At 38.2% G+C, this 288,358-nt stretch overlaps 5 protein-coding genes and 1 long non-coding RNA gene across 15 annotated transcripts; 3 read left to right on the top strand and 3 right to left on the bottom strand.

The window, feature by feature from the left end:
- The first annotated feature begins 8,756 nt into the window (after positions 1-8,756).
- NMU (neuromedin U) lies at positions 8,757-33,548 on the top strand. Its single transcript, XM_087827959.1, has 12 exons — positions 8,757-8,924; positions 9,453-9,688; positions 10,509-10,603; positions 13,135-13,193; positions 19,475-19,522; positions 22,873-22,932; positions 24,445-24,474; positions 24,564-24,614; positions 26,202-26,276; positions 29,411-29,464; positions 30,541-30,580; positions 33,298-33,548. Exons 1-11 carry the CDS (start codon positions 8,757-8,759, stop codon positions 30,574-30,576), a joined length of 912 nt encoding a protein of 303 aa, XP_087684085.1. The 3' UTR covers positions 30,577-30,580; positions 33,298-33,548.
- A 1,961-nt stretch (positions 33,549-35,509) lies between these two features.
- On the top strand, positions 35,510-64,375 carry PDCL2 (phosducin like 2). Its single transcript, XM_087828012.1, has 7 exons — positions 35,510-35,909; positions 36,685-36,830; positions 43,362-43,482; positions 44,344-44,434; positions 52,838-52,981; positions 60,693-60,901; positions 64,218-64,375. The coding sequence occupies exons 1-7, from the start codon at positions 35,510-35,512 to the stop codon at positions 64,373-64,375; spliced, it is 1,269 nt and encodes a 422-aa protein (XP_087684138.1).
- An 11,755-nt stretch (positions 64,376-76,130) lies between these two features.
- Positions 76,131-197,426, top strand: CLOCK (clock circadian regulator). Of its 5 annotated transcripts, XM_016207361.2 has the most exons (25): positions 76,131-76,191; positions 77,350-77,440; positions 108,297-108,383; positions 112,687-112,761; positions 128,528-128,619; positions 133,464-133,553; positions 135,967-136,026; positions 139,874-140,022; positions 143,125-143,216; positions 148,271-148,360; positions 153,975-154,095; positions 158,776-158,889; positions 159,028-159,146; positions 161,103-161,185; positions 161,387-161,493; positions 167,907-168,054; positions 168,838-168,913; positions 172,298-172,439; positions 174,872-174,972; positions 175,497-175,586; positions 178,391-178,543; positions 182,872-183,081; positions 183,819-184,024; positions 187,991-188,249; positions 191,034-197,426. In XM_016207361.2, exons 6-25 carry the CDS (start codon positions 133,507-133,509, stop codon positions 191,214-191,216), a joined length of 2,550 nt encoding a protein of 849 aa, XP_016062847.2. In that variant the 5' UTR covers positions 76,131-76,191; positions 77,350-77,440; positions 108,297-108,383; positions 112,687-112,761; positions 128,528-128,619; positions 133,464-133,506; the 3' UTR covers positions 191,217-197,426. The 5 variants fall into 5 exon arrangements, with proteins under 5 accessions (XP_016062847.2, XP_016062821.2, XP_016062839.2 ...); XM_016207335.2 differs by lacking the exon at positions 112,687-112,761 and having other exon boundaries at positions 108,297-108,427; XM_016207353.2 differs by lacking the exon at positions 112,687-112,761.
- A 2,268-nt stretch (positions 197,427-199,694) lies between these two features.
- Positions 199,695-217,432, bottom strand: TMEM165 (transmembrane protein 165). 2 transcript variants are annotated; one of them, XM_087827353.1, is made up of 6 exons: positions 217,199-217,432; positions 209,778-210,003; positions 205,176-205,351; positions 204,463-204,642; positions 201,569-201,674; positions 199,695-200,850 (listed from the first exon to the last, which is right to left on the bottom strand). In XM_087827353.1, the coding sequence occupies exons 1-6, from the start codon at positions 217,400-217,402 to the stop codon at positions 200,774-200,776; spliced, it is 969 nt and encodes a 322-aa protein (XP_087683479.1). In that variant the 5' UTR covers positions 217,403-217,432; the 3' UTR covers positions 199,695-200,773. The 2 variants fall into 2 exon arrangements, with proteins under 2 accessions (XP_087683479.1, XP_016062775.1); XM_016207289.2 differs by lacking the exon at positions 217,199-217,432 and adding an exon at positions 214,131-214,447.
- A 6,843-nt stretch (positions 217,433-224,275) lies between these two features.
- Positions 224,276-230,096, bottom strand: LOC148094499 (uncharacterized). Of its 5 annotated transcripts, XR_015716039.1 has the most exons (5): positions 229,972-230,096; positions 229,075-229,247; positions 227,525-227,584; positions 225,316-226,384; positions 224,276-224,677 (listed from the first exon to the last, which is right to left on the bottom strand). It is a non-coding gene; the product is annotated as an uncharacterized LOC148094499 (long non-coding RNA). The 5 variants fall into 5 exon arrangements; XR_015716037.1 differs by having other exon boundaries at positions 224,277-224,677; positions 229,075-229,991; XR_015716041.1 differs by having other exon boundaries at positions 224,382-224,677; positions 225,316-225,415; positions 229,075-229,991.
- Positions 230,097-239,721: 9,625 nt separating this feature from the next.
- SRD5A3 (steroid 5 alpha-reductase 3) lies at positions 239,722-254,649 on the bottom strand. The gene is made up of 5 exons (XM_087827366.1): positions 254,403-254,649; positions 247,905-248,047; positions 245,304-245,501; positions 241,988-242,122; positions 239,722-240,911 (listed from the first exon to the last, which is right to left on the bottom strand). Exons 1-5 carry the CDS (start codon positions 254,621-254,623, stop codon positions 240,652-240,654), a joined length of 957 nt encoding a protein of 318 aa, XP_087683492.1. The 5' UTR covers positions 254,624-254,649; the 3' UTR covers positions 239,722-240,651.
- Between the last annotated feature and the right edge of the window lie 33,709 nt (positions 254,650-288,358).

Raw genomic sequence — 288,358 nt, forward strand, 5'->3', positions numbered from 1 at the left:
ACATTCATAGCAGTTTTATTCATAATAGATAAAAACTGGATGCCCTTCAACAGGTGAATGGCTAGATGGAATATAATAAAAAAAGATGAACTATTGATACAGGTAATGTGGAAGGATCTCAAGGGAATTATGCTGAGTGAAAAAAAGCCATTCCCCAAAGGTAACATAGTTATGATTCCATATATATAACATTCTTAAAATAACAAAATAGTAGAGAAGATGGGATGGTTGCTAGGGTTATGGATCACGAGAGGGGGCTGGGCATGGCTATAAAAGAGGAGCATAAGGGAGCCTTGGGTGATGGAATTGTTCTATGCCTTTTTTTTTTTTTTTTTTAAACAGAAAATCACCAAATTTAATTGCATACATATGCACAGGGGAATTGTTCTAAGTCTTGGTGGTGGTGGTTATAAGAATCTATGCATTCGATGGCATTCCATAGAACTGCACACACACATTAATGAGTACATGTTAAAACCTGTGAGATCTGGATAAGCTCTGCGGATTGCACCAATGTCACTTTCCTGATTTTGATATTGTACTATAGTTATGCAAGATGTTATCTTTGGGGAAACTAAGCAAAGGACACATAGGACCTCTGTGTACAGTTTGGGGGGCAACTTTTTGTGAATCTAAAAGTATTTAAAATAAAAAGTTTTAAAAGTTTATAAGAGCTTGGATTGTGTGTTTATGGAGAAGTCTGGATGGTAAAAGATTATCATAGTAATTTGTCCTGTCTCCTTCTTCTGCCTTCCTGAAGAATTGGTGGGTCTAGATCTTGAAAGTTGTATGGAATAAAATGAATTATCCTCTTTTTATGTATGTTATTCTTATTCAAGACATTGCCACTCCTCATTACGATATTTTCAAAAAGTAAAACATAAGAAGTTTTCAAAACCCTTTCTTCTATTTGAATCCTTTCCTTCTTCTTCCATTTTCTTGCCGTCAGCAACATAGTAAAACTTAGTATCCACTTATTCTGTGCCACTCGCTGCAAATTTCAGAAACCGAACTTAAACAAAATAAAAATGGGAAGTTTGATTTGCCGAACTCTGAACTCCAGAGGATGGACCTGGCTTCAGGCATGGCTGAGTGTTAGCGTGTATAATGATTTCAGTCTCTTCTCTCTCCATTTCTCATCACTACTTGGCGTCGTTCTAAGACAGCTTCTCTTCATGTGACCCAATGGTCCTTGGATGTCAGACTTACAGAGAGAGAGAAAGCCTTTACTAGAGCCCCTGCACAAATCCAGGGATTGATCCTTGAACTGTGTGAGATTCTTATAGAAGAGGGAAGGGTTGGTTTTCCAAAGGAAGGGATGTTGTACAGGCAAAAAAAAATTATACACTCCCATTTTAGAAATAATGAAACCTGGATCTTTCAAAGGTCAGTTATTACCCCAAGGTCTTCCAGCTGGTGAGTGGTGTTACCATGACTCAAAGCCAAGCGGTCCAGCTCTATTGCTCAAGTTCTTAATCATGAGGTCACACTGCTTTCAAAAATTCTTGCTCTCCTAGTTAGATAGTCTACTTCCCAACAGTATTTCTGTATTTATTTTAATTTTCTACCATATGCTTATTAACTCTTTCCTTTATCAATTCCAGGCTCTGAAGTTTCCCAAACTGAGTAGAACAGAATAATAAATAGAACCCAGGAGTATTCTAAGTAATACTTTATGCAGTGAAAAATCACTTCATCATTCCTATGTAACTTAAGGGTATATCACTATTATGCAGTAGATGTATGCTTAAAGGTTCTATGCTATTAGAAATAAAAGTTTTAGAAATCAGATTATCTATTTCCCTTGTTTACTTATATATATTTTTAGTTCCTACTACGTGCTAAGTGCTCTTAACAACACCGTAACAACTTGAAATAATAGGACAATATGAAAGTCAATATAAAATAAGTGTTTTTTAAATGCTAGGGGAAATTAAAAACCTGGCTTAGAGGTTTGTTTGTTTTTTTTCTAGAAAAGAGACACAGATAATAAACAAACCAGCAACTATCTAGGTAAAGATATCTAACGTGGTATATCAAGTGGTAATAAGTGCTAAGGAGGAAAAATAAAGCTGTATGAAAGAGATAGGAAGAGCTGAGAGGGAGAAGGTTGCTATTTATTATCGAGTGATCAGGAAGGAAGATGCCATTAGTAAGGTAATATATTACCTGCCTGGAATGCCTCATCCAATATAAAATGAGCTCAATATTCCTGAAGGTCTCTACCATAAGATGGAGTAATGATGTGGTGGGATAGGATAGGAATTGGAGGCAATTCCTTAACACAGTTTTATAGAGAATAAAAGTGCAGGAGGACAGAAGGGTATGAAAAAGAAGTTCAAATGGATTTTGATTGATTAACAACAATGGCCACAAACCAATTGTTGGCAGTTGAACCACTAGACATTAAATATATAGATGTCGTGATAGAGAATATGAGGGGTGATCTGTTTGGAAACCCACTTTTATTTTTCATTTTTCTCTGAGAAGTGAATATATTAACCTACCTGTTTCTGACTTTTTCCTTTAAGCTGTTTAAAACTCTTAAATTAGAGTTGAAACTCAGTAAGATTGTACTAATGGGCGGAAACATAGAAAAAGGACTTGTGATTAATTTTTGAGAAAAAGGAATTTGATTGCCTTATAGATGAACAAAGACTCACCATTGCTAATTTTATTCTTCTCAGAAATTTCTTAAAATAGTATCAACTGGTATTCAATTTAGAGAAATATGTCATACATATATATACTACTTTCAGCACTTCATATCTGTATGGCCCACTTAAAAAATCAGAGCCAAAATTATTTGAGTCAGTAGAAATAAAATGAGCAGTGATCACTCCTTTTATGATACTAACTGAAGTGTCACTTATTTTTATATTCAGAAACTCATTCCAGGTCTCTTAGGATTATTTTAGCATTTCTTTAAAAAGATCAAATTATACCAATTTTTTACTCTCAATTCCTTTGACCAAATGCAATAAAAATTTTGATTTGAACATTTCTATGTAAGGAAATTATGTATTTTTCATAAATACAAGATGTCTAGAAAATCTAATGTTTTGATTCATTCTTAAGTAGATTAAAAAACAGTCTAGCTATAAAAAAATGGTTATATAATTTACCGTGTAGAAATAATAAAATTTACTTGATCTGTCCTTGTATTTTTATAGCTATCATTTCATTTTAGGTTCCATTTTAATAAAACCTCTTATGTCTGGAAGTATCTGTTTTACTGCCAGGTTTGCCCTGAGGTGATTCATAAATATGTCAAGAAAACCCAATAAATCTTTCATGAGTATGTATTAATATTTTAATTGCAATTTAAGGAACAAAGAAAAGATTCTGACTTCAACAGATTGAAATTTTTTCCAATGTCATGTTTCAAATTAGCAACAACAGTGCTGCTTTTCCATAATGGCTTTACTCTCAGGACATCTATCACATGAAAAACCTAGCCTTGTGGGCACCAGAGTAACTGCAAAACCTTATTGAGTGGCTATTAAAAAAATTCTCTTATTACTTTTCTCAAAAAGCATTTATCTCTAAAGGCTCTCTGAGATGAGCCTGTACTGTGTCAGGCTGCAGGACAACTTCCCTGACCTGCATTGAGAGAATTCTCCCACACTATCTCTACCCACCTCCTGGCCTCAGGAGATTGAAGGGATGAAACCTAGCTCCTTTTGCAAAAAAAACAAAACAAACAAAAAACACAACAAAAAACACATTAGCAAGAATGTCTCTTATACATACAAATCTTTTATTCACCATCAGTCCACATCACAGTCATTACGAGCATTGGATGAACCTAAAAACAACCTTAAGGGATAGGACTTTTAATAATGCTGGTTATTATTTCTGTAAACTGTTTAAATTAATTTCATCAAGTAATTAGAGAAAATAAGAAAAGTTTCTCCCTCCTGTAAATGATGTTGTATCTCTTAGAATTATGTGAGCTGCTATGTTATTATCAAGGCAAAATTATTTATCCTACTACAACAGGAAGTCTTAAGAAATATTTGTAGCTGTATTTGGTCTGTGACTTTTTTTTTTGGTATTGATTGTTCATGTGTTGTCTTTTAGAAGAGGTAGAAATCTCCTGGGCAGATTTCTCAGTACAGTGTAGTTATTCAAAACTTTCTATTCAAGAGATTTTCCTGGAAGCAGAGGTTGATATCTATATAGTTTGAAGAGATAGATGGGAAAAAATAATTATGACTATTTTATTGAAGTCATTGTAAAACTTATGAAATACTAGTGTTCAAAGAGAAGGCAAACTCAGTTATAAAATGGGAATTTCATCCAGATGCCAAAGGTGTTTGTGGAGAGAGCTGAAGGGTGTCCTTGTCACTAAGTAGATACCCATCCTCTGAACTAACAGCCCCTCAGCCACTTGGTTCTCCTGTAATCGCCACAAACGACCAGCTCCTCTCAGGTCTCCACTCTGCACCTCCACACATGACTCAGCATTCTCCTTAGAGTGCACAGGTTAAATTGGGTCTTTGCAATGGTTTGCTTTTAGCTCCCATAACCTCAGAAGAATTTTTACTCTTCAGCATTAGATACCCTTAAGCAAAAGCTTTTCTCTGTATTTCAAATTTGAAATTAGGGTGGTATATCTAAATGGTTCATCCTGCATGAGCAAAGGCAGTAAATAATAGGAAATTGGGAAGATGTATATGACCAGGTGCAGGTGGACCTAGAGAAAATAGAACACACAATTTTCTGTATTTTGTGAGTCTATAAATCTTTTTTATAGACTGACACTGGCTTAATAAATGCTCACTGAATGAATGAGTGAATGAATGAATGAATGAATGAATGAGCATCCTATAAAGCATTGAGACATAACATTATTTCAAAAATAGTATTCACTTTCCATTTTTTAGGTAATCTATCAAAATTAACAGTTATATAAAAGTGATGGTAAAGACCAAGTTCTCCATCTGGTTTTCAGGAAGCATTTTCTGCCCTGAAAAGATTAAAGCTAGTAACTATAGCATAGTCGTTGAGGTAGACATGTCTTGGGTTAATGCCTTCACTGTGGGGGAGAGTAGGATGTCATAGTAGGATCAAATACCCAAATTTGTATATTTCATGCCAAAAATAGATTTTTTTAAAAAAAATATATCTTTATTGATTTCAGAGAGAGGAAAGGAGAGGGAGAGAGAGAGACAGAAACATCAATGATGAGAGGGTCATTGATTGAGCCCACACCCGGGCATGTGCCCTGACCGGGAATCAAACCCCGATCGCCTGGATCCCAGGTCCATGCTCAACTGCTGAGCCACGCCCAGCCGGGCTAAAAGTAGATTTTCTTATTCTAAATTGCAGACTGACACCATTCAGTCCACCAGGTTTTCATCATCATATCTGGCCCGGACTTCTTTCTTTTTTAAAAATTGAGATTTAATTCACATACCATAAAATTCATCCGCTTAAAGTGTAGAATTCACTGGTTTTTAGTATATTCACAAAACTGTGCAACCATCACTACTGTCTAATTCCAGGGCATTTTCATCAGCTTATTAGCACGGCTAATGTACTTGTTAGCAGTCACTCCTCTATCTCCCCAACCCCTGGAACCACTTAATCTAATTTCTGTCTCCATGGAGTTGCCTGTTCTGGATATTATAGATATATGGAGTCATATAATCTGTAGCCGTTTGTGTCTGGCTTCTTTCACTTAGCATAATATCTTCAAGGTTGTAGTATATATAGTACTTCATCTCTTTTCTGAGGTGGACTTATGCAATGTCCTTTCACCTTGCCTCCTTACTTATACTAGGGTCCCCCAGAACCTGCTCACCACTAAAGTGAGAGCAATCTTTTCCAAAGTTAAATCAGACTATCTTCTTTACTTAAAATCCTCCAAAGGCTTCCCATTTTATTTAGAGAAAAATGTTAACTCCTGTCCAAGACCTTTCAATGATCAGGACCCCATCCTGTCTACTTCTCTAACCTCAGCTCCCCACATTCTACTCACTCACCCTATGCCTGTTACACTGGCTTCCTTCTGCTTCTTGAATGGTTCAGACTACTTGCTGCTTTTGCACTTGATGGTCCTTTTGCCTGGCGCTCTTTTTCGCAGTTCTTCTCATGACAGTTTTCTTCTCATTTCTCTGGCCTCCAATGTCTTCTCAGAGAGGCAAGTCTAGATAATCCTGACTCAAGTATTTATTTTTTCCCCAACTCCCAGTCATCTTCTCTTATTTTACTATCTTGTTTTAATTTCTTTGTAGCACTTACTACTATCTGAAATTGTTTTATTTACTGTTACTATCTGTCAAACTCCATGAAGGCAGAGTCTTTAGCTGACTTGGTCATTGCTATATCCCAGGCTTCTAGAATGGAACCTAGACAGTGCTCAATTAATATCTGGAGGAATGCATGACTATCTTGCCTAGAACTCCTAAATCTTCAGATCTTGCCCCTACTCTCAGTTCCTAAAGCTGGGTCTTTTCACCTATTACTAAACTTTGCTATTGCCAACTACTGCCTTGCTGTATTTCTATCTATTGCCAACTCTTCCATTCTCCTGGCATTCAACCATCCTACCCTTCCTAATGCTTTCTACGATGACTCTTCTGGACATTTCTATCACAAGCTAACAGTTCTTGCTAATCTGAAGGTCCATGATCTAACTGAGTCTTAATTCTTGTAGGTTCTAAGCAGAAATCAAAGTGCGGTTGCCAATGTGTGGTCAGGAATGGAAAAGATACGAGATGAGAGGAATCAGCATCGTACCCAGAATCAAATTGTCAGTCTGGAACAAAGTAAGTGGGAATGCTTTAGATGTTGCACTACACCTGGTAGTATATATTGATGTTCAAGCTCAATTTAAATGAACATAAACTCCTAGGTACTAATTGGGATGTTTGTAACTAAATTGTTAAGCCTCCATTGCAGAGATCTGGGATCTAGCTTCTTTGAAATATCTGGACAAAAGGAGACCTTCAGAATCAGCTTCCTTCTATTTGGCCATTTCTGGAACCCCCAACCTTTGTTTATGGGTGCATAAAGTACCTATCTCCCTCCATCTATCGTCTTTTATCATCCAAGTCACATAACGGCATGACTATTAGTTTGCAAGTCTTTTCTTAAGCATTTCTTCAAAAATAACAACTCATAGAGTTGTTATACACAGAGTAAAGAAATATACACTCAGTAATATACACACAGTAAAGAAAAAGCCATAACTAGGGAGTAAAGTTTGCCACACATTTAACCAATAAAAGTTACAGAATACATAAGGCATCCTTACAATGGGTAAGAAAAAACTAACAATCCAGTGGGGGTAAAAGTGGGCAAAAGAGAGAAATGGACATCTCACTGAAGAGAAAACAATAATGGCCAATACACCTGTGAAAAGATATTTGGCCTCAATAGTGCTGGGAACTGCAAATTCACAACGAGATGCCACACCCACCAAACAGGCAAAGATTTTTGCAAGCACATGGAGCAATGGAAACTTCATGCATCGCAGTGGAGTGTAAATTGGTACAACACATTGGAAAACAATTTAAAGCGGAGTTTAACTAGACTATCCCCTATTACCTAATAGCTCTACTACTTGCTAGATGCCTCAGAAAACTCTTCCACACATGCACCAAGGAACATGTACAAGGACATTCAGAACAGCCTGGTTTGCACAGGAAAAAACTTGCAATGCATGAGTTGTTTCTTTGGCTGATCCGCTGGGAGTATGGAAAGGACTGAGCCCCGTGTTTTCAGGCTTCTCTGTTTTCACTGACATCTCATCCCACATAGGCCCTGAGACTAGGGATCTTTCAATGCTCCTTCAGGAGGTACAAGGAAGGCAATGGGGAACCGGAGCCACCTCCAAGGCCTACATCCTTGTTTCATTTTACATCCTTTACGTCTTTTGCACTACTGTTTTTATTATTCTGGGACTAAATCAAAGGACAAGCAATCTTGAATCAAACCTATCTTCAGCCGCCCTTGAACCTGGACCAGGCTCTATAATCTGGCCTTGCTCACCCGCTTCATATATATAAAGAACTTGAAAATGGTAGGCTTTTTTCCCTTCACTTTTTCTGTCAGGGTTATACTTGGCCTGTCTCTCTATTTCTGACAGATTACTCTCCCAATCCGCCTTGTAGTGCAGTTACATGAGTGTGAGTTTGGGCTTCTCTGCCTAATTGTAAACTCCTTTTGGAAAGACCCTACTGTTACTAAATGTATCAATAGGGGCAGGCCTGGTCTATAGTGGGTTGCACAGTGCATGCCTGATATGTTAAAAACCCTGACTTGGGGGGGAAAGCATCTTGAGAGCAGAAGGGCCACTGGCTCTCTCACATGCTGACATCCTTGAACAGACTGTACACATCTCTCCAAGCATCACCAAATGAGAAGCATCATACTTTAGCTTCCCAGGGATGCCAAGAATATGAAATGAACTAGCATGGACAAGTGCCTGACTTAAAGATGCCCCTTAGGAAATGTTAATGTCCTCCCTCCCTCCCTCCCTCCCTCCCTCCCTCCCTCCCTCCCTCCCTCCCTCCCTCCCTCCCTCCCTCCCTTCCTTCCTTCCTTCCTTCCTTCCTTCCTTCCTTCCTTCCTTCCTTCATGTTCCTTTCCAAAGGAAGTCAGATAAGATCGCTCCTCCTAGTTCTATGGAAGGAAATTAAACCTTATGAGGCAGTGTCCTGGAAGAGGCCGATCCTGGACGGTCCCACTGAGGAGGTAAAAATTCGGGCAGCCAGGGCGGAGGTCAGGCCGCCCTAGAAGTCAGAATGCAGGGGGAGCAGCGGAGCGGAGCCCGCAGGGAGAGGCGCTACCTGCGGCCCGGGAATCGCCGCGGGCGCAGGACACCTTCCAGACGCGCTGGGAGCGCGCTGGCCCCGCGGCCCGTCTCCCTGACCTGCACCGACGGGCGCGCGGCCCCTCCTGATCAGCCTCAGGCCCCGCGGGCTTTGGGGAGATGAACGCCCCGTCGGACCAGGACTGTTTCCGCAGGCCCGGCGTTGCATTAGAAGCCGAGGGGAGACCCGAGCAGAGGCCCGGAGCTGGGGGACCCGCGGCCCCGCACAGGCGGCGCGGGGCGGGGGGAGGGGAGGTGCTTCTGCGGAGCGCGAGGAAGACGGGGCGTCCCGGGCGGGCGGAGGAGCGGGGCAGCGGGCCACCCTCAAGTAGGAGCCCGAGCCCGCGGGGCCACCTGCGTTGCCACCCCCTCCGGCACCCGCTCTCGTCCCTCCGAAGGAGGGAATGGAGTTTATTGTTTTAATTCCATTCTCCCCTTTCCCCAAGCCCCTAGGCGGGGGCGGGGACGGCGTGGCGGCTGAGTCAGGGCTGGGGCGGGGGGCGCGGGGGCGGCTGAGGGTGGAGGGGGGCGCGGGTCGCGGGTGACGCGGGAGAGGCGGCGGCGGGCAGCGGGGTGACGCGCCCGGGGACAGCGCCGCCTGTGCCCACGTGTCCGCGAGATTTAAAAGTTGGCGGCGCGCGGGGCGGTCAGTGCGGTGGCTGAGCCCCACGAGCGGCGCTCCGGGGACGCAGAGGCGAGGCCAGGGCACCGCGGGGGCAGCGCAGGTCGCGATCCCGAGCCACCGCCGACGCGAGATGCCGCCCGCAGCGAGCCGCCGCCCCGGGGCGCCCGCGGGACTGGGGGCTGCGGCGCCCCGGCTCCTGCAGCTGCTGCTGCTCGCCTGGTGCGCGGGCGCCTGCCGAGGTAAGCCGCCCGCGCCCCGCGCCCCGCGCCCCGCGCCCCGCGCCCCGCGCCCCGCGCGCTCTGCCCTCCCTCCGGGCCTCTGCGGGTCTCGCCCCGGACCAGGGGCGCGGGCAGCCGGCGGCCCGGGGGCCACTGGCCCGGCCGGAGCGCGTTCCGGGCCCGGCTCTTGGCGCCCGGGAGGCGGGGGACAGCGCGCGGTGATGAAGCGCGCAGGGCCCCGACTCGGATGGGATGGCCCAAGGTGCCGGGAATTAAAACAGTGGAGGTGAAAACGCTTTCCCTTGGATGGCGGCAGAGGAGGGACTGGCGGCCGGCGCCCCGCGGGAGGGAGTTGGGCGCCTCGCCGGCTCCGCGGAGTAAACTTGGAGCGCGCTGCTCCTGCTGGGGCGATGGGGCCCCCACAGCCCGCTCCAGCGGTTGGGGGGGGGGGGCTGTGCCTTACAGGTTTCAGGCACCAGATCTGGAGAAGGAATCGAGACTTTTTTTTTTTTTTTAAGTCGTACAGAGTTGGGGAGGAACGTGCCCGAGCAGGCTTTCGGTCAGCGCTGCGGCTGAAGTCCGGGGAGGGGGAAGTGGCTTGATGACCATGGGGACGCCCTGAGCGTCCGCAGAGGAAGGCAGCGGGGGAGCAAAGGCGGGTCGGGGAGGGGGCCTGCAGCTAGGGAGGCGGGTAGAGAGGGCGCCCTCGGAGTAGGGAGACGCCCACCGCCCTCTCAGGGTGCCTGGAACCCTGAGGGCACCGCCTCCAGAGCGCCGCTGCCCAAGGCCAGGGACTTTGGAACTTCCCCGCCGGTTCCCCGCTTCCCTCCTCCCTCCCCAGAAACAGCGGCTCGGCGTCGGCGCTGAGAGCACTGGGGCCTGGAAACCGCTGCTGCGGGGACCTCGCGGGGCATGTAGCTCAGCGCTCAGTTAGAGGTGGGGGCACTGAAGCTATTTTTATTTCTCTAGTGTATTTTGATTTTACCCTTTCCTTGGTGGGGTGCGGGGGCAGGAGTGAGGGGTGTCCCCCTGCTTGAAAAACAAGGTAATTTGACTTTGAAATCTAAGCATTCGGAAGCTAGGAGACCTAAACCTTCTCCATCACATGACACAACATGACTTATGCAAAGTAATGGTGATATTTTTCAATTTTCAATGTTACTGGTAAAATTTGGGAGGTAATCTTTAGCTGGCTTATTAAGGAAGCAGAATATCATAGTTTTAAGACTGTGTTTTTTTCCTCTGTAAAGCAAATATACTTTCCATGCAGGTTACATGCTGTAGGTTTGCAGTGATTTTTGCATCAGTGAGAGAGAACTGCTTTTTGAGGAGGTGGGGAATTTTCAGGCTGCTGGTGATTGAACAGAAACGATAGAAGGCAGCAGCTGCTTTCTAAAAAAGACAAGTCTTGGGCTTTATTTTCAAAACAGCATACCTGCTGTCTGACAAGTTGACTCATAAATACCCCAATATTTCTCAAACAAAGAGGTGAGACGCATCTGTCACTACACAGAGGTCTCCTAGACTACCCTTTTGTGTTTTCTTTCCCTTCAGACCTGCTCTTGATACTAAAAGCTAATTCTATGTCTCTACAGTTGTGCTGGGATGGGGATAGGGTGAATATGCAGTGTGATGCCTCCTGGTCCTAAGTCTTTAAGGACGGCACTGATGGGGAACCTTGACACATATGAACACAGCTGGGAGATAATCTACCAAGGGTAACCGTTACAGAAGATGCAGCTGGATGTATCTAAAAACAGCAAAAACATGTCATGAAGCCAGAGGAAAATAAAATAGTGTCAGTAAGTGTAGCATCCTTGGCAAAAATGAGTTAGCAGAGCATGCAATAGCAATGAGAAGATAAAGGGCCAGTCGGATTCTGTGGATGGAAACAGTTTACTATTCAGAGAACAATATTAACATTTCCTATAACAGGAAATTGTGGATATCTGCCACAGACTATCACTTGATTTGATCTGTGACAGTAAATGATCAAGTGCCCAAGACTAAATTAAGAAGTGTCCTTTTCTAGTCAGGCCCCTATTCACTGAAGTATTCTTGAAAGTCAGTCACACTGAGTACATTCCATTGTGTGGATGTACTATAATTTGTTGACCCATTCACCAGATGATGGATATTTGGATTTTTTTCTACTTTTGGCTATTATGAATAATGTTGCTATGCACATTCATGTAAAAGTTATTGTATAGACATATAAGTGATTCTTTCCTGAGAGTAATGCCATTGTAATGCTATTAGGTTTATTTAATAATTATATCTTCTTATATTAAGTCAAATGCTGAACTATCTAGTTGAAATAGGAGGGTAGTGATGTACAATGAGAAATATTACCCCAAAATGAACTACAGTCATGTGCTGCATACAGTCAATGATGGAGGTCCCAGAAGATCATAATAGAGCTGAAAAATTCCTATTGCCTAGTGACATCCTAACCATCCAAAATACAATGCATTGCTCGTGTGTTTGTCATGATGCTGGTGTAAACAAACCTACTGTGCTGCCAATTGTATAAAAGTATAGCACATACAATTATGTCCAGTATATGATACTTGATAATGATAATAAACGACTATGTTACTGGTTTATGTACTTACTATGCTATACTTTTGATCACTATTTTAGAGCGTGCTGTTTATACTTACAAAATGTTTGCTGTAAAAACAGTATGCCACATTGTTAGCAGCAGCCTCATGCATCCCGTTTACCGCGTCTCTTGATATTGTTCATTTTCTTGCGCTTGATTTACTCTCACGTCATTTTGTTCATCAGGGCCCCTAAGCATACAAAATTCCCTGCTAATCTTGCCAGTAAGAGGTGTTTAGTGATTGATCTGGAAACAAAATTAAAAGTGATTGACTACAGGGGTGGAAAGTCATGAAGTTATTGCTCACCAGTCAGGCATATCTCACTTCACCATCGCTACAATCTTGAAGAACAAAAACAAAGAGATGGAAGCTGCTAAAGATCCACCTCATTGAAAACAACAAGACTAACAAAATTTGAGAAGGGCCTATGGCAGACATGGAGAAACTTCTAATGGCCTGGATTGAAGACCAGACGCAGAAGTGTAACCCTCTCAGCACCATGATGATCATGGCCAAAGCAAAAAGTTTGTTTGCAGTGTTGAAAGAAAAAGCTGGACCTGGCTACAATGTTCAATTTACTGCTAGCTCTGGGTGATTTAAACAATTCAAGAATAGTTACTCATTCCATAATGTGAAAGTGAGTGGTGAGTCTGCGAGTGCTGATATGAAGGCAGCTGAAGAATTTTTGGAAACTCTAGATAAGCTGATGTTCACATAATAATATCACCTAACAACAGATTTCTCAGAACATATTCCCACTATTAAGTAACTAATAAATGTATGTATAAATATCAATGTATAAATATTTAATTTTTGAAGAAATACTCTAAAATTAACGTGTGGGTATAATTTTATTTTTAGGTGCTCCAGTATTACCCCAAGAACTACAGCCTGAAGAAGAGCTACAATTGTGGAATGAGGTAAAGAATTATCCTTATACAAATTAGTAGAAACTTTACCCTTCTTTGAACTTATCATGGTAAAATGAAATAATATAATTGAGATTTGGAGCAACTATGATTTTAGTAACATTCTGATATTACAGTATTTAGAATTACAATTTTTATTAAAGAAGGAAAGGTGAAAAGAAACAAAAGTAAAATGTAAAGTAAGATGACAGAAGTAAGTCCTCATAATAGAGTACTTACAATAAATGTTAGAGGGCTAAAATACACCACTTAAAAGACAGAGATTCTCAGATTGTATTTTTTTAAAAAAGATGTAGCATATGCTGTCTATAAAAGTTACACTTAAAATGGAAAACAAACAAAAAACAGGCTAAGCATAAAAGGATGGAAAATGATGTACCAAGCAAATATGAATGGCAAGAATATTGCAGTAGCAATCTTATATCTGATAAAATAGAATTTAACTGAACAAACCATTATAACAAAGAAGAATCATATATACTGACAAAAGAACAAGCAAAAATATACAATCATTGTCAATATATATTAATAAAACAGCCTCAGAATTTATTTAACAGTTGATAGAACTTCAGGGAAAAATAGGTAAATGAACAGTTGTAGTTAGAGACTTTAATATACCTCTTTCAAAACTGATAGTTAAAACAGGTAACACATAAGTAGATATATAAAACACTTACTCATACAATTAATACATTTGAGCTATTATATTTTTTAAATCCTGCACTAAATCATATGCACATTCTTTTTGAATATAATTGGAACATTGACAAAAATAGACCATGTGTTAAAACACAAAGAAAATTTCCATAAATTAGAAAGGGTCCATTTTTAATGTTTTAAAATCATAATACAGTAAAATTAGAAATTAATAACAAAAGTATACCTTAAATATTCCGTCTACTTAGAAAATAAATATCATTTTGGTAAATAACCCTGGGTTAACAAGGAAATGATAAGATATTTCAACTGAATGACATAAAAACATTATAAGTCAAAATTTGTAGGCAACAACTTAAACAATAGCTAGAGAGAAATTTTAGCTTCCTATATATTTATCAGGAAGGAAAAAAATTCAAAAACAAGCTAAGTAGTCAACAAAAAAATGTGGGGAAAAGAAACAATAGGGAAAATTAAAAGAAACAAGAATGAAGTAGATAATAAAAATAAGGGCAGAATAAATTTTAAAAAGAGAGAGGGGCGAACAAATTAACAATTTAACAAAACCAAATGCTTGTTCTTTCAAAATGTTATTAGGCACTGGCAGTACTGATTTTAAAGGTAAGAGAGAAGATAAAGATAAACAAGATATGAACTGGAAAAGGCTAGGCCACCAAAAAAACCCAGAGATTTAAAATGTTTTAAAAACTCATTATGGGTAATTGCACTGGCAAGTTGCCCAATTCTGTAAATAGCACACAAAAACCATGGACTTGTATACTTTAAATGGATTAATTGTATGGTATATGTATTATATCTCAATAAAACTGTCACCCAAAAACATTATGTACAGCTATATGGTAATAATTTTGAAAAGTCACAAGCAATGAATAAATTCATAGAAAACTAACTGATGCCAAAAAGGTGCACTAGTAACACAATAAGCACTAAAGAAACAATTTATTTTTTCCTTTGTTTTTCCCCAAAGCCTCCATTATTATGATACATAGTAAATGTATCTAAAACTTCTCCATAAAGTATAAGTTTGCTCTAGAATTTTGTTATATAACCTTTATCCAGTTAAGGAAATTCTCTCTTTAATTATCTTGTTAAAAGTTTTGTTAATCTTAAATCAAATTTTAACTTAATCAAATACTTTATCTGCATTGGTATCAAGATAAGCAATATACCTTTTCTCCTTTATAATTATGATGAATTACATTAAGAAATTTCATTTAGTTTTTTTCAGAAACTTCATAAATGTAACCTAAAATTGATATGGAAAAGTATAGGTGAACAAATAGTTAAGGAGGTTTTAAATATAAAGAGCTAAGAATGATAACTTGCCCTGCCAGATATCAAAGAAGTACTATAAAATTGTAGTTATAAACAAGGTAAAGGCACAAAAACAGACAAATGAACCAATGGAACAACGACTGGAGCTTGGAGAGTTTAGCAGACACTGTCGGTGCCCTGTCATATCCCTTTGGCATTCACCATTCCAGGACACTCCAAATTTGCTGATTCTAATTGCATGCCACTGTGAATCTGCCTGCTTGGCCTATGCTCAGGGCAGACCAAAAATGCCTGGGAGTAAATGCCCCCACTGAGAGCATTCCTCAATTGATGACCCAAGGGAGTTAGCTCCCTTGGGATAACCCTGAGTTCTACATTGGCTCCCAGCGTTCCCCGGACATCTTGGCCCCAGTTACCCAGAGTGGTCCTGGGCTTGATAACATTCCCTTACTGGATTTCTTCTCTTCCTCGTTTTACTTCTCTGCTCTTCTGTTAGTGCTTCTTGGGCCATCTCCCCCCATATCTGCTTATACCCACATCCTTATCTCAAGGCATGTTTCTGGGGGAAACCAACCTAAGACAGAAATTCACGTACATACAAACTTAACACGATAAAAGTAATACTACAAGTCAGTGTGGAAAGGACAGATTGTTTGGCCAATGAGGGTTGAGAAACTGTCTTGCTCTATGGAGGAAAGTAAAACTTAACACTCTATACAGAGGTGGGCTCCAGGTGGATTAAAGATTGAAATATAAATGGTAAAATTATAAAATTGATAGAAAATATATTCTACTAGGAAAACATCTTTGTGAGCTAGGGGCAGGGAAAGACTTCTTAAATAAAACTTCAAATGTAAATCATAGGGCCAAAAACATGATGAATTACATTAAAAGTAAAGATTCCTTTCAACAAAAGACTCCATAGAAAAAGGTAAGAGCCTTTGAAAGGAGATGTTAACAATATCTAAAACTGATAAGGGATTAATTTCTAGAATAACCTAAGAAATGCTATCAAATCAATTAGATAAAGATGGGAATCCAAAGTAAAAATAGTAAAAGGATAGAATAATTTAAGACGAAACCTAAAAGGCCAACAAGCATCTAAAGCGATGCTCAAATTCATTAGTAATAATGAAATGAAAATTAAGAAAACAGTGAAGTGTCACTTTCCACCCATTAGTTGGGCAAAAAAATTGAAATTTAGATAATGGCAGGTGAGAGCAAGGAGGTGGGGTGTATGAACCGAAGGATGTGGTGAGAGTGTCAGCTCTGGAGCCATCTTGATTTCCCCATGGTCTAGCATTGCCTCCCATGGTCTAGCATTGCCTCCTGTGGTCAAGCATTGCCTCCCGTGGTCTAGCATTGCCTCCCGTGGTCTAGCATTGCCTCCCGTGGTCTAGCATTGCCTCCCGTGGTCAAGCATTGCCTCCCGTGGTCTAGCATTGCCTCCCGTGGTCAAGCATTGCCTCCTGTGGTCTAGCATTGCCTCCCGTGGTCAAGCATTGCCTCCTGTGGTCTAGCATTGCCTCCCGTGGTCAAGCATTGCCTCCCGTGGTCAAGCATTGCCTCCCGTGGTCTAGCATTGCCTCCCGTGGTCAAGCATTGCCTCCCGTGGTCTAGCATTGCCTCCCGTGGTCTAGCATTGCCTCCCGTGGTCAAGCATTGCCTCCCGTGGTCTAGCATTGCCTCCCGTGGTCTAGCATTGCCTCCCGTGGTCAAGCATTGCCTCTCCTGGGTATATAGCCCAAAGATATTCTCCTACAGATGCACAAGTGCAGGACAGATGCAAGGAGGCAAAGGAAGGATTGGAGGGAACCTGGCTCTCCATCATGGGGAATGTGTGGGCAGCATGTTGCAGGGATTCTGCAGGGGTTAGGAGCAGCATACTAGACGTACCCACTAACGCGGAGAGATCTCAGAGTATAGTGTTAATTGGAAAATACCATATATGTGTACCAAACAACAATGAAATTGTGTAAGAACCTAAGCAAATGGGGATCCACATCAACTACATTAGAAGAGTTGCCTGTGCGAGGATGGACTAGGAGTAGGAAGTGGAAATATAAAAAGAATAAATAAATAGAATCCAATGATAATAGTGAGCTATGGACTGAGGAGACCACCCTTTGTACCTAGTCACTCCCAACAACATATATAAGGGAAGAGACAAGACAGATGGTGAGGGCCAAGTACTAAATAGTCTTTAATAGCATAGGCATTCATAAAGTCTATTATGAGGATCTTTGCTTTGGTATATCAAAATACACACTGGAAAAATATAAACAAGATGAAGGATAATTTAGACAACAGGTAATGTATAATAAAGAAACATTGATTTTAGCTTGAAGTCATCTGTACTTCTGTGGAAAATTTTTGAAAAAATATTTTAGATAGTGCTGGGTAAACCTCTGAGATGTAAAAGCCTTATAATTTAAACAAGTTAAGATGCTAAGAATACTAGAAACACAGATTTTCAGCTCTTATACAGAGAACTAATGGACAGGAAAGATGAACAAGCAACGTCTATCTGTGAAAAACAGAAATGCCAGTTATATCTTAATACATTTTCAAACAAATTCATCTGTGGACTCTACAGAGTTCTTGAAATCAATTAGTGGCACTTAAAACCATTAGGGCCAGAAGCTGAGTGACGTGGACAAATGCTAACCCAAATGGAAAGTGGGTGAGCAATGTGACTGTGCCTGTTCAAAGAAAGAACAAAGGATGGAAAGCTTTGCGGTTATCTTCTAATTTGATTAACTGGTATTTTTTTCTTATTCTGATGTTTTTATTCAAACAGTGCTGCTGCACTGATGAGTTAATCTTGTGGTCCAAGGCGCTCTGTTCTCAGACGAGGCCATCTCTCGGAGATGGGCAGCCTGGCCTGTGGGTGGACAGCTTTCCCCCGAGGTGGAATGTCCCGGTGCTTCCTCCTCCTGAAATCACAGTAAATATCCTTGGGGGGCCATACGCTACACCTGGGTCACAATTCAGAGCTTTAAGGGCATCTTCTTTGGCTTTCCCCTCCCAATTGACTTCTCTTATATTTTCCCCACAAATTCAGTCACATTTAGTTAAGTAATATTCATTGAACACTTACCCTGGGCAAGTCGTTTATGTCATAGCCCCTGCCCTCTAGAAGCTGATCGCAGTGTGTGTGCCCGTGTACGTGTATGTGTGTCTCTGTATTTGTGACTCTGGGTTTGTACAGCAGGGCAGAGGGAGCAGGTGGGTCGGTCCAAAGGACAAGTGGAACAAAACAATTCCCCTGAACCTGGGAAAGAGATGACAAGTTCTGTGAGGATAAAAAGGAGAGAGACATAAGCTTATGCTTTTCGACAATATTGGGCACCTTTGCTTTTCTCTCGTTTAGAGAATCATGTTTTAGGAGATGTTCAACTTGGAAGCAGTAAGGAACTTGAGAAATTATGACTGAAGAGTGTGATAGTCCCCCCTCAGTTTGGTGGGAGAATGGAAATTAAATTAACTGATCAAAAAAGAATTCTGAGACTAGAAAGGGGCCCCTGAGATGTTACACCATAAACAGGATTCGACCTAAATGATCCCAGACGGACAAGAGTCAGTACCATTTTTTTTTTGCCGGTCCCATTTTTAAAAGCCCACCAAAGAAATAAATGCCAAAACAACTTCAGACATCCAGCTCAGTGTTTCACTTCTCAACACAGTTTTAAAAAGGATTAATATAAGTCTTTCATATTACAGTTTAAAATCTGTCAAGCTTTCTCTTTAGGATAAAAGTTGAGAACAGCTGGTTGCCAACTGTAATTCAATAAACCCTTGTAAAATAGAACTCTTTTCTAATGCTGGCTCCTTGGTAGCAAACTAGTAGGTTGCCCTTGTTGTGTAAGAGTTTTTACCATGTGCTATTTATCGTGCTATTTATAATTTGGCACTTAGACTAATACCATTTAATTTAGATGGTGTGGTTAGATTTACACGTAATAAAGAACCACATGATAACAAGGTGCTCCTTAATTCCGAGGCCATTGTTTAGTCACCATTCACATTTCTCAGGCTGCAGAATATGGGAAGTGTCTTTATACTGTCTGATGATCCCTATGAACTGTTCTTGGGAACATATGCCCCCTGTTGCTGGTGGCAAATTTGGGAGAAATCCCAATTCCAGGACTTCCTTAGAGAGCTTAGGAGGCTCCTCTCTCCCAAATCCAAGAGTCCTACTCTGTCCCGGAACTTCAATTACTATTACATCGGTAACTTGACTTTGTGAAGTCTGCTTTCCATTTTCTGCTACTTTCTGTCTACCTCCAAGATGTAACTGGCATTTTTGTTTTTTACAGATAGAGGCTGCTTGTTCTTCTTTCCTGTCCACCAGTTCTCAGCCTCAGGTAATCCCAGTGGGAGGAGTTGTGTAATGATGTTGGCATTTGTGTAGTGCTGAATACTCCGTTTTCCCCTTTGGATCTGTCATTACTTTACAGACTTCTTAAAAGATGTTGACTTATTAGAAATTATTACATCATCTACAGGTAATATTCACAGCTAAGAGCTTATGCTGTGAAGTGCTAGGACTTTTACCTCTAATTAAAATAGATTTGAGATAATATACAAATATCTTGGAAATTAAAATGCTAATTAATATAACGTGTCTGTTGCTGTATTGGGAGGATAATACCTGTCCCTCAGTTGAGTCTGAAACCCATGGAGGGAGAAACTTATAGAATCAGACTTAATGGAGATCAGAGCATCCTTGTAACCGAAAAGTCAATTTATGAATTTGGCCTTAGAGCTGACGCCGTGTGTTTGCTAAAACTATCCCCAGAATTAAACTGGGTTAGACAGTGACTTGGGGCCTCCCGCCAGAACGAGGTTTTCTGCCACAGGGCAGAGACCTGACAAGAACAGCTGGCTCCCTAAGAGGAAAGGGCCGAATGGAGCATGCCCAATTTCCTCCTGGCAATGGGCTGTCAGATAACTCCCTCCCCTCCCCAAGGGAAAGAGTTAAGAGGGGCGGGGAGAGAGCAGTGTCAGTGTCGCTCCTGTACTTAGAAACATGAGGAGTGGGATATAAGTGTGTCCTCCTTACACCATCTTTACTGGGCACTACTGCTCCTGCCTGCAGCTGCACCTGAAAGGCAGGCACCGCAGAGTTAGCCGTAGGTGTCTTGACCTTTTAAATAGTATCACTGGTCTTCTGGGTGGAGAAGAGGGCGCAGAGAGCCTGCTTTGACCCTTTCGGAGCAATCAGCTGTGTGCCTTGGGCGTGCCCCCCACATAGTCTGGCCAAGGTTCCTTGCCCTTCACAGTCCTTTCAGAATGTCATCCTGGCCGGTATGGATGATGCTGTATTTCTCCTGCCTCAAGCCTCTCCTTGGCCTGCAGAGGATGACCTGCAGAAGGTTAGAGGCATGAGGTGGGAAAGCAAGACGGGGATGGTAAGAGGTGACCTGTTTATGAATAATAATTCGAAGTACTTTAGGAGCGTTGACAGGCATATAACATGATGGATACAGCACACAAGCTTTTGTGTTGTATTTAAAATTCAGGGACACCCTCAGAAATCACTTTTATTTCTGCAGTTCTAAATGGACAAAGTTTAAAGCACTCGTCTAAATACAGTCAAGATAAACTAAGCTTTTATTGGATTTGGATAGTGCATACATTTTGAGGTGAGGCTGGTAAATTTATTATGGAATCTTTTACATCACCTGATACAGTTTTTAAAAATCACTAATTTTCACATTAACTATTATTTTATTTTATGCAATTATCTGAATTGTGCTTCAAAACATTTTTACCAAATAGAAAATAAAGGACCTTTAAGGTCCACAAATAAGACAATAAAATATTAAAAATTTAGTATAAAATAAATCCTTAAAGGATAGTTGTAGCTCCTTAAATAATGGCTTTGTGTAAAGAGTTGCTGGAGAAAATGTAATTTGTTTTGAAACATTTTCTGTCCAACTTCAAACTTGTTGTCAAGCCTCACCCAGCTTAGACTATATTTTCTAAGGAGACACTCGTGTGTCTGAATTTATTCTTCAAATTAAGAGATACATCTTTGACAAATGACATCACTGGATATTTGTTTTATATTTTGCAGCATTTCTAGATGGGCCATAAGAAGAAGTTTCAGGGATTTCTTTCCAGGTTTTTATTGGGTGACCTGTTTCCCCAGCCCCTGAAGGGAAAAAGTAAGGGAGGATGTCTCAGTGTTCACACTCTTTTTTCTCTCATCCAACTGCCACCCATAGGGGTAGCAGTCAATGCCAGCGCAACACAGGAATATCTAAAGGTCAGAAGACCTGGTTCCCAGGCCACACTCTACCAACTACGGGCCATGTGTGGTTTTGGGCGAGTGACAGTCTTTAGAACCTTCCTTCTTTCATACATGAGGATAACCGTCCTGTCCTGTGTACCCCACAGCTGTGTTTTAAGGATGGAATGTGAATTATGTATGTGAAAGTGTTTTGTAATTTATTGAAGCACCATGTAAATATGGGGCATTTAGTATTATTAATAAATATCCCCACAAGATGCATGGCAGGCAAACAAGCAGAAGAGAACACTGCAGACCTCTGGGCTAGGAAGGGTGCCCTGGGGAGCCATTTCATGACTCCAACTGTACCCTTAACTAAAACCAACCATATTAAGCATTCGCTGTTGAGGACATTGGTGGCCCCAAACAATCCTTTTGACACGTCTTCTAAGTTATGAGTAAATACAGCTGGAAATCAAGCTTTACGGGTCCCACGTTTTTTAATGCTACCATTGTTAACTAATTGCTAGGTACCTGGCGCTGTACTAAGAGCTTTGCCTACATTTAATCCTTCCAAGAATTCTCTGCAGTGATGTTGTCATCCTTGAATTATGGCTGAAGAAACTGAAGCTTAGAGAGGTTAGGTAGCCAGCCCAAAGCAACACAGCTAAGGAAGAGTAGAAATGGAATTTGCACCGCTGTAGAGCTGCAGGCTGCTCAACTCCATAGTCCATGTTTTGAACCACTAATTATATCACCCCCATGGTTCCAGGTCCTCATTATTTCCAATGTGTATTTATTAAGTAATCAATTGTTTATGGTACTACTGTGTTAAATTCTGTGCAAAGTAGGTTTCGCCCCTGCTTGTCCATTTGTGCTTCTCACCACACCCAGCTGGCTGCTAACCACAAGGAGCCCTGCCCTACTTCTGTACTCAGATGCTTTGAAAAACCTGATCCTGGGTGTGCAGTCAGCAGCCTGGAAGGGTGGTAACTCAGATTAGGTGCCCCATTGACCGCTCCTTCCCCTCCAACTCCCATTGTTTTTGAGCAATTGAAGGATTTTCAAATTAGCCAATAATGAGTAACATTCAGCGAGGCTCACAGCTTTGGCAAGTAGACTCAGACTCGGCTACAGACTGGGGGAAATTATCCCTCACTTGGCACTGCCCTCATTACTGTCTGTCACAGAACTCCATGAAATCTTAGCAAGTGCTGAGAGCTCTGCATGTGGACCACAGTGGAAGCCTTAATCAGTGCATATGTACAGTACGTAGATGGCTTTTTTCCTGTTTGGAAGGAGCTAAGTTTTTGTCATGAGAAAAATCAAGGGATTCCACAGAGCTTCCATGGCCCACGAGGAGGATTCTGTTCTGGGTACTTGGAATACCCTTACGTTCCCAATATTCTACAGTTATATCTTCTGTGCAAATGTGGTTAAAACAGAAGCATAGCCTGTGTATCTTCTCATTTTCATTAGGCATCCAATGCATTGGAGGAGCTTTGCTTCAGAATTTTGGGGACTCTACCAAAGCCCCAGGTAAGGCTGAAATAGTGTTTTATTTGTAGGCAAAAAATTGCTCAGTGATATCTTGGAATTCCTACTAGAAGAAAATATACTCAATTTAGGAAGCAAGCCGAGAGGAGCTTGAAGAGGATAAGCTGATTTTGGATTAAAAACAAATACCTCAGTTTCTCTGACGTCTGAGAATTTAAGGTTATATCAGTGGAGTTTACTGTCACGGATTGGAAAGTTATATGTCCCCCTCAAGTATGTGTTCTACCTCTGATGAGAGAAATGTGTGGTCATTTGGTTTCTTTTCTCTCCCTGACTCATACTACAGTCAGAGACCAGATGCATCTTTCTTTGTTAGAGAGGACATGAAGAATGCAAGAAAAGCAAACTAGATCGTCAATGTCAGTGGAAAAATTATATTCTTCCTGTGATGTCTTGGTTTCTTATTAAAATTACTTGACTCTTCTGGGACAAATTTTTCACCTGAAGTGAGGATAGGTGAGAAATTGAAAAACAGCATTATGTACCATAGCTTATTTTATATTCTGTATCTTATAGATGTACTTATTTTAAAACTACCTTGTTAAGGACAAGAGCCTCAAGTTTAGAAATATATTTTTCATTAGCAATTCTAATTTGACCATGATCATCGGTACATTCTGACTGCCATACCTTTCACATACAATAACTCAAAGAAACCTTGATTTTTTGAAGGCATAAATGTTTCTGAAACTAAGTGTTTATGACTGTATTTGTTTCAGTGATTTTGTTTTTGTTGTTTTTTTAAATATATCTTTATTGATTTCAGAGAGAGGAAAGGAGAGGGAGAGAGAGAGATAGAAACATCAATGATGAGAGAGTCATTGATTGGCCGCCTAGCCCGCAACCCGGGCATGTGCCCTGACCGGGAATCGAACCCCGATCGCCTGGATCCCAGGTGGACATTCAACCGCTGAGCCCCGCCCGGCCGGGCTGTTTCAGTGTTCTAATGGTCATTTTCCAAAACTTTTTCTTTTAATTAAAATAAATGACTATGGTGTTTATCCATGCATTTCCTTTTATATTAAAAGCAAATGAGAACAAAAAAGAATGATATGAATCATTCTTAGAAACAGATTTTTGGAGGGAAAGAAGAATATAGAAAACTTTAACTCATAATCTTATTATTTAGTGATAACAACTACCAATATTTTCATGTGATTTCTTCTTGTCTATTTCTCTGAATGTCCTATAGGTAATCGTATCATTCCCATTCTTGAAGGATGTTTCCAATATTTTACTCTAATGAATAATGCTGTGGTAAAGATCTTGTATACACTTTATTTATGAACAGTCTTTAATTTCTCATTTATTTTTAGAGGAATATATGCTTAACCAATTTCAGTCTTATATTTTATATATAACATGTCATATGTTTTAAAAACTTTTGTGACTTTATATTATAAATTTTATACTACATAATATATTATACTTAACATACATTATAATTTTATGTTATGCATAATATAGTGATAGTTGTATATCTTTTTTCAACAGGAAACAGATGAAAAAGTTAATACCAAAAGGGTAAGGTAATTTCCATAAATATATACATTAAAAATAATAAAGAAATCTACTAATCATCTATAGTAAAGCTCACTACATTTTTTTAACAGTTCTTATTTCATTATTCGAAGACACGGAAGTTGGGCAATTCAAATGTTGTGGTAAGTTGTAGAATTACTTATTAGTAATCACTGGTGCTTTTTTCTAAACCTGTTTTTGCAGTTCATTTAATAGAACTAGATCAAAATTAATGTGTTGTTGTTTTTTACTTTAAAAGTTTATACATGCATGAACAAATAGCAATCAATATTTATTATACATTTAGTTTCTTTTTTATCTCAATAACTATATGCATATTAAAATCATTCATTCAAAAATTATTTACTGAGTATCTGCTATGTGCTAATCACAATTCTAGGTACTAGAAATATAGCAGTAAATAAAATAAAAATTAAATAAGAAATCCCTGCTGACGCAGGACTTACATTCTAGAGGCAAAAACAAAACAAAAACACACACAAGTAAAACATATTGTTTTAGATGGTGATTAGTACAAGGGAAAAATAGTTTTATCCAAAGGTATTTTAAGAATTATTTTAAAACATGATTGTTAAAATATAATTAAAGATAACTAGAAATATCCACTTCTATTCCTAAGATCTCCTTATTTGTTATTAGCCATTTAGTGTGAGAATTTACTAAGGTTAGCCTGATACCAATAACTTGAACTCAGTTCACTTCTAAATTATGTGGTTAGTAGTGGTTTTCTTTTTCGTGCATGGATTTAAAAAATGCTAACGAACCTACTTTGGTGTTTCAGTTAGAATACTTAATAATATTTGACTATAATATTCTTTCTAAGCTTGTGACTCACTACCATGGACCAATTTAGGGAATGAGGAGCGCAGTGTATTTCAAACATGTATGTACCTGTGGAAAGGGAACTGTACTCTTACTCAGTTTGAAATGTTTATCACGTTGAGTATTCTTACATATGAGGAGTTGAAAGTTAGGTTATACTGCCTTTAAAAACCAAATACAAGTTGAATTGGTTAATAAATAATTGTTCTATGGGCCTTAAGGTAGTCCATTTGAAAAGTGATTTTAATATTTGTGAGAAGGTTCGATTCAAGCCATGCCTTTAGAGTGAGACCGAAGCAGGTAGCCACATGTCCCAGGCGTGCTTTCATTTCCTCCTGCTTGGCATCTTTACCCTTTGAGAAAATGTATCTTAGTCATATTTTTCGCTGTCAACAACACATCATTTTTGTGTCCCATCGTCTTGTTCCATATGTTGAACTTTAAATAAACTACATAATTTGTAAAGGAGATTCCTAGATGTGTGTACAGCATAATCATCTAGAGAAACATTATCAGAGTGAAAAACTGCTTGTCCCCGAGTTGTCTCCGCCTGGCCCAGCGGGTGTTGAGTCTGGAGGCAGCGCTGCTCCTGCCTGTGAGGTGCGGGCCCTGCTCTCCCTCCGGCGGCTGAGCGGGATGAAGCCCCCAGGGAGGTGCTTCCCCGTGTAACGCGGACATCCCGCGGGGCTGCCAGATTGGGTTCCATCTGCTGGCCGAGCGCCGCAGTTCTTTGAAATGCTCATAAAGGCCTGTCCGAGATAACATCTTTCTTGTTCTTTTTTGTTTGGAGCAAGTGCAGTGGGTAAAAACAAACAAATAGGAGCCCGCCTTTATGCGCAGTGCTGAGACGCCTTTGTGCTCACTGTGTGTGTGTTCGTGTCTCTCAGTCGTCTGTCGTGCATCCGTTGCTGCAGCTCGTTCCTCAACTGCATGAGCGAAGAATGAAGAGGTTCAAAGTGGACGTATGTAGCAGACGGCACCGTCACCCGGGGGCCAGGGGCACCTGCTGGCATGGCACCGTCACCGGCCTGGGGCACCTGCTGGCCCCAATGCTCTCACACCGGGCAGCCAGGACGTCCCCTCCCTTCCCCACAGCGTGGCCCTGCCTCAGGCTCTGGGCAGGGGGGAGCTGGGGTTAGGGCCCTCCCAGTGGGGAAACCTGCCCTTGGCTTAAGGGACAGAGCCAGGCCCTGGGCGGGTGCTTGGTGGCTGCAAGTGTGATCCCTGGGCAGGGCACATACAAGAATCTACCAGTGAGTGAGTGCACGGATCAGTGAAACAGCAAATCCCCCTCCCTCTCCCTCCCTTCCTCCCTCTCTCTCTCCCTCTCCCCCCCCTTCTCTCTCTCCCCTTTCATCTCTCTTAAATCAATAAAAAAGAAAGAAAGAAAAGACAGGACACAGCTAGTGTGCCTGGTCATGAGGTAAAAAACAATTTACTGCCCCTCTGTGTACTGGCCAGCAAGTGGCTGGGATGGCAATCTTTCTATCCAAGTATTGAAGTGTTAGTAAATGTAATTTCTATCCAAGTATTAAAGTGTTAGTAAAAGTAACACTTTAGGCTCAAGAGATAAATATATCAGAAACTAATTGTAGGTGTTTTGTTTTACCCACAATTAACAAAAATATGGCCCCAAAGCAGTATCTGTGTACAAGATAAATATAGCTTTGCTAACAGCTTCTTAAAGTAGAAATTGTGGAGTTTGTATTGTTATTTGAAAAGAATGTTAACTCTTTCAATTATGAAAGTTTCTAGGTATTGTTTTTAAGTAATGCCTTAGATAGTTATAATGCATTATAATTTTCAGTCTTATCTGATCTCATTTTATTCTTTTGGCAACCCTGTTGGTACTTATATAAGTAATGTTATCCTCAGTTTACTAAAGAGAAAACAACTTGGAACAGTTAAAGGTGTTTCCCAAGATCATTCTAGCAAGCGAGGTTAGAATTTACAATTAGAAGTTCTGACTTCTAGTCTTGGCAAATATTTTTTTCACTGCGGCATTTCCTTTATAGTCTATTCTTGAATACTTCTAATTTTATTGTTATATTTTCCCTTGATTTAAATGCCATCTTAATTTTATTCTTAAATGTACTACCAAAAGTCTTCAAATACCTTAAAAAATGCATACAGTTTAGGCAAATAAATTTCTCAAAATGTGTTGTTTTTTCCCCCAGATTTTTTAAATGTATTTTTATTTATTTACTTTTTAAATCTTTATTGGTGAAAGTATTACAGATTGCCCCCTTTTTACTCCCATTCATCCCCTCCAGAGACATAGAAGCATAGAACAGACAGGGATTTCAGAGGGAAGGAGGGGGTGGGGGAGTGGGTGGGGAGAGATTAATCAAAATTTATTTTTATGATCATTACTTCCTCCATAAATTCTTCATGCTTCTATCAAGGAAAATAGTATCTGCTGCCCCCTTGAATGAGAAATGTAAGAGGAACTGTAGTAGCCCCTTAAAATTACAGAACTTCCAGTATGTAGACAAGCAAATCAGTTGTTATCAAGCTTCCTAGAAGTAATACATACTTTTTTGAATTAACTTCTACTCTCTGAAGTTTGCTTGACTTATGAATAGTGTAAGATTTCAATTTAAAGATTCAGTTTCTTAAAATACATCAACAAATTATTAGCTTAGTATATCATTTTCACTATATTTCCAGACAACTACCTAAAAATGTAAACTGTGACTTGGTGGTATATTCTGCTGGACAAATATCACTCTTACATTGCAGCAAAACAAATTTCATAGGAGCCTATGAAAGAAAAGAATGTGAGACATAAATAGAAAAGCTTACAGTAGTGTTAGCTTTGCTGGGCCTAAGTCACCTAATTTTAAAACATATTTTTGATAGCAAAGTATTTTGGGTTCTTAAAGAAAATGAGTTTTCAGATCCTAGCACATTCCAACACTTTGCTTAAATTTTGTTTGCTAGACACCCTCACTTCCACACCCATGTCTCTCATCCCCACCTCCCAAATTATATGCTGCTGCTCTCTCCAGTGATAAGACTGAAACAACCTGTATATCTGGATCTGAAAGTTTTAAATTTTAGCACATTTTAAGCACATGATAATATATATAATCATAATTGTATAGTTTCAGAGTGTACATTTTAAAATAGAAACAATTTCAATCTTTTAAGTAATTTGAGTGGAATTATAGTCAAGATGAGAATTAGGTATAAAATATTGAAAGTATAAGATTTATTTGTTGTAAAGCCGGGATTTCAGAATTTTAATAGACGTCAGAGCTATTTCTTAGAATTTAAAAATACTATTTTACTTCTATTATGGAATAACTGAAAAAGGTCTTGTTGATATATTTCATAATGATTGCCATCCTGATACTTTTATAGTAAGTAGTTGATGAAAATAAAAAGCTGTAAGAACCAATTTTATGGAAACCATAAAATGTTAAATATTTTTCCATTAAGTTTAAAATGAAATGTTTTAAGAAATGAAACACTTCAAAATATACCCATTATGAATAATTGGTTTGTTCCTATTTGATATTTTTTACATTACCATTTCTATAAATATAATTATATTGGGAAAATCTCTTCTGAAGTCTCATTAAATAAATATAGTTTACCTAAGTTGTCCCTCAATTTCTATTTAAATTCTTATAGAAATATTGTGTATTTTAGCTCTGACACAATTCTATTTTATATTTTTCCCTGTTGTTGAGTTAGCACATACAATATGGATTTTAAAGAAATTATTTTTTTATAACAAAATGTTGAAAGGAGATTTTAAATATAGTTAATTATGAAGTGTCTATTATTTCCCTTTCTACTTATTGACAAATATACGTTGTGACAAAGTTCCTGAAAGTAGAATCTTTATATTAATAAGGAAATTATTTTAAAATATAACATTCTGGTGATACTGCCAGTTGTTGAAAAACTCTTCAGGTATAAATACAAAGATGAGCTATTTTTATGAATTATATCCTCAAGTCCTTGATTCCCTTTTTGTTTAATTATGACAGTTAGAAATAACTTTGAGCTTCACTATACTCTCTAGAAGAATTTGCACTTATTTCTACTATTATTTCATTTGTAACGTCCTCATTTTCTCTTCCAGGAAGAATTCCAAGGTCCTTTTGGAAGCCATAGTCGAAGATACTTTTTATTCAGGGTATGCAAATACTCTATTTTTTAAAAATCAGTTAATATCAAAATTGAAAATTACTTTTACTGTGCATTTATTTACATTAACTCATAAGTTTTCATTGAGTTTTGAAGTTTATAGATATTTGACATCAAGTATCATAGTCTGAGATTCACTTCTGTCACCAACTTACTGCTTTAATATTATGGCATCTGTGATCTCTTCTCTAATTCCTCTACTCATGTTTGTAAATACCCCAGGTGACATTCACCTGTTTCGCAGTTTAGTTCCATAAAATTTCATGTGCAGAAAATGAGTGTCTTAAAGATGTATTACTCCTTAAGTTCTAAGGACTCATTTACTAATGTTTTATTCAGTAGATTGGAAGAGTTATGACTATTTTCATAAGTTTTTAAAAGTAAAAAAATCAACTACAATAGAGGCTATAAGTAGACAAAACGTTGTCATTCTATTTAGTATTTTGTATGTCCATGTTGTGTATGAAATGTGAGTTTCTTTCTGAGCAGCTATACTTTCTAAAATGTTTATATCCCTAATGTAGTAACAGAAATTTTTCATTCGTTCATTCAGCAGCTAATTATTGAATTTCTACTAGGTGCTGGACAATCTATCAAAGACTGAGAATATAAAGCCAGATAGGATTCTATTCTTATGCTCTAGGAGTTTACAGCCTAATATAGGAACTGGATAAATAAGTAAATACAAAATACTATATTAAATGCACCTTCAATCAAGGGGCTATGGTTTCTAAAGGAAAGGCATGTAACCCAGGCTGAGCAGTGAATGAGGTCCAGAGAGGCTGTACGGGCTGAGTCTGACGAATCAGCAGGAATTAGCCAATGAAATATTTAGCTAAGGAATTTCAACTTTATTGTAGAGCTAAGGAAAACCATATGACAGGGTCAGATTTGCATTTTGGAAACTAATTCTAACAACAAATTGGAGAATGAATTGAAGGAAGAAGCAAGACTACATAGAGGGCAAAATAGTATCATGCATCAAGATATTATTAGGCTGCTTTCTGTGAAAATCAACCTCCCTCCTTAGTTACACTGATTTATTACTAATTTGTTGTTTTCCAGCCACGCAACGGAAAAAGATCAGAGGGTTACATTTGAAATGGTATGTGTTTCACAGTTCAACCCAGTTTGAAATTTTCTGTTATTTTCTGATATTCACGAATTATACTATGCTCAATATATTTCTATTATTTGATTGCATGTATACATTTATATTCTCTATAAATACTATAATTATAGGAGCTGTGAGGACTAGATGATGGAAAATGTCAGTATTTTAGGGCCAGTTTTGCTTTATCCATGTCATGCATTCCTCAGGTTATGCGGCAGTAGTCGTCATCACTGATTTTCTAGACATTGACCTCACCATCATTTCTTGTACAAGTACATGTAAGGGATTGTGTTCTTATTGTAGTAATCGGTGTCCAATGTAATGGGTCCGAACTTACAGAATAAATGTACTTCTGTCTTCCAAATGATTCATATTCAAAGATTCTTTATAAAAGCTGTGGTTTACCATTTCTAGAGAATAACAAAATGTGAAAGACATGAGAGCATGACTTCTACTTTGGGACTCCCAGTTCCTCCTTCAGTGCTGGAGATACAGTAGACACTTAGTGGCTATTGAATGGTCCTACCTGTTTAATAAATATGTTAATCCTAATATCTTATTATGTTATGAATTTTGAAATTAAACCCAAATGCATATTGATAAGTTTATACCACAGAAATAAAAATACATTCTACTACTTTATGTAATCCTAAATGCAGATTGTATGCTGAACATATTTTTGCAAATATTTCATTCATATCATTTATCTCAACCCTTAGGTTTAGAGTGCTAAAATTATTAGTATTTTCTCAAAAAACCCCCCAAAATCAAAATGCACTATTTCTAACCAAATAAGATATCAACAAAAATTATACAATATCTAGAAAATAGAATGAAAACGCTGAATATTAAAACTTATGGGACTGCCAAATGTTCAGTGGAAAATTCAAGGCTTTAAACACTCTCAAGCAAGAAAAAAATGACTGAATCAAGGACTTAACTCAGTAAGTTAAAAAAGAACAAGATGAACCTTAGGAAAGCAAAAGGAATAAGAGTATAAAATGACAGATAAAATTAGTAAATTATAACATAGTAAAGTGGAAGATTTGGTCAATAAAGCAAATTATCTGGTTATTTGCAAAAATAAACTAGTCTAATTAGCCTAGCCTAATTAAGAAAAAGGGAGAAACTATAAGTATACAAAAATACAAGTGATAAGAGGGAAATTAAAACAGATAATGAAGAAATGGTTATTATAAAAAAGTACTTTGCAAATCTCTTGTGCCTGTGCCTCTCTACTTAGAAACCTACATAAAATAGAGAATTGTCTAGTAAAGTAGGTGCTCCCAAAATTCACCTGAGAAGAAAGGAAAAACCTAAACAGATTAATGGCCATGGGAAAAAATTGAAAACATTATCCAGAAACTCTCCCCTCAAAAAGCCCCAGGCCAACAGATTTTGAATTTTTCTAGCTCAGGGAAGGAAGAAAAATCTCAAAATATTTGTTATGAAGCCAGCCATATTTTTTTTATGAAGCTAATACCCAAATCTTACAAAAATAGTATAAAAAAGGAAACCGCAGGTCAAAGCTATTTATAAACTTTAATGCAAAATTTAAAAGATATATTAGTAAGCCGGACTTAGCAATATATTTAAAGAATTTCATGACCCCATAAGTGAAGTTTGTTCCAGCAACTCAGGATGGTTCAATATTAGGGAGCCTATTAAAATATTTTCACCATTAGAAGAAAAATTATCTCAATAGATGCTTTTGTTAAAATTCCACATCAGTTTCTGATGTTTTAAAAGAAGGAAGAGATGAATTTTCTCTTCACATTGTTTAGTACAGGTTTGATAGTAAAACACTAAGGAGCATTTCCATTAATGTCAGGAACAAAGCAAGGATGCTCTGTCACCTTTCATTTAATGTGGTTCCTGTGCATTAGCCAATTCCGTTGGACACGAAAGAAATAAAACATACAAATGTGAGAAAAGTAAAGAAAAACTTTAATGTGATCATGGGGCATAGTTAGGAACTTAGATTTTCAAACTATTTCTGGCATTAACTGGTGTTTCAACAAAGGCCTATTATGTTCATATCAGAAATATGAGCTGACATATTCTTAATTTTTTCTTTTTTCAAGGAAATAAGAACAAAGAGTTAATGAAAAAGAAACTATTTTTCATAATATTACAAACATAGAGGCACTTACATAATGTGAACAAAAAAAGTTAAATACTAAATGGAAAAAAAGTTTGTGATTGTACCATCAAAGTATTAGAGTGCTCACAGATGAGAAATAGAATTTGATCTATTATTTGAACAATTTAGTAAAAAATTCTCTCTTAAGCTGAGAAAATAGCTTTATTTGACTAATGACTGACATTTATTTATGAAACAGTTACTCAGATAATAGGAAGATTTAGTCACAAATACTTAAGGAAATAAGGACATGAGGAATAATCATGCAGCTTTTGAAATATTTTATTCACAAATTTTGTTGATATCAATGAGCTTTAGGGAACCACTTTTATATATTTAAATACTGGAAATTTTTGGAAAATTCAGACATACAGAGTAAATGTCCCAGCAAAGAGATTAAATGATAGCCAAAAATATATAAACTGGAGAAAAGCTAGGAAATACCTCAGATGTCTGTTTTATCATACATGAGAAAATATTTGTAGAAACATCTATACACAAACATTATATACATATTCACATACTCATTTATACTTGAATCTAATTTCAATTTTTCTTTTTACAGAATACCAACTATTTTCCACAGAAGCAATGCCATGGAATACAAAATATACTGATATTTTGTGTGTGTGTTTTTCTCAAAAACAATTCTTGCTAAGTTTAATATGTTTGAGAATTCCTGTGTTGTAAATATTCTTAGTAAAAGTTGGTCAAGATTATAAATGTTTAATTTGTTGAAAATTTAAAAAGCATCTTAAAATATCTTTTCTTAGTGTTGTAGTGATAACTAGTGTACAATAAAGCTGTAAATCATGATGTTCCTTTGTTATTTTTATTCAAAGCACTTAGTAGAGAGTTGAATTTTAATGAGCTACTTTAGTTTATCTTATCTGGATTTTGTCAGTGGCAAAATCACCAGCTCTTATAAATGCCAGAATGCCCAGTAGCTAACAATTTTAGAGCGTGGACACCAAATAAACTCGCTGGAGGAGTACCAGCTAAACCTGTTGGGGATTTGGCCACGATTCATCCAATAGTCCAATAAACAAGTTCTGATTTATATTCTGTAAAATTGATGTTTGATTGCTACAGATATATTAAGGGACTAGCTTTTTCTGCCAACTAGTAGTATTCACTTTATCTTAAAATACGTTGTTTACCTTACAACATCTGACAGGCAACCAGTCTTGTCCATGATCAGAAAGTAAAGTTTTACTAGTAGAGGATCATGAATATACTGGGAGAGCTTTTTACATCAGTCAGTGTTTGGTGGACACAGAATTCATCTCAGATGGATGTTGAGGTTATCTCCCTTCAGGTTCCCTTGGGTTTTTCCTTTCTGACACCCTCACTCTTGTTTTTTCTTTTGTTTTTGTTAGTCCTCACTGGAGTATATTTTTTCCCACTGATTTTTAGAGAGGGTAGAAGGGGTGGGGAGAGAGAGAGAAACATCAATGTGTCTCAATTGGTTGCCTCCCCGCAGGCACCCCAACTACGGCGGGGATCAAACCTGCAATCCAGGTACGTGCCTTTGACAGGGTATCAAACCAGAGATCCTCAGGTGCACAGGCTGACGCTCTAACCACTGAGCTTGCGGGCCAGGGCATGACGCCTTCACTCTTGCATGACCACCAAGCAGGTTGCTGGCTGATGAGAGAACGGCCCTCTGAGTGGATAGGATTAGGTCTTACATTCTTCAGAGTATCTGACAAGTCTTTGTCTTATTAATGTTGACCACTGATTATAGTTTAAATTATCCCTTATACTGATAAAGTCCCTGAATTTCACTTCTTCTACATGTGTGTGAAAAACATATGGAAATAACACACAGAAATATGTGTTAAATATTTTATATTTATATTTAACACATTAATATCTTATACACAAATACCACAAAACATACAGGCTTCTGGAAGTATAGGATTTATATTCGTTTTTGAAAAATGATTTGCCTTGACAAGATGGGGACTTGAAAGCTGAGCGGGTCTCCTGCTCTAAAGCCGTAGATGCATAGGGCAACATTAGTTAGTGCTGTGCACAGTCATCAACTTGCATGCATTTTGGATTGTCAAAATAAGAGAAGGGAGCGGAACCCTAATTTAAGCAGCAGTTCCCAGGGCCTCTCAGAAATCCAGAGACTTTGGCCACTTACATGTTTTAGGACTCACATGATATTAAAATAAAAAACAAATACCAAAACATGGTTTCAAAAATTGTGGAATGTTTTAAAATATTTTATATTTAACACATTAATATCTTATACACAAATACCACAAAACATACAGGCCTCCGGGAGTATAGGATTTGTATTATTAACTGAGCACTACGGATAGAGCGGTCCAAAGCTGAACGCAAGTTTAACATTATGTCCTTAAAAAGACATTTCTTTTTCTTTTCTCCAAATCCTATCAGTATATCTCTGTGACCACGTGTCCATAAGCCTATTTGGCAAGAACATCAAGTGTTTGCCCCACGATCCTGGCAGCCCCTGGTGAGCATTTCCGTAACCTAAACCCCAGGAACCCGACTATCCAGGTGTCCGACCTAAAGCCAGAGCCCCCGTCTCCTAACGCAGCGCGTTTTTAAGGTGGGGGTGGAGGGCCATTTGGGACCCTGATGGAAGCTCTGCTCCTTAACTAACCCCCTCCTAATTGCACACATGCAACAAAAATTATGGGTACGACTGGGGCCTGGGGGTTAGGTATCCCCTAAAACCCGTCCAGATACAGGCTCTGGGCTCCTGGGTTAAGAACCTCTCCGAAGGGCTCTCTCCCAGGATGCTGTTACCCTGTGAAGACGGGACTCAGGGACTGGAGGGTGTGCGAGGGCTCAGAAACGCGGCGACTTGGTGGCGGCGCGGGGAAGCGCGCGAGGAAGGCCAGCACCAGCGCACGCGGCCAGCAGAAAGGCGGTGTCGGTGCCAAACAGCCCCCGCCCGGCGCGTGCGTACCCGCCACCCCCCAGGCCCCGCCTCCGCGTTGCCTGGCAACACAGCGGCGCGGGACGCGGTGCGTCGAGGTACGTCGAGGTGCGTCGAGGTGCGTCCGAGGCCCTCGTCCCCTCCCCCTCCGGGTGGGCGGTGGAAACCGCTGCGCCTGCCGCGGGCTGTCCTCGGCTCCGAGGAGGCTGTGGGGTCCGGAGGCCCTCGCCGGGGCCGGGCGACGGCGGCGCGCGAAGGTCGAGGTTGACCATCATGCAGGTCAGAGTGCCAGGCCGCAGGCCACCCCGGGGCCCCCAGCAGGGCTCCCCAGCAGGGCTCCCCAGCTGGGCCCAGGGCCGAGCGCGAGCGAGCGGGAGGGCGGCCCACAGGCTGGTTCTAACCAGTTTCTGGTGAGAGCGAAACGTTGCGTGGTCTCAGGAGCTGAGAGGAGTCCACGTGGCCTCTAGGAGAGCGCGGTGGTTTTCGAGGTTGGTCGCCGGAGGTCAGTTGTTTGGGATTGTGTTTCACACCTGGATCTTGGAAATCTTACTAAGAAAGAAACCAGCAACTTTAGCCCAAGTGTAATTCGATTTAAGTAGTTGGCCCCGCTACCTTAAAAAACAGTCAGGACGAAAACCCTAGTTGCATCTATCTTGAGAAAGACCGAGCTGTCCGTGCAGCTTCTCCTGCCTGATCGCAAAAGCTCTGCTACACTTCTGTTTAACCTTCAGAAGTCTGCTCCCCTCGGTCTAAAGCTTCCTTATGAACCAGATGCCTGTGCTTTTGTTTCTTTATCAGAGTAAAATTCTCCCTTTCCGACTTAGAGAAACAGCTTCTTCCCACCTGCTCCCCAAATTAAAACCACTGTGATTTTTCTTGTTTTACCTATTTAATTTTAGTATTCATATGTACTGTGTAATTTATTAGGATATGTTAAACATAAACTACATATCAATAGTCCTTTTGTGTAGATTATAAATTCCTAGCAAATATATTTAATCCAGTGTATGAAGACATTTCTGTACACTGTAGTGAGAAACCGGAAAGGAAATGAAGAAAACAGTTCCATGTATGATCACATCAAAAAGAATGAAATACTTAGGAATAAAGTAACCAAGGCGGCAAACGACTTGTACACTGAGCACTACAAAACGTTGCTGAAAGAGATTAAAGAAGACGTAAATAAGTAGAGAAACATCACACTGTTGTAGATTGGAAGACTTAATATTGTTAAGATGTCAAAACTTCCCAAAGCAATCTGCAGATTCAGTGTAATCCCTATCAAAATACCAATGATATTTTTTGTACAACTAGAAAAACCCATCCTAAAATTTGTATGAAATCTTAAGAAAACCAAAATAGAACAGTCTTGAAGAAATGAACAAAGATGGAGGACACACACTCTCTGATTTCAAAATATACTACATAGTTACAGTAATCAAAACAGTGTGGTACTGGCAGAAAGACATGCCGACCAATGGGATAGCACAGACTGCCCAGGAAGAAGCCTTCACATATCCAGTCAAATGATTTTCAGTAAGAGTGGGTGCCAAGACCATTTCTGTGAAAGGATAGTCTCTTTGACAGATGGTGCTGGGAAAACGATGTATCCACATGCAGAAGAATGAAGCTGGACTCCTAACTCAAATTATAAGCAAATATTAACTGAAAAAGAATCAAAGACCTAGAAGTGAGAACTAAAACTACAAGACACTTAGAAGAAAATGTTGGGGAAATTGCCGTGACATTAGATTGGCAATAATTTCTTGGATATGACACCAAAAACACAGGCAACGGAATTAAAAAAATAGATAAATTAGACTTCATCAAAATTTAAACTTTTATGGCATCAAAAGATATTACCGATAGAATGAAAATGCAAACCACAAAGTGGGAGAATATATTTTCAAAATATGTATTTGATAAAATATTAATATCCAGAATATATAAGAACTCCTAATGTTCAACATCAAAAAGATAAACCAATTAAAAATAAGTGTATAAAAAAATGCTTCACATCTGTGTCATCAGGGAAATGCAAATTAAAACAACAAAGACCACTACACACCTATTAAAATGGCCAAAACCTGGAACACTGACAATACCAAGTGCTAGTGAGAATGTGGAAGCAATAGGAACTCTCATTCATTGCTGGTGGGAATACAAAATGGTACAGACTTTGGAAGACAGTTTGGATGTTTCTTATAAAACTTAACATTCTTACCATTTGATCTAACAATCACATTCCTTGGTATTAACCAAAGGAATTGAAAACAATATCCACAAAAAAACCTGCACACAGATGTTTATAGCAGTTTTACTCACCATTGCCAAAACTTGGAAGCAACTAATATGTCCTTCAGTAGTGAATGGATAAACCCGACTGTGGTACATCCAGATACTGGAATGTTATTCAGCACTAAAAAGAAATGATCAAGCCGTGAAAAGACATGGAGGAAACAGCTGCACGTTACTAAGTGAAAGAAGCCAATCTGAGAACGGTGCATACTGGATGATCCCAACTATGTGCCATTCTGGAAAAGGCAAAACTGTGGCGACAGTAAGCTCAGTGGTTTTCATTGGGAAATGAAGGGATGAATAGGTGAAGCACAGAGGATTTTTAAGGCACTAAAGACACTGTTATATCACAGTGATGGACATGTGCCATCATGCATTTTTATCCTAACACCATAGAATGTACACCAGGACTTTGGGTGATTATGATGTGTCAATGTAGGTTCATCAGTTGTAACAAACATGTCATTCTGGTAGAAGATGTTGATAATGGGGGAGGCTGTGCATGTGTGCGAGCAGGACACATTGACAATCTTATACCTTCCCTTCAGTTTTGCTGTGAATATAAAACTGCTTAAAAAATAAAGTCCTAATAAAAATTGCTGCTGTTTTATTTTGGCTTTAAATGAAGAATTTGTTTAAACAAAGGTATCACTCTGGTGGTGGATGTTGATAATGGGAGAGGCTATGCATTTGTGGGGACAGAAGGTATTTGGGAAATCTCTGTCCTGCCCCTCAATTTTACTGTGAACCTAAAAGTGCCCTAAAAAATTAAGTTTTAATTTAAAAATAAAATATAAAATGGGCAAAGAACTTGAATAGATGTCTCTCCGAAGAAGATATAAAATGGCCAATATACGCATAAAAAGATGCTCAGCATCTTTAATCATTAGAGAAGGGTAAATCAAAACCACAGTGAGAGACCACACCCATTAGGAAAACTATTATTAAAAACAAAATGATAAGCGTTGGTGAGAATATGGAGGAATTGGAACCCGCGTGCATTACTGGTAGGATTGTAAAATGGTGCAACTGCTCTGGAAGACATTGGGCAGTTCCTTTAAAAATTATACATAGAATTATTATGTGATCCAGCAATTCCACTCCTAGGTATATTCTCAAAAGAATTGAAAGCAGGAACTCAAAAAGATATTTGTACACATATGTTCATAGCAGCATTTTTCACATTAGCTAAAAGGTGGAAACAACACAAATGTCCATCATTGAATGACCAAAGAAACAAACTGGTGTGAACATACAATGGAATATTATTCAGCCTTAAAACAGAAGGAATTCTGATACATGCTTCAACATGGATGATCTTGAAAACACTATGTAAAATGAAATAAGCCAGTCACAAAAGGACAAATATAGCCACAAGCTGCAATGACTTTTTGGGTTAATAATGGACTGCATAAATGACGGTGGTCCCATAAGATTATAATGGAACTGAATTCCCTGTAAGAAATGGAAAGGTATGCGGTTCAGGAGGAATTTTTTTCTCTGATGGGAACAATATCTGGGAATTTGGCAATAGTTTTCCTCTCACAGCAGTCCAATTTTGAGTGCACAGACTACATCCCAATCAGCTACTGACCTGTTTCAGCACAGAGGAGGCTCTCCCTCCAGGGCTACGTATTCTGAGGATGCTACAGTGCTCTCAGATCTCACTTGATGGTCTTCAGAGTACTCTGCTAGAAATCCTTTTTTGTTTAATCCGCACCCGAGTATATTTTTTCATTGTTCTTCAGAGAGAGTGGAAGGGGGGGGAAGAGAGAGAAAGGGAAAGAAACATATGTGAGAGAGACACATCGATTGGTTGCCTCCGGCGCTGGCCCCAACCAGGGCCCCAGGATGGAGCCTGCAACTGAGGTATGTTCCCTTGGCTGGAATAGAGCCTGGGACCCTTCAGTTCGAGGGTCAGTGCTCTGACCAGTGAGCCAAACCGTCTAGGGCTCACTGCTATAAATTCTTTGTTGAGGAACTAAAGTCCTGTACAAGGACACAGGTCCACAGGAGCCATCGTAAGTATTAAGTGCCACTGCTACTTTAGTACAGAGTGTCTGTGGTAGTGTGGAGCTGGCCTGTTCCTACACTTTGGAAATATTTTCAGGTTGTACTGATGTAAAGCATGAGTTTTATTTCTTCCATCAACTCAATGCCAGAGAATGCACTTTTTGCTAGATAGGGTTAATAGAACCAAAAACAAATTTCCAAAGTCAAACTATTGAGTCCTCAGTTCTACACCCTCTCCATGTTAAATATACTCTTTTTTTTTTAACAAGCACAAAATTCATTAATCTGACCACTTCTCCAACATGCAGTAGCCAAAACTACATTGCCATGACAATCCCCTACGTTCCCTTATCTCTCCTTCTTGATTTCTTATTTCTACTCTTCCTTAGTCACCATTCACTCCCTCCTGACAGTCACTATTATGGTGATCCCAGCCAGTTTCTCCTCAGTATTTCCAATCAGGCCAGCCCACATTCCTGATCACAGAGCAGCACTGACAGCTTCAGTGTCCTATTTCTGACCCTATTGGAAGGAAGCAATGGGGTGGGCTTGTGGAACAATATTTATAAAATCTACAGTAGTGTTTAGCAATGTTCTAGGCCTTCACATTCACTCACCACTCACTCACTGATTCACTCAGAGCAACTTCTAGTCCTGAAAGCTCCATTCCTTGTAAATTCCATATACAGGTGTACCACTTTTTAACATTTTATACCATATTTTACATACTTTTCTATGTTTAGATACACAAGTACTACCAATGTTTTACAGTTGCTTACAGTATTCAGTACAGTAATATGCCTTATAGGTTAGTGGCATAGTAGCAATAGGCTGTACCTGTAGTTAGCTGTGTAGTAGGCTAGACCATCTAAATTTGTGTAAGTGCACTCTATGATGTTTGAACAACAATGAAGTTGCCTGACACATTCCTCAGAGCATATCCATGTTGTTAAGTAACACATGACTATATACTGGACAAGATTCCCATATTTTATGTAAAATAGTACAATATTAAATCTAAGTAGACAGTAATAAGTTAAAGATACCAATTCTAATTTTAGGAGAAGTATTAAAACAGTAATGCAAAGATGTATACCTGAAAAGCTAGTTGCAAAATATAAAATTCTAAAAAATAACCAAAAGAAGGCAAGAAAGAAACAGAAGGGGAAAAAAGTAAATGAGACTAATAAAAAACAGAAAGAAGTAGCTCTAAGTCCAATATTAATAATTACATTAAGTGTAATGGACTAACAATTCAATTAAAAAGTAGAGACTATCAGAATAGACAACAGGGCAAGGTGCAACTATATATGATTGTTAAAAGAGAGACACACTTTAAATGCAAAGACACAGATGGGTTGATAATAAGAGGATTGAAAACAACTTTATTTAAACAGGAATAAGCTAGAGAAAAATTATATTAGTACCAAATGAAATAGACATCAAGATGAGGATTACTACTAGAAATGAAAAGAAACAATAATAGAAGGAGAAATTCATCAGGCAGCTATCACATATATAACTGTATTTGCATAATAACAAAGCTTCGAATACATAAAGCAAAAACTGACAGAATTTAAGGAAGAAGTAGGCAAAGTCACAATCATAACTTGAGATTTTAACACCCTTCTAATAACTGATAGAACAATAAGGTACAAAAATTACTGACAAAATGGAAGATATGAACAAATCTGTCAACCATTCACTGATTTGTAGAGAAATATATCCATCAGTGGCAGAATACACATTCTGTCAAGCATTCACTAAAATATACCATATGATGGGTCATAAAACAAGCCAATACCTTTTAAAAAAATGAAATCTTACAAAAGTATATTCTCTGACAAGCAGAATTAAATTAGAAAAGCTCAGATTATTTGAAAATTGAATAGTATCCTTCCAAATAATACAAATTCAGTAAAAAAATCACAAGTGAGATGAGAAATATTTTAATTGAATGATAAAAATAAACATACTAAAATGTGTAGGATGCAACTAAAGAATTTGTTAAAGGGAAATTTGTAGCTGTAAAGGGTTATATTAGAAAAGAAAGGCTTATAGTCAATGATCTAAGCTTCCACCTTAAAGAGAAAAAAAGATGAGCAAAATACAGTTGATCCCAGCCGGGCGTGGCTCAGTGGTTGAGTGTTGGCTTAAGATCCAGGAGATCGAGGTTTGATTCCAGGTCAGGGCACATGCCTGGGTTGTGGGCTTGATCCCCAGTCGGGGGTGTGCAGGAGGCGGCCGATCAATTACTCTCTCTCTCATCACTGATGTTTCTATCTCTCTCCCTCTCCCTCCCTCTCTCTGATATCAATAAAGATATATTTTAAAAAATACAATAGAGACAAACCACTTTTTAAATATTTGTATTACCTGTCAAGAGTTTCCCTTTTTCATTTATAATATTTGTTATTTGTGCCTTCTCACTTTTTTTAATCAGCCTTGGCAAATGTTTATCAATTTCATTAGTCTTCTCTAAGAACCAATTTTTAGCTTTTTAATCTTCTCTGTTATATATTCATTTTTCATTTTATCAATTCTTCTTTCACCTTTATTATTTCCTTATCTCTGCCTTTGGCTAATTTTGATGTAATTTTTCCAATTTTTTAGGTTGGAGGATTTATCTTAATTTTGAAGCCTTTTTCATTTTTTGTATGTCAAGTTAAGGGTATAAAATTCCTTTTATGAACTGTTTAGTTACAACTCACATATGTTTGATATGTGGCTTCATTTTTCATTCAATTCCTAATGTTTTAAAATTTCCATTGTGGTTTCTTCTTTGACCCAAGGGTTATTTAGAAGTTTTTCCCCTAGTTACTGTTTCCTTAGTGATTTCTGTCTTTGGTCACTGTGCTCACATTCGTGGGCCTTTATTAAATTTCTCAGCCTCTTGGCCTCTTCCAGAATTGGCAGTTGATCCAAGGAGAATGCACCCCAGTGTAGAGCTCTTCTAAGATTTAACCTGGGAGTACGGGTCCTATGAAGCTATACAGCTGAAAAGATAAGCAAGTTCACCTGGAGGCCTTGACTGTATATATAAAAATAGAAACAAAACTGTGTGTGTGCATGTTGTGAATTGGTTTTGCCTACTATGTTCATCAGAGAATATTCCATAACTTTTGAGTTTACTTCATTAATATTTCATATGTGTTCTAAATTGTTTTTTTATTAAACATCTCAGTGTAATTTTGAGGGTAAAGAATGTATCCTGTTTATCAAATATATAGTCCCATTAGTTCTGGGAAATGGGGAAAAGGTAGACCACTTTGTTTCATTCTTTGAAACTAATTGTATAGTTATCTGTAGAGTTCATTGCATAGTTGGAAATGCTACATATCAATTTTACACATTATAAAATACACAACTATGTTAACAGATTTTCTATTTTTATATAGGATCCAAATGAAGATACAGAATGGAATGAAATTTTAAGAGATTTTGGCATTCTGCCTCCAAAAGAAGAGCCAAAAGATGAAATTGAAGAAATGGTTTTACGTTTGCAGAAAGAAGCAATGGGTATAGTTTTGTGTTTGGTGGGCTGGATGAAGGGGATAATACAGTTATTACAGTTATAGTTTATTTCATGAACTTAAAGGGAGGGAGGGCACTGGAAGTCATTTAATATGCCCCACCCATACTTTTGCTGATACCTTAAATTCCTAATTCATGTGTTGAAATTGATGTTAGTTAATAACAAAGCTGAAATGTCCTGGTACCTAACCTAGTGAGCTTTTTTTTTCTTTTTTTTTTCTCTCTACCATATTTCTCTATCTTGTGATTACCTTCTATTTTGATCATTCTATATAGTATGTATTATTTGTCAAGATTTCCTGGTACTTAGGGAAATCTAAAATTTGGGGTTCTAATTAATTAATTAATTAATTTATTTATTATTATTAATCCTAACATGAGGATATCTTTTTTATTGCTTTTCAGAGAGAGTGGAATGGGGGGGGCAGGGAGAGAGAGAGAAACATAGATGTGAGGGAGACACGTTGACTGGTTGCTTACTGCATGCGCCCGAACCTGGGGTAGGGAGCAAACTCAAAACCCAGGTATGTGCCCTTGACCGGTAATCGAACCTGCGACCCTTCGGTGCTCGGGAGATGCTCCAACCACTGAGACACACCAGGGCTAATTTATTTTTACCCCTACTTTTATATGTAGCCTGGTAGTTCTGTGAACTCTGAGGGAGTAATAACACTTCATACAAACCTGATGCAGTTAACCACAAAATAGCTTTATATATTACAGACACTGCAACATTAAAAAAGATAGCCTTGATCTCCATTTAGCTAATATTTCATTTTTTTCTAGATGTGACTATAAAGAAAAATTAATTTTTAAACAATTCAGTTGTCTACAATTTATTTTTAGTTAAACCATATGAAAAGATGACTCTTGCACAGTTGAAGGAAGCTGAAGATGAATTTGATGATGAAGATATGAGAGCTATTGAAACATATAGGTACAGTGACCCATTGGGATAATTTATGAGTTTTGGAACGAAGTATTGTAAGAATGACACTAAGATAAAGCCCTATTTTGTCTATAGAATTGATTAAAAATAACAACCAATTTTTAAATAAGATTTTAGAACTAACTCATATAAGGTGAAATTTTTACCTGATTTTTTTTTGCCTTTGCATAAATTAAAAACTATCCAATAATATACCACAGAACTTTATCAAGTGACATATGAGTAAAATGGAAAATATCAGTGAATGGCCAATAAAAAGAGAGCCATGACTTTCCTTTTAGCATGATGTCTGTCAATGGTTTCTATCATTTAATAATTAATTGCCAGTGATAAATTCTCTCAGAAATTAGAATAAGTGCATATATTACCCAACTTATCTTGATGCTAAAACCAGACAAAGAAATTATAAAAATGGTATGCTATATAAAAATATCTCTAATGAATGTAGGCACAAGTTTAAAAATATATATATTAGCAAGTTAAGTCTAGCAATGTTGAAAAAAGAACAATAAACCCTGAACTAGTAGGACTGGTCCTAGGAATGCAAGGTTGTTTTAACACAAAAAACAGTGAATTGGACTAGAAGCAGCATTAGTCAAGTAACAGTGAGCACACTTAGCACTCATAAAAATGGAACCAGTGTTCCTTGGAAAACTGCTTTATTCCATATCGCGAGTTGAGAAAGTACAATATGAGTCTTGAGCATCTTATGGTGCCAGCAAGTAAAGAAGTGCTAAATAATTTGAGTAGAAATTTCTCCAAAGAAGGTATACAAAGGGAAAATAAGCACATGGAAAGATGACCAACATCATTGGTCATTAAGGAATGCAAATCAAAACCACAGTGAGATGCCACTTCCCTCCCACTGGGGTGGTTGTAATGAAAAAGACAGGCAGTAACAAACGCACGTGGAGAAATTGGAGCCCTCACACATTGCTGGTGGGGATGCGAAATGGTACACTGCTTTGAACAACAGTCGGCAATTTCCTTAAATGTTAAGCGTATAATTACCATATAATCCAGCAATTCATATGTGTGCGTGTGTGTCCAAGAGAACTGAAAATACAAACATGTACATGAATGTTCATAGTAACATTATCACAGTAGCCAAAAAGTACAAGGAACTTGAATGTCCATCAGCTGGTGAGTGAATAAACAACATGTGGTACATCCCTACAATGGAATTTTTTTCAGCCATGAAAAGGCATGATGTTCTGATGCATGCTGCCACAGGATTGAACCTTGAAAATAATATGCCAAGTGAAAGAAACCAGTGACAAAAGGTCATATTTTATATGATTCTATTTATATGAAATGTCCAGGGTAAGATATCCACAGACAGAAAACAGATTAATTGTCATGGCCTGGGAAGGGAAGCAGGGAGAAACTGCTAATGGATATGGGGTTACTTTTGGGGCAATAAAAATATTCTGGAATTAGATAGTGGTGATATATGCACAACTTTGTGAATATTTTCAAAATCACCGAATTGTATACTTTACACAGTTGAATTTTATTGTATAAGAATTAAATTACAATTAAAAACTGAAGATTGTGGAAGAACTGGAACTCTCATATGACCACTTTGGAAAATAGTTCAGCAATCTCTTATAAAGTTACATATGCATTTAACATGTAACCCAGCAGTGTAAGCTCCTGGATATTTCCCTTGAGAGAACTGAAGATATATGTCAATACAAAGATTTGTATGTGAATTTTCATAATACCCAGAAACTGTAAACAATACAGAACTCCATCAATATGGTAAATGACTATGAGGTAAATGAATAAACAAGTTGTAGTACATTCATGAAATAGAATACTATTTTGTAGAATAGTAAACAAACTACTGATACACACAATAGCTAGTGAAAAGAACTCAGTGGGCCAGGACAACAACGTGGTGATTGCTGGGGGAGAGGATGAGTGGAGGTGAAAGAGGGTATGAGGGAATAAATGGTGATGGAAAAAAATTTAATTTAAAAACAACAACAACATTATACTGAGTGAAAGGAGCCAGACACAGGAGAGTATTTGATATATGATCATATATCATTTAAAAATTAGATTTTTTTAATGGAAATACAATTTCAAAATCTACTCAATAAGAGATAGAAATGCATAATTGGAAAGATAGCCTGCTTCCTAAAATTTGTTCTATAGCTGATTTTTCTCTACTTTCAAAGCACAGATAATCCCTATATTTTTATAAAGATGGAATGCTTATTAAGTTATTGCATATAACATAGTTATTGATAACATAATTTTATTATCACAATAGACAAGGCTAGTACCGACAGGATATAATGGGCTCACAGTTCTTAAGTTGGTTAGCCAAAATAATCACCTAGCATTGTTACTTAGGTTTCTTGTGTGAATTGACTTCATGATAATGTAATCAGCAAAATTTAGGCTGTGAGGAATTTTGAACAAGCACTCTAGTTTTCATCAACAAAGAAATTGCTAGGGGTAAAAATAGATGGAAAAGAATCTGGATTAAATGAGATTTAAGAGATATGATAACCACTTGTATAAATCTAATTGGATCCTCATTTGAATAAACAAATTTTTAAAAATGGAGACAGTACTTAATGCCACTGAACTACATGCTTAAAAATGGTTAACATGGACCTCTCCCAAGAAGGCATACGAACAGCCAATAGATATATGAAAAGATGTTCAACCTCTGTAGCAATTAGGGAAATGCAAATCAAAACTACAATGAGAGACCACCTCACACCTGTTAGAGTGGCTGCTGTCAACAAGACAGGTAATAACAGGTGCTGGAGAGGCTGTGGGGGAAAGGGGGCCTCCCTCACTGTGGTGGGAATGTGGACTGGTACAGCCACTGTGGAAAGCAGTCTGGAGTCTCCTCAAAAAATTGAGAAGAGTTACCATATAACTCAGCAATCCCTCTCCTGGGCACATGCCCGAAAAACTCAAAAACATGTATTCGCAAAGATATATGCACCCCTATGTTCACTGCAGCATAATTCACAGTGGCCAAGACATGGAGACAACCAAAGTGTCCTGCGATAGAGGACTGGATAGAGAAGATGTGGGACATGTACTCAGTGGAACCCTACTCAGCCACAAGAGAGTATGAAACTGCCATTTGCAACAACATGGATGGACCCTGAGAATATGCTGAGCGAAATAAGTCAGTCAGCAAAAGCTAAGAACCGTATGATTTTACTCATATGCAGGATATAAAACTGAAACTCATGGACACAGACAGCAGTGTGGTGGTTGCCAGAGAGAAGGGAGTAGGGGGTGAAGGGGGTCTTAATATATGGTGACGGGAGGAGATACGACTTTGGGTGGTGGCACACAGAGCGAATACAGATCTTGTAATATAGAAACCCACACCTGAAATCTATATGTTCATATTAACCATAGTCACCCCAAAAAATGTAATGAAGTGTTATAAAAAATGGTTAACATGCTAAATTTTTAAAAATTTATGTTTATTGTTGAAAGCATTATAGATGTTCCCCTTTTTCCCCCCATTGATCTTCTCCACCCTGCATCTCCCCCCCCCCCAGGCCTTTCCCATACTATTGTCTGCGTCCAACATGGTAAATTTTATGTTTTGTATATTTTACCACATAAAAGTTTTTAAATGGAGAGAATAGGATTATTTGTGTAATACCTGAATATATTAAGGAATTATTGTTTTAGATGTGATTATGCCATGTGAATTAAAAATTTAAAGTATCTTTTAGAGATATATAATGAAATATTTATAGATGAAATGATAATGATATATTTGCTTCAGAATGGCCCTTGAGATAAGGAGTCGATGGGGATAGAGAAGAAAGAAGATAGGCCATGAATAGAAATTATTGACAGAAGATGCATATATCTGGGGTCTCTTTAGTTTTATTTATATTAATAACTACCCATAACATAAAGCTTAAAATGTTAAGCTTATATTCCTGAGTCCAGCACCAATAGTAATATTCAGTAAGTTTGGGTTGGGTCTCAGGAATATGCCCATGTATGGAACCTGCCATACCCAAGTAGTATTCATACAGGATGTCCACATGCCTCAACTTGAAAACATTGCTTTAAACCAGTATCACTTTTGACACATAGTTGCAAAAATCTTCAAAAGAGCATTAGCAAATAAAAGAATATATTAAAATAATCATAGGTAGTGACTAATTAGGGTTTATTCAAGGAATGCAAGGATTATTTAATGGTAGCAAACCTACTGATATAATCATTTATGTCAACAGAACTTAAGATAATGCTAACTGCTATAACAACTACAAAATCTCAGTGGTTTCACAGAGGAAACTTCCTCACTCACAGATGATGTTTGTCCAACAATTGTCCTGAGCAGCTCTCCTCCAGGTGATGGCTAAGTATCTGGGCTCTTTTCTTTAGTAGTGACATCATCTCAGAATCCTTTACTTCTGGCCTTGTGGACTAGGGAGACAGTGTGAAGGGTAGCGTGGGACATTTCAGGGAGGGGTTATAGAAATACACATGCACTTTCACTTGTGTGGTATTGGGCATAATCCTGTCTCATGGCCCTAATCTGACTGCAATGGAAGCTGGCAAATGTAATCTTCCCAAGACCTCTGCAAGAGGAAGCTTTGCTGATTGATGGTCACTGACCAGTCTCTGCCACAGAGATTAAAGAGTAGCACTATACATAGAAGTTATTTCACTTGTATATTCCACATCAAAAGTCCAATTCTGCCACTAAATTATGGCATTATTTCCATATCTGCTGTCACTTTTGACCTAAGGAAAAAGGAACCTGTAGCCTTTCAAAATTTGACTTGATCTTAAGATAAACTTCTGTAGTTACCTTGATAGTGCTGATTTAAAGCAAATTTTCCATTTAAAGCCAAAACAAAACAGCAACAAAAATATTTTCAAGACTTTTTTTTTTAAAAGCAGTTTTAGATTCATAGCAAAATTGAATGAAAGGTATAGAGATTTCCAGGATACTTTCCCCCCACATATATAGCAAGTGGCCTCCATTATCAACATCCCCTGCAAGAGTGATATATTGGTTATAATTGATGAACCTACATCAATATATCATAATCACCCAAAGTTGATAGTGTACATTACACTTCATTCTTGGTGTACATTCTATGGGTTTGGGAAAATGCATGATAACATGTATCCATCATTATGCATCATAGAAAGTATTTTCAGTGCCCTGAATATCCTCTGCGCTTTGCCTATTCATCCCTCCCTGTTGCCAATCCCTGGCAACCACTGATCTTTTTAGTATCTCCATAGTTTTGCTTTTTCCTGATTGTTTTATATAGTTGGGATCATACAGTAGCCTTCTCAGGTTGGCTTCTTTCATTCTTTCACAACATGCATTTAAGTTTCCTTGATGTCTTTTCATGGAAAGGTCATTCCTTTTTAACATTGAGTAATATTCCATTATTGGATGTACCACAATTTATTTATCATTTACCTACTGAAGGATATCTTGGTTACTTCTAAGTTTTGGCAGTGATGAATAATGCTGTTATAAACATCTGTGAGCAGGTTTTTATGTGGACATAAATTTTCAACTCCCTTCTACTAAGAAGCACAATAGCTGAATCATATGGTAAGAGTGTGTTCAGTTTTATAAGAAATGTTCAAACTGTCTTCCAAAAGCTGTACCATTTTGCATTCGTACCACCAATGAATGAGAGTTCTTGTTGCTTCGCATCCTGTCTGGTGTTTGGTGGTGTCAGTGTTCCAGATTTTGTCCATTCTGTTAGGTGTGTAGTGGCCTCTTGTTGTTTTAATTTGCATTTTCCTGAAGACATAGATGTGGAGCATCCTTTCATATGCTTATTTGTCATCTGTATATCTTCTTTTGTGAGGTATCTGTTATCTCTTTGGCCCATTTTTAAGTCAGATTTTTTTTCTTGTTGTTGTATTTTTAGAGTTTTCCTAAATTAAGGATAATAGTCCTTAATCAGATGTGTCTTTTGCAATTTTCTGCCAGTAACTGCTAAGGAAATAGGTTCCTAGAGAGAACAGTTGTTACAGCAGTTTTCTGATCCCCAGAGAGTTTGATTCCAGGGCACAGTTGGAACAGTAGCCCCATATTTCCCAAGTTTCTGGATTGTAGCAGAGAGCTTGTTCCCTCGGCAGGCCAACTTTGTGGTGTTGTTCAGGGAGCCCTTCTGGTAGCCAAGTTTAGAGCCTCCTTCTTTCCACTGAGTTTGTAAAGCACTTAATTTCACAGATTAAGCTTCTTGCTGCTTAAAATAGCTAGAGGGCTTTCTGCTTATGCAACTGAGTCCCAACTGGTGTGATTGTTGGGTGTAAAATGCAGGCTGCGAAGCACTAAGTCACTTCCTGGTGGCAAAACAACCCAGGCCTTTCTGTCTCGCTGCCAATTGCACTGAAGTTGCAGAGAACAGTGAGGAAGGAGGGGAGCTGATGGTCGCACCGCTAAGGAGGGCATGGTGCCGCTGTGGGAACAAAAACTTTCTGAAATTTTTGAAAGAGATTAAGCCAGTGAGATCGAATTGAGGAATTTGATGTTAAATACTCAATGCAAACAAAATTCAGCTCCCAAAAGATCTTTGGAGTAGCTAGCTTCTGAATATGTGGGTGAGTAGAGGGAAAACAGGACTTCAGTTTGAGAATTGTGGGAGGGCCCTAGACGTGGATTGTTGTCCTTGGCTTTCTCCTCTAGGCTTCATTCTGCTTGGATCACTTCTTATGTAGAGTGGCTTTACCTGACATGCTTCTAATTTGTGAAATAAGAACAGAGTGTTTTAAAATATACCCAGGATTCTGTATTTATTCAGGTATAGTAAAGCCAACAGATCAGGGGATAATTGCTATTGAAAAGATAGCTAAGCAGATTTAGGACTGGCTAGTTTAAGTAATTTTGGCCGGCTGGGGGCTACAGTGGCTGTCTCTAGTTGTTTGGTACCTGGCCCAGGGATAAATAGGGCAGAGGGACAGTGGCTCAGAGGTGATTGAGGGATTGGGCTCTGGACTGGTTGGTTTGCATTTGAGAAATTTGCTCTCCAGAAAGAGGTTGCTATCTTTTGGAATTTGGAGGGGCAGCCTGTCCAGGATCAGCAAGACCCCAGATGCCAGAGCATCAAGAATACAGAAAATATAGTTAAAACACAGAAAGAAGGGAAGTAAGTATTCCCAAGATAACCTAGAGATATTGAATCAGTAACTTTTAAGAAACTTGCACATGCATCAGAAACCATTTGGATCTGCTTCATGGATCCAAGCGTTCAACAGCTGAATCAGAGTACGTAAGTTTTGAGAGTTTTAGGAAAGTTTTAAGGCTCCCTGTGGATGAATACTAGGTAACATGGAATGCTCACTGTGTGCTAGGTACCATCCTAAGAAATTTCCCTCTATTATTTCATTTAATTCCCAACAATCCCATGCAAGTAGGTATTAGTATTATTTCCATTGCAGTTGGGGAAACTGAAACTTAGAGAGATCAAATAACTTGCCCAAGTTCATGCTGCTGGTAAGTGGGAACGGTATTTAAACCCAGTTTAGTCTGACCTTAGAATTTGCACTCGGCGTTCTTCTCTATCACCTCTCTCTACCTGCAATAAATTTTATAACAAGTAATTATACATATTCACAAAGGCTTTGGACTGAAGGTCAGCTTAGCATGATAGTTAAGAGCATGTAATGGGGATAATAATAGTATTAACTTTATAAAGTTTTTGCAAGGGTTAGTTTATGCAATGCCCTTAGAGCAGTGCCTGGTAACATAATAAGCACTCTATAAATGTTAGAATAATAATACCATTATTATGATTATTATATATTCTCTCTTAATAAGTATTTAACCTGTATATAAGAATTTGTTGGTTCGGTGCCTAAATAAACTCTCTATAGCTATGATTAAGACCTAGTCTTAAATAAAAATAACAGTCAGTAGCTAACATTTTACTTGCAAGACCCGTAACACAAATTCCCATATAAACAGAGAAATTGGCATTGTAATACCATTAATAGTTATTCTGTCATTTTGTTGTTGTTAACCTTTACTCGAGGATAATTTTTCCATTGATTTTTAGAGAGTGGAAGGGAGGGAAATGGGGGAGGAGAGAGGGAGGGAGGGAGGGAGGGAGAAAGAAACATTGATCTGAGAGAGGCTGCCTCCCACATTCGCCCCAACCAGGGCAGAGATCCTGCAACCAGGTACATGCCTTTGTCTGGGAATTGATCCCTTGGTCCCCTTGGCCCCTTGGTCCATGGGCCAACACTCTAACCACTGAGTAAACCAGCTAGGGCTATTCTATCATGTTTTAAAGTGTTTGACATATCCTAGCTTTACATTCATTGCCCTAAATTGTCACAGTGCATGAGAATGACCTTATGAATATAACAGATTTCTTAGGTAATTGTATTTCATTTTTTAATTAGAGAAAAGCGGTTACAGGAATGGAAAGCTCTTAAGAAAAAACAAAAATTTGGGGAGTTGAGAGAAATTTCTGGAAATCAGTATGTGAATGAAGTCACAAATGCAGACAAAGATGTATGGGTTATAATTCATCTATACAGATCAAGGTAATTACCATTGTTTTTGTAAAATATTAATATACTAATGTTTACGATACATTACGATTTCTGGCTTTAAGGGTTTAAAAAGCACATAACGAGTACTCACCAAAAGGAAATATGCATCTATATGTACATATATGTAGAGACTCAGGAGCTTCAGGGATTAAATTAGGTATTTTAATATATTTTCATGTCTAATTTAAAGAGCTTGTCACACTTTTTAGAAAATATAAGCAACCTTTGGCAGTTAATTTAAATAAAACTTGTGGAAAATTTCAAACATGGAAATAAGGATACAACAAGCCCCTAAATACTATCAGGTAGACTCAGCAGGGCACGCTGTGCTGTGTTTGTATTGTGTGTGCACGCGCGCGCGTTTGCAGAACAAGTTAGAAGTAAGTTACACACAGCATGACAGTTTTATCTTAAGTACTTCAGCATGCATTTTCAAAATAAGGGCAGTTTTCTGTATAACCACAATACCATTTCCCCTTCTAACAGTAACATTTTCTCACCTAACAAAATTAACAGTAATTCCTAATAGCATCTAATATCCCGTACTTTCTTAAAATTTCTCAACTGACTTCAAACTGTCTCTTACAAATACATATATTTTTGAACAGGATCCAATCAAGGGTCAGTCAGTGCATTTGGATATACCATATCTCTTGTCTCTTTAACAGAACAATTTCCTTGCACCCCCGCCCCCAGTTAATTTTAGAGTGCCCAATTATACTAAGTATAATCCATATGCCCCCCTGTTCATCAGCCTGGTGTAATGATAACTGGGAAGAGTGGGCTTTTCCCCAACCCTGTGCCAAAGAGGAGCTGCAGCTCCCATAGTTTCACAAATCTCTCCTAGAAACAGCGCCTCTAGAGTTGGGTCCCAGGCCCTCTGGCTGGGCTCCAAGCCAATCCAGAAACTGAGGCCATGACAGCAGCCCTCCTTGTCCCTATTTTATTGTCTGAATAAAAAATGTCTTCTCTCTTCATAGAAGAGAAATTCTGTACATAGCAGCAACTTATGCAAATTAGAGCCCAGCTGTTTACCAGCTCACCAGTTCCTCAGAGAAATTTTGATAGGAATCATACCCCATAAAAGAAGACATTATTTTTACTATCACTAAAATGCTTGGTAAATAATAATTTTAGTAGTTTAAAGTCTTAAAAATAATCATTTCCCATTTATCCTATCCCACTTATCTGGCTAAACCAATTGGAGATTTGCTGATTTTGGTTCTTCACAAATAAGGATGTGAAACAGCAATATCTCCAATACTAGGATTTGTGTGTCACAAATGTTATGTACTGAAGTGGTGCACTGCATGCCTTTTCTGAGACCCATTATGAGAAGCAGAATAGGTGTTGGTTCTGAATTACCATACTCTGGTATAAAATTATTTTAATGGTTATTTCTAGATAAATTACCAATTTTGACCAGTTTTGACCAATTTTCAAAAACTCATAGAAGAGGTTGAATGCATTTTAGTCTCCAGGTTTTACAAACTGTCATATGCTTTGATGGACTTAAAGAGTAAGGATTCATTTTTATAATATATGAAACATTTGTGAACCCAGAAGGTTTTGGGGGCAATCTAAGAAAGTTATATAAAATATTAGTTTTCTTGACATTAAGGAAATGCATTCTTGTGTCAGTATAAAACATACACTTTAAGAAAATTAATCTATAATCAAATTTGTAAAATGGGAAAAAAATTATTTGTGTTACATTCTCTATAAAGTCTAGTTTTTAATAATGGATTTACTCATAACGTTTACTAATAACTTTCATATTGAAAAGTGAAGTATAACTATTAAGTTTGTATTTCTAGCTGCCTTTTATAGGAGGGTAAGAGTTTGATTTTTTACTAGGTTCCTAAGTTTTATAATTTTAATATTCTGTTGCCACTAAATTTATAGAACTGGGCCCATTCTTCATCTAAGTGAATGTTCAGCCTGCTTAGGGTACCTTAGAGGAGTTTAAGTAACCTGGGCTGATGAGCCTGGTAGCTCAGCTTAATGTTAGCTTTGTTTCTGATTTTATTCAATCTTACACCTGTGCCCAAATTTTGATTTAGGGGTGGGGCGTCTATATTATTCTTATATTGCCTAGATCCTAGGTCGATGCTCAATCTCTGAGCCACGCCCAGCCGGGCTCCAACTGCATATTTTGAACCTCACATACCATAACTAGGCTCTTAACTTCTCTGATGTCAGAGGTCTCATTATTTTATAATTCTTACTGAGTTTAATTCTGGCCCCTGAACCCCAAATCCAGATTTGTTCCCCTACACTTGCTGTTGTAACTATTTTCAAGCAACTGCTTCCTCCCTGCATCACAACCTGTTAAGCCATGCTCTCTTAATTCCATACTCTTCACTGTCACTACCAATGCTCACCTGCCTTCTGCCATTCACACCACCCACCTCATAAGTGTCTATTACACCACTGACTCAGCTCTCATTCTGACTGTAATGATAAAATTAATCTAAATTAGATATTAGTGGATTCAGTTCACCTATTTGAAGAAACCTGAAACTTATAAAGTCAATTTATGTCATTGTTTATATTGGAAAATTGATATTTAAGTTAGGTAGTACATACTTTCTAAATATTACTTTTAGTAGGCCACCTACTAAAATAAAGCAGTGTCTACATTTGTAGCATGTTATAATTATCAAAAGAAATGGTGTATATATATATATATATATATATATATATTCTGAAATGTAAATGAAACATAATTATTTAACTTATTTTTGTTAGCTTCTTGCTAACAAAATTGATAACATCACCTAGTATACTAGAGGAAGACAATTAAATATAGTAATAATGAAGTCTTTTAGGTGCTACAGTTGAATTCTATAGAGTAGATTAAAGGCACTGAAGAGGGAGTATTAAGTTCTACCCTGAGAGGAAGGAAGTATGGAACTTTCTATAGAGTAAATAATTCTTGGTATAGGCCTCAAAAAATAAGAAAAGATCCCCCAAGTTTACAGAGTTGGAGGAAGGAGACAGGCTGAACTGGGTATTTTAGATGGAGTGTACAACTTGAACAAAGGTACAGAAATAAGAGACACCATCTTGCTTTGGAGTGCTTTGAATAATATGACAGCCAGCATAGAATAATGCTGGAGAGAGAGGCAGAATCCAGACCAGGGAGAACCTTGAAAGCTGTATAAAGCTCACACTTTATTCTGAAGTGAATGAGCCATTGAAAGATTTTAAGCTTGAGGGAAGGGCAGTTGTTACACATGAGATTTTCATACTGAGCTCCCTTTGTCAGCAGGGTCAAGGATGAATTTGGAGAACCAAGCCTGGAAACAGATCATTTAGCTCAGATAAGAAAGGAAAGGAGTAAGGCAATGGAGAAAGAGAGGAGAGGCTGAGTATGAAATTAGAAGGTAGAAGCAATCTAAGCAATATTCTATTACTGATTAGATGTTGTAGAAGAAAGGGAGATTTTTGGCCTGAGTGCAAGACTAAGAAAATACAGAAGACAATGCATTATGGTAGAGTTTAAATGAGAAAAGCTATGGAGAACTCCAATGAGCAGGCCATGGGCCAATATCAAGATAAGTAAATGATTGTATTTTGTATATGTCAGATGAAGATAAAAAAAAGATTTTTTTGTGTGAGTAATTCTCTGCTTTGACTTTTTTTTCAACCTTTTGACCTTCCCTCATGGGACTCTCCCAACCCCCCTCCTCCACCTCTGGCAACCACCAATCTGTTTTTTTGGTATCTGTGACCTTCTTTTTTGTTGTTCTTGTAGGTTCCATATTTAAGAGAGATCATAAGGTATTTGTCTATCTTTCATACAGCACAAAGCCCTCAAGGTTTATCCATGTTGTTGCAAATGGAAAAAATCATTCTTTTTTTTATGGCTGAATAATATTACCATATATATATATATATATGGCACAGTTTCTTTATCCATTAATCAACTGATGGACACTTAGGTTGTTTCCATATCTTGGCTATTGTAAATAATGCTCCAATGAACATAGGGGTACATTTTTTAGTTAGTTTTTTCATTTTCTCTAGATAAATACCCAGAAGTGGAATTGCTGAATCATATAGTAGCTCTGTTTCTAATTTATGAGGAACCTCCATACTGTTTTCCATGGTGACTGCACCAAATTACATTCCCACTAACATGGTTTCCTACGTCCTTGTCAACACTTGTTATTTCATAACAGCCATTCAAACAGGTGTGAAGTGATTACTCATCGTGGTTTTTATTTGCATTTCTTTGATGATTAATGATGTCGAACATCTTTTCATGTACTTGTTGGACATCTGTATGTTGTCTTTGGAAAAAATGTCTATTTACATCTTGGGCCCACTTTTTTTTTATTGTTTGGTGTTTTGCTATTGAATTGTATGAGTCCTTTATATATTTTGGATATTGGCCCCTTATCAGATACTCAACTTGCAAATATTTTCTCCCATTCAGTCGATTACCTTTTCATTTTGTTGATGGTTCTTTTGCTTTGCTTTTTAGTATGATATAGTCCCATTTATTTATTTATTTATTTATTTATTTATTTATTTATTTATTTATTTATTTATTTATTTATTTTATTGCTTTTGCTTCTGGTTTTAGGTTTAAAAAATCATTGCCAAGATCCATGTCAAAGAGCTTACTGCCTGTGTTTTCTTCTGGGAGTTCTGTGGTTTCAGGTCTTATGTTCAAGTCTTTAATCCATTTTGAGTTCATTTTTGTCTATGGTGTAAGATAGTGGTCAAGTGTCATTCTTTTGCATGCGGCTATCCAGTTTTTCCAACACCATTTATTGAACAGATTGTCTTTTCTCCATTGTATATTCTTTGCTGACTCTTCTGTCATAAAATAATAGGCCATATATGTATGGGTTTAATTCTGGGCTCTCTATTCTGTTCCACTGACCTATGTGCCTGTTTTTTGGCCAATACCACATGGTTTTAATTACTGTAGCTTTGTGGTATAGTTTCAAATCAGGGAGTGTGATGCCTCTTGCTTTGTTCTTTCTCAAGATTGCTTTGGCTATTCAGGTATTTTTTGTGGTTCTGTACAAATATTAGGATTATTTGTTCTATTTCTTTGAAAAATGCCATTGGAATTTTGATAGGGATTGCACTGAATCTTTAGATTGCTTTGGGTAGTATGGACATTTTAACAATATTGATTCTTCCAATCCATGAGCATGGAATATCTTTCCATTTATTTGTTTTTTTCTGCCATTTCTTTCATTAATGTCCTATAGTGTTCAATACATAGGTCTTTCACCTCCTTGGTTAAATTTATTCCTAGGTATTCTATTCTTTTTAATGCAATTATATATGATATTGTTTTCTTTATCTTTCTGATAGTTTGTTAGTGTATAAAAATGCAACAGATTTTTATATATTGATTTTTGTATCTTTCAACTTTACTCAATTTGTTTTTTAGTTCGTACAGTTTTTTGATGGAGTCTTTTGGGTTTTCTATATATAATATGTCATTTGCAAATGGTGACAGTTCTACTTCTTTCTTTCCAATTTGGATGCCTTTTATTTCTTTTTCTTGCCTAATTGCTCTGGTTAGGACTTCCAACAGTATGCTGAATAAAAGTGAGAGTGAATATCCTTGTCTTGTTCCTGATTTTAGAGGAAAGGCTTTCAGCTTTTCACAGCTGAGTAGGATGTTAGCTGTGGGCTTGTCATATATGGCCTTTATTATGTTGAAGTACTTTTTCTCTGTACCCACTTTGTTGAAATTTATGAAACAAGTTTAGCAAAAATGTATTGAGAATAAAAGCCAGAAACTGATAAAGATAAACCAAACAATATATATAAATATAATTCCTCTCCCAAATATTGATTAGAACTTAGTGCATTTTCATTGATTTCCATTGTCAGGGTTTGTATAAATGGAGCAAGAACTCAAATGCATGCAAGGCAATTTGAGTGCAGAAATCTGTACTTTCCCCTGATTATTTACATTTGTCTGGCCCACATCTAAACATCATTTTTTTCTTAGTAACTAACCTTTATCAAGTTTTTCTAAAGCTTGCATTTGATTTTCACAAGAACTGCAATGGTTTTTCTTGTCCCACTTTCGTTTATTTGTTAATTATAATAAAATGTGCAATTTTCAAATTATAATAAAATGCACAAACAGGTGTAGAGAGAAAAAGCACACAAACGTCCAGAAGGGTCTTCATCTGCCTAGAGCATGTAGCATGCCCTGGCAAGAGTCACTCAGTTAAGAGAGCTTGATTTATTGGGTGTGACAGGTTTTAGGAGGTGAGAATACTAAAAGGGAATAGGATGCTTCTATGGTATCATGAAAGAGGCCAATTAAACATTATATATATTTTTTGAAAAGACATACAAAGCAGTACAAGAGAAAAAAATACTAATTGGTCTGTTCAAAGCAGCTTTCCCTGATTGACAGAGATCACACTAATCTTTCTCTCCTCATACACTGTTATATACCATATGAATGATGAGGAATGAATACAAGGACAAAGGAAGGCTGTACTTCTATCAAATTGAGGTTTATTAAAAGAAAATAGAAGAGAAAGATTAGGCTTCTTTTTCTTTTGGTTAAGAGAGGAGAGGAGATGAAGTTCATTAGCTGTTTACATAAAAATGGATAAGATTGCCCAGAAAATGTGTCTGGAGTGAGAAGAGGGTCTAGGACACAGTAACAAGGAACATATACATTTGAGGCATAGATAGGAGAAGGCAGTCAAAGCAATAAAAAGGAAATTAATAGAAAGTATTTCCACAGGAGCCAAAATAAGAGAGCCTTTCAAGAAGGGAAGTGAACAGGACATAGAGATTTCCATTTCCTTTTTCATCTGGGTTGTGAACAGGAGAGAGAGTAGTTATTACGAGGGGACAGATAGTTATAAGGGACTTTTAAAAAATTTACTAACTTGAATATGTTTATGCAAAGTGGAAAAGGAAAGATTGAGAAAACAGGAAAGGAGGAAAGCAGAATAACAGAGAAAAGTCCCATAGGAAATGGAAGAAGTATGAGATAAAGTAGCTTTGCAACATTTTAATAAAGCTGTGAGTGACTGATAGACTGGGAGAAAAGGGACCAATCAAAGAATCGAAGTCATGGGAGTTAGGTGGCAAAGCAGGAAGAATCGCACAGTTTGGTCACACTTCCAATTTTAAATTTCCAATGAGGAATAGTTCTGAATTGTGGGGAACAGGATGTGGCTGGAGTGGGATGTCGAGGAAAAGTGTGGGTGATCTTTGTTAGAGTCAAGAAATACAAGGAAGTTTGAGATAAGGAATTTTGGATTTGATAATCTCATGTGAAAATAAACCTGTGATGGTGACAAGAGCTGGGATCCCCTTTCTTTTAACTCTGAACTGCCACAGGTTCCCTAGAAGTGTCATTTATTTTTTTTCTCTCTCCTATGTCTTACAAACTAGGAACTGGCTTGATTAAATTGATGCTAAGTCAGATGTGGTTAGCCTTAGTTAGGCATCAAGTTCCCTTGGTAGCAAACTTTATTCCCAGGTTATAATGGTGTTTGTAATGAAAATCAGAGGACTCTACAGTTTGTCATTACTCAAGGTAACAATAGAGATGATATTGATATGTTCTTAGGTATTATTAAAAGAATATGTAAAGATATATTTTTCTTATAGAGATGTTTCACTTATTTTATTAGACTGAGATGAGTAGTTTGTTTTTTAAAGATATTGTATGTACTATTTCTCTTTTTAGCATTCCAATGTGTTTGTTGGTTAACCAGCATCTTAGTCTTCTAGCAAGAAAGTTTCCAGAAACTAAATTTGTTAAAGCCATCGTGAATAGCTGCATTCAACACTACCATGACAATTGTTTACCAACAATTTTTGTTTATAAAAACGGTCAGATAGAAGGCAAATTCATTGGAATTATAGAATGCGGAGGGATAAATCTCAAGCTAGAAGGTAATGATGTTATTTTAAAAATTTGTCTGTAAAAAAAGAGGTGAAAACTTCACTAAATTAACAAATATCATGAAAGTTTAATTCCATCAGACATAAGGTTTTTTCCCTTTTCTTCCAGTCTCTTTTTGTATGCCTCCAGATTAATTTCCTACAATAATACTTTTATCCTAGCACCCATTTGCTTAAATCCTTATTGGTTCCTTGCCTCAAATAAGTTAAAAATTCAGAATTTTCTGCCTGAGAATTTCAGACCACTTATCTAACTATATTTCTCAATGCTTTCTTGTTTCTGTGCCACCAGGCTGGTCTTCAGCCACTACCCGGGACACTCTAGTTTGTTCCTTTATACTTTGTTTCATACTCTTTCGCTGTATCCCAAATACCCTACTCTTCTTTATTCCTGATTCCAAATCCTATTCCTTCATGGGTCTCCCAGTTTTCCATTTATCCCATGATATGATTTTGGACCAATTCATTATCTGCCTTCCTGTTCTCTACTAAATTTCTATAGCATATATTCCCTATAAAACTTACTTTCACTTATCCACATTCTATCTGATTTTGTTGGTTAATTAATTCCCTTTGAACTTTGTCTTCCTAACAGGTGTAAGTGCCATCCCTCCTATCATTTTCTTTTTCATAGTACATAAAACATTTTTACCTTCTTTAATGATTTTTACTTCCTGACCTAGTTTTGATGCCATATCCTTTATCAAGGATTAATTTCATATTATAAAAATCTTTTTCTTACCGTCATGTTAAAGCCATTGTGAATAGTTCTTCTTAACAGCTAGTTTATCTACTCTTTTGTTCCCTTAAGACTTTTTGGCCTTACTGGTACCTCCAGTACTTTAATTGTTCCAGAATTACTCTCTTCCCTTCTCCTAGTCTCTAAGGCCCTCTTTGTTTTATTACCCTGTTTTTTCAGCTTGGACCTCATTTCTTTATTAAAAATTTTTTTTCAATAATAGGAAAAACAATAATGTAGCAATCATTCATGTAATTACCAAAAATAACAAATGTGAACATTTGTTCATGTTTGCTTCAGCTATTTTTTTAAATTGCTGAAATAAACATTACAGATATAGTTGAAGTTACTTACATTTCCATTCCTAGTACCATTCCCCTCTCTTCCTCCCTAGAGGCAATCACTATCATGAATAATGTGTTATCTGGTCCATGCTCTTTTATTAGTTTGTTAAAAAAATTTTAAATTGTCATAAAATACACATAATATGAAATTTACCATCTTAAACATTTTTAAATATATAATGCAGTATTATTAACTATAATTACCATGGTGAACATTACATATCCAGAACTTTATTTTATAAATAAATAAATAATTTAACCATTTTAAAGTATATAGGTCAGTGGAGTTATGTGCATCCACATTGTTTGCTGCCACCACCATTATCCATCTCTAGAACACTTTCATCTTGCATAACTGAAACTCTATACCAATTAAACAATAACTCCCCATTCCCCTCTCTCTCTAGCCCCTGACCATTACCATTCTACTTCCTGACTCTATGAACTTGACTACTCTCAATATCTCATATAAGTGAATCGTACAGTATTTGTTCTTTTGTGACCGACTTATTTCACATAACATAATGTCCTCAAGGTTCTTCCATGTTGTAGCATGTATAGGGTTCCTTCCTTTTTAAGGCTGCATAATATTCCATTGTATGTTTATACCATATTTTGTTTACTCATTTATCTGTTGGTGGATGCTTGGGTTGATTCTGTCTTTTGGCTATTGAGAATAATGCTGCTATGAACATAATGTACAAATAATCAGTTCTAGCCCGGCATCAACCTAGGATCCAGGAGATCGAGGTTCGATTCCCGGTCAGTAGTGTGTGAGAGGCAGCCGACCAATGACTCTCTCATCATTGATGTTCCTATCTCTCTCTCTCCCCCTCCTTTCCTCTCTCTGAAATCAATAAAGATATGTTTAAAAAAAAAAAAAATCAGTTCTAGTCCCTGCTTTTAATTCTTTTGGGTATAAACTTGGAAGTAGAATTGCTGAATCATATGGTAATTCTATTTTAATTTTTTGAGCAACAGCATACTCTTTTCACACTAGCTGTACCATTTTATATTCCCACCAACAGTGTATAAGAATTTCAGTTTCCCCACATTCTCTCCAACACTTGTTATTTTCTGTTCATTTTTAAAAATAGTAACCATCTTAATGTGTGTGAGGTGTTTTTCCCACTGATTTTTAATGTTTCCTATGTTATTTTTTATGGTTCAAAAATGCTTCAGTTTGTTTTTGAAGTCTCTACTGTGTCTCACTGGTCTATTTGTTTATCTCTGAATCCATATAGCATGGTCTTAATTACTATAGCTTTATAATAATCTAGTTGTCTCTAGTAGGGCACGTCTTTTTCAAAATTTAATATAAATGTTGGAATTAGTCAAGTTTGTGGAAAGTCTTGTTGATTATTTATTAGATTAATTGTTGGAGACTTGATATCCTAATAACAGTAGGTATTCCTATCCACGAATGAGATATATGTTGTCATTTATTTTGGTCTTTTATAATTTTCCCATAAACATAATATGTATATATTATATATTGTAATGTAATATATTTTATAATTTTCCTTATAAATATTCTATTACTTAGTACTTAGGAATAAATTTGATAAAATGATGAATTTGCAGGGATGGGGGAATTTTGGGTTATCAACTCAATTCTTTTCAGTTTTCTCTTGGATATATTTTGGTTTTTCATATTTTTGTTGAAATTTTCCCATTAAAGTTTTCAAATGTATTGGCACTAGTTTTTTCATAAGTTGTCTCAGAGCTTTAAAATCTTTACTTTGTTTATGTCCCATGTCAATTCTTGATATTATTTGTGTGTTTTTTTTTCCTTTTCTTGCCATAATTTTTGTGTGAGGTGTGTCTGTTAGTTCTTTCAAGCTACCAGTGTTTGATTTTGTCGGTCACCTCTACTTTTGTCTTCCTACTTTTGCTAAAGTCTTTTCTTCAGTATATCCCTCTTTCTGAAAATCTTGGGTTTACTTTATTGTTCTTTTCCTAGCTTCTTGATTTGAACTTTTATACCACTTATTTTCAATCATTTTAAAATAAAAATCTTAACCATAATTTCTCCTTCTAAGTATAATTTTGCTGTATCCAATGCATATTTTGATATTGTACTGCTTTCATTGGCATCCAGTTCTAAATATACCTTTTCCACATTAATTTTATAAGAGTCAGCTCTGTTTCATATAGATGAGAAATTCTTCTTTTCATGTTTCTAAGATTTTAATCTAATTTAATGATGGGTTACTTATTGCAGAACTTGAATGGAAGCTAGCAGAAGTTGGAGCAATACAGACTGATTTGGAAGAAAACCCCAAAAAAGGCATTGTAGATGTGATGGTATCTTCAATCAGAAACACTTCTATTTATGATGACACTAATAGTTCAAACAGTGATGATGATGATACCAAATAGAGGAAAATAATTAATAAATCGCTTTAAAGTGTTTATGTACTGAATGTTTTATTTGTCACTACCTTTATAATAAGAGATCAGAAAATTTATAGATTTCTTTTCAGTTTCATGTTAGAATTATAGCTTAGACATCATTTCAAAAACTTTCAGGTATTTCAGAAATTGCCTCTAACAGAACCAGAATTTATACTGAACCTTTAAATTATTTTTCTGTGGCTTATCGTTTTTCTGACCCATGTTAGACAAAAACACTGATATTACAAGTCCTCTGTGTTGCCTACTCTCTTCTAAAGAGAGGCCTATGAATGAAAATGATGAAAGAGAACCATGAAATTTCATTGAATTTATGATCATAAATTTTAAAGTCTATTATTTAAGGGCCTTGAGTGAAAATACTTACATTTATAACCATATGCTTTTTCTTTGAAATTTCTTACCTATTAAAAAAATTAACCACTCAATATAAAAATGCAATTTAAAGATTCTAAAAATTACATAAGAAACATATCCACTTATTATTGTTTTTACTAGTTCTATTATTGTTAGAAAATTAATAAATATCATCATTAATAGATGCTAAAATCATTAGAACTGTATGACACGTAAGTTTCTAAATCAGGAGAAATGAGAAAAATATATTGTGACGCCTACCTATGGTTTAATAGTAATCCCAGAAAAATTCATCATGAGAAAACATACAATATTAGGGTACTGCAGATGACCTGCAGGATATTTTATCTTGGCTTAACAATGAGCACCATTTTTAGAGAAAATGGTGGTAAATCCAGCATGTAATAGTTCAATAACAGATTTTGGTTTTTTTATTTGTTCATATTGATGACCCATCATTTTGATTATGGTTGTTTATTGATTTTGTGAGAGAATCTAGACTAAGTGATTTGATTACAAAATGATTTGATTACAAAAGTAAATTGGTGAGAATTGAAGCAGTTTAACATGGAGCCAAGAAAAGTCCCACTGCTGTTCTTGGGAGTAGGTAGGGGTCACAGAGGCTGCACAGAATGATGAAGTGGAAGAAAAGTTAAATACAGATTTGAGTAAGGTATTGATAATTTATTTCACCAGGTAGGGTAAAATCAAATGATCTAACTTTGGAAAGAATTAGGAAGATCCCTTTCTTCTGAGATAGCAAAGAAGGGCTCTTGAAAATATACAGCTTGTGATAAAGGGAAGGAAAGTTGGGAGTTGCACACCATGGTCTTTATTTTAGCATTCTGCACACATACAAGAGAAATAATTACCTACTGGTCCAATTCCTAATGCTTTCTTTAACAAACAAATGGATAAATTTCTGTTCAAGATAAAACTGTTGTGGAAATGAAAAGCCATGCAGTCATAAACTTAAAATGTAACTTTAATGCCATCTAATGCATATAAATATGAACATTATTTTCCCCTCCAATTGAAACCAAAGGCAGGAAGTTCTCCTAAATGTAATCCTATATTTTTAGTAAATCTATATCTATTTTCTTTTTTAAATTAAAATGAACAGAGGAAGTACTAATGAATAGTATTTGAGATATCTGAATTAAAAGATTCATATTTCCCTTTTAACTCTTAACTCAAATCCACCAGGTGGCAGTAAGTTTTATCCACAAGCACAATTCCTGAAGACTTTAACATTTGTAAAAATCCTAAAAATATAGCATGTTAGAGGTGGCTGGTTGTGATTCCAGCCCCAGCCTCTTTCAAATGCACGCTCCACCCCCACCCCACCCCCTCCCACCCCGTGTCTCTCTCTCTCTCCTAGGGAGTACTTCTTTCTGCCTGCCGACAGAGCCAGTGCTACTTCCTTACGCTACTTCATTTATACATTCTCATTTAAGTAGGGTATAAATATTTGTTAGAATGCAGAGGCATTATTTAATTCCAATAATGTGTTTCCCATTTTATGAATTTTTTATTTGATGGGATACAAACAAAAGTTTTTCAAATTGCCAATATTCTACAGTTGTTGACCTACCAAAATGGATATTTTCTATGTTCCAGCCTAATATTTTTTCTCTCTTCTCTCTACTCCTTGCTGCTCACTGTGCTTTGTTGAAACTCCCTCCCCTGCTTTATATAAAGTGCCTTGTTTGTCAAAGTGTGGCCCTGGAATCAGCAGCGTCCCCAGGGAGCTTGTTAGGAACGCAGGATCTCTGGCCGCATCGCAGACTAACTGCATCAGAAACTTTGTTTTGATGGGATCCTGAGGTGATTAAGCAGCACTGGGTAGCAAACCCCTTAGAGACATCTTGAGCGTGTTCTTTAACTTCTTCCTCCACTCGCGGTCATCAAGAGTATGTCTGGTTTAAAACTCCACTCTCAGTTCTAAGGCACATGTTCTCTGGCTGAACTTGTGACTCAGCAACTCTAAAGACAGAGGTGGGGGTTGTTTTCAACCAATTTTGTCACTCTCTCTTCAAGGCCTACTCCCTCTGGTGTGGGGTGGGGACTGGGAGGGAAATTAGGGAAGAAAGGGATACATTTTTCTCCACTGCTTAAATACAACCCAGGTTGCTTGTAAATGCTCACTCATTAATGGGCACAGAGTTCAGAATCTCTGAGGCGGCCCCTCCACTGCACAGCTCCCTGACCTGGGAGATCAGCCTGCTGCTCTCTCTTTCTCTCTCAGTTCCCACTCTCAGAAGCATGTCCAGCCTTTTGCTGCTAGAATTTCTTTCCCCCTTAGTTGTCTAGATGGTTCAAACCTGGACAGCACTTTCTATACAGCATCAGTGAACCCAGGAGAAAGGTCCGCACCCCTGCCATGCCAAGCTGAAGGAGTGCAGGTTGCTTTACTCAGCCTGCTCGCTAGCCTGCTGTCTCGCACCAAGTCTCTGCCCCCGTTTAGGTAGGTGCAGGGCACATCAGCCAATCTGCCAGAGGACGGGATGCCAGGCTCTCCTTACAGTTACCTCCAATTTCTCTAGCTGGCTCTACTGAAGCCTTGTTCCTTTAACTTGGAGTGGGGCAGGGATAAATTGAAAGGAAAAGCCACAGTACTTTGCAGGACCCAGCTAACTCCAATACTTCTCTTCCTGAGCGTTCTGCTTATGTGACCTGAGAGTGAGGGTTGTAGGTTTTGACTATAGTAGGTCATTTTGTTCAGATTTGTCTTGGCTAAAGGACTAGGTATCTGGCCCCAAATATTGGCAGCTATTTAGAAGGTGAGTAATTCATGCTCTTTGTTCCCTATTTTGGACCTCACTCAGCATCCTGTTACATGGGTGTTAGCTGTGTCTATACTCTTGTGGGTCCTTCAGTACTATATTACTAACTCAGTACTAGTACATCATGTTTTATTGATTTCAGTTTATCTCTCCTTTGTACTTTAATACACATTAGTAAGGCTAACTCTTGACAAGACTGTAATCTGCCTACAGTTATGATTTAGGATATAAAGATGACCCTAAAAATCTCCTAGCATGTTACACTTTTCATCTCATTCATTCATTGATTCAATCATTCATTTACTTCAGGCACTGAAATAGATGCTGCATATACAGTGGTGAACAAAACACATGGTTCTTGCCTCCTGGGGTGTGCCATGTGGTGGTGGGGAAGATAGTTAAGAGATAAGAAAACAAATATCAAACAAATATATGTGGAATTTAAATTTATAGTATGGAGGAAACAGCACAACAATAGAGAAGAACTGTGGGTACTGCGTGGAGGGGACAGGTGGGAGGTGGGAAGGGGACCTACTTAAGTTGGGTGGTCAGAGCTTTGAGACATGAAGATTAAGGAGTAGCAAGACATGAGGGAGATAGAAGGCAGTCCAGGCAAGGGCACAGCACGGGTCAGAGCCTGGGAATAGACAGTAGCAAGGAGCTGAAGGAAGCTTCTGGGTTGGGAGTGTTATGGAGAAAGGGGAAATGGCAGGACATGAGGTTGGAGAGAGAGCAAGGGCTAGATCAACAGGGTATTATGGCCATTATTAAGAACTTGGGTTTCTTAATAATTATTAAATAAAGGGTTTTAAATAAAGGGTTTTTATTTTAACCCATTATTAAATAAAGGGTTTTAAATGGGAACATGTGGTTTCATTTATACTTTCAAAAGAATATTCTTGTTGCTCTGTGAAGAATAGAATGAAGGAGGCATCAGGTAGGCTACTGAGCATATGTGTATGGAGCCCAAAGGAGAAGTGTAGGCTGAAATTACAAATCTGTGAGGCTTTAAAAATATATATATATATCTTTATTGATTTCAGAGAGAGGAAAAGAGAGGGAGAGAGAGAGAGACAGAAACATCATTGATGAGAGAGAGTCATTGATTGGCCAGCCTCCTGCACGACCCTGACTGGGGATTGAGTCTGCAATCCCGGCACGTGTCCTGACTGGGAACGGAACCTCCTTCTCCTGGATCTTAGGTAGATGCTCAACTGCTGAGTCACACCCAGCTGGGCAACCTGTGAGTCATTTTAACCATTCCTAGGGTTCCAACAAAAATTGTTAAAGCCTAGAACAACCATCCTTACCACCCAACCTTTGTGTAGAAGTTTATAATTTACATTTGATCATCACAATTCTGAGATACTTATTTTTCAAACTTTATAGATAAATACCTAGAAGCTCAGAGAAATTATTTGACTTACTTGGCTTAGTATGTCAGGATTTAAGCCTAGACTTTTTACTACCAAATCCATAATACCACTTCATTGTATTATACTTCTCTCTATTTTAAAGGGTCTAGAAAGAATATGAGTAATTGCCTTAACCATGAAGCTTTCTCTAAAAAGAAAACTTCTTATATTCCCTAATATGCATATCTTAAACTTCGTATGTTCCACTCACCTTAAGCTATGGTGGTAAAACTAAGAATGTCAATGAAAGCATGGATGAGATAGGTACTATGAAGGAACAGAAAGGAATCTGCGACAGATAGGACACAGAAAACTAGGAAAATTTGAGTAAAAGAGATGTAAGAATTACACAAAAAGGAACATCATTTATAATAGCCAACATTAACTTGGGATTTCTTATGTATCAGGTACAATTACACACACACACATGCACACACACCTGTATGTGTTATCTATCTACTATATCTCCTCTCAATTATCCTAGGAGGTGGGATCGTTATTATCTTCATTTTACAGAGGAGGGAACTGAAGAACAGAAAAATAACTTGTTCAAAGTCATGCAGATATTAAGTGGAGGGGCTGGGATTTTTCCCCCCCTTTATTTAATTTATTTTTTTCCCACCACCATTTATCCCCCTACCCCTTTCCTTCTCCCCTGCCCTCTCCCCCCCCCATCTCCACACTGTTGTCTGTGTCCATGAGTTTGTTCTCATTTTTTGCTCAATCCCTCCACTCCCTATCCCCTCTTCCCCCCGAGCTGTCTGCCTGCCCTCTTTCTATGAGTCTGTCTCTATTTTGCTTGTTAGTTAAGTTTGTTCATTAAAATCCACATATGAACGAAATCATATGGTACTTGCCTTTCTCTGACAGGCTTATTTCACTTAGCATAATGTTCATCAGGTCCGTTCATCAGGTCCATTCATTCGGAATAAAATTTTCTTCCTTTTTACAGTTGAGTAGTATTTCATCATGTAAATGCACTACAGCTGCTTTATCTACTCATCTACTGATGCACACTTGGGCTGTTTGCAAATCTTGGATATTGTAAATAATGCTGCAGTGAACATAGGGGTACATATAATCTTTTGAATTAGTGTTTTGGGATTCTTCAGATAAGTGGAATTGCTGGGTCATAAGGTATTTCCATTTTTAATTTTTGAGGTAACACCATATTACTTTCCACAGTGGCTGCACCAATCTGCATTCCAACCAACAGTGCACAAGGATTCTCTTTTCTCCACATCCTCACCAACACTTGTTTGTTGATTTCTTGATGATAGCCATTCTGACAGGTATGAGGTGATAGCTCATTGTGGTTTTAAGTTACATTCCTCTGATAGTGACATTGAGCATTTTGGTGTATGTCTGTTGGCCCTCTGTATGTCCCATCTGTACAAACATGGTGTATGTTTCCACTTATTTGTATATTCTTTAATTCTTTAGTTTGCCCAATTTTTTAATTGGATTGTTTTTTTGGTGTTGAGTTGTATAAGTTCTTTATAAATTTTGACTATTCACCCCTTATCAGATGTATCATTGGCAAATATGTTTTCCCATTCAGTGGGTTGTCTTTTCTATTTAGTTGATGGTTTCCTTTGCTTTGCAAAACCTTTTTAGTTTGATATATTCCCATTTGTTTATTTTTTCTTTTGTTTCCCTTGCCTAAGGAAATATATCAGAAAAAATATTGCTACTAGAAATGTCTAAGATTTTATTGCCTGTGTTTTCTTCTAGGATTTTTATGGTTTCGAGTCTAACATTTAAGTCTTTAATCCATTTTGAGTTTATTCTTGTGTGCAGTGTAAGAAGGTGGTCTAGTCTGACTTTTTTTTTGCATGTATCTGTCCAATTTTCTCAACACCACTTATTGAATAGACTATCTTTATCCCATTTTATGTTTTTGCCGCCTTTGTCAAATATTGACTGTAAAGTCGTGGGTTTATTTCTGGGCTCTCTATTCTATTCCATTGATCAATTTGTCTCTTTTTATGCCAGTACCATATTGTTTTGATTACTATGGCCTTGCACTATAGTTTGATATCAGGGAGTGTGATTCCTCCAACTTTGTTCTTTCTCAAAATTGCTGTTGTTATTTGGGGTCTTTTGTGTTTCCATAGACATTTTCAAAATATTTGTTCTATTTCTGTGACAAACACCATTGGTATCTTGATAGGAATTACGTTGAATGTGTAGATTGCTTTGGGTAGTATGGACATTTTAATGAGGGTAATTGTTCCTATCCATGAACATGGTGTATGTTTCCACTTATTTGTATATTCTTTAATATCTTTCTTCAGTGTCATATAATTTTCCAAGTACAGGTCTTTTACATCTTTGGTTAAATGTATTCGTAGGTATTTTATTCCTTTTGAAACAATTGTGAATGGGATTTTTTTTTTTTTTTTTTTTTTTTAGTTTACCTTTCTGATAGTTCATGATTGGTGTATAAAAATGCAACTGACTTTTGAATGTTTATTTTATGTCTAGCTACTTTACTGAATTTATCAGCTCTAGTAGTTTTGGTGGCATCTATATACAGTATCATGTCATCTGCAAATAATGGCAGTTTTACTTTTTTCTTTCCAATTTGGATGCCTTTTATTTCTTCTTATCTGATTGCTGTGGCTAGGAGTTCCAGTACTATGTTGAATAAAAGTGTTGAAAGCACACATCCCTGTCTTGTTCATGATTTTAAGGGGAATGCTTGTAGTTTTTGCCCATTGAGTATGATGTTGGCTTTGGGTTTGTCATAAATGGCCTTTATTACATTGAGGTACGTTCCCCCTATTCCCACTTTGCTGAGAGTTTTGACCATAAATGGGCGCTGGCTTTTAATCAAATGCTTTTTCTGCATCTATTGATATGATCATGTGTTTTTTTCATTTAGTTTGTTTATGTGGGGTAGCACATTTAGTGTTTTTCAGATATTGTACCAACCTTGCATCCCCGGAACAAATCCTACTTGATCATGGTGTATGATATTTTTCAATGTATTGCTGGATTCAGTTTGCTAATATTTTGTTGATAATTTTAGCATCTATGTGCATCAGGGATATTGGCCTATAATTTTCTTTCTGTCTTGTCTTTATCTGGTTTTGGAATTAGGATAACGTTGGCCTCATAAATGAGCTTGGGAACCCTTCCCTCCTCTTGAATTTTTTGGAATAGTTTGAGAATGTTTGGTAAAATTCACCTGTAAAGCCATCTAGTCCGGGCTTTTGTTTGTTGGGATTTTTTATTATTATTATTGCTTCAATTTACTAGTTGTAATCTCTCTCTTAGGTTCCTGATTCTTCCTGATTTAGTTTTGATAGATGGTATGTTTCTAGGAATTTATTCATTTTGTCCAGATTGTCCAATTTGTTGTCATATTGTTGTTGGTAATATTTTCTTACAATACTTTGTATGTCTTTGGTGTCAGTTATTAGTTCTTTCATTTCTGATTTTATTTACTTGGGTCCTCTCTTTTTTTTCCTTGATGAGTCTGGTTGTAGGTTTGTCAATCTTGTTTATCTTTTCAAAGAACCAGCGCTTGGTTTCATTGATCTTTAGTATTTTTTTTTTTTACTTTTATTTTATTTCTGCTCTGATCTTTATTATTTCCTTCCTCCTACTCACTCTGGGCTTCATTAATTGTTCTTTTTTCTAGTTTCTTTAAGTCTAAATTAGATTATTTGAGCCTTTTCTTATTTCTTGAGATAGGCCTCTAATGACATGAATTTCCTTCTTAGGACTGCTTTCCGTGTGTCTCATAGATTTTGGGTTGTTGTGTTCTTATTTTCATTTGTTTCAAGGTATCTTTTGATGTCTTCCTTGATCTCATTGTTAATCCATTCATTGTTTTGTAACATGTTATTTAGCTTTGATGTTTTTCTGTGTTTTTCATTTTCTTCTTGTGATTGATTTCAAGTTTCATAGCATTATCGTCAGAGAAGATGTTTGATAGGATTTCAGTCTTAAATTTATTGAGACTTGGTTTGTGTCCTAGCATAGACTATCCTAGGAAATGTTCCATGGCACTTGAAAAGAATGTCTTTCTGCTGCTTTGGGTGAAATTCTCTAAATATATCAATTAAATCCATTTCATCTAGTGTGTCATTTAAGGCTGTCATCTCCTTGTTGATTTTCTGTCTGTAAGATCATGTCAATGAGGTATTAAAATCCCCTACTATAACTGCATTACTGTCAAGCTCTCCCTTTATGTCCATCAAGACTTGCTTTACATATTTAGGTGCTCCTATGTTGGGTGCACAAATGTTTACAAGGGTTATAGTCTCTTGTATTGCTCCCTTTTTCATTATGTAGTTTCTTTCCACCTAATCTGCTGCCACCTTGGATCCAATAAATCCTCATCTCCAGTCCCACTCATCACACCTCAGCTTCAGCCCCTGGGGACTGGGATTTAAATCCTGGCAGTTTAGTTCCCAATTCTGTACACTTTCTTTGTTTTGTTTTATTAATCCTTGCCCAAGGATATTTTTTCATTGATTTTTTTTTCTTTTGAGAGAGAGTGGAAGGGAGGGAGGGAAACATCAGTGTGTCTCTCTTACACTGACTGGTTGCCTCCTGAACACGCCCAGACAAGGCCAGGGATCCAACCTGCAACCCAGGTATGTGCCCTTGACCGGGAATTGAATGTGCAACCCTTCAGTTTGTGGGCCGATGCTCTTATCACTGTGCCACACCGGCCAGGGCTCGGTCCTGTACTCTTAAGCACTGTGCTATATTGCCTCTATCAAGACATCAACTGGGGGAATCAGTTGGGAAGGGAGTTTGAAATGCAGTTTAAATAAGAAGGCAAACAAGAAGGGGTGAACAGTATTTTAATTACATAAACTGTGTTTAAGGAAAGGATTTAGTCAGTGGGACTAATTTAGGATCTATGAAACTATGAGGAAGGACTTTCATTTTAGAGAAAAGTGGAATCTGGAAGTATGAAAAGTTACTACAAATATTACCCAGTTTTATTTTTGGAGAATATATGGGGAGAAAGGGTATGTTGTGAACTGAACCATGGGAAATGAGCAGTAGCACAAGAATGGCAGAAAAAAGAGGATTATCAACAGGTCTGAGTAAATGATTAAATATAGAAAGTGAGAGAGGAAAGAGTCAAAGATGAACATGATTTGATCCTGGTGACTAAGAGGACAATGGAACCATTAAAAAGGGCAAAGGTATTTTTGAAGATATGTGCTCTAGATGATGCAGAACATGAGGGATCACTTTCTCTGGAATAAAATCTAAACATCCACATCCTAGGAAATGCATTCAAACCCTCTTATAAGCTAGGATGCAACCTACTTTATCAGTATAATGAACCTTGCATTCTCTCTTGCTACCTGTATCTGCCCTTCATGATCACCAGTGGCAGAAAACCTCTAATTTAATAAATAAAACAAGCACATTAATTTATTGAGTAATTTAATTTCCAGAGTTATCTAGTCTATATTGGTTTCAGGCAGGGCATCAAACATGTCTTCAGGCTAGAATCTCTGAATCTGCTCCCCGGCCCCCCTTCCTTCTTTCTCTGAATTTGAGTGGAAAGATGGTCTTAAATCCATTAGAAAAGAGAGAGCCCTTCTTGGTACCTCCAGCCTAAGGCAAAGGATTAACTTGAATATGCTTCCCCCCTAGAGGCGCACCCCAGCCCTAGAGACAGAGTGAGAAAGGATAGTTCTCCAAAAGAAATGATCTGCCATTCTTCTGCTACTGCTCATTTCCCATGGTCACACTAAAATCCCTTCTGTGTACATAAAGCATGCTTTCCCACTCTCCACTGAAAGACACTCAGCTGAAAGATCAGGATCTGAGTAAGTTCAATTTTTATGTTTGTTTTTTTCCTCTCTGTGCATACAATTTGAGCAAGAATCTGAAATGTTTACTGAGATGAATGTTACCTGAAGGGAGAACTTTATAGCTAAACGTTATTTTTTGAAATAAGAAGATGGTTTCTATATCAAGTTGAAAAGAAATCCATTAAAACATGAAAACTACTAGGAACTGAGACTGTAAAGGCCTCTTCTCCCATAATTTACAACTACTGAACTGTGCTTTTTCCATGTGGACCACGTGTGTTTTAAGAACAAGGAGAGTAATGTCCCTGTAAGATAAGCAGCAGTAGTCACCCTTTTTTCTAACAAGGAAAGCCTTGAAGTTAGGGTTCTGGTGTACCTCCACTACTGCAGCCCTCATCTTTCCTTATGCTAACACCTGGTTTCCCTGCAGCGGAAACCGCACCTCAGTTCCAGACTTGAGTTCTGGCTGAAAGAGAATTGAGCCAAGGCTCAACTACAAACTAAAGTTTTACCTAGAAAGTCACAAAGGTAGAAGAAGTGAGCCAGCTGGGCTGCCTGGCTGGGATCAGGAAACAAGTTACAGAGGCAAAGGAAGGGTCAGAGTTAGGGTTAAAGGCCAGGTGAAAGACTCCAAGTGAACACATCCTGACCTCCTTTTGCCTCCTCCAGCCACGGGCGCCGGTCCTGTCTCCCAGGCCCACGCACCAGTTAAGAAGCGACCCAGGCTGTGCTCCCCAGGGGAGGAGTGAAGGCCGAGTCTCTAGAAGTCCAGTCACCTCGCAAACCCCTCTTCCAGCCCCAGGAGAGGAAACCCGAGTGAGGCCATTGGAAGCGGGGAAAAAATCTTCCCTAACAAAATGATTTTTGCAAAGTGATTTCTTTTTTAAGTGAGAGAGGGTCCCCTTTTTAGCGTCGGGACCTTCCGTCCGGCAGGAAGCCCTTTCTCCCGTCTTTGGCTCCCAGCATCCAGGGTGAGCGCCAAAGCCGCCTGGACCTAGCGCTGACGCTCCGCGACCGGCCGCACCCTCCACGGACCAGGCCCCGCCTCTCCCCGGCTTTCCAGTAACTGGTGCGGGGAAGAGGGCGCCAGGAAGATCCCGGTTTTCCTCCGTCCCCGGCGGCGGACGCGGACGGCGCACGCACGCGGCCCAAGGGAGGGGGAGTCTCCGCCGCTGCCCGGGATCCCCTCCGCGTCTCCACGACACCTAACGGGGCAAGTCGCATGCGCGGGAGACACTCGGGGGAAAGGGAGAGTGAGGGGAGGGGCGAAAGCGAAGCGCTGGCCGTCGGAGCGCGCGAGGTCACTGACGACGCATGCGCCGGGAGGGAGCGCAATCACAGACGCTGCCGGCGGCCACCGGTTTAAAGGAGGAAACCCCCGAGAGCGAGAGCGCGGAGGAAATCTGGCCGCCGACGCGTGCGCGCTCCCGGTGAGTGGCGCCCCAACGGGTGGGCCCGGGGCTTGAGGGCCGCCCGTAGGCTTGCCTCGCCGCGCATGCGTATTCCCGGTGCCGGTGGAGGAGGGGAAGGGAAGGGAGGGGGAGGAGGAGCGGGCGGCAGTAGCGGTGAATTACTGGGGGTGGGCTGGGGGCGCCGCTCGTGGCCCAGGTGCAGCTCGTGCTCGGAGCCGCAGTGCCTCCTGGACGCTGCTGTGTTAGTCGTTCCGAGTCGGCGCAGCCAGACTCCCGGGTGGGGGAGGGAGAAAGCCGGAGCCGCGGCCAGCTACACGGTGAGGGCGCGGGGTAGAGGAGCGAGCGGGGGGCGGCGAGTGTGGGGTTGGGGGCGGCGGCCGAGGGAGAGGAAGGCGGGAGCTGGAGCCCAAGTTTTGACTGCTGCTGTAGTGTGTCTTTTCCTGGGAGTTGGGGCGGAGGCCCGCCCTGTGTGCAGGGCCCTCCGGGGCAGCTGGGGTTACCTGCGGGGCAGGGGCGGGATTGGGGTGCACGGCGGGGCCGGGTGGCTGGTGCGCGCCCCGGGGCTGGGGCCAATTCTAGCGGCAGAGCAGCCAGGAAAGCCGGAGACCCGGTGCCGAAAGGGCTGTTGCTCGGGACCCGCTAGGCCTTGTGACCCACTTTATTCCTGTCACAACTTGGGCACGTTTGGAGCGGCGCCCAATGGGGCGCCGGGCCGGCCAGCTACTCCGGAGGAACCCCCGCCCTCCCGGCGCCCGAACCGCGCGCCGCGGTCCGCGCGGTCGGTGTCGCCGCCCTTGGGCCGGTTCCGTTAGTGGTCGCGGTTCCGGACTCGGTCCCTGGGGAGCGCGGCGCGGGTTCGAGGGCCCCGGCGCGGGGTCTTGTTTCGGTGAATCCGCGCCTCGCCACTCGGCGCCTGCGAAGCCGGAGTCTGTGGCTGGTCCAGGCGCTCTGGCCCCTGGTGTGAAATTTCGAACACGTAGCGCCGCAGAGCTTGTGTTCTTGAGTTTGTTTTTGCTGGGGTAGAAGTCATCCTGAGTAGAATCCCCAAAGATAAAAGGCTAGGCCTCTGACCAGGCAGGTGAAAGATCGAATCAAATGGTGGGGTCTTGTAATTAGTATGCCACGCTATGCGACTTCAAGGCTTTGAAAAAAAAAAATCAATGTTTTCTTTTACAGTGAAAGAAAAGCACAAGAAATAAAGAAACTTTTACTGTCATTGTTGATTTGACTATTACACCGATCCAAGTCCAAACCAAAAAAAAAAAAGGTAATTTCACTTGAAGATTGCATTGTAATATGTAGTTTTAACTGATAAGAGGAGAAAATTGTGGAATATTTTCCCTGTCTGTTTGAAAAACAAACACTGAAAAAGGAAATAATTTAGATAATACGTTGTGTTTTTTGAAAGTTATTCTTTGGGGCACCTCAAGTCTGTTTTGTTTTAAAATCTTGTTAGGGGGAAAGAAACTAAGGTGTTACGTAGTCGACTGAATAGAACACCATTAAAGGTTAGCCTGAAGAAAGACGGTGAAAGTGGTTGAACTAGTCATGATCAGCTGTGAAAAAGAAGAATGAGGAAGCTTTCTGTGTACTGATATGGAAAGATCTCCAAAGTATGTTATAAAGTAAAAACACCAAGGTGTACAATAGTGTGTGAATGATATGCTACTTTATGTGTTAAGGGAGGGGTGGAATGTGAATATCAACCTGTGTTTGCTTTCCTAAGTATAAAGGGAACTCTGGGAAGACACTGTAAAACTAATAAAGGTGAAGGAGAGGGAGAAGTAGTGGCCTGATGAGGGGAGGGTGGGAAATGAGATGTACACTATGTTTTAAAAATATTTGCGACTATATTATGGGTTTATAAACTAGATGAAACAAATCCTGCCCTCCAAAATAATTTGCTCAGTGGTTTTGTCCTCTGGTCTCTCTCCCCTAATTTATGGTGATTTTGGCCATTTTCAATATGACTGCTCTTAATATTTTTTAGGAAAATGAACCAAAATTGAAAGAACGTTTAGAATAAGTTTGGCTATTTATACATTAGTTTTTAAGATGCTGAAGTCACAAATTTAACTTTTAATGATGTTTAGTCATATTTACTTTGCTAAAATATTTAATGACATTATTTACATTTGGCATTATGGCCGGATAGTGCTGTTTTCAGATTATAGTTTGTGTCCTCCCTCCACTTTTTTCAGAAGTCAGTTGTATAAAATTTTACTTTTACTTTTTTTAACCCAATAATTGTCATGACAAAACAGTTGGAAAATATGAACACTCAATTAAAATGATAATAGAATTAATTATCCAGTAGTTTGCTTTTCAGATTGGGAAACTTTTTTCTCTTAAGGAAATAAGACATGAGCCCCAGTAAGATGTAAACTTGTGTGTGTGTGTGTAAGTGTAATTCTTCCAAAAAATTAAAACAGATGTGGTGCAAAAAAACCCATTTTTTCATGCCAGCCTAACTTTTTTTTTTAAAAAAATATATCTTGATTTCAGAGAGAGGAAGGGAAAGGGAGAGAAAAAGAGAGATAGAAACATCAATGATGAGAGAGTCATTGATCACTGTCTCCTGCACGCCCCCCCACTGGGGATCGAGCCTCCAACCAGGGCATGTGCCCTGACCAGGAATGAAACCTTAATCTCCTGAATTATAGGTCCACGCTCAACCCCTGAGCCATGCAGGCTGGGCCAGCCTAATCTTTTAAATTAGGTAAATTTGAAGAGAGGTTTGGTTGTTAGAGTGGATATAATTTTGGCGGGAGGGTGCTCAGCTCTCCCTGGTGGTTAATACTGTATAATCAAAGTAGTGAATGCTGAGTAGTGGGTGACAGTTACTGTGAGCGTTTTTGTTTCTTTATCAATCGTTCTTTGTTATTTCTGTTTGATCTGTAGGTCTCTAATAGCCCAAAATGGCATTTATTTTTTCTTTGAATTCCATATTGGTCTATTTAACCTTCTTGAAAAAAATAGAATTAACTTTCAAAGTTTTAAAATTACAGAAGCAAATTGATACTCTTGGAAAATTAATACAGTGCACATATTGGGGTGGGCAAACTAGGTTTATAGTTGTGAGTATGGGAAACACAGTTTACTCTTGTATTGTTACTTATTTTTGTATTTTTCACATGAACAACTGTAAACCTACTTTTGTCCACTCCTGTGAAATAAGTGAAAATATGCTTTGCACACTTCTACTTATATCCCTCCCCAGGAATAACTGCTGTTAACACTGTTGTATAACCTTATATATATATATACACACACACACACACATATATATATATATATAATTTTTAATCCTCTCCCAAGGATGTGTCCATTGATTTTAGAGAGAGGGAGGGAGAGAGAAAGAGGAAGAAACATAGAAACGTCGATGTGAAAGACAAACATCGATTGGTTGCCTCTTGTATTTGCCCCAATGGGACCTAACCTGCAATCTAGGTATGTGCCCTGACTGGGAATTGAACCCACAGCCTTTGGTGTATGGGACAATGCTCCAACCAACTGAGCCACACTGGCCAGGGCCCTTCTGTATGTTTTTTACTGTGCATTTTCAAACATAGACTTTTCAATCTTGAATTGTCTTGATTGATCATCTCTGCCTGTTTGTCTCTTCTGTGACCTGTGTTACTACCCACAGGACAGGGAAATGACTTGGGGTATGTCAGAAAGTTTCACATATGATTTACACCTTAGGACATACACATCTTTTCACTTGTGAGGAGTCAGTTTGGGGTGCATTTGCAGAGTTTACAGTGAGGTCACTCTGGTATGAGCTTTGGTGTAGGTTGAATTCAGAAGGACTTGGATTCCATGGCTTTTATAGGATTCTAGAGTCCACCTTCTAGGGTTTTCACCTGGCCAATAGCTCACAGGTTAAACTTTGATTTTATTCTCCTGCACTTACAGACAATAGAAAGTGCCATAGATTATATCAGCCTCTCCAGGTCCTCTGAAGTGAGCTGGGCAGACTGTCCTTAACTAGGAGACATTGTTTACTTGGATGGAAGGAATCAAATCCAGCCTTTGAAGGGGAAAGGGGGCAAGAAAGAGGTCTTTTGGTCTGGATTGTGCTTAACTGACAGCAGATAAGTAGTGTGCGGTAGTACCCCTTATTTTCCCTGCAGAGAGAGCACTACTTTTCTAATAATTCCAGAGGTTTTTGTTTTGTTTTTAAACCAAGCTACAATGAATTACCAAGCCTTAGTTCTTTTTAGGTGACAGAGTCTGCAGGAAGTTCAGAGTATTAATCAAGACTCTTTACTAAGTTACGTGGGATACATAGAAAGATGGGTCATACATAGAAAGATGGGTAGTTGACTCTGCCCTCAGTGGATTTAAAATCTAGTGCAGTTAAATAAGCAGGTACATAATGATTATGACACAAGATAGGATATGATAGATTCCAGAAGAAAAACATACATAAGGTTTGTAAGGGTGAGACTGCTTCTAGCTTTTTGTTTTTGTGGGCATGTGGTTTGTTGGGAGAGTGTATCTCTCATCCTTTTAAATAGTTATGGAAGGATAGTACAAATTTTGAAAGCTCAAATCTTAGCTCTTAAATAGTAAGGAAATAAGGAGTTAAATTGCATCCTTATAGCAGGCATTTATGAGACTAATTGATAGTTTATTTTTGTTTGTTTGTTTTTACTCTATCCCACTGGAAAGAGCCATTTGGTGCTTTTTTTTTTATAATTATAATACAGCCTCTCTGAGATTTCAGGATTGTTAGAAATATTAAATTAGGAAATTAATTCTGTCAGTCAACTATTGTTTACCATCAATATGTCAGGCAGTGTTAGTATTAAAAATAAATTGTTTCTTTCTATCACATTTCCTTTTGTCTAATTACATATTTAATGTACCTTCTCCCTCACATTTTAACTTCTGTGTCAAATAAAATATTTATTTTGTTTTAAATATTTTAAACTATGAAGGGAAACCAACATGGTAAAAAGTCAGCATTCCACATTATAGCAAAACTGCCTTTTATTGTTTGTGTATATTACCTTCCAGTTCTTTGCAGATGCCTAAAGTAAAAAAAAATTTTAAGTGAAGTTTTTTGTAGGCATTGTACCAGTGAACATTGCATTTTCTCCTTTTCTGAGTCTAAAATTCTAGATGGAGTTGTATGAATTATTTATAGAATACTTTTAAGTGTCAGAGCAATTAAATCTTACTAATTGGCTATAATTATTATAATGGCATTAGTATTTATAGATAGCTTTACAACCATTTGTTAGTCATTCTTATACCTCTGTTGGGTGAAACTTCTGTAAATCAGGTGGATAAGATAGTCCTGTTTTTCTCTGTGTTTTCGATTATGCAAATATTAACCTAAATGCATCCTCATAACTATAGTTTCAGCTCTTGAGTTTATTACTTGTTTTAGGTGTGAATTTCACAAAGATGTAGTTCTGCTTATCATTTTAAGCCGTTAGAAATCTGCAGAAACAAATCACTTGTAAAAAATAATTTTTAAAAGTTCTCACCCAAGGATATGTTTTTATTGATTTTAGAGAGAGAGGAAGGGAGAGAGAGAGAAACATTGATGTGAGAGAAACATTGATCTGTTGCCTCCTGCATGTGGCCTGACCGGGGATCACACTTGTAACCTGGGTATGTGCCTTGACCGGAAATCGAACCCACAACCTTTTGGTGTACAGGAAGATGCTCCAACTAACTGAGCTACCCAGCCAGGGCTGTAAGAAATAAATTTTTATGAATTGCTTTTGACTTTTATAGGATACTGTTTAGAATGTCATTTACCTTTTATTTATAAGAAATATTTTTATTTTTACATTAATAAAGTCAAATTGTATGACAAAAATTCCCATCTCTTTCAAAGAGGTACTTAATCAGGGATTTAAATTTAATCAAATACTTAAATTTTTAATTCTCAGCCAGAATAGTAGAAGATGAAAATATAGGTTGATTCATGATTTAAAAAAGCAAAAACAGAAATGGGGGTTGTATTAATAAGGGTTAAACCATATGCCTAGGCTAAGAATTTTTCTTTTGTATGGCTTTGCCGTGGCCTGTGTGGCTCAGTTGGTTGGATATTGTCCTGAGCGCAGAAAGGTTGCCAGTTTCATTCCCCATCAGGGCACATGCCTGGGTTGCAGGCTTGATCCCCAGTGGGAGTGTGCAGAAGGCAGCCGATGGATGTTTTGCTCTCTCCTCTGTTTCCCTCTCCCTTCCTCTCTCTCAGAATCAATAAAAATATCTTAAAAAAATATGGCTTTAATATAAATACTTGTCTTTCTTCCTAAATCTCCCCCCAATAAAAATAGTGCACCTCTAATGTAGAAAACTTTAAAATTTTAAAATATCACTGAGAATCCCACCACAGAGAGATGCAATTGTTAACCTTCTAGATAGAATATTTTCTTCCTGCGTTTTATTTAGCCATTACGTAAGTGTATGTATACTTGTAGACACATAATGTTACAAAATGGGCTCATAATGCATCCATTGTAGTGCAAAGTACTCTATTCACTTAACAGTGAATCTTCAACAGTTTAATGTTGGTATTTTTCTACAACATGATTATCTTTAATAGTTATGTAGTATTCTCTGTAATTTACTGGTTGTTTTCTGTTGAACACTTAAGGTTTTAAGTTTTAAAATGATGTTAGTTTTAGAAGTGACAGCATTAGTAATCATGTAGAGTTGATACTTGAAAAAATTTCAATAGGATAATATTCAGAAGAATTAGAATTCAAGTAGAATGATACTAAATTTGTGTTAATATCAGATTAAACAAATTTTGTGCTTTTTAAAAAAATGCCGCAAGTATGTAATAAATTATCTAATAGTGATCCATAATAATGAGTCCAAGATTTTTATAATGGTATATTTTCTTTCTAAAGTATGTTTTACTTTGAATATCATTAAATTAACTTAGCATTATGGAGCATAAATTATATGGATAGCATTGCTCTTGAAGAAACTTTCTAAGTAGGGTGGAATCTATGAAGCAGTCTGCACACACATTAAAACTTTGAACTAGTAACATTTTTTACAGTAGCTTAAGTTCAATAGAGAGGTTTTTGATTGCTCCAAAACACTTCCTTAAAAGGAAAATCTAAATACCAGGAAAGAACCCTGTGTCATCCAAAGAATTGACATCAGCTTCATAACAGAATTTCTGTGGCATTTTATTCAACTTCTAAGTATCTGTATCCTCCAGTTTATTTTATTTTAAAAAGTATGTTTTTATTGACTTTTAGAGAGCAGGAATGGAGAGGGATAGATGGAAACATCGAAGAGAGAGAAACATCATCATCCATCAGCTGCCTCCTGCACGCCCCCTACTGGGGAGGAAACTATGTTAAACTATTTTCAAGACAGATAACGATCTTAAAGTTTAATGCAATAGTTTTAATATGTATTTTTTTGGAAGTTACACATTTTCTTAGGTTTTTATGATTACAGTACTTTTGATAGTGACTGCCTTTTACTTTACCTTTTGTCATGAAGCTAGGAAGTTTTTAGATGTTTATTATTTCTTGTATTCTCAGAGATACGACCAGATTGTTAAAATATCTGATTTTATTTTAAGTAAAACTTATTATTTATTGCCTGAAACTTAATAGAGATAGCAAACTACTTTAACAAAGTCTTACTTACTTATATTTATAGCATGGTATAGTGATTAAGAGTATAGGGCTCTTAATAAACTGATGAACAGAATAGATTCAGTGACATGGAAGCATAGATGAAACTGACGAATGTCAGAAGGATGGAGGAGGGCGGGTGGGTGGAGGGGGAGAGAGTAACCAAAGAATTTATATGCATATATGCACAACCCAAGGACACAGACAGTGGTGGGGAAAGGGACTAGGGAGGGGGATGGAATGGGGTGGAATGGGTCATTGGGGAGAAAAAGGGACATCTGTAATATTTTAAACAAACAAACAAACAAACAAAAATCTAGGAAAATTTAGGTCATTCATTTGATCTAAATGAAAAGAAAAAAAAAAGTATAGGGCTCTAAAGCTAGTTGGCTTGGAATCCAAATCCTGGCTCTACTGCTTATATGAACTTGGACAAATATTACCTTAATTTCTCATCTATAAAATGAAGATAATTTTAGCTGATAATCTATGAGGATTAAATCAAACAATACATGCAAATTACTTAGAACAGTGGGTATTTATTACACAGTTAAATGTTCAATAAACATTAGTCATTATTAGTCCTTATTGTTTTGTTACTTTTATAGTGTGTATCAAACACGGCTCTTATCCTTTTTTTTTTTGATAGAGTTGTCACAATTTAAATGTATTTAAATAAGTTAATTAGTTTTGTATTTATAGAGATAGTTTAGGAGTACTTGACCTTTTTATGTGACTTAAAATAATAAAGTTCCTAGAACATGTTTCCATGATGCATGATATCATAGTTTTTTGAAATTCCTTTTCCAAGTAAAGTTCTGTTTCACAAAACTGATGACTGGTTTTATTCTATGTTGAAGCTTAAATTTTATTTTTTTATTATTATTTTTTAAAATATATCTTTATTGATTTCAGAGAGAGGAAAGGAGAGGGAGAGAGAGAGACAGAAACATCAATGATGAGTCATTGATCGAGCCCACAACCTGGGCATGTGCCCTGACCGGGAATCAAACCCCGATCGCCTGGATCCTAGGTCGATGCTGAACCGCTGAGCCACGCCCAGCCGGGCAGAAGCTTAAATTTTAGTTGAAATAATATTACAAGTTATTTAGGAAAAAACCCACAAATTAAAATGAGAACTGTCAGGACTTAAAAATTTTATTTTACAGCTTTAACTTACATTGTTCAATAGAAATTTCACAAATTTTTATGGAAGCAAGAAGAGATGTGAGAGACATTAGTTAATGGAAAAAGCTATTTCCAACTCTTCCCTTTTATTTTTTGTCTCCAGCAGAAATGGTGACAGTATAAGGTAGTTGTAATTATAAAGGTGTTTTAATTTCACCAGTAGAGTTTATTGTGTGAAATAAGTTTATATTTTTTGTCTTCTTTTTAGACTTGATCATATTCTATAAGCCTGTTACTTTGTGGGAGTTGATCATTATTAAAATTTGTAACGTGACTTTTTTTCCTTTGAAAAATAGTTTTGTGGTTTCTATAAAAATTAGTCTTGCTCCTTGGAAGTACCAAAACCGCAAAGAAAATCTATGAGAAAGCCCTGGCCGGTTTCGCTCACTGGTTAGAGTGTCAGCCCATGAATGGAAGGGTCTTGGGTTTGATTCCTGATCAAGGGCACATACCTGGGTTGCAGGTTCATTCCACGCCCTGGAAGGCAACCAATCCTGTCTCTTGCACATAGATGCTTTCTCCCTTCCTCCTCTTCTCCCCTTCCCCCCTTCCCCCCTTCCCCTTTTTTCCCTTTCCCCCTTTCCCTCTTTCCCTCTTTTCCTCTTTCCCTTCTCCCCTTCCCTTTCACTCTTTCTAAAAATCAATGGGAAAAATATCCTCCAGTGAGGATTAAAGAAAATCTATGGAAAAAAAATCACCTAAAATCGTAGGAATAAGCCCTGTTAATGTATTCTTCAGAATATTCTAAGGTATTTGTGTGTATGTACATGTACATGTTACAGTTTTATAGCAAGGGAAATATGTGCAGTTTTGAAAACCAGTTTTCTCATGTATTCTGGATGTCTTTGCTTATGAATAAATACAGATTTTCATTAGTTTAATCTAGTTTTAGTCTTTTACTTTGAGCATCTAGTTCATTTACATTTTTGCTAATAATAGTTGAGTTTGTAACTATCATCTATTTTGATTTCTCTTTGAGTCATTTCCTTTTATCCTTCCTGTTTTTTTCTTTTGTGTTAAATTATTTTTATTATTTTTTTCCCACTGTTAACTTGTTAGTTGTATATTATTTTACTATATCTTTAGTCACTATTCCAGAGAGTACAACAAGTATATTTGACTTAATAGTATACTATAAATTACTCCTTGTACCGTTCCCCAGTAATGCCAGTTCCTTACACTTTAACTCCTACTCCAGTCTTTTTGCATTATTATTATTCTGCATTTTATTTATACATATTTTAAACTCTAGAAAACATTATTGGTGTGGTTTTGAATTATTAGTGTGGTCAATTTTCATTCATATTCACCCTTTCAAGAGCTCTTCCTTTCTGTATTTCTGTGTTTCTGTCTGGGAGAATTTTCCTTCTTTCTGGATAGCTTCCTTTAGTATATATGTTAATACTGGCTTACCTACTTACTGACAGTGAATTTTTCCATTTTTTGTTTGTCTGAAACTATCTTAACGCTGAGAATAAAGTCTTTTATTTTTCTTTGGAAACTTCTAAGACTTTCTCTTTTGTCTTTTTTTTTTGTAGTTTGACTATGGTGTGTTGATGTGTGATTTTCTTTGTATTTTGCTTTATGTTCATAGATTCTTTTGAATCTATAGCTTGATGCCTTTTAGTTTTGGAAAGTTCTCAGTCATTACCTTTTCAATTATTGCTTTTACCTTTTCTCCTTCTTACTGGATTCTAATTTAAAAAATTGTTACACTTAATAATCATGTTCCACATCTCTTAAATTTTTTTTTTCTTTCTCTATACTTTAGCTTAGGTATCTTGTAATGATCTCTTTTCCAATACACCAAAAGTCTCTTCTCTTTTGTTCAAGCCCGTCTATTGTGTTATAATTTTACATTGTAATTTTGAGTTCTAGAGCATCCATTTAATCCTTATTTTATAGATTTTCAATAGACTCCAATTCTCTTGAATGTATTGATTATAGTTATTTAAATGCTTGTCTGTTAATTTTAATATCTGCATAACCATTGGTTTACTTACATTGTTTTTCTGTTGGTTATTGGTTATGTGGTTGTATGTTTTTGTCTCTTCACGTTTGCTAAGTTTTTCAAGGAACTTGTCTGTTTCATCTAAGTAATTGAGTTTATTGATAAAATTGTTTATAATATTCTCTTATTATCCTTTAAATAGCTTTAGAATCTGTAATGAGTCTAATATCTGTGTAATCTAAAGAGATTCAGTATCATCCCTAATATTGGTAATTTGTGTTTTCTTTTTTTTCCTGATCAGTCTAACTAAAGATTTATCAACTTCATTAAGGTTCTCAAAGTATTGGCTTTAGGCTTAATAGATAGTAAATCTGTTTTTCCTGTTTTTATTTACTTATTTTTGCCCTGACCTTTTTCCCTTGCCTCTTCCAGCTTCTAGTGGCCACGTGCATTCCTTGGCTTGAGACCCCTTCTTCCCTCTTTATTTTATTTTTTATTTACTTTTTTACTGTTGACACTATTATAGGTGTCCCCCAATCTCCCCTACCTTTGCCCACCTTCACCCAGTCCCCATCCCCCTCCCCTGACCTTGACCACATTGTTGTCTGTGTCCATGGGCTATGCATATATGTTCTTTGGCTAATCTCTTCACCTTCCTTTATCCAGTTCCCCAATCCCCCTCTCCTCTGACATCTGTCAGTCTGTTCCATGTATCTGTGCCTCTGGTTCTGTTTGGTTCATCAGTTTATTTTGTTCATTAGATTCCACATATAAGTGAGATCATATGGCATTTGTCTTTCTCTGACTGGCTTATTTGGTTTAGCATAATAATCTCCAGGTCCATCTGTGCTGTTGCAGAGGGTAAGAGTTCCTTTTTTACAACCTTGTAGTATTCCATTGTGTAAATGTACCGCACTTATCTACTAATAATGAATGGGCACTTGGGCTGTTGCCAGATCTTAGCTATTGTAAATAACGCTGCTATGAATATAGGGGTGTACATATTCTTTCTGATTTGTGTTTCGGGCTTCTTAGATATATTCCCAGAAGAGGGATTTCTGGGTAAAAATGCAGTTCCATTTTTAATTTTTTGAGGAAATACCATACTGTTTCTGCTCTGGTCTTTATTTTCTTTTTATCAACTTACTTTGGGTTTTGTTTGTTTTCTTAAGGTAGAAACTGAGGTAATAATTTATGACTCTTCCCCCCTTCCTCTCCCCAATGTAGGTGTGCTATGAACATTCTCCTAAGTGCCACCTCATATAAAATATTGGGAGTACCTTAAGATTTTAATCTACATAAACATCTTTCAAACAACAGATGGGCCCTTAAACAGGTCAGGAAATAAAAATCAAAACATATTCTCACAGCCCTCTTGTCATTTCTAGGGAATATTTTAAATATAAGTAAAGAGTGATCTTTAATAAGGACATACAAATAATTATATGAAATTTTACTGGTTATGTAATGAAGGTGCTGGTTATTTAAGATGTCATTTATATTGCGTTATTCACAACCTGTTTCTGTAGTTATTTATCTGTCTTAAGAAATATTATTACATTTATTGCAGAGTCACAATGAGAGAGGAAGTGTAGATAAGGTTTAGGGCAAAAGAGAAAGAGGTTTTGCCCTGTTATCTGAGACTATTACTTGAAAGCATATGGGCAGACTAGTACACAGTGCCATTTGTTGAATGATTACAATACTTGTTTTCCAGTTTCCCAAATAGACTGGCCAAGCCAGTTTTTACAGCTTAACATCCTGAGACTCTCAGTATATTGTAGGCTGGTGATTCAAGTAAGCTTTACACATGAATAAGAAAATTAGGCATATAGGGATTAAATCAAAACACTTAGCTTAGAGGAATAGCATTACACAGCAGTCATAAAAAAGACCAAAAATAAATCCCCAATTAAGTGGAAGATTCAGGGAATATAGTGTTACTAATTTGTTTTTGTAATGCTAGAAATGTCTTGGTCTCCATACTTTTTTAACATTTAAAAGTTAAATATTTTAGAAATATATTAGTACATTTTTCTGCCTTGGAATGTAATTTAAATCATTTTAATGACGAAAAGTCTTTATGATTCTTAAATCAATTACAAAATGCTTGCTGAAGGTGTAGGAGATTAGATACTTGTTTTTGGCCTCAAGATAACTCTAAAACTTTGCTTTTCCATAAATCCTTGATATTTTGTTAGTTTGTCTATGTCCTAAAACATAAATGCATATTGAAAAAAATTCAGTAGTAATGAAATGTCCTTTAAATTTGTTTGCCACTTAGCCTATGATTACCAGCACTAAAACAATTACTTTGAAAATTATGGTTTACAATGTGCAGCAAGAGTCTGATGAAGCACACTTGGAACAGTACCCAACCTGAAACAAGTGCTTACTCTCTCAACTGTAATCAGGCCATATGCCTGTATGTGATTAGAAGAGGCCATCTCTTTGTCCTCAGGACTCCCTCTCCCCTTCACTACCTTTTGTTGAAAGCCCTGAGATTTTGGAATTCCCTAAACATGTTACTTGTGAATACTTTCTGTAGATGTTATAAGAATAAAAATGAAAATATTATGTTCCTAACAGAAATGATAAGTTTCAAATGGTAGGGACTGTATTTTGTTCAATGATATAACCCTAGTACCCTACATAGTACCTGGACATAATATATAGTCAATAATTAGTTTTTGAACATAACGAAATGTAGAAACTATTGATGCACCCATGTTTGCATGTATTTTATACTCATGTATTTAGCAAATATTTTAACATTATTGCCTATAATAATAGACTGCAAATTTATCTTCCTACCTTTCTAAAAGAACATTTAGTTGTATATAATCCAGTCAGACTCTTAGCTTCTTAAGGAGTTTGAGATTAGCTTTCACACCACTGAAATACTAAATCATAAATGGGAGTAATATTCCACATTATAACCTAGTTGCCCAAATATAAATACTCGAATTTGTGCCAGTTGAGAATTCTCACTTATACTAGCCTACTAATCAACCACTTAAGAAAATTAGAGCTCTAACAACTTTCATTGGCCACACACATTTTATTTAACTAATAAAATTTAAACCATGTGTTTAAAACTTAATTTTTAAATCTCTAAAATTCTTAATTATTAAAGATTAGAGGTTGACACAGTATTATCATTGGCTTATATAAGATTTCATCATTGGAGCAAAATGGGAGCACAGGAATTTCTAACTTTTATCTTCTGCCAAAATGTCAGGTTAGTTCCTGTGAACCCAGGCCCCATCTCACCCCAGTGTCTGCCAGCTCCAGTGGCCCCAGGCGACCTACTGGACTCCGGGCAGCTTTCTGGAGAGTCACCATGAACTCAGGCCCCTGATCCTTAGTGGTAGCAGGCTTCTGTGCCCCAGGCTCTTGACAGGCTCTGTGAACCCAGGATCCCAGCCCACCCTGGTGCCAGCTAACTCCTGTGGGACCAGGCTCCCGCAAACCTAAGCTCCTGGCTCACCTCACCTGCCTACTTGCTCTCATGGCTCTGAATGGCTCCCATAGCATCAGACTAATGGTGGGTTTCTGTCAATCCAGGCTCCTGGCACATCCCAGTACCAACTGCCTCTCATGACCCTAGATGGCTCCTGTTGTCCTTAGTTCCCAATCTGTGAACCCAGGCTCCTGGCAGGGCCCAATGCCAGGATGACTACTATTGCCCCAGATTCTTGAACAACCCCCATCTTCAAGCTGGCTTCTGTGGATCTAGACTCCAGACTGGCTCCTGTGGACCTAGACTCCTGGCCTAACTTCAGCCCCAAGCCAGCCCCCAATGTGCCAGCCTTGAGGCCAGCTCCCATGGACCCAGGCTTCTGGCCTGCCGTAGTGCCAGACCAGCCTTCAAGGCTCCAGATTAGCCTACTCCCACAGCCAGAGGAGCTAGGCTTATGCTAGCACCAGGCCAGTTCCCATGAAACCAATCTCCTGGTTATCTCAGTATTGGACCAGCCCCCATGAACCCAGATGCTGGGTCTACCCCATTGGTACTCAGTACCTGGTTAATCTCTGTGGACCCAGGATCCAGGTCCATCCACACAGAACCAGGTCCCATGCTCATCACCACAGATTCACCTAGGCCTGAACCAGTGAACACAGCTTCAAGACCTCCTCTTGGACCCAGGTACTAGTAATGATCCCTGATTATGCAGGCACCAGGCCTGCCCACCTGCTCACCCAGTCACCATACCACACCTGCATGCCCAGTGGCTCTAGCAGCAAACTTTCCATCAGAAACCACCTAATGATCCACTCAGAATCTCTGGATGGGCTAACTCTGAAGGATTTTGCCTGCTGAAGCATGTTGTAAAGACTGGAAGAGGTGCCTACTTTCTCAGATATGCAAACACTAACAAAAGGCTGCAGGATCATGAGTAATCAAGGAAACATGACACCACCAAAGGAAACTCACAAAACTTTAGTAATGTATACTAAAGAAATAGAGGTTTATGGACTGTCTGCCAAACAAGTCATAATAATTCTCTTCAAGAAATTCAGTGAACCTCAAAGAACAAAGTGAGAATTTCCAACAAAGAAATAGAAACTATTAAGAGAAGCAAAAACAGAAGCCTTAGACTTGAAGAATACATTTACTGAAATGAATGAAGATTCCAGTAGAACTTCAGCTGTAAACTTGACCAAGCAGAAGAAAGAATTTGTGAACGGGAAGACAGTTCATTTGAAATCATCTAATCAGAAGTGCAAAATGAAAAGTGAATGAGAAAGTGAAAACTATGTGAATTATGGGATACCATTGAAAGAAACAGCCTCTCATTATTGCAATTCCAGAAGGGGAAGAGGAGAAGGGAGCAGAATGCTAATTTAAAGATAAAATGGTTGAAAACTTCCCAAATGTGGGGAGAAGGTTGAACACTCAAGTTCATGAAGCTAATAGGTCACCTCAAAATTTCAGTTGAAAATTACTTTCTTCAAGACACATTGTAATAAAACTGTCTAAAAATCAAATACAACATTTAAAAAGCAGAAAAAGAAAAAATTCCTTCCATATAAAGGAACCCCCATAAGGTTAGCAGATTTCTCAGCAGAAGCTTTGCAGGCCAGGAGAATGGATGCTGAAAGGAAAAAACTGTCAACCAAGTACTTAACACGACAAAGTTGTTCTAATGGAGCGATAAAGATTTTCCCAAACAAAAGCTAAGGTAGTTTATCTCCACTAGACCTGCCTTAAAAAAGGTGCTGAAAGGAATTCCTCAAGTTGAAATGAAAGGATGCTAATTATTAACACAAAGACATGAAAATATAAACATACTGTTAAAGGTAAGTGTATAATCAAATTCAAAACCTAATACTATGATATGGTGGTGTATTAATCAATTTTAGTATGAAGGTTTAAAGGACAAAAGTATTGAAAATAGCCATAGCTACAATAATTTGTTAATGGATACACAATATTAAAAGAGGTACGACATCAAAAACAAAATAGTGGAAGTAAAATAGTAGAATTTTTGTTTGTAGTCTAAGTTGTTAGCTCAAAATAGACCATTATATCTGTAAGATTTTTTATGCAAGTCTCATGGTAACCACAAAGCAAAACTTGCAGTAGAGACATAAAAGATAAAGAAGATTGGCATCAAAGCATACTATTGCAGAAAATCATCAATTCATAAAGAAAGAAAAGAGGAAGAAAGGAACATGGGGATTACAGAACAATAAATTGTTATTAGTATTTACTTATCAATAATTACTTTAAATGTAAATGAATTAAATTTTCCAATCAAAAGGCACAGAGCAGCTGAATGGACTAAATAAAAAGACCCAACTATGTGCCAGCTACACGACTCCCATCACTTTTAGGACACAGGTAGGCTGAAAGTGAGGAAATCGGAAAAGATATTCCACGCAAATGCAAACCAAAGGGATCGGGTAGCTATGAAATAGACATTAAGTCAAAAAATGTAACAAGAGACAAAGGTCATTATATAATAATAAAAGGGCAATTCATCAAGAGGATATACAATTGTAAATATATATACACCCAACAGTGGAGCATCTAAATATATTAAGCAAAAAGTAACAGATCTTAAGGGAGAAATAGACAACTGTACTGTAATAGTTGGGGACTAAAATACCCCTACTTTCAGCAGTGGATAGATCATCTAGACAGACACTCAATTAGAAAACACTGGATATGAAATATACTTTGGATAGAAATTGACCTAGCAGATAAATACAAAACATTCCACCCAACAGCAGCAGAGTACACATTCTTCTCAAGCGCACCTGGAATGCTCTCTCCAAGATAGGTCATATGTTAGGTCACAAAACAAGCCTTAGCAAATTTAAGAATGGTAGCATACCAAGTATCTTTTTGAGCCACAATATGATACTAAAAATCAATAACAGGAGGAAAACTGGAAAATTCACAAGTATGTGGCAGTTAAATAATATACTCATAAACTAAACTATTGGTTAAAGAAGTCAAAAGGGAAATAAAATACCTTGAAACAAAAATGGAAACAGGAGGAAAATCTGTGTTGTCCCACCGAGGGCCAGGGATCGAACCTGCAACCCAGCAGCTATGTGCCTTTGACTGAGAATCAAACCTGGGACACTTTGGTGTGGGGCCTACGCTCTAACCACTGGGCAACACCAGCCAGGGCACAAAAGTTTTAAGAGGGAAGTTTATAGCAGTAAATGCCTAGATTAAGAGAAGTAAGATCACAACCTAACCGTACTTCAAGGAACTAGAAAAAGCATACTAAGCCCAGAGTTAGTAGAAGGAAGGAAATACCAAAGATCTCAGAGCAGAAGTAAATGAAATAGCAGGAAAACAAAATATCAGTGGAACAACTAGCTGGTTTTTTGAAAAGATAAAATTGACATACCATTAAAAGCTAGACTAAGAAAAAAAGTCTAGAGTTGCATGAATACAGATAGAAATACAAGGCATCATAAGAGACTACCATGAACATTACATGCCAAGAAATTTCTTAACCCAGAACTGTATAAATTTCTAGAAATGTACAACCTACCAAGACAATCATTAAGAAGTAGAAAACTTAAGCAGACCAATAATCAGTAAGGAGATTGAGATAGTAATCAAAAGCTTCCTAACAAAAGCCCAGGACCAGATGGTTTCACTGGTGAATTCCACCAAAACATTAAAAGTATAATTAAGACCAGTCCTTCTTAAACCCGCCCAAAAAATTGAAGAGGAAGGTGCACTCCCAAACTCATATTACGAGACCAGCATTACCTTGATAACAAAGCCAGATTAATATATATGTAAGAAAACTACAGGCTAATATTTCTGATGAATATACGTGCAAGAATTAACAAAAAATACTAGCAGACAACTCACAGCTTACTAAAAGGATCATATACCATGCGTGATCAAGTAGGACTTACCCTCAGAACATAAAAATTACATCAGTTATTGAATAGATGCAGGTAAAGCATTTGACACAGTTAAACATCCTTTTATGGTAATAACTCCATAAGTTGGGTATAGGAGGCTTGTACTTTGTGGGAGAATAAGTATTTGTGTTTTAAGTTATGCAGTTTGTGTTCTTTTGGCAGCACTAGGAAACTAATGTAAGGCTCTATTAAAAAAAAAAAGTGAAATTAACATAATTAAAAACCAAAAATTTGTGCAGGCCCTAGGTAAAACTTCTGCCAAAGGAAATGAATGGAAATGTAATATGCAAAATACAAATGTCTCAGAATAAAACATATTTTAGAAAATAGAAGGAAACTGAAGACAAAATATGCTTTGCATTCAGTAAACACAGTATATTTGCAAAGAAATACCAAGTGGTACAAAAAATAGAAACAAGTAGAGAACAAACACAACAATTTACAAGGTAGGCAGGCCTTTTGTTGTTGACTTTTTTGCGATTTTCTGGTTTTATTGCACTAGGATTTCTCAATACCATTATTGTCTAATAGAACTTTGTGTGATGATGGAAGTGCTCCATAACTGTGCTGAGCAATAGTAGCCACTAGCAGGAAGCAAACACTTTTAATCATGTTTGCATTTTTCTTTTTATATTTAGCCCCTTAATTATAAGTAACATATTTCTGCTTTTTTTATTTTAAAAAATTGTTAGGAAAACAGAATATTGAATACCATCTTAATCATCTTTAAGTACTGTTCAGTAGTGTTAAGTCTATACACTTTGTTGTGCAGTAGATCTCTGGAACTTTTTCATCTTGCAAAAGTGAAACTCTCTACCCATTAAACACAAATTCTCTTTCCCTCCTGCCTGTAGCCCTTTGCATTTACCTTTCTGCTATGATTTTGTTTTGATGATAATGACCACTTTAGATATCTTATGTAAATGGAATCATGCAGTCTTTCTCCTTAAGCTTATTTTGCTTGGCATAATGTTCTTGAGGTTTATCCATTTTATAGCTTGTGACAGGATTTCCTTTTTTTAAGGTGATGTAATATTTGATTATTTATATAGCTCACTTTTTCTTTATCCATTCATTTGTCAGTGGACATTTTGGTAGTTTTCATCTTGGCTCTTCTGAATAATGCTGCAACAAACATGAGTGTGCAAATACCTCAGAGATCTTGCTTTAAGTTCTTTTAAATATGTATCTGGAAATGTGTTTGCTGGACCATATGGTAATCCTATTTTAAATATGAAGAATCTCTGTCTTGTTTTCCATAATGGCTACACCATTTCACATTCCCACTGACAGTGAACACTGTTCCAAATTCTCTATATCCTTGCTATTCTTATTTTCTGTTCTTTTTACAGTGTCCATTTTAATGGTTTTGAAGCGATAATCTCATTGTAGTTTTGATTTGCATTTCCTTTATGATTAGGGATGTTGTGTGCCTTTTTATATACCTGTTGGCCATTTATATATCTTTGGAGAAATGTCTAAGTCCTTTGCCTATTTTTAAATTGGGTTATTTGTTTTTTAGTTACTGAGTTGTAGAAGTACCTTATATATTCTGAATATTAACCTTTTATCAGATACTACTGAGCAAATATTTTATCCCATTTTGTTGGTTGCCTTTTCATTCTGTTGATTATTTCCTTTGATTTGCAGAAGCTTTTTAGTTTGTAGTTCTATTTGTCTACTTTTGCTTTAGTTGCCTACGCTTTTAGTATCATATCCAAGACATTGCAAAGTCTAATGTCCCGGAACTTTTCTCCTATGTTTTTTTTCCCCCTAAGAGTTTTATAGTTTTAGGTCTTTGATCCATTTTGAATTAATTTTTGTATATTATGTAAGGTAAAGGTCCAACTTTATTCTTTTACAGGTGAAAATCCAGTTTTCCCAATATCATTTGTTGAAGACACTGCTTTTCCCATAGCATAATCTTGGCACCCTTGTCGAAAATTATTTGGCCATATTTACAAGGATTTATTTCTAGGCTCTATTGTGTTCCATTGATTCCCTACATTTGTCCTTAGGCCAGCACTGCACCATCTTGGTTATTGTTGCTTTGTACTATGTTTTGAAGTCGGGGAGTAGTCCAGTTTTGTTAAGATTTTTAATTTTTTTTTTTTTCTATTTGGAGTCCCTTGAGATTCCATATGAATTTTAGGATGGGTATTTCCATTTCTGCAAAAAATGCCAGTGAATTTAAAAATTTTTATTTATTGATTTGAAGGGATGAGAGACATTGATTTGTTGTTCCACTTATTTATGCATTTATTGATTGATTCTTGTATATGCCTTGACCGGGGATCAAACCTGCAACCTTGGCATATTGGGATGACACTCTAAGCAACTGAGCTACCTGGTCAGGGCACCAGTGGGATTTTGATAGGGATTGCATTGAATCTGTACATCACTTTGGATAATACAGACATTTTACGATACTAAATTTTTCAGTTCACAGAGTATCTTCCATTTATTTATATTTTTTATTTTTTTTACCTATGTTTTGTGGTTTTCAGTGTACAGGTTTTTCACCTCTTTGTTTAGGTTTATTCCTGAATATTTTATTTTTGATGCTATTGTAGTTGAAGTTGTTTTTATTTTTGTATTTGAATTGTTCATTGGTAGTGTATAGAAACAAAAACAGATGTGTTGTTGATTTTATATTGTGTAACTTCGCCAAAATCATTTACTTATTTTAACAGTTTTTTGTGTGTGGATGTGGAATCTTTAGGGTTTTCTCTATCTGTGAACACATCATCTGCAAACAGAGGTAATTGTTTACTTTTTTCTTCCCTATTTGGGTGCCTTTTATTTCTTTTTGTTTCTTAGTTGCTCTACCTAGGACTTCAGCAGTATGTGGAATTAGAAGTGATGAAAAGCGGGCATTCTTGCCTCACTCATAATCTTAGAAGAAAATCTTTCAGTTTTTATCATTGAGTATGATGTTAGCTGTGGACATTTAATACGGCTTTTATTATGTTGAGGTAGATTTCTTCTATTCCTAGTTTGTTGTTCATTGAGTGTTTTTATTGTGAAAGGGCATTTAATTTTGTCAGTGCTTTTTCTGCATCAGCTGAGATGATCATGTATTTTTCCTCCTTCATTCTGTTAATACGGTATATTACATTGATTGATGTTCATATGTTGAATCATCCTGGCATTCCAGGTATAAATACTGCATGACCATGCTACACAGTCCTCTTAAAGTACTACTGAATTTGGTTTGTTAGTATTTGAGGATTTTTGTCTCAGTATCCATCAGATATATTGGTCTGGAGTTTTCTTGTGAGGTCTTTTTCTGATTTTGGTGTCAGGATAATGCTCACCCCATAGACTGCGTTTGGAATGTTCCCTCCCATTGAGTTCTTTGGAAGAGTTTGAGGATTGGTGTTCATTCTTTAAGGAAGATTGGTGTTCATTCTTTAAGTTTTTGGAGAATTTTCCTGTGAAGCCATCCAGTTCCAGACTTTTCTTTGTTGGGATCTGCTTTCATTTTTTTAATTTTTATTAAATATATCTTTATTGATTTCAGAGAGAGGACAGGAGAGGGAGAGAGAGATAGAAACGTCAATGATGAGAGAGTCATTGATCAAGCCCACAACCTGGGCATGTTCCCTGACCAGGAATCGAACCCCGATCTCCTGGATCCTAGCTCAACGCTCAATCGCTGAGCCACGCCCGGCTGGCTGCTTTCATTTCTTGATTAGTTTACTTCAAGTTACTCTCTTGACCCCGCTAGGAAAAACGGGAGGATTTAGCTTACTTATTCATCATTAATCTCCTGTCTTTGCTCCTTATTCCAAAGCTCAAAACTTGTGTTTAGTTACTCTATTAGTACCTTTATAACTCTAAATAAGATACTTAAATTTCTTTTAAGATTATATTTTAAAGCCCTGCTATGTAAGATAAGGATAGGATCTTTATGTACTTCTCCATCTTGTCACTTCTCCTTCACTTCCATTCCTGCCTTTTCTTTTGTATTTGACTAGGTTGATAGCGTAACATTTACATTCTATTCGGTAATGAAAATTAAGATGTTCAGGCTTGTCAGCAGGTTTATTTTAAAAGCTGAGCACAATAAACTGCAGTTAATTATTGAGCTATGGTTATTTTTTCTTCCTTATGTGTCCAAAGTCATGATGCTAATGGAACTCCAAAAATAAAATATTTGGTATAAAGGTAAGATTGGTTATCTTTGCTTACAGTTCATAGGTTTTTCAAAATCATGCCACTGGTTTGCTTTATATTCTGTTTTACATTCTGACTAGATTGCTCAATATTGTTCATCCCCTCCAACTTGGTAATTGCCTTTTTTTTCTTTGATAGAGAAAAATGTACCTTTACCATATCCTCCGATGTTTCTTTTGTTAGATGGAATCCCTTGTTTTCCTGGAAGCATCCCTCCTAAAGCTCTTCTCCTTTGTGCTTCAGTCTTTTTAAAATATTTTATTTAAATTTCATTTATTGATTTTAGAGGAAGAGAGAGGGAGAGAGGAAGAGAGAGGGAGAGAGAAAGAGAGAGGGGAACATTGTTCTGTTGTTCCACTTACTTATGCATTCATTGGTTGATTGTTGTGGATCAAAGCTGCAACCTTGGTGTTACCGAGGCAACGCTTTAACCAGCAGAGCTACCCAGCCAGGGTTCCTGCTTCAGTGTTGATGGGTTAGAGGCCTGATGTATATCTGTCATTCTGAGATACTCCTTTAGTGAATTTCTGGGTTGGATTGACTGTCTCTTAGATCCCACATCTTTCTCTTTTATTGCATTCTCCCTCTTTTTGCTGGAATGTATTCTAAATTAACTTTAGTATGTATGCAGGGTACTTAAGGTGTAAATGTTATATTTCTTCCATGTCTGAAAATGGCTTTGGCCTGGCTCATAATTGCTTGACAGTTTGGCTGGGTGTAGACATTTACAATTAATTTTCCCTTAAAATACACGGGTTTTGCTCTGTTATGTTTGGTCAAGAGGGTATGAAGTCTGATGCCACTCTTGAGTCTTGGTACTTTCTGAATGGCCCTTTCCCTTTCTTTGGAATTCATCTTTGTCCTTGTAGTGCTAGGATTTTATAGTTATGTTTCTAGGTATAAGTTGTTTTTGTCATTCTATCTAGACTCTGGAGTTGGTGGGCCTTTTGGTTGGTTGAAATGTGTGTTCCTTCGGGTGTGGGAAATGTTTTTTTATTTGATGATTATTTTGGTTTTCTATGTTCTTCCATTTTGAAATGGTCACCAGCAGAGTATTGGCTTTCTGGATTGATCCTTATGTCTTTTATCTCTTCTTCTGTTTTCTGTCTTTGCCTTTTTATTCTGTGCTCTGACAGATCACTTCAACTATATGTTCCTGCCTTTCTGTGAATTCTGTAAGCTGGTGATTTTCTACCTGTGTGCCACAAGAATTTTTAAAACATGCAATGCCTGACTATTTAGTCAGGGGCACTGACCTCTTTTCCCTTAGATTGTCAAATAAAAAAATTAAAATAGCCAACACAACAATAGCTGTCCGGTGTTAATGCTGTGTCTCGAACCATAAATACATATACATATGTCATATAATAGAGTTGCATCATACTGATCACATCGCATGATAAGGTTGCATCTGATTGGTTAATTCTTAGCACCAGAAATCCTTATATACAAGTATAGGCACTTGACTTCTTTTTTAAAAGTCACTTTGGAGCAAAAAGGTTAGGTAATTACTATTTTTCTTTTTTTTGTAAATCAAAATTATACCTATTGTTTTGTGAGATCGGTAAAAAATAAAATATATTTTTTGGTGTGCTGCAGAATTTTAGTAAATAGTTTATGTGTGTCATGAGATGAAAAAGGTTGAAAGTCGCTGCTATAAGCACTTTGCTAATATTCCAGTAGCTTTGTTTATTTTCTGCTGGTATCACTCCAAGGGGCAACATGGTATATACAATGGAACCAGACTGTCATACTGTGTGGATTTAGATCCCAGCTCACCACTAATAACCATGTGAACTTGGGCAAGTTATTTAACCTCTCGTGTGTTCAGTTTCTAATCTATAAAATGAGGATAATAACTACTTTGTGTCTAAATAAGTTCATATTTGTAAAGCATTTATAACAGTTCTTGATGCTGTGAAATCTATATTATTGTTTGTTAAATACATTGCATCCCACTTTTTTATTGAATGCAGTTTCTTCAGGAGTTTCTTTTTTTAAAATCCTCACCCGAGGATATTTTTTCCATTGCTTTTTAGAGACAGTGGAAGGGAAAGAGAGACAGAGAGAGAGAGAAACATCCATGTGAGAGAGACACATTGATTGGTTCCTTCCTGCACATGGTCGAGCCCTTGGCGGGAATAGACCCTGGGACCTGCAGTTCGAGGGCCAACTCCCTAAACACTTAGCCAAACTGGCCAGGGCTCTTCAAGAGTTTCTGGAGGATATTTTGTTTGTTTTTTTTCCTTTTTTTCTGTACCTTGAATAATTTATGATTCTTATGGAGTTAGATGATCTACTTACTTATTTTGGTCTTTTTCTAGCTGCTTTTTCTTTGAATGTTTGAGGATCATTATTTTTGATTCATGCTTATTACTAAAAGATTATCTTAATTATTTTAGTAGCTGCTGTGTGTTTCCTTTCTTGTTGTATAGGTGGATTTGTTTTTTAATTTCCATCTCTGATTGGGAAGACTGGTAATTTTTTGGGCGTAGATGGAGCATCTTTTCTGCTGAGAAGTCTAGATTTAGAGCATAAGAGCATGGAACCTGTTGTTATTCTCAGGAGCTTTCCAGTTGTCATACTGAATGGACAATATGGATACTAACATCCATGCCAGAAGACCCAGTTTCTTTCTGAGCAGTGTGTTAGGTTTCTATAGAAAAGTGTTGTGATTTGGGGCCTAGGGATAACACTGGGCCCTTAGCCAGGGAAGGAGTGCAGAGAAGGGCAGCTTTTTTCTAGGTCACCTTCTTTTCATCCTCTTTATCTCTTAACTCTGAGCCTGGAGCCTCAGGACGATTGACTCAGACCTCCACTGTGTAAGTTTTGGGCTGTGCTTTCCTTAGTTCTGTTGAGCCTGTTAATACACTTGGATCTGCTTTGTGTTCTCCAGAATTTACTGTGTCATTTCATCTCTTCATAACTTCCTTCTCCATTCTTTTCATTTTTTTGGTAGATTTATTCATTTTTGTACTTCTGTGCTGTCTTACCAGTAGGCTTTCCAAAGGGAGAAGAGGCAAATGAGTGTTTGTCATCGTCATCTCTTTCCCTCTTCAGGTTTTCTTTTTTTTTTTTTTTTGAAAAAAGGAAGGAAATGAAAGGAATGAAAGAAATTGTCACTTCACCCCTAAATATTAAAGAAACCCTTATATATTTCTTTAAAAAGTAAAGATATTTTCTTATATAACCTCAATATCATTACCACATCTAAACATATTAACAGTAATTTCTTAATATCATGTAATACCTTTTTGTTCTTGGTTTGTTTGAATCAGGATTCAAATTAGGCGCATACATCCCAGTTGATTATGTTTCTTGAGTTCTTTTTATTTTAATCCTCACCCGAGGATTGTTTTTATTGATTTTAGAGAGAGAGGAAGAGAGAGAGAAAGAGAGAAACATCAATGTGAGAGAGACAGATGGATTGGTTGCCTCCCGTACAAGCCCCAACTGGGGATTGAACCACAATGTTTTCGTGTACAGGACGACACTCCAACCAACTGAACCACCCGGCCAGGCTTGAGTTCTTTTCTTTTTAAGAGTACAGTTTATTTGGCAGAGGAGTGACATCAGTTTGTAGATCACGTTTGACAGAAAATGTTTGAGCAAGCTATGTGTTATAGTTCTGCTCTAATTTCTTAAGAGAGCAAAATCTTCCTCAAAAGTCACATGCTTTAGTTTTAATGGAATCTTTGAAACATACAACAGTATACAGAGTAGATATAATAAACCCCCATCTACGTATCATCCTGCTTTAAAAACTATTAACTCAGGACCTGTCTTGTTTCATCTCTGCCTTTACCCACTTACCCTTTCCTAATACTATTTTCAAACATATTCCACATATCATTCACCTGTAAACATTTCTTATTTTTAAAACTAAATGTTCCAAGGCTTTTTCAAATTTTGAACAGTTGACAGGCCCCCACCCTTTTTTCCCCTTTTCCCCTCCATGTTGAAGGAACTGGGTCAGTTCTGTAGAATGCTTAACATTCTCAATTTGTCTGATTGCCTCCTCTTGATATAATTTTACTTATTCGTTTCTCATATTAATATAAACTGGAAGTTTTGTCTAAAGCAGTGTTTCTCAAGCTTTATTCCCCCCATATTTTTCCCTTAAAGGACCTTTTAAGACATGCTTTTCCTTATTATTTGCCCCCTGAGACCTGTGGATTCTTTGGAGGGCGAGAAACTGTTTTAATTTACTATTTGATTTTTTTACCCTTGGGTGTGACATTGCTACTGTTAAGAATATGATCTAAAGGTATCATAGATTCCAGTTTGACTATCATAGATTCCAGTTTGACTATTTTTATATAAGAACATTTTATTTTTATTTATCGAAAGAGAGAGAGAGAGAAGAAACATCTATGGGGATTGAACCCACAACTTTGGTTTATCTGGATGATGCTCTAGCCAACTGTTCTACCCAGCCAGGGCCTAAAGAAGAATATTTTATAAGTAGTACTATCTTCTACATATTTCATTATATCAGGAGGTACATAATATCTGCTCATCTCACTTTTGGAGATGTTAAGATTGATTAGTGCATTGCGAAATTCACTATCACTTTTTCTCATAATGGTTTTAAAAACCCATTGATAATTGCTGCCCACCTATTTATGTTATTTCTTTTATTCTTATTAGCTAAAGTTCTTTGAAAGGCTAGCCAGTTAGGTCTCTTTGGCTACCTTGAAATAAAGTTTGACATGGCAGGCAAGAAAAATGCTTTTTTAGTTTTCCTTTACTTACCAATTTTTGATTAACTCTTAGTATGCAATCAGTATTTATTGTATTTTATTTTAGACTTAAAAATTTTTTTTGAGGATTTCTAACTATTTTTAAGGACTAGTATTTTGTGATTGTTCTTTCTTTGAGATCTTCCAAAGAACAAAGGCAAAATTTACTTTTTTGAAATTGAATAAAACTCATTCTACCTTGCATTTATGATACTCATTTACCTTTGAACATTGTGCTATTTCATCATGACTCATCAATTGTTTCATCTCTCCTAAAAAATAATATGAAAATAGAAGAATGATGGGATCACATAAAAGGGTGATGAATATGGGGGAAAATGTCACTGTTGTGCCATTTATTCAGTTTTTAATTTTTTTTTATATTACCCAAGTTACTGCATCATCTTTCAAGAGGTTATAAAAGAAGCCTGAAGACACTATCTTTGTAGGCTGCTTTTAATTTCCATTGAACACAGTTGAGAATTCAGAAATTTTTGTTTCTGCTCATACTGGCAGAAAAAAGAAAAATGACAGCGGAAGATGTTTCACATCTCTTCAACAGATCAGCAGATGAATGCAAAGAGAATGATAGCAGCACTCCAGGCAGTAGATAAGCATTACATTGTCCAATAGAAATATGTGAACCACAAATATAAACATTATATAAACAAATACAATTTAAAATTTACCCTAAAAAAGTAAGCAAAGAAAACAGAACATTTGGAACTCTTTTTAGGAATTAATACCCTGTGTAACAAACTACTGGATCTTTTCTATCTCTTATTTGCTCCTCTCAGATAAATTCTCTCTCTCTTTTTCTCCCTTGCCTTCACCCCCAGATAGGCCATGTTTTCTCATGGCTGTGTGTACATTGATAATATACTACCTTGTATTTGCTTTGTCTCTTTATATGCCTACTTCCCTTTCACTTCTTCACATCTTGGAATTGAAACCTCCCTTCCCAAAGTTTCAACTGTCCCTTTGTCCCAGGTTTTCTTTTTTAGCTGAAGCAGTGGCTTCCAAACTTTGTTGACCACAACCTATAGTAAAAAATATGTTTTATGTTGTGACCCAATACATATATATACACACACATAACTTATCAACACATACCTGAAACAACAGTTTCAGGAAATACTTTACCATTACTAGGTGTCCTGTACTCTGAGTTTCTTTCTTATCCTGTTTCATTTTTAGAATGTTGGTTATAACTCACTATATTGCTGGACCAAAGGATAAGAACATTTATAATTTTATTAAGATGTTGATATATTGTTCTTCATATAATTGTATTAATTTCTATTCTAATCAGCAGTGTATGAGAGTAATGTCAAAGCTGATATTGTAAGTGCTGTGAAAATTCTCCCCTTTGAGTATGTGACTCATCAGGGTGTTCAAACTTGAACACCACCTGTCCTATCTGGAGATAGAGTAGCTTGTGCTTTAACTCCTTTTTCAGTAGTAGGAGGAGAGGGAAAAAGAAGCCTGTGGGTTAGTTGAACATGTTTTAAAATTCTGTCTTGATTTATCTGTAATGTTTTGATTCCTATCTCTTTGAATAGCTGTTCTATGTTTGCTGTAGTCATTATATTATGTATACATAACTTATCACAGTCTACTGGTCAAGTCTACTTTACCTCCCCTCCCATTTCTAATATAATTGCTTTTTTAATATTTTCTTTATATACATTGAGAACCATATCACATAGTGTTGTAATTTTTCCTTTAACCATCAAAGGTAATACAAAAGACTTAAGAGAAGGAAGGTATATTGTATTTACCCATGTTCTTATTCTTTCCATTCTTCTGATTTCCAGTATGCCTTCTTTCATCATTTTCTTTATGTTTGAAGAACTTCCATTAGTCATCCTTTGAGGGTAGGTCTACTGGCGGCAAGTTCTTAGTTTTTTAGTTCATCTGTGAATGTTTTAATTTCCTTCTGTCCTGAAAGATGTTTTGTCTAGATATAGGATTCTGGGTTGGCAGTTCTTTTCTTTCAGCACTTGAAAAAATGCTTCTGGACATAAAAAATATGAGTATAAATTGAAATTTAAAGTGTTTAATAACTGTGACCATAATGGTCTAAATGTTAAAACATTTTCTTCTAACTTATAATTACTATGAGTGCAACATAAGTATATTATTGATTTGTTTTATTATAAACAATTACTAAATATAAATGCATCTCTTCAGAGGAGACTGCTTTCTTCATGGAATTTATGTATCCATGAATGAATATTACTTATGTTAGAATGAGACTGGTTCCAATGGAAATTAATAAAAAGAAGAGATGTTTGGCTATTAGTAAGTGTGAGGTTTACAAAAGATTTATTGATAATTTTGCTAATTATATCATTTACAGTAGAAGTTACAAGCCTGTTCCTACCAAATTAGTCTATATTTAATAAGTCTATGTAGGAATGAAAAACTGAGCAGAGTAATACGTGTTCAGGTTTAAAAAAAAACATGGATTTACTGTCCAGTATCCTTTTGGCAAAAAATAAAAATGTTTCTTAATAAATGTTCAAGAAAATATAAAACACTAAATTAACTTTGGTGTAAGTTACTTTTACTTGAAGATAAGCCTCTTTTCAACTCCTTGAAATCATACAAAATATCTTTAAGTTACAGACATAAGACAAAGGTGATTGGTAGAATGTACTAACACTTTTCTAATTTTCCTGATAATGGTTAAAGTGCAGATCTTGAATTCTGAATAATTCTAGATAAATTATGTAAGGTGTTTGGCCTTAAGATTTTTACCTTGGTGAACTAAGTTGTGGCTGTCTTCAATACTTATTATCACTTTTTTATTGGATTTTTCTCTCAGGTGAGTTTCTTAATTATAAGTTTGTATTGGGGCCAAAATATCTTCTTTTTAAACAGGATATGTTACAAAACTATAATTGCCACAGGGTATCAATCTTCATTATATTTCAGTGACTAAAATTCCATGGGGCAGGAATTTGGTGTTTTCCTCACCATTGGGTGTGTCCTTAACAAAATGTATGGGACAGGGAAAGACAAGACCACCTTGGATATATGCATGGTGATTCCATTAAAGGTTATCACACTGCCCCCCCCCCCCAATCAATATTTCAAATGATTTCTTTGGTGTTCTGGATATTTCTACATCTCAGGGAAGTGCATTATAGTGAGATTTTAGATGTATGAGAAATACATCTTTCTCTTGTGAGCAGGAACAAGGAAGATTATAAAATATAGAAAAGGAGAAACCACCATGATATTCTGACCTTGGTATTAATTCTAGTAACTGGTTGGTAACTGTGGAAATTAAGGATCTGAAAATTGGTTCCCTTAAAACCATCTGGTCCCCAGTGTAAAGACTGCTAGATTAAGGTTTAATCTTTCATCACTGCATTATAGTCTTGAATATTCTGCTGTGTAGTATTCACCTGACTTTATTTTCATAACAGTTTTAATTCCTTTAAGAACCTTCATTATAGTGCACTGAATACTGCGATTCTCCGTGCTCTTTGGGCAAGGATTATTTTCCATTTTTCCTTAGTATGCTCTTCAATGAAGCAGTTTTTTTTTCTTTCTCTTGTCTACCTTTAACATGTGATTTTTAAAAAATTTTTATTCACAGTCCGTTCCCCTCAGGTTTTGATTTTTTTCTCTTGCATCAGATATTTTCTGCTTTTTGGTTCTTCATTCATTCAAAAAACAGGACATGTTGCAAAAAATATAATTGCCACAGGGTATCAATCTTCATTATATTTCAGTGACTAAAATTCCACTGGGGCAGGAATTTGGTGTTTTCCTCACCATTGGGTGTGTAGAAACTATCATAGTGAGTGAATGAATGAGCAAGGAACAGACTTTCTCTAACTCTTTCCTTATTACAACCTCTAGTTAAAAAAGAAATAACCAAATCAATAAGTTGTAAAGTCTTTTTATTTTTGTTAATTGATAATTAAAGTAGTGCTTTTCTGATAGAAAGATAATTAAAATGCTTTTAATATTGTGGTAAGAGGTGTTAACATTTCTGATAATTTTTCTTTTAATAAAAGTTAATGGTAATATTTGGACTGTTTCATAAAATTATAATGGAAATACAGGATAATAAAAACACCTATCTCATAAGGATGTTATGAAGATTGAATTAATTAATACCTATACAGCACTTAGAACAGGGTGTCATACATAGTAAAGTGCTTGGTAACAATTAATTAGTCATTGAGGATGGTGCTGAGAGTGATTTTATTTCCCCATCATTCTTTAGGAGGGCCTGGGATGGTCAGTTAATCGATTCATGCATCCTTAGGGAGGCTGGTTTCATTTCCCCAGCGCAGTCTTCCCTCAGGCCCTTGCAAGAGTCCCCTGAAAGGATCCTGTACAAGGACTTTCCCTCAGCTTCCTTCTCAGAGCCTTGAGGCCAGGGAGCTGAGAAGAGCTTCAGAATGGCTGTTGTCAGGTGGTAAGAGTTTAAAATGGGATCTACTTTTCAGCTCTCTGTGACTGTGTGACTCTTCACCTCTTGCTTTCCTCCTCTGTTCATCTTATCTCAGAGATGCCTTCTCTCATACCTTTTCTTACTCTGAACACCATTCTGGATTGCTTTTACTTCCACACCACTGCCATATTCCTCTGCCAATTTGAACATACTGTTCCCTTTGGCTGAAATACGTTCTCTCTCTCCCTTTCCCCTTGCTTTATTTGGCCAGGTCCTACTTGTGCTTGCATTAAATACTTCCATAAGGAGGCCTCCTCTAACCAATTTCCCCCAGAGTGGTTTGCATATCTGTCAGTTTTTCTCTTCACACCATCGTGATTCTTAAAGCATTTCATCCCGTTTGGCGTTGCCCTACAGACTCATCTCCCTGAATGTGATAGGATTTGATGTGTTCATTGCTCTATCCCCAATTCCTGGCACATAGGTCCCAATTAATGTTGTATACATGGGTGGGGGGAAAATACTGGAGGTATTGTTACTTATAATTTGGTTAACATTATTTCCACAGCTGCCTTTATTTTACAGAATTTTTATTTTATTTTTTTCCTCTAAAGCTGCCGAAACTTAGAAGCTGATTCTGTCACAGTATAAGATGCCCTTGGAAAATTCTACATTCCTCTTAGATGAATCTTTAGAACTTGGTGAGTTTCACTAGATACCTTCAAGCTTCATTTTGAGCTCAGAGGTATGCCATCTTTTTTTCTTTTTATTTTTTTCATAATTATTAGGTATAGTAAGGTTTGAAATCTCCTGGCAAGGAGCATAGGACAAAGTATTACAAATATATTTAGGGCATGATCTGTTGTTACCTTCCTTGATAGCTTTTAATTATCTTTAGAATTTTCATTCTTAATGAGGTGTGAAAAGTTACTCACTGGTAAGATAATTGATATCAGAATTTTAAGTATTTTCAGCAGTTCCTGGAATTTTTCAAATTTACTCAAATGTAAGATTTATAACTTTGTTTTTGCTGAGATAAAGAAAGGTAATTTACAAATGACTGAAAAGTAGAATAAGAATTATTTCCTGTCAGATTTTAGGTTTAGAGATAAAGAATCAGTTGATTAAGGTAAAAAAAGGGCCAGTCATGCAACTTCAGCGTTCCATCAGGGGTGTCAATCCAGCCTGCTGCCTGTTTTTGTGTGGCCCATGAACTAAGAATAGTGTTTACATTTTTAAATGGTTGGGGGAAAAATCTTAAAAGAAGAATACTACTTTGACATGTAGAAATTATATGAAATTCAGATGTCAGCATCTGTGAATAAAGCTTTTATTGGAACACAGCCACCATTATTTTTTACATATTGTGTATGGTATGGCTGTTTTCAAGCTATAGTGGCAGAGTTAAGTAGTTGCATCAGAGACCTTAGGGCCCAGAAAGTCAAAAATATTTACTGTGTGACCCTTTGCAAAATAAGTTAGCTAACTTCTGCTCTATGTGGTTAGAGAAGTATTTACAGGTTGGATGCTAAGGTTTAAGATATGTGTGGGAGGAAATTACAGGGAGATGAGAGTGCCAACTCTCAATGACTTATTTATATTATTTATACCTTTATCCTGGGAAGTGTAACTCACATTCTAATTACTTTGGCATGTGTTGCTGTTTTAAAATAGAAAATAAATCAAGAGAAATCAATTCTGTTACTTTTCTTCTAAAATGAATGTGTGTGTGTATGTGTGTATATATATATGTATATATATATAAAATTAGTATAGTACTCCATTTTAATGGACTAAATGTAGTACTCAGGATTTAATGTTATCATAATACCTTAAGCTCTTAAAAGATTATACCTTTTGTACATTTTCTTTTTTTCCAGTATATGGAGATTACCTGTTATTTTTAAGTGAAAGTACTAATATAGGATGTCCCCCAAAATGTATATACACTTCAAATAATTAATTAATTCTAATGAGTTAAATTTGAAAAGAAAAGAAACATCAATTGAGCGATCAGCTGTTAAGGGTGTATACATTTTTGGGGGACACCCTGTATATTATTTGGAAACTTCTTGGTGATTCACTCAGTGTTGGGGATGGATGTACATGGCTCCTTTTGGAGTCCATGAATAGCCTTCCAGGATAATTTTAAGGAGCTCTTCTGTAGTGACAAAGACTGGTTAAGTCCTATATTAGGAGATAAAAGGCCATGATTTTAGCACTATCTTTCTTGTCTCTCTAGAACACTTAGTAGTTTTGTGACTTTGGAAATATTTTACAACTCTGAATCCTAGTTTCTTCATTTTCAAAATAGGGGAAAATAATACCTGTTAAGACTTACTGAATTATAAGTTTCCTAAGGGTAGGTATTATGCCTATTTTTTTAACCACTAGATCCCCCTGTCATAGGTATGGTGCATAGTTGGCACACAGTCAGTGTTTGTTGAGAGAAAGAACAAGATCTGTTGTAGTCTAATAACTGTCTATGTATGATCACAATAACTCCAGTTTTTTAAAAAGATTTGCTTATTGGGATTGGGTGTTTTTGTTAACCCTAGGAGAGAATTTTGTTGAAGACAGTGATTTTCTCTGGATTCATTCTTTACAGATAATCATCAAATCATTGGCCAGATTTGTCTTAGTTGATAATATATTGTTATTTTTCGAAATCTGAAGAACCACTAATCCAAGAATTACCAGTCTCAAAGAAAACTAGAAGCCTTCTCATTGTAAAGCAAAGAGGAAGCGGGGGTGGGGAAAGTGGGGGGGGGGCATTGATGTGAGAAACATCCATCGGTTGCCTCCCATACACTCCCCACCAAAGGACTGAACCCCTGTGCCCTGACTGGGAATCAAACCTGCAAACTTTTGATGTATGGGACGATGCTCCAACCAACTGAGCCACCAAGCCAGGGCTAAACCTTTGTGGGGTTTTTTTAGTGAAACTTCCCTATATATTTTGCTCAAGAACCCAACTTTTAAAATCTTGTCTTGCAGAATAATACCTTACATAAGATAGTTTAAAAGATATTTAGATGAAGAAAACGGTTATAAATTATAAGGAATTTAGGGAGAGATGATAGCTAAATTCAGTACATAATTCTGGACTGGAACCTCTACTGGAAGAGGAAGAAAACCCTAAAGGACTTTACTTGCTCAGTTAAAAAAATTGGAAAATAGACATTAAATAAAAATATTTTACAATTTTTAGATTTCCTGAAGTTAGTAACTTGCTGTAGTTATTTAAGAGACTGTCTTTGTTCTTAGGAGGTGTGCATTGAAGTACTTAGGGGTAAAAGGGCATGATATATACAACTTACTCTCAAATGGGTCAAAAGATACAGTTATATATGATAAAGAAAATGGTGCAAATGTTAACAATTGGTGAATCTGGATAAAGTATATATAGGAGTTCTTTGAACTATTATGCTTTTCTGGAAGTTTGAAATATTTACAAGTAAAAAGTTTAAAGAAATGCCTTTAACAGTTATCAAAAAAACCTGGAAATTATGTCCAAATACTGTTGCTTTTAAATTATTATTTACTTCCTTTAAAAGTACACTTATATTCCACCTTGACCGAGTGGCTCAGTTGTTTGGAGCGTTGTCCCATACACCAGAAGACTTCAGGTTCAATTCCCTGTCAGGGTACGTACATAGGTTGTGGGTTTGGTCCTCAATTGGGGGCATATGGGAGACAATCAATCATTGTTGTCCCCCCCCCCCAAAATCAATAAAAGTAATCCTCCGGTAAGGCTCAAAACAATAAAACAAGCCCACAAAGCTTAAAAAAAGTACACTTATATTCCTTGTGTTTATTTTTCAAAGTGCTTTCACACATACTCTGTTTACCTGGTAGCACTGTTGTTGAACAGTGTTTTTTGTGGGTGGTTTATGATTAACCATGTTGCCATCAGTGCAGGTGTTCTGTGAAGTTTTCCTGAATTTAATAAGTTTCTGACATACATATTTTATAAAGCAGTTTTAGTTATTTTAGAGTAATGTGGAGATAAAATGAAATAGAACTTTGCAAATGTAAAAACTGCTATACAAAGATAAGATCTTTATAGTAACAGTATTCTTGTGGATTATCTCATCAGTTATTTTAATCATAAGATCATAGTTAAAACCAATTAGTGTAATTTAGAACTTTGAAAAATTTTAGGTGTAGTCTCTTTAATTTTCATCCATCCTGTAATTTTCTTCACTTCAGCTTGTTTCATTAAAAATCCATTAAATGTTTCCTTAGCTCCATAAATATACTTTGTTCTTAAAAGTGGATCTGCTTTTATTTATCAAATTAAACTTATGTTTTGAAGAAAACTCAAGAATAAGGATGTATTAGAGTTTTTCTCAAAATGGTATTAATAATTGCAGACGTTTTTGAGCATTTATTTTGTGCTATGCATCATGTTCTAAGCACTTCACATTTAATAGTTTTATTTCCACACCAACCTTATGATGACACTTGCCTTGATTTGCTCTTTTCGATTTCAACTAAAACTGAGCTTAGATGCTAAACCGCAGAAGCCTCGAGTTTTCTTACCTCTTTTCGCCAAATACAAACTGTGGGAACTAGTGATCTGGAACTTAGTACAGAAAAATTGATCGCTTGTATTTACATTAAGAAAAAAATACTATCTTAGAATTTTCTAGTTTATGAATATGGGATAGATCTAACTTCAAGCTAGACTTTCCATTGCCCCCATAATGTCAAAATGATCCACATATCAAGACAATTCTTCAATAATTTTACTGAAAAAGGGAGTTAATATGACTTTTTGTAACCCAACTAAAAGGCAGATTGATGTAGAAACCTATTTCTATTAGAAACTTCAATTTTACCAACAAGGTAAATAACTGAAAAATTAAAAAATCAAGGGACTGATATGTCAACTTTTAAAAACTTTTTATATTGAATTAAAACATGCATATTATGAAGTACATAAATTCTGAGTATCACTTTGAAATTTTATGAAGTCATCATTCTTTAACCAATACCTAGATTAAGATATAGAACATTTTCATCAATCTAGGAGCCTCCTTCATGCCCCCTGACAGTCATCACGCACTCCCACAGGTAACTTGTTCTGAGTTCACTCACTGTTCATTAGTATTGTCTATTTTTACACTTTGTGTCTGTCTTTATTTGATCATCTTGTTTATGGAGTCATCCATGTTGATTCATATAGCAGTAGTTTTTCCTTTTTCAGTGCTTTGTAATAACATCATTTGTATGTGTATACCACAGTTTATTTCTTCATTCTACTGTTGATGAACATTTGGGTCATTCTCAGTTTGGGGCTATTATGAACAATGTTGCTCTAAATATTTTTTTGCATGTCTTTTGGTGTACATATGTATGCATTTCTGTTTTGGCTAAATGCCCAAGAATGAACTTGCTGGGTTAGCGTATTTTGTTATTTAGCTTTGGTAGATCCTCCCAGTTTTCCAAAGGGGTTGAATCAATTTATACTGCCACCAGCAGTGTACAAGAGTTCTCATTGAGTTATATCCTCACCAACACTAGAAATTATTAGTGTTTTTAATATTAGCTCTTCTGCTGTATATGTAGTAAAATTTTTGTAGTTTTAATTTATAATTTCCTGATACCTTAAAAGGCTTAGTAGATGTTTATATGCTTGTTGACCATTTGGATATCCTCTTGAGAAATGCCTATTCATGTCATTTGCCCATTTTTCTCTTGGGTTGTCTGTCTTTTTAAGAGTTCCTTATCTGTTTATAGGATAAGCTTTTTATTGGATTAAGTATTAAAACTATCTCTTCTATTTCTTCACTCTTTTTTTTTGGTGTTAAAATATATCTTTATTGATTTCAGAGAAAGGAAGGGAGAGAGAAAGAGGGAGTTGAAATCACTGATCAGAGAATTGTCATTGATTAGCTGCCTCCTGCACACCCCTGACTAGGGATCGAGCCCGCAACCCAGGTGTATGCCCTGACCGGGATCGAACCACGGTCCCCTGGATCCTAGGTCGATGCTCAACTGCTGAGCCATACCCAGGGGGGGCTATTTCTTCACTCTTAATACATGTCTTGATTAAGATAATTTGTTAATTTTAAAAGACTCCATTTTAACAAAGTATTCTTTTATGGTTAGTGTTTTTTGTGTGTTTTAACAAATCTTTGTCTATCCCAAAGATAAGAAAATATTCCTAGGTTTTCTTCTATAAACTTAATTGTTTTAACTTTTTTTTTTTTTTAAATAAATTTGCCCTGTTCTTTTTTTTTAATATATCTTTATTGATTTCAGAGAGAGGAAAGGAGAGGGAGAGAGAGAGAGATAGAAACATCAATGATGAGAGAGTCATTGATCGGCTGCCTCCTGCATGCCCCTGCCTGGGGATCGAGCCTGCAACCCGGGCATGTGCCCTGACCGGGAATCGAACCCCAGTCACCTGGATCCTAGGTCGATGCTCAACTGCTGAGCTATGCCTGGCTGGGCAATTGTTTTAACTTATATATTTAGGTTTATGCATGGTATGTGGTAGGATTCATGGTTCATTTTATTTTCCATATGGAAATCTATTTGTTCAAGCATTGTTTATCTAAAAGATTATCCTTTCTCTAGTATAATACAGTAGTCCTTTTGTTGTAAATCAGGTGACTATTTATGGGCCAGTTTTTGGACTCTGTTCCATCAGTCTGTTCTTGTGACAGTGCAGTACTCTTGTAATTAGCTTTAAATCTTCCAGCTTTGTTCTTCAAAATTGCTTTGGTTATTTTTGGTACTTTAAATTTCAGTAAAAATTTTATACTTAGCCTATCAGTTTCCCAATAAATAAAAAACCAAACCTTGCTTAATATTAAGGAAGTTTAATATTATTACCTAATATTTCATGTTATTACTAACTAGCTTAATATTGAATCAATAGATCAATTTGGGTATATTGGACATCTTTTAATAATGAGACTGAATACATTAACCATAGTATATACTTTCATATATTTAGGCTTTTAAAAATTTCTCTCAGAAATGTTTTGTTATTTTGTGTGTAGAGTTCTTATATCTCTTTTGTTAACTTTCAAAGGTATGATAGTGATACTGTGGTTATGTTTTTAAAAAGTCCTTGTAATTTATAGATTATACTGGAATATATACAGATGAGAGGATATAGATTTGGGGAGTTGCTTTTAATAATGCAAAGGGGGATGGGAAGGGGCAGAATAAATGAAGTAGGATTGACCATGATTTGATATTTGTTGAAAATGGGTGATGGGTATATGGGTTAGTAATTTCATTATTCTTTTTTACTTTTGTGTATGTTTGAAATTTTCAGTAAAAATAGGTTTTTAAAAATGTAATGACTTCAGTAGGTTGAAATATATGTTTGTATAAGAATCCAAAAGTTCGCCTGGCCAGGTGTGGCTCAGTGGTTGAGCATCGACCTATGATATGATTTCAGAGATCAAGGTTCAATTCCTGGTCAGGGCACATGCCTGGGTTGCGGGCTCGATCCCCAGCAGGGGATGTGCAGGAGGCAGCCAACCAATTACCCTCTCTCATCGTTGATGTTTCTGTCTTTCTTTCCCTCTCCCTTCCTCTCTCTGAAATCAATAAAGATGTTTTTGAAAAAAAAAATTCTAAAGTTCATAATAATACTTTTAAAAAAAAATCCTCCTAGGCACCAGTTCATTACTCTGACAATTTTTGGTAGATGAAAGAACCAACCATTTATTCTTTTTCTGCACAAATTATATTTCAAGGTAACTAAATAGGTAGGAAGGAAAGTTTACCATTATAGAAGAATCACAGCTAATAAGAAATGCTGGGAGAATGATAGGATTATAGACTCAACACAGCGCATCCTCTAATAAAATTATGAATCTAGATAATGAACAGTCAGTAACTACTAAAGCCATTAGGTAAAAGTCTGTTGGGAAATGGACATAGTACAGTGGATAGGCCAAAATGGAACAAGCCTCTCTCTATGACTGAGTGGAACCAAAAACTGTTAGTAGTTACCAGAGGGGAAGAGGGGTTAGGGGAAGGTAGTAAAGGGAGTAAAATATATGGTGACAGAAGGAGATTTGACTTTAGGGGGTCAATACACAATGCAATATACAGATGACATATTACAGAACTGTATACCTAAGATCTATATAATTTTATTAATCAGTGTCACCCAATAAATTTAATAGCAAAGCTGTCAATAGAATACAAAAACCAACTATCTAAAGACTCTGAAAGTTAATAATAGGCAAATTGAGAAGGGAAGTCATAATTTGAAGAATAGTCTTTATAATGGTGAGTGTACCTTTTTTTTCCCCCCTGTGTCCCAGCTGTGACTGAATGGGCTAAATTATAGAACTATACAAGTTGTTATAGCAGTTATCAGAAACTCAGAGAAACCCGTTCCAGCCAGAGGACAAGGAAAAGGGATCTTTTCTTTTTCTCTCAAGTCTTCCCTGAGACTATCTCCACCTCTAAAGAATTGCATTGCCATGGTGGCACAACAGTTTAAAACTCTGAGAGAAAATAATTTCTTTGTCTAGAGGAATTGGGAAAGAGGCCCCTGGAAACAAGAGCATGCTGGGGGAACCTCAGAGAGAAGAGAGCTGATGTGAGAGGATATTCCCTAATTGTGAGTATGAACCCACAGAAGCCCCACCTCACACATGAGCTACACATTCACAGAACAGACCTAAAGAAGCACAGCAAAGACTTAGAGAACTGAACTACAGTATAAACTACTGTTCAAATCTCAGATTTGCAGGAGTGATGCTCACAGAGGACAAGCCCAAATAACATACTAAAGACTTGAAAATTGAACTGACATTAAAACCACCCCCCACAGAAGGCAATGTAGTACTTTCAGTCTAAGCTTTAAAAAAATCAAATTCTTCAGAAGATGGTAACAGAAGCTAGAATTTTATAACTGAATTTTCAGAATGTCTAGGATATAATCTAAAATTACTTGATATAAAAGAAACAGGAAAATCTGACCATTTTTTTTATGGGAAAAGACAATTAACAGATGCCAACCATGAGATGATCCAGATGATAAAATTATCAGAGAAAGACTTTAAAGCAATTATTATATTCATGTTCAGTGAGATAGAAATGAGTATTCTTGAAATGAATGGAAAGATAGTTCTGTAAAAGATAGAAAAAAAGAATCAAATGGTGAAATATCAGAACTGAAAAACACAACAGTATATGAAATACAAATTTACTGCATGGGGTCAGTAGCAAACTTGACGATAAGTCAGTAGAAATCTTAAATCCTGTGTCTTCTGTATCAAGGGTATATATATACCTCTGTTCTATAATACTTGTTAAGTCTAGGTTGTACCCTGTGAAAGCCAGCCATAGGCCTTCTGGCTGTGAATTTTTGTGCCATTTACACATCCTCTTTTATCCATAATTCCTACTGCATACTTGCATGCTGCAAAGATGTGTCTGTGTCATCTGAGCCTCATCTTCCTTGATACTCCAGAGATCAAAATAGGATCTTGGTCTGCCATTTTTTTACTTTGTCATTTCAAGTAAGGATCAGATAAGGCAGTGGGTTAAAAAATAATAGTTAAAGGATAGACATACCAACAAATATTTATTTGAAAGCTTTGAAAGTAAATAGGAATGGAGCAATAAGTAGAAATGGATATATGCTCACACACACATATGTATATATATCATATATTGCAAAATTTTACAACTTGAAGTAAATTTTATCTTAAATATAAACGCAGATAAAATGGTTACTTTTGTGAAGAGGAAATGCTCTATGGTTATTTACTGAATAATCTGTGGTTCAGGATGCATCTAAACTTAATTGAACTAGTTTTCAGTGGGTTGTGAACTTGTTTGGCCTATTTGGCTGCACAAAAGCAACCTGGCAGTTTACCCAAGTTTAATAGGTCAAACCAGCTGCCATTTTATGACGGGATTATACTGAAAAAGTTAGAGGAATACTTGAGGCCTTAAAAATTGATATATTTTAGTGGTATTTTACATGGATCCGGTTGCCTCATTGATGAAGTAATATATGTCAAAAATTGTCAGTATATTTATACATATTAGTTATAAATTTCTAGATATCTATGAGCTATTCTAAGCCTAGTATTTTCATAATACTACTTAATTATCAAATTTCTTAACAGGTCCCTAGAGATTTATAGTACTAATGAAATTCTGTACTTCTTTTAGGTTAATATAATTCATGTTCATTCCACCTCCCTTTTTTTTTCTGGAGATTCATCTCACAAATTTACATACTCTTGTGTTTTTAAAATAGACTATTCTACAAAGATTGTGACTTAATTAATCTTGCTTGGATATCTGTTTGTTACTTATAAATTACGCCATTTTTGAATATTCCCTAGCACATTACATAGTTGTCCAAAAGAGAAGTATGCTCTTATAGTCATTTGGATACTGAACTAAACAAACTTTTACCATTCAATAAAATACCCATAGAGCCTGTTGCTGCCATATAGCAGTAAGTTTAGACTTCAGTTGCAGTTTAATTCATATATCTAGAATTATCATCCACATTATTTTTCAATTCCCTTGAAGAAACATGAAAGGAAAAAATAATTCAGAAGTTACAAGCTTTCTGGCATAGTGGCATATTCTTTTATCTATTGATAGATCAAATTATTCTTTGATGTTTCATCTTCCCTACGAGATACTTTGTCTTCATCAAAGGGAGATTCCTTGGGTCATGGTATGTGGTAGGCAGGTAATGGCCTTTCAAAGATGCCTGTGTCCTAATTTCCAGACCCTATAACTATGTTCTGTTATATGGCAAAGAGGAATTCAGGTTGCTAATCAGCTGACCTTAAAATGGGAAGATTATTTTGGATTATCTGGATCTGGCTGGGTCCAGTGTAATCACAAGAGTCTTTATAAGGGAAGTGGGAGGCAGAAGAGATGGCAGCCTGAGAAGGACACGGCCTGCTGCTGGCTTTGAAGACTGAGGAGGGGCACCTCTAGAAACTTGAAAAGACAAGGAAACATTTTCTTCTAAAGATTCCAGAAAGGAATGCAGCTCTACAGACACCTTAAGTTTGGCCCAGTGAGACTGGTGTTGGACTCTGTCTGACCTGTGAAACTGGGAAATAATAAATTTATGTTGTTTCATTCCATTAAGTTGGTAGTAAGTTGTTATTTTAGCCATAGTGAACTAATACACAGTATTAGTTCTGTTTAGTATTCCATTAACAGTATGAATTTTACATATTGATTAATTGAATCCTGATGTGAATGGCAATGTGATTCCCTGAGAAGATCAATTCTAGTTTATTAAGAAGTCATTTGTGTTGATAATACATTGGGCACTGATGGCAGACCTTTGTTTACCCAGGGATCTTTATGTTCTACTTCATGGGAATGGTGACAAGTTTAGTGGGGCTGCAGACAAGTTATGTGTACAGTGAAAGTCGAATGAGAGATGAAGCTGGAGAAATGGAATGAAGGCAGAAAGGAAAATTGGTGCCTTATAATGTGGCAAAACAAATGATCTTCAGAAGCCTTAGTTTCCCTTCCACATGTTCTTCAATATTTGTATTATTGTGTCTATATTAGTAAATGCTATAGTTGGAATTATGAGAAGTTTATGTGAGCATGACTTCAGCTGTATTAAAATTGTAAGCAGCCACTGCATTTTGCCATGGAACGGCTTATCTATATTATAAACATACAAAGAACTCAGTGGCAAAAAGGAAGAATAGTGTTTAGGCAGACATGAGAAAGAAGCATCTCTGATAAAGTATGAAGGGCAACCTGACCAACAGAGACTGTTACTATCTGATTTTCCCTGACCATTTCAGATCAACTTGCCTTGCTCCTTTGTGCCTTATATGGGATGAGGGACTTTGAGGACTCAGCAAAGATTAGGAGACTAGGACAGGCTTAGGGTTTTTTTAAGACATAAACATAAATAACTAAATTAGAGCTATGTTGTCAGTTTATAAAAAAATGTGTTTTTATTTTTGTGGTTTTGAATCAAGCTGATTATATGCTGTATTAGCTTGTGTGAGGTACAGAGGGGTAAGGTGCTTGAAATTGAGAAGAGGTGTGTGATACTGATAGTGGGGAGTTCTAGAGTAACTCCAGGGAAATGAATTGGAGTAGGATGGAGCATGGGATTGTTGGAGGAGAGGTGGTCAAGGAACTGACTGGCCAAGGACTGACTGGGAGGATCATTTATGTAGATATTAAAATTCCAAAACAATAACAAAAGAGGTGTTGGAGAGAATAGCAGCCCTTGGGGAATGAGAGGGCTTGTTCTGGGGGTTTATGAATAATTACAAGGAGAAGATGATAGCTGATACAGTCTGGAGGCGTGAGAGTCAGAGCTGGAGATTTTAGGGAGAGGAGAAAGAATAATTTAGAAATGACAGTGAGGAACGAGGAAGTCCACCTCACCACCAGGGCCTAGTCATATGGGATGTAGCAGAGAGGGAAAAAAGCCATCATTTGGAAGGATGGAGCTAGAGCAGAACTAGAGGAGAGTGAGATTTCCATTTGTACAGGAAAGGTAAAGAGAGAGTGCAGCAATACTATTGAATAACTAGGATATTTTGCTAATATACTGTGAGTTCCAGAGGGCACAGTTAAAAAGATTTTGGAAATCCGGAAAGGAAGGGGAAAAAAGGGGTCAATGTAGGGATATACAGAATATGTAGGGACAAGAGTCCAGGTGATGGGGAATGACCTGGGTGTCTTGGGCCCCTCCTGGTAACTGATATAAAAGGAAAGTAGGGCATAATAGGATTAGTCTTGATGGTTTTCTAGGCAGATTTGTAAATATTGAGAGAGAGGGGATTTGGGAAAGGCTGATTTATCAAGAGTTGCCAGAGGTTTTGGACCTGTATTAAATTTCTGTTGCCATACCAGTTGTCACAAACTTAATTGCTCAAAAAGGTACAAATTTATAATCTTACAGTCCTATAGCTCAAGTTCTGCATGGGTCTCACTGTGCTAAAATCAGTGTGTCAACAGGGCTGCATTACTTATTGGAGGCTTCAGAGGAGAATGTTTCCTTGTGTTTTCAAGCTTTGAGAGGCTGCCCATGTTCATTGGCTTGTGGCCACCGTCTTCCACTTTCAAGACATTGGATCTTTCTGACCCTCCTTCTGTCTCATATCTCTGTCTGACCACAGCTAGGAAAAGTCTTCTGCTTTTAAAGACTCACGTGATTACATTGGACCCACCCAGGCAGTCCAGAATAATCTCTCCATCTGAAGATCTTTAACCTTAATCACACTCCCTTTTTGCCATGTAAGGTAGCATATTCCCAGGCTTCAGGGATTAGGGCATGGTCCTTTTAGTGGGGCCATTATTCTGCCTAACACACGTTCCTTTCTTTCTTCCTGCTGATATTAGTGTAGAGGCCTGGTTCAGGGTGTAGTTTCGGGGTGGTGTAGGTTCAGGGTCATGGTACCTGAGTCTCAAGGTTGGGCTCTCCCTGAACCTTCAGATCTTCCATAGGGCTCATTTGAGGCTGGGGACAGGCTCAGGCCTCAATCTCATCTCTGAAAATGAAATGAGGTGCTCATGTGTTTGGTGGACCAGATCAAGTCTATTACATGAACAGGGAGCTCAGACATTGAAGAAGTACATTAGTTGAGTCATTGTAATATTCTTATGTGCCACTAAGAGAGCTGTATTAAGTTTTCAGTTTTTATTTACTGAGGCTTCAAAAATACCTCATGTCTAGGCATTTGACAGGCTACAATTCTGGTATCATTTGATGTTTGTCTTGAGCCAGTCTTCTCTGGTTCTAAGAGATCTCTTCCATGAGATGTTGGTATGGGGTGTGTTTCTTGTTGTCAATTTTTAATTTAAAATGCTCTTAAAAACTGCTATAGAGTCAAGAATGATTTTCATCTTACTAATATTTTACATCCATTGTAGAGGTAGGCTAATGTTCCCCTTCAGTATTGAATTGATAACTACTGTTTAATTTCATCTTTACTCATACATTAAACAATTTTAAAAGGATTTGTGTCTTCACAAGTTAAAATCGTTCTCAGAAGTAATTATCTTTTTAGCTATACTACAAACACTTAGTAATCTGCGGAAGCAAATTAGAATTTTTTTATAAATGATGATAAACGTAGTTAAGGATTTTTGCTTAGGTTTTGTATTATACCAGTCAATTAAATTTCATCACTGCTTTTAATTAATGCTAATAGATCTATCAGTCCCAGAAATATCTGTGGTACCAGATTTAACCTAAATTAGAAAGTAGGTCAGTGGGTCAACAGGTTATTAGGTTAGAAAAAGATTAACTGTGGTTTCCATTTTATAAAACCCAGGTTCCTGAGTTAACCATATTAATAATAACTTAAAAATTATTAAGTGAAATTTAAAGTTTTGTTCTTTAAGTTATGTGAACACTACATAAGAAAAAAAATCTCTGCTACTCATGTTTTATAACAGTAACATGTTACTTTGTTACCCATGTTTTATCCTCTGGAATGGATAAGCATGTATTTTATGTTCCTTATATATAGCCAGGGCTCTTTTATTAAACAATTAAAAAAAGAGGAAGCAAAAAGGCAGCACTTAAGTTTTTCTGATTATAAAAACTGTTCATGTTTATGGAAGTAACTTTAAAAAGTAATAAAGAAAAGTTTTCTAAAAATCCAGAAACTGATTACTCAGGAATAACCACAGTTGATACTTTTGGCATATTTGGATTTATACTTGATATATTTTGATACTACTGTTACTGTTATTGGATGCTTAAATTTTTTTCTCGGTTTACTATTTTAAATAAGAGTGCAGTGACTATAAAACTGTAGGTTCATCTCTGATTATTTTAATTCTCAAAGTGAAATTACTGGGTAAAAGGACATAACTATTTTCAAGATTTTGACATATCTCACCAAACTTTCGTCAGTGGAAGAACATCACTAATTGAAAGTTCTTTGGCACTAAAAATTTTAATGTTGTAAAATTTACCCTTATTTTCCTTCTTGAAGGTGAAAATAAAAACTAGACACACACACAAGTGGGGAAGAAACAAAATGTGAAGTAGCCATAATCTGAATAGTCAGTTCCTTAATAAATATTATATAAATAGGGTCACCAGTCTCTTTTGGGCCATGACCTTTTCTGTATTATCTGAAACAGACTTCAATGAAAGTAATTCACATACATTTATTAGAATTCTTAAAGCCATCATTTGATTAAAGTTTTATTTTTATATGTTAGACTTCCTGAGTGTTTTCTTCATTATAAGAAATGTATGTTTGAAATGGTTAAGGACTAATTCATAGGAAACCTATCAAATATAAATAGTAAATACTGTGGCAGTCCCTGTGCAGTTATGTTTGGATCATGTCATTATTCTGTATAGAAAGGGCCTAAGAAATTCTTTGTTGTTAACTAATTTCTTCAAATTATTAATGCCTATAAATCAACAACTCTTCTTAAATCCATAAGAGAGGTGAAGACACAGGGCAAACCGCTGCCACCAAGAGGTAGAGAGTCAGACAGGCAAATATAAGGAGTCAAGACTTCTCAGAACAGACTGACCGACTGAAACCTCCTCAGGAACTGCTCTGGGTAGGAAGCCTGAACTGTAATTAACAAATTGCTGGAAGTTCATTGTGGACAACTTTAACAGTTAAAAACTCCAGGAGGACCTGGTCATAAAGGGGCCTGCACAATGTCCTAAGATTTACTTCCTGGAACTTGGCCAGATTCCCACAGTAAATATTAGAGAAAAATCTTCTCTTGCTTCCAGCAGGGGGAGGGGAGGAAAAAAGGGATACTTTTGATATTGACCAGAGGACTCTATTCTTCTTAACGTGGCTTGTACTCAGGGAACTAGTTAACCAGAACCTAAACTCTATGGGTATTATCAGAGCCTAAATGACCTAGAGGAATGGAAATACCCAGCCCCTTTAGCCTTCATGTGGGAAAAGGGAAATACCCAACTCTGTCCCACTCTCACAATTCTATCCTACCTAAGGAGGGAGAAAAAAACTGAGAAGCACTTGTGAAGTTCATAGCCCAGAGGCACACGCTCACTAAAAGACTGGACCTAATGATAGGGCTATACACTACTTCCCCTGTCCCTACACCTCACCACTGTATTACTAAAGGCTTATTTACAGCTGTTCCTTTTACCCAGTACATCATGTCTGAGTCATGCCAAAAGGCAAAAACAATTTGAAGAGAGAGAGAGCAAGCAACGGAACCAGACATCGCAAGGCTGTTGAAATTATCACACCAGGAATTTAAAACACTATAATTAATATGCTAAGGGCTCCAATGGATAAAGTAGACAGCATGCAAAACAGATGGGCAGTGTAAATAGAGAGAGGGAAATCCTAAGAAAGAACCAAAAAGAAATTTTAGAGATAAAAGCTGTAACAAATGAAGGATGACTTTGATGGGCTTACTAGCAGAGTGGGCACAGCTGATGAAAGAATCTCTGAGCTAGAGGATATCTCAGTGGAATTCTCGAAAACTGAAAAGCAAGGAGAAAAAAAGACTGAAAAATAAAGAATATCCAAGGATAATGGGACAGCTATGAAAGGTGTAACATACATGTAATGGGAATATGAGAAGGAAAAGTAAGAGGAACGAGCAGAAGAAATACTCGAAGCCGTAATGATTGAGGTTTTCTCCAAATTAATGCAGACACTAAACCATGGATCCAGAAAGCTCAGAGTTCACCAAGCAAGATAAATGCCCCTGTCCTCCCCCCCAAACGACACCTAGGCCTATCATTTTCAAAACAGAGAAAATCAAAGAAAAAAATCCTGAAAGAAGTCAGAGGAAAAAAATAAACCTTATCTATGGTGGAAGCTCTATATCTATTGAATAGCCACTCCCCCTCTCCCAAGGCCTATCTTCGTCTGTCCCAAGGCCTTGGCAAATATCATTCTACTTTCTGATTCTATGAATTCAACTGTTTTAGATACCTCATGTAAGTGGTATGTATTATTTGTTCTTCTGTAAATGGTTTATTTCACTTAGCATAGTGTCCTCAAGGTTCATCCATGCTGTCACATATGACAGGATCTCTCTTTTTAAGGCTGCATATATTCCATTGTATGAATCTACCACATTTTCTTTAACCATTCATGGACTTTTAAGTTGTTTCACCTCTTGGCTATTGTGAATATGCTACAGTGAACATGGAAGTACAACAATCTGTTTAGGTTCCTGTTCTTAATTATTTTAAATAAATAACCAGAAGTGGGATTGCTGGATCATATGGTATTTCTATTTTTAATTTTTTGAGAAACCTCTATATTATTTTCTGTAATGGCTGCACCATTTTACAGTCCCACCAACAGTGGACAAGGTTGTAATTTCTACATATCATTGCCAGTACCTGCTAATTTTGGATTTTTTTGTTTTGATTTTATAATGGCAATCCTAACAGATGTGCGTTGATATTGCATTGTAGTTTTGATTTACATTTTTCTGATGATTAGTGATGTTGAGCATCTTTTCACATACCTGTTGGCTATTTGTATGTCTTCTTAGGAGAAATGTCTGTTTAAGTCCTTTGCCCATTTTAAAAATTGGGTTAATTGATGTTTCTGCTGAGTTGTAGGAGTTCCTAATATATTTTGGAGATTAACTCCTTATCAGATAAATGCTTTGTAAATATTTTCCGCTAGTCATTAAATTGCCTTCTCATTTTGTTGATTTCCTTTGCTGTGCAAAAGTTTTTTAGTTTGCTGTAGTCCCATTTTTCAATTTTTGCTTTTATTTCCTGTGCTTTCTATGTCATATTCAAGAAATTGTTGCTAAATCCAGTGTTTTTCTCCTAAGAGTTTTGTAGCTTTAGTTCTTACATATAGGTCTTTAATCCATTTTGATTTGATTTTCTTTTTTTCCTCCTTTTTTTTGGTGTGTAAGATAAGGGTCCAATTTTATTTGCATGAATATTCTGTTTTCCCAACACCACTTATTGAAGAGACTATCTTTTCCCTTATGTACTTTAGGCACCTTTGTTGAAGATTATTTGACTGTATATGCATGGGTTTATTTCTGGGCTCCCTATTCTGTTCCATTGGTTTATATGTCTGTCTTTATGCCAGTACCATCCTGTTTTGATTACTGTAGCTTTGTAACTTTCAAGTCAGGAAGTATGAGACCTCTAGTTCTGTTCTTTCTCAAGACTATTTTGACTATTTGAGATAATTTTATTTAAAACTTTCTGATTTGGATGCCTTTTATTTTTGGCCCAATTGCTCTAGCTAGGACTTTCAGTACTATGTTGAATAGAAGTGGTGAGAGTGGGCACCCTTGCCTTGTTCCTCATGATCTTAGCTGTGGCTTTTCATGTATGGTCTTTATTATCTTGAGAAAATTTCTATCTATTCCTAGTTTTTATAGTTGTTTTTACCATGAAAGAGTGTTCAGTTCTCTCACATGCTTTTTCTGTGTTGAGATAATCGTGATTTTTATCCTTTTTTTGTCAATGTGGAATATCACCTTGATTAATTTTTTTACGTTGAGCCGTCCTTGCATGCCAGTGATAAATCTCACTTAATCATGGTGTATGATCCTTTTAATGTGTTGTCGAATTTGGTTTGTTAATATTTTGTTGAGGATTTTTGTGTCTGTATTCATTGGAGATACTGACCTGTAGTTTTCTTCACTTGTGGAGTCTGCCTAGCTTTGGTATCATGTAATGTTGACTTCATCAGATAAGTTTGGATGTGTTCCCTCCTCCTCAACTTTTTGGAAGAGTGTGAGAAGGATTAGTGATAATTAAATTCTTTCTTAAATGTTTGGTAGAATTTACCAGTGCTTTGATCCTGGGCTTTACTTTGTTGGAGGTTTTTATTACTGATTCAATATCCTTATTAGTTAAAGGTGTGTTGAAATTTTCTGTTTCTTCATGATTCAGTTTGGTAGCTTGTATGTTTCTAGGATTTATCCATTTCTTTTGAGTTACTCAATTTGTTGGCATCTAATTGTCTCATGATATTTTTGTATTTCTGTGGTATCAATTATAATGTTTACTTTTTTGTTATTTTCTAAAAACTTTGTTTCTTTGTTCCTGTTGTTTTTCCAGTCTTTATTTTGTTTGTTTCTGTTTTAATATTTTTTATTTCCTTTCTCTTGCTGACTTTGGGTTTAGTTTGTTTTCTTTTAATTTCTGGAGGTGTAAAGTTAGGGTCTTTGAGATTTTTTTTTTATAATGTATTTACCGCTATAAACTTCCTTCTTAGTACTGGTTTTGCTTCATTCCATAAGTTTTGATGTATTATGTTTTTGTCTCAAGATATTTTCTGATTTCCCTTTCTATTTATTCTTTGACTCATTGATGGTTCAAAGAGTGTTGCTCAGTTTCCACACATATGTGAATTTTCCAGTTTTCCTTGTGTTACTGATTTCTGTTGTTTTACTCTGTTGTGGTTAGAAAAAGATATTCAATATGATTTCATTCTTCTTAAATTTGTCATGACTTGCTTTGTGACCTAATATGTGATCTATCCTGGAGAATGTTTTGTGTGTACTGGAGAAGAATGTATTCTGCTATAGGTGGAATATTCTGTATATGTCTGTTAAGTCCATGTGATCTACAGTGTTCAAGCCATCTGTTTCCATCTTGATCTGTCTGGATGTTCTCTCCATTATTGAAACTGGTATTGAAATGTGTTATTGTGTTGCGGTCTATTTCTTTATTCAGTTTGTCAATGTTTGCATCAAATCTTTAGGCACTCTGATATCGGGTATATGTATTTATAATTATATATTCCTGTCGAATTGATCTTTTATTATTATATAATGCTTTTTGTGTGTGTTTCTTGTGACAGTTTTTGACTTAAAGTCTGTTTTGCCTTATGTAAATATGGTCACTCCTCCTCTCTTTTAGTTACCATTTGCTTGGACTGTCTTTTTCCAGTCTTTCACTTTCAGCCTCTGTGGTTCTGTGGGTCGTTAAATCTAAAGTTGAGTTTCTTGTAGATAGTATAGAGATGGCTCTTGTGTTTTTTTTTGTGTTTTTTTAACCTATGTAGCTGTTCTATGTCTTTTTTTTACACCTCATCTGAGAATATGCTTTCCATTGATTCTAGAGAGAGAGGGAGAGGGAGAGAAAGAGAGAAAGAAGGACGTCGATTGGTTGCCTCATGCACAGGCCCCCAACGAGGGATTGAACCTACAACCTGGGTATGTGCCCTGACCGAAAATGGAACTCTCGACCCTTTGGTGCTCGGGATGACACTCTAACCACTGAGCCACACTGGCCAGGGCAGCTGCTCCATGTCTTTTGATTGGTAACTTCAATCCCTTTGCATTTAAAGTAATTACAGATAGGGAAGGACTTACTGTTGCCCTTTTTTCCATTATTTTTTGTGTCTTACAGCTTTTTGTCATTTTCTCTCTCTCATCTTCCTTCTTGTCTCATTGATTTTTTTTTTTTTGTGGTGGCATGCTTTCATTTCTTCCTCATTTCCTTTTGAGTATCCTCCATAGATGTTTTCTTTGTGCTTATCATGGGTCTTACATAAAACGTCTTATAGTTTTAACAATCTCTTTTAAGCTGATAACAGCCGAGCTTCAATAACTCTGCTCTTTTTCTTCTCTCCACCCCCCCCCGTACATTATCATCAATGTCACAGATGACATCTTTTATGATAGTGTATCCATAACATGTTTTTGTAGTTATAGTTGTTTTTATGCTTTTATCATTTGACCTGTGTATTAACATTAAAAGTGATTTTTAGTTTATTTTTATTTTTAAATTATTTCTTTTTAGAACTAATTTGTAGAGTTTAGCATTTGTTATATACATTTTGTGACAAAATTCTAATATACAAAGTTTTTAAACTTTTCATGATAAACTTGTAAGTTGAATAAATCTAACAAATAATTTTTTTTCTTGTTTAAACAGAATTTTGAAACTGATGGTCAGCCATATAGAAGAATACATTGAACCTCTAGTTTTCTGAAGAATCAGTTCAAAAGATCCAAAAAATACAAAAGGTAATGATAGGGTCATGTCTTGGAATGCACTTTGGAATGGCATTTTTCCAGAAAAGTATATTTTAAAAATCCATAAACTATCTTGACACAATAGTTTGAAGAAAGTTTTATTTAAAAATTTTCCTGTTGTATTAATTTATCCTGTTCCAGCTTTGTTCAGATACTATTCCTCCTCTCAGGAGGACTGCATTCTAAAGGGAGAGGGGACAAATAGTAAACAAATGAAGACATTCGTAGTTCTGTGCCGAGAACTAAAATGGATAGTAGAGACTGGTGACTGCTTTCATTAGGTAGTTAGAGAAGACCTCAATGAAGAAAAATGTTTCAGTTGAGATGTGAGTGGCAAGAATATGCCGATCATGTGAAGATCTGTGAGAGGTCCGCTTCCTTGGGCTCAGCTATAGGAGAAGGAGGAGGCAGTGAAACAGAAATGACCGTGGAATGCCTGAGGAACAGTAAGAGCAAGTGTGGCTGGATTACAGCGAGTGGGGAAAGAGTAGAGTACATGGAGTTCAGGTTGGAGAAGAAAATGGGAGAGGGGCAGATTTGCAGAAGAAAGTTAAGTGTTCTGTTTTGCTGTATATTTTAGACACCTGTAAAATCTGTTGTAATATCAAAAAGGTAGTTGAAAATTCGACACCGAAGTTGAGAATATGATCTAGGGGTATGGATTTGGGAATTATTGGCATAGAAAAATACTTAGAATCATATGTCCAGATGAGATTATCTAGGAAGTGTACATAGGCTGAGAAGGATCTAGCCCTGGGATGTGCCATTGTTAATCAGAGAAGGAGCAGCCAGGGGGATGGGTGGAAAAGCAGGGAAGTGTTCTGTCATAAAAGCCAAGAAAAGTATTTAAATAACTGCAGAAGTGGTCATCCGAATCCCATGCTACTAAGATGTCAAGTAGAAGGTAAAGTAAAGCAGCCATTAGATTTGGTAACATGAATGTCACTGATTTCTCTTACATGAGTGAACAATTTCAGAGTGTGTGAGGATAAAAGCCCGATTAAAATTGATGAAGAAAGAACAAGAAACTTTCAGTTAAATATGGTAAACAGTACAGTTAAATTCCATTTTCTCTCAAAATTCATTAAGGCTGAAGTAAAAGGATTTTTTACAGAAGACATAACTTCACAAGAACAAAGGGAATGGGAGAGGAAACAATTGCAACACAATTTTAGAACCTGAAAGGCAAAAGAATGTGAGGTAACTGTCTTGTAGACCCTAGAATCCCAAGCCAGCTGTGGGAATGCTGAGGAACAGACATGGTCCTACAGAACCTCTGAAGTGTTCAGGAGTTGAAAGCACTCTACTTCTGCAAATACGAGTAAGGGTGGGAGTAAAAACAGGATGATTTGTTGCAAATCTGTTTTAGAGGTAATTCTCTATAGATCCTTTTCCTGACTGGAAACCCAGGTAACTGCCTCTTCCTTATCACAGCAGAAGACTGGAAATTTATTCTCTAGCAAGAATAATATAGAGAGGTATAAAACATAGTTGAGAATGGGGTACTATATTAAAAATAGGAAATTAAGAACCTAGGCTACCAGATTTTTACAATTTTCAGTCAGTAGTTTAGAAGATTCTTCTTTGGGAATTATAAGCAGCCTAAGACAAAAGATCTGAGGACACTGATATTAAGAATTCCCCCAAAGAAATATTCCAGCCCTGGCTGGGTGGTTCAGTTGGCTGGAGCATCATCCCGTACACTGAAAGGTTGCGGGTTTGATTCCTACTCAGAGCACATACCTAGGTTGTGGGTTATATAAAAGGGTTGTTTTCCAAAGACAGAATGTGAGGCACTGAAATTTTCTGTTAATTATGTGTAATGTTCCATGCTGAATTAAAAACATATATGCTTTTGTATTTGGCGAAGTTTGAATTGTTTATAAAGTTTCTTAATTATTAATATTTTCCTATTTGATAAATATTTTTTAAAAGCTTGTTTTAAAAATGTTTATAAAAGACATATTGGCCTTGGGTTTTGTTGTTATAAAATAGTAAGTAATGTGGTGCTTACTCAGCTGGGAAGTCATATCACTGAATGACTTGGAGCTCAAGTTGCTTATATGAAGGAGCCTTTGATTCCTAGCTGTAATGTAATCTTTTATAGTTTAATTTGTGAACTTTGGATTCTAGTGACATTAACTGATCCTTTCAAACACATATTATTGCATATCATACTGGCCTATTAATGTTAATATTTAAGGAAAAAGACTTTTAATAATAAAACTTAACCTATATTAGACTATATACTTGAAATTCCTTGCTGTATGTAGAGACATTGCATGTCTTCTAAAACTGAATTCTCAAAATCCATAGCATGGGCAGGTGTGACTCTGGCTAGTCTTTTTGTACTGAAAGTGTGAGTCCTAGGGTAGTCTTCACACAAGATGTTTGACTGTTCCCCCATTACTACTTTGTTTTCTTAAAGTAGTTTGACACCTTTTAAAGAAGTCAAGAAGAATCTTCTAACAATTGCTCCAGTCTTAGGCCTATTTTATTTTCCCCCCTTACTTTCCCCTTAAATATAGCATGTCTATCAGTTGGGTGGAAAAGATCTTGGACTAGAGTGTTAGACAGTCTTATGTTGTTCAGTTAGCTGGACAGCACATAATGTTTGGAAGAATATTGTTAATGACAATATTAAAATAGCCTAATACAGCATTGGTCTGTATCTTCTAAACCATTTTTATTCATTGTTCTTACAGTCAGCATGGCCCTTCCTAATTAACCTAAGCCCTAATTCTTGGAGTCCTTTTTTCATTTTCTAGTTTGTCCTATTTTACCTTTTGATAATTAAACAAGCATATATTTGGTGCCATATAAGGCTTAGATCTGGCCTTTTTAAAAAAATTAAATATATCTTTATTGATTCAGAGAGAGGAGGGAGGGGGAGGGAGAGAGAGAGAAACATCAATGATGAGAGAGTCGTCATTGATCCCCTGCCTCCTGCATGCCCCCAACTGGGGATTGAGCCGGCAACCTGGGCATGTACCCTGACCAGGAATTGAACCGCAATCTCCTGGATCCTAGGTTGATGCTCAACCACTGAGCTGTGCCTTGCCGGGTAGATCTGGCCTTTTAACTTTAAACTAAAACTGTTCTTTTTAATTCATCCAAATTGGCTCTGACCTTTGTGTACTATTCTTTTTGTTCTAGTGATAGAATCACTCTTGTTATTACCATGATAATAAGTATGTCTTTTGGACCAGAGAGATGTACTTAGGTGATCTTTAAAGTCTCTTTTAACTCCAAAATTCTGTAATTCCTGTATTTTATCTGCTGATGTCAATCCAGACATTTAAAATCAGCATTTTATTCTGGTGCTAGCTCTTTTAAGTTTTACGTTGGGGGACCACTCTTTTTTTCAAAGAACTTAGATGTGTATATACGTGACTTGTGGACACAAACAATAATGTGGAGAAGACCCGGAGGGGAAGAGGGGACATCTGTGATACTTTCAACAATAAAGAAAAAGAAAAAGAAGTCTTAGCCCTTCACAGTCTCACTTCTGCAGCCATAACCACACAGGCAATGCAGTACTATTTACCAAGGGTTATTCTCTCTTCTCTCATGAATGTACATTTGAAAATGACAAAATATTTTAGAATCTCATGTTCTTAGAACACCTTTGATCTTACGTAGTTTAGAGTTACATAATTATTTGCACTGTTTCTAAATTTTAAATAAAAATATAAAGTAGAATATTTTTATGCCTCAAAACTGTTAGGCTACTTATTAGAATTAAGGTGGTTTTTCAATATTTAACTCATGACTATAGGACAAAATATCTTGTATAGATTTAAGCCTTCCTTACACTTTAGAAAAACTGTATAAAATTTAGACAAATTGTAGGCTTATAATTCTGTTTAAAAAGCAGTAAATTTTAATTTCTTCGATGTGGGTGTAAGACTTTATAATAAGGCTTTTCTCTACTTGTTCTCACCACTGCCAGTCCTATTCTCCTTTATGCTCTAGTGATTAAAACTTTAGGTTGTGACATGCCTAGATTTTTCTCTGAAGAAAATGCTAACCCATGATGCTACCTCATCTCACAAAGGCCTGTGCCTTTGCACATTGCTATTCTTTTGGCTTAGAATCATTTCAACTATTACTTCTTACTGCCTGTTGTTTCTCAAACTTAAATGGTGATAGAAATCTCATGGAGACATTGTTAAAATGCCATTCTGATTCAGAAGGACTGGAGTGGGACCCAAGATTCTGTCTTTCAACAAGCTCACAGATGTTGCTGATGCTGATGGTCTCTGGACCATATTTTTAGTAAGAGCACTGTAGACTTATCTGGGAAACTAATTGTCATCAAGAGTATTTCCTCTGACTCCTTTCTCTACCATCATTATTCCTTTTATTATAATTATTTAGGTATATATTTTCCTATTTAATTTCAGATTTTTGCCTATTGGGACTGTGTTTTTCATCCTTGTATTCCCAAAGCTTACCATACTGTGTAACAAAAAATTAGCCTGCAACTAATGTTTATTGCTGATTAGATGACATTATTACAGCCTATTTATAGTTACTAGTCTAATATATACATACTGAGTACTATGTGTAGCTTTTAAGTTTTGATTATTTTATAGTAGATAGAAAATGAATTGCGAACCTCAATTTTTTCCCCTGTAGACCTTGTTTAGAAGGAGAAAAGCCTCAAATGTGCCCTGGCTAAAGCTACTTGCTTAAAAATGTTCTAGCCTTTAGTATAAACAAAAATATTCTCAAGTCCTTATACAACCTATAGTGTTTCTCAAGATTACTATGTTTGTAGAATGAGATTTTTAGAAAACTAATGACCATTTACTATTTTTTTTCTACCCAAGGAGAAGTACAAATGTCTACCACAAGACGAAAACGTAATATGTTATGTTGTTTACCGTAAGCTGTAGTAAAATGAGCTCGATTATTGACAGGTATGTTTTTAGACACTTTTATTTTGAATTATATAAAGCTGTTTTAAAGTTTACTATTAGAATAATGGTCTATATCAAACTGATAAAAGGATTTTTATGCTTAAACTTAATTATTATTACATTTAATTTCTGTATTGAGCCAATCAGTGCAATGGTGAGGTATGTTAATGTTGTCTAGAACCAAAGTCAGCCTTGTATGGCTTATGTTCCAAATGGGTCTTTGAGCTATACTTTCGAGTATTTGGTCAGAGCTGCTCTGAAAGAAATTGTGACAATTGCAGATGTTTCCTTGGTACCTTCTGGAATCATATATCCCCTTATCTCTTGTTCTTTTCCTCATTTATTGGTGCTAACTCCATTCCATTAAGCATTTTAGCATTTGTGACTGATAAGAGGTAACTATAATTAGGATTTCATTAGTTGAAATTATAATCATTATATCTTACTCTTGAGAATAGGATACATCTCCTTGTTTCTTTGATTTTAATACTTTTTTTTTACATTTTAACCTCTCTGATATTGGTATTCATCTTACAATTGGCTTATAGTTTAATTGGTAGCATTTTTTTCTTCCTTAATGGCACATAAAATGCTGATAAGTAGTGATTGGTGCTTAAATTCAATGAAATACAGTAACATTTTTAATGCAACTACTTTTTGACAGGTAGCTAATGTGCAGAATACTTTTTATATGTTATTTTATTTAAACTCACAATTTTATGAGATTTTACAGGTGAGGAGACTGTAGGTTAGAGGTTAGATAATGTGTTTAAGGCCACATAGTATGTGATGAGCAGGAATTATGACCTGTGTTGGTCTGACACTGAAGTTCCTGTGCTTTTATTATAGTGTACTGTGTGATTCTTTCATATGGGAAGAGTTTTGTAGCTAGAGTTGTATAATAAGCTGACTTTTGACATCTGGGGGCAACCCTTCTTCCCTTCTTTTCTATGAGATAAACACTGAAGATATATACTCTACCAGAACTTAAGACCTAAGAGGTAAGGAGTTTCCTTAGAGAGGGCTGCTTACATCACTGCCATAGATTTGGGCTATGCGTACTTTCAGGTGGGATCTGTGTGTAGTCTCCTCAGAAAGGATGCTTCTTCACCTCTCTTGAGAGATTAAATATGATTTGGGCATTATACTTCTGACTGTCAATTCCCATTCTAGACGATATCACATTTAGGGAGGGATGACATCTGCGTGTTCAGACTTAAAGCAGTGGTTCTTAATATGAGTTGATTATCTCTCTGAATATGATGAAAGTTATAGACTCTCTTCTCAATAAAATGCATATGCATATAGAATTTTTCATAAATTTCAGTGTATACATGGAACTCCAAAAGTCCATACATGGACTTCTATGATGCAGAATTTGCAGGTGATCTCAATAGTGCGTCTGACAGACACTTTGCAGGCTTTTATAGGCCACAGAAAGGTGTGGTTAAAAGAGTGAATAGTGAATTGATGTAAAAGCTCATAAATCACCTGAGACTATTTAATATTGTTCCTTAGGTTAAGGGGTTAGGCACCACCTTTTTCTTGCTACTTAGATCTCAGCTTAAATGTTCCCCATCTCAACAAGTCCTTCCTTAAACCCTCAGACTAAAGTAACCATTCAGTAACTAAAACATCACCCTTTTTTAAAAAAATTATCATACATTTAAAAAAATTATTTATTTATTTATTTTTAAAGCTATCTTGGTTGAAAGTATTGTGTTGATTTGTTTCTTCCTGCTAAGAAAATATGCTGTAGGAGAGCAGTGACTTATATGTCTGGTTAACTGCTCTGTAACCATGTCCAGAACAGAGCCTGGCTTATGAGTGCTAATAAATATTTGTCAAATGAATCAATAGTGAATGAAAATGTATTATGCTATATACTGTGCTATTATGCTGGATATTTTGCTAGATATTTTAAAACAGTGGTTTAGGTCATCATTGCTAAATATTGTGACGTTTATGAGTGATTTATGGTTTTATAAAGTGAATATTTCAGAAAATAGATTTTGTAACGATGCTATTATAATGAAAAATAGTTTCAAGTTAATCATTTATATAGTGGCAAATATACTGACTGTAGGTTTTCACTGGTTAGTGAAAGTTTGAAACAAGATATTTAACTTCTGGTTACATTAAATTCTGGTTAGTTCGTTGTGTGTAGTACAGCTAAGTAAGTAGTTCTAAAATTCACATTTGTAATTAAGTTTTAAAAATGTAATAAAAATGGCTGTACTTTAATTTTCTAATATTTATTAGAAAGCAGGTTAGTAGTTACAGGGTCTGAATTTGTGTAGTCCGTTAACTTGACAGAACTCTGGGATATAACTGATTTGACTCACGTTCATTTTAGTGTTGTTGTTGCTTAATGACTGTGCTCTTATTTTTTCAATCCAATTTTATCTTTTAGAGATGATGGTAGTATTTTTGATGGGTTGGTGGAAGAAGATGACAAGGACAAAGCAAAAAGGTAGTTCAACTTAAGATGTAAAATAGTGAATAAGTGAATAATAAGTAAATGTAATAGTAAAAATAGTAAATCAATGATTTTTAAAACCTATCTGCCTTAAGACCTTAGTGTTCATTTAGGTGCAAGATCTTAGACTATCAGAATCCAGTTTTGAAGTTAAATAAAATTATCCTGTAAATGTGCTCTTCTCATCAAATCACTGGGTTTATAGTATATCGGCATCATCACTGGGGAGGTTAACCTTCATCACTTGGCTAAAATAGGGTTTGCCTGGATTCACCATTGTAGTTATTATTTTCCTCTTAACCTACTCTATTCTTGGAAGCAAGTTAAGTGTAGTCCACCTTCAAAGTAGGTGTTGGGGGAATTAAGCTCTACCTCTACACATACTTGGAATTCTTCTGTAAAAATTTTTCTTTCTTATTTATTTATATCTGTATGGGACTCATTTATTTTATACTTTAGGTTCTACTTCAGTGCTATTTTATTTATTTTGTTGCTCAAATTATTCCAGCTTTTGCCATTGGGAGGTCTTTCAAGGTTGGTTCCTGTGTCCTTGGACATGCCTCCAATCTCCGGTAGAAGGGAAAGTAGATGATAGAAAAAGGGCGGGAAGAATTATTAGAGAAGTATCTTCAATAGGGGAGGGAATGGAATCTAGAGCCATGGTGGTGAGAGTTGGCCCTTTGACCTTAAATAGGGATCTTGACAGTTAATTATAGTGTCAGGAGGGAAGGTCAAGGTAGCAGTACAGCCAAGTTTGTAGTCATTGAGATTGAGCAGTAAATACTTTGTTTTTTTCCAGTCTCGTTGAACTACATGGGTGCGTAGATAAGGGTAGTGGTGGTGTACACAGATAAAAAAGATAAACATGTAATAGTAGTTCCTAAATGTCTTTATTTAGCAAAATAAAAGGTACTGGGATGAGAAAAATTTTCACAATAACCACATAAATTGCTAAATACTTTAATGAATGATCAAAATATATCTAAGAAGATACAGAGACCTGTATTTGAAGCTAAAAGGATCTAGGACAACCCCACCCTTTAATGTCAATCTGGTGGAGAAAAGTTCTTATAAAAATCATCAGGGTAAAGATAAAATCTCTAAGATGGGGATAATCTGTCTTGCCTGAATGAAGAGGGAGAACTCTAAGGAACTGACCTCAACAGTCTTAAGGGCCAAGTTTATAGATGGATAAGGTGAGCTAAGGGTATTCTATTTACAAAGACTCAAAGTTGGATCGTTTTTTTGTATAAGAAAAATACCGTTGCTATGGGAAACCTTGGAGACAGAGAAGGAATCTTGTAGTGAATTAAGTGGAACCACATTGAACTCTGTCTGAAAACAATGATGAGTTAAAGACCTTAAGTGTTGAGCCCAGAACAAAGGGAGGTTTATGCTTACCCTCCAACCAGGACACCTGTGACCTATTTTCAGTGAGGTCATTTCAAGAACTAATGATTTCCAACCTGAATGTAATATGGAAGTAAAATTTGCTTTAATGGGTGTGATCCAGTGGTAGAGTTCGCAAAGATATTTTCTTTCTATATATTTTCTTCCCCTGGAATCAAGTGCCTGATTTGAATTATTACTTCATGGTAGCTATATGATCCTGGGCATGTTTTTCTTTACACCTGTAAAATGGAAAATAATAAAGTCTACCTCATAGGAATTAAGTGAGATTTCATAAATGTTTACTAGCACCTGGCTATTTTTACCCTCACCCATATGTTCAGATATTTAATATATACTAATGATCAGATGCTTATTTTTTGATTTACTCCTCTAGAGGACTATAATTAGATCCATATATCTAACTACCTCTTTTCTATGCCTTTTAAAATGTCAAACAGGCCATTTCACCATATCTAAATTCTCCCCAAACCATCTGTCCACCAAAACCAGTATCACTTGTTGTATTTCACATTGATAAACAGTATTATCAGGAGGTTGGGAATCCTCTTAGATTTCTCCTTTGGTTTCTCCACTCCAAACCGAATCTGATTTACCCTCTGCCTCATAACCCTCAAAACCGGACTGCTCTGTTGACAGTGCCCCTGCCATGGTTCATAGGTTAGGATATTGCAGTTGCGTCCTAAATGGTAATCTGGCTTTCAGTCTTGTTTGGTGTATGGTAAGTTTTCAGTAGTATTTGCTAAATGAATTTGTTTCACCAAGCATTGATCCTTTCATCAGCCTGATGCCAGAGTGGTCTTATTAACATGCAATTCTGTTCATGGCATTTCTTTGCTTAAAATCTTTCAATGCCTTCCCATGACTTTCAGGATCAAACTTGAATCTTTTTATTTAGCATAAAGCTTCATCATTTTTTTTCAGTACTTAATACTCCCCCCTCCCCCCCCAATTCCAGCATACTGGGGCCGATACACTAGCCACATTAGCCCTGCTGAACTACTTATGATAGGTTTTCATCTCTGTACCAGTTTCCTATGCCTGGCATGCCCTGCACATACCCACTACCATCTCTTTCTCACATAGTCTTCAGGACTCAATTCAGCATAGTTGGATGCCAATCTCTGGTTCCTCTGAGTTTCCATAGGAATTAGGTGAATTTTAAAAATTTTATTAAATTTATTGGGATGACATTGGTTAATAAAATTATATAGGTTTCAAGTGTACAATTCTATAACATATAGTTTCTAACGGTATTAGGTGAATTTCTTGGAAGGGATATCTTTCCCCTGTATACTTAGCCCCCCCCCCGCCATTATAACAAGCATTCAGTGTTTGGTGAGGAAGTCAGTTAATATCTACTGTGTTTCATAAGAAATTTGAACAATTGTATTTTTCCACAATTCTAATACAGAATAAATGCTTGTTCTTTATGGAAAAACAAAAAAATAAATAAAATTATCCTTTGACATTTGGGAAAGAAGTATACTTAAACAAAAACTGAATTCTAAAATGTGACTTCACAGAGCAGATAATTAGAGGTATTATAGAATGGTTAATTGCTCTATAAATAATTATACTGTATTTACTTGTCTTGGGGGTCTCTGTGCAATTAAGTATTTGTTTACTGGTTACTGCTTCATATAAATAGTAATCATTAATTTAGCACATATATTCTGTGTACTTTCTGTTAGTTAGATTTTATGCTTAAGTGCTTAAATGAAAAAATGTGGGTTCTATTATCAAGGAAGCCCACAGCCTAATGGAGAGACAAATATGCAAACAAATGATTACAGCTCTGTGTTGGAGGCTGGGGTATAGAATAAAGAGGAAGAATGTGTGGCTAAACCTCGAGGTAGGGAGATTTTCACTTTTAGATTTGTTTATAATTTAAAACTTATAGGAGATGGATAAGACAGATGGTTTGACTTTGGGTGTGGGCACACAGTGTAATATGCAGATCTTGTATCATATTAAAACCTGTATGATCCTATTAACCAGTGTCACCCCAGTACATTTAATAAATTAAAAAATAATTTTTAATATGTATTTCTATATTATACATGCTTTCACAAAATGTGTCTTGGTAATATTCATAATAACTTTATAAGGAAACTACAAATACTTGGTAAATATTAGAGTAAATAAAACCTGAGTTTTGAATGCAGTTTTTCTTATTGGCATTTTCATAAAAACATGTATGCCAAAGGTTTAATATGTAAAAATTTCTTTAGTGATAAACAGAGAAGAAAAATTATTGCCCATATTAACTATATATTGTTTGTAAACTAGGAAATAAATATTTCTTGCCATTTACATTAACAGAAGAACATGCTATATGGTTGTGTCCAAATTAAGCATCATATTAAACTACATTTATGTAATTAAATGGATTGTTTAAAAACTACTTTTAATTTTTTTGTTTCATCAGAGTATCTAGAAACAAATCTGAAAAGAAACGTAGAGATCAATTTAATGTTCTCATTAAAGAATTGGGATCCATGCTTCCTGGTAATGCTAGAAAGATGGACAAATCTACCGTTCTACAGAAGAGCATTGATTTTTTACGAAAACATAAAGGTAAATTTTTAACTTTGTAAAATGGATTTTTTTTTTTTTTTAAATAATGGACTCTCCCTTAAAGCATAATGTGATAGAATCTTGGCAGTGATGCTCAAGACTGGATGCTTGCGAACCTTTTTTAAGTGAAATCAATTGCTTTTTAAAAGATTTCCTGATATTTTTTTTTTCTTTCATTCAACAAACATTTATTTAGTGCCTAGTATATCCTAAATTCTCATGGTACAGGGTAACAGTCCTGGCTCTCAAGTAACTCAGGCCAAGGGAGACAGATATCTAAACAGCTAATTACAATGCATATAATTATAATGGGTAGAGTGCTTGTAAACCTTAAACTTGTTAGGAAAACACAGAGGAAACAATGTGTCAGGGAAGACTTAAAAATAGTTGATTTTTTCATCTGAGTCTTCCTTTTAGATTAAGGAAAACAGCATTTCACACAGAAAATAGCATGTGCAAAACAGAGAAGCAGGGAGAGTTCAGTGTAACGAGCATAGTTTGAGTTGGAAAGTTATGGGCATGTTTGAAAGAAAGGCAAGAGCCAGGTTGTAAGGCCCTTATATGCCATTTTAAAAGATTGTTTCAGTGTGTATCTCGGAAATAAACATGTTTAAATTAAAGTGATTATTTCTTAATCAAGGAAAATCGTTTTGACTACATAAATCACGAAAATTTAAAGAATATTAAGTATTTTTGTAACAGAGATAATATATGAAAAAATTGTAAAAGGCCATTTCCTTTTTCCGATGTAAATGAAACTGCAAAACTTCTCAGAAGAAGGATTTGTGATTAGTGCCTCTATTTACTTCTCCCTAGCTCGTTCAGTAATACATTAGTAGCCTGGTTCATGCTCCAACACTTTTTGAAATTATTTTTGTTAACTTCACTAGTGCCAATACCCCTCATCTCCTCTGCTGCCAATAAAGCAATAGCTTTTCTTATACCTCCTTCTCTTCTGGATGTCTGAAGCACTGGAAATTTTAGTCCACCCTCCACTGGCTGGCTTTTTTCCTTGGCCTGTGTTACAGCACTTTTTCTTTCCTCTCCCCCCTTCCAACTGAAGCTAACTCCTTCGATCCTCTTTCTTCTTCCGCCCTCTAAATGTGATATTTCTCAAGGTTTTATCTTTTGTGTTCTTACCTTCTCTACACTCTTTCCCTTGGTTATCTCATTCCATAGCTTCAGCTGTGGGCTCTCTATTAAACTACTAAGTCTTTATTTTAGATGCAAACTTTTCAGTCTTTTATTTCCAGATAACTTCTGGATCTTTCTTTTGCATGTCCTCAAATTCAGTGCATCTGTGACTGAATTCATTTTCATTTTGTCCAATCACCTTTCTCTCAGCTTTTCTTTTGCTTTATTGATTTCAGAGAGAGGAGGGGGGGGGAGAGAGAGAGACAGAGAGAGACATCAATGATGAGAGTGTCATTGATTGGCTGCCTCCTGCACGCCCTCCACTGGGGATTGAGCCTGAAATCTGGGCACATGCCCTGACTGGGAATTGAACCTCGATCTCCGGGATCATAGGTCGACATTCAACTACTGAGCCACACCAGCCCGGCTGATTTTCTGTTTTTACACCATCATCCTTTCATTCCCCCAGGACTCAAACTGGAAAAGACTTGCATTTTTTTCAGCTTCCTTAGTATTTTATCACAGTTGCCAAATTATCTTGATTCTTCTATAAATGTGTCAAAATTGTCTTCATTTTTATTGCCACCATTGTCATTACATTTTGCCTCTACAAATAGTATTCTTGTTACCTCAGTGTCCCATATTAGATAGCATACTAGGCCCCTCAGACATTGTAATTCAATAAATGATTGTTGAATGAAATGATATAATATGCATCCTCTGACAGTAGAGGGTTAATTTTGGCATTAAGTAGATCAGGTTTTTGTTTTTTTCAAAATTGGGTATAAAATTCTCACAAAAATAAAATTTACCTGAAATTGGAAGGAAATTCTTATATAATTATTACTTCTAAAGTAAACCTGTGCTTAACTGAACTTGATGGGTTTTGCTTATGCATTTAACTCTTTTTTTTCTGAATGTTTATAATTGATGTGAATTTGAAAAGGTATGACTATATTCCACAGAATTAGTACCTAGACTTTTTAGTTACTCTTCATATTCTAGTATAAGCAATTTTAATATGGCAGATTTTGGGTGACAATTTAATATGTTAATTTATATATCTGGTCATAGAAAATCTAAACAACCTAGTCCATACTTTCCACTGCAAACTAGAGTATATTTTGTAGAGTAAAATTTATGACATAGATTTTTTATTTTGCTTGGTTTTTTAAGTGTCAGCATTTAAAAATGGAAAAACATCTGTTACCTAAGTAGTTCATGTTTCACCATTTATGAATAGCTTTCTCATAATTTAAGTCATTAGTAAGTAGTATTTTGCAAAATAAACTAGTAATTTTATTAAAATAGTGTCCAAATCCAGGAATTTCCAAATTTTTAACCAGCTCCCTACCACTAAGAAAACATGCAGGGGGACACTAAGCAAAATCACTCTGGGATGATTATTGTCAAGTTTTTACCCCGAATCTTAATTTAGTTTCCTTGATTAATTAAGAATAGAACACCTCAGATTGGGAGCAATCTTTCTGCTTAGCAGTAGACTGGCCAAAAGTCCTCTTTGTTAAGAGCAGACTTACTGATCTCCTTGGCTGTTTTCCTGCAGGCTCAGGTCCTTATATCTGCTCGAGGTTCTACCACTTGAATGGCAAGGAAAGGAAGGGGAGAAAGAATCTTCCTAATGCTTGCTCTGTCTGCTTATTCTGAGTCCTGTTCGGGCATTGTGTCAAGCAGGAAGCAACACAGGCTTCCACAGCTCCCCAGAGAAAAACCAGACTGGTACCTCCAAGAGACCAAAGACCAAAAGTAGATAACTTGCCATAGTAGCTCAAATATTTCATCATTCCAAAACTTTGACCTCCTGATACCTACCTAGACCAGTAAATGTTACTGTCTACAGTTCTCACTTTAGAGTGGGGAGAGAGGAAAACCTGTAGGACTTCTGTACTGCCCCAGTGCACACCCTGTAGTTGGAGTATGCCACTAATGTGTCAAATAATCTGTTTACAGAAATCACTGCACAGTCAGATGCTAGTGAGATTCGACAGGACTGGAAACCTACATTCCTTAGTAATGAAGAGTTTACACAATTAATGTTAGAGGTATGTCCAGATTTAATTTTTGAAAAGTTTTATTTTTCTCAAAAAATAAATCACAGGGGTGACTAATCTTAGTATAGTTTTAACAATATTAATTTAATTGTTGAAAAGTTTTAATTCACTGTAAATCAATAAACTATTATCTTCAATTAAAATTAATTGGTGCAAATATTATAAACAAATAGTACTGTCTGGTAAAGGAATGCCAAATTTTCATATTTTTCAGTATTATCTGAATTTTTGAGAAGCTTAATAAAAGTCAGAAAACTGTAGTTACCAAATTTTCCATCTGAGACCACACTAGCAAAATTCAAATGAAGAATAATATATATTATTCATCACATATTAAATATTATTAAATGTATCCTACTTGACAGTAGTATTTTTTAACAAATTAAAATCTGCCTAAAAACAACATAAAATGGTAATAAATGAAGTATTTTGAAAATGTAAAACAAATGAAATATACATTGAAAGGCAACTCTTAATTCAAGTAGAAACTTTTTAATTGCTTACTGTGTATAGAATAATGCAGGTTTCATCTAAGTACACAGAGTTCAATATCAAATTTCCATGAAAACTTAAAATAAATAGGAGCCAGGTATATTTTGGCAGTAACAGTTAAGGATGAGAAAAGTAGATGTATAACAGAAAGTTACGTAGAGTAGAGGAAAGCACTGAGATGGGGATACAAGCATTGCTAAATAATTTGCATCTCTTATACTGCTGGCTTGGGTTTATTCTTTGAGCATGTATCTGTGTTGCGTGTACAGGGTGGGGCAAAAGTAGGTTCACAGTCGTGAGTATGAGAAACACAATTTAGTCTTGTATTATTTATTAGTTATTGTATTATTTTCCATATGAACAACTATAAACCTACTTTTGCCCCTACCCTGTATATGTAATGATCATGTCTCAAGTGTCTTTGTATAGTTACTAAAGTCTAAGCAACATAGAATATTTGCATGTTAATGAGGAACAGTTAATTGCTAGATTAATTAAGTCTTTAAATATTCAGCGGAAAGGTTAACATGGAAATTTTTTGGAATATAAATATATTGTATATATTTAAACCTGTACTTAAAATCTGAAATGTAACTGATCACTTTTCTCATATTAACTCAGTGAATCCTCACAGTAATCTTATGAAAGAGACACTATTAGTATCCCTTTCTTAATGCCAGATGAGGAAATCAAGGAACAAAGAGAATATGAAACTTGACCAAAGTAACAGTGAGTAAATAGCTCAGTTGGGATTTTTTGCAGGTAGACTAGCCTCTGATCCCAGGGCCTCAGCCCCTGTGAAACTTCTTTTCAGTGGAAGCTAGCCATGCACAGATCTCACATCTTAGTAACAGGAGTTAGCTCTTTAAACTAGTAGACATTTAAGTTATAAACCAAAAAATAGTTTCAGATTTTGTTAAATATTTTTTCTAAAACATAATTTGACGTCCAAAATTATCTCTTTAGGTAATAAGTATTATGTTTATGAAAGGGTGCACACAGCTAATGTCTATAACAGAAAAAGGAAATAACTCACTTAATTACTCTAATTTTATGATTATATTTTCAATATAATTGTTTAATAAGATCTGTGGTAATCATTAACTATTTACCCTGCTTCATCGGTATAAAACATTTCTTATAATTCATAAAGTTGTATATAATATCCATACTCATATATTTATAACCTTAATGAAGGTAAACTACCTGTTTACTAATAAGCTAAACAGAAAAGCTTTGTCTTCAAATTTTTCTTCACAATGAACAGATCTTTATTAATGCCAGGACATTTAATATATACTTAGTATTAAAGGAAATCAAAGATTCCAGAGATTATAGCATTATTTATAAAATACAACAGAAAATTTAAACATATGTAAATCAATTACCTCATGATTATCTTCACAGCTTTTAGAATTACATTCCTGAAAAATGTTACATTTATTTATAATATGTCAAGCATAAATAAATAAAAATTATTTTTAGTGAATATACAACTATCAAGTAAATATGTATTCTAACAATATTTCAGGATTGAAGGCTGTATATGAATATGTGTGTGTATTGCAGTCTGTGTCCAACTAACCTAGATGTGTTACTATTGGCTAATCATGTTGATCAGATTATAGGTAGGCAGTTTAGATACCACTTTCAGCAGAATTTCAGATGTAGGCTGTAGCTGGAATGTTAGAGCTGCTAGTAGAAGAGATTAGATCGTTCACCTCACCCTCTTCATTTTATGGATGAGTCCCAGAGAAGTTGTAGCTTTTCCAAGGTCAGATAGCTAATTAATGGAAGAACTGGGGCTGAGATCTTGAAGTTCATGTATAACTTACGTGTTGGCTGTCTCTCCATTCCTCCATTTCATCTGTGTCTCCCTCTTTACTCTGTTGTGAGGAATATTTCTTCCAACCTTTGGGGAGGTAGAGTAGTGAAGGAAATCAGGGCAGTTTAGCCTGACCTCTGTGCCAAGTCATTTTTTTTTCTTTCTTTTTTTTTTTTTTTTTAACTTTCTTTATCTTTGTTGTTGAAAGTATTACAGATGTCTGCTTTTTACCCCCATTGATCCCCTCCACCCTGCATCCATTCCAGCCCCAGGCCTTCAAAGTCATCTTTATGTGAAGTCATCTCTTAGTGTGTTGTTTTTTCCCTTGGAAGCTGGCAGCTCTCTCTGGTAGTCTGTCTACAAGGGAAGGGCTAGTGCCCTGTCAACTTCATTTTAGATATAGATCCACAAGGAGGTTCTATCCCCTTCTGTAGAACTTCCATTCCAGTCTTCTGGATTAAATACTCACTGGCAAAGAGGTTTACATAGTCCTTTTGTTGTGGATCAAGTAGATATCAAATAGGAAGCTAAGGAGTTTTAGCTAATGAGCCTTCCCTTTCCCTTGCCTCATACAATGTGGAAGAGGGACAGGCTTCCCAGTCTTCAGTCTTAGGATGAGGGTGTCTTTCTCTGTCTTGTGCCTTCTTCCATGTCTCTCTGATCTTCTTCTTCAAGGCCCCTTTAGTTTTTGGTGTACCCACCCACCTGCTTGGGAAATTACATCCCTCAAAGAATTCTGGGCCCTGGGTCCTTACTTCTCTTAAGAATTTGGCAAGATGCTAGTGGAGGCTTTTCTCTACTTAATCTTTACCTACTTTGAAAGATGAAAGGGCAGGCTGTGGTCCTAGGAGTGAGAATAAATCATTAAGGGTTCTGATTTCAGTTCATTTCTCTTACACAAGAGAGCCGAACCCTAATTCATAGCAAATACCCTGAGAGCAAATACAGGTCATAGTAAATATTAATTTGCTTTCAAAGATGATATAATCTGGCTTTACATGAGAAAAGCTAGTTCTTAATAACATTATTTTGACCCTTTTCCTTATGAAATAATAACACTGGCATTATTATACTAAGGAGTTTTTGTAAAAATAATTTCATGAATTTGCATAAATTACAAAGTTTTTATCCCCTTCTAGATTAGCCAAGAATGGGTTTGTTTGAGCCATTTTAGAAGGTAGTCATCTACCCAAAATAAGTTTTTTAATATCTAAATCTCTCCCACAATAGAGGGGTGGTGGGGTGCCTTTTTTCATACATTCAACATATACTTCAACATTGCTTAGAAATAGAGGGAGGTTGCTCTAACTCCGAGTAAATTAAATACAAGTATTCTTTATCTTCTATGTGCTACTGGTATGCTAGCATGCTAAGTGCTGCTGATAATGTTGAAGAAGATATGTATGGTTCTTACGAGAGATTGCTGTCCTTTCACAGAGCCCTATAATTAAATAAGAAATCCAAATTTAGTGTGTTAACTGTTTTGATAGAAGAGGAACTCCTCTTGGTATTTTTTCTGCTGTATATCTTCAACATCTTTTACACTGGATTTTTCTTTCCCTGAGCTTGCAAATATATATCAGTTACTTTATTTTATTGCCTTCCTTTGATACTTGGTTCCCTTAAAACTTTCATCTCTCCTTTTTTCCGTTCTAAAGTTTTTGGTAGAGTGGTTTATAAATGCCTTCTGATCATCCAATCATCTCTAAATTCATTGTAGTCTGACCGGTCTTCCTATTGACATCTCTTGAAAGTTACCGAATTTGATCTCATTTTACACTGAACCATCCCTCTTCCTTCTCACTCACTTTGTCATATTCTCTTCTGTTGACTTTCTTGTTGACAGTGTATTCGATTTTCTCTGTCATTTTCTCAGGTACTTGTCCTTCATATCCCCACATGTAGATAATTCCTCCAAGGATTTGTCTTCCATGCAGATCTGCAGATCTCATTTCTTCGTTTGTCACTTCTATGTCTAAGATTCTCAAATGAAAATACTTTATAATATATAAAGTAGAAGATTGCTTTATTATTTCGTATTGTATCCCCTGCACTGGCTTCTCTTCTGAACTGTGACTTCACATTTCTTGATGCTTGTCTAAGTTCTTCTCTGTTCTTACCACTCCTAATTTTATTCAGGTTCTCATTAACTTCCCTGACTATTCCAAAAGCCACTGAGGTTTTTCTAACTTAATTATTCTTTCCCCTCTAAATCCATTTTACACACTGCTTCCAGACTACTCTTGAACAAAGTCCTTATGTCTTAATCTGGTATTTCAAAGCCTTTCGTGACCTGATCTCAGCCTGTTTTTTCAGCTTTATTTCCCTTTCACTTTATTCCTCATTTATCTCCCTACAATTTGTATGCCTCTCTGTTGATACATACAAAAGGTGATAATGTATTCTTTTGTGTGCTTCAGAGGTACCAGCATCTTCAAATAAGGCCATCTGTATGCAATATGTGAATAAAGGTAGACTATTGTCTATATTTTAGAAACCAATTTCCAGTAGATAGCCATAGAGTGATTTTTTTTTTCTCCAAAAGCATTTAAAGAATGCACAGATCTATATTTTTCTATGGTATTGTGAAAGGGAAAAGCTAGCATTTTGATAGTGCTCTGGAAATTTCCACATTACATCCTTTGTCATTTAGTAAGTTAGATTTTTATTTCTGTGCTATGAAACACTTTTTTCTTTTCATTTAACTGACCATTATATTTAATTTCAGGCTCTTGATGGTTTTTTTTTAGCAATCATGACAGATGGAAGCATAATATATGTGTCTGAGAGTGTAACTTCATTACTTGAACATTTACCAGTAAGTATAAAAATCCTGTGATCTCTTTCTTACTTAATGCCTATTTTAAATGTTCTAAAGCATTAGGAAATGTACCTCCAGAGCAGTGCTGAACAATAAGCAGAGTGGGGAGGAGAGCTCAAAGTACATCTTTGTTTTAACATGGCTGTTTTCTCAGTTCAATCATTACTCTGTAATCTGTAGTAACTGTTCAGTGACTACTTTAACCTCTGTTCTTCCTGACCTTTTTTTCTAATGGTAAGTTTTCAGTGTTTCCTTTTTAATCAGCCTGGTGAAGAAGTTGCTAAATCACTGAGAATATCTTGACAGTAACTAAATTTCTACTGAGATACTTTTTACAGCTAGAGGAACTCAAATAATTTTCTCAAAAGAAGAACTTACATGAACACTCTAAAAATAATAGATACAGAACTTTTGTGCTCTGTGGCTTTGAATTGATAATGCCCCAATGGCCGTATTCAGTTTGTTATCAAAATGACCTTAAGGGTACAGAATTAGAAAATAATTACATTGTGTAATATTGATAAAGATGGTGAATACCAGAATTATGTGTTTGTTGTTTTACTCCAAGTATATTTATTGAACATCAGCTTTCTGCCAGACGTGATGTTAGGTTCTCTGCTACAGCTGACGGTTTTAATGAATTTGAAGTTTTTATTTAATATATAGTGTTCTTATCTAAGATAGGCCTTTGGTATAAATATTCTGAAGTTACTTATAAATTACTCTTACAGTGTCTGTTTCTTGAAAATTTACAATAATACAAAGTACCTGTTTTGTAAAGGTCTCTTTTAAGAGTTATTGTAAAGCAGTATCTTCCTCCCTCTGATTACTCTGCCACTTCATACTTTATATAGAGAATGGACACTACACTTAAAGGACCAGATTCTAAAGGGTAATTTCTTACTGAAGGCCAGGCAGTAAGTAATTTGCTGATTTCTGTGGCTCACACCAGAAAATGACTTGCCTTTAGTGCTTTTCTAGGGGCTTTCTTTAACAGTAAGCTCAAACAGTAGGTGATTAGCCCAACACCTAAAGATTGTTTGAGAGTAAACAATGAGATTATAGAACACGTAAGTAAACTAGTGGGGGCAGAGAAAAGGATAGGTTGATTAACTGAATTTTCTGGGCCACTCTTTTCTTAAAATTATGTGAAAAAATCTAGGGAAAGAAACCCATTATAGGATTAAGATATGTTTAAAATAAGTAATTTAAATAAAGGTATAGTTATATGCTTTAAAATCATATACAGTTGGATAGGTTTTCTTTTCATGTATTTATAGAAACTATGTAATCTTTAAAAAAATTTTTTATTTATTTAGTCATAATTAGAGCATCATTTGCAATGTATGTGGTCACACTTTTAAAAAGCCTGGTTCTTGGACACTTTCCTTGAACTCCATTCAGAATTAGATGCCCTTCTTCTCTGTTCTCATGTTACCTTTTATGTACAGCCATCATGACACTTACAGCAAATTGTAATTTTCTGTTTGTTGGGGTAATCAGGGTAGGTGTAGCTTCTTAAATGCAGGGACTTTATATCCACATGGGCTAGCTCATTTCTCAGAGAGGCATTCAGTAATTTTTTATTGAATGTATAAAAATTAGTAGGCTATTTGATGTGGCTGTTTTAAAACTTCCTTCCTAGTGCCACACTGGTGTTGAATCTTTAGTGAGGTAGAATTTGAAGTAGGTAGCATGATAGATCTAGTTGGGATCCAAGCATTTGATCATTAACATTCCCCCCCTCAATGAAAACCCTCTTCACCTTTCTGTTCTGTCCTGGATTTTTAAAAAACTTTTTATTTTATAACTATTTTTAGATTACAGAAAAATCAAGAAAATAGTTCAGAGAGTTCTTGTATGCCCCTTACCCAGTTTCCTCTGTTATTAACATTATCTGGATTGTTTTCATTGTATTAGCCAAAGCACATAGACTGGCAGGTGAATTTTAGGACAGAGGAGATGGCTGCTGCCTCTCCAGTAGACCCATTTCATTCCATACTAAGTTAATAGTATCCTCTGTTAATAGAGTTTTTGCTGCTCACCAGTATAGGACACTTTCCTTCACATCACTGACATTGCTGAATTGTATGTTACTTGATGGCTTGAAAAATGTAAACACAAGTTTTTTGGGGGGGTGGGGACAAGTGTTTTTTGAGAAAATAATATGCAGGATCAAACATAAGGAAAAAAGAGGTGATTTTCTGTTTTGGGTATGAATAATTAAACTGTAACAGATGCTAAACAAAACGTTTAAAATAATGATGCCTCTTTCATTGTGTTTTGATATACACACCTATTGTCTAAAATAGAATTTTGTCTGTTGCCAGAAGGGACGAAACATTAGCAAATCCCTAAATTAGGCTTGAGTGTTTATAATTCAGTTCTGTTGAGAAATTAAAACTTGCCATCTTAAATCAGTGGTCAATATGACTCAAAATTTTGAAATTTAAATTTTAAATCAGACTATAAAATTACAAGACTAATTCTATAGGTCCTGCAAAAGAAAATGTTTTCTTAACTTTGTCACTTCATTCTTATTAAATTAGGCACATTTTAACCAGTTTATGGCTAATAATAGGGCATAAATGCTTTATTCATTTTGAGATTAGAAAGAAAATTTACAGATTTTTTTTTTCTCCTGATCTGACTTTCTGTGACAAAATTAGGGTCCTGTCACCTCAGTGCCCGAAGAGATTCCAGACATCCTTAGCCCACCCCCTTTATATTATCAGCAAGAAACAGGAAACCAGAGAAATCTGACTTAACTGTGCAACACTTTTGTGGAACTTCCAAGACATAAAGTTGGTGTCTTACTATATTTCAGACTTAACATTTGTAAAATTTTACAACTAAAGATTGATTTTTCTCACACTTGCTTAAATGTGTTCCTCAGAGAGAATATATTAAATTTGTAACCAATTAACACAGGGAAGATGATTAACCACATTGTGGCTTAGCAGAGTCCAGGACTATGAAGATACTAGGCGAGCCTTTCCTTTCCTACTCCTCTTAACTTGAGAGTTTAGGACTATAAACACAAAGATGTTTTAAGAAAGTCAGTACAGTCTTTATCTGCAGTATGCAGAAATATGATTTTGAATTTTTTTGAGTAATATAATGATTATGAAAACTTACTTGATAGGGCCAGAATTTTTGTTCCTTATGTCTGGACATAAGGAACACAGTTGTTTAAAAACATGTTACATTCAACATATATTTAACATTTTTTCTGAGGAGCTTTCAGTCCTTTTGAAGTAACTACTGTTTACTGCAGTTATTCGTTTAACTGTCTGTCAGTTGTCTACCTGAGGAAAAAGATAATTGGTAACATTTTATAATTCCCACAAAATGTAGAAAAAACATAACTAATTCAGCAGGATTTATATTTCTTCTTCATGAAAATGCTTGAAGGAGATAAAAAGATCAGGATAGCTGCCTTTTTTATTTCTTTTCTTTGAATTATGTTTGGGAACTGAGTGAATGGTATGGCAATATCAAGTATAATTAGCTTCATTTAGAGATTTTAAATGTAGTGCTTCATGGGAAGTTTGACACATTAGTTAGTTGCCTGCTGACTCTGATCCTTCAGATTAAGCAGAATGGGGAGAAGCAGTGCTTGTGATCATACCTCTTTGTGCCACCCATTCATATTCTTTTCTCTGTGAATATGAAATGTCCTACCAGTTTATAACTGCAAAAGCAAGGGCAACATAGGTCAATTTATAATTTATTGAAATAGTGAAAGAAATTGTCAGTGAGAATAAATAATTAGTAGAAAACCAGAATCATTTTCAAAATGAAAGTTTTAGTTTTTGCTTCAAATTGGTGTCTTATTTTTCTGTTAAAACAACTTTTAACAATATCAGTGCCTCTGTTTTGTTTTGTTCCTCAGAATGTATTAAATTTATAATAAATTATTTGTATTAAATTTGTAATATATTAAATTTTAATAAAGTATTTGTAATAAATTTGTAATATATTATTTTGTCAATAAAAGGCAATTTTCTAGCATTTTTATTACTCATGCCTGAATTTTCAGTGCATAACTTCTGTTCTAGAGGCTTTTCAAACTTTCAGAAAAAAATCCTTTTAAAAATATAGATATATTTTTAGTGTGGTTATCCTGTAAGCCTTTATCAAACACTCTTTAATCTAGAATCACTGTATTACAAATAACTTTTATATGCAGTGCCCAACGTTAATGTGCCTTCATTTGAAGGGAGGAAGAAAAGATATGAGAGATAAGGCCTTTTTATTTACTTATGGGCAGTAGGCAATAGGACATAGACATTAAAATACAATTGACAGAGATTTTTTATGGAAAATGAATGATAGGAGTAATAAGTACTAAGTGAATTTTATTTTTACTGTGGATTTTGATGTTAAGAGAATACTTTTTTGAAGGAAATAATTTGAGCTGGTCTTTGAAAGATGGAAGATACAGATATATGGAGAAGGAGAGGAAGGCTGTTCCATTTCATAGGGGGGGGACTTTGAGGGCCAGAGAAAAAAAAGAATGTGAATGTATGGCTTGTACAGAGAGTTCAGTAAAAACTCTTTTCCCACCTCCCTTTTTTGTTGTTTGAAGGTGTGTTTTTTGTTTGTGTGTTTTTTAAGCCATGGAGTTGTTTCTTCAAACAATATCTTTACAATGTTTAAAATATGAACCAAATGAAAGTGAAACTGCTTTTGTGAATATGGGGCGGGGGAGACACATGGGACCTGCCTTCACAGCTCCTTTTCACTTCTCTTGCCCTCTACCCTTACCTCCACAGTCCTTAAGACACCAGTTCAGTTTCCCCAGGATTCCACAGAGCAGTTTGAAAATTTAGAGAACCAAGTAGAAAAGATTGAATTTGGTAGAAAATGTGAAGTCATTGATTTGTTTTGTTGTCAGTGGTTCTTAGGATAGAAACTGTCTTACTCATATTTGATTCCATAGCTATGGAACATTGTGGGCAGCCTGGTGTTTGTCAGATTACGGTTGATGAATGAATCATAATTAAAGCCATATTTGAACAAGAATGATAATGTTTGACATACTACTTCTATTTTGGGGTGAGGGGTAGCTAACAGCAGGGCTTTTGGACAATAGGCATACAAGGTAGATGGCAGAAAAAGATGAAATAAAGAAAGGACAAATGGAAGTGGCACCAGAGTCAAATCTCTTCATTTAGCCAATGGCTAGTCTTTTGGTCCTTTGTTGTAGTAAATACCACCATAAATTACCAGAGGTTTGGATATATGTATGGTAGGGCTATGTCTTATAGCCAAAGATTTCTCTAATCAACTTTCCTAGTCCTGTTATATTTTAAATGTTCAAATTTGGTGAAACTCACCTTTGCAAATAATTTATCAGACTTTCAAGGTCATATTGATCATAGATCTGATGAAGACACTAGTATCAGAGGCATGGAGGTCATGTTAACTGTCTTCCAGCTTCTCTTGGTTTTTGAGTTCTGCTCTGTAACTTGATGTTTGTCAGTTTTTACAAATAATCAAAAGTTAATCATATGCTTACTGATGTTTTAAGGGTGATTATATACTTTAAAAATACATGTCCCTTGAATCAATAAAGTTTTTTTATTTTCTTGAATTTCTTTTTCAGTCTGATCTTGTGGATCAAAGTATATTTAATTTTATCCCAGAGGGGGAACATTCAGAGGTCTATAAAATACTCTCTACCCATCTGCTGGAAAGTGACTCATTAACTCCTGAATATTTAAAATGTAAGTAGTAGCTGTTAAGCAAAAAGCTAAATATATTTAGTCATGTTGTACTTTGCTTTTGCAACCTCGTGACAAACACAGACATGTTTAACGAAATTAACATGTAGCATCATTCCATAAACCTCATTAGATCCTTTTTAAATTAAAATACAGATTTATAATATGGAACTATGACTGTATTTTAAAGTCTGAACTCTGTTCTAGAATATAATGAAATCCCATCTTTTTGGTTATAATATTTATGCCATAAAACTATATTTTACACAAAAATGGAACTTTGCAGTGTATTTTTATTAATTTTAAAATAAAATCTTATGTAATGGGAAAATTAAATGTTCTCATTTTCACTATAATCAAACAGTTGGACAAAAATAACTTCTTTTTTTTAAGAATTAGTAAAGAAAATTATTTGCTTTACTAATTAAAGCATTTATTGGATATATCTTTTTTTTTTTTGGTAATTCTCACCTGAGGATATTCTTTTCATTGATTTTTAGGGGGGGGAAGGGGGGAAGTGGGGGAGAGAGAGAGATCGATGTGAGAGAGACACATCGATTGGTTGCCTCCAGTGCTAGAGATCAAACCTGCAACCCAGGCACGTGCCCTGACTGGTAATCCCTGCGACCCTTCAGTTCGAGGGCTGACTCTCTAACCATTAGCCACACTGGCCAGGGCTTTTGGATATATATTATGTGCCAGGCACTTGTGCAATATCATAGAAGTGCCGAGAACAGTGAAAAATAGTTTGTCTTTGAGAAGTAAGAAATACTGTGGCATAATCAGACATTTCTCCTAGATTCATTGGATAAATTAATTTGACCAGAATACCTGATTTTCTTCACTAAATTATGCTCTATATAAAATCTGAAGTTATTACAGCACTATATTTGGTCATTAGTTATTAGATTTTTTTCATGATTTTTAAACTTTGACTTTTCTGATAATATTGATATTATTTTTGGATTTTTACGTTTCTTGATAATACCAATATTAATCATTTGAAAAGTTCTTGGTATTTTGAACCTTCAAATTCTGTAGAAAACTAACTGTCCAAGAATTGAGATACACATACACACACACACATATATGTGTGAGTATGTATGAATGTATCTCTTTGCTGTGAGTAGGTAGCCTATCAGAAGGAGATGAGAAGAACTAGAGACCAGGAAAGTCTGTTTAAAGCCTATTTATAATTGTTTAAAAATCAAGTTCTTATGACATTACCAATAGACCACTCCAGTTTTTCGCCTAGGAGAAAGATTTGGGCTGGATATAATTATGTAGAGGTCAGTTATATGCCTATAAATAGTATTGGCTCTAGCTGATCTGTCTCAGTGGTTAGAGCATCTGCCCAAGGACTGAAGGGTCCTGGGTTTGATTCCAGCGGAAGGCATGTACCTCCACTGCAGGCTCAGTCCCTGCCCCAGTCAGGGAGTGTGCGGGAGGCAACCAGTCGATGTGTCTCTCTCACATCGATGTTTCTTTCTCTCTCTCCCCCTTCCATTCTCTCTGAAAAGCAATGGAAAAAATATCCTTGGGTGAAGATTTAAATAAAAAATAAATAGTACTTGAAGTCATGGATTGAATTACGTTGCTTGAGGTGAATATGTAGAGCCAAGGAGAGAAGAATTAGAATGGTGGAACCCTGGGACATAGAAGTTGACATAGGAGGAGTCCACTTTAGAGACTTTGGTAAAGGCAGTTGGCTGGAGAACTGAATGAAAGCCTTTGGCAGAAAGACAAACATTGGGCTTCTGCTTCTAAGATCAAAGGGCTGATGGCAACAATACTTTTTGATAGAGAAAAGCCTTAATTAAATGATTTACTGACCCCCTAGTTAAACAACTGATAATCAAAATGTTATTTCCCCAGGAAAAAAAAGTGTTGTAGGCCAGAAGATTAAAACATGCTTTAAAACAGAGGGGAAATTGCTTTGAAAATTCAGGATTCTGCACGTAGGTCATTCGAGCCATAATGAAGGTGAGGTGGTACCGGTGGTGTGGTTTGTGTCTAGAGAAGGAAATAGGGCTTAATCTTTCATCCTGATGAGTGACTTTTATTTTTTACATAGTGAGGAGCCAGTGGAAGGGTGGTTTTTTGGTTTGGAAAATATATTTCAGGTGGAAAATTTTGAAAAGGATTAGACTGGAGATAACAACTACAGAATCCTAGTAATAGAAGTAAGGATGGAGAAGAAAGCCTGTATGTGAGTCTTGAGTAGATAAACTCAGTAGGACTTGGTGTTAGCGCACAGAAGACCAGGTGGCTAAAGATGATCAGTGGAGAAGGTTTTAGGGAGAAGTTGGTTAGATTTTGAACCTTGTGGAGGTAGATGATAAAGTCATTCATGATAATGACAGAAGAATATGAGTTTGATGCTATGAATGAAGAGAGGTGTTACGAGTCCTTGAGTGCTGAGTTAACTGAGAGAGTAACATTAGTCTAACAGTAGTATGGAAAGTTAAATCCTAGTGGCAAGAGTATGGAGGCATATAGGATACATTTTTGCAGTTACCTAGATGCAAGGTGATTTGCACCAATACTAAATTGGTGGTACTGTATGCTCATTTGGAAAAAATAACTTATGAGAGCTTTTTTGGTGAAATAAAGAGCAGGTGACAGATTAGTTTGGAAGCTTGTGAAAGAGAAGAGACCAGTTGATATGGTTTCTGTCTTGGGAGATAGGCATACATAGACCAAGGGGAAGGATAGCTGGCTTAGAAAGAGAGAGGCATAAATTCACTTTGAAATATTTTTAGTTTGAGTTATTGATGGGACAGTTGGGTAGAAATGTCCTGAAAGCACATAGTGACCTGAGACTTTATCTTATACAAAATGTTAGAGTTGGAGGGAGAGATTTAGGAGTAAATAAGTTTACTAAATGCTGAAAAATTTATAAAGGATAGTAGTAGATCAAGATTAAAACAACGTTTGTGAATGCTCACAATTTGAAGACCGATTAGCAAAGAAATATTCAATAAGGTAGTAAGGTAAGTTTTAGGCTATGGGAATGAAAAAGTGTGAGTTTTAAGAAGATGTAGTAACCTGGCCAGTGTGGCTCAGTTGGCTGAGCTTTTGATTCCCAGTTGGGGCACCTGCCTGGGTTGCTGGCTCTATCCCCAGTAGGGGGCGTGCAGGAGACAGTTGATGCTTCTCTCATTGATGTTTTTCGCTCTCCTATCCTCTCTCAAATCAATTAAAAAAAAAAAGGTAGTAACAGTGAGGGAAGCCCATTGAAGTTAACAGCACAGTAGTACCCCCTTATCTGCATTTCACTTTCCACAGTTTCAGTTACTTGCAGTCAACCTCGTTCTGAAATATTAAATGGAAAATTTCAAAAATAAACAATTCATAAATTTTAAATTGCATGCCATTCTTTGCTTTTTTTTTTCTTTTAATATATCTTTATTGATTTCAGAGAGAGGAGAGGAGAGGGAGAGAGAGAGATAGAAACATCAATGATGAGAGAGTCATTGACCGGCTGCAGCCCGCAACCCGGGCATGTGCCCTGTCTGGGAATCGAGCCCTGATCACCTGGATCCTAGGTTGATGCTTAACCACTGAGCCACGCCTGGCCGGGCTGCATGCCATTCTTAATAGTGTGATGAAATTTCATGCTGTCCTGCTCTGTACCACACAGGATGTGAGTCATCTCTCTGTCCAGCCATACCCCTTCTCTACATACAGTACAGTAAGATATTTTGAGAGAGAGACCACATTCACATAACTTATTACAGTATATTGTTATGCAAGCATACCTCAAAGATATTATGAGTTCTGTTCCAGACCACCGCAATAAAGCAAGGCTTAATCTTTTTGCTGGTGGTAGGTCTTGCCTTCAATTTGTAAAAAACTCAGTATCTGTGAAGTGCAATAACACAAAGTACAATAAAATGAGGTATACCTGTAACTATTCTTTTATTATTGTTAATCTCTTACTGTGCCTAATTTGTAAATTAAACTTTATCAGAGGTATGTATGTATGCAGAAATCATAGTACTTAGAGGATTTGGTACTATCTGTGGTTTCAGGCATCCACTGGGGTTTTGGAACGTATCTCCTGTGAATAAGGGGGCAGACTACTTCAGTCTTTAGAAAAGCATTTTCTATAGAGGTATGAAGATGAAAGCCACCATGCGTGAAGTTAAGGAAAATGAATATGTTAATGGAACCTAGAGCATGTAATGAAATGGAAGGCAGTGTCTATGATACTAAAAAGAGTAGCATGAAAAAATCCTTTGTTTGTTTGAGATAGGAAGACCTGAGCAGATTTACAATTAGAAAGAAGGGAAGAGAATGGGTGGGTGCTAAAGGAATGACTAACAGTGGTGTGGCCCTGGTTCTAAAGAAGATAGGAAAGAGTGTTCATGGTAGACATCAGGAAGCAAAACCATCCTTTGAAATTAGAGTAAAGAATGAGAAGGAAGGACAGATAAAAATGGGGAAATCTGGAGTTGCCTATATCAGAAGATCTGTTTTTTCTGTTAAGGATAGGTCATCTGTTTTCTCTATTAAGGAGATCATCCCCTAGTAGAGGTACTCTACTTTTATGGACTAAATAAAAATGTAATTGAGGACTGCTATTGGAGAAAATATTGTAAACTTGTACAACTTTTATAATCTTTTCATGTGATATATCACTCATGTTAAATCACAAATATATATTTTCTCCCACTTCAGCAAAAAATCAGTTAGAATTCTGTTGTCATATGCTTCGAGGAACAATAGACCCAAAGGAGCCATCTACCTATGAATATGTGAAATTTATAGGAAATTTCAAATCTTTAAACAGTGGTAAGTTAAAATGCTTTTCTTACAATGCATTTTAATCTGGTATTCTTTCAGGCTTTCAAAGACATACATGTTTGAATATCAATAATAATGAGTTTTACTGGAGTAAGTGATGATACATATTTCCTTATTGTTTTTTAGTATCCACTTCAGCACACAATGGTTTTGAAGGAACTATACAACGCACACACAGGCCTTCTTATGAAGACAGAGTTTGTTTTGTAGCTACTGTCAGATTAGCTACACCTCAGTTCATCAAGGTATGTTTCTAATTTTATATCCTAAAGGGATTTAAATTCATATTTTGCAAATGATGCCTATGTAATTTTTTTGCTGTTCCCAGAATAACTGAAACTCCTGCAAACATTAAAGGTATTGATGGCCATGAGTCTTTAAATGTACATGATTATAATATTTTTGAAGCACATAATGAATTATCAAGGCACTCATTAAATTATATAATTCATTTTGAAATATACTTTGCAGTTAACCAGTGGTTAGAGATCACTATTATCCTGCCTTTGTTCAAAATTTTAGGATGCTTTTTTGTATAGTTCACAACCTATATTAAAGGGGAAAGGCCAAAAATGTAGTAATTTTAAAGATTGTTTTTGAAATTTTCTTAAGAAATATACAAGTGACTTTTTACTGCATGTAATTTACCTTTCTAATTTTAAAATTTAATTAAATAATTTATTTTTATTTTTTGGGCCCCACAAGCAGATGATTAGTAGGGAAGTGGGAAGGTGAAATAATTCAACCACTGAAAGAATAGCTGGAAGTAAGCCAGACTAAGATTTTAAATTTAGGGAGGCATCATATTGTAGGACAGAATATTGAATTAGCAGTTAGAAGATCTTAAACCAGTTTTGCTCTTGTTTTGATCTTAAGGAAATAATAGCAGTGGCTAACATTAAGTGCTTATTACATGCTGTATACTTTATGCGCATTATCTAATTTAATTCTTAAAACAACTCGATAAGGTAGATGCTAAGGTGATCCTCATTTTATATATAAGGAAACAGGTTTAGGGAAGTTAAGTTACTTGCCCAAAGTCATAGTTATTAAGTGGTAGAACTAGGATTGATTCTAACTTTTTCTCTCAAAGCCCAAATCTTAATCACTTGGTTGTGCTATAGAAGGTCATTCAAGGACACAGAGGCAGATTGGAATCCATTGTTGAATATGACTAGCGCCTAGAGTTACTGTGTGTGGAGGGGGGGTGGGAATGTTGGGAGATGACATTAGAAAGGTAAACAGAGGCCAGAGCTGAAATATGTTTCTTTCTTTGTTTCTCCATGCTGAAGAGTTTAAACTTTATCCTAACAGAATGAGAAACCATTAAGGTTTTTAAGCAGGGAAGTTATATAGTCATATTCGAGTATTAGTTAAGGTGATTATAGCCAGAATAGAAGATGGGTTGAAGAATACCAAGAGTGATTTGGGGAGACACTATGGCAATAATGTGAACCAGTGATAATGAGGGTCTAGGATCTAAACTGAGACACTGAAAATGGATGGGATCAAATAGATTTTTTTAAACTTTGAAGGTGAATTTGAAAGGATTTAGTTGTAGGTATTTAGATGATAAAAGGTGAAAACAAACGTGTATTGTGACTATCAGATTTCTGCACTAATGGTATGACCAGGTATACCTCATAATGAGATGGAAAATTGCTTTAACTGGATGTGAGGAATAAGGCAGTTAATTCATTTTAGGAAATACTGAGTTTGTGATGTGTGGGGACATCCAGGCAGTTAGAAATATGGAACTGTGTAGTTCAGGAGAGAGATCTGAATTCACAATTAGGGTTTATCGGCTTCTGAGTAAGTGGAGAAATGTGTAAAAGCCTGCATTTATTTATTGCCGTATTCTTTTTTTTTTTTTTAAATATATCTTTATTGATTTTAGAGAGAGGAAAGGAGGGGGAGAGAGAGAGACAGAAACATCAATGATGAGAGAGTCATTGATTGAGCCCGCAACCCGGGCATGTGCCCTGGCTGGGAATCAAACCCCGATCGCCTGGATCCTAGGTCGACGTTCAGCCACTAAGCCACGTCCGGCCGGGCTATTGCCATATTCTTTAGCAGTAGAAAATTAAAATGCATTAAAAATTGCTGGAAAAGTTATCTAATAATGACTTTTATGGCTAAGAATTTTTAGGATTTTTGTAAGGACAGAAAAATATTTCTGAATTTTATTTATTCATTTGTAGGAAATGTGCACTGTTGAAGAACCCAACGAAGAGTTTACATCTAGACATAGTTTAGAATGGAAGTTTTTATTTCTAGATCACAGGTAACTCCATTTTAAAATTTCATAAAAAGTTAAGTCATATAATTGTTTAAATGAATGGATTTTAAAAAAAACCTTTTTCTAATCCAGATGATCAAATTCATTATCCATTTTTGAAAATTAAAAGGTTTCCTTAAATTGGTATTGAGTTGGAATATTTCTCGTTATGGAAAAAGTTACAATATTGTTTTATATGTAATTTAGGGCACCACCCATAATAGGATATTTGCCATTTGAAGTTCTGGGAACATCAGGCTATGATTATTATCATGTGGATGACCTAGAAAATTTGGCAAAATGTCATGAACACTGTAAGTAGACTTTAATCTTTCTGGTGATGATAAATGTTTTTAATCATAGAAAGAGCTATTGTATTAATAGAAGGTGGTAAAATACAGACTTATAACCATTTTTGTATTTTTGAAATACACTAGAAGATTTTACTTTATATGTATACCAATCCAGTAGGAATCACAGATCAAGTTTAAATTTTGTTCCTCTTTATATATTTTAGTCTGTAATAAGTACAGTTTTATAATATGGTGTCTAATAAACCTTGTTCTGAATGGTATAAGTGCTGCATCTGGAGTAAGAAAAGTAGATTCCTTTGAATGTTAAAATAGTATGTCAAAATATTAGAACACTATTTCATAAATTTTGACTTATAGGCATATAAGTCTACCAGGGGGTAGGTACACAAATAAAGAATCTCTTAGAATGATCATAGTGAGTGCTTAATAATACCTGTCGTTATTGTTATTAACAGCAAAAGCATTATCTCATTGTACCCTGCAGTATTGTAAACAATTTATTCATCACTACAGTTCTAGAATAGATACTGTTGTTATTTCTGAGTAAACTGAGGCACAGTAAGCCCAAGTAATTTACCCACAATCTGGTAACTCGGTGGTGGCAGCAACAGGATTAGAATCTAGACCTGCCCCTGGACCACATGCCATTTGTAATTTGTTCAGAGGCATGTTTCAGTGAGAGGCTTTATTTGCTTCCTCTCCTCCTCCCCAAATCCTGCCCTCTTGGATATCCTCTAAACCCTTCTTAGATGTTTAGGACACTTTCATGATGTCTTAGGCTGGTCTAACAAATCTCTATTCTATATGAAAATTAAGCATGTTTTATGGTAGCATCAACCGCATGGAAGATTTTTAGAGTAAAGTCATTTCAGCACAAAAGAAAACATTATTCACTTCAAGCGATATGGGCACTAAGTTCATGATAACGCACAGAGAGAGAAATAGATTTTGATTCTTGACCAGTACTTCCTCAGGTTTGGTCCACTGAATGCCAGTCCATTCAAAATGGATTTTATGGTCAAGGAAGACTAGGAAACACTTCATAATCAATCTTCCCCCTCTCCCAAATCTTGACATATATTAATATACTTAAGATTTTGAGGAGATTAAATAAACCTGTTTAACAAAGTTTCCCAAATTAATTTAACCACAAACTCCCACTTTACTTGGGCTTAATATCTGTTAAAAGGCTGCAGAATTTAAAATCTATAGAGTGTTTAGGGAAATACTCTCAGAACAAAAGATACACACAGACTAAAAATAAAGGGATGAAAAAGATATTTCATTCAAATGGAAATGAAAAAAGTTGGAGTAGCTACTTATATCTGACAAAATAGAATTTAAAATAGGCTATAGCACGAGACAAAGAAGGACACTACATTTGATAAAGGGAGCAATCCAATAAGAGGTTATAACCCTTGTGAACATTTATGCACCCAAAATATTAGCTCCGTAAATGTGTAAAGCAAATCTTGATGGGCATAAAGGGAGAGGTCAACAATAATACAATCGTAGTAGGGGATTTTAACATCCCATTGACATCAATGGATAGATCTTCCAGAGAGAAAATTAATAAGGAAACAGTGGCTTTAAATGACATACTAGATCAGATGGATTTTTTTTCGATCACATGGATTTTGATTGACATCTTCAGAGAATTTCACCCCAAAGTAGCATAATATACATTCTTTTTAAGTGCCTGTGGAACATTTTCTAGGATAGACCACATATGAGGACACAGAACAAGTCACGATAAGTTTAAGAAGATTGAAATCATGTCAAGCATCATCTCTGACCATAATGGTATGAAATGAGAAATCAATCACAGGTAAAAAACTGACAAACACACAAAGACATAGAAACTAAATAACATGTTACTAAACAGTGGGTTAACAATGAGATCAATAAAGAAATCAAAAGATCCCTTGAAACAAACAAAAAATGAGAACACAACAACCTAAAATCTTATGGGACGCAGCAAAAGTAGTCCTAAGCGAAATTCATAACATCACAGACCTACCTCAGGAGATAAGAAAAATCTCAAAACAGTCTTAATTTTACACTTAAAGAAACTAGAAAAAGAACAACCAACAAAGGCCAAACTAAGTAGAAAGAAGGAAATAATAAATCAGAGCACAAATGAATGAAATAGAGTCTAAAAATAAAGTACAAAACATCAGTGAAACCAGTAGCTGGTTCTTTCAAAAGATAAACAAGACTGATAAACTTTAAACAGGCTCATAAGAAAAAAAGAGAGAGGACCCAAATAAGATCAGAAATGAAAGATGAGAAGTAACAACTGACACCAAAGAAATACAAAGGAGTGTAGAAAATATTAGGAACATTTGTATGCCAACAAATTGGACAATCTGGAGGAAATGGATAAGTTCCTAGAAACAGAATCTTCCAAAACTGAATCAGGAAGAATCAGAAAATCTGAATAAGCAGATTATAGCTAGTGCAATTGAAGCAGTAATCAAAAAACTCCCAACCAACAAAAATTCTGGACTGTAAGGCTTTACAGGTGAATTTTACCAAACATTCAAAGAACTAACTCCTCAAACTATTCCAAAAAATTCAAGAGGAGGGAAGGATTCCCAAGCTCATTTTATGAGGCCAATATTATGAGGCCTAACCCCAAAACCAGATAAAGACACTACAAAGAAAGAAAATTATAGGCCAGTATCCCTTATATAGATGCTAAAATCCTCAACAAAATATTAGCAAACCAGATCTAGCAATACATTGAAAAGATCATATACCATGATCAAGTGGGATTTATCCCAGGGATGCAAGGCTGGTACAGTACCTGCAAATCAATAAACGTGATCCATCACATAAACAAAATGAAGGGGAAAAAATCACATGATCATATCAGTAGATGCAGAAAAAGCATTTGATAAAATCCAGCACCCATTTCTGATAAAAACTCTAAGCAAAGTGGGAATAGAGGGAGCATACTTCAATGTAATAAAGGCCATTTATGAAAAACCCAGAGCTAACATGCTCAATGGGCAAAAACTACAAGCATTTCCCTTAAGGTTGGGAAGAAGACAAGGATGTCCGCTTTCATCACTTTTATTCAACCTAATACTGGAAGTCCTTTCCACAGCCATCAGACAAGACGAAGAAGTAAAAGGCATCCAAATTGGAAAGAAAGAAATAAAGCTGTCATTATTTGCAGATGATGTGATACTGTCTTTTAGAGAACCTGGAAGATTCCACCAAAAAACTCCTAGAACTAATAAATGAGTTCAGTAAAGTAGCATATAAAATAAATATCCCCAAATTAGTTGCATTTCTATATACCAATAATGAACTATCAGAAAGGGAAACTAAGAAAACAATCCCATTCACAGTTACTTAAAAAAAAAAAGCCTAGGAATAATTTTAACAAAGGTAAAAGACCTGTAGTTGGAAAATTATAAGACACTGAAGAAAGAAATTGAAGATGATACAAGTAAGTGGAAGCATATATTGTGTTTAAGGATAGGAAGAATTAACATCATTAAAATATCCATACAACCCAAAGCAATCTATAGATTCAGTGCAATTCCTATCAAAATACCAGTGGTGTATTTCACAGAACTAGAACAAATGTTCCAAAAATTTATGTGGAACCACAAAAGACCCCAAATAACAAAAGCAATCTTGAGAAAAGAGAACAAAGTTGGAGGAATCATGGTACCTGATATAAAACTATACTACAAAACCATAGTAATCAAAACAGCATGGTACTGGCACAAAAATAGACATATACATCAGTGGAACAGGATAGAGAGCCCAGAAATAAACCCACTCCTTTATAGTCAATATTTGACAAAGGAGGCAAAAACATACAATGGACTAAAGATAGTCTATTTAATAAATGGGATTGGGAAAATTGGACAGATGTGAAATAAAATGAAACTAGACCACCTTCTTACACTGTGCACAAGAATAAACTCAAAATGGATTAAAGACTTAAATGTTAGACTCAAAACCGCAAAACTCCAGAAGAAAACATAAGCAGTAAAATATCAGACATTTCTCGTAGCAATATGTTTCTGATCTAGCTCCTCGGGCAAGGGAAACAAAAAAAATAAACAAATGGGACTACATTAAATAAAAAGTTTTTGCACAACAAAGGAAACCAACTGTGAAAAAGACAACCCAGTGAATGGGAGAACATATTTGCTAGTGATACCCAAAATTTGGGTTAATACCCAAAATTTATAAAGGATTTACAAAACTCAACACCAAAAAGACATTTCATTAAAAAATGGGCAAAGGACCTGAATAGACACTTCTCAAAGTAGGACATACAGAGGGCCAACAGGCATGAAAAGATGCTCAACGTCTTTAATCATCAGAGAAATGCAAATTAAAACCACAGTGTGTTGTCACCTCACACCTGTCAAAATGGTTATAATCAGTAAATTAACAAACAAGTGTTGGGAAGGATGTGGAGAAAAAGGAGCCCCTGTGCACTCTTGGTTGGAATCCAGATTGATGCAGCCTCTGTGGAAAACAGTAGGGAGTTTCTTCAAAAATTTGAAATCACTGGGTCGTCAGGCAGTTCTATCTTTACTTCTGGAAATATATCCGAAGAAACCCAAAACACTGATTTGAAAGAATATATGCACTGCTATGTTCATTACAGTGTTATTTACAGTAACCAAGATTTGGAAGGAGCCCAAGTGCCCATCAGTAAGTGAGTGGACGAAAAGGCTGTGGTGTATTTATACAATGGAATACTATTTGGCCGTAAAAAAAATAGGAAAGCTTACCCTTTGCAACTGCATGGATAGATCTTAGAGCATTATGCTAACTGAAATAAGCCAGTCAGAGAAAGACAAGTACCATATGATTTCACTCATATGTGGAAACTAATAAAGAAAATAAACTAACAAAATAAGAACACACCCATAGATAGAGAACAGACAGCTGTTGGGAGGGGAGGCGGATTGCAGGGCTGGTGAAGGGATTAATTAAAAAAAAAAGAATACTCATATACACAGACATCAGTGTGGTAATTGCCAGAGGGAAAGGGGGATGCGGGATATAGAAGATGGCATAGCGGGATAAATGGTGATGTACACCTGAGAACTATATAACTTTATTAACCAATGTCACCCCAATGCAGTCAATAAAAAAAAAATTTTAAAAGAACAGAAAATTGCATTGAACACAGGAAGCTAGAATGCTAGTATTTTCTTAGAAATAACAGTGCTACGTGAATACTGCATAAATTCCATTGACAGACTGGGTGGAACACCTTGCCGGTCCCATTTAAAATAATAGGTTTTCATTACATCTGAAATCATAAACAGTACATAATTAGTAGGAGTTTTAAAAAAGTTGTGGTACATTTACACAATGCAATACTACTTGACCATGAAAAACAAGGCAATCTTACCTTTTGCTACAGCACGGATGGCCCTGAAGAGTATTATGCTAAATGAAATAAGCCAGTCATAGAAGGACAGGTACCATATGATTTTACTTATATGTGGAATCTAATGAACAAAATAAACTAAGAAACAAAATAGAAACAGACTCATAGATGCAGAGAACAGTCTGACAGCTGTCAGAGGGGAGGATATTGGAGGACTGGGTCAAAAAGGTGAAGGGATTAAGTAAAAACAAACAAAAGCTCATAGACACAGATGTCGGCATGGTGATTAATGGGTAAAGGGGGGATGGGAGAGGTAGAAGAGGGTAAAGGGGATATAAATGGTGATGGAGACTTGACTTGGGTTGGTGAACACACAATATAATATACAGGTGATATATTATTGTACACCTGAAACCTATATAATTTTATTAACTGATGTCACTTTAAATTCAATAAAACCAAAAAAAATAAATGAATAAAATTTAAATAAACCTATTTAACAAAGTTTCCCAAATTAATGTAAACCCCTCCCCTTTTGGCTTAGTATCTGTTACAAAGCTGCAGAACTTACAATCTACCCAGAGTGTTTGTTTTGGGAAATACTTTATCAGTTCAAATAATTAAGTTAATCTAATTTTGGTCAGTTAAGGTTTAGAATTAAATGCCTCAAAGATGCTACACCTGCCAGGGTACAGGTGGGAAATAAACTCATGTGATTACTTATTGCTGTTACTGTCAGTATATTGGCAGGAGGAAGTCAGTATGTGAATACTTAATTGTTGAGAATTTGGAAGTTTACTGTGTATTAAAAGTACCCAAGATCAGCAATAATTAGCTATAAGTTGGACACTGTGGAAGATAAATTGCTGGAGACCTTCAGCTAGCTCTGCAGAATAGTATTTTCTTATAATTGATATATATGTTACTAAAAAGCCAGAAGAATTGTATACACCGTGTGGATATAAATATAAATGATAAGTTTCACTAAAAAGCAGATTCATAACTTATGAATAAAAAAATTTTTTTCCCTTTTTAGTGATGCAGTATGGGAAAGGCAAATCATGTTATTACAGGTTCCTGACCAAAGGACAGCAGTGGATTTGGCTTCAAACTCATTATTATATCACTTATCATCAGTGGAATTCAAGGCCAGAGTTTATTGTTTGTACTCACACTGTAGTAAGGTAAATTACTTTACAGAATTTCTGAACTGTAGAAACATCCATAATGATATCGACAATGAAATTGGTATGCATGACTTGTTAATGAACTATTAAGCAATTTTTTCTTTTCTTAAAAAAAATACTGATTTCAGAGAGAGGAAGGGAGAGAGAGATAGAAACATCAATGATGAGAGTCATTGATCGGCTGCCTCTTGTACCACGCCCCCGACTGGGGATGGAGCCTGCAACCTGGGCATGTGCCGTGACTGGGAATCAAACTGTTACCTCCAGTTGCATAGGTCAATGCTCAACCACTGACCCACACCGGCCTGGCAGATTTTCCCTTATTTTTGATACACTGTTAAAATATAATATAAAATTTACTTATATTATATAGAAATAGAATGCAGGTATATAGAGATATATATAATTCTTGACATAAATTTTATGGTTTAGAGCAGAAGTTGTAACTGTCTTAAGTATCAAAGTCAGTTGTATGAAAGGAAAACTGGAGTAAACAAGCATACTCTTTATTTAATATCTCTGAATTTAAGAACTGTGCAGTTACAGATTATTTACATTAGATACCTAGAAAAATTCAATTTGAGATACCTAGAAAAATTCAATTTGATTACGATATTGTACACTATCTTTTAATTGTACATATGTTGTAGTTTTGTGTAATGCATGGAAAATAGCAAGTGAGACTCATAGAAAACACCGAATGGGTACATCTCTGCAGTATTTTAAATGAATGACCAAACACTAAAATTCTTTTTTTTTTGTTTTTTTTTTCATTTGTAGTTATGCAGAAGTTAGGGCTGAAAGACGACGAGAACTTGGCATTGAAGAATCTCTTCCTGAGACAGCTGCTGACAAAGTATGTATATTATAGTTTTTAAAAAAATTACTTTATTTCTTTGCAATAAAAGACAAGATTCAGTAATTTATAGGAAAATTGTTTTTCAGATATTTTATTTTCTCACTTGTGACGGCGTTATAAACTTTTAATTTATTAATTTAAAACCTTACCTGCTTCTTAAAAAGATTTGAAGGGTCTTCTGTTTACTGATAGTTGGATGAGTGACATGTATGATCTCAGATTTAAACTACCATTAATTAATTGTCTATAACATGTTAGGCTCTGGCAAGTTTCTTTATATGAATTACAAAATATCTTTAACTCCTCAGACATTCTCACCTGATAGGCAATATCCCCACTTGGAAAATATTGAAACTGAGGCTTTAACGGTGGGGGAAGGCCTCCCCTAAAGATACATGGCTGGGAAGTTATAGTCAGAATTTGAACTCTTCGTTTCTCTTTTCATTATATCATGTAGCAATGTAGTATATTAGTTACCTATGGCTGAGTAACAAAACTTGATGTAAATTAACAGTTATTAACTCATAGTTTCTGTGGTTAAGATGCAGGCACAGTTTAGTTGGGACCTCTGGTTCAGAATTGGTCATGAAGCTGCAGTCAAGCTGTCAGCCCAGGGTCTCTGACAAGGCTGTAATCAAGGTGTCCTTGGGCGCCACAGTTATCTCAAGGTTCACCTGGGCCAGGATCTGTTTCCAGGGTTTCTTGGATTGTTGGAAGGATCTGATTTCTCATGGGCATTTGGACTGACAGCCTTGATTCCTTGCTGACTAATGGCCAGAGGTTACCCTCAGTTTCTTTCCAGGTGGCCCTTTCCATCAGAGCAAGTATGCAAGAAGATCCAGGGAGAGAAAACCAGCAAGATGAATCTTTTGTAACCTAAGCACAGAAGTGATACTGCATCACTGTTGTCTATTCTGTACATGAGAATCAAATCACTAGGTCCAGTGTACACTGAAGGGGAGGGCTTATACAAGGGAGTGAATACCGAGAGGTAGGAATCATCATGAGGCATGTCAGAAGTTGCCTGCCAAAGGTATTTTTGACTTGGAGAAGATAAGTGGAATGAGAAAAGCCAAGGATCTATGTAAAAAGTATGTTAAACATACAGGGTACCGGGGACACTATGGGGGATATTGCTTGCCGTTCAGGAAAGCTTGTTAAGTACCTTCCGTATGCTAGGAAGTACCGGACATGGCTTTAGATGCTAAGAGTACGGCAGTGGATAACATAGACAGGCTCTCTGCTCTCATGGGTCCCACATGAGAGAGTGTTTCAGAGAGCTTTGTGTAATTAGAGGAAGAAGGTCCAGTATGTTTTAATAAAACAAATTTTCTGAGAAAAGTGCTTTAAATCTAGGGTTCCTCGAAATTGGGACCATTTTATAGAAACTAAAGTAATACAGGTTGTTCCCCCTTGCTTCTTTTTCTCTTATGCCAGTGTGTAATCCTACTTCCAAAATATACTCCCGCTGTCTGCTTTCTCACCGTGTTTACTGTTACCACTGTGATCCACTGGGAGTTTAGGGAAGCAGTTCATTTGAGATATATTTTTGAGACACTTCAGTGTGTGGATGGTTTTAAGTCATGAGTGTTAAGTTCGATCACCAAGGAAATGGATGTAGAGAAGAGATGACAGCCAAATACTAAGCATTAATGTTGGGGGGCTCCAACATTAGGAGGTGAGGGAGACAAGGAAATGTGGCCACTGAGGTATGAATAAAAGCAGAAAGCTAAGTTGTCCTAGAAGGTGCAGGGATTGAATGACTGAAGTGGAGTAGAGGAAAAAGTTATTGGAGATGAGGAATTCCTAGAAAGCTGAGAGACCAGGACAGGCCATTGGATGAACCATTCACGTGGATATTGAAATTCTGTACAAAGGTCAGAGTTGGAGTGAAGAGGAAGATTTTGAGCAATCAAATGCTGAGTTCCAAAGATGCTTATAGTACCTTGTCTATAAACTGAAGTGCCATCTTTATTCTGTTGTTTATTTTTTTACACTTTATTTTAATGTGATAAAATATACTTAAAAAAATTTACCATTAACCAATTTTAATTGTACAGTTCAGTGGCATTAAGTACATTCACACTGATGTGCAGCCATCACCAAAACTTTTCATCTTATCAAACTGAAACTTGATATCCATACCCATTAAACCGAAACTCCCTGTTCCGTCCTCCCTCAATCCCCTGGCCACCACCAGTCTACTTTCTGACTCTATTAATTTTGACTCCTATAGGTACAGCATACAAGTGGAATCATCAGTAATTGTCCTCATGGGACTGGATTATTTGACTTGACATAATGTCCTCAAGGTTTATCCATGTTTTAGCATGTGACAGAATTTCCTGAATAATATTTCATTCTGTGTATATGCCACATTTTTGTTATCCACTCATCCGTCATTGGACACTTGGGTTGCATCCATCTTTCGGCTCTTGTGAATAATGCTGCTGTGAACATGGGTGTACAAGTATCTGTTTGAGCCCCTGCTTTCAGTTGTTTGAGTGTGTACTCAGAAATGGAATTGTTGGATCATATGGTAATTCTGTTAAATTTTTTAAGCACCCATCGTATTATTTTCTATAGTAGCTGCATTAGTTTACATTTCCATCAGCAGTGTACAAGAGTTCCAGTTTCTTCATATTCTCACCAACATCGGTTATTTTCTGTGTTTTTGTTTGTTTCTTTTTATAATAGCTATTCTGATGGATGTGATTTTGATTTGGTTTTGATTTGTATTTCCCTAATGATTGTTGATACTGAACATCTTTTCATATGTTTATTGACCATTTCTTTGGAGAAATGTGTGCAAAACCTTTGCTGGTTTTTTTACTGGATTGTTTGTTGGTGTTTTGGGTTTTTTTTTTGCTGTTGAATTGCAGAGTTCTTTATGTGCTCTGGGTGTTAATTTATTATCAGATACGTGATTTGGAAATGTTTTGTCTCATTCCAAGGGTTGCCTTTTCCCTCTGGTATACTGTCTTCTGATGCACTTTTGTTGCTTGTGCATTTAATGTCATAGCCAAGAAATTATTGCCCAATCCAATGTCATAAAGCTTTTCTCCTTCTGAAAGTTTTATAATTTTTAGCTCCTATGTTGAGGTCTCTGATCCATTTTGAGTTAGCTTTTATATATGGTATATAGTAAGAGTACACCTTCATTCTTTTGAATCTGTTGTTTCTTTAAATTGAGAATGAAGCTAAAATCTTCTGGCTATAAAAAAATAATTTTTCTTTTCTTTACCTAATATATACACAAATATAATTGCCTTGTTATGAGTAAAACTAATTTTGGGGAAGTGGGGTTAGTAAGCAATATTAATATTTGGGGATCTCTGAACCGAACCACAAGAAAACATTTATTTTACTCTTCCTCCTTAGAGCCAAGATTCTGGGTCTGATAACCGTATAAACACAGTCAGTCTCAAGGAAGCACTGGAAAGGTTTGATCACAGCCCAACCCCTTCTGCTTCCTCCCGTAGTTCAAGAAAATCATCTCACACCGCAGTCTCAGACCCATCCTGTAAGTACTCTAGCTTGAAAGCTGACTTCCTTTACAGAGAGTGTTCCTAAATTATGTTACTGGTACCAGCATTGTTAATAAAATGCTACTTTAAAATAAGTTTTTACATTTCTGAAATACATTAAACTTTCCAGTGAGTAAGAGGCCCATCGCTCACATTTAGCAAAGAATTAAGCTTATGAAGTAGCCTATAACATTCATAGGTAGTAATGTTGATACTGTTTTTAATATACTCTCAAAAAGAAAGCAAAACTACTTATTCCCTTCTTTCTTTTACTGGTAGAGCCAGTAAGTATTCTTTAAATTTGCTTTTTGAAAGTTTTTTTTAAAGAATTTTGTCTGTATGAAGACTTGCATAATTGTCATTAACTTAGTACCCTTTTTTTAAGAGTAACCTTTATTTCTCAGGGTATTAAAACTATATATACTAGTAAGGAGAAAAGAGACTGTAGTGAACTACTCAACATTGTGGGTAGAACATCAGAGGTTAAACATAGAATTTCTGAAATCTTAGGAAAAAATTTTCTCCTACTGTAGCTCGTTTTCTTCCCTCCCTCCCTCCCTCCCTCCCTCCCTCCCTCCCTCCCTCCTTTCTCTTTCTTTCTTTCTTTCTTTCTTTCTTTCTTTCTTTCTTTCTTTCTTTCTTTCTTTCTTTCTTTCTTTCTTTCTTTCTTTCTTTCTTTCTCTCTCTCTCTCTCTCTCTCTCTCTCTCTCTCTCTCTCTCTCTCTCTCTCTCTCTCTTTCTTTCTTTCTTTCTTTCTCTTTCTTTCCTTTCTTTCTCCCTCCCTCCCTCCCTCCCTCCCCCCTCTCTCTCCTTCCTTCCTTCCTTCCTTCCTTCCTTCCTTCCTTCCTTCCTTCCTTCCTTCCTTCCTTCCTTCCTTCCTTCCTTCCTTCCTTCCTTCCTTCCTTCCTTCCTTCCTTCCTTCCTTCCTTCCTTCTTTCTTTCTTTCTTTTATATACCTTTATTAATTTCAGAGAGAGGGAGGGGGAAAGAGAGAGAGAGAGAGAAACATCAGTGATGAGAGAGTCATTGATTGGCTGCCTCCTGCACGTCCCCAACTGAGGATCAAGCCCGCAAACCTGGGCATATGCCCTGACTGGGAATCAAACCTCGATCTCCTGGATCCTAGGTTGATGCTCAACTGCTGAGCCATGCCCAGCCAGGCTAGCCATTTCTTTTTTTTAAAATTTTATTTTATTGTGGTAAGAACACTTTAAAGTGATATTTACCGTTAAATTTTTGAGTGAACAATACACTGTTGACTGTAGGTACAGTGTGTTGTACTGCAAGTCTCTAGAGCTTATTCATCGTGCTTAATTGTAACTTTATGCCCATTGATTAGTAACTCCCTACTTTCCCCTCTGCCCAGCCCTTGACAATCACCATTCTCTTTGATTCAACAAATTTGACTACTTTAGATACTTCAGGTAATGGAGTCATGCACTCCTTGTCTTTCTGTCATTGGCTTATTTTGCTTAGCCTAAAATTCTCAAGGTTCATCTAGTTGCATATTGTAGAATGTCCTTCTTTTTAAAGATTGAATAGTATTCCATTGTTTGTATATACAGGGGTGGGCAAAAGTAGGTTTACAGTTGTGAGTACACAAAAGTTTATTTTTGTATTATTAATTATTGTATTATTTTTCATATGAACAACTGTAAACCTGTTTTTGCCCACCACTTATATACCACATTTTGTTTATCCATTCATACGTCAGTGGACATTTAGCTTGTTTCAACATCTTTGCTATTGTGAATAGTGCTGTAGTGAACATAGGAGTGCTAATATCTCTTCAAGAACCTGATTTCAATTATTTTGGATAAATACTTACAGGTGGGATTGCTGGATCATATATGGTAGTTCTGTTTTTCATTTTTTGTGAAACCTCCACATTGTTTTCCTCAGTGGCTGCACTGTTTTGTATCCTTACTAACTGTGCAAGAGTTCTAGTTTGTTCACATTCTTGCATACACTTGTCTTTTGTGTGTGTTTTTTTATAATAGCCATCTGGACAGGTGTGAGGTGATAACTTATTATGGTTTTGATTTGCATTTCCCTCATGATTTGTGATATTGAGCATTTCTTCATATGCCGGTTGTTCATTTGTATGGCTTCTTTATAGATATGTCTATTCAATTTCTTAGCCCATTTTTCAGTTGAATTATTAGTTTTTTTTTTTACTGTTGAGTCGTAGGGTTGTAATCACTATTATATTTGAAGTTTTTTCTATTTCCAACCTTTCTTTGTCCTTAAAAAAGAAGTAATTAAAAAGAATCATCTTGTCGTAGACTTCACTTTTATTAAATAATTTAGAAAAAACCTCAAAGACCTTATTTTTATTCCCTGAAGTGCATTTTAAGATTCAATTTTAAAAACTGTATTTAAAAACTGTAAGTACTAATTCTGTTCTGTTTTTGTTGACTACTCTCAGCAACACCAACAAAGATCCCAACGGATACTAGCACTCCTCCCAGACAGCATTTACCAGCTCATGAAAAGATGGCACAAAGGAGGTCATCATTTAGTAGTCAGGTACTCTTCAGCTAGCATTCTTCTGAATAAAGATTTATTAAAAGGGAAAAAATCATCTAAATCTTCAGAAATTCATTGATTCATTGTCCCTTTCTATAAAGATTAAAATAGTTGTTGGTATATGACACCTACTCAAGGTCTTTCTTTTGTGAAGCGGTAGTCAAAGGTATCAGTCCCATAATTATTTTCATGTAAAATGTTAGATTTTTTTGTTGTTGTTATGGAAAGCTAATCATTTAGAGTCATTCCATATCTGAGTTTAAATACCAATGACTTTCAATTAAATCCAGTCAACTTTTATTGAGAGCCCATGCAGGGTAATGTGGCAGATGCCTTGGAAGATAAAAACATAAGTAGGGAACAGGCATTTTCATTGTAGAGGGGGCGACATGCCTGTACTCAGCTAAAAAACTGTGAGGCAAATTGAAATACAGTTATAAAGCTACCATGGTGATATTTCTGGTGGAAGTATTCATGTATGGGCACGATCATCACTCCAGTGTTGTTTTTTATTTTGCTTCTAGTCGATAAATTCCCAGTCTGTTGGTCAATCATTAACACAGCCAGTGATGCCTCAAGCCACAAATTTACCAGTTCCACAAGGCATGTCCCAGGTATTTTTGTTTGTTTGTTTCAGTTGAGTATTTTTAAATGGTAGATTGTTTTTAAGCTAGTACTGATTTTAAAAATATTCTTACAGACGCAGTAAATCTCAACTGTGGGCATTTAAAATATTGGGATATTTTTGATTGTCATTGTTCTGGGGGTACCACTGGCCCTTATTTTAATAGGCAAGGGCCAGGGATGCTAATTGTTTTAGCATGCATGATAGTTTTACACAACAAAGAATTACCCTGCTTAATATGCTATAACACGTCCATTGAAAAACACTATAGACAGAAAGATATTACAGATGAAATATAGCTGTTCATTTTGTTCTTCCTATGGATAGTGGAAGAATCAAGTAATTTTCATGTACTCATTCATTTGTTCATATATAGAACATTTATTGTTTCTTATATGTATCAGATATTGCAGGTGCTGGCAGTACAAAATATATAATATCTATACTAAAACACTTTATTACAACGACAGAGAACTACAGTATGATACATAATATATGCCCAAGGGTATACAGGCTGGTAGGTGCACATAAGATGGACACTTATAACTTATGGAGCCTGAGGAAGTGAAAGAAAACTTTCTGGAAGAATTTGTGCTTAAACTGAATCCTGAAGGAGGCCTAAATATAGAAATTAGCAAGACAAAGGAGAATTATTACAAAAGTGACAAGAAGAAACTACTTTTGATTATAGATTCCCAACTTACGACTCTACACTCATTCAGTGCCTCAGACACATTTAAAATACTACTGAGTAGTAAAAATAATCCAGAATATTCTTACTGTTTTGTTTGGCATTAAATATACCTTGACTTTAACAATGCCATAATTTCAAATAGTGATAGTTAACAATAGATAAAAATAATTTTCTAAAAACACCTTTGTCTTTTATGGTTATTATTTAAATTATACATATGACACTTGTAGAAATATATTGACAGTGCAGTAAATTTCCTAAAGGTCATAATTTTGACTTTTAGCAACATATGATCATGTAAAGTATTTATAATAGCATTGTATTATTAAATATTATGTGCACTTGTAACAGTTTTTATCATCGATTCCTCAGATGCTTTTTATTCTGAAGCTTAACAGAATTTTTATGTAAAAATTTAGACATTTTCAATCTCAAGATACTAAATAAGCATTTAACATTTTAAAGAGATTCATGAAATAAAGAATATGTGTTATGTCAAAAATGTTCTTTAAGTGGTGACAATATAGTTATCCAAAGGTATAATTTTACTTAGGATAAAATATATTTATATATATATATATGTAAAACATTTGGAATAATATTAAAAAAATTAAGGAATGAGGGGTTTGGGGTACTAAATTTGTAGTATTTTCTAACACCAAATGTAGTCTGTGGTATGGTCTGGTTATTATCAACTTCAGAAGTCAATTTCATACTTTGAAAAGTAATACTCGATATCCTCAGTACAAACTTTTGAAGTTGAGTAAAAGCTTTTGGGGGGCATTTCTCACTTTTGGATGCAGTTCACTCTAGAAGACTATTTTAAAACTAAGTTAGATTTCCAATAAAGCTAAATTCTTCCTGCTCTTATATTATATCCTGTGCTGAATATTCATGGAAAAAATTAATGAGTGTAATTAAAATAATTAAGTGTAGACTTAAGTGGTAAATTCCTAAATGTTAAATTTTGAGAAGTAGTAAATAGAAGCTGCTTATGACTCAGGTAAACATAGAGAAATAAAAGCAAGATTGAAAGCCCTGTTAATAGAATAACTTTTTTTCATTCACATATGTATTCATTCATATATAATTGCTTAGTCTTTAAAAGCTTATATTTTGTACTTAACCCGAGAACAGTTTCAGTTGAAAATACAAAAAAAAATATTATGGTTGGTTGTCAGATTTTTGTAAGTGTCTAATGATGCACACAAAGAGGACATTCTAGGGATATCAGAATTTGGTATGAATAACTCTGGGTGCAGGCTACTTTTTCAATTGTTAAAGGGTAGCAATGAAGTTACATAACTTGTCCTAACAAGTGATAGAGCCACAATATGAGCTCAGGTTTTTTAATGCCACTGTGTATTTTTAATCAAGGGTGCATTCAGAAGTCAGAAATTTGAACAGGGGTACTATAAAAGATTGTTAACTGGTAACAGGGATTAACTACTAAATTCTTAAGACTACAAAGATAACAGACATAGAAAGTAAGTCTAACTATAGTGAAAAAGAGAGTACCCAAGGAAGGAACAACTTGGAAGACTCTCCCAAACCCTCAAAATTTCTCTTTCAGGCCAGGCTGAGACTCAGATCCTACTGGGGGAGGTGTGGCTGTAGCCACTGGATGGTAGAGAAGTTCACTGAAGTGTCACGGACTAGGACTGGAGAGCAGGAAGCCACCTGTGGGGTACCAGTAAAATTTGCTGGGGAGCTGACCACTTGGATCTTAGGGAGACTTGCTGGAGAACCACTTGCTTGGGTGCTGATGAGACTTACTAGGAAGCTAATCATTGTCAGAAGAGCAAGAAGGAAGAGTACCAGAACCAGAAGGATAAGCACCTCCCTTTGTAGTATCCCTTTAGCACCATTACCTGGCATGACTAAGTTTGTGCCTGCTGGCAAAGGAGAAATATTTGTCAAGTTCAGCCCTACTATGACAAAGCTGAGCAAAGATGGGTGAATTAGCTGAGAGGCATCACATTGATATCTGGCATAACATTCTTAGCTCTGCTTAGATATACTGCTTGCTTTTCACATTGCACAGTTAGAAATAAGTAATTCTAAAATATCTTATACTTTTTTTATACATGGTACTTCAGTTTCAGTTTTCAGCACAGTTAGGAGCCATGCAGCATCTGAAAGACCAGCTGGAGCAGCGGACACGAATGATAGAGGCAAATATTCATCGGCAACAAGAAGAACTAAGAAAAATTCAAGAACAACTTCAAATGGTCCATGGTCAAGGGCTGCAGGTAAGATACTACTATATTGGATTTAAACAAAGCATGCCATTCACATTTTAATTTTTTAAGGAAATTGACTATCCTTAATTAAAAATTACATGCAAGAGAGGCTTCTGGTCAAGATGGTGGAACAGGCAAATGTTGTATTTGCCTCCTTCCATGACCACATCAGAGTTGCAGCTAAACTTCAGAACAGCCATCATTGAAAACTCACCTGAAGTATAGCTTAACAGAAGGCCTATAACTAAGGATATACAGAAGAAGCCACATTGAGACGGGTAGGAGGGGCAGAGACTCGAAAGGGGCTGGTCCCACACCCACGTGTGGTGGTTGAGAATTGCAGGGATACCTCAGCTGCAGAGGTTCCCCCTGAGAATCAAGGGGTCCCAGCCCTATACCAGGCCCTAACCCAGGGTTTCACTGTCAGGGAGAGAAGTTCTCATAACTTCTGACTGAAAACCAGCAGAGATCGTGGCTGAGTGAGACAAGAGGGCTGCTGGGCCTTCTCCTGGCCCACGCGCAGGGTCTCACTCCCTCTGAGCTACAGCACTGGGACAGCAGCTCAAAAAATGCCAGGGACATACAGGGAGGAACTGAAATGCCTGGCTTCAGGGCAGGGGCTGGAGGGGCAGCTTTCTCACAATGCTGGCAGAAGCCATTATTATTTTGCTGACCTCTCCCCCTGCAGGTGCAGGCATGTGCCATATCTTGAGCCTCCATTAACCTGGCTATCACTGTTCCCCCTGCCCTGGTTATTCCCTGAGACCCCTCCCCACCCAAGCTGTTTTCAGTGGCTTTTTCATATAGATAGCCTGTCTTGGCTCATTCTGCAGACTTTTCTAAAATCTCTCAAAGATTCACAAACTCCAAGCAGCATCTGGCCTCGGCATGCCCCATACCTCTTGCTAAGGAGCCCCAGGCTTAGCACTAGTGGCATCTGGCCTCAGTTAGCAACTTAGCCTCCCAGGCACCTTCAAACCAAGCACAAGTGGCAATCATCTACATACCACTTTGTAGTTCCTACCAAGTGGCCCTGGGCAGGGCTTAGGCAGCAGCTAACCTTGGCCTGCATCTACCAAGAGGCCCCAGAACCAACATACCTGGTGGGCAGCCTCAAACCACACCAGAGCACCACACAACCACTTCCACAAATGACACTCAAAGGGCAAACTTGGCAGGCACCAGAGCCCTCCTAAAGCAGATCCTGCTTCATAGGGTCAGCGCCTGCACAACAGCTCTTCCACTGTAGTCATAGCCAGTCCTCACAGTCAATCAGCCTGAGGGTCAGTCCCTCCCATTGAGGTGCCAACAGCAATCAAGACTCAGCTGCAATAGAGGGGCACACAGAACCCACGCACAAACACACCTGAAGCACCTGGCTCAGGTGACCAGGGAGACTGTACCACTGGGCCCCATAGGACACCTACTACCTAAGGCCACTCTACCAAGACCAGGATACGTAGCAGCTCTACCTGATTCATAAAAACAAACAGGGAGGTAGCAGGAAGGAGGGGACAAAAAACATCCCAAATGAAAGAACAGAACAAAACTCCAGAAGAAGAACTAAACAGGATGGAAATAAGCTATTATGTGCAGAGTTCAAAACACTGGTTATAAAAATGCTTGATGATCTCAGAACTTCAACAAAGAGAAGGAAATATAAAAATGGGAATAGGGCACTGGCTGGGCGACTTGGTGGTTGGGTCATCATCCCATATACCAAAGGTTTTGAATTCTATTCCCAGTCAGGGCACATACCTAGGTTTTGGATTTGACCACCAGTCAGCACATGTATGGGAAGCAACCGATCAATGTTTCTTACTCTTTCCCCTCTCCCCCGTCGTCTTTTTCTAAAATCAATTAAAAACATTTCCTTGGGTGAGGATTTTAAAAGGAAATAGAAAACATAAGAACCAGTCAGGAATGAAGAGTGCAGTAACTGAAACGAATACCTTAGAGGGACTCAACAGTAGATTAGATGAAACAGGATCAAATTAGTGATTTGAAAGATAGCAGAAAACATCCAATAAGAACAGCAAATAGAGAAAAAAAATGACGATAGTTTAAGAGTCCTTGGGACAATGTCAAGAGTCCTAACATTTGCATCATAGGTGTAACAGAAGGAGAAGAGAGAGAGCAAGGAATTGAAAATAATTTGAAGAAATAATGACAGAAAACTTCCCTAACCTGACGAAGGAAATAGATATACAAGTCCAGAAGTTCAGAGAGTCCTAAACAAATGAACTCAAAGAGACCCACACCAAGACACATCATAATTAAATGACAAAGTTTAAAGACGAGAGAATCTTAAAACAGCAAGAGAAAAGCCAGTGCCTACAAGGGAGCTCCCATAAGACTCAAATGATTTGTCAACAGAATCTTCACAGGTCAGAAGGAATTGGCATGAAATATGCAAAGTGATGAAAAGCAAGAACCTACAACCAAGGTTACTCTACTTAGAAAAGTTATTGTTTAGAATCTAAGGACAGGTAAAGAGCTTCCCAGACAAGAAAGAGCTAAAGGAGTCTATGTAAAACATAAAACCAGTATTATAAGAAATGTTAAAGTGATGGCTTTAAGAAGGGAAAAAAAGGTAAAAAATATGAATAATAAAATGGTAATAACTACATTTATCTATCAGCAGTTACTTTAAATGTAAATAGGTTAAATGCTCCAATTAAAAGACACAGGGTGGCAGAATGGATAAGAAAATAAGACCCTTACATATGCTGTCTATAAGAGACTCACCTGAGATCAAAAGACACACACAGACTGAAAGTAAAGGGACGGAAAAAGATATTTCATGAGAATGGAAATTAAAAAAATTTTAAACTGGGATAGCAATACTTATACAAGACAGAATAGACTTTAAAACAAAGGTGGTAACGAGACAAAGAAGAACCCACCAATTCTACTCTGGATATTTATCTGAGGAAACCCAAAACACTAATTCAGAAAGACATGTACATCCAGTACGTTCACTGCAGCGTTATTTACAATAGCCAAGATATGGAAGCAACCTAAGTTTCCATCTGTAGGTGAATGGATAAAGAAGTGGTGCTGTATACAGTGGAACATGACTCAGCCATAAAAAGAATGAAATCTTGTCATCTACAAAAACATGTATGGACCTAGAGTATTGTGCTCAGTGAAGTAAGTCATACAGAGAAAGATAAATGCCATTTGATTTCACTGATATGTGTAATATAAAAAACAAGTATACAAACAAAACAGAAACAAACTCATAGAAACAAAGAATGTTTTAATGGTTGCCAGATTTGGGAGGGAGGAGGTAAAGGAATTGAGAAGTACAGATTGGTAGTTATAGGATAGTCATAGGGATGTAAAATTTTGCATAGGGAATATAGTCAATAATATTGTAGCCCTGGCCAGTGTGGTTCGGTTGGTTGGAGTATCATACTGTGTTGCCAAAGCGTTTCGGATTCCATCCTTGGTTGGCGCACATACGGGAGGCAACTGATCAATATTTCTCTCTCTCTTTCTCTCCCTTTCCCTTTCTAAAATCAATTAAAAAACATATCCTCAGGTGAGGATTAAAAATAATAATACTGTAACAACTATGTATGATGTCAGATGGGAACTGGATTTATTGGTGTGATCACTTTGTAAATTATGTAAATATCTTAATTACTGTTGTACACCTGAAACTAATGTACAACAACTGTAATTGAACATTTTTTAAAAATGACATACAAGAGATACATTTCATCAATTTAGTTCAGCAAATACTCATTGGTTACCTGCTCATTATAATTGCATTTATAGTCTCTAGAAATAATTCATTCCTAAGATGATTTCCATCAATATCCTTGGTCCTCCATGTTAGAGTCCTCTTTAGCAGTTCAATTTTTAGTAAGCTTTAATTCATAATATAAAAATTATGTTTTACATAGACTTTTACATGTTGGTATAGAATTTATAATAAATCATCAATCATTGTTTTAATAAAATACCAGTAGGTATAATTTCATAGTCTTATTTTGTCAGCCAGTCTAAAGTTATGTTTGTCAGAGACTAGGACTTTAGTAAAGAGAAACTTTAAGTGAAAACTACTTTTATCTAATGCCATAAGTTATAAATAAGTGATGCAGAACTGCCAGTTCAACAGTTGGAAACGTGGTGGTAGGATGACTGGATGAATGATTGTGAAGTATGTTTTATTAAGTAATTATTGCTAATTCATTCAAAATGTCTTAGTCTTGTTAGTTTTTAAACTTTAATTTGTAGCTTGTTTTTGCTTTCCTTTTTTTAATGCTCTCATTCGTCTTTGTTTTTAATCTGTGAAGCTCATTTTAATGTAATCTTTATTTTAAAAGATGTTTTTACAGCAGTCAACCCCTGGGTTGAATTTTGGTTCTGTTCAACTTTCTTCTGGAAATTCATCTAACATCCAACAACTCGCACCTATAAATATGCAAGGCCAGGTTGTTCAAACTAACCAAATTCAAAGTGGAATGAATACTGGACACATTGGCACAACTCAACACATGATACAACAGCAGACTTTACAAAGTACATCAAGTCAGGTAATGTTATCGACTACAGTGGGCTGTGGGGTGTTCAGTGATTGAAATGTGTATTGTTGCTGCAACAAAAATAAAGCTCTATCTTAAATAATACCATATTAAAAAATTTAATAGTAGTAATTAGAAAGTATAGTATTGAGTGATAATTATTAAAATATTTTGTTCAAAAGTGTTAGTTGTGAAACTGTTGGATGTTAAATACTTTCACTGTTTCGACATTTAAATAATTTTGCAGTTTTTAAAAAAATGAACATACAGACTACTTCTGTAGATTAAAAGAGTTTGAGTTGCAAAAGAGGCTGACCAGGAAACATGTTACCATATGTCAAGAATAAATTGTTGGGACAGTGATGGTTTAATCAATATTCCAGGAAATTTTGGTAATTGATGTACATCTGTGACTATAAATCACAGGGCTTCAAATGAAATATATAAAAATGACTAATGTTGGTCACTCATTTGGGGCATTTAATAGAAATTCTTTGTTTATATTGTATTATCGCTGTTAAGATCATGCTTCTTTTCTAAAATCATAGCTTACCTTCCAGCAAGGTATTGAAAACTAATTCATTTTCAGTTAACTACAAGTCATTACTTGGTGGTCATATTTCCCCCAGAGTAATATGTCCTGCCACTTCTATTTCTGTCTTGTCAACTATTATTAGAATGATGTAGAAGCATACTTCCTGATGTAAATTTTTTCAGTTAATCTGTCATTAAAATCTCCTCTTTTCCAGCAGAGTCAACAAAATGTACTGAGTGGGCACAGCCAACAGACATCTCTTTCGAGTCAGACCCAGAGCACTCTTACAGCCCCACTGTATAACACTATGGTGATTTCTCAGCCGGCAGCCGGAAGCATGGTGCAGATTCCATCTAGTATGCCACAAAACAGTACCCAGAGTGCTGCAGTAACTACATTCACTCAGGACAGACAGATAAGGTAGTTATCATGGTTCTTTAGGCATTCAAAGTTGTAACTTAATTAAAAAATAACTTAATTTTTAAAAACATGATTTTAGATTGTTGCTGCAGCCAGTATCTTTTTTAAAAAAATTCATTCAGGGAGCGGGGAGGAGAGAGAGAGAGAGAGAAAGAGAAAAACATCGATGTGAGGAACATCAGTTGGCTGCCTCCTGCACAAGGCCCCACCAGTGATCGAACCCCAACCTGAGTATGTGTCCTGACAGGAAGTCGAACCCACCACCTTTTGGTGTACCAGATGATGCTCCAGCCAACCAAGCCATACTGTCCAGGGCCAGTCAGTTATTTGTTTTGTTGTTCTTTTTAAAATTTATCTTTATTGTTGAAAGTATTACAGATATCTCTTTTTTTCCCCATTGACCCCTTCTGTCCCGCTCTCACCCCCACCCCTGGCCTTCACCACACCATTGTCTGTGTCCATGGGCTATGCAGATACACATATAAATCCTTTGGTTAACCTCTCCCCACCCACCCTCTCACCCACCATCCCCGCCTTCCCTCTGAGATGCGTCAGTATTATTGAATTTGAAATACAAATGCATAATGTATTCATTGTTTAAGGAATTTATAATGAAAAATGTAGCAGCAAATTTTGTTTCCTGTCCAAAAATGTGCTACCAGATATTGTAGAATCCAAATTCTACAGCACACTGTTATATGAGTTTTATGACAGACTTTGTATCACTGTGAAACTTTTATCATTCTAATCTAAATACTGATAAGTTTTTATGTAATGATTAGGGTGTATACTACCATGGTTTATATATGTTATGGAATAAAACTAGCTTTCCTTTCTTGAGTTTGTTTAGTACTTTACTAAGTGCTCAAAAGATATTATGTCATTTAATTCTTATTTTAAAAAAAATGTGTTAGGGTCTTTTATTTCCCAGATAAGAAAAAAAGTGTGTTTTTAGTAATTTGGTCAAGGGCCTGCAGCTAGTTAAGGGGGTGAAGAAGGGGTTTAGAATTCAAGACTCAGTGTCTGATTTCAAACTTCAAGTGCCTAAACTTACACTACACTAAACTTCTGTGAGCCAATCAAGAATGCCATCTATGATTTATTTTGGTGGGAGTAGCTTAGAAACAAAGGTTTTGAAGAAATGCTGTTTTCTTAGATTGGGAAGCTTTTACTTTAGGATCTCTATAGTCTTAAAACTTCTATTTTAAATACATTTTATTTTTCACTATTTTACTGCAATACAAGTAGGGCTGCTGCTTTTATAATACAATTTTGCAATTGTAGTGGGCCCCATAATAGATTATATTAAAATCCTATTAATAATTTCCAGAGAGTAAAGAAGTTGCAGGAAGAACTAACTCACTGCTTCCTTTTAGAACTCATTTCCTTCAAGTTAAAAAGTCCAGCTTTTAGCTCTAACATCCTGAAAAATAGTATGAATGTGCTTTATAAAAGTGCAGAGGACTAGTTTTAAAGCCTGAGAAAAAATCCATTAATCTGGAATAATTCATCTAGAGTAATCTATTAATCTAGAATGCTGATGTGCATTTTGGAGGACACAGTTTATCAACTATTTGTGAACATCTGATATTTGAGGGGGACTTACTTGAGCAAACATTTGAGTGCCTACTGAGATTAGTGTGGCACATACTGTCCCAAGAGAAAGATCAAATTAGTATTAGCCATAGAAAAGTACACAAACAGTATTATTTGGTGTCTTAAATACTTTGTAGGTCTTTAGAAAGGAGGAAGTGAACAGTTTTACAGGTTGAGGCAAGCAGGTGAAAGAGAGCAGTGTGGCCAGAGAAAGCTTCATGGAGGACATACTTAGCCAGAGTCTTAAAAAGCTTGGCTTTGGGGGGGGGGGGGGGGTGTGGCGGGGAGCCTGGCGAGGGTATTCTAGGCAGAGGGAGCAGTATGTTCAAAGCCACAGAAGTGAGAGTTAAGCAGTAGATTGAAGAATGTCTTGGTTCCAGAGATGGATGATGTATTCTCATCATATTTTACCAGTGAGCAGTTGGGCAATTCAGATACTAATTTCTTCTACAATTACATAAGAAATAACACTTAACCACTTTATAAATGTTACTTGTTTCTTTGGGCTTTTTTAATATATAAATTTTAAAAGTTGTGTATGTGGAGTTTTTTTTTTTGCATTAAATAATGCATTTGGTTCTGAAGCATCTAAAATCCGGTATTTTTAACTTTGGCGTGGTTTCACAATAGATTTATTTTGTCTTGTGGAACATGTAAATAATAAAGTGTGTTTGCCCTAAGTATAATACTATGTACTTTAAACTGTGCAGGTGTAGTTCATGCTACATCTACAGCAGTCATGTGCATCTCAGTTTTTCACTGTAATGGCCAGTGTTAGAAATTGACGTCTTCTCACAGAAAAGGCAAATAGAAATAATATTCTTCCCTGAAGAGGCATCATTTTTTGTTCTTTCATTAAAAAAATAGAAGCAGGAAAGCGGGGCGGGAAGGAATGTTAGTGAATTCTAACAGTGATAAACTGAGGGTACTTTTATGCACTATTACAGTGTAATTTAGTTTTAAACTAAAATTGTACCCATTGAAAAATAACTCCCCATCCCTCCTCTCCTCCAGCTCCTGGAAACTACCATTCTACTTTCTAAGCACATAATATCTTTTTATTACTCTAGATACCTCATATAAGTGAAATCATACAATATGTGATTGACTTACTTTACTTGGCATCATGTCCTCAAAGTTTCCATGTGCTAGAATTTCATTCCTTTTTAAAGCTAAATAGTATTCCATTGTATTTATATACCGCATGTTGTTTATCCATTCATCCACTGATGGACACTTGGGTTACACCCATTGTTTGCTGATTGTGAATAATGCTGCTATAAACATGGGCATACAAATACCTGTTTGAGTCCCTGCTTTGAATTCTTTTGAGTATACGCCAAGAAATGGAATTACTGGGTCATATGGTGATTTTTTTTTTTTTTTTTTTTATGATTGCCAGCCTGGTGGGTGGGTATGAAGTGATATATCACTGTGGTTTTGATTTCCATTTCCCTAATGGTTAGTGATGTTGAGCGTCTTTTCATGTGCTTATTGACCATTTGTCTTCTTTGGAGAAAGACACATTTTTAAAATCAGATAATTTTTTTGTTGAGTTGTAGGATTGCTTTATGTATTTTAGTTATTACCCCCTTATCAGATATATGATTTGCAAATATTTTCTCCCATTCTGTGGGTTATCCTTTCACTGTGTTGATAGTGTCCTTTGATGCATAAAAGTTTTAAATTTTAATGTGCAGTTTATTTTTTTTGTTGTTGCCTGTGCTTTTAGTGTCATATCCATATAATTATTGCCCAGTCCAGTTTCACAGAACTTTTCCCCTACATTTTCTTCTAAGAGCTTCATTGTTTTAGCTCTATGCTTAGGCATTTAATCTATTTTGAGTTAATTTTTGTATATAGTGTAACATAAGAGTCCAGCTTCATTCTTTTGCATGTGGCTATGCAAGGAAAGTTTCAGGTTGTGTGATCATTTCATTTTGCTATATACACGTTTGTAGTAGTTGTTGTTAATCCTTACCCAAGGGTATTTTCTCCACTGATTTTTTTAGAGAGTGGAAGGAAGGGAGGGAGGGAGAGAGAGGGAAACAAACATCAATGTGAGAGAGACACATTAATTAGTTGCCTCCCACATGTGCCCCAACCAGGATCAAACCTGCAACCCTTTGGTGCGGGGGCCAATGCTCTAACCATGGTGCAGCACCACTCAGGGCACTATATACACATTTTTCTTTTGCTGATATCTCAGAAGGAATCTTTAAAAACATGAAACAAAGTTTGAACTTACAGCCTTAAAAAAACTAAATTGGCAATATCATTGGGAATTATATTAGAGAAGTATTCAGCCACTGCCTTTTATAATACATATTTTATATTTCTGACTTCTCTTTTCTTTTCTTCCTCTTATAGATTTTCTCAAGGTCAGCAACTTGTGACCAAATTAGTAACTGCTCCTGTAGCTTGTGGGGCGGTCATGGTACCTAGCACTATGCTCATGGGTCAGGTGGTGACTGCCTACCCTACTTTTGCTACCCAGCAGCAGCAGTCACAGACATTGTCAGTTACGCAGCAGCAGCAGCAGCAGCAGAGCTCCCAGGAACAGCAGCTTACATCAGTTCAGCAACCATCTCAGGCTCAGCTGACCCAACCACCACAGCAATTTTTACAGGTAATTCTTAAGGGCAGTGTCCCAAACCTATTTAATTTTATATAATGAAATTAGGCATTAAATGAACACTTTTGTAAATGATACGAAAAATCCATAAGAGCTTACTGTACCAGTTAAATTTCTATAAAGATAAAGTTTGTCCTGGTTAGCTATAAGTTCTTCCCTATTTAGTCTGTTGAAGACTTTTAGCCCTGCCATGGACATACCAGTTATCTAAACTGCTGGATAGAATAAGGGGCTACATCCTGCCCATATCAAGAACTTTACATAACGCCCTCCCCAGCTAGAGTTTCTGGAATTCAAGCAAAGGCACCTTTCTTTTGTCTCTTTTTTTCTCTAGCAGCCCATCAAACTCTGTACTCTACAGAGCAGGGATATCAAAATCCTACAGAGCAGGATTTAAAAAAAATTAGTATAGACATTATCTTAAATTATTTTTAAAGTTAAGTTTCATAATGATTTTTTGGTTATACATTAATATTAGAGTAGAAATACTGTGGAAGCAGTATATGTCATAGTTAAGAACTTGGACTCTAAAGTCAGACTGCCCTGGGATTAAGTCACTGCTGTACCGCCTACTGTGTGACCTTTGGCAGGTTACTTAACTTGCTGAATTTCGGTTTCCTCATCTGTTATATGGAGGTGCTAATAGTTCCTATCTCATGGGTGAAAGATGGATATAAATTACTGAACATAGTATAAGGCATATTAACTAGCTGTTTATAATCACAAATGATAAATACATTGACCCAAATGCAGACACACAGGATCTACTTCTCTAAAGGATACAGAAGAAAGCCATTTAAGTCAGCATCCTCATCAAGGAAATCAGGACAGATTTCTAGTACTCTTGGGGGTACACAGTAGCAGATTTTGACATCTGGAAATCCAGCCTTTCCTCTTCTGGCTGAGGGGGAGCCATTTTGAATGTAAGCTAGTCTCGATTTGTGCTAGAGACCAATCCATGTAGGCCAGTCACAAATGATCAATTTTAGAGTTATACCACATATGGTATAATTAGAAGATTTAGTATTATACTGTATGCTCAGGCACAGATACAGTGTTTATCACGCTTGGAGTTCTGGTCCAAATGTAATTCCTAACCTCATGATGTGGAAAACTAAAACAGGTTAGTTACCTAAATCTCTCTGTCAAGTCATCCATAGTCCCTTAGACTGTACTGCAGCCATTAATGACTGGCTTACTTACTGTTATAAATGAATTAATAATCAGAATTTATAGCAAGTTATAAACTATTACTGTGGGGACATATATCCAGTGAGAATTAAGTAAAAGCTTAACAAAGGAGTGGACTTGCCTTAAGATCTGATTCTTCTAAGTCTTATCAGAATGAGGGCCCTTAAAAGAATGAAAAAGCATTCCAAAGACATGGGATCCCTAAAAAAATAAGTTAGGCAATACCCTTCAGAAATATACTCATATGTAGAGAGTAAATATACAGTTTGGCTTTTCTCACATATAATACCTAGTTCCAAAATGTACCTCTGTTGTAACCCCTGTAAGGCTCATGAATATCCTGGGTTCTTTATCTTTCAAAAGCTGTTCCTAACGTGCCCTGGCCGGGTAGCTCAGTTGGTTAGAGCATCATCCTGATAGCCCAAGATTTCGGGTTCAATCCCCGGTCAGGGCACATACAAGAAAAAAGAATCAACCAATGAAGGCATAAATAAGCAGAACAACAAATGGATGTTTCTCTCTTGTGGAAAAAAAAAAAAAAAAAAAGCTTTTCCTAATGAGAAAGACAGAAAGCAAATTGTCCAGATCCTTGACAAAGCTTAATGGTTCTTAAGGTTCAGGATCTATTCACGTGTGTAGGTATTTGCAAACATCACCCGTCAGTTTCCATTTTAAAATGAGGAGCCCTGCATCAAGTTGTATTGCCAGTAGTAAGGAAGGACTTTCATTTTTAAAATTCACTTTCTTTTCTCTAGTTTCCTTTGTATCTCCAGAACTAGAAATTAGGTGAAAGAAACAGATTCCTAGAGTTGAGACTTCCCCAAGGTCACACAGCTATCGGTGGCAGAGCGAAACTCAAATCCAGGGCTTCTGACTTCAGATCCTCTGCCGTTTTGTTTTGTTTTTTTATTACACTACACTGCTACATATAGCACTCAAGTCTCTAACTCAAGTATCTATCAGTCCTCATTTTTATAATACTTTTAAATAATGTTAATATTTAATCTTCATAGAAATTCAATATGGGAGGCACTATGATTATCTTTATTTTGTAAGTGAAGAAACTAAGGCTCAGAGAAGTAAATAACTAGACCAGGTCACACATCAAGTGAACGGGGCAGCCAGAGTTTGAACACAGACAGTATTCCTCAGGGCCCATGCTCAGCCACTGGACTGCTGCTCTTACCAACCGGATGAACCTGTGCAAAGGCGCTATCTATTTAACCTTAGTTTTTGTGTTTTATATGTTCTTAGCTATGCTTAAAATTTACCATCTGTTTAAAATTGTGTTCTTTAGGACATATAAAGACAAAGAATATGCATGATTTGTCTCAAGATATAGATCACATTTTGTATCCTAAAATCTCCAGCTCAGAGTCCTTTAAAAAATGAAATTTTGTAATATTTTCAAAATGAAGGAAAGCCTCATAAGCATTTTCCAAAATGTTATTTTTAAATGAGAGCAAAAATGCCCATTATGTGGAATTTAAGGATTTTGTCCCAATGGAAAGTGGAAAACTTAAGCAAATCTTAATGTACACAGCATAATGGGGGTAAAGCAATGTTGCATAATCCGTTTGTTTTTAGACTTCTAGGTTGCTCCATGGGAACCCTTCAACTCAGCTTATCCTCTCTGCTGCATTTCCACTACAACAGAGCACTTTCCCTCAATCACATCACCAGCAACACCAGTCTCAGCAGCAGCAGCAGCAACTGAGTCGGCACAGGACTGACACTCTGACCGATCCTTCCAAGGTTCAGCCGCAGTAGCACATGTCTCCTCTCTGACCTCAAGGGAGGAAGGGGTTTTCCCATAAAGAGTTGCTCAGATGATCTGAGGATTAGGAGGAAAAGTTCTAGCAGTTTCGTGAGATGCAGTATTGAGTATTCTAATTCCTTGAATTAGTTAGCAGGGAAAATGCTGCCTAGTGCTACAGATGTACATTAAATACCAGCCAGCAAGAAATGATCATATGGCCATAGCCAATTCTGACAGTGTTTTAATTTCCCAGATATTTTTTGATGGAAAAAGAGTATATTGCCAAATGTTAAGAAGCTCAGCTATGAAATATAACCTCCAGTGAATCAGAAAGGCACTAACAATGTTAGTAACTTTCAGTGGTTCTGTGCCTGTTTCAAGTGTTACAGAGGACACACCACTGCCACGTCAGGGGTTTGCTTACAATGATGCCATGAAGACAGTCCAGTAGACCCAGTAGGCCCTCTTCCTCAACCCCTCTCCCTTTCAGATAATGATGGAATTGCAATTTCAGAATGTTGTATGGTTTCAAACTCTCTATGTACAGATGCTGTAAAAATATTATGTATATGTCTGGATAAAAGGAAAGAAAGCAAAACATTTTGTATGCTGCATGAAAGCATTATCTCCTCCTTAAAGGTATGAGTACATTTCCATAGATTCTGATGCCATGTGCAAACTAAAACATCCTTTGTTTTCCCTTTTGTTTACAACACAATAGTGTTCTCACTTTCCGGGGCACAAGTCTTTCGTTCATACTTGGCTGTGATGTCACAGTTTGTTCAGTGAGGTATGATGTGCTGCTGGGAATGGATTTTGTTTTTTCAGGTTAAATGATTGAAATAACAGGATTTTCAAGTTACTCAGAAGTATCCTTCATTTCACTATTTTTCAATAATGTTTGAAAATAGGATTTGCACTGCTTTATTTTAGAAGGTTGGGAGTTTTGATCACATGTTTTGATATAGTTCATAGTTGGAAATAGTTGTGTAAATGGTTTTCAACAAGCCTGAAAGTAATTCATGAATGTTTCAGTTACAGGAGTGAAATTTGCACACAAAACGTTTTAGGCACTTTTTAACATTCTCACTGGTGGGAATTTTAACTTTTAGGATTTGTTGGAATCTTTTTATTATCCTTCACAATTTCAATGCTTCTTTTAGTCAGAAATGATTCAGGGTTATTTGAGGGGGAAAAAAACCCATAGTGCCTTGATTTTGATTCAGGTGATAACTCACCATCTTGAACTCATTGTCTGGTTTCAGTAGCAGTTTTGAAACCTTAGTCCATTTCTAATAGCATGTGGGTATCAGTGCCATTATTCCCCTAAGTTCCCTTGAAGACTGCTTTGAGTCTCTTGGGCTGGAGGTACAAATTATTTAGAAATAAAAGGTGACATCCTAACACTATCAGAATCATTAATATGATTGCAAATTGTTTTTCTAAGCACCTTCCTTTAAAGCTAGATAGTCACTGAAGAATTACCAGTAAATATTTGCTCAGTGTGATTCCTACAAAGAAAAAGGGTAGGAATTTGCTTTGCCTTTACTACAACAATAGAATATTGTAACACATGCTTTCTAAACATGAACTAAGATTTCATTTGGCAATATCATATTCCAAAGATAATAAATTACAACAAATTATATTCATAGAGAAGCATTTTATATATTCTATGGTACTAATAATTAAATTTACAATTATAGAGCAAAGGAAAATATCTTATTAAAATATAAAAATTATTACTGTGGAAAGGGAAAACAGCAAACTGTAATAAGTCAAAATTGACCTGAAAAGAAAATGTATAACAGAATTGAGGTTGTTAACAGAAAAGGTTTTGAGCAATGAAAATGACCTAATGCAGAATTGCTAGATAAAGGAGTCAGAGGAACTCTAAGTCAGTTCTTAAGACTTTTCTGCCCTCAGCTTTGCTATCATCATTAAGGGATATATTATCTTTCTATAGAAAACTATACCTGGCCACACTTAAAATAGAAATGTTGAAAAAGAAAACAACCAAAGAAAGTTGGTACCTACCCTTCTATAAAAGAAGTGTCACTAGATACCAATCCGTAATTAACATATCAAGGAGCTCCTTCCTCTTCTGGCTAAATGATCAGAAGAGATTTCTGACTTTCTCATGAATGTCAAGGATAGCTGTCAGAATGTGTGTGTACTTGAGCACACACACACATAGACGAAAATTGATGTTGTAAAATATGGCAACAGTATTAATTTTCTCCCCTTTCAAATTGCCTGTGTTGACTTTATTATGCCATTCCATACATATCTGAGTTGTGCCTCATTCATTCATTGGTGATATCTAGTGATACAGATTTAGCTAATAAAAGATATGAAAATTATATTAAGGTTTGTCCTCCAAGTACCATACTTAAAAGAAAGATAGATGGTAGACCATGAGTACTGTGTACTTAAGATTAACAAAAGCAAAGCCTAAGACAAGTTAGGCAAAATTTTGCATTTATAATTCCTGTTGTTCCTCACAGCTCACTTTTTCCTGCTTAGAATTGATTGCTAAATTTAAAGGAGCAGCTAGCTGCTTTTCCTCTGCTGTCAGTAGGCATTGTTGTGTTGGAAGAGCTAGTAAGCAGCATCTGCCTCTTAGCTCCTTTAACTGTTTTCCTCCTGCTTCTCTTGAACTTGGGCTGCAAAGCTGTCCCTGCTCCATGAATGGAGACTTGAGCATTCTGATGAAGATTCAGCAGTTTGCCTGTTCTCCATTCATTTCTGTAGCCAAAGTTGTAAATTAAATCCTAAATCTGTCATGAAAAAAACACCAAATAGGAACACCTTTTAACTACTTAAAAGTCATCTTTCTTCTGCTTTACTCTCATAGTCAGTCATTTTTTTGTTAAAAAAAACAACATTTTATTCTGGGTGGCACTTTTTAGGTAGAAACTGTTGAAGATCAGGCAAAATGCTAGCTGTTCTGCAGTTATCTTGCTTTGGACTGCTGTGGCACTGCACCAGTCAGTATTGTTTACTACATGTGAAGGCTACCAGGACTAATTATTACTGCCAGGAGTGTGTGAAACCTGAGCCTGGACACTCAAAAGTACTCTATTTTTTGAGTGAAAACTATGGGCAGAAAAGCAGATACAGCAGATGGGGGTAGCATTCAGTAAATACTACAGTTCATTCTCCACACCCTGTCTTGAGGGGGTAATTTGAGTCCTGTGCTCTGCTTTGTCACTTAGATCTGGTTTAGGAATGTACTAGTAATAAAAGGATGCCAGTGACTTTGAATGGTTCTAGTACTGAGTGCAGAATAGTGAAATGGTCATTTGGATTCTTCAGAAGTGCTGTGGTTGCTGGTCATGGCCTTAAAGCGGTCTGCTTGCAGTTAGCTACGGGGCAGTGAGGCAGTGCAGCTCTGTAAGGGGCATTGTGCGTTGGAGGGAGATGAACGATTGTTCAAGAAGCCTTAGGTAGGGGTCCTACAGACAGGTGAAAGTTATTTTTAACTGGATATTACTCAACTGTTTTAAAATGTTTCCACTACATTAAGGTAAACTTTTTTTAAAAGTAGAATGCAAATAGCATTTTACTCTAGTATTATTTTTTCTTTTTCTGTGTTTCTTTGGTGATTGAAAGTTTGTTAATGAACATTTGTGTTAAACTCATTCAAGTCTGTAACCTTTCCAATATCTGTGACCCTGTTCATAGCCCCTGGGAGTCAATGTTGGAAGGTGTAAACACTGGATATTACTATTGCTGAGTGAGTCTAGCCAGGAGTAAACCGATTGGAAAAGAAATAGCACAACGGCACTTGCCATTTTAGTAGTGATTGAGAAAGAACCTTTTAAGTTTGTTTGGGTTGGGTGAGCATTCTTCTAAAAGGAGCTTCTGAAGTAATTGCAAAGGAAAAGAGTCGACTATTTTTATAGCATATTTAATATATTTGTATATAACTATGAATATAGTAGGAACCACCCTTCACATGCCTCCCACTTTTCTAATTTCCTCCCCCTTTGCCATAGCACTAGTATAGCCTCGTCCGCATGGGTAATGTGCCTCTTGTCAGCCTACCAAAAGATAGTGCTGCTGCTTTCTGAGACAGGTGAGACTCTCATGCCTGGGGATCCTTTATGTAGGAGTAGCACACACTTAAAACAACATACCACAGTCTAAAAGCATCATTTTGAAATATAACAAGCACTTTATTGCAATTATTCATTTTGATAAAGTTTATCTTAGGCATTACCATTTGTAAAGGATCCCCAAATCATCACTTAGGTGAAATTTTAAAATGACATTTCTGAGAAATGTTTAGATCCAGTGAACCGTAGTAGGTTTATGGGAGTGATTTCAAGGTAGCCAAATGAACTTTGACTTTGTTTTGAATGTGGTGGAGTTGAGATTGTTGATGCTAGTTCCATTTAGACACTATTGTAAACCTATCTTGCCTATTGTGTGGACACCAAAAGAGCCTGTTTATTTTCAGAAGTCTAGGAAAATTGAGTCAGTGTGAATAGATGTATAGAACTAACCTAAAAGTGATTGTTAGTAATATTTTAGAATACAGTCATTTCAAGAATTATCCTGGGTGTTTTCAATGTGGTCTGAAATGTTAGCATGTCATTTCAGCGTTCCCATTTGAATTGCTCTTGTATATTTTTGCACAAAAAGGACTGAGATAAGGACTACTTTGGTTGAAGAAAAGAAAAAAAAGTGTAATCTGGTCTTATTTTAATGACTTCTGTGGAAACACTGGGGGTGAATTTTGTTGGTATAGTTATAATTCAGGATATTTAAAACAGTATTGAACAGCTCACAAATTAAACAAATGTGGATATTTAAAGATTAAAACACTTTCTTTCCATGTGACTGTTTTGCATATTTCCCCCGTGTCATAATTTAACACTACATTCCTTGTTTTTCTTAAATAAAATACTTTGCAGGTTATTTTGAGTATTTAACATATTTTGTAAGCTGCCTGGGTTTTCCTAAGGAAATGTCCTTTACTGAAATAGGATATAGTTTATGAAGAGATTAAGTGAAATTCCATCACCACCACCACCAGCAAACACAGGTGCTGCGTTAAGTGACAATCAGAATAGCGAGTATTTATGGAAGAGTTTAGAAAGTGGTTTTAAAGAAATTGCTTTGTAAGCAGTTCTCTGGGTTTCTTGAATAAAAATGGCTAAATGTATTTATTTATATTTTTAAGTATCTTTGTGTCCTGTTTTCTTACCAGTGATTTCAGTGTCATGTATTTAATTTGTGGTTTGTTTTGTTTTGCCTTGGACTCTTCCACTAGAGAACTGGCTCTTCTCACATGGAGTGCAGTCTCTCGCCCTCAGATGAGACTGCATGGGCGACCCAATCTACTGCGGGACAGCAGTGGGGAGGCCCACATCCAGGTGCCTCTTACTGCTCTCCTGTTCTCCATTTACTTAAGGAAAAAGTAAAGGTAACTCCTTTCAAATTTGCTTCATATAGCTCCAACCTTTTTCTATTCTTCCTGCCTTTTCCATTTTGGGGGCACTTTTTATGATTACAGCCAAAGGCCAGTATGACAGAACCAATGGCACACATTGCCTGTTTTGCCCATTTGGGGAATGTTAGTAAAACGGCCAGCATCTTCTAATGGCCTTTACTATCATATCCATGTTAAAATCCATTTAGTCTTTAACATAGGTGGAACAATGTATATGCACTGCAAACTCTTCTACAAAAAATGGTTGTCTCTATAGTGTGATGTTGCTTGGTCCTTTAAAAACAAAACCAACCTCCACGCACAGCTCTGCTCAGTAAAGCAGTGTTTGAACATTTGAAGCCTGGACCTTTGAGGATACTTCTGGCTGGAATGCATTGGAACAGAATTCTCTACTTTAGAGTTCCCACAGGTCAGGTACAGGGCACACTGTCTAGCTTTTGGGATCCCTTAGAGAATGGTAATTAAAGCAAGTTGGATTTAATATGTAAAAATATGTTCCTTAACTCTAAGGGTTCAATTGAAGATATACTTTCAAATGTTATGCTTTTAAATTTCTGAGGAAACAAACTGTGACATCGCTTAAAAAAACGACATTCAAATGTTTCGTAATAGGTGTTCTTGAGTTGGCGTGTACTGGTACAAATTCACTGCTGGCAATGGTTGTGCCAGGACTGGTGTTAAAATGTAGGAAAAGCTGTATTATCTCCAGATTGATGTATTATATAATTAGACAATCATCATCAAGCAAAAAAAAAAATTGGACAGAAAATGTCTTTTACTTTTTCAGTAGCTATGAAAGCTGTAACTTCGACCATTCTAGAATTATTTTGAAAGCTATTGTATTGTGGCCTAAGTTGGAGAAGGACCTCTGTATGGCACTTGCACATTTACTGTGTAAAGATTGAAGCCCAAAGATGAGTTAAATTCCGTGCTGTAATGAAACCAGTTAGTGCAAAAAAAAAAATTTTATCTTTGTAAATTTTTAATTGTTAACACCACTTGGTAGCTGTAAAAGCATACACCGAATTCTTATGTTCTGTGTGTTACATTGCTGTCCCTACTGCTTGGTTCTTGGTTTTAAATAAAAATTAGATGCAGCCTAACATTCTTCTGAAAGGGTGAAGCTATAAATGGCTAACTGATCTTGACATAGAATACCTCTTTTTACTAAAGCAGACATTGAACTGAAGTCCAAGTTGATTTATAAAAAACGAGAATGACATTTTCCAGGTATTGTCTTCAGCCCAAATCCTAAATTATACAGAAGCCAGAAGGGATAATGAATGGTTTCAACGGTGCTATATTAGGTTCTCTGATTTTCATGAGCTATGTGTGGAAATACAATATTGTGTAAAATGTGGGTCATTTTGTTACCTATTTGGTACCATTTTAATCTGGTGTTACAATTGGTTACACTTGTTTTTCAGAGCTATCCTTGAAGAGGTAAAAATGTTTTACTAGCCTACCTTCACTCAGGCCTCTTGCTATATGATCATTTTTCCAGGTTATGACGTGCAGTTTTTCAGAACTACATGTACTATTATGATGCTCTTTCCCATACCCTTGTAATGTATTCAGAACCTGAAATTACAGCAGAAGAGCCAAGCAGTAGCATTGTTGTTGTTTTAAATGTAAAAAGATTAGGTCCAGACTTTGTTTCCTTATTCAATCTTAAAAATAAAAAATACCTCAGTGCTGTTTTCAGTATCACCTACATTTCTCAAAAAATAACACCTGCTTTATGTGGCACTTAACTTGTAAGAATTACATTATTTTGGATTTTAAAGAGAAGAGTATTAAATATTTTAAAATCACTACCAATGAAATTTTCCTTTCTTTTATTCAGCAGTAGAGTCTACCTACATTAGTGACTTTTACCTTGTAGCTTAGGTCTGAGCTACCAAATTGGGTAATTATGTACAGTTACAAGATTGCGGTGCCTCAGAAAGCTATGCTGTTATTCACATGTTCAGCTGGTCCTAGGCCTGGTCGCCTGCATCGCCAGGTTGGGGCTCTGATGGTATTGTCCTTTGTGTTCTTGGAAAAGAACATAATTCCTTTCTCATTCTGTTTATAATAATCTAAGGCAGTAATAGGGGTATCTAACTGCAGAGAATGATGGTGCAGTCTGGGGACTTAATCTGAAATTCCTTTGAACTGCTTTATTCTAACTCATGGACAGTTTTTCTACCCTGTAATGGACACTTTTAAGGGGTTCTGTAACTACCGTAATGTTTTGAAACATGATTTTTTCATCAGTGTGTGCTAACTGCTCCTTTTCATTAATTTGAGAGAGAGGGAGGGAGAGGGAGAGAAACATCAATGATGAGAATCTGATGCACTGTCTGCTGCACGCCCCCTGCAGGGGATTGAGCCTACAACCGGGGCATGTGCCCTGACCGGGAATTGAACTGTGACCTCCTGGTTCATGGGTTGGTGCTCAGCCATTGAGCCACACCAGCTGGGCACATGCACTGCTACTTTTTAACTGACAGCTTTTAGATCTCTTCCCAGTAGTGGTTAGCTGTCTTTCCCACAAAGTTACTAGTGCAGAATGGTTGCTACATCGACAATGCTGGGCGATTATATTATGCATGATTAGACTCTTCCTAAATCTTTTCAAATTACAAGTGTACTACCAACTAAGGACTTTTGTAGTAGCTCAGTCACACAAGGAACATGTGGGAGGTTCTATAGAACTGTCCTTTGGGTTTGAAGAGGCAGAGTTACTGCATATGTAATAGAACATGTCAGGCTAGGAGAAAGCAATTATGCTGCTTGGATGGAATATAGTTAGTAGTCAAGTTAGAATATAATTACATGCCTGTGATTACTGAAGTTCCTATGATAAAATGAGGGAGCCTTACCATGATGATTGTAGAATGAAACTGACTTGACTCCCTGGTCTATCATGTAACCTTAGGCGGACTTTTTTTTTACATCAACTTTAGAAATAGGTCTTATAAATATTAATACTACTTTGATAAAATAGAGAAAGAACTTGTATAACACAAAAGGGAAAACAAACACTGGTCATACCACTTTTATTTACATTGTATCTGTTACATTGTTTATTCAATATAGAAAAAATACGAATACACTCATAGTATTCTCCTTTAATTTGGTAATTCCACGTTGTCAAATATTGACTCTTTTATATTGGGTTTCCTACCCAATTTTTTTAAAAAGGAAGAATGGCCTGGCAAACAATTCTTGTCATGTTATTGATATAACAGTACAGTTGTCCTTTGGTGTCTGAGGGGGACTGGTTCCAGGGCCCTCCCATCTACCCAAGGATGCTCAAGTGTCTCATATAAAATGGTGGAGTATTTTCATGTAACCTACTCACATCTACTTTAGATAATTTCTAGATTATAATACCTCATACAATATAAATGCTATGTAAATAGTTGTTATACTATATTTAGGGAGTAATGACAGGAAAAGTCTGTATATATTCCATACAGACACAACCCTCCACTGTAGGCCTAACCACAGAGTATATATATGTCAACAACAATGTAACATTTTTTCAAGTATTTTCCATCTGTGGTGGTTTGAATCCCTGGATGTGGAAGAGCTGATTAACATACTTTTCTTGCTCTCTTTTTTTTAACCTAATTTTGAAAAGATTTAGGATTAAACTACTGCTTACTGGTTTGGAGGAATGCTTTAAAAAGATAGAAATTAACTCATTCTTCCCCCAAGAAAAATTGTAAGATAAACATCTGAAAGCACCTCAGTGATCCAGGGCAAAAAAACATATTCCTTATAAAGTGATCAGTGCTGAAAAATAAAATTAAATGGTAGACCTCACTGCACAATGGTTCTGTGTATACTGCCCCCTCGCCCCCCCAAAAGCCAAAAAAGTCCTCAAAACAGAGGCTGTATTAACATAATTACACTGGAGAAAAGAAAAATCCACACTTAGACATCAGGTTTCTTTTAAAAATCCATGTTGCAAATAGAATCAATGATTATTTCTTTTGGACATAATAACTCATTGCTACAAAACACAGTAGTTTTCATCACTTTTAGTTTCCATGTACACTATGTACATACACACAGGAGTTACCTATCTTAAACTAAATACGAATGAAGAGCTTGTTAAAAACCAGAATCGGGACTTATAAATAGTGCAGAAAACGCGAACGCCAAAAATACGATGCCTCCTATGATTGTCACTGTAAGAGAGGAGAAAAAAGTTAAATAATGCAAAATTCCTCCACGTGGAAGACAAGATGTTACCCATTATTCTTCCAATCTAGTAAATTAACCTTAAAAACAAATTAGAAATGCTTAGACCCCATTTCCACAGCAAAGAACACTTATCGTGCCTGACTGTGAACAGTCAGAATCAGTGTCTTCTCCAGCACTGTTTTGAGAAATGACAGAATTGTACTGACAAATAACAGTAGAACTAGAACTCATCTTAAACCCGTTACGAAAGAGCACGTCCAACAACTTCTGGCTAGCAGAGAGACATGCATCTTTCGGGCCTACCACATGCACAGGACGTTTCAGCAGAATGAGTAAATACAGTACCTCTGATTCCCAACCTCGTAAGACATATTCTTAGGCCAAAAAGTTCTCATATTTCCACATGATGATTGTTTTTTACTGACTTCATTTACTAGATTCATTACCATGAGTCTAGGAGTGCTTATGGATGAATCTGTACTTTCCAATATCTACTCATGTGAAAAACAGTCCATGTTTGCAGGAGCAGGGGCAACACAATGACTGGATCTCTAAGAGGTTTTCATTACGAAGACCAAGTCTACTTCAGAAGTGAACACTTAAAAAAATAAAACAGCCCCTTTCCTTCCTCAGCTCTCTGTGATTCCAAGAGTTAAAACATACGGTATTTTCTTTGTAATTAAAAAGAAAAACCCCACGTACCGGTTCTGACAGAGATTTTTTGTGCTATCATGCGTCCTCCGATCACAGCCAGCCCAGTGCACAAGCAGTGTCCCACGGTCCCTCCCACAGCTACGCCACAGGGGTCCTGGAAACAAAGCAACATTAACTTAAAAGGGGCTGGAACTGCCACCTGAGAAAGGTAACTAACTGTGAAGCACTGAAAATGGAGATCAATGACGACACAACAAAACCAGCCTAAAAGTTACGATGCGTGTTTATGAAATGTAACAGCCGCCTAAAGGAATATGTTTCAGTTATACTAGGACTAGAGAGAAAAGTAGAAAAAACTCAATGTGTAAGATGAAAATAACCCTAATTCAACCTTTCATCTGTTGTTAAACTTAATTCACAGGCAACAGTTAGCTCAGTGCTAAGGAGACTTAACCTAGACAGTCTTCCTTAGCAGCATCTGTCTGTGCAGAGGCTAAGTGACCCTGCATCCTTACTCTCCAGTGTCCTCAACATGACAACCAAGTTTCTCAGTTGTAATTCTCTGGATAAAAGATGGTGATACCACTGTGATTAAAAATGTAGGGGAAGCAATGGAGAAGGGTTTTATGGGTGACGACAGGAAGTGGCGCTCAAAGGAGACTGAAAAGGAGGCCAGGCAAACAGCCCCCCAAGATGACCAAAGCGGGGCCCGTTGATGGCTGCCATGATCTCAAAGCACGTATCAACATCACTGGTGAGGCCAGAAACTAGAGCTTGTGGGCTTCGTAAGCAAGGAAGCAGAGCCAAGCCTTGTCCCATCAGTCAAACCCTTTGAGACTGAGGGAAAGGGAGGAACAGGGTGGTATTTGGAAAAGACATAGAACCAAAGAAGGGATAAAGCTTCTTTTCGATGAAAAAACATCTGCAGGCTAAAATGCTCACAAAATTGGGTTGGGAGAAAGGCAAAGATTTAAGCTGTGCATGGGGGCTGGGACCCAGAGTACAGGAGGGAAAAGGACTGCCACTGGGATGGGTGGGAGTGGAGCGGAATGACTTCTCTCTGAAGTGGCAGGTGAGGCTGTTTGCTGAGAAGCAGGAGTGTGTGTGCAGAAACTGAGGAGATGGAGATGGTTTGAAACATCTGAGAAGAAAAGCATGGGACTGCATCTCCCAAAGTGTGTATTACAACTTCTAGAACCGGTAAGCCAGAAGATGTTTTCATTCTACTTGAAAAATCACTGGATTAAATAAAATAGTTCCTTTAATACAGGATTTTTCAGTCTTTATTATTTTGCATACTCAGTCTTCAAAACAGAAAACCAGGATGCATTATTGCCAAATTTAGTTGACCCAACTTTTTCTTTAACTAGTACAGTAACATGTCAAAAGACACTAGGATTCTGACGTCCATGTGGGAACACTAAATTATGTTGGAAGCAGAAATGAAGTTCAGGCTAAAATGGACTGAACTAGACCGCATGGTTTATACAAAAAATTACCAAAAAAAAGAAAAGGGGAACAGAAACAGATAACCGTATTTCTGCCCTTGAAGAGCTCACTATATATCCCCGTGGTGCCAGCAGTGTGGAAGGTGGCTAACTGAGGGCTCACTGTGTTGGGGACCCTACATGCATTATCCTGTTTCACAGAAAATCCACAAACAGGGCCGAAGGGAGGCACTGTCGAAATGGGGTCACAAAGCAAGACTCGAACCCAGTCAGCATGTGCCACACTGCTAAGACCAAGGTAACTCATGCAGAATTGGAACCCTGAGCTTTCACAAGCCACTGTGCCACTCAGATGACAGTATTAAGAAAAATGCAGTGACTCTGCCCTCATGATAGTTCACGCAGGACTGCCACCTCCACTAACAAAATACATTCAAGTCCCAATTCTGGGATCTGAAAGCCAGTAAAAAAGGCTAGAAATCAAGAAAATGATAGGGCAAAGACATTCAAGTGACTTTTTAAAAGAGAGTTTGTTTTAAAATATGGGAATCATATTTTAAAATACAGCAGTTTTGAAGCTCCTCTGACAAAACGGCCCTGCCCCAACTATGTTAATTAACTGTGGTCTTTATTAAGGAACCTGTTCTTTTATTATACTTCCTAGGAATTAAAAACAAATCATCAAGCTAGTTATCTAAATCCTACCATGAGATAAAAACAATGTAATTTAACAGATACACAATCAAACAATATTAGTTGATGAAGACAAGCATGAAAAGTAGCAGCAGTGCATTCCAAAAACTCCACACCCACCTCCTCAGCTAATCTCGATAAATCTCTGCGAATATTAATACTTTTCATGTAAAACTTTACTATTGCCCTCAAAAGAAATAAACTTTAAATTTAGATGGGTATCTTTTAAGTAGCACTTGATAACTATGAACAAGATACAGCAGAAAAGACAGACTGCTACCCACTAGCTTATGGGCCTCAGGTTCTCTCTTGGTAGAGCCTAAGCTAGAACCAGATGATCAGGTCTATTCTGACTTACCATCATCCTAGGACTCATTATTCTGGGGCTAAAATGTAAATTTTCTAAGTCATCTTTGCAACATTATTTCTTTAACACAAGGAAGGGAAGAACCCAAAGATACCCACTTTTATGGTTTTAGATATTTAATGCCAAACTGACCTTCAGAAGTTTATATCAACTTATATTCTTAGCTAGTAGTATATAAAGGCAAGTTCTAAGAAAAGAATGCCAAGCACCACAGCATCATTTTGGCAAAACTGGAGAGGATTCAGCCTGATGAGTCGAGAGCAATAAGTTTGCACACACTATCATCCGACTGACTGCAGAAATGGGAGGAGGTCCGTTCTGAAGAGTAGCAGGATTACTATCTAAAACAAATAATCTAGCACACGAAATAATCCCTCGGCCCACCCTGTGACTCTGTCCAGTGTCCTCGGGAGCAATTAGTTATGCTCACTCACCTCTCTAGCTGCCAAAACAATCGTAGTTAGTTGAGAGCGATCACCCCACTCTGCTAAGAATGTTAACGTAAGAGCCTGAACAAAGATGGGTGAAATAAAATGCAGCCACTTTTTCTGAGGTATCGTGTTTGCACCCATTTCAACATCTCCTGGTCCATTTAAGAGTTTAGTTCGTTGAAACTAAATTAAAAAAAGAAAATGACATTAGTCTCAGGAAGCGAACAAAGCTGCACAAAATTACTTAATGTTTCTTTAAAAAGTGTTAAAATTCTATGGAACAGGCTCCAAGGAGAAACTAAAAGTTAGGTGACCCCAAGCTTACCTTTTGAATCACCGTCTCACCAACAAATACTATATTCTCAATTCTTCCATTCCTCCCCAACAAAACAAATCAAACAGTATTTACTGATCACTTGCTAGCCTACATACTGTGGGAAAAAATGTAAAATTATAAACTACAGTTCCTGCTTTTCAGTTTAAAATTAATCTAAGGAACCTGATTACACATTTAGTATTCATCCCCACCTCCTCTCTCTACCACATTCACACTAACCCAGTCATAACACAGCCAGGTGTGAGAATAAAAACTAGGCAAAATAATCTGTTTGTGTATCCCACATATCGCACAGCTATGGGGAACCATGGAACCCTCTGGATAGTGTGTGCTTAGCTGAGTGCCCTCTTGGTCCAGATATTTAACTGCTATGACTTACTTCTTCATCTTTTTTCTTTAATTCTGCTTGTACTTCTTCAAGTTCCTCTTGGCCTTCATCTGGACTCATCTTTAGGCCTTCCCGAAGCATTCGAATGCCAAAAATGGCAAATAACGCAGTTGAAACATAGTAGGTGTATACCCTGGGGATGACTGTGGTAGCATAGCCAAACAACACTAGAAGACAATGCCACAGTATATCTGGTTAATCAGCAAGTATCACAACCAAAGAAAGAATAGTTACCTTCAGAAACCATAATTTACTGTTTTAAAGGAATAATGGTTTGCATTAGAACCTAATACGTAATTACTTCAAATAATTCCACTTCTTTCCCTTCACTGATAGTGTCTTGAACCCTTAGGTCTAGCCAATGATGTAATATAGCTTATCAAGAAATCAGCGTTCCAGTTGGAGACAGCATGCGTTCCATAGCCGCCTCTTATGAGATAACGAACTCCTCTCTAGACACGTTTAGTACTTTAGGCAGAAGGTTAACTTGGATGCCCTCTAAGGATCCAGAAATCTTACAACCTGGAAGTTATACCAAATTCCCATGTAAGTGATATTTCTTCATTACAAATCTTTAAATTACAAACTTCCACAGTGTAAGACCTTAACAAGATTCTCATATGGCGTGACTTCAACTCTGCTCCTTTGTAACTGTTTAAAATAAATATATGTTATGAAAGAAAATGAATTCCTTATACAAGAAAAGTATCTGAAGTGAAGATACTGACTGGGGAATCACTAACTTACAGGTAACTAATTACTTTGAGAACACTCAGCATGAGAATGTTAGTGTGAGAGGGAAAAAAATGGGCCAAGAACGAAACTGTAGAGCATATCAATATTTATAGTACCAATTTTTTTTTCAGAGAGAGAGAAATTTAACTAGAAGCACATGGTGTCATAGAAGAGAATAAAAAGTTGGGCAAGCCCATGAACATGATCTGTGGGGCTCACTAAAATGAAAACTGGGCTTATAACCAGGAAGCTGATCGTCAGCCTTTACAACAGGGTTAGAAGCAGAAGTCTGACTGCGAGTGGGTAAGGAGTGAAAGGGGAGGAGGGCAACAGCTGTAATAATAAAGCTCTGAAGTGGGTAAGACTGTCATCCTGCTGTCAGATGGCACAGAGAGGCTGGGCAAATCCCCCCAGCTAAGTGAGAGGCAGAGCCTGGATACAAGCCCAGGCAGCCCGCCTTGCACTGTTGGCCCTCTAAAGCAGAGACACAAGAGACACAGGTGAGCAATCTACAAACTGACTGACATACCCCCAAGGGCACACGATTTTAGAAGGGGACACAGACGACTAGTTTGTGAAAGAATATTTCCAGCTCAACTTCTATGCTATACTCTTTCCTAAACTCATCTGCCTGAAAACATGCTTATAGTTAAGGAGTCACGCAGGTTCTCCTCTCTCATCCCTTCTTCATGGTTGCCCTCTACCCACTTTACAAAGACTCCTTTACCCAACTTCCTAAGGTGCACTTCCCCATAGTAAGAAAAACAGAAATTCTAGGGCACCAAAGAGGGTGTGTGAAATACTGGTGTCCTCAATCAAGGCATCATAAACCAGAGACACGGCTTTGGCTCTTCCCTGTCCTACACACGTTTCTGACAAGGTCATGGCATTAAAATAATGCATTATGGTCATTGGAAATAACGGTTATGGCATCAGAAATACGGTACTTTGGCCTTAGCAGTAATAATTTTCACTTAAAAACCATGCCTTTTTTATCCCCAGCCAGTGTAAACAATTCATTTTCCCTAAGGCAGAGTCTTGTTACAGCAAAGAGCATCAGAAAGACATACTAAAGCTCGGTGTCTTATTTCCCCCAGGTGGCACACTCACAGCTGGGTTCCATGCCAAATCCATCCATCCATCTTAGAATTAGAATTCTAAAGTAGACGATTGTCATGGGGATGTATATCATGTTTATTTAAATTCAAAAAACTAAGTCCAATGCTTTCTGCCAGAAAATTAGCCTGACTTAAATGATTTACTGTGGACTTACTATAACCGCCATGGCAATTAGGTAATGCAGTAGACATTTTCCATAAATTAAATAAGCTAAATCTGCAGTTCTGAGGTTCCAAGATAATATACTTAAAGTACATGATGTGATACAACTTTTAAAATGAAATGCTTTATTGGCAAAAGTACACTGAAATGAACAGTATTTCAATTTTTGCAACCATTTCTAAATACAGTATATCCAGTTATACAAGGTAACATAAGACTAACATGTATAAGAACAGTAATTTCATAAATTTCAGAAAAACCTTTTTTGGTATACTTGATGGTTTCTAATTGTCTGCTTTCAACAAAATCAACAAGTTATTATCAGCTGGTAAATCATTAAATATCATTTTTGATGACAGACCAACCAGTATGTGATTTTTAGCATATAACCCAGGAGTTCCAAGGAACTGAGTGACATGGTCTAACAAAATTCTTTCTTAATTATTTATGTGAATAAAATTTCTCAGCCCTTGTATCTACTTAAAAAAAAAAAAAAAAAAAAATTCAGAATTGATTCTAAACCTTGCTCCATACTAGCAATGTTTCCACAGACATATAAACTAATTTTTAAAATAATAGTTCCATCATCCTGACTGGGTGGCTCAGTTGGTTGAGTGTCATCCTGTCCACGAAAAGGCTGCAGGTTTGATTCCCAGTCAGGCCGCATACCTGGACTGTGGGTTTGATCCCTAGTTGGGGCACATACAGGAAACAACAGATTGATGTTTGTTTCTCACATTGATATTTCTTTCTTTTTCCCCCTTCTCCTCTCTCTAAAATCAATAAAAATGTTTCCTCAGGTGAGGATTAGAAAAAATAATAGTTGTACTATCTGATTAAGAAAGGCATTCAAAAATGTTTAAATTTGTGATATTTTGCTTTGATCAACTGTATACTAATAACTATAACTCCAGTCATAAAAAGTGTTAACATTTACAGACTTAAAGAACATTTTCAGCATCTTTTAAAATTCAATTTATATACATATTTTTGCAACAAATAAATAGGACAGTGTGATCCAAAAGATTTTCAAGTAAAAACTTGTAATTGTTAAGAGTAAAATTCTATGAGAAAAGTAAATGAAAATAAGGAGGAAAAAGAACAATGTACATTTCCAAATGTTAAAGAGTTTATTCATGCTTTTTGAAGGATTGATGGTGACAGTGGCTATTAAACTGCTAATGGTATTTGGGGTCCACTGGGTATGTTTTAAAAGAATACTATATAGTTTTTTTTATACAATATATCAGAAATTAGATCTTTGTAACTCCTTAAGCTTAATATGACAAGTTTTGGATTACCATCAATGTGACAGTGGGTACATACTTTTTCAAAATTATTTTAGATACACGAGGGAAAGGTTTGAAGACCACAGATACGACCTCTTTTAAACATTACAGGTGAGGAGAGCTGTCAGTACCAGCAGCTAGAGTGAGGTGGGCCGAAGGTCAGGACAGGAGAGACTAACTCCACTTACAGCTGAAGAAATGGAAGTGAACACAAAGGAGGGGGAACTGATGGAGCAGCTTCTGAGGTGGGAATGAGGCTAGCCTTCTAGTTATCCTCAAAGTTTCAAAAATAAAATTCTGATATTATTGAAACTCATTCCAAACAAGTAATTTTACCATTTACAACTCTCCCCACTTTTCCTATAATCAAAATTTACTTTTAAAAACTGTTTTTACTGTGAAATACAAATAATGCTAATATTCTAAAATATGAAAAGTAGTCAAATTATTTTAATCATTAAAATACTCATGTTTTAAAAGACTTTAACAAGCATCCAAGCAGCGAGAAATAGAACTTGCCGAGAGAAGAAGAGGGGTGAATGACTGAGCACTTGAAATGTAAGATCTCGTTTTAAAAACACATCACAACCCTGTAAGGTAGGTCGATATTATTTCCATTTTACAGACAGGGAACCTGAAACTCAAAGAGGTTAAGTAACTTATCATTACACTAATACACGGCACAGTCAGACTCTGACCCAAGTCTGACTCTAAGGAGGAAGCTTACTATTTTCTACCCACGTACAAGGCTCAGGGTTGCTTCTGAATAAGAGACTAAATTATGTTTATTTAATAGTAAGTTTACTTTCTCATAGTCTCATTCTTTGAAAAATTGAAGCCTATATAATAGCAGCACAAACTAGGTATCTAAGAATGTTTCACTCCTTTACTGTAATAGGTAAGAATAACTTAATAGAACATAATAAACCAAAAGTGACTCCTCAGTTATTGTTATCAAATGTCCTTGAACAGGAGAATATGCAATTCTCTGTGGTTGCGTGAGTCCAGAAATAAGCTTACCTGGACTGAAAAGGAAAAGCAGCAAGAATACACAGCAAAAGCAAGGGTTCCAATACAGGGAATAAATGAGTGTGTATCTTGACTGAATAGCTGAACAATTAATTTTAAAAATGCAGTATCGTTTTTAGGAATTTATGTACTAAAACCATTTTCTCTTTACAAAACTCTGAACATGAGCCAAATTGAATGATTTAGTGACTCAATGCCAAACACTATGCTTTTGCCTAAATCCAATAAACTTGTTAGGAGGAAAAGTACACTTACTTACCCGATAAGCACGTCATTAAGCCCAAGGCAAGCATAGCACCAGCCAACACTGTCAAACGGTTATAGCGCATTGCCATAATGGCTGCTATAAAAAATGTCTTATCACCCAGTTCAGATACAATGATAACTGATATGGCAGCCACAAATGCATGGATAAATCCCAAATTTGTTTGGGTAGCTGGATCTTCTTTATTGGTATGAACTGCAGCAGCTGGTGTGAGTCCTTTCTGAAATAAAAAAAATATATACATCAGCTACTTTTTGAAAGAAGCTGTTATTTACAATTCTTTTATTTTGTATGTCAATTAAGACTTTTTCTGTCATGGCCATTAGACTTATTGACAGTCTAATCACTCTGAAAGCCATTAGTAATGACAGAAACCTCTGATGGATAGTTGCTACAATGCAGATCCTAGTACAATTCTACAAAACAAATGGGGGGGGGGGGAGTGTAGACGAATCATCCACACATTAAAATTACCTTATTTTCTAAGAATTTGTAAGCTAAGATTAAGTTCTTAGCCTTTTATTTGTAACTTGTGTGAAAGACCAAGTTATGTTTATCAAACATTCAAATAACAGGAAGCTGAGATAAATTTCAGTAACACGTTAGAGGACAGAGTAAGATTCAGAAAGCTCTTGACAGGGTAGAGCATGAGTTGGCTCTAGCTAAGATGAGGTCTAATATAACTGGATATCCTAAGAGATAATAAGGCCTGATAAAAAAGACAAACCAGTGTTAGCATTAAGGTCATTTTAAACTGAAAATGTGACAAAGCTCCAAAAGGGCAACAAGCACTTTCAAGAGTTAGTAACACGTCCAATATTCTATGCTGCTCACTCTTTACCCAAAGTTCAGTACTGGTCCAGAGGCACCACATTTTAATACCAATGGCATTCTTCTCAGAACAACTAATCCTAAAGTTTATATGGGACCACAAAAGACCCCAAATAGCCAAAGAAATCTTGAGAAAGAACAAAGTGGGGATCACGCTCCTTGATATCAAACTATACTATAAAGCTACAATAATCAAAACATTATGGTACTGGCATAAACACACACACACACACCCAATGGCATTGACTACAGAGCCCAGAAATAAATCCTTGATTATACAGTCAATCTATAACAAAGGAGGCAATAATATACAATGGGGTAAAAATAGTCTCTTCAATAAGTGGTACTGGGAAAACTGGACAGATACAGGCAAAAAAATTAAATTGAACCACATTCTTACACTATCTACAAAAATAAACTCAAAATAGATTAGACTTAAATGAAAGACCTGAAACCATTAAAACTGCTAGAAGGAAACAGGCAGTAAATTCTGACATCTGTCTTAGCAATATCTTTTTGGATGTATCCTTGGGCAAATGCAACAAAAGAAAAAAATAAAACAGCATCAAACTAAAGTTTTCCACAGTGAAGAAAACCATCAACAAAACGAAAAGACAACCTACTGAATGGGAAAAATATTCGTCAATGACACATCTGATAAGGTTTTAATACCTAGAATATATAAGAAAGTCATACAACTCAACGCCAAAGAAACAAACAAAAATGGGCAGAGGACCTGAACAGACATTCCTCCAAAGAAGACATGCAGATGGCCAATACACGTATGAAAAAGTGCTCAACATCACTAATCATCAGGGAACTGCAAATCAAACCACAGCAAGATACCATCTCACACCTGTCAGAATGGCCATCACCAATAATGGCCATCATGCTGGCAAGGCTGTGAAGAAAAGGGAACCCTTGTGCACTGTTGGTGGGACTGTAATTAGGGCAGCCACAGTGGAAAGCAGTATGGAGATTCCTCAAAAAATTAAAAATAAAGTTATTTTTAATTAAAAATTCCTCCTCTGGGTATTTATCTGAAGAAAACACTACTACTTGGAAAAGATATATGCACCACTGTGTTCAATGCAGTATTATTAGTAATAGCCAAGATATGGAAGCAACCTAGATATCTACCAATATATGAGTGGATAAAGAAGAGAAGTGGTTTATGCATGTACATACACAAATACAGAGGTATTATTCAGCAATAAAAAAGAATGAAATCTAGACATTTGTAACAATGGACGGATCTTAAGGATATTATGCTAAATGAAATGTCAGACAAATACCGTATGATTTCACTTAGTTGTGCAATCTTAAAGAAACACAAAAAACAGAAAACAGACCCATAGATTGGGAACAAGCTGGTGCAATGGCTAACTTGAAAACGCCCTGGGGTATGTGCATTTACCGCCTTCCCTGCACTGACAATTTGAAAGAATACTGGCATTCTGAGAACAGGAAGTGAACATCAGATGAATGGGGTTCAGGGAACATAAGATAAACAGGGCCCAGACTGAGAGCCCTGTATGGCTACTGCCCAGCTTCGAGGCAAACACAAAGCCCTTCAAGTTTTGAGAAGACAAGAACATGATTACGGCACTGTGACTAGATACATCAGGGCTAAAAGAGACCACCAGCCACTGAACCAATTAGGAGGCCATCTGCACAAGACCAATGTTAGTAACAGGGAAGGAAAAAATTTTGTACCTGATGTAAAGGAAAATCAACAGAACTTTTAAAAGGGAGGAGAGTCAAATATGATGGTTAAACTGTTCCACCTGGTTAAGTGAACTACTAGTGTTCCTATAAGGTATGTGGGAAAGGAATACAAATAAGGGGTTTGGTTTCAGACGTGTTCAGTCTGAGGTGATAAAAAGCATTTCAAATGAAGGTTTCCAAGACGGCGTACAAATGGGACCCCTGAGTTTAGGCAGCATAGCCTTACAGTATGTGCCTGCTTGTAGATGAAATTTCCCCGGGAAAAGGAAGAGATGAAGCTGAAAAGCCTTAGGGAATGTGTCCATTTAGGGAAAAGAGAAGAGGGGGAGAGAAAGAGAAAAACACACACATTTTCTTAGGTGTTTAAAAAGCCGGGCAAGAGACCACCAGATGGTCGAGAGGGCAAACACCATTCACTGAGCCACTAACTAGGTGCCAGGTAGTTTCACATACATTGTTTTATTTGATACTCAAAGACCTTAAGAACTGTTATCCCAACTTAACAAAAGAGGAGAAACTGAGGACCAATAGCATTAAATAATTTTCTCAAGTTCATATAGCAAAAATGGGGTCCAACTCTTCAAAAAGTGGAGCGGTAACAGTGTCAAATGAGAACTGAAAAAGAGTCCTGGATTTAGCAATTAGGTAAGTTACACATATCCTTCAAAAATGAAGTCTCAATACTGAGTAGTAAAATAAAAAGACAGGGGCTCAGCCCTGGCTGGGTGGCTCGGCTGGTTGGCGACACTCTGGGTGGTTCACAGTGTTGTCTGTACACCAAACGGTCTCGGGTTCAATTCCTGGTCAGGGCACATACCTAGGTTGCAGGTTTAATCCCTGGTCAATGTTCCTCTCTGTCAAAAATCAATAAAAACATATCCTCGGGTGAGGATTAAAAATAAAAAGATGGGCTCAAGCCAGATAATGGAAGACTAGAGCAAAGTGAAAACGCAGCTAATTTCCTGCATAGAAATTTGGTTTATAAAACTGAAGAACAGAAGCTACAGGCATACCTCAAAGGTACTACAGGTTCAGTTCCAAACTGAGCGAGCCTAGAAATAAAGTGAGTTATAATCTTTCTGCTGGTGGAGGGTCTTACCTTGAATTTGTAAAGAACACAACACCTGTGAAGCGCAACAAAGCGAAGCGCAATGAACAGAGGTATGCTTATAATGCAGTCAAGAAAAGTTAAATTAATGACCTCCTTTCTTTCCCCAAGTAGAAAACAACCTGTGGGCATGCATAAGCAGACAGAATGGACCCAATGAAGAGAATAAAGATCTTGAGGAAGAAAAACACTGGAGGTCAGAGAATAGGGACATGGACACAGAGAAGAGGTCCAGTACCTGACAAAAGCAGAAGGTATGGGCACAGAGGAGCAAATATTTAGATGTGTACAAGAGGGTCAGATGCAATTTTGATATTCCACTATTCAGTTACAGTGTAACAAAATAATGAAATACAGTACATTGTTTTCCTTGTTACAAATACCACTATTTCATTATTTTAATTTGAGTCTGAAACCCAAATTATTTACATCTTGAAAACAGGGTCAACAAATAATTAAAAAAAAAACTTGCTGAATAACTCTTCGTTACTCAAAGGTTAAATTAGTTCCAAGTTGAACTGTTTTTAAAAAAAAAAAGGACGCCCACTAGAAAATATTCTTTTATACTTTCATGATCTTCAAGGAAGAAAATGACAGCCAACAGTGAAAAAATAATTCCTATTCTAGTTCTAGAGTTCAAATGAACACATATGTATGACTACTGAAATTGATACAGATACCTGCATCAGAATCTTCATCTACACATGATGAAACTAGGGAAGATGAAGATACTTTCTTTGAAAAAAAGACTGATGTCCCTGCAAAAAAAACAAAAAGTCACTCAATGAAAGTCACCACACAAGAGGTTAGATTTTCTGAAGATAAAAGATTCAGATGGAAATGCTTAGAATTGGCTTAAAACTGTCTCCTAACCATTACTTTAAGAAGTCAGAAAAACCTTTTTCAGAAGTTGGAAAATGTGCTCAAAAATATACATTCAACCTAAACGACACCATGGACAAACCTGGTTTTAAAAGACTGCATTGCAATAAAAGATAAAATTACATTTTATTACAAATTCCCACTATCATTTCTTTTTATGGATGGTTTAGTCTGGTTTTAAAATATTTTCTTTTTTATTAATGTTACTTATTAATTCATAGAATAATATATATTTAACAAAAACATTTTTATTTTAATGAATGTTTAGTGACTTTATTTTTATGAATGTTTTTAATGGATTTATAAATTTAGACACTTGAATGATATTAAATGTTTCACTGATTTTGTTTTAATGAATTGCTTTGATGGTAGAACATCAGGCAATGAATTCAGTATCACAATGTTCACTTCATCCTGACACAGCAATCCTAAGCAAGACAAGAGTCCTCATATCCGATGGCCTCAATCTTAGCTATAAAGAGGCTAGAGCTGGGAGACTAGACTGGATTGAAGCAGAGCTGCAACTTAATGAAAATGAAAACAAATTTAAAACATTGTGTGGAAGGCCTTCTCAGTTAAAAGATAATAAAAGAAATGCCAAGAGACAGTAAATACCAAGAATTTGTACTGGGCCACGTAATAGGCTTTGTGGCTTTACCAACAGTGCTACTTAACCAGACAGTTCTTGGGGCTTCCAGGATATGCAGCACATTAAAAATCCCCTTTATTAAATCTATCTGATCTCCCTCAACTAAAAGGACTTAACGTCGCTTAATTTACATACTCAGCCAGGGAAGGAATCAGGAAAAACGGAGAGTCACTAGAAGCATAAACCACACAGATGAAAAAATACAAACCGTCAACCGCACTTTTTCACCAGTTTGGAAATGGGTTTAACTGTAAATATAAGTTCAGAGTGAACTCCCCCAACTTTTACCTGATCATAGAGAAAAAACACACCCAGAGTAGAAAGCTGTTAGAAATTCAGCTATCTTGCTTCGAAGCACCCTATAAGATAGAACTACATTTTAATACATCTGACACTTGAATGCCTACCAATAAAGAAGAGATTTCCCTCCTATTTTCAGAAACCCACTCTCACATAATGGCACGAAAAGGGTAAGTTTAAATAGCCTACCCTTTAAAATAAATATCTTCCAGCATTCTGTAGTACTGTAAGCAGAGAAAAAATAGTTGAACCATATTAAAAAATTATATGAAAATATAATTAAAACAATTGGGTTCTACAATATAGAAATTAGTATAAATTCCTATCAAAAAAGAATCATCAAGAATACAAGAAAATATTAAAGACAAAAATCACATATTGTGCCTGCCCCTTCCCACCACATCCTGAATTTTAAAGACAAGGATCCTTAAGACCATTTAAACATAGTCACTAGATGCTGCTGACTTTTTTTTATATGGCTAGATTTCCCCCCACCCCTCATTGTCTAAAGGGTATTATTTTGTATCTCAAAAATCACTATATGACTTAAACTTTAATGAAAGACTTGGAGAGTTACATTGAAAATATCTTTCACTTAAAAAGTTACTTAACCCAAAATAGTTACTGTTTGAAAAAAAACTTCTGATGAGTTAAATGATAGGAGGCTTTTAAATACTAAACTCTTAAGACTAAATGTCATGAATCAGCATTTCAGCTCAATTCAGAACTGGAAATGGCAAGCAGGGTCAGCTTAGGCCAGGATGACAAGAGAGAAATCACTTTTCACCAGGTAGGGAAGTCTTCACAGAGAGGAGGTTCTTGGAAGGTGGAAAGGTTCTGACCAGTGAGTGGGCTTCAAGCTCACTGAGGCCTTTTTAGGGAGGCCTTTTGTTGGAGAGACTAGCCACGGAGCACATGGAAAGGTCTCCAGTTTGTGTAAAGCACATGAGCAAGGGAGCGGTGACTAAAAAGCCTGGAGGTTGACTGGAGCCAGATCAGGAAGAAACCTGAACATCCTGCTGAAGAGGCTGGACTGAGATCAGTAGGCAGGGGCAACTCTGGAGATTTCTGAGAAGTAAAATAGAATTCAAAGTTTAGGAAGATTCGTTGGGTGGCGACAGGTGGAAGTTGGTGGGGAGAGGAGGGTTGAGCGCGAAACCGTCCCCTACCAGGACAGAGGACCCGAATCCAGGAATCCAAATTGGAAATGATAAAGCCCAGAACTGGCAGACGGAAGAAACTTATGGAAGAAACTTAAAAACGCCGCTGAGATTTTGAATACGAGTGATTAAGTGGTTCTATTAACATAAATTAAGACACTAATAATATCTACTCAGGGAAGGCAAAGGACAGTTCTGGTAGAGGTATACACTTAGTTCAGGCATCCCACAGCGCTGCAGGCCTCGGTGCTCCTGCCGAAGCCAGGCGGTTCCTCTGCGTCCCTAAGGGCTACTCCTACACGCGAGAGCACGTTTTTGAAAAGTGAGAGTCACGCTTCATAATCCATGTACATCTGGCAAAAACACAAAGAAAGTCGCGCAAAGCTGAATTTGGGTAAACCGCTCGGGATAAGCTGTTCCAACCATGAAAACACCGACGTTATCCTCAGAGAAAACCAAAAGCCTCCCAGCTGCCCTCCGTGTTCAACTTCCCACTTGGGATGAGCTTTTCCAGCTCCACAGGCTACATCCGGCCCGCAGGTCCCCGCGCCGCAGCATCTCCGTCTCCTGAGCTCAAGGACCACAGCGGGGCCCCGCCTGCCTTCCCCTGGCACACGGGGCCGGAGAGGCCAGGCCTGACCCCGAACACGCGCCCGGCCGGCTCCCCTCCCCCGCCGGCAGCCCCGGGCCGAGCGCGCGCTCCGGGCGGCCGCCAGCCTGGTACCCGGCCCGGCCCGGCCCATTCCGTTCGGCTCACCTCGGCCCGCGGTGGCTCCGGGCCCTGCACGGCCACGGGTTGCGGCTGCAGCTGCTGAGCAGGCGCCGGCGGCTCCTTGTTCCGGTGGCTAAGGTCTTCGTCGGGGACAGCCCGGACCCGGGCCGGGGCCCACAGCAGCGGAAGCAGCAGGAGCAGAAGCAGCCGCGGCGCAGAGGCGCGGCCGCTCCCGCGGGCCGCCGCCATCCCGCCCACCGAGACGGCCGCCGCGGGAGGAAGTGTGGGCGACTGGACGCCGCGACCCCGAGCCACCGCCGCGGCGCCGCCCCGCACGTCTCGCCGCCGCCTAGCGAGGGGTGGGCACCATGCGGGAGGGCGCAGCGTCGGGCGCGAGGCTTCGGGCAGCCGGCGTCCGCGGCCGCCGCTCGCCTCTCCCTCACCCGCCGTGGCCGCGCGATTCCGCCAACGGGCTCCGTGCGCCCGGCCCCGGCTCCCGGCCCCGCCCCTGACTCTGACGGCCTCCCATTGGCCACGCGTCCCCCTCGGCGTCGTGACGTCCTCGGGCAGGTTGAGGTGCGGCTCGCGCCCTCTTCCGATTGGACCCGGCGCTCCGGGCAGGTACCTTCGCCACGTTCCCCGCATCTCCTCCCGCCCCCCGCGCCCCTCCGACCCCTGTCCTCGCGCTCCGCCGGCCGTCCCGGGCCGCGCGGCTCGCCGCCGCTGCTCCCTGCGAAGCCGTCCGCCCTCACATCCAGGCCGGCCTTGCCCCTCTCGTAACCTTACCTAGGTGTCAAATTAGTTCCCGCCGGGTGACGTGGCGCTTGCTGCGAGAGCCGCCGCCCCTGGCCGGGCCCCGCACTCCCTCCCGACTCCCGGCGAGGCCTCCGGCGCGGGTCTGCTGAGGACGCGGTTCTCAGCTGTGATGCGAGTATTTCAGACAAACTTCTGAGCTAGAACTACGGAGGTAACACACAGAATGTTTCCAGCCTTGTTTTAGATGCTGCTGTTTGTTTGCCAGGCATCACCCCCAGCCCCGAAGCGCTAGCTGCCCTTGTCCTGCGGCGCCTGTCCGTTTTGGACGTTTTGTGTTGCACCTATTTTTAGACTGGCCTCTTAAAATGTTTGGCTTTTGAAACTGTTTAGGATTTATGAAGAATGGAGATTAACGTAGGAAAGAGTAGAAAACAGGAAAGAGTGGTTGGTTGGGCATGGGAGTATTTTTACATTTTATATTTTAAAAAGTTGAGCTATGTAGTTATCAAAAGTTTCATTAAGACAGTGCTAACCATGTGCCAGGCACTCTTCTAAATACTTTGCATATGTTAAACTTGTATTTTGTGAAGAGCTGAAGAAGGTTATCACTAAATACTGGAACAAGAAATGAGTTCACCACCACGGTGGCAACTTGGACAAAGGTACTTTGACTTTGCGGAAGAACCATGTTGTGTCACGGGTTAGTAAGGCTTTGTCCGGGCTGTTCTTCCATCTGTGACTGACTTCCTCCATTCTATCACCGTAAACGACTCGTACTTCCAAAACCTGTTCAGGCCTGACCTCTCAGAAGCCTTCCCCAAATACCTCTTCTTGCACAATTCATCACTCCTTGCTTCCTGCTATTGTAGCTTATGCGTGCTTCTGTTATTGTGGAAGCAACTGGGATGCCTCTTACACAGTTTTGGGTGCAACTATTGTGCCTCCCAGTTCATCTCTAGAGTGCAAATGTTTGAGCCCTCACAAACCAGAAGTCCAGACTGTCCTCCCTCCAACTCCATCCCCGTTATGCATACAGGATTCCCTGTGCTTAGGAGGTACCTGAAAGAAAGTATAGTACTGTAGATCAATCTCATGGCTAAGACAGAAGAGTAAATGCAGCAAAATTGGCCATGTGTCCCTGATTCCTGGAAGGTGCTTGACACATTTTGTGGGGGTGGGCCACCCACACCCCAGAGCTCTCTAACAGAAAGTGCTGCTGGCCAGATTCCCAGTCACCTCAGCAGAGGAGGCAGCAAGGACTTAGGGTTACAGAGAGAGAGTTGGAGGGAGGAGAGTCTGGGCCTTAGGGTTTTCTATTACTGGACTGTGAGAGCTCAAACATTTGCACCCTAGAGATGAACTGGGAGGCGCAATAGTACCGCAAACTGCGTTAGAGGCATCCTGGTTACTTCCACAGTAGGTTACCTATGCACTGGCCAGCCGTGTGAGGTGGCTCAGGGGCAAGGCAGCAAGGCTGCTTAGCAGAAGATGTAAAGTAAACAAAGATAAAGCATTGTACCCATGGTGAACCAGTCCAGTGTGGTCAGTACAAGGTCAAGAGTCTGGGCCAGAGTGGGGCCTTTCCAGCCTGTCCTCATGTCACCCTGATCCAGGGGCCCTCAGGTTCTGCCAGTCTAGGCTCCAGGTGTCAGATTCCAAAATGATCAGCTCTTTCTGTGCTCAGAAGTGCTAAACCAGGGCTGGTTCTAGCTTTCACTATCTCGAGGATTTAAAGCCATCATTGTTCTCTTCCTCCCTGGCGACGAACTCCTTTAAAAAAACAACAAAAAACAACAAAAACAAAACTATAGGCAAGTTCTGATACCTTTCTTGGTGAACAATTTGAGCAACTTCCTTGACCCCCCACCCCACCCCCCACCCACCCAAAAAGGGTATGGGAGACTACAACTCCAAGATGATTTTTTTGTCCTGGCCTACGTAGATAGATAGTCTCACTAAAATGTTATCACTTACAGGCACCCTTCTTGTAAGAAACCCTATACTTCATGTGCATTACATTGTATTTTAATGGTTTTTATTCCTACCTCCTGACTGAGTCTTAAGCTTCTAGATGGTAAGATTATGTCTTTTATCTTTATATCCCCAGCACTAAGCAGATTTCCCAACATGGTAATAGTGATAGCCATCATTACAGTAGTAGCCGTAGCAGTAATTCTTTATTGAGTGCCTGTCCTGATCCACTGAATGTGTTACATTAATGATCTCACAAAGTAGGTACTATTATCCTCATTTTTACAAGTGAAAAATCTGAGACTTAGGTAAGTTTCCCAAAACTACAGAGTCAGTAAGTGGCAGAATTGTGCTTGATATCTGTTTGTTGAACTTAACTGTGACCTACTTACTGAGAATCTAAATTTTTAAAACTAGCCAATTAATGGTGAATGTTTTCATTATCTATTAGAGAAGGCCTTTTCTCCACTTTATGGTTCCACAAGGACGACTGTTTTCTGGCCCTTCTCAGAGTCTTAACCATTTCACCTCTGATGATGTAAAGTAAGCTGGGCAAAGTGAGCATACTGGGCTTGACTCTGCCACCTTTTTCCTCTTAGGAAGTGCAGTCCACAGGGAAAAACAGTCTCTACCATTCTCCTTGGTGGCTGCCTGCTCCCATCCCACTGCTGCTTGCAACTGGGTGGGGCCTGCTGTTGATTATGAAATTCAGTATTAGTCCAGCACCCCTGGCTACCAGCCTGAAGTCACTCCTTCCAACCTGGCTGCCTGTCTCTCACTATTTTCTTCCCCAGCTTTTTCAGAAGGAAAGAAGAGGCAAGCTATTTCCTGAACTTTCTTATAGACCTCCCCCCCCCCCCCCCAATCATCAGAAGGTAGAGTAAAGCTTTTTACTTTACACAGTCCACAGAGTAAAGGCTCATTAGAGAAGCCAGGACAGGGAGTGATGAGAAAGGAGAGGGGGAAGCAGAAACCAGAAACTTTATATACTAGGAGTCACTGAAGATCATTCATAATTAAAGAGGAGGCACCTGGCAAATTAAAATGTAAGTTAATGACAAATAGCAATTTACAACTTGCTTGACCTTCTCAACTCTAAAGCATTTCTATTATATGCACTGAAGCTTATCGCTACCCATAGGCACACTAAAACTCTTAGATGATGGGGCCCTGGCTCCTTGGAGGGGAACTCCGCTGTTCTAGGAGAAAGGGGGAACTGCCCTTTCAGGCCCATTCTGGGATTTTTCTAGGCTTCTACAGTGGGCAGAAAATTAAAAAAGGAATGCTAAGTACGTGCTCCAAGAATTCTCATTTATCCACTGTTAGCTTTCCGCCTCCACCTGGATGTCTCACAGGCATTTCAAACAAAACCTGGACAAAGTAGGTCTCTGATTTCCTTCCAAAAAACCTGTTTCCTCCTCAGGCTTCCCATCTTGGTGAATGGAAACAGTATCCATCCCCCTATTAGATTCCTCTTATTTCCTCCTACCCCATATCCAATTCATTAGCAAGTTCTGTTGGCTCAACCTCTAAAATAGATCCTGAATCTGCTCACCTCTCTCTGTCTCTACTGTTACCACCTCATCCAAGCTAGGTGTCACTTCTCACCTGAACTATTAAAATAGGCTCCTAAGTGTTTTCCCTGCTTCCACTCTTGCCAATCTATAATCTAACCAACAGCCAGGGTGAGCTTTCAAAATTAAAGGAAATAATTTTATTCTCCTGCTTAGCATTTATCTAATGGCTTCTAAATGCCCTTAGAATAAAGTCCAAAGTCCCTGAATGAAAGTTCTGTGTGATCTAACCCCCACCTTACGTGTGACTTCATCTCTTGGTGTTCTCTACCTCATGTGCCATGCCCAACCATGCTTGTTTCCACCTCAGGACCTTTGTCCTTGCTGTTTGTCTTCTTAGAACACACTTTTCCAGGTCTTCTTCTGATCATTGAGGGTAAATATCACTTCCTCAAGAGAGATCTTCCTGCCCATCCTTCTAAATTAGACCCTCCCCTCATCCTGTCATGCTATCTCACCTTTTTTTAAGTTGTGTTTTAAAAGCTTTTTTCATAGTACTTATCACTGTCTGAAATTATCTTGATTATATAATTGTTTACTTGTTATATTTATTATTTGTATCCCTCAACTGAAATGTAAGCTTTATCAGGGCAGAAATATTACCTGTTTTGATCATGGTATTTCCAAGGCCTAAAATAGTGCCTGGCCATGGCAATACTAAGATATGTGTGAATCATTAGTTTAATGGAATTTTGACAGTAAAAAGAAACGACAAATGAGGTTTTTTCCCTTTGCTTAATCCCTTCACCTTTTTCACCCAGCCCTCAACTCCCTTCCCCTCTGACAGCTGTCAGACTGTTCTCTGTATCAATGAGTCTGCTCCTATTTTGTTTGTTAATTTTGTTCATTAGATTCCACATATAAGTGAAATGATATGATACTTGTCTTTCTTTTACTGGCTTATTTCACTTTGCATAATGTTCTCTGGGTCCATCCATGCTGTAGCAAAGGGTAAGATTTCCTTTTTTACAGCTGCATTGTACTCCATTGTGTAAATGTACCACAGCTTTTTTATTCACTCATCTACTGATGGACGCTTGGGCTGCTTCCAGATCTTGGCTACTGTAAATAATGCTGCAATGAACATAGGGGTACATAGATTCTTTTAAATTAGTTTTTCATGTTTCTTGGATATATGCCAGAAGTGGAATCGCTGGGTCATAAGGCAGTTCTGTTTTTAATTTTTTGAGGTACCTCCACACTGCTTTCCACAGTGGCTGCACCAGTCTATGTCCCACCAACAGTGCACTAAGGTTCCCTTTTCTCCACATGCTTGTCAACGTATGTTGTTTGTTGACTTGTTGGTGGCAGCCATTCTGACAGGTGTGAGGTGATATCTCATTGTGGTTTTAATTTGCATCTCTCTGATGATTAATGACATTGAGCATCTTTTCATATGTCCATTGACCATCTTTATGTCCTCTTTGGAGAAGTGTCAGACACAAACAACAGTATGATGGTTACAAGAGGGAAAGGGGGAAGGGGGAGGAAGAAGAGGGTAAAGAAGGGGGGAAATGGTGATAGAAGGAGACTAGACTCGGGGTGGTGAACATACAGTACAGTATACAGGTGATGTGTTATAGAAGTGTATACCTGAAACCTATATAATTTTATTACCCTATGTCACCCCAGTAAATTCGATAAAGAAAAAAAAGACAAAGACAAATTTAGATACAGAGTCTGGCTCAAAAACGGGTTTCTGGTCTTATCATACCTTCCCCTTTAAACTTTTTTTAAAATTTATTTCAGAGAGAGGAAGGGAGAGGGAAAGATAGAAACATCAATGATAAGAGAGAGTCATTGACTAGATGTGGGAATTGAGCCGTGACCCTCTGGTTCATAGGGCCAAGACCAACCACTGAGCCGCACCAGCTGGGTGATACCTTCTGTTTTAAAGGTCAGCCTCATTTCACACCCCTACCTTCCTCCCAAAAGGCCTGAGCAACCTGGAAGGGTTTTCTATGCCTTCTTTGTCATTGGACTGATTCTGAGAGACTGAGCTCATCTTACTTTCTGCTCACATCTTAGTGGCCTTGAGTTCATTCATAGCCAAAGACAAGAATCAGTCTTTAACTCACCAGGAATCCTTCAACTTTGAATCTCTCCTCCCCAAATAATTGCCAGGTCCATTTAGGTCCGACAGCAACTAAGACTCCAACCCCTATCCTCTAAGCCCCTCCCCCAGATGAAGGGAAACCCTCTTAGGCTGTTCTCTGCATTATTAAAGCAGTGCAGGAAGTTTGGTGATGTGGTTCAAGGCAGAGAGCTGGTTGGAAATTGGGAGAGGGTGATGCTCTTTCACTAGAGTAAGACTTGAGTGTTAGTGAGAAATTGAGTCAAAATTGCGTGGACTAAAGGAATACAAATTCATTAAAATAGATGACGGTCTTTAAAACAGGAAAAGTTGCAGCCTTGGAGTGGGAGATCCTCTGATCCCCTCCTCCCATGCCTTGGGAGTAGAGCTTCCCCAACATGAAAAGTCTGTGGACACTGAGACCTGCACTCCCTCCTCCCACAGGCAGGCCTGTAGGACTGTGACTGACATGGTATCTCGAAGTGTAGAGAAACAGCCCTGCGTCCAACAGCATCAGAAACATCCTTCTTTGTGGATTACACCAATCTGGGAATGCTCGTGCTGAAAATGATGGAAAGAGAGTTTTCTATTCTGCCCCGCTCCCCGAAACAGTAGCTGGAGAAACTGCCTAAGAGAGCAAAGTAAGTTTATACAGGGGCCTGTCACACTGGTTATAGAAGTAAAACCCCAACATCCATATCAGGGATGGGAAACTCACATGCCTCCAGGAACTTATATAAAGGAAAAGAACCTCGTTGGGGTCTCCAGTGCTGTCTAAAGCAAGCAAGCAGCCAGTATCCTGCCCTAGGCAGTGGCCGCAGTGGGGAGCATGACTCCAAGTTTACCAGACATTCTGAACTGTCAAGGAAGAAACAAGAGATCCAAATTTTTATGTGAAATTTCCTCATTTTAAAATTAGGATTACATTTCTCTAAATGTAACAGAATATACAAAATAACATCTAGCATAAATTCGATAAGATGTTTCTCTTTCAAGAGAGGCTTTTCAGAACAGATCCAGCAGCTGCACAATGATCCAGGATCCAGGTTCCTTCCAACTGTATGTTCTTTCATTCTTAGGGTGTGGCCTCTATCTTCATGACCCAGTATGGCTGTGGGAGCTCTAACAGCCTGTTCCAGGCAGGACTGGCTGAAAAAAAGAACAGGGACATGGGTACATGTCTGTTAAGGAAGCTGCCGCAAAATGCATGTTTATATCATATTGGCTAGAACCTAGCTGCATGGCCACAGCTAACTGCTGTGACATTTCCCAACTTCCCTTGCAGATATGAATATTTATGTGTGTATATATACATAAGTACATGTATAAGTATATATGTGTTGTATATATACATACAGGTATGTACATATGTAAGTATATCTGTGTGTATACATATATAGAGAGAGTTACTTTAAGGAATTGGCTCAGGTGATTGTTGGGGCTGACAAGACTGTTTCAAGGCAGGCCAGCAGGCTAGAAACTCAGACAATATTTTTATTTTACAGTCCTGGGGTAGAATTTCTTCTCCAGGAAACCTCAGATTTTGCTCTCAAGGCCTTCAACTCATTGGATGGGGACTACCAATATTATTGAGGGTGGTCTCCTTTAGTTAAAGTAAACTGATCGTAGATATTAATCACATCTACAGATACGTTCACAGCAACATTTAGGTTAGTATTTGAACAAACTATTGAGCATCATAGCCTAGCCAAGTTGACTTATAAAGTTAATCATCACAGTAACTATTTCAGAATTTTATAAAACTGTGCAGGCAAAACAACACCTACCTGAGTTGGGTCTGTCCTGCAGTCTGCCAGCTTGCAATCCTTTCTCTGCATGCTGGAGCAAAGAGCTTGGTCCTTTCCAGACGCGTGACTCCTGACGACCCTATGAATGAGTGGTATCCACAATGTCCTGTCCTTAACAACCCTACCCAGCTCCTGTAAAATCATGCCTATGGCTTCTTTTGTGGAGTTAATCCATCTCATACTCAGTGTTCCTCTTGTCCTGCCTTCTATTTTTCCCAGCATTATTGTCTTTTTCAACGAACCCTGCCTTCTCTTCATGTGCCCAAAGTAGGACAGTTTCACTTTTGTCATTTTTGCCTCCAGCAATGTTTCAGGCTTAAATTCATCTTCCTGGAGGTCTGGGTATCCATTGAGTTCTCCTCTGACACCATACTTCTATGGTGTCAAACTGAATCAGTTTGTTTCCTATCAGCCTTCTTCCCTGTCCAACTTCCATTTCCATACATAGTTATTTACAGACCTACAATATAAAAATCCCTAACCGTACGCTCTCCATACAACTGGAATCACACCTGCATGGTAACGAGAGGCCTGCAGCAAACATGCCCAAGTCCCACCCTTCCTGGGATACTTCACCTAGAAAAATAGCTAGTCTTGTTTTTTACTTTTTAAATTTAACCACTGCGTTGATGGGATGCTATCTGATAAACAACACACTTTTCTGTTTGACCCTGTTCTAACTCATTAAATTATTTTCACTTTAAAACCCAAACTTCTGGTGCTAGGTAACGATATAGAGAGTCATGGGAGGGAAGGCTGAGTGGGAAGGTAGGGAGTTGGGGCCAACGCATGCCTGTGGCTCTGTCAGCCTATATCCCCAGTCACTCCATTCTGTTCCCCCAGCACCACCCAGACAGAGCAGTGCCTTGCTACTCTCTCCTTATGCAGTTCCTTTTCACTGGTCTTTCTCTTTCAAAGTTAACTTAGACACAGCCGGCCTAGAAAACGGAGGCATGCTGCAAAAATGTCATTGATTTGTAAGAGGGCTTTATATATTATGGATACTTATTTTCTCATTCTATTCTTACAGCTATTGCGATTATTTTTCCTAATAAAAAAAAAATATTGATTTTATAGTGAGGAAAGGAGAGGGAGAGAGAGAGATAGAAACATCAATGATGAGAGAGTCGTTGATCAGCTGCCTCCTGCATGCCCCCTACTGGGGATCAAGCCTGCAACCCAGGCATGTGCCCTGACTGGGAATCGAACCTTGATCTCCTGGGTCATAGGTGGATGCTCAGCTGCTGAGTCACCCTGGCCAGGCTATTTTTCCTAATTTTTAAAACATTGTTTTATGATGTCTCTCACTGTAATTCTCTACATGCTTGTAGCTTTTCTCCGTCTATTTTAACAATATTAGTACTAGAAATGTGGCTAACGTGGAGCCATTAAAAGCACTGACACAAAATTATATCACTTAGAAATCTGTAATTCCATTAAAGTCAAGAAGTGAGGACTAAAGTTGTTTTTGCATAAATGTGCATCTTCTTTATGTGTCTCAATTCCTGCAATAAATTTGTTTTATATAACAATCATCATACAAAAATAAAAACAATTACAATTAAGTGAATCTTTTTTAGCTTTATGGGAAGCAAATTTGGCTTAAGTGCTTTCCCCTGATGTTTCATTTTCAAGCGTAAGTCATCTCTATTGTGAATTTGTTTCTATGCAAAGTTTATTGGAAGTCATCAGTTCTGAAGGAACTAAGAATGGAAGGGGTTCCATATTGTAGTGCTGTTTCTTTGGAAAAATAGCTTTCCGTACTGGAAAATCGCAGAATGCCCATAGAAGGACAACCTGACAGGCTCACTGCCTACAATGTACCTGAGTTTGGCCCTCATTTGAATTGATGTTGATCCCTGTTAAGCTCATGCTTTGGATGGCAAAGGCCATAATTTTAATGAGGATGCCAACTCATTGGAGGCATTGTCCTAAAGTGCTTTTTTTGTGACGTCTGTTTTGGATCAAATACAAACAGATTTTTCTGTATGCCAAATTCTGCACTCTAGCCATATTATTACATTGTTTTAATATAGATTAAATGCCTACTAGCTGATAGATGTTATATGGAACACACCAAGAACATGCATTTTCTTGGATTTCTTGCTCTTTTCTACACTTCTTAAGCATTCATAACCATGAACTGTTTTCTATAATAGCTTATGACAGAAATTTGCCATACTCTTACCTGTGGTCAGGGCTGGTTACATAATTTGCTGGACTCAGTATAAAATGAAAATTTGGGACCCTTGTTCAAAAAGCAGGGGAAAAAAGAGTTCAGTGAAAGGTACCAATGTAATATGAGTAACAATGATACATCAGTAACTCAATGAACTTAAAAATTGCAAAAATAATATTTTTGGTGTCAATTCTATGTAATACAATAAATGATAATAGTTTATTAATGTGATATCTTGATTGATTATGAAAATTTTCTGGCTCTCTGGTCTGAAAACTCATCAAGATTTATACCTGTTTTATTTTCATTTTCAATAGATCAGAAATTCATTTCATGCAGTTTCTTTTTCAAGAGATACATCAGTCACTCTTGGCAAATGTGCAATCACAAATTTAGGTCATTTTCATTTTGAAAAGAATCGTTCTGCTGATGCAGTTGTTAGGAATATTTAGAGGCTATGACAACACTAAGATAAATTTCTAATATTTTGAAATATAAACCTTAGCACTTCTAGATTGCTGAGCCTTAGAAATAACTTTTCTAAATAGATTTAATTCTTCATATGAATTAGTTTTATGTAATTTTGAATTTAATTTTAAGTATAAATTTATACAATGGTGTTATAGTGTTTTCTCAGGCAGCTGAAAGTGTCTTCATGATTTGAGTGTAATTCAAAAGGCCTGGTTATGCCTTCTGTCATATATTCAATTACAAGTGAAAACAACTTTAAAAAATTTTTTATTTTTAATATGGTTTTTAATTGATTTTTAGAGAGAGAACAAGGGAGTGGGAGAGAAACATTGATTGCTTGCCTCCCCCATGTACCCCAGCCAGGAAGCAAGCCCGCAATCTGGGCATGTGCCCTGACCGCAACCTTTTGGTGCATGGGTCAGCACTCAACCAACTGACCTATATGGCCAGGGCAGGAAAACAATTTTAATTTTCTCTCTCATTAACAAAAAAACTGATTCATTCAAACCTTCATATGAAAATAGTGTTATTTTCTATAGAATGTGATGATCTTTACACTTAATTTCTATACCTGTGTTTATTTGCTTTGCAGGGTTGCAGCAGTTTTCAAAACTAGAGATTCTAAACCTTTTAAGAACTCTAATAATCCCCTGAAATGTTTTATTGCAATTCTCATATATACATTTTTATTTGTACTAATATACCGATAAAGTTTGCTGCCTGAGTGCCAGCAGTTACTTTCGCCATGTCAGGTTGGAGAGCTGATATTTATGTAGATGACACAGGGATTGGCGAGCTGGCCTACCACTGCAGGGCTGGGCACCGTTCCTGTGCAGAGTCCCTACCCATCTCTGGGGCCAGAGCTGCCACCCATGTCTATCAGCTATTGCCTCTCCTTCTGCTGCCACCACCACACTGCAGTGTGGGCCCAGGCCCCGCCCAGCAGCGCCCTGAACTGCTCTGAGGCATGTGTGTGCATGCTGGGGTGCCTGCACTGCTTGAGCCTTCTGCACACATGCAGGCGTTACCTCCCATCGTGTTTCCACTGCTCACATGCATGCTCCATTGTCCCCCGGGACTTCACTTACCAATAACAAATTCAAAAATAAAATTTTTGAGATTTTTCAAGGCACAACTGTATAGGATGAAATCCAGCATGGAGCCCTTCTGAGAGTGGAACCGTGTGCAATGGCAGTGTTTGCATGCTCTTGAAGCTGGCCCTGCAGATGGTCCCACGGTTTGTCAAGCATCAGGATTTGAGCTATATATAGAAGAGAACATGAGGTGGCGGGGAAATGATGGCACTGACATATTCCCTCCATGACCTTAAATTAAGGCAATAGCTTTTTGACAAATACTGAAATGTGTGCTCTTTGAGAGCAGAAATCTGTCTTATATAACCCTCTGTGCACCACAGAGCCTACCTCTGAGCTTGCATATAGTAGACAGCAAGTAAACTTGGTTGAACAGACAAGTTGTTATTCCGTTTTCAGAGGAGTAACATGTAAAGAACTGGAATAGGTAAGTTCTCTTTTTATATAAGGCACTGAACTGATCCAGTCAGTACAAAAAAAAAAATCAGATCTGATCATCTGATCGAGGAGGAGGAATACCATTAGTAAGCACTGTATTTCCTATACTCCACAAGTGTGCGTGTCTGCCAACTCCTGAGTTTGGTAGGAGTCTTTCTGTCTTTGCCTGTACTTGCAGAGAATCTCGTGATTGATTTCCATTTCCCCCCTTGTTTCCTAGGAGGACTTAATTCTCTCCCAGATCCAAGATTAAGATGGCCTTCTTCTTCACCGAGTTTGCAAAGGTAGTTTTGTAAATTTTGTCTAAGACCAAACTATAAAAGATTGTTGACTAGGGAAATTTAATCAGAATACACAGTATGCCAGTGGGAGAGGATGAGGGAGGGAGCAAGGTTTATGACAGTGCCTGTAAAGTTTTATTAAAAACTGACTGGTTTAGCCCAGCCTACTAACCCTGTGACTCAGCGGTTGAGCATCGACCTATGAACCAGGAGGTTATGGTTCGATTCCAAGTCAGGGCACATGCCCAGGTTGTGGGCTCGATCCCCGGTAGGAGGCGTGCAGGAGTCAGCTGATCAATGACTCCCTTCATTGATGTTTCTATCTCTCTCTCCCTCTCCCTTCCTCTCTCTGAAATTAATAAAAACATGTTAAAAAGACACACACACACACACACAAAATAACCCCCTGTCTCCTTTAGTAGGCAAATCAGGGTGCTATGATACCACTAAGTACTTTCCTTGGGGGTCTTTCTTATTTCTTACTGTATAAAAGTTTGAATTTTATGGTAAAGGACACAGACCTTGTTGAGTTATGAAAATGAAAGGTAGGCCTGGATATTGCAAGGCAACTTACAGTGAGTGCTCAGCCTGTAGGTAGCCATGCCTTTGTGAACCTCTACTAGCCAGTTTTGGGGTCTGCGCATATCCAAAATGCCTTTTGATCTTGATGGTAAGTCTACATCCTGTGAATATGTAAAATTTATTAGTGGGCATGCCAACAATGGCATACTCAGATCTGACGTATTCATTCCAACACACCCTCGTAGTATCACTATCACGCGCTTGTGCAACTAACTTACACCCTGATAAAGACATTCCAGAGAATGCAATCCAGGAAATGCAAATAAAATTCATCGGAGTTAATAGCCTATGTCCTTCTTACAACAAACAATAAGAACAACACAATTTAACAACTTGGACAACCTGGAAAGTTGTTCTGAGAAGGGAAAATATTAAAGCACATAAAATCATCATTGTGGATAGGACTTATTCTATACAATCTGGAATTCTGGAATGGAAAAACAAAACTATTGAACAATGAAAGACAAAAGGTAAAAGATGTCTCCTCCATCTCTTAAGTTTTTGAGCTTGATTTCATGGAGAACACTCATCTTCTAACAAATTTTACTCTCAGAATTGTAGACTCTGGGAGAGAAGAAAGAGTATCCATTCTATTTCATTGCCCCACACCAATTGCTGTAATCTCAAACTGCATGATTATCCTGAACTCTCAGAAGTGTGCTTTAGTGGGCTGCACGTACTGACTCCCTTATAACAAACAGAATATGGCCAAAGCCGTAAGATGTCACTTCCGAGATTAGGTTACAGAGAGCTCGTGTCTTGTGTCTTGCACACGCTTGCTTACCTGCTCAGATGGGACCTGAGGACCATGATATGAGCTGCTCCACAGAGAGACCCATGTGGCAGGGAACGGAGGGAGACTCCCGCCCCTAAGTTCAATAACCCATGAGAAATTAAATCCTGCTAACAGCCATGTGAGGAAGTTTGGAGGTGGGTCACCCTCAGTGGAGCTTACAGATGAGACCTCAACTCTGACGACACCTTGACAGCAGTGAATCCTTAAGGCAGAGGCACCCAGCTAAGTTGCACCTGAAATCCTGATGCACAGAAACTATGAGATGATAGATGTTTGCTGTTTAAGCTGCTAAGATTTGGAGTACTTTGTTACACAGAAACAGATAACAAAGATAACTAATCCAGTGACTTGGAGGAGGTGAGGGAGTTAGCTGTGTGGCTAGCTACCTGGGGGAAGAGCATTCCAGGCGGAGGGAAGGCCAGTGTATCAAATAAGTAAGACAAGCAGGAGATGAGGTAAGACAGGTGACTGGGGGGGCCAGATCATATGGGGACTAGTAGCTTATTATAGGAACTTTGGCCTTAATCTGAGAGAAATTGGGAGCTGTTGTAAGGTTTTGAGAGAGTAGTGACATGATATGAGAGATGGCTCCCGCTTGTGCTGTGAGTCAGCTCTAGGGTAGAAGGGAGAAAGCGGGGAGACCAATTAGGACTCTCTTGCAGTAAACTGGGCAGTAAATGACAGTGGCTCAAATCAAGATGTTAGCAGAGTTGTAACATGGATGGATTCTGGATAAATTTTGAAGGTAGAACCACAAATTGGTTTGCGGAGTGTGAGAGAAAAGGAAGAATCAAGGAAAACTCCGTTGTTTTTGGTCTGAGGAAATAAAAAATGGGAAGATGGTAGTTGGACAGGCGTATGGGATGAGGAAAATCAGAAATCAGCCTCAATCATGTCCAGCTTGAGGTGTCTGTCATACGTTACATGGAGGCTGTAAGTGAGCAGCCAGATATCTGAGTCCAGAGTGCAGGGGTTATGTTTAGGCTGGGTATATAAATTTAGGAGTTGTCAGCATGTAAATACTATTTAAAGTCATGAGACTGAATGAGATCGCCAGTTACAGAGAAAGGGACCAAGAACTGAGAATTGGAGCACCCTAACATTCGAAAGTCAGGAAAAAGAGGGGGAATCAGTACAGGAGCCTGGGAAGGAGCAGCCAGGGAGGCAGGAGGAAAACCCGGAGCACATGGTGTGTTGGAGTCAATTAAAGAAAGTGTATTATGGTGCTCTCCCTCCAGGGAGCATGCCATGCCATCCCCACCCCTTCCCTTCCCCCACGGGCACGTGTCCCCTAACCTCTAAGGGACCCCATGAGACTTGCAACCAGGGGAGCAATGGGCAGCGGCAGCTCGTCCCTGAACCTGTCCCAAGGCCCCCTCTTCTCTGACTTCCCAGTGGGCCAGAGCCACCCAGCCCAGGCTCCCCTGTTGCTGCTTCTGTGCCCCTCCTTGTTTCACTGTCCTAAGTATATTTTTGCTGCAGTCAGTAAATTCTTGCTTTCTTTTCTACACTTTGTCTCTTGATTGAAATCTTCCCCTCAAGAAGAACTAAGGTCTCCTCATCTCGCAGGGAACATCTTTCATCTGGTGACACATTTTCATCTCATTGGCATTTTCACACCTTTTATTTTGAAGTTACTTTAAAAAAAGGAAAAAGTGTATTATGGTGAAGTGACCAGCTGCTGCTATGATGCTGGTATGGATATACCGAGGGGCGACCACTGGATTTTGCATAGTCATGGGAGACCTTTTTAAGAGCAGTTTCTGTGGAGTTGTGAGGTCTACAGAGTGAGTGGCGTGGGCTTTAGCAGTGAGAGGAAGACAACTGAAGCTACTAGTAAGGATAAAACAGATTTTCTAGTTTTTCTGCAAAGGCACCAAAAAAAGCAGGTGGCATCTAGTGAGGGAAATGGCTTAGAAGGTTTTAAAAAGATATTTGTCTGCTGATGGGAATATTGAGAAAAGGCAAAAATTTGATGATCTAGTAGGAGAAAGAATGGCTAAGTGATATCCATAGGTAGAATCTAGTGCTCAGGTACAGGGCCTAACTTGGGGTAGAAATCCAGAGAGACTGTTTATAATTTCAGGAGAAAATCGTAAATACCTTTGAAATGAGCAAATAATATTACTGGTGTTCTGTCTAGCACATTCTTCGGGTTATCTGCATCTTGCCTTTGAACTATCACACAACTCTGTAAGTTGTAGATAATTGATAGGAATGCAAACAGTGCTTTCCCATAAGTATGCAAATACATTTTTTCTAATGGAGGGACAACTGATTTCCTTCCCCTGCTATAGAAACCAGTTTTGTATCTATTGAGCAAATTCATTTGGCATGCCTCATTGCCCATATATGTGTCTGCTGTTAGGATTCTTCTTTGAATTGGTTCTGACATCTGACTGGTTCCTGCATTTATTAGTAAGCTAAATAAAATCTTTGTCACCTGTTCATTTATATTTGTATGAGAATCATGATTTTACATTCTTTTTTAAAAAAGTAGGAGTGAGGTCAGCATCATGGCGGAGTGAGAAGACTCCTTTCTTTCCCCCCTTAAATTTATAACAAGTCAAACAACTATAACTCAGCAAAGGATCCCCTGCTAATACACAAACTCACCTGAGAGGTCCACAGATCAGGGCATTTGAAGGTGGGCACAGGGCACACTGGAAGGAGTGGGGGAGGCAAGATGGAGGAGAAGGACAGGGACAGTGGCTGCAGATGCAGTTCAGCCTACTGTGGCTCCAACAAGCGCAGTAATGGTGAGAAGTTGGCTGCAGCCCTCACACTGCAACCTGGAGTGTAAGTGGGGCAGAATCAGTGCTACTCTTGGAAAATACATCTCCTACCCTTCACTCCATTGCAACAGACCCAGTAGAGGTAGCTGGGAAGCCTTACACAGAACAGAGGTGCCAACAGCTATTGCTGGCTTAGAGGAGGAGCTGAGAAATCATGAAGTTGCCTCCCCTGCCCCATCCATCCCAGCAGAAGGGCAGTGGAGAAGCCTCCAAAAACAGTGGGACCAGCAGCCACTAGAACAAAGGAGGTAATGCTAGGAGCTTGCAAAACCAGTCCACCACCTGCCACAGTGGTGCCCTGTAACAGAGGTGAGCTGGTCACAGAGGGGACACCCACCATCCCAGTGGGTACGTGGCATTTTCCTTAATAAAAGCCATACCACACTATCGATTCCAAAGGCACAAATAGTGTAGGCAAGAAAAAATAAAAACTTGTGCTATATTACCATTTACTGGAAAACAAAAGAATGTACCCTACCTATCAACTTACTGCATTGTTGAGAGGAAAACAGTATCTAAGCAAGAAAAGAATTCACTACCTCAAATGTGCAGGCAGAGAAACAATCCAAATACCATGAGCCACCAAGGTAATTTGGGAGCACAGGAAGGAAGTGAAAAGTCTCCAGAAACCAAACTCAAAGTCTTGGACAACTGCAATTTAAAAGACAGAGAATTCAAAATTGCAGTTATGAAGAAACTCAATGAGATATGAGAGAACTTAGGCAGCTCAGGTAGCTCAGGAATTAATGAACAAAAGGAGTACTTTACCAAGAGATGGAAAGTATAAAAAAGAAACAAATTCTGGAGCTAAAGAACTCATTAAATGAAATGAGAAAGGCATTACAGAATACTGGAAATAGAGCAGACCAAATGGAAGAAAGAACTAGTGAGCTCTAAGAAAGAAACCTAGAAATTACCCAGGAGGAAGAAGAGAGTTAAGAAAAAAAAAAAGGAAAGAACTCTACCAAGAGCTATCTGAATCTATTAGAAGCAGCAACATAAGGATGAGGGGTATACCAAAAGGAGAAGAGAGCCCAGGCCAGTGTGGCTCAGTTGGTTGAGTACTGTCTTGTGCACCAAATGTTTGCCAGTTTGATTCCCAAATGACAGAATACACATTCTTCTCAAGTGCACATGGAGCATTTTCAAGGACAGACCATATGTTGGGGCATAAAACTATTCTCAATAAATTTAAGAATAAAATCATACCAAGCATTATTATTATTTTTTTACCACAATGGTATGAAACTAGAAATTAACTGCAAGAAGAAAGCTGGAAAACCCACAAATATGTGGATATTAAGCAACAGACTACTGAACAAGTATTGGGTCAAAGAAGAAATAAAAGAGGTAAGAGTATATTTAAAGACAAATGAAAATGAGAACACAATATACCAAAATTTTTGGATGCAGCAAAAGTGGTACTAAGGGGGACATTTATAGCCTTAAAAGCCTACCTCAAGAAACAAGAAGAATGTCAAGTAAACAATATAACATTACACATTAAAGAACAAAGCCCAAAGCCAGTGGAAGGAAATAATAAAACTCAGAGTGGAAGTAAGTGAAATAGAAAACAAAAAGATAATAGAAAAATTAATGAAACAAAGAGCTGGTTCTTTGAAAAGATAAACAAAATTGACAGACCCCTGGCTAGACTCACTAAGGAAAAAAGAGAAAACTCAAATAAAATCAGGAATGAAGGAGGAGTTATAATGGACACCACAGAAATACAAAGGATTGTATATGAATTCTATGAAAGGCTAATACACCACCAAACTTGACAACTTAGGAGAACTGGACAAATTCTTAGAAGTATGTGAGTTTCCTAGTCTGAACCATGAAGAAGTAGAAAACCTAGTTAGACTGATCACTAGTAAGGAAACTGAAACACTAATCAAAACCTCCCAATACACCAAAGTCCAAGAACAAATGGTTCCAGTGACAGATTCCACCAAACATTCAAAGATGACTTAATTCCAGTCCTTCTCAACCTCTTCCAAAAAACTGAAGAAGACAGAATACTTCCTAACTCATTTTATGAGGCCAACATTACCCTGATACCAAAACCAGGCAAGGACAACGCACAAAGAGAATTACAGGCCAATATCTCTTATGAACTTAGATGCTACCATATGACCCAGCAATTCCTCTTCTGGGTCTTACCCCAAAATTTATGAAAACACTTATTTGTAAAGATATGTGTACCCCTATACTCACTGCAGTATTATTTATAGTAGTCAAGACACGACAATAACTTGAGTGTCCTTCAACAGATGATTAAGGAAGACGGGGTACATACATACTATGGAGTACTACTCAGCCATAAAAAGATGAACTATTGCCAATTGTGACAACGTGGATGGATCTTGAGAGTACTATATTAAGTGAAATAACTCAGAAAAGGACAAGAAATGTAATATCTCACTTGTGAGATACAAAACAGAAAGCAACAAACAAATAAAAAACCAAACTCACAGATATAGACAACAGAATGTGGATAACAGAGGGGCAAGAGGGCGAGGGAAGGGTGAAGAGGGCAAAGGGGTCAAGTACATGGGAATGGGAGACTAGACTCAGGTGGCGAGCACACGACAGTGTACAGATGTCACGTGACGAACTGTACTCCTGAAACTTGTATGATGTTATTAACCAGTGTTACTCCAATACATTTTAAAAAAGTATCCTTCACCAATAATAGGAGGGAAGGTAGTGTTTATGGCACAGGTGCTTAGGCGGGTGGAGGTGGTGGTGGTAACCAAGAGCTTCATTTGCTTGAGGACAGGACATCGTGTAATATAGCAGAGTGGGAGAGTGAATGGACCAGGGGATTTTAGTATTTAAGACCACTTGTGGTCAGTGATCATGAATTTGAAGTGGGCTGTCAGCGGGCTGTATTTCTCCGGCCACAGTTCAGTTGCATAAGTGCACACACAAAGGAGGGAGAGTTGAATTCACCAGGGTTGTGGCTTTGCTGAATCAGGACAAAAGCAATGAAGGGAGGCGATAGAGTTGAGAGTATACGCAAAGGAATGATTATAGTGATTTACCTGGAATTTAAGCAGGGTAAGGAGATAAGACTTAGGACACTAGGGCAATAAAAATACCATGCGGCCCTGGCGGTATGCTAATTGGTTAGAGCGTCAGCCTGCTCACTGCAGGGTCTCAGGTTCAATCCCTGGTCAAGGGCACGTACCTGTGTTGCACGGTCCATTCCTGGCCCCAGTGGGGGCTTGTTCAGGGGGCAACCAATGGATGTCTCTCTCACATCGATGTTTCTTTCTGTCTCTCTCCCCCTCTCCCCCTCCCTTCCACTCTATCTAAAATCAATGGAAAAATATCCTCGAGTGAAGATTAAAAAAAAATGCCATGAGATCAATAGGTTGGAAGTCCCAGAGGGATGGAAAGATTGTCAGGGTTGCAGTACCAGACTGATAAGCTGGAAACAGGAGCTGGTAGACAGAAAGGAAGCAAAATACTGTCTCTATTTGGGGCCAGCATTCTAGCATCGTAACAGACATTCTATTGTTTGAGAGTCACTTGCCTGCTAACCACCAAACTCCTCTTTCTGTGTGTAGAAGCACAGAGGTTTTGCACGGAGTGCTTAATACCTCCTTCTCCTAGTTTCATTCTTATGGTCCTTCTCAATGAGATGGCTCCATAAAATCAAGTCTTGTTCTCTTCAAGAGTGAACAGATTCTTCAGACAGACAGCATGCTAAGAGGGTCTCGATGGAAGGTTGTGCAGTCTGTACACTTCAGAAGACACCAGACTGAAGGGGTGAGTGGGGTTCAGATGCAGCCTGAGCTCTGCTCATTGAGCTGCAGCCCCGTCACCAGCTGCCATTTGTGCCCACAGTGGTTCCTGCCCTGCTATTGGGAGGATGTTCCTAGAGTGACATCTTTTCTAATTCACAGAAAGGTGCTATGGAGGCCAGGGAGCCCTGATAAAAACTGCATGTGCTGTAAGAGGGCTGGACTCAGCAGGTATATTTGTCTTTCCACTGAGAAATCCCTTGTGTCCTTTTGTGCTTTAAGTTTTCAGTCTTTTTGAAGGAAGAGACCCAATATTATACTTTATCAATTAAGTGCATAGAGTAGCTCCTTATAGCAGTTTTTATTTGGATAATTAAATTTTGATTTCCCCTAAACCAATACATGTCTTTCTAGGAGATCATTGGTATTTGACAAAAATGATGAAGTATGCATCACATGATTTATGGATCACTGCCATCTCCAGTTTAATGGTTTTTTTGATAAGCAATGTGAAAGAGTGGACAGAAATTGCTTGCAGTGCTGACTGTGTTAAAAAATTTCTACTTGCTCATTTACTATGAGAAGTTCTCTAATATATCAGTCCATTTAGAGCTACATTACTTATCAATGGTCCTTGAGTTTTCAGGTACTTTAGTTATGCAAATGTTTATAGTGTCCTTCAACTATCTATTAAGCCTCATATAAAATATCTGCAAAGGCTGTTTTATCTTTGTGTGAATTCTAGCAATAACCACCCATTGAATTAAAAACGAAATACAGAACAGTCTTGTGGAGACAACCACCCATGCCTGCTGAAAGAAAGTGTTAACAAAGGGATGAGCTACCACTTGGAGCCCTATCAAGGGCTATTTTCTGCAGCTTTTTATAGTTAACCCAGGGAATGCTGTTATGAGGTAGTTCAGTATCATTTTCCCCTAATTTAATAGTAACGGAGAATGAAATGAGGTTATTTAACTAAGCTCTTGGGAAAATCAAGAGTCTCCATCCCTAAGTGATTTCTGGATTAGTTGTGTGATGAATTTGCCGACTCTCTATGGTACTTTCTCCCTTTAGGCACAGGGGAAATTTTCATGGACACAAAGAGCAGTGCTGACTGTGATCCTGCAAGCGCAGCACCATTCTCAATTATTCTCAGGGCTAAGCTTCATCAAAGACCACGCTACTTTGTTCTGAACCCCTCCGAGGGCATCATAACTTCCTCTTTTATCTTCACATAGAAATGCCATGTTTGGGCAAGAAAGGGAAAAGCAAAGTAAGGGGCATGGAAGAGTGTCAGCAAGGACAGCAGGGACGGGGCACACTTTCTCAAGTCCCTGATAACGGTTTTTCACAGGGATGCTCATTACTTTAGCTAATGAAATTCCAGGATGTTGGCCAGATTCCTAGTCTGATCTAGTGTAAAATGGGTGCTACAGCAAAATACATTCCCCCCCCAAAACAATTTGCTATTAAAAACTATTCATGCCATTTGTGTGGAAATTAAGCCCAAACTATAATATGCTTTACATTTCCAATGTAGAAAGTTTGGTTCCTGAGTCCCGGTCTTGAAGATGGCAAATCTAAATGATAAATGAAATAAATACGTCATTTATTCGAATAGACTGAGCAACTGATTGAAGTGGTATTTGATGGGAGGGAAATGCTGCAGCAGAATTATTTTAAGACTTTAGAACATGCTCTGACATGCACATATTAAAATTTAGAGTAAAAAGAATCTCAGTTTAACAGCTTTGGTTTAGTACTTCAGGGGTGAGGGAGGGGAGGGTATATGTATGTAGACTGTTTGATATGTACCTGATTACTAATTAGGTTCTTTCCTCCATAGTAAGGTATATATATTAGTGCAAAAGTTTAGTACCTAGTAGACTATATAGTATTACATCTACATAAGGAATAAAGTTAACACCTCAGTCAATAAGCCGGTAAATCTTATGGCGTATGAATGAAGTTTTTGCTGCATTGCTCAGGCTGTAGCATCATTTTTCAAGTTTATGTTTTTCTTTATTTCCCTTTGATTTAACCATAGGCATTTTTACATAAGCTATTTTAAGTGTAAACTTTATTCCACAGTAGCTTCAGATTCATTCTATTAATTAAAATGAATGCAGGCAGACATTAATCCAATTTGAATAATTACATATGAATGAGGCTACAGTACCATCTTAATCCAGAGTGTAAGTCAGTTCTATTCATGGAGCTTCTGACGCATGAATACAAAAATATTTCACTTTCAGACGCTTTCAGTTTTAAGGTACTCCTCGAAAGGGATGTCAAAAAGTATTACATAAAAGAGGTTTCAAACTTCCCCTTGGGTTATGATTTGAGGGAGAGATGAGTGGAAATGACTAGTGATGGTTCCATAACTAGAAACTTTGTGGCAAATGTGAAAGTATAAATTAACTCCAACAAACTCGTTATTCCCTGAATCTTTTGGTGTGAAATTATATAGTTATTTTCAAAAGCTATTCTGCTTTTATTGAAATGCAACAAGCAATTACTGAGCATCTACTATATTGCTTATTATGATATCCAGTTAATTTGTCCCTCACAAAAGCCACAGATGATCTAATCTCTTCCTCTGTGTATGTATGTGTTTGGAGCTATGTGCATATTCTGGGTTACTTTGCTTTGAAGCAGCTTAGAGAAGTCGCATCCAGTTTTTAGCAGGTGGTTGGTTTTACAAAGCATCTCAGAAAGCAGACACAGCACTCCCTGTTCTGCCAGAAGTAGTTCTTTGAAGTTTCATTTTCTTGAGGGGTATCATCTGGCCTATTCAGTGAAGACTTTGGGTATAAATATAGAGAGTTTCTAACAGTTCTGCAGAACCTGCACTTTGGTCTCTAGACGTCCTTGTCCTGAGAATTGGACCTGTCACCTGGTCGGCATTCTTCGTGACTGAGGTTGTCTTAGAACAGAAACGGTAGAAAAGCTTTCCTATGCTTCGGGTAGGACGAAAATTTGCTTTTGTAAAACTTGTGGCTGAAGAAAGCAGACAGGGCCTGGCTAAAGAAGACGTATGTTACCACTAGCCACCAGGTCACGTTATGGAATCCTAAGGTGACAGCCATGGAGATGTAGATCATCAGCTCTGCCAAGTAGTTAGGGGAGGAAACATATTCAAACCAGTCTCCAAAAGGGATTCGGTGGTTGCAGTGAATAACCACTCCTGAAGTGAAAAAAGGAAACTTCCTGAACATCTGAAGCTGTGAAAAGAGAGTTTTACCATATCACCCCCCAAACCATTTACAAAAACTCTTATTTGGAAAACAGTATGACAGACCTGTGTGTACACCACCATCCTGTCACACTTCCATTGTCAATATACTACATATTTAAAAAACCACATGCTTAGGTTACACTATCAACTGTAAATAAGCACAAGAGGAAAGCCTGTTACACCAGCAATCCTCCAAGCTAGAAATTAAGAGCTCAAACTCCAAAAAGCCAAGAGAGAGCTCCTCTTCTCTTCTGCCTGCAAGTCCTCTGCCAGTGGCCTGTGCAGAGCCCCTCCCTCCCCCCGGGGGCAGGTGGCTGGGGAGAGTGCCTGCATGGCCTTTACCCAAGTTCACATGTCCAAGGGGGGCCAGACTACAGATGTCTCTTTCGGTGGGTGGTGGGGTGGGAGGCCTTGCCCAAGAGTAGAGTATGAAATGCTGCAGCCGGAGTCATGGCAGGACAGGCATGCAGAAAGTTTCTTCCGTTCTTTGACCAAGTATTGGTTGAAAGGAGTGCTGTGCATACTGTACCCACCTCAAGTGAGTATTGTGAACCTCTACGTAAAGCACTCAGAATAGGGCCGGGCACAAAATAAGCACTCAGTAAACACTGAATAATACTATTCTATTTTTAGTATTTCAAAAAGCCTAATAAAAACTGTACCTCTGATAAGTCAACACGAGCTAACCAAGAAGTCAAGTTTTTTGCTCTGGCTGGAATGATACTAATTCAGCATGCTCATACTAGTGCTCACATACTGGTCAGACACATATATGCAGTGTAGTCTCCAAATTGTGGGCACAGAATAGAATCATAAATATCAGGACTAGTAGGGCCAGAGAGATCTTTCAGTATAATGCGCTCGTTTTACAGGTGGGAAGATCAAGACCCACAGGTGTCTTACCAAAAATGAGTATTTGATACATTAGTCAACTAATTAGGGCAGGAAGGAAAGGAATGGAAGAACATGGACAACTAACTTCTGAGTGTTAAAATCCACATGCAGTGCCTCGAAAGACAGCTTACCTGCTTTATTTTTCCTGAGATTGCCAAGAATGACGTGGCACTTATACTGATGGACTGATGACCAGATGAACATCATCATTCCGAGGATATGGAACCACCGAGTTTGCATCAAGAGATTTTTCCCTACCACGTAGACTAAAGAACAAAGAATTATCTTATTAGCCAATGCTGCAAATTTTCAGAGGCTCAAGGAGCACAGTCAGCAGAACACAATCATCCACTTACTGTTCCTCACGACTATAAAATTATGCTGACAGAACTTCCCAAGTACAGGAGGAAGAACACCAAAGGAGAATTGCTGCTCAGCCAGAGGCAGCTGCAGTGCCCTTGGCAGAGATTCTCTAATACATTCCGTATGTAATACATTCTCTTGTTCCTCCAAATGCTTTAAGCACAGAGTTCAGCTCTGTGTCCTACTCTTGGGATGTACTCTTGTGTGGTGACACGACTCTGCTTCTATTTCTAAACCTGGATATATGCCTTCTTTCTTATACTCTACTGTCAGGAAAACACTTTCTGAAACCTCTCCCTGAGCTACTAACCTAAGCCATTGTGAGGGAGACCCTGAAGGCAGAATGCTGACTTGATGGGCTCCAGCCAATGAAGAAAACCACTGTAAGTGAAGGCTAAGGGTGGGGCTTCTCAAAAAGAGGAGAAATGTAAACTCCAAGATGAAAAACAAAACAGTATCCCTTTCTAATTAGAACCGAGTCAGAGAGACTTAGTTTTAGGAAAAGAAATACTCAAAGTATTATCTTCCTCTTTCTTTCCCAGCTATCTGAAAGAAGGATGTGGGTCTTATAAGAACTGGCATCAGGAAAGTACGGATGTCCCTATGACCAGCAGAAGCAGTCAGGCTAGTCAGGGACTTGGCTCAAGAAACAAAGCTGTCCATTGACAACAGGAACTAGCTGGCTCTGGAGCCAAGAGGGAGCCCCTACAAAGTTGACTCAGGTAAGAGAAGCTAGGATCACGCTGTTCCATACAGGGACTGGCAGTAGGACTCAGTGATGACAGCTAATGACTAATGAGAGTCCACCAAAGTCTATCTGTGTTAATTTCTTTTCAAAACTTGCTTTGTATAAACAATCTACCTAGAGTCCTTAACATTTACTAGGCTTAGCCATTTAACTAAAAAGTTATTTTTTATAAGTTAATAAGAAGTGAAATATGAGAAATTCAGCTTTTAATCAAAAGGGCTTTAAGAACAAGTCACTGGAGGATTAGAAGTTGAAGCCAGTGTCTGGGAGTTCACATCTCTACCCAGTCACCTGCTCTAAATGCAGAAAATGAGGGGAAAAAGGTCTTTAAAAGTCAGAATTAGCATGCAGAAACGGGGAAGCAGGTGGAAGGCTCATATTTACTGAGTCTAATCTGTGTAGTATTTTATTATTCATTTATTCACTAGTTACTGAATGGGTGTTGACTGAGCCTGGTGCACTGTTGCAGGCATGAGGCATAAAGCAGTGACTGCATCAGGCAAGATCCCCATCTTCATGAGCTCCCTTTCCAGTGGCAGCTGCCACTAGAACTGAGTAAACAAATCGATAGCCCGATAATTCCAGGCAGAGATGGCACCCTGAAGAAAAGAAACTAGAACAGTGTGGTGGAGAGTGACTGGGGGAGACTCTTTGGACTTGAAGACAAGGAGATGTGAAGATCTGGGTAGTTTACAGATATTCTTTCTTTTCACTTTCACAAGAACACTCTGAAATGAGTATATATCCCTGATTACAGATGAAGGGTCTGAGGCTCAGAGAGGTTGAATAAGCCAGATTCAGACCCAGGCTCTATCTGACCCCAAGCCCATTTCTATCAGACGCTACAGCTGACAATGCCCCATTGTACTCTCTCAATGAACTCCTGGGACCAGCTCTCCCTATATTGTCCCATATGATCACAGATGACCTCTTGAAGGGCAAATAGGTGAAACAAAAGACAGCTTCAGAAAGGAGTGTTAGGAAAGCTCTTTTTGTGGGTGCCACAGCTGCCTTTCCTTCACTAGCTACACAGGAAGGAGGGCAGAAGGTGGGGCCCAGCCAGCAAAGAAAACTCCAGAGGACACACGTAATGTTAATGGGAACTGAGAGACTGAAAGCTGGTGAGTTATCAAAGTGCTTAGGCAAGTTCCTTGGGGTGGAAAACCCATACTGTTCACCAGGAGTGACAGCTCACACCGTGATATCGGGCTGCACATGAGTGCCACAGCAAAAAGCTCAGGGAGGAAGAATGGACTTAAGTTCAGAGCACTTAGATGGAGAGATGCTAGCTGAGCGGCTGGAGCCAATAAATAATTCATGAATTGAGAAATATCATCAGTAAGATGTACTTGAAAATCATCTCCCAAGCCATAGAGGCCTTGGGTTATATTCCTGCAAGAGAGAGGGGCACGCTGATACTGAAAGCAAACCCGAGGAGAAAGCTCACTCACTGAGGACTGAAAATATCTAGATCTTGGTCTCGGTTTATGAGGATAAATGTATGAAGCCTTGGACTGAGAGACGACAGTCTCGCAAGATCTGCTCTATAATGTCTGGGCTGCAAGGTCAAGTTAACTTTGGCACTAAAAATTCATTTTAATCACCCCAAATAACTTGATTCTTTATAGCAAGCATATATTGTTTTTACAAAAATGGTGGTCATACATGTTAGATAGTCACTGTCCCCCTTCAATCCCCCCTTCATTTCCTCCTCATAAACAAAAGTCATGATCTTGGTTCCCTCTTCCCGGTTAGTGAGAGCTCAGAAATGTTAAGACACAATTCTGACTTACCACAGTACTCTTCTGTCCCCTCCCCTTGGCAGCCTCGCTTACAGATAAGCTTTGTGTAATGGAACAATTATAAGACCTAAACGGCACCAAATGGCTCCCTCCTCCCTCTTCAGATCACAGCTATCCACCCGGAGTCAGGCCACCCGCTCCTCCTCTGGTTTCCTACGATTAAGTCCTGCACCACACTTCCCCTTCCCCAGCCTCACCCCTCCCCTTCCACACACACAGGATGACCGAGGCTCCGTGAAGCAGCTGTCCTCGCTGACCTTTGAGCTTGGGTGGCCCCTGCTTCCTGTTCATCTCTGGACCATATTCCCTCTCTCTCTCCAGACTTATCCACGTGAGTTCACTGCCTTCACTCTCACTGAGGGAAAGCTCACCTCCCAGTTCATCGTTAAACCGACCCTCCCGAATACCTTGCACTTTACCGAAGACATTACAAATTGGGCAGGTCTCCTGCTCTCAAACTTCCATAGTGCTTGGTGCCTGAGGAGTACCTCATGCCCCCAGCAACTCAGGGCACAGTCCCCAGGGACCACTCACCATTGCTGCCGTCCATCGGCACCTGGGCTAGCACAGTTAGGCCGAGGAGGACATAGTAGACAAGTCCAAAGCAGTACTGCACGGTGTGAATGGCGGCATCGGAAAAGACGCTCACGTAGAGGCACTCGAAGAGCCTCCGCCAGCTGTGGAGCCACACAGATGCTAGGACTAAGAAAGCCGACAGCGCCAGCTCACCCCCTACAATTCAGAAAGCAACACCTTCAGCATTTTTCCTCTGGGAATAATCCGTTACGTTTTTCCTACTGTTACACATAGTTTTAAACAAAACTAGAGAGAGGAAGGGGCTCTAAAAACCATCCAGTCTAACACCTTTCTTTTTTTCAGCAGTAGGGAAGTGGGCCAAGTGAAGTGAAACCATGTGGCCCAAGGTTACACAGTAAGCTGGTGATAGAGCTGGGACAAACTCAGGTCTCTTGACTCTGCTTTGCCCTGTGAGAGCCTTCCAGATGGGGTGGACCTCACTGTGCAGGGCTGTCTGTGCACTCAGAAACCAGGGTCTGTGGGTCTCTGGTCCCTGGCACTAATAATAATGAAGATGGTCAGGAAGAGTTCCTGGGTGACCTCTGAGCAACCCCACCTGGTGGGATCCCTGGGGTTGGGGGGAGAGAAGAGACACAGGTACCCAAAGAGGCTGAAGGGGGACAGGAACTGAGACAGGGAGAATTATGCATTCCTTTTCATATTAAAAAAAAAAATTATACTTTTAGGGGTCTGTGATCCCTGAGACCTATATTCCTACCAGCCTCTCATCCCTCTATCCCAAAAGAAGTCAGAAGAAATAATGGTTTTTAAAATGATATAAAACCTAGATTTTTTTCTTAAGTGAATATCACACCCTGCCCCTCCCAAGGATACAGTATGAATACAATTTAATGAGTTGTTATAAACTAAACCAACGCATCCCACCCATATAACCAGTACCAGGATCCAGAAACAGAACATGACCAGCACCCCTTGTGTTCCCTTCTAGGTACTGCCCCTCCTGCCTCCCTCCCAAAGGTAACTCATGTCCTCACTTCTATCAGCTTAGATTAGCTTTGCCTGTTTTGTATTTTAAATATAGTAAAATCTAGTTTAAACTCTTTAGGAATAGGTTAAAACAAATGAATAAAATTCCTAACAACCAACCCTCCAAATACCAGACCCCAGCCATCCCCATAAAAACAAATGAAGAGATGAAAGATTCAAGTACCATATGATTCCACTTACATGTGGGATCTGAAGAAGAAAATACTTGGACAAAACTGAAACAGACTCACAGACACAGAGAACAGACTGGTGGGTGCGAGAGGGGAGGGGCCTTGGGGGACTGGGTGAAAAAGGTGAAAGGACTAAGAAGCACAGATTGGCCCTGGCTGATGTGGCAGCTGGTTGGGCATCGTCCGTGCACTGAAAGGTTGCTGGTTTGATTCCCAGTCAGGGCACATGCCAGGGTCGTGGGCTCGATCCCCAGTAGGGGGCGTGCAGGAGGCAGCCGATCGATGCTTCTCTCTCTCTCTCCATCTCCCTTCCTCTCTCTCTAAAAGTCAAATTTTTAAAAGTACCAGTTAGTAGTTACAGAATAGTCACAGGGATGTAAAGTACAGCACAGGGAATATAGTCAATAATAATATAATAACTATGTACCGTGTCAGGTGGGTACTGGAAGTATCGGGAGGAATCACTTTGTAAAGTATATGATTGTCTAACTACTATGCTGTATACCTAAAACTAATACAAAATCATACTGAATGTAAACTGTAATTAAAAATAAAATTTAAAGTGCTTTAAAGAAATTATCAGAAAAGCAAAACAAAACAAGTGAAGAAATGAAGTTTGAATGCGTGAAGTGGGATTCCGTGAGGTATCCTTCCCTCCCATAGGATCTGCATATGTTTTCCCTTCTGACTGTCATCCTCTGGTTGCACAGAGAAGGACTGTTCCCAGGGAGCCAGTGGTTTGGCTGCTGGTACAGAGATAGCACCAGAATAGTTTGTTTCTAATTCTGCCCCTCACCCGCTGCCTGGCACTAACTGAGGCCGCTTTGTTTTCACCTTCAATTCCTTATTTTAAAATTGTTCTTTATCTGGGGCAAATTTAATGTCTGTTTTGTAACCATCTGGTCAATGACTGTTTACAGTCAACTATCATGAAATCAAAGCCTTATGGCATGACATTTTTAACCAGTGATCAACAAGTAATTTTCTATCACATTTCTGGAGTTCTGAGACATGATTTTGGTTGGACTATATGAATGATAAATGTTTCAAGGCAAAAATGAAGGAATCCTAAAAGCTTTTCCCCTAAGTCTCAAGACTTCTGTATAAATTTATCAACAGTATGAAAAATATCAGAGAGAGAACAACCAGTCCCATCCACGGCCCAGCACTTGCTGGGAAGTAGGGCCGAAGAGCTCACTCTCAGCTCTGCCAAGATCTCAATGGAAGACTTGGGGGAACCCCCTCGGGGAGATGGCTACGAACCACACACAACTCTTTTTGCTCTCACCCGCTGAGGAGGAGCCTGACAGTAGCTACGAAATACCAAGAACAGCTTCCTGCCGGCAGGAAAGGCAGGAACAGGACGCAATGGTGTGATTACCTCGGAACTGAGTGGCCCCAAGAATTCGGAGTAAAGTGTACAGCCAGTTTGGAAAAGGCACTCCCAGGAACAGAGATTGAGTAAGGCACCAAAGCAGGAAGCCATTCCACAGCACTGAGATGATGTAGAAGTGAGAGAAGTACCTGCAGAGAGAGCAAGTCAGGCAGTCAGGACAGAGCCTCCTTCTCATGCAGAAACACTGTGCTTTAGTGCCCGCCCCTTTCCCCGTCCCCGAAGTCTACTCTTTTTCATACAACCTGAATCCTACAGGTGTTCAGATTTCAAAAACTTCCTTTCAAATGATGGGACTGGTTAACTCATAGGAAAAAGAGGCCTCTCGAGGTTAACAAGAATACGACTGACCCTGTGAAACTTAGACTGAGGTTCAGTTAGCAATCTCTTTTATCTCTGGGTAAGTGGATTGGGCTCAAGTTCCAAAATAGGGGGGTCCCAGGTCCTGGCAGAGAGATCCTCGGGTGTGCTAACAAAAGCCAAATCTGTGAAAGATTTCTAAATAACGAGCAGTATTGCTGCAATAGCCATACAACTGTTACACAAGATTTGCACAATTGCGGGTGCTCAGGGCTATAAGAAACCTTAGAGGTCTTCTGATTCAGTGTTTTTCTAAATTGTGTTGACCTAAATTACTTAGATGACAAATACTAACTCATAAAACTAGGTATCAACTCCTGCCTGTGACAGCTCTCATACAACTACACCACCTATTTTGCAGTCAACAGTTACAAATGAAATACAAATAAAACCACAAAACCCATCAAAATTGCAATTAACAATTTGGTGTGTAAGATGATGTTGGTTTGCTGAAACAAAATCACCTAAAATGGCACAAGTGCCTAACACAGGCTCTTTCAAGATCCACTTACTATATTTCTCTATTCAAACCAATTCAGAATCATTGACTTTGCAAGGTGCCTGGAGGTCATTTGGCCTTCCCTGGTCTTCAGTGAATCATGTACATAGTAAGCCCCCCTCCCTCTTGTCTCATTAGACTGTGACAAAGTAAGACTACCTGGAGTCAGGAAGATTAAATATAAACTCAGGGACTCCTCTTCCAGATGATCCAGAATATTCTTGTATCAGAACTCACAGCGCCCCCAGACCATGCCCACAACCCAGTCTTGACTAGCACTGATCTAATCTGATCATTCCACAGTAACCCACTTAATTCTCCCAACTACTGTTACAGAGCCTATCACTGGATCTGCCCTCTCTGAGCCATCCCATTCCTAATTCTGATCTTCTCCAGGCTCAAGAGCTTAGTTTCTTTAAAAGTTCATGCATCAGTGTTAATTCCACAACCCCCTCCACCCCCCAAGCCTCTGGCCTTTGGTTGCCTTCCAGTGTTTTCCTTAAGACACACTTCCTAGGCCTGGCTGGGTAGCTCAGTTGGTTAGAGCATTGTCCTGATACATCAAGGTTGCAGGTTCAATCTCTGGTCAGGGCACACACAAGAAGCAACCAATGAATGCATAAATAAGTGGGACAAATCGATGTTTATCTCCCTTCCTCTTTCTCTCTAAAAATCAATTTAAAAAAATAAAAAAAAGACACACTTCCTAGAAGTGGGCCCAGATCTGGTCTGAGTGACAGAAGCAGAGCTCTGTAGGCTTCCACAGAAGGGGAGGGGCCTGCTCCCAAAGAGCAGCTTCTTGACCAGCCCTTTTACCTACTTCATTTTTTCACAAATATTTCCTGAGCACTTAAATCATGCCAGGCACCATTGCTGGAGGTGGGGACCCAGCAGGGAGCCATCAGACCAGGCCCCTGCCTCAGTGAAGTTTATCTTTCAGTGGTAAGTCCACAAATGAACCTGTGGATGTGCAGGTAATGCTGGGTGAGGGGCAGAAAGGGTGCAGAGGGGAGGTCATTCTGGTCAGGTGGCCAAGGATGGCCTCTCTCAAAGTGACATTTGGCTAGAATGAGTAACCCTTGTGAATTAGAGGGGGAAGAACTTTCTAGGCAGAGGAAATGACAAGCACCAAGGCCCTGAGGAGCAATGAAGGACACCTATGTGGAGAGGGCTAGACGGTGAGGGGGAGGGCGCACAGGCCACAGGGTCTTGCAAGGACAGTGACTTTTGTTAAGTGTGAAGGGGAGCCATTTGAGTAGAGTGACCTGAGTAATAATTTATGCCTTAAGAATCCCTCTGGCTGATAGAAAAGTTCTGGAAACTGGTAATGGTGATGGTTGCACAGAAATGTGGATGTATTTAAAGCCACTGGCGATACACCCAAAAAGGGTTAAAATGGTAAATGTTATGTACATTTTACCATAATAAGAAAAAGAGCACTCCTCATTCATTTCACTTTTCAAGTTAAAAAAAAAAAAAAAAAATCCCTCTGGTAACTAGATAGAGAACAGTCTAGTTAAGATTATTTCATCTTCACAACAATCCTGCAAAGTTTACGTGGCAGATGAGAAACCTAAGGCTCAGGGAGGTTAAGTTACTTACCCTTCACAGTGAGTGGCGGCATTTGCTCAGACTCAGCCCTGATGACTGAAGTTAGAATCACACTGCTGCGCTACTATTTGTGCAACTCAGACTGGCCTGAACCTACTTTCCTGGGCTACATTACACTTACCAACTCCTACCTAGACTAAAGCCAACATCACTCAAGTATGCCTGGTATAAGCTGCTAAGCCACATCTCGCTGTTCCCTACTTACGCCACCATGTTTTTGACTCACAGGAAGACTTATTCCTGCATTTTGTACATTCTATTTCTTGTTAGGCTTGCCTGATTTCCCTCTAGAGGAAACACGTTCTACCCTTTATAAGGTTACATCTCTTGCTATTTTAAAAGACCCAGCTCTGGCCTCAAAAGGCAGATCTAAAAACTCCACTTCCTTCTGACATCCTTGCTCTTTTTCCTCCCTTGGCACTTCGCTTAGTTGAAGCACTGTCTTCCTAGCCCTTGGGAACCTGGATAAGATGATCTTTATGGTAACCCAGGGCTTAGCACTGAGCAAGCACTCCTTTGATTTAGCACACATTTTAGTGCTTGTTATAAGCCAGGGACTGCTCCAGACTCTGGGGATACAGCGACGAACACAACAGACAATTCCTGCCTTCATGGACCTTACACGCACACACAAAGTAAATTTTATAGTATGTCAGTAGGCGGTAATTGTTACTGAACATACTAAAGCCAGGAAGAGGAGGAGGAATGCTGGGATGAAAGAATTAAAACAGGGTGAATAGGGCACACCTCATTGAAAAGGTATCTCAGCAGAATTATAGGAAGTGAGCGCATAAGCCATGTGGCTATTTGGAGGGAAAGCTTTCCAGTCAGAGCAAACAGGCAGTGCAAAGGCCCTGCGGTAGGAGAGAGGATTAGCAGAGAGGCCCCTAAAACTGAACTGGATTACAAAGGAAACCAACTGTATTGAAATACAGGTAACACAACTACTAAAAAACAAATTTGTAATATAGTAATACACGTGCTCCTTTTTAAAAATTTTTAAATTGATTTTGGAGAGAGAGGAAGGGAGAGGGAGAGAGAAATATCAATTGGCTGCCTCCTGCACGCAACCCACTGGGGATTGAGCCGGAAACCTGGGCATGTGCCCTGACCAGGAACAAAACTGGAGACCTCTTGGTGCATGGGACAATGATCAACCACTGAGCCACACAGGCTGGGCAATATATGTGTTTCTTAATTAATGTATCAAATAATAAGATCTAGTGGAGGATAAACCACAGTATTCTTATAGTGATAAAAATAATGTTTTGAAGTCTTCAATATTTTTAATGTAATACAAAAAACTCACAAAATTGCAGGTAGTGCTAATTTTACTGTGGTTTGCTTGTTATACTCATCATTAATAACTGCTGAATTTCAGCTAGAGGTTTGTGAAATAAAGATGTAATTTTTGTCCAATCCAAGTTTGCCCTGAATGCTATCTGGGAACCTCTTGGACCTCTGGTTAGAAATCCTGGACCCCAATGGGGAAAGTCTGGACAGCTCTCTGCTTCTAGAGTTCAATTCAATAACAATGATTCCGTAACATTTTAAAATTTTAGAAACAGGAATGCTTCCATATACACTATGCAGGTCTAGACCATTGTGACTCATGTTTGAGGTTACATATTCATTCAAGCTTTCTGGGATATTAAAATTCTAGGAACCAAAAAGAAAACCAAAAAAGAGACCATCACCTTAATTTTTAAAAAAATCTAGCAGGGGCAATGGGATCACACATGCATTCTATGAACTGATTTAAGATTTTATTCTTGCCTCCTCCTGGAAAAAAACAAACAAAATTACCTAAGCACTGTTTTTAGGTGCAGGAACCAGATTTACAGCTGCCTATTTCTAAGTGTAAAATTATAGGTTTATTTTAATTTTTATGAGTACTACTGAATTCTGCACAAGGAAAATATTTAAATATAATATCTAGACATTTTTGCCTTTCATGATTGGCCTCAATTTGCTGTTCCTTCTGAAAGAAATATTTGTTTAAATTTGGAGAAAAGGCAAAACAAAACACCATGGGAGGTTCCACTCTAGAATCTGGAAGAAAAAGGCATAAATTATTTTATAATAAATGGAAATGACAAGCCCAAAGAGTACCGACTGTTGTAGTAATAAATGAGGGAAAGGTACACGCCTGTTTCCTGGCTGTCAAATAACATCTGGGGCATGGGAGCCAGAGAAACAGGCAAGTGCAGGGAATGACTTGAAATGTGTCCTTTAATCCAGGAGCATTAGTACCTCTTTCAAAATTCAGACAATTAACTGTTAGAATTCACACTCTCTAAGAAACAATTTCTCCCTTCACTTTATAACATTAAAAATGACAATCTAGAAATGCCTGTTATAAAGTAGAAAAGGGCACAGTACAATCAAACTGATAAAAGGGAGAATGACAGGTAATTTTCACTTAAAAAGAGTCTAAGAACTAGGAGGTTTGGCTCTCCCTCCAGGCAGCATGCCCAGGCCTTCCCCTTCCCCTGCCCCTTCCCCTCAGGCACATCACCTTTTACCGTCCTCACTTCTAAGCTCCAAAGGCCCTTCCTTTGCCTCCATCGCTTGTTTCCTAAGCCCATTACTTCTCCCTGTGTGATTTTCTAAATAAATATTTAAAAAAAGAAAAAACTAGGAGGGCTGACCAACTTGTCTTGAACAGTTTTCCCCAGGGCCCCACTCCCTTTACATTTCCTCAGGACCAGTTCTCCCTGGTCGGTGCAACACCTACTGAACTCTTCCCCAGCACTCAAGCAGGGGGCTGGCCGGCGGGCGCGGCTCAGCGGCTGAGCATCGGCCTAGGATCCAGGAGATCGGGTTCGATTCCCGGTCAGGGCACATGCCCGCGGTGGCACTGGATCCCCAGTCGGGGTGTGCAGGAGGCAGCCGATCAATGACCCGCTCATCACTGATGTTTCTCTCTCTCCCTCTTCTTTCCTCTCTCTGAAATCAATAAAGATATATTTTTTTAAAAAGGAGTGGACTTATCCACGTTTCAGAATCCAAATTACTCGTCTGCGGACCTGGAGCACTGCCTAGGAGGTGATTAAGCGATAATACATTGGAAACCACATCACATTCCTCCAGATTCCTTCCTAAATGCCAATTTAAGACATCTTAAAAATATTTTTAAAAAGGCCTATGCATGAGATCTTGCTTCTGTCAATGTCATTGGTTTGGCTCAAATAAACTCTTACAAATTAAAAAAAATTTTTTTAAAGCCACTGCTATATCCCTAACATCTAGAAATGTTTGGCTGACTCTTACCAGCTATGTTCTGAATGCAAAGTAAAAAAACAAAAACCAAGCTGTAACAACTCTTAAAATTTTGAAAGAATTCTCACTAAGCCCTTACGATTTAATCTTTCACTGATTTTGGTTATGAAATCTGTTAGAAGTCAAATGGGGCTTCGGTTTCAGGCTTGCCTAACCTGCGCCGTCACGGGCAGTTTTCTCCAGGGGCACCTGCCCAGGTGCGGGGTAGGAGGGTCAGTGCAGCCGAGGGTGGCGCGAAGCGTGGGGACCAGCATCCAGCCCTTCGTGCGGACAGCGAGGGTCGAGGGGATGGGAAGACAGATAAGGGGCACCCAGGCGCAAAGGGCGGTCCTGCCTTCATTTCTAGCGTGTTCTGGCGACCTCAAGTTAGACTAGGGGCGCCTGGAGTGCAGAGGAGGGGAAAGGGGAGAAACTGGAGACAAAGGAGCCTTTGATTTGCCTCGTGGTGGCCAGGCCTACATTCAGAAGCGTTGCCATTTCCCCGGAGGGAAGAACTCCGAGCGGTCCCTAGTTGACGCTTCTGCGCCCCGGACGGAGCGCGCGGCTCAGCTCCTCGGTGGCCGCGGGCACTCGGGACATTCCGCCCCAGGGCCACGAAGCGGGCGCGCGCAGGGACAGAGACCAGGGCGAGGCAGCGCGGTCGGAGAGCCCGCGCCCGCCCTGCCGGCGGCTCGAGCCGGGCCCCCGGGCCCTCCGCGCCCAGGCAGCCGGGACTCAGGCCGGGGCGCAGTTACCTCTTGGGGACATCAAAGCTCCGGCAGACAGCCGGGCGTGGAGGTGCCCCACGCTTGGTCTTCCCGTAGCGGACCAGGTCCTGGAAGACCGCGCAGCTGGGGAGCAGGCCCGGCGGCGCGAGCTGCAGCAGCAGCGTCAGCAGGAAAGCGGCGGCCAGCGTGAGCCACACGACGCGCAGGGGGTTCAGCAGCCAGAGCGCCGCCCCAATCCAGGGAGCCATGCCCGGCACGCGCGCTGCCGCGCTCGGGGCCCGCGCCGCCTGCGGGCGCAGAGGCGCCCCCGCGCCGGCGCGGCAGCCTCGGGCGGGCGGGGCTTCGGTGACGCGGCGCGAGGCGGGGCCCGCTCCGCCCTCCGGGGACTCGCCCGGAAGGGCCGGGGGACCGCCGGGCGCGCGGGATCCCGGGGCCCTGTCTTTCTGGCGTTCGGTGGCCGCTTGCTGTCCCTAAGCTGACGCAGGGATGCCCAGACGGAACCCGAGGGTACGATTCTATTGCGCGAAACTCACCAGACCACGTGCCTGCAAGTCTTCATCGCCTCATCCTTTTCAGTGGGTAATGGGAAACTACCCTGAATGTTCCGTGTTAGGGTGTTTAGCCAAATTATGGTACTAGAATATGTTGGAATGGCCTGCAGCCATAAACATGATAATCATGAAGAAACACGGGAAGCCCTTTATGAGAACTGGAGAAAGCTGACTATAAAACACATAGCTGTGATTGCAAACAACTACGTTAATACAAATGTGCGTATATATGGGTGAAAAAGGCAGGCCAGACACAAAATGAATAGGCTGTTGGGAATGTGTATAATCTAAACATGTACTGTATAAAGTCATCAAGGCAATTTCAAATAACAAAAATGAAAGCATTGAAAACTGTATTTAAAAAACATCAGCCCTCCCCCTACTAGAGTTCCATTCCCTAGAGGCAGTTTTTAACTCAGCTATTTCTTCTGATATTTAGCTCCATGTAGTGACAATGTTGTATCTTGACTTATCTGTTTTGAACAATACTCATTTTCAATGACAATAAATGAAAATTTAACTCAGGTAATTTTTAAAAAGCCTTTAAAATGTCAATTCCAAAAACTATTGCTGCACGCCTATTAGATGACAGTCACTGAGGTTTATAGGACAGCGCTGCTTTCTTTTTGGAGCTTACCTTCTTGAGACTGGGTGGTAAAGGATGGTGAAGCTTGAAGTCCAGCTAGGACAAGGAGGCCTTTTCCTATAACCAAGGATCTCTTCTGCAGGGGTGACCCCTTCATTGTTTCTTCTTTGTCCTTAGGTTAGCCCCACAGAAATGCAGCTGGCCTTTCTAGGACATCCTTTCAGACAAGCTATTTATAAGTGCATTGCAGGAACCAAGTTTTCTGGATGAGAGATACTCTTGTAGTTATCTGGCCTGGGCAAAAATTGCAAAACGAGAGAGTGTTTTGCAGGTGAGTGTGTGTGTACTGGAAACAGGAAAGATTGGGGCTGGAGGGAAAAATTGTCCCAAGTTTTTTGGTTGGATTTGAATCAGAATACACAGCTCTCTGACAAGCCCCCTATAGAGGGCAGCGGTAGAACAGAAAGCTGGTAAATATTTAAATCCTTCCTGGACTGGGTTGTCTCAAAAGTGGAGAACCAGGCTACAGTCTGTTAGAGAGAGCATTCATGTAAAATGGAGCATCTACCTTGAAAAATACTCTGGAATTTCCTCAGAAAGTTAAATATTAAGGTACCATTTTTACTCCTAGGTATATAACCTCAAGAACTGGAAACATATGTCCACACAAAAGCTTGACCATGGATCATAGCACTATTATTCATAATAACCAAAGGTAGATACAATCCAAATGTCTATAAACAAAATGTGGTATATCTTTATAATGGAAATATTTGGCCATGAGAAGGAATGAAGGACTGATGCATGCTGCAATCTGGATGAACCTTGAAAATAGTATAAGTAAAAGAAAGCAGTCACAAAAGACCACATAACAACACACTGAGATTTGAAGGGGGGTAATTTATACTTCCCTCTTCCTCTCCTAGCCCCCTATGGCAATCTTACTTAGAACTTCAGACCTATCCTCTTGAAAAAGCAAGAGCCCAGAATCTGCTGAGCCTCCCAGTCTGTTTCCTTTCCCAAATTCATCAGCGGGTGAGTCATTCTTTCTCCCATGAGAAGGAGTGAGTGATGGGGACTGGAAAAGATGCCAGATACGGTCTTTTCATACTTTTTCTTGGTAACCCCTCCAAATATTGCTTGGTACTAAGTCAGTACTGACTTTATTCACTCATTTACCAAATAGTTATAGAACACCCACCATGGGCAAACTGTACAGTGAGGAATACATAGACTGGGCTATAGCCTCAGGGTGCTAGCAGTTTGGTTGGGAGATGACAAAGCTAAACATTTGAACAGTTAAACCACAATCAGCCCCTTTCAATGTTGGATATTCCAAGTCTCAGTCCTGAAACTCTTCTTGGCTCCATTTCCACTCGCTTCTTTGGTGACCTCATGTCTCAGGGACTGAAATAAGGATGCCAGCCTCAACCTTTCCCTTCAACTCTGTCCTACTCTAATTTTTAAGAATGAATATTTTAAAACCATCTTAAATTCATCTCTAAAAGCAATCTCTGATCTTTCCTCCCTCCCTCCTCCCTCAGCCAAATCTACTTATGTCTCAGTTTCACCAGGAATTGGTATCCCCATTGCTGGAAAAACTTGAAGTCTTCTCATACACCATATCTAATCCCCCTAAAAATTCTGCTGCTTTTACCATTTCATTATCTTCACCACTATTATCCTGGTCCAAGTCACCTTCATTTCCTGCCTGGATTATTATAATAATCTTCTAACATCTGCTTCTGCCTTGGTGCCTAAGGGCTACTTTCACCACAGCGGCTAGAGTGATTCCTTTGAAAGACTAAGTCAGATCATGTCGTGTCTCTGCTAAAAGCTCTAGTGGCTTTTCCTTCTACTCAGAGGCACACCCAGAGTCACACATGGTCCTATCTGGTCCGGCCCTTCTACCTCTCTGATTTCATTTCCTAGTCTTGCTCCCCACACGCTGGCCTCATGTTGTTCTTCAACCTGCCAAGATGCCCCTGTCTTAGGGCCTGTATAGTTTTGTTCCATTTGACCAGACAGCTCCCCCCCAGGTACTGACATGGCCTCCTCCCTTGCTTTTTTCAGGTTCCCACTCAAAATTCAGAGAGATCACCCTATATAAAATAGTATCCCTCTCTGCATTTCCCCCCTTAATGTTCTCTACATCACTCATCAGAATCTTATGCACCATATATTTCATCATTTAGTGCTTATTGTTTGTCTTTTCCATGAGAATAAACGTTCCAGGAGGGCAGGGATTGTTTTATTGGTTATTGTTTTTCCAGTACCTTTGTCAGTGCCTGGCATATAGGTGCTCAACGAATATTGTTGAATGAGTGAATGAATCATTCCGTATCTGTTTAAGATATCAATAGAAGAAATGTTGAAAGGCAGTACATAATGTCATTGCCAAATTAATGATATGTGTGTCAATATTTTGGCCTATTATTTTTATTATTACCATTCCAATAATTATGTGCAGCAGTCATTGTTCATTATTACATATGACAAGCAGGATTGATGTTCTATTATTTTATTTAGGCTAATAACAAAACCTGGCATGAGTAATGGATAAAACATGAGGAAATAGGACAATTGAAAGGAAGAGAGTGGGAGTAAAACTTTCCTTCCTATATGACTTACATCATTTAAAAAAATCATTTCAATAATGTGCTTCCTAGTCTACTTAGTATATTCAATTCATATAACACAGAAATTCATTTCCTAAGTTAAATCTACATTTTCCAGTTAGCATGCAAAAAAGTGACCTTTTGTGAGAGAAAACATTTGGGCTATATGCACAGTGTACTGGAAATTGATTAGGCTTGATTAATGTCTCAGTAAAAATCTTTACAAAAATGAGTGAAACTATTTTAATAGCTTTTGCTCCTTGGAATTATTTGTCAGTATTAATTTACCTGGAACCTCCTCTTTCTAGTCAATGGATTATGGTTTCATGACCAAAGTTAATATCTATTTGATTTTTTCTTAGTAATGTGCTTAATTCCAAAGAGATTTTAACATAAAAGCAGTACTAATTTTAGCTATAGTTTCAACTTAACTGTTTTCCTGAATTTCTTTACATTGTTACCACACAATGTAAAGGAGGGAACATTTCCTGAGGCTTAGAACCTAATCTACGGAAGCTAATCTGTGCATTCAACACACTTACTCAAAGCCTTCTATGTGCTAAACATATTGTGGGGAGCTGGACATTCAAAGAATGAGTGAGACCCAGCCCCAAGGAACTGAGTTACAAAACTGAAATTCCTTCTTTCACCTTTGAACTTATCCTAAAGGAATCAGTCTCTAAATGGTTTTTACTGACTCAGTGATTGGCACATTATTGATTCCAAACCCTGGCCTTTTTTTTCACGATCAAAGGAGGTCATTTGTAGGAATAGTTTAGAAAGCCCAGGTTTTCTCCATTTTTGTGGAGTCAGTTGTGCAGGTGCTAAAGAATACCCTAGAATTCTGTTATAAATATCCCTAAGGTCACAATATTTACTTGTCTGTTTACTGTGATATGTTCTGTGGGGTTTTTTGCTAGTGAAGCAGCAGCCTGTTTTATTTTTACTCTAAGAGATGGAAGGGTCTGCAGCGGAGGTGGGGTATTTGGAAGTTTCAAGACCACTGGAGGATCAGGCTTTAGGGCTACCAACTAGATAACCACGAAAAAGCCACGTTATCACTCTGGGTTTCATGTATTCCTTTGTTAAAGGAGGTGATTGGGTTTGATTACATCAGCAAGTCTCAAACTAATACATACCAGTCACCTGGGGATTTTGTTAAAATGCAGATTCCCATTCAGTCGGTTGGATTGGGGCCTGAGATTCTGCATTTCTCACAAGCTCTCAGGCAATGAATGACCACGCTGCTGGTCCATGGCCCGCACTGTGCGTGACGAGGACGAGAGCATCACTGTCCCATAGAAAGATAATATGAGCTGCACATGTAATTTTAAATTTCTAGAAGGCACATTGAAAAGGTGAAAATAAAAAGTTAAAACTAATTGTGATGACATTTTATTTAACCTCATAATAAAAATATCATTTTAAATGTCATCAATGTAAAAATTATGAATAAGATATTTTACATTATTTTTTCCATATTAAGTCTTTGAAACCTGGTATGCTTTACACTTACTGCACATTTCAATTTGGACTAGCCACATTTGAAGTGCTACCTACCATTCAGGACCATACGGCTAGACCGTCTCCCTAGCCCATTTCAGTGCTAACAATATTCTCCCATAATTCGTCTCTCACATGTCAAGTAGACTCCTGCCTCCAGGTGGCACTAATGTTCTTTGTTTCATTCTTGAACATTTATTTCTTGCTTCGGTGAAAGCAGTACAAAAGGCCACTTAACATTATTTTTTATTCACTTAGTCCCTTCTCTTAATTCATTCCTCCCTTAATTTATGTTTACAGGATGTAAGAGTGTTAAGTATATTATATTCTCCTTAGCTTTGCCTAATAACTAAAGCCCAATAAAATTATTATTAATTAAATTATAGAAGGAACAAAGTCATTGTTATCCACTCTTGGAAGGAGAAGCTATATACAGTAATATTAACCCCTAATTATATAATATTTTTAGACACAGGATGGTGACTAGCTATTTAACAGAGCAGAACTGGAAAGAGGAAAATTGCTGACCAGTATAAATCAGATTCAAGTAATAACTTTGTGAGACATTATTTTACAACTGTACTTTGTATTGTTGGTTTATGTGTTGAATTTTCGGAAAGAAATGATGAATATAAAAATTAACCTCAGTTTCAACTCTATAATTTTGTCTTTACTCCAGACATACTGTTCCTGAGAGATTATGGTTTCTGAAGGAATAATTTTAATTCTCTGCTAAGCTTTAAGAAGGTATGAGCACTGACCAATTTTTGAAAAGCTTGATATGATTTCTTTTGTCAGAGTGTGCCTCGAATGATAACTAAAATGTGTCAGGAGTCATGGCCAAGGTATTTAAATGTGTTCATTTATCCTCACAGTAAACTGATGAGGTAGATACGTTTATTATCCCACATTTCACGGGAGGAAATGGAGGCCTGAGAGATTACGTAACTTGTCCTGGGCGCATGACCATTAAGAGGTAGAGCGGGAATTCAAATCCAGTCATTCCCTTAACTACTACACTACATTGAGGAAGCACCCTTCCTCTGTTTTAAGTTGAATTTACTGATCAGTAGGGAAAATAGTGAACAAAAATTATGATCTACGATGTCTAAGTCTAGAATATCCATGATGGGGGAGGGGTTGTCTTTTATAACGATAAGCTATAATGTGTTTAAAACAAGGTTAGAGCCTAAAAGCTCAGGTACTTTTGGTCTGAGTTCTCATTTGACCAGTGATGCCCTAAGCCAAGTCACATACACCCCATTTTATAAAAAATATGCTTTTAAAAAAATTGATTTGAGGGAAAGAGAGAGGAAGGGAGAGAGGGAGAGAAACATTGATGTGAGAGAGGAACATTGACCCCCACTTGGGATGGAGCTGAAACCCTGGCTGGGAATCGAACCGGCGACTTTTCTGTGCATGAGAGGATGTTTAACCAACTGAGCCACACTGGCCAGGGCTACACTCCATTTTATACACCTATAAAGCGGAGTGAAATGGGAATCTTTTTCATGGATGTATGGGTTGAATACATGACATGATTTCATGACAACTCACATCACGAATTCCTTGCCCATAACCATTGTAAAAGTATATTCATCATATTGTATCACATGGATTTCCCAGCAGTTTTTATGTGCTCCCTTTTAGATGCATAAAATACAAAACGGTGTCTGTGTGTGTGAGAGAGAGGGAATTGAGTTCAAATACTTTTTTTTTTTTTTGGCCAACCACTGGCTCTATTATCTTGAGTAGCTTAGTAAATTTCTCCTGGAACATCAATTCCCTCAAATAAAAATAAGGGTTATTTTGCCTGGCTGGCCTGGCTCAGCGGTTGAGCATCAACCTGTGATCCAGGAGATCATGGTTCGATTCCCGGTCAGGGCACAGGCCCGGGTTGCGGGCTCGATCCCCAGTCGGGAGGGGGGGGGTGTGCAGGAGGCAGCTGATCAATGACTCTCTTATAATTGATGTTTCTATCTCTCTCTCTCTCTCCCTTCCTCTCTCTAAAATCAATAGAGATATATTTTTTAAAAAATAAATAAATAAGGGTTACTTTTTTCCTGTGGATGAGTTATGAGAATTAAATGAGATGACATACGTAGTCTCATATAGTTAATACTCAGTGTTAATTTTGTAGAACAATAAAATAGAAATATCACTAAGCTACATCCCTACCTGCTTACTTTCCTTTTTAAAGGAACTTGATATGCAGTGATAAATGGAGCAGAAGAGGCTACTCCCCAGGCAAGGAAAGTCTACTTCCCCAACTCCCCAAATTCTCAAATTTTTGATGACATTGGGCCAAGTTCATCTAATTTATGCAGCAAACTGCTTTAGCTCTCTGCTTTGCTTTGGCAGTGAAAACCAGTCTCAAGTAATCTTGTTGAAGGGCTTATGAAGACATTATGGTATTTGGCTCCCTATCTTATCCAAGTCGCCTGGATGAAAAATTTGTCTTTCCTTCCCCTCTCTCAGACAAAGGATTTATAACTACTTTAGCATATTATTGAAGCAGAGACATTACGGAAACGTGACTCCAGGCTGACTTTTATAGGTCCTGATTTGGATGTGTTGCACAGGCGGAAAAAATACATTGTTTTTAAAATGTCAACATTTTCTGATATACAAGGAATTCTTTTTTCTCCCTTCCCCTTTTTCTCTCCCCTCACCTTCCTTGTCTTCCTTCTCTTCATCTTCGATGGTATGTGACTGCATCTGAAAACATAAATCATGAAACTTTTCACTGGGCTCCTGAAAACCAGCCCAAATGTTTTTTCCTCGTGAAATCCCTTCTTTTCTTGCTGGCCAGGAACAAAGCCACCTAAGCCAAGTGGTCGCAGTTCACTTCACACATAAGGAGAAGGAAAATCTATTTGGATCCCCCAAAGATTAAGGGACAGTCTGCTTCTGATGCTAAAAGGGGACCTTGGGGAAAAAATGATTCATGGATGGAACATGATCTCCAAATATCCTCCAAGGGCTCAGAGGTACCCCAAAAATATGGAGTACAACTCTTTCCCTGTGTCATGGGTTTGGAGGAGTGGAGAGTTGCAGAAAGAGGGAAAACTTGATCAAGGAGAGAGACAATGGCCCGGCATGAATGGTACCTCAGAGCAGCTAAGGGAGATCCAAGAGTGATGGTTTTGGATTTTGCACAAGGTTGAATGGACAGGGAACTTTCCCACAAAGGAAGCCGCGTCTGCTGTCCTTTCTAGGGAGCAGCTCACAGTAGATAGTGATGTGTGGTGAACTGGCCGTGGGACAGTGCAGACATTATGGTCTTTTAGCCCCCGCCCCTGTCCCCCCACGCTCTCCCTTCCCACTCTACCTGCATTCATTGCTCATATTATTGAGTGGCCAATGGTGAGCTACAGAGGTGCGGTGAAAATAGCACAGGCTTTGTAACCACATGAAACTGAGTTTGAATCTCTGCTCTACTCCTAAGTGTCCCTGGCAAGTCACTTAGCTTCCCTGAGTCTTAATTTCTTCTCTGGAAATGCAAATATTATCTGCCCTGATAACCTGACCAAGTTGTTGTGAGAAGCACATGAGGTAATGGAAAGGAAAGTGCTGCCAATGTAAAGTCCAATGATAAAGATAACCTAAGGAACACACGAATCTCACGTCTGGATTTCTGCAGATCTCAGGTTCAGGTTCGCTGATGAAATCTCCTTCCCTCCTTTTTGTCAAATAACAGATGGGGGGACTTGGTCAGCCTCCATCAGATGGATTGATCATATTCCAACGAAGAGCCCGCACCTGCCCTCAGGCCTCAGCTCCCAGTAGCCCTGTCAGAAGCATAGTTCCTTCCTCCTGCTATGCACCAGAAGCTCCACAGCTTGCCCAGGCTTTCCCACTAAGGCGCTCATCTGCACCTGGAAGCACTTGCTCCAGTTTGCTCCGCTGTCCAGTGGGAGGGCAGGACCCTAGGGAGGAGCCCTGGACGCGCCCAGGGGCCGTGTGGATGCGTGTGGATGTGCTCTCTCCTTTTGCGCCTCTTACCCTCCTCTTCCTCCTCTCCCCCCTCCTCTCTCCTGCTCCGTCTCTTGCTCTCCCTCCTATCTTTTCTTCCTTGAGGTATGAAGGCTTCTTTACTGAATAACCAGGAGGAATTTATAAGGAAATTAAAACAGGTGAGCAAGAGTTGGAACTCTGCTAAAGGAGTCCTCGGGGAGGACCGAGGAAGGAGACCCTGATACATCGTGGAGTTTGCTTGGTGAGTGCGGAGCACGTGGGCGTGGGCCTGCCCCCCAACACCTCCCTTCTTTCAGAGACACTGTTTATGTTAATTGGCCAGGAAGTACTGAAAGTCCTCACTTAACGTCCTCGATAGGTTCTTGGGAACTGCAACTTTAAGTGAAAGGACACATAACAAAACCAGTTTTACTATAGACTAATTGGCATAAACAGGAGTTAAGTTCCTATGGCATATTTCTGGTCACGAAAACATCCCCAAACTTCTAAACAAAGACCCCAAACACTTCTAATATTAAACACCAAAATAAATGTGAGCTATACGTACATTTTAAAAAGATTAATAAAATCAAGTAAAATTATTCTTTCCCAAAACATTTAGTCCAGTTCAGGATGGTGGGTGGCCACAGCCTATCGCTGCAGCTCAGGGCACAAGGTGGGACCCAGCTGTGGACAGGGCACCCGTCCCTGCGGGCCACCCACACCCCACCCACACCCCACCCACACCCACACCCACCCCCACACCCCACCCACAACCCACCCACACCCACACCCACACCCCACCCACGCCCCACCCACGCCCACGCCCCACCCACACCCCGCCCACGCCCCACCCACGCCCACACCCACGCCCCACCCACGCCCACACCCACGCCCCACCCACGCCCACACCCACACCCCACCCACGCGCACGCCCACACCCCACCCACGCCCACGCCCACACCCCACCCACGCCCACACCCCACCCACACCACACCCCACCCACACCACACCCACGCCCCACCCACGCCCACGCCCCACCCACACCCCACCCACGCCCACGCCCCACCCACACCCCACCCACACCCCACCCACGCCCACACCCCACCCACGCCCACACCTCACCCCACCCACGCCCACGCCCACACCCCACCCACACCCCACCCCGCCCACACCCCGCCCACACCCCGCCCACACCCCACCCACACCCACACCCACACCCCGCCCACACCCACACCCCACCCACACCCACACCCCACCCACACCACACCCACACCCACACCCACACCCCGCCCACACCCACACCTCACCCCACCCACGCCCACGCCCACACCCCACCCACACCCCACCCCACCCACACCCACACCCCACCCACACCACACCCCACCCACACCCAGGAACAAGGTCGACAGCCGCTGGCCTCCGTGAGCAGCTCCGGGAAGGGGCCGAGACCGGCGGCCCCGGAGAAGCCCTGGCAGCTGTGCAGGCTCCGCAGGCAGCGGCTTTGGCTGGGAACCGGTGGCTTTGCCCATGAAACGTCATAACGAAGCCCACCGAGTGAAGCATGGTGCCAGGACCTGCTGCGCACAGACACGTTTTCCTCGTAACGTCTACAACTGAGCATCACAGATTGCGGGGAAGCCTCCTCTGACCCCGCACCCCGTTCCCCACCTCAGACGCGGCCGCCGCTGTATTTCAGTGTACACAGCCGCGCGCTGCGGCGACACGGGGGCTGGACAGGCTGCGTAGACGAGGGCGGCCGGCACAGTGACGCTGGGGCCGGAAAATCCCCGCCACCTGGCGACGTCGGAGCCACGCGACAAGGCGTCCTCGCGCTGGGGGCGACCTGCCGCGCTGCCGGGCGTGGGGAGGCGCGGGCACAGCTGCGCCCAGCCCCGGGTGCTTGGCACCAATGACTGGCTCGTGCATTTACGGGGCACTTCGTAGCTGTCGTTAGCCTCGACCTCCCGACCGTCCGCTCAGGCCCGCGGCGCTGCGCCGGGCGGCGGCGTGCTCAGGCGCCCGTGGCCTGGGAGCAGCGGCTGCACTGTCTGGCCCAGGGGGTCGTGGGCTGTGTGCCCTCAGGTTTGTGGCAGTGACTCCGTGATGTTTGCACAATAAAAAATTCCCCTAACAATGCATTTCTCAGAATGTATCCCCATTGTTAAGTGGCCCATGACACTTTTTCTATAACTTTCAAAAGTAATTTATGCACACTTATTGAGATGAATACATATATTTAATTTCTATATGAGTGGTATCCGTTGTACTTAATCTATAGCTTGTTTTTAAAATGTTTGTTTAATAAGGTATCTGGGAGGCACCCCCAGGTCTGGACATATACATGAGCCTCAACCTTTTACTGCTTCACGGTGTGAAGCCACCGGAATTGAAGCCCTCTCCTACTTTTTAGGCGGTTTCCATTTCATTGCAAACGGTGCTCCAGTGAGCAACCTTGTGCTTAGATGAGAGTGTTTCTCTAGGGGAGATACTGTAATATTATGAGTCTGAGCATAACAAAATGGGCTGATTGGCCTCCCTCCTCCACCCACCTCCTGTTCTCAGAAGGCAGTTAGCTAAAGCTCTCTCATGTAATCACTAGGGATCCTCACTCCAGCAGATGAACAGTTGTGCACAATATAACTTTCATAATCTTTATCTTTGTGATCTTGATATCACAGATTGAGTGAAAAATACTGTTTACATTACTCTTGCAAGAGCCAACTCTGCACTTGACATGGAGTTGCGTGTGCTCGTGTATGTGTGTAGTTAATGGATTAAGAGTACAGTAATCCAAATTACCCCCTCAAATGGCAACACCAACTTACACTCCTGCCAGCACTGTACAAGAAATCCGATTTCCTTAAGTCCTCACCAGCACCCATTATTTTCTTTTTTCTTCATTATTTTCAATCATTAAACTTTTTGTCAATCTGATGGGATGGGGCAAAATGACATTTCATTGTTGTTTCAATTCGTATTTTTACCCTAATTTTCTTCTTATGGCAGCAATGGCCTCCTTAGGGAGTTCTTATGTTCTTGTTAAGCAGTGGGGAGTCTCTTCCCGAGATCTGTTCCATCCAGCACCCCAGATACCAGCTGGAGAAAAGACCTGGGACAGTGCTGAGGTCCCGAGTTCGATACACGGCCTCACTCTCCCGGGCTCTGGACCCTATACTGGAAATGCTTGCAGTATTTGCCTCTGCAGTATTAGGCCGTGTCGAGAAGTTCTTCAGAGATGCCGGGAAATGATCACAAGCTCACTTTCCCCTTGTTGCTTATTTTCCTGCTGTACATGTTGTACTTTATTCCTGTCAATTGTTTTTAAATATGAGGATCCACACTGTGGAATTTTAATAGTACATATGTGTTTTTGATTATGAAAACACTACATGTGCATTATTTAAAACCTGAAAAAGTTTTAAAGAAGTACAAAACAATCTTCCAGTCAGAGGCAATCATTATTAGTAAGGTGAAAATGTATGTTTCAAAGAAAATAAATTTTTACATACAGTCATATTTGTTTTTGATTCAGGTGTTATAAATGTCTGCTATACTAATGTTTTAGCCACTAGGAGAGATCATTTTCTCTTTATTTTCTCTATTTTGTTTATGACTGTGTTCCTGTTTTGCTCATTTGGAATATAATATATCTTTATACTTGTCTTGCTGCTTAAACCTAGACTGAGATAGTCACTCCTTCACATGTCTACTAAAAGTTCATTAACCTGTGAGGCTACTTTGGCTGAGGGGAACTTCAGACCATGAGGTGCTGTGTGTCCTTGGGGTAGACAGGCCTCTTAACCTAAACTAGAGAGGAGCACACATTTTATAATTAGGAGAGGCATAACCATGTAGAAGCTTTTTATATTTGTATTAAAGTACCTAATATAATTGCTATGTCTGAAATTATTTGAATTTAATATTAAAACAAAAAAAATCCCTCCAAAACAAAAAAACAAAAAAAAGTTACCCGGAGATCATAATAGGATAACTTCATAATTGTCTCACAGCATGCTCAGGGACACCCCCTAATTTATACAAGGCCCAAGAACCTCAACTGGTAAGAACACAAACCCTCTCCACAACTGGTGTCAGAAAACAAAGACCTAAGGAGAGGTCCCAGACGCCTGGGAAGAAGTCTAGCCAAGTGGGGAGATAGAACAGTGGCTCCAAGTTACGATGAGCCTGTGGCCGCCTCGTGCCCTAGCTCTTTTATTGACCTCCTAGATTGTGCCAGCTGAGGAGACAAAGACACCTTCTTGCTTCCGACTACCCCATTCAGCCAAAGGGAGAGTCAATTTACTGTTTGGCACACCAAATTCTTCCATAAGCACAAAATATTCTTTTGTTGTTGTTAATCCTTACTGGAGGATATTTTTTTCATCACTTTTTCTGAGAGAAAGTGGAAGGCAGGGAGGGGGAGAAAGAGAGAAACATTGATGTGAGAGACAGACATCGATTAGTTGCCTCCCACAGGTGCCCAGACGGGATGGCAGTGGTGGGAGGGAGAACATGCTCTTGAATGGCAGTTGAACCCTCTACCTTTCAGTCCTTGGGCTGATGCTCTAACCATTGAGCAAAACCAGCCAGGGTACAAAAGAACATTCTTTATTATGGCTAAGATAAATGCATGAGGCTGTATCATTTTTCACAGTTGATTAGGAGATTTGTTGAATTAAATGCTCTGATTCATTTCAGTTCTGTTGTGAGAATTATTTGTTGGCTGCTACTTTTTTCCTTTCTTGATTCACAGTTTACTTAATTGACTCTGAACATTAAGTGATGATTGAAATGGTTTGCTTCAGAGCAGATGGCTTCATGCTATTATATAGGAAGCACTTTCTCAAATTCCTTGCTTGATGAGCTGGGCCTTGATTTCTGGCAGAAATTATTTTAACAATAAAGACTCATTTCCCAATTTTGGTTGTTGTTTATAAATGTCATTATATCTGTGGAGTGATTGGCTGCAAGCAGTGATTCCTTGGCTGAGCTGGACCCAAGCATTGCATCAAGAATGGAGGTTTGTTGCATAGGCCAGGGGCTAGCTTCTGGGAGAGCTGGTGAAGATTCTTCTTTTGCTTGCAATTTTGGCAGCGTTTTCTGGGAGGACTCAATGTTTGATACTAAGATGCTTGTGCTGGGTTATAGCCCTCAGAAGGGAGCTTTAAATTCCAGAGGTGAGCATAGTAGGATAAGGGTCAGCCAGCCAACTGGATGGCAAGCCTGACTGTGGTCTTAGAAAGGCCACCATAAAGCAGATACGGGCGTAGGGGGAGGAACAATGAAAGAGGAGAAAGGGGGAAATAATCTGAAAGAGAGGAAGAAGAGAAAGAAAAGGGGTAAGGCTGGTGAAGTTCAATGCCAGCATCTGCCTAGGACTAGCAGAGGCCTCCAGTTTGGGGCAAGTGGGCCCTGAGGACACCCTATCTTCACTTACCAATGCACTAAGACACAGGGACACCTCAAGTCCCCAAGAGCTTTCTAATTCTTAGTAAGGTGTCATTTAGATTAGTGCAACCCTGGAGAGATGAGCAATGAAGGCCCTTGAAACTAGGCCATTTTTGGCTTCGTTGCTGAGGACCTTTGTGGGACCAGAGAGTGACCTGTCACTCAAAGAGGATCTTATTCTTGTCTCTTACAGACAGTTATACAAGATGTGTAACACTCAATTTAAAGGTGGTTATACTTGAGGTGATATCAAGGGAACCCTTCAAAAGGAAAGTATCACATTCTGTCCCCTTGTTTCAACACTTCCCTTCAAGCAGTCCAAGGATCTTCTGGCTCCAGAATAGTTTGGTTCAGACCCCAGAGCTGATGTTGTCTAGCAGAGGGGGCTGGGTGAGTTCCTTAAACTTTCTGAGCTCCATCCTCCTTGCCTGAAAATGGAAAATATGAGAATTGTAGAGACGTTGCTAGCAGCAGACTGCCCTGTACTCAAAACTGTATGGATGTATATACACACACACAAATATACACGCACACACACAAGTATATATATACACACATACAAATATATATACACACATACACACATATATACATATATACACACACATCATATATATGGTATATGAAATTGAATATAAATATATATACAGTAATTCAAGGATATGAATGAAATAGTAACTACACTTTAAAATTATATTTTGTATATGTACTTTATTATATACTGCACGTTAGGGTAATGTAAGGTATTTCTTTAGGTAATTTTTACCTTATACCCTGTGTTACAGTTCTGAGAAACAGAATTTTTTATATATATGTATATATAAATAAGATATGTATATAAAATAAAAGATACATACATAAATGGGATATATATGTATATATAAACACACAAGATAGAGCAAAAGTAGGTTTACAGTTGTGAGTACATAAAACAGTTTATTTTTGTATTATTATTTATTAATTATTGTATTATTTTCCATATGAATAACTATAAACCTATTTTTGCTTCACCCTATATATGTGTGTTTGTATATATATGTATGTGTGTGCATATATGTATATATGTGTGTGTATATATATATACACACACACACACATATATGCATATATATATGGTTTGTTTTAAGGAATTAGCTCATATGATTATGGAGGCTGAGCATTCTAAAGCCAGAAGGTCTAAGGGCAGGAGAAAACTGATGTTCCAGGCCTGAAGCCAGTGAGGCAGAGAGACAGAGAGAGAGAGAGAGAGAATTCTTTCTCACTCAGCCTTTTATTCTATTCAGGCCTTGAATGTGTTGGGTGAGGCCCATCTACTTTGGGGGAAAGCAATCTGCTTTACTCAATTTACCATTTCAAATGCTAATCTCCCCCAGAAACACCTTCCCAGACACACCCAGAAATAGCATTTAACCAACTATCTGGGCACCCTACAGCCCAGTCAAGTTGAAACATAAAACTAACCATCACATACTCCATTTAGGATTCCACTCTAAACAAGATAAAAATCATATCTAGAGAAAAGAATATAAATATGCATACTTACTATAAGGATTAACATAGATGCCAGTGTGTGTGTGTGGGGGGGGCTTGAACTTTGTGAGCTTTCGGGAAGCCAAAGCAAAAAAGAATATGCTCTCAGTGACACACACCTCGTTGTCAATACGGCGGAGCATACCAGTTTGTTCGGGGGGGATGAAAGGTTTTCTAGTACTGACATATAATAAATTCTTCAAATGAGATTTATGTAGGGAACACTCAAATGGGTAAGTACATAATGACCCTAACAATATTTCTTTGGTAAAAACAGTAATAGATGTTTCTTCATAAAAGTCAAGGACATGACCTTAAAATACAATACTGTACAGTGAAAGGCATTGTGAAAAGGCCCAAGGTAAGGTGTTTCAAATAAGAACTGTCCTGTGGGTTTGACTTTATTCCAAGCCTGGAGTTTAGAGGTCACAGCAGAATGGATGGACTAGAACTCTCCAAATGGTCTCCTGTACTTCACCTTTTGGCTGGTATTTTGATAAGAGTTGGAGAGCTAACAGTTTAAGGTAATAACAGTGATGATAATGCTGTTTTCTGTATCATATGGGCCCACATGTGTAGTCATTGCTGTGCTCACTATGTATGAAGAAAATACACCCTGCAGAACATGACATATGGAGTCAGAAGAACTAGGTTTGAGTCAAGTTACAAAACCTTGGGTTTTATACTTGTGAATCTTTTGTTGGATGTACTTGTGATAATCACCTTAAGATAATCATTTCATCTCTTTGAAGAGTTTTCTCATTTGTATGTAATTAGGTGAAGAAAAATTTTATCGTCTTAATGGCTGTATAAGAATTGACTTTTAAGGATGGACCAGCTGTGTCATTTAAAAGTCTTTCATCTGCAAGTCACAAAACTCAACTTAAAATAGCTTAAGAAGAAAGTGGAGTTTATTAGCTCAGTAAATGAGAAGTCAGGGATAGGGTTAGTGTACTAGTTTCCTAATTGCTACAACCTTGGTGAATTTGCTGTCTCACAGTTCTGTGGGCCTGAAGTCTGAAGTCAAGGTGCTGGCAGGGCCACATGCCCTCCGGAGGCTTTGAGAGTGCTTGCCTCTTGTAGCTCTGGGGCTACCTGGCATTCCTTGGTGGTCCTTTTAACCATAATTGGAACCACAATTGAAGTGCCTATGGCCATGTCACTCCAATCTCTGCCTGCATCTTCATATCAGCTTCTCCTCTGCATGTCTGTGCTTTCTCTTCTGTCTGCATCTAATCTCCCTCTCTCTAGTAGGGATGCATGTGGTTGCATTTAGAGCTGGATAATCCAGGATAAACTTCTCCTTGCAAGATTCTTAACTTAATCACATTTTCCCCCATGTAAGATAATAACACTTTTTGCCATATAAGGTCATATTTACATGTTCCAAGGACTAGGATGTAGATATAGCTTTGTGTCCACCATTCATACAGTTGGCTTCAGAAATGCTGACATCTGGTCTAAATTATACCATCAAGACTTGGTTCCATACCATCTTTCAGCTATCTTTAATGTGTGGCTTTGGTCTCAGGCTTCATTTATTGCAAGATGGTGACAGCAACTCTAGATTTTATATCAGCTTCATCTTTGACCGAATCAGATTCTCTCTTAGAGGCCTCAGCTGGAAGTCTAATGGGCTTCTTTGCATTGGAAGAGTCACTCATCTATCCCCAAACTAATCACTGTGACCAAAGCAATATGAGGCTCTGATTGGCTTGGCCTGAGTCATATGATCATGATATCAACTCTTCTGGGATCACATGGACTGGGAATTGGGGAGGAATGACTTCCCAAAGAAAAACGAGGGCTGTTACCACAAGAAAGAGAAGTGGATGCTGGGTGGCAAGATAAACAAAACCAAACCAATTTTAAAGGTCCCACAAATGTCTGAAACACTAACTTGTTGATAAAACACTTTAATAAGCCCCTGATTCATGTGAAAGAAGGAAGCTACAGGGAAAATAGAATTATGGGGAGTGAGGTGGATCTGGGGAGTGGAGTAGGAGGGGAGACTCAGGAGAGGTCTAATTGGGACTTTGTGAAATGACTCTTCCAGGTGCTCCTTGAATCAACTGGATTTCTCACTGGAATGGTGAAGAGGTTGAGCTTGCATCAAGCTTGAGGTTTGGCCAAAATAGAGTCAGCTCTTGTAGATATAGTTCAGAGTAGAGACCCGGGTTATATGTAAAGTAGGACTATGACCCTTTCTTCTTAGAGCTGTGGGGGATCAACTGAGATCAAGAGTATGAAATGCTTTCTAACTGTAAAGTAATAGGCTCCTGGGAGTTCCTCTTGTGTTGTTTTCATGACTTTCCTCATGAGTTCATAGCCATGTAGGTCTGTTAGTTTCCCTCTGAGTCATCCTCAAACACTTATCAGGGAATTAGTCAAGAATGTTGATAAAATCTGCTGATATTTGTCTTCCCACCAACAAGGACTTCAGAGCACATTTCTACTGATTGTAAGGCATCTTGGCAAAAACTTTCACCTATAGTTTATCGTGTAGATGAGATGGAGCTGAGCTTCAACAAATTAGACAAAAGTTGACTTCTTATGCTGTTACCTTATATCAAGGGCTCTTTAGCTGGGGGACATCCATAGGTGTGGTTGCATCTGTCAGTCTTCTGAAATTGTGCAGAATGTGTGTGTATGTGTGTATGCATGCACATGCTTCTTGCATTGTTTTGGGAAGAGGGTCCATGACTTTCAACATTCTCAGAGGAGTCATGACCCCCCCAAAGGTTAAGTACTCCAGACTCACAAAGTTTCTGGTGATGGGACTTTGTTGAAAGGTGAATGAAGAAACTTGAGAATTATAGCCCCTCTAAGTTGTCAGCTCTCTTCCACTGGCTCTTCTTTGAGCCTCTTCTGTGTTACTCTAACACTCCATTATAAGAAAAAGCAAAACATTTTGTTTGTGTCTGGATACTTTTTTCTTCTCCTTTACTAAAATAAAGTATTTTGTGTGTGTGTTTTTAATTAGAAATATAATACTACTTTTAGAAAATTTAGAAACTTAAGAAAAGCAGAAAGATATTAAAAATCATTCAAAAAATTGGTGAATAACTTTGTTGGTGGCATAGCATAATTAGCATGGCTTTTGTTGTCAGATATACCTGAGTTTCTGTTCTGTGAAATTTTGGGAAAGATTAATTTCCTCAAACCTGTGTTCTCATTTGTAAAATTGAAATAACAGTTATACTGACATCACAGGGTTCTTGGGAATTAAATAAGAAAATGCATATCAGTGCCTGGCACACAGTAAGTGTTTAACACATGAAAGTGTTTTGTCATGACTATTGTTTTCTTCCCAATCTTTTTTACATACTTGAGATCATACTGTGTTTACAGTTTTGTCTTCTGCCTTATTTCTCTTTTCGTTGTAATAATTCTCCATATTATTACATATCCATATAAACGTTAGTTTTGATAGTTTAATGTGTTTGATGGCATTATATTAAACACAGGGATATATGCAAACTTGCTTGACAATTGCCCTATGGTTGGATATTGGGGGTGTTTTAAATTTATTTTTATTTATTTATTTATTTTATTTTAAGTTTCTTTATCTTTATTGTTGAAAATATTATAGATGTCCCCTTTTTATCCCCATTGATACCCTCCACCCACATCCATCCCACCCCTAGGCTTTCCCCATACCAATGTCTGTGTCTATGGATTATGCTTATAAACATATAAGTTCTTTGATTAATCTCTCCCCACCCACTCCCCCCTCCCCGCCTTCCCTCTGAGATCCCTCAGTCTGTTCCATGCCTCTATGTCTTTGGATCCATTTTGTTCATCAGTTTATATTGTTTATTATATTCCACATATAAGTGAGGTCATGTGGTACTTGTCTTTCTCTGACTGGCTTATTTCACTTAGCATAATACTTTCTAGTTCCCTCCATGCTGTGCCAAAGGATAAAAGATCGTTTCTCTTTACAACTGCATAGTACTCCATGGTGTAAATGTGCCACAGCCTTTTTATCCGCTCATCTACTGATGGACACTTGCGCTGTTTCCAGATCTTAGCCATTGTAAATTGTGCTGCTGTGAACAAAGGGGTGCGTAAGTTCCTTGTGAGTGGTGTTTCTGGTGTTAGGATATGTTCCTAGAAGTGGGATCACTGGGTCAAATGGCAGGTCAATTTTTAATCTTTTGAGGAAACTCCGTACTGCTTCCCACAGTGGCTGCCCCAGTCTGCATTCCCACCAGCAGTGTACTGGGTGCCCTTTTCTCCACACCCTCGCCAGCACATGTAGTTCATTGATTTGTTGATGGAGCCATTCTGACAGGTGTGAAGTGACTGTGGTTTTAATTTGCATCTCTCTGATTAGAGATGTTGAGCATTTTTTCATATGTCTCTTAGCCATTTGTATGTCTTCTTTAGAGAAGTTTCAATTTAGGTCTTTTGCCCATTTTTAAATTGGATTGTTTGTCTTCTGTTTGTTTAATTGTATGAGTTCCTTATATATTTTGGATATTAACCCTTTATCAGATGTATTGTTGGCAAATATGTTCTCCCAAACAGTGGGCTCCCTTTTCGTTTTGTCGATGGTTTCTTTTGCTGTGCAGAAGCTTTTTATTTTGATGCAGTCCCATTTGTTTATTTTTTTCTTAGTTTCTCTTGCCCTGGGAGATGTATTGCTACAAGAAATGTGTGGGATTTTGCTGCCTATATTTTCCTCTAGGATTTTTATGTTTTCATGTCTTATATTTAAGTCTTTTATCCATTTTGAATTTACTTTTGTGTATGGTGTAAATTGGTGGTCTAGTTTCATTTTTTTGCATGTACCTGTCCAGTTTTTCCAACACCATTTATTGAAAAGACTGTCTTTACTCCATTGTATGTTCTTGCCTCCTTTGTCAAATATTAATTGACCATAATGGCGTGGGTCAATTTCTGGGTTCTCTGTTCTGTTCCATTGATCTATATGTCTGTTCTTGTGCCAGTACCAGGCTGTGTTGATTACAGTGGCTTTGTAGTATAACTTGGTATCTGGTATTGTGATCCCTCCAACTTTGTTCTTCTTTCTCAAGATTGCCGTGGCTATTCAGGGTGTTTTTTGGTTCCATTTAAATTTTAAAGTGTTTGTTCTAGATCTGTAAAATATGCTGTTGGTATTTTAATAGGGATTGCATTGAATTTATAGATTGCTTTGGGTAGGATGGACATTTTAATGATGTTAATTCTTCCAATCCATGAACATGGTATATTTTCCCATTTGTTTATATCTTCCTTTTTTTTTTTTTTTCAGTGTCCTGTAGTTTTCCAAGTAAAGGTCTTTTACATCTTTGGTTAAGTTTATTTCTAGATATCTTTTTTTTTTTTCAGTTGCAATGGTAAATGGGATTTTTTTTTTTTTTTTTTTTTTTTTTTTTTTTAGTTTTTCTTTCTGAGAGGTCATTATTGGTGTATAAAATTGCCATTGATTTCTGGGTGTTAATTTTGTATCCTGCTACCTTGCTGAATTCATTTATTAAATCTAGTAGTTTTCAGGTGGAGTCTTTAGGATTCTCTATGTACAATATCATGTCATCTGCAAATAATTACAGTTTTGTTTCCTCCTTTCCAATTTGGATGCCTTTTATGTTTTCTTCTTGTCTGATGGCTGTGGCAAGGACTTCCAGTACTATGTTCAACAAGAGCCATGAAAGTGGACATCCCTGTCTTGTTCCTGTTCTTAGGGGAAATAGTTTTAGTTTTTTGCCCATTGAGCATGATGTTGGCTGTAGGTTTGTCATATATGGCCTTTATTATGTTGAGGTATGATCCCTCTGTTTCTACTTTGTTGAGAGTCTTTATAAAAAATGGGTGTTGGATTTTATTGAATGCTTTTCTGCATCTATTGATATGATCATGTGATTTTTGTCTTTCAATTTGTTTATGTGATGTATCACGTTTATTGATTTGTGAATATTGTACCAACCTTGCATCCTTGGAATAAATCCTGCTTGGTCATGGTGTATGATCTTTTAGATATATTGCTGGATCTGATTTGCTAATATTTTGTTGAAGATTTTAGCATCTATGTTCATCAGGGATATCGGCCTGTAATTCTCTTTCTTTGTAGTGTCTTTATCTGGTTTTGGAATTAGGCTAATGCTGGCCTCATAAAAAGAGTTTGGAAATGTTCCTTCCTCTTGGATTTTTTGAAATATTTTGAGGAGAATAGGTGTTAATTCTTCTTTGAATGTTTGGTAAAACTCCCCTGTGAAGCCATCTGGGCCAGGGCTTTTGTGTGCTGAGAGCCCTTTGATTACTGCTTCAACTTCATCAGTAGTTATCGGCCTATTTAGACTTTCTGACTCTTCCTGATTGAGTTTTGGAAGATTTTTTGGAAGTATTTTTCTAGGAATTTATCCATTTCACCCAGGTTGTCCAGCTTGGTGGCATATAGTTGTTGTTCATAGCATTTTCTTACAACCCTTTATATTTCTGTTGGGTTAGTTGTTATTTCACCTCTTTCATTTCTGATTTTGTTTGTTTGGGTCCTCTCTCTTTGTTTCTTGATGAGTCCAGCTAAAGGTTCATCAATCTTGTTTATCTTTTCAAAGAACCAGCTCTTGGTTTCATTGATCTTTTGTATTTTTTTTTAGTCTCTATGTCATTTATTTCTGCTCTGATCTTTATTATTTCTTTCCTTCTACTTTGGGCTTTTCTTGTTGTTCTCTTTATAAGTTTTTAAGTTGTAGGGTTAGAGAGTCTGTTAGAAGTTTTTCTTGTTTTTTAAGGTAGGCTTATAGTGCTATGAACTTCCCTCCCAGGACTGCTTTCATTGTGTCCCATAGATTTGGAGTTGTTGTGTATTCATTTTCAATTGTTTCCAGGAAGTTTTTTATTTCTTTCTTAATCTCTTTGGTAACCCATTCATTGTTTAAAACCATGCTTTTCAGCCTCCATGTGTTTAAATGTTTTTTAGTGTTTTTATTGTAGTTGATTTCTAATTTCATGCCACTGTGGTCCGAGAAGATGCTTGATATGATTTCGATCTTCTTGAACTTGTAGAGACTTGTTTTGTGTACTAACATGTGGTCTATTTTTGAGATGTCCCATGTGCACTTGAGAAGAATGTATATTCTGCCACTTTGGGGTAGAGTGTTCTGTAAATGTCAGTTAAATCCATCTCATCTAGTGTGTCATTTAGGGTCACTGTTTCCTTGTTGATTTTTTGTCTGGAAGACATATCCAGTGAAGTCAGTGGGGTGTTAAAGTCCCCTAATATGATGGTATTGCTGTCCATCCCTCCCTTAAAGTCCTCTAGAAGTTTTTTATAAATTTAGTTGCTCCTATATTGGGTGCATATGTTTATCAGGGTTAGATCCTCTTGTTGGATTGATCCCATTAGTATTATGTAATGACCTTTCTTGTCTCTTGTTATGGTCTTCATTTTGAAGTCTGTTTTGTCCCATATGAGCATTCCTACCACAGCTTTTTTTTCATTTCCATTTGCATGGGAAATTTTTTTCCATCCCTTCACTCTCATCCTGTGTGAGTCTTGTTCTGAGATGGGTCTCCTGTAGATAGCATATATTTGGGTCATGTTTTCTTATCCATTCAGCCACCCTATATCTTTTTATTGGGGCATTTAATCCATTTACATTTAAGGTTATTATTGAAAGATACTTATCTACTGCCATTTTGTTTCTTTATGCCTGTTTCTCATTCTCTTTATTTCTACTTCTAATTATAGCAGTCCCTTTAACATTTTCTGTAGTGCTGGTTTTGTAGTGATAAAATCTTTTAGCCTTTTTTTTTTTTGTCTGGGAAGCTCTTTATTTCACCCTCTATTTTGAATGATAGCCTTGCTGGATAGAGTAGTCTTGGTTTCAGATTCTTGTTTTGCCTTACCTTGAATACTTCATGTCATTCCCTTCTGGCCTATAGAGTTTCTGATGAGAAGTCAGACAACAGCCTTATGAGGGCTCCTTTGTAGGTAACAGATTGCTTTTCTCTAGCTTCCTTTAAGATTCTCTCTTTGTCTTGAATTCTTGACATTTTAATTATGATGTGTCTGGGCGTGGGCCTCTTTGGATTCTTCTTGCTTGGGACTCTCTGTGCCTTCTGAAGTTGTGTGACATTTTCCTTCACCAGGTTAGGGAAGTTTTCTGCCATTATTTCATCAAACAGGTTCTCTAACCCCTGCTTACTTTCGACCTCCTCTGGTAGTCCTATAATACGAATATTGTTACGTTTTATGCTGCTGCACAGCTCCCTTAGACTGTCTTCCTGTTTTTGTTTTTGTTTTGGGGGGGTATCTGATTGAGTGATTTTTTTCTACCTTGTCTTCTAATTTGTTGATCTGATACTCAGCTTCCTCTAATCTGCTGTTTATTCCTTCCAATGTATTCTTTATTTCTGCTATGTCATTCTTCATTTCTGACTGGTCATTTTTCATAGTTTCCATATCTTTTTTCATGATGTTGAGCATCCTTACAATCAGTATTCTGAACTCTATATCTGATAGATTGCTTATCTCCATTTCATTTAGCTCTTTTTCTGGAAACTTCTCTTGTTCTTTCATTTGGGGCTTGATTTTTGGCCTCCCCATTTTGGCTACATTTTTAGGGTGTTTTTAAGTGTTAGGTAGATCTGCTAGGATTCTCGGTCTTTTTAGAGGGTCTCTGGTACAGGCCAATGTCAGATGCAGTTTCTGACTGACCCTGAATACCCTGTTTGGAGCTATCAACAACTCCAGGCTTGAGGTCTCCACTGCTAGGGCTGGGTGTGTTTGGACAGGACCAAGATGCACACCAAAGTCTGCTTTTCTAAGGCCTGAGTCCCGAAGCAGATCAGGCAAAGACTCAAAGCACCCTGAGATCTGCCTCTGCCTGCAGACTTGTTAACCTGATTCTCTTAATGAGCCTCAGGCTATAGAAGCTCCTCTGGGCAGGGCAAGAGGCTTTCGAACAGGGTGAGGCAATTGCTTCCCCCCTCAGGCAAAAGCTGAAAATTCGCTGCCAGAGAAAGCTGTCCTCCACAGCCTGGGGGAATGACTCGGCATGGGAATCCAGATGGGCATCCCTTGATCTCACTCTCCAGAGCCCACAACCCCAGACTCTCCTTACACAGCTCCAGTCCACTCCATTACCCCTCTACCAGAGCCCAAGGTGAGTGGCTGCACAGGAAACTTTGTGCTTTGGCTCTTGAAGAGGGTGCTTGTAGTTCCAGCTGCCTCTCCCTGGCAGACAGAAACCCAGCTGCTTTTCACAGCCAGATGTTATGTGGGCACCTTTCTCAGTTCTGGTGCTGGGGTTTAGGCCCAGAGTCCTCAGTGGGAACCCCCACAGCTGAGATCTCCCTCCAGCCCTTCAGTTGCTGCCTGTGGGGGCCCAGCCAGCCCTTCTGTGTCCGTACTTCCTACCAGCCTCTGTGTGGCCTCCACTTTTCCTCCTTGGTTATGAGGGTGCTCTCCAGCTAGTCTTCAGTTGGTTTTCAGGATGATTTTTATATGTTTTAGTTGTAAATCCAGGTTGGTCCCGGGAGAGTGTCAGTGTAGTTTTCACTCAGTCTGCCGCCATCTTGGATCACTGTTTTTTATTTTTAACTTCTATAAATGTATGTTGTCATGAATACTTGGGATTTCTAGTATCCAAATCAGATGGTCCCATCAACATATTTAGGCCAACATGCTTTTGAAGTCAATCTGTTCATGCAGAACAGATAGTATACTCTGCTGGAAGTCAGGGTGTTGTGGGTCTCCATGGAGAGAGGGGCCTTTTCTAACTAGAGTGGAGATGAGAACTGGTCTAGAGAGGTTTGTAGAGATGGTGCTAGAACTGAATCTTGAAGAGTGAAAGAAGGTGTTTATCAGACTGGGACAGTATGGTGAGGAGGAGAAATAGAATGAAGCACAGAAAAACATTGAATCATGGTTGTAAGAAAATACCAATTCAAATGGGCTTAAGCAGAAAGAGCAAATATGTTGGCTTGCACAATTGTAAAGTCTGTGGGGTGGGAAACGCAGGCCAGCTTCAGAATCAGCTGGATCCAGGTGTCCAAAGGATGCCATTAGGCCTGGCCTTCTTGCCTTTTTGGCCAGTGCTTTCTTCTCTGTTGGCTTCTTGTAGGCAGGATCTTTCCACGAGGTGGCAGAGATGGTCACGGATAGAATACTTGGGTTTTCAACCTAGTTTCTGAGCTGCCTCAGTGGAAAGGTAACTTGTTTCCTTAATGGTTCCGATTAAATTTCTGTATTATTTTTGATTGGACTCACTTGAATCATGTGCCCAACCCAGAGTACAAATACAAATACCAAACCATATAAACTGAGGGTAGATTAGGTGTTTCCTGAAGAATGATGGGTGGTGTTAGCAGAAGAAGGAAAAGTGGATGCCAGGCAGGCAAAACAGAAGATGCACATGATAGCCTATTTAGGAAACTCCTAGTCATCCAGGATGGGTAGAGCAAGAGGCCAAGTGATGGAGGACTTTGGATGCTGTAGTGCAAAGCGTGGGCTTTACCTGGTGTGCAGTGAGGTGCCACTGAAGGGTTTGAATTAGAAGTAACATGGTCCTTTGATACATTATTAGTAACTGTATTCCATAGTTGATATCAAAGTTCATTCTTTTTTTGACAAATGTATATTCTATGGGTTTTGACATGTATCCACCATTACACTATCATACAGAATAATTTAATGATCTAAAAACCACCTATACTCCACCTATTCATCCTTCCCTACCTCCAAATCCCTGGCAACCACTGGTCTTTTTGATTGTCTCCTAGTTTTGCCATTTTCAGAGTGTTAGATAGTTGGAATTTTATAGTATGTATCATTTTTGGATTGGCTTCTTGCACTGGGTGATATGCTTTTAAGGTTCCTCCCTGTCTTTACATGGTTGTATTCCTTTATATTGCTGAATAACTTTTGACTGAATGGATATACCACATTTTATTTATCCATTCAGCTATTGAAGGGTATCTTTGTTGCTTTCATATATTGGCAATTTCATAATTGCCAATTTATGCAGGCTTTTGTGTGGATATAACTTTTGTGTGGGCATAAGTTTTCAACCCATTTGGGTAAACAGCAAGGAGGGTGATTTCTGGATCAAACATGGTCATTTGAATAAAGCTCTTCTTTGCGAAGCATTCTCACGTTTATTAATTTACTCAGTTTTCACAGGAGCTCTCTGAGGTAAATGAGGTCTGTATTATTATTTCCACTTTTTTAATGAGAAACTGAGGCTCTAAGAGTTTAAGTAAAACATATAAATTCACATAATTGGTGAATGTGTAACCTAGGCACTTAGTCTGGTCTCTCCACATGGCCTGAAGTTTACAATAAAACAATTAGCAATAGCCAGAATAATTCTCATGACCTCAGCCCAAACCACTCAAACGGTGGGACCACACCAGTCTCAGAAAAATGGGGAAGCAGTAAGGTTCTTTTTAATGTCTCCCTGGGCCCACACCCAGAGTCTGTCTTCCAGACAGGCATCCTCTGGCCTTCTCTACAGGATCAAAAGGCATCTTTACTATTGGGAAACTGCCCAGTAACTGGCTGATTAACTAGATGAAGTCATCCAAGTAATTGTTATTATTAATGACTTAATGTGCTGCTACTCCTCCCAGATAAAGTGCATTTCCATAGTAGCTTTTGATGTCTTCACTCAAAAAAGTATAAAAATGGGGGAATTTTCAGTACCAGGCAAGGTTTAGGGGGTGGAAAGAAATGATGTGAGATCTCCCAGTGCTCCTCAAATTATACCTCACATTTATTTAGTTCAGACTAAATGTCACATTTACAAGTAATGGCATTTATTCTTGCATTCATTCTTAGATGCAAAAATCGTCCCCATAGAGTCCGAAGAGGATATCAATGGACAAAAGAACTTAGGTATAGTTCACATATTCCTTCCAGTAGCGTGGCCTTAATTTCCCATCAGTAGTACTTGTCAATCTTGAGTTAGTTACCCTTAGTGACGTATACCACATTTGTCGTTGGGCAGTGATAGCATGACAAAAGAGTATGTAGTTTAGGAATAGTTACCCCCCTCTCTTTAATCTCCAAGACATTACAAATAAACATACAATCTGAATAAAAACAAATGCAGCTTCAGGACAAATCTCTTCCAAATAGGTAGTTTGGCCCTAAGCTCCTCCTTTGTAGAAACTCTGTAGCTGCCACTGAGAAAAATTTCTCATCAGGTTTTAGAAAACAAACATTTCTAGCATGAATTTTGACACTGTCCCTTAGACATAGAAAGAGTAGTGTCTTGATTACTACAATGGCTGGCTGGCTTCCATCCAGCATACTCTATTTTTACTACTAAAATGACTCAAATTCCTTCCTCTTGCCTTTAAAATATTAGTAATGAACTGGCAAAGCCCTGGCCTTGGGTACCTCTGATCTTATCATGTGGATAATCTTGGGACTCTTACAGTAAATGAAAGTGTTGCTGGCCTGAATATGATTCCTGTTTTTAAAAAGAGGATTTCTGGGTCTCAGTCTATCCGAATGAAGTTTTACCTCTTTGTGGGACTCAGGGAAGCCACTGCCTAGCTCTGAACTGCTATTGAATTAGGATAGATGTAACTTTGAGCACCCCCCCCTTGGGTCATTTTGCAAGGAGAGGTTTTAATTTGTTTCATTCTGGGTGCCGGAATCTGGATGAGATACTGTATTTGGGCTTACCTATAGTGCGAACATTTATAACAGCACCGGTGGAGCATTTAACTTGATATATCTTTCTATGGCTTCCATTGTCCTCAGAATAAAGTGTAAACTTCATTACAAGGCTTCAGAGCCCTTCAAGTTCCTACCCTTCCAATCATCCCGGTGCTTTCCTCTCCCTGGGTGCTCAGGACTCATGTAGGACCCGTGTCTGCAGTGTAACGCTGCTGGCCATTCTCTCTCCCCTACTAAGCTGTAGGCTCTGGACTCTCGTTCCTGAGCACAGGGTGTGGAATTCTGTAGAAGTCCATAAGCATCTGCCGAATGAACAAATGACAATTCATTGATGAACCAAAAGTATGGGATGAGCTATAAATGCTTTACTAAGCAGTTAGCTTAAGCAAATGTCTTAGTTAGACAAAGGCACAATATTAAGTATGTGAAGAGAATGGATCCGCAATTAACTTGTCTCCTCACTTTGAACTCAGTAACCCCTTGTGTGGAGAGAAGCCAGGGGAATCATTGTGCCCCGGCTCCGTGTGTCTTGGCTCATGTTCTTGGCGTGTCAGGATGCTGCTCTAACCAACTGAGCCACCTGGCCAGGTGTCTTGGCTCATTCTTTCCTGGCCCTGCCTTTGCATTGTCCTGGAGGCTCTCTGTGCCATCCTCGCCTGCACCGCATGCTCGTGTGCATTGGGAGGAACTCTTCCTTTTATCAGGGTTTTAGTGGAAATTGCTAGGACTTCTCAGTCTATCTGGATAAGGCTGTGAAAAGTCCATAGTCTAAGGATGATGCTATTCTTATAACCTGGGCTCTTGCTGTTTATAGTTTGCTATTGTAAGACCTCTGCATGGCTTGACCTTGAAGAAGCCTGGTGCTTTACTAAATGTTTGTGTCTTCCCAAATTCATATGTTGAAACTCTAATCCCCAGTGTGATGGTATTAGGAAATGGGGTCTTTGGGAGGTGTGTCCCTCATGAATGGAATTAGTGCCCTTATAAAAGAGATCATAGAGCTCCCTCAACCCTTGCACCATGTGAGCAAACATGGAAAAGGTGTTCATCTACGAACCACCGTTACCGTTATCACCACCACCACCACCATTATCACCACCAGCACCACCACCACCATTACCGTTATCACCATCACTACCACCACCACAATTACCATTATCACCATCACCACCACCACCATTACTGTTATCATCACCATCACCATCACCGCTATCACCATTGTCACCACCAAAATTCACACGTCACTTGCTTGCTCCAGCTACAGCACTTGGTACCCCATTCATGTTCATTCACTGAATCCTCACAACAGCCTGATGGAGCAGGCACCATGATTATTTTCTTTCTTCTGCAGAGGAGAAAAATGAGGCACAGGAGTTACACAGCTAATAAATGACCCTTGTCGTCTGGCTCTTCGGCCAGTGCATTACACCCACCTGGGTTTTCCTTGGGACAACTTCCCTCCTATGTTCTGTGTCATGCTAGCAAACATCCTGCACCCCCCACAACCTTAGCTCTAGCCTCCAGAGTTTTTTTGTGTTTTTTTTTTTTTTAATTTATCTTTATTGTTGAGAGAATTACAGGTATCCCATTTTCCCCCCGAATTGATCCCCTCCACTTTGCTCCCACCCCCTCCCCAGGCCTTCATCCCGTTATTGACTGTGTCCATGCGTTATGCATATATGCATATAACTTCTTTGGTTAATCTCTTCCCACCCTCCACCCCCCTTCCCTCTTTCCTCTGAAATATGATCATCTGTTGCATGCGTCAATGTCTCTGGATCTATCTAGTTCGTTGGATTCTTTTGTTCATTAGCTTTTTCTTAAAGAAGACCCTTCAACTTTTCCTGTAGTGCTGGTCTGGTGGTGATGAACTCCTTTAGCTTTTTCTTATCTGTGAAGCTCTTTATTTGACCTTCAATTCTAAATGATAGCTTTGCTGGGTAGAGCAATCTTGGTTGTAGTTCCATGTTTTTCATCACTTTGAATATTTCTTGCCACTCCCTTCTGGCTTGCAGTTTCTTTTGAGAAATCAGCTGACAGTCGTATGGGTGCTCCCTTGTAGGTAACTAACTGCTTTTCTCTTGCTGCTTTTAAGATTCTCTCTTTATCTTTAACCTTTGTCATTTTAATTATGATGTGTCTTGGTGTGGGCCTCTTTGGGTTCCTCTTGTTTGGGACCCTCTGTGCTTCCTGGACTTGTAAGTCGATTTCTTTCCCCAGGTAGGGGAAGTTTTCTGTAATTATTTTTTCAAATAGGTTTTCAATTCCTTGGTCTCTTTCTGCCTCTTCTGGCACCCCAATAGTATGAATGTTGGGCCTCTTGAAGTTGTCCCAGAGGCTACTTATACTATCTTCATATTTCTGGATTCTTTTTTCTTTCTGCTCTTCTAGTTGGGTGTTTTTTGTTTCCTCATGTTCCAAATTGCTGATTTGATTCTCAGAGTCCTCTACTCTACTGTTGATGCCCTATACATTATTCTTCATTTCAGTTCTTGTAGCCTTCATTTCAAATTGGTACTTTATTATGTTATCGATTTTCTCAGTTATTTCCCTAATAGTCTGCTTAAACATCCTTGTAACCTAAATTCTGAACTCTCTATCTGTTAGCTTGCATGGATCTATTTCATTTAGTTCCTCTTCTAGAGATTTCTTATGTTCTTTCCTTTGTGACATGTTTCTTTGCCTCCACATTTTGGCTGCTTCTAGGTGTTTGTTTCTATGTATTAGGTAGAGCTGCTACGTCTCCTGGAATTTGTAGAGTGGCTTTGTGTAGTAGGTGTCCTGTAGGGTCCAGTGGCTCAGCTTCCCCAGTCCCCTGAGCTGGGCCTTCTAGGTGCTCCCCTGTGTGGGCTGTGTGCGCTGTCCTGTTGTAGTTGAGCCTTGGGTGCCGTTGGCATCCCTGAGAGGAACTGACCCCCCAGGCCAATCAGCTTTGAGGACCAGCTGCAACTACAGCCAGAGAGCTGCTGTGCTGGAGACACCCCTATGGAGCAGGATTTACTTCAGTGGAGCTTTGGTGTTCACCAAGTGCGCCCCTTGAGTGTCACTCGTGGATGTGGTAGGGTTGTAATCCAGCGTGGTCGAGTCTAACCACCAGGTGCACTGTCTCTGGGGCCTCCCGGGAGGTGCAAAGTCAGCCTGTGCCAGTGCCTTGCCCAGGGCCACCCAGCATGAGCTACACAGCAAACCGTAGTTGGCTGCTACTTGTGCTGGGCTTGGAGGTGCCCAGGAGAGGCCCAGCTATGAGCCAATGCAGCTGCCGCTAGTGCCAGGCTGGGGCCACTTATCAAGCCGCGTGGGGCCCGCTGCTGCTTGTTTGAGAGATTTTAGGAAAGTCCTAAGCATGAGGCTCGAGAGGCCACTTGCACAGAAAAGCCCCTGGAAACGGCCTGGATGAGCTGCAGGTGGGGAGGGGCGGGGCCTCCGGGAATCACGGGGCGGGGCCAAAGGTGAGAGTCAGGTGCTGGCGACTCAAACATGGCGCCTGCCTGCCGGCTGTGTGCGGGGAGGACTCGCCACAGGAGCCATGGCCTCCGCCAGCCCTTCTGCCTGGGAGGAAGCCGCCCTCCAGCTCTCGCCCGGATCTCAGGCAGGTTAGTTCCCCCCCGAGTGTCCCGGGTCCTTTCAGGCTGCTGCCCGGCGCTGGGCTCAGAGGGAGCGTCCGAGTGAGTCCGTGCCGGGCCCTTTAGAGGAGCTGCTGGGGCTCCCGCAGCCTCCTCGTCCCTCAGTCCCTGCTAGTTTTACAGCCCTGAGTTGTGGGGATGCCTCTTCCAGTCCATGGAGCCCTGTTCTGGGGGCCTGCTGTGGGGCTGGGACCCCTCACTCCTCTGGGAAACCCCCACCACCGAGATTCCCTCCCGGGTTTAACCTGCGGCACCGGGTGTGGGCCGGCTGCACACCTCCGATTCAGCCCTCATTCAGCCCCGCCCCGCCCGCGTCTCTGCCCCTCCTCCCGGTCTCGGTGCTCCTTCAGCTCCCTGGTTGTGGGGCTTCTGTTCAGCCCGATCTCAGGAGGCTCTGAGTGACGGTGGTTCTGGATTTTAGTTGTAATTTTGATGTGGTTGCGGGAGGCGGCGGGTGCAGCTGCTACCTACGCCGCCAGCTTGTTTCTCTCCAAAGTTTTTTATATTATACTCACTTTCATGTGGACCTTATAGGCAGAGCCATGAAAGCAACATTTTTCCTCTCATGTGTCTTCATTTCTTCTATCTGCCTTTCTTTCTTAATGACATCAGCTCTTCACCTGGTGCTGAGTGATCCTTGAGTACTGGGCACTTTTTCCAGAAATAACAGAGTCATGCTTGAGGGAGGGTGAAGTTATAGTAGGAAGCAGTGGGGTCAAGCTTAGGGTGGAGCGTGTTGGGAGAAATATAAGGAAAGAATGTCTGAGACCCTGTGTGAAAACTGATGCAGGGCTTCACACCTTCCATTTCTATCACTTTTCCAAATTTAAAAAAACAGAAACTCATCTATCTTTACAACAGCCTTCTGAGCCAGGCGGGGTGGGAATTATTGTTTCTCTTTCTTTCTTTTGCCAAAGAGAAAACAACAGCTTAGAAAGTTAAATGATTTGCAGTAGGTCACCCAGCTGCTACTAAGCAATGAAGGAGGTCTAGTGCCTCTGTCTTCTTGTTCTGTTTTTGCTACATACAGCACCTCTTTTTCCCCTCTCTATCCTCATATGAGCAGACAATAAACAAAAACAGACATACTTCATCTTTGTAATTTAAATTTTTCTTTCGTTGCTTCCCCAGAAAACAAGAATGAAAAATGAACTTGGAGTCCCTGTTGACTGGCTTGGCTATCGCTACCACCTTTCCTCTCCCTATCACATTCCAGCAGGTTATGGCTGGAATTTGTGATGAGTGGCTTCAGAAGGGCCAAGTCTTTGGACGTTAAACCAATGCTGTTTGAACCATTTTGTCTGAAAATCAGACTGACTCTGATACTAGTCTGGATTTGTGAAGCCAACTGGCTTGTGTGATTTTGAGAAAGTCACTTTATCACTTTGTTCCTATTTCCAGCTCTGTCCCAGGTGATAGGAGAATTTTTATACTTGAAGTGTTGAGAATTAGGAGGAGAAAGATTGTTCTGGAACTTCCAAATGATGTAATTACATTTGGTTCCACCACTGAACTTACCACGCTGTG

Source organism: Miniopterus natalensis, chromosome 1, assembly GCF_054644295.1.
Source record: "Miniopterus natalensis isolate mMinNat1 chromosome 1, mMinNat1.hap1, whole genome shotgun sequence".
NCBI classification, from domain to species: domain Eukaryota; kingdom Metazoa; phylum Chordata; class Mammalia; order Chiroptera; family Miniopteridae; genus Miniopterus; species Miniopterus natalensis.

Coding starts and splice junctions, on each gene's coding strand:
- NMU (XM_087827959.1), top strand. CDS start 8,757: ATGCAGGGGGAGCAGCGGAGCGGAGCCCGCAGGGAGAGGCGCTACCTG. Junction 24,615..26,201: donor TGGGCAATTCAAATGTTGTG/GTAAGTTGTAGA, acceptor CGTGTCTCTCAG/TCGTCTGTCGTGCATCCGTT. Junction 29,465..30,540: donor GAAGATACTTTTTATTCAGG/GTATGCAAATAC, acceptor GTTGTTTTCCAG/CCACGCAACGGAAAAAGATC.
- PDCL2 (XM_087828012.1), top strand. CDS start 35,510: ATGCTGTTACCCTGTGAAGACGGGACTCAGGGACTGGAGGGTGTGCGA. Junction 44,435..52,837: donor AGAGCTATTGAAACATATAG/GTACAGTGACCC, acceptor TTTTTTAATTAG/AGAAAAGCGGTTACAGGAAT. Junction 52,982..60,692: donor ATTCATCTATACAGATCAAG/GTAATTACCATT, acceptor TTCTCTTTTTAG/CATTCCAATGTGTTTGTTGG.
- CLOCK (XM_016207335.2), top strand. CDS start 133,507: ATGTTGTTTACCGTAAGCTGTAGTAAAATGAGCTCGATTATTGACAG. Junction 159,147..161,102: donor CTACACCTCAGTTCATCAAG/GTATGTTTCTAA, acceptor ATTCATTTGTAG/GAAATGTGCACTGTTGAAGA. Junction 178,544..182,871: donor TCCATGGTCAAGGGCTGCAG/GTAAGATACTAC, acceptor TTATTTTAAAAG/ATGTTTTTACAGCAGTCAAC.
- TMEM165 (XM_087827353.1), bottom strand. CDS start 217,402: ATGGCGGCGGCCCGCGGGAGCGGCCGCGCCTCTGCGCCGCGGCTGCTT. Junction 201,675..204,462: donor TTGTTTTGGCAGCTAGAGAG/GTGAGTGAGCAT, acceptor CTTTGTTTCCAG/GACCCCTGTGGCGTAGCTGT. Junction 200,851..201,568: donor AAAAATCTCTGTCAGAACCG/GTACGTGGGGTT, acceptor CCTCTCTTACAG/TGACAATCATAGGAGGCATC.
- SRD5A3 (XM_087827366.1), bottom strand. CDS start 254,623: ATGGCTCCCTGGATTGGGGCGGCGCTCTGGCTGCTGAACCCCCTGCGC. Junction 242,123..245,303: donor GCCGATGGACGGCAGCAATG/GTGAGTGGTCCC, acceptor TTTGTTCTTTAG/TCTACGTGGTAGGGAAAAAT. Junction 240,912..241,987: donor TCTCAGGAAAAATAAAGCAG/GTAAGCTGTCTT, acceptor TTTTCACTTCAG/GAGTGGTTATTCACTGCAAC.